The 274,982-nt window shown below is 43.4% G+C and overlaps 4 protein-coding genes and 3 long non-coding RNA genes across 30 annotated transcripts; 4 read left to right on the top strand and 3 right to left on the bottom strand.

Annotated features, from left to right (window-relative positions):
* Window positions 1-62,877: 62,877 nt before the first annotated feature.
* PALMD (palmdelphin) lies at window positions 62,878-120,093 on the top strand. The gene is made up of 9 exons (XM_083444941.1): window positions 62,878-62,997; window positions 93,890-93,935; window positions 99,838-99,918; window positions 106,357-106,487; window positions 110,507-110,621; window positions 111,887-111,920; window positions 112,014-112,127; window positions 115,722-116,825; window positions 119,791-120,093. The coding sequence occupies exons 2-9, from the start codon at window positions 93,891-93,893 to the stop codon at window positions 119,832-119,834; spliced, it is 1,668 nt and encodes a 555-aa protein (XP_083301067.1). The 5' UTR covers window positions 62,878-62,997; window position 93,890; the 3' UTR covers window positions 119,835-120,093.
* A 2,082-nt stretch (window positions 120,094-122,175) lies between these two features.
* Window positions 122,176-159,764, bottom strand: LOC310679532 (ferric-chelate reductase 1-like). Of its 5 annotated transcripts, none has more exons than XM_083444917.1 (16): window positions 159,747-159,764; window positions 140,842-141,040; window positions 138,658-138,794; window positions 137,548-137,642; window positions 136,758-136,905; window positions 134,478-134,660; window positions 133,721-133,822; window positions 131,902-132,049; window positions 130,953-131,069; window positions 130,060-130,175; window positions 129,691-129,777; window positions 127,526-127,623; window positions 127,196-127,254; window positions 126,228-126,371; window positions 124,915-124,976; window positions 122,176-123,814 (listed from the first exon to the last, which is right to left on the bottom strand). In XM_083444917.1, the coding sequence occupies exons 2-16, from the start codon at window positions 141,038-141,040 to the stop codon at window positions 123,722-123,724; spliced, it is 1,788 nt and encodes a 595-aa protein (XP_083301043.1). In that variant the 5' UTR covers window positions 159,747-159,764; the 3' UTR covers window positions 122,176-123,721. The 5 variants fall into 5 exon arrangements, with proteins under 5 accessions (XP_083301043.1, XP_083301040.1, XP_083301039.1 ...); XM_083444914.1 differs by lacking the exon at window positions 159,747-159,764 and adding an exon at window positions 150,360-150,596; XM_083444913.1 differs by lacking the exon at window positions 159,747-159,764 and adding an exon at window positions 142,512-142,579.
* Window positions 159,765-166,224: 6,460 nt separating this feature from the next.
* AGL (amylo-alpha-1,6-glucosidase and 4-alpha-glucanotransferase) lies at window positions 166,225-216,950 on the top strand. 19 transcript variants are annotated; one of them, XM_083444751.1, is made up of 35 exons: window positions 166,225-166,498; window positions 167,015-167,164; window positions 171,251-171,461; window positions 174,791-174,957; window positions 175,617-175,820; window positions 178,173-178,354; window positions 179,586-179,697; window positions 181,112-181,232; window positions 181,847-181,949; window positions 182,064-182,161; window positions 183,914-184,053; window positions 184,912-185,099; window positions 186,890-187,013; window positions 188,978-189,141; window positions 190,103-190,204; window positions 191,007-191,162; window positions 192,235-192,385; window positions 193,487-193,611; window positions 193,697-193,809; window positions 195,252-195,386; window positions 196,202-196,332; window positions 198,752-198,888; window positions 199,013-199,146; window positions 200,069-200,244; window positions 200,909-201,011; window positions 201,431-201,656; window positions 202,427-202,538; window positions 202,857-202,992; window positions 204,142-204,254; window positions 204,907-205,118; window positions 208,714-208,811; window positions 209,486-209,573; window positions 209,683-209,816; window positions 213,109-213,228; window positions 213,766-216,950. In XM_083444751.1, exons 2-34 carry the CDS (start codon window positions 167,083-167,085, stop codon window positions 213,224-213,226), a joined length of 4,596 nt encoding a protein of 1,531 aa, XP_083300877.1. In that variant the 5' UTR covers window positions 166,225-166,498; window positions 167,015-167,082; the 3' UTR covers window positions 213,227-213,228; window positions 213,766-216,950. The 19 variants fall into 19 exon arrangements, 13 of the variants coding, with proteins under 13 accessions (XP_083300877.1, XP_083300878.1, XP_083300883.1 ...); XM_083444752.1 differs by having other exon boundaries at window positions 213,109-213,230; window positions 213,773-216,950; XM_083444757.1 differs by lacking the exon at window positions 186,890-187,013 and adding an exon at window positions 187,407-187,530 and having other exon boundaries at window positions 166,226-166,498; window positions 213,109-213,230; window positions 213,773-216,950.
* A 27,985-nt stretch (window positions 216,951-244,935) lies between these two features.
* LOC310679642 lies at window positions 244,936-245,308 on the bottom strand. Its single transcript, XR_014512433.1, has 2 exons — window positions 245,239-245,308; window positions 244,936-245,143 (listed from the first exon to the last, which is right to left on the bottom strand). It is a non-coding gene; the product is annotated as an uncharacterized lncRNA (long non-coding RNA).
* Window positions 245,309-245,431: 123 nt separating this feature from the next.
* On the top strand, window positions 245,432-250,053 carry LOC310679616. Of its 2 annotated transcripts, none has more exons than XR_014512403.1 (3): window positions 245,432-245,637; window positions 246,066-246,234; window positions 248,725-250,053. It is a non-coding gene; the product is annotated as an uncharacterized lncRNA (long non-coding RNA). The 2 variants fall into 2 exon arrangements; XR_014512404.1 differs by having other exon boundaries at window positions 245,982-246,234.
* Window positions 250,054-250,732: 679 nt separating this feature from the next.
* DIPK1A (divergent protein kinase domain 1A) lies at window positions 250,733-271,894 on the top strand. Its single transcript, XM_083444976.1, has 5 exons — window positions 250,733-251,492; window positions 263,653-263,787; window positions 264,602-264,709; window positions 267,179-267,355; window positions 268,560-271,894. Exons 1-5 carry the CDS (start codon window positions 251,439-251,441, stop codon window positions 269,370-269,372), a joined length of 1,287 nt encoding a protein of 428 aa, XP_083301102.1. The 5' UTR covers window positions 250,733-251,438; the 3' UTR covers window positions 269,373-271,894.
* On the bottom strand, window positions 271,175-272,819 carry LOC310679643. The gene is made up of 2 exons (XR_014512434.1): window positions 272,512-272,819; window positions 271,175-272,472 (listed from the first exon to the last, which is right to left on the bottom strand). It is a non-coding gene; the product is annotated as an uncharacterized lncRNA (long non-coding RNA).
* Between the last annotated feature and the right edge of the window lie 2,163 nt (window positions 272,820-274,982).

Raw genomic sequence — 274,982 nt, 5'->3', positions numbered from 1 at the left:
AAAGCCAACTTACTGTTTGATCATAATGTGCAGATGCAAGCTTGACAGGCTCCCACACATGAGAGAAATGGAAGTTTTGATGCCACAGTGTGTGTGTGTGTGTGTGTGTGTGTGTGTGTGTGTGTGTGTGTGTTCCTTCCTTGTCACATCTTCTGAGGAAGCACATTTTGCATATAATCATGGTCTCCCAAGTTGTCCCAATTCACTACTAATTCTGCAAGGGACTCTAGGAACCTCTAACAGAGAATTCTCACCACAACTACCATTCCCAAGATTCTTTGAAGGAAGGAATGACAGTTAAATGATATAAAACTATATCAGTTTTATCATTTAACTATATCAGTTAAATGATATAAAACATTTGCATATTTCAATCAAACAGAACTACCTTGGCAGATGTTTTCTTGTTGCATGCTTAAAAAATCCTCAGAGACAAATTAAAAAATCCCAACTTTACAAAGGAGCTTCCCCCCCCCCAAACTACCCCGCTGCTGGGAACTTTTATGTAATATCTGCCCTAAATTAGTAAGCCAAAAAGTACCCAGGGAATTTAGAAAAGCAGTTTTATGGCTTCAAGGTAAACTCCTTCATATATCTTGGCAATCTCTTTGCAATCGCAGCATAATGTTGGTTGTAACCGCAAGGTATTAAGAGTTTTAAATAGAAACGTTAGTAAGATAGTGTTATGGAGTCAATCAAGTAGGTCAACAGGAGTCCAGTTTCATAAATGAAGGCAGCAAATTAGGCCTGCGGGGAGCCTGTTTTAATAAGCGAAGGCACCAGGTAGCTGTACATTACAAAGGAAGGGTTTAGCTTAGCATTTGTAAGAAATAAGCATGCAGCTAATGGAACTGTGATGCTCGTCAGCTACATCTTTCCCCTGAAATCTCCTTAAACACACACACACACACACATTCAAGAATCATGGGAATTTTTTACAATTACACTGAGAAAGGTGTACCGTATTTTTCGCTCTATAAGACGCACCAGACCACAAGACACACCTAGTTTTTGGAGGAGGAAAAGAAGAAGAAAAATATTCTGAATCTCAGAAGCCAGAACAGCAAGAGGGATCGCTGTGCAGTGAAAGCAGCAATCCCTCTTGCTGTTCTGGATTCTGGGATAGCTGCGCAGCCTGCATTCGCTCCATAAGACGCACACACATTTCCCCTTACTTTTTAAGAGGGAAAAAGTGAGTCTTATAGAGCAAAAAATACGGTATTTTTCCCCCCTACATATGTTTCCAATTTAGAAGACAAATGGAAAGTACAAGTTGGAGAGATCTATAAAGAACAATGGGAGGAAGGTTGTTGTTTGAAAATATATTTATTGTTCGCTTTGTATTGTAACTCAAAGGGACTTACAACACAGAAACAAACAAACAAAACATACATACATACATACATACATTAAAATAGGCATAAAAGAAAAACATATAAAAATCTGTCTTTTAGATTAAAGCATCCCACCCACTCAAATAGGTCACAGATAATGGCTACTTACCCAGTCCAGGGGTGGGCAGCTGTTACAACCTGTTGCAGCAGACTCCATCCCTTGAGGAGTGACATGTGGCAAGGTGGCCAGCAGTTGGGAAATTCCCGGGCCAGCCACTTGGATTGGCAGGCTTTCCCGCCTCCCGATATTTTGAATTCTGGCCAATCCAGCCAGGCTGGGTGGGTGGAGCTTGGGAGCACTCTGGTCTGCCCCCAGCCTATATATGCCAACAGCACCCTTAACCCTAGGCTTGACCTTGTCATGTGTCGGCCCTGCACCAGGGGAGCTGAGAGGGATATACACCCAATGCCTAAGCCAAAATCTGGAATCAATAAAGCTGTGGCCTATTTTTAAATCCCAGAATGTCCTGTCCAGTTTGTTCACATTCAAAGGTTAGGCCTTGCTCCCTGTGAAGGGGTCACTGTGAGAACTTAAGAGCCAAAGGTGGGAATGTAAGGCAGTAAAAGGATTTTGGGAAATGATATGTAATGAGTTGAAAAAAATGTTTAAAATAACCTTTGCTAAAAAAAACCTAAAGCCTTCCTTTTAGGAATTCCAGGTGCCAAAATCCCAAGGAAGAAGAAAATACTTCTTGTGACCACAGCTGCACAGATGTTACTGGCCTAGAGACGGAAAGAAGATGAAGTCCCTACCAGAAAAGAATGGCAGAAGAAGTTGACGGACTATGGCTAAAATGACCGGAAGAATCAGAAATCAGGAAGACCAAAATTTTAATAAGGAATGGGGGAAATTTATAACTTATCTTAAAGACCATTGTAAACAACTAAAATCGTTAGTAGGATTGGAATATCACTTGTAGTTTAATGGTGAATTTTGGACACAATGAAGATGTAAAAGATTTGGAACATCATGTAAAATGCAGGAGGAAATGATTAATCATAGGACCCACAAAGGGGAGGAGGGAAGTCCAAGAGATTCCTCAGAATCTTGTTTTTATGTTCTATGTTCGATATAAGACTGTAAAATCTTAATCTGAAAAACCAAATAAATGATTTTTTTTAAAAAAAGAGAGCCGAAGGTCTGGCTAAAAGGAATGTTTTTTCTGGCACCTAAAGCTAAGTATTAGAAAGGGAATCAGACAAAAACCAAAAAGTGAAGTGAAAAAGGAATGGGAGTGCCTAAATGAAGACCTTAAAAGCCAAGATTCAAGGACAGAAATCTGGCTGAGTCTGGAATAACCTTGTGAAGTGAAAGGATAAGAAAGAGGGATTTATATCAATGCTAGGATAGAGATGATAAGGAAAACAGGAAGATACAATGAGAGGTAAAGGAGGTGCTGTGGGATTGGTGGAAGTCAGTGTTTGTTTTCCTTTTATATTATTAATTTCTAAGATTTGGATTTTTTTTATATGCTTGTTTTTGTGTTTTGTGCATTGTTATTTTTCTGGGGGGGGTTGTTGTTGTTGTGTGGAAAATACTAATAAAATTTACTATTAAAAAAAAAAAAAGCTATGTAATGATGGCACCAGGCAAGCTTCTGCAGGGAGAGCACCCCACAAACAGAAAGATACAGTGGTGGCTGGTGCACTTTGGGAGACCAATAGTAGGTGAACCCAGAGTGAAGAACAGAAAGAGTCAACTCATCCTAGTTTTGCCCCCCTCCTTCTCCCGCCTGAGTTCTACAAGGGGCAACACTGAGGAGGCGTTTGGATTTGATATCCCGCTTTATCACTACCTGAAGGAGTCTCAAAGCGGCTAACATTCTCCTTTCCCTTCCTCCCCCCCAACAAACACTCTGTGAGGTGAGTGAGGCTGAGAGACGTCAGAGAAGTGTGACTAGCCCAAAGTCACCCGGCAGCTGCATGTGGAGGAGCGGAGACGCGAACCCGGTTCACCAGATTACGAGTCTACTGCTCTTAACCACTACACCACACTGGCACCAAGAGACTAAGGAGGAGGAAGCTGACAGCAGATACCGCCTTCTGGATTGGTTGTAAGTGAGAAGACAGGCAGCAGGGGGCTGGCTGAACTTAGTGGGACACTGCTCATGCAACCTGATGTGCCAGCCTTCAAAGAGATGCCTTTGAAAACCAGTCAATGTACTTTATAGCAGCATTTCCCAACCTTGGGCCTCCAGCTGTTTTTGGACTACAACTCCCATAATCCTCAGCTAGCAAGACCAGTGGTCAGGGATGATAGGAATTGTAGTTCGAAAACAGCTGGAGGCCCAAGGTTGGGAAACACTGCTTTATAGGAACATTGGAAGTGGCCTAATACAGAGTCAGATCATCGGTCCGTGTAGCATGGTATTGTCTACATTGAGTGGCAGAAGGTCTCCAGGGTCATAGGCAGTGGGCGCAGATACTCTACCACTGAGATACACTATGACACTTCACCATATGGAAGATGCTATGTTTATCCACCACCACTCTACTTCTTATCCAAAGGTCCTTGTAAGAAGCATCTAGAAGGTGAACAATCCATTGAGCAATTCTCTTGCACAAACTCAGCCGAGGTGAGTGGATGCTGGGCTCTGCAGTTCTCTGGCATACTGCCCATTCCTTTAAATCAGTGGTTCTCAACCTGTGGGTCTCCAGATGTTGTTGGACTACAACTCCCATCATCCCTGACCACTGGTCATGCTGGCTAGGAATGATGGGAGTTGTAGTCCAACAGCATCTGGGGACCCACAGGTTGAGAAACACTGTGTTTAAATGGTCATAGGTGGATTGTGTAGTAGCAGATAGATGCCTTCCATAATACCCAGCACATCCTTAAGACTGCAGTGCTTTTACACAGCTCCCGTACATTTCAGTGAGCATTGCACCAGGGCATATCCCATTGCTGTTGCGACATTACACCTTCCTGAAATGTGTTTCTACAATGGGTTCCAAAATACTGCTTGGACAGAGTTGCTAAAATGTCCTCGAGAAAAGCTTGCCTGAATAGCCAAGCAGTCTTTCTTTGCGAAGAACAGGAGGGAGCCTGAGTTGCTTAAACACACTTTGTCCTCAGGAAGTGTGGGAGCCTCTTCATCATCACCTCCCTTTGTGCAGAAATCTCAGGAGATGCTGTTGAGATTTGGGGACTGAGCGGATAACACAGAAACACTTCCTCTCGTCTCAAAGCAAGAATTGACCTTATCACTTTCTCACAAACTGCAGATTGCTTCCCGTACATTAATGAAAAGGCCTTCTGTCTTTCCAGAATATGAGGATTCAATTACATTAAGAAGCTATTAATTCAGAAGTTCAGCTGTTTGCTGGGTTTGCGAAGTCTCTCTGCTGCCAAGGATACAACACTATTTCTGCAAACAGCTGTCTCTTTCTATGAATTGCAGATCAATCATGCTCTAAAGAAATAAAGACTTCAGCGAGATGCCTCATTTTGTCTTGTAATCTAAGGAAAACAAAACCAGGACTCTAATCCTTTATTCTTCCAATACAGAAAATAATTCAAAAGAATGCCATATACATCTCTGAGTCTTTCTCTCTTCGAATATCTAATTGGGAGCTCTGATCTTTTCCTTGTGATTATTAGTTTCCAAGAGACTTTATTAACTCATCTGTTGGTGTACAAATTAGGTTCATATGTTTAAGGACGGAGAATTAAGTAAAGGTCTTTGTTTCCACTTTCAACAGACCTTTTTCCATATAAGGTATCCCAGGAGGACTATTTCAAGCTGATCCATAGGTGGTATCTGACTCCCCACATCCTTATCAGAGTCACAGAAACTACCAGTCCTACACTGGAGAGGGTGTGAGAAGATAGGTACCTTCTATTATATGTGGTGGCCCTGCCCAGTAGGCCAGGATTTATGTGCATGGATATTTCACGAAGTCAGCCTAATAACATCTAACCTTTTGAGAGCATTCCAGTCAATATTTGACAGAGAAGATTCTGGTGCACATAAATGGGACCTATTGGCTTAATTATTCATGGCAGCAAGAATCGTAAATGCAAAATGCTGGAAAACTGCAAGCTTGGACATGAGTAATGAGTGGTATAGCCAGGTTTGGTCCACAGCCCTAATGGAAAAAATTACAAAGCAGGTTGGATAGATGAGGAGGGGACAGAAATGCATAGACACTGAGACATTGGCTTAGCTTTATTCCATACTTACCCCAGCAAGAACAAGATTGCAGTTCACCCTCGATGCACAGAGCATTATGGAGGAATCTCCTTGGGTAAATAGTAAACCATATTTATTATATCATGAGCCTATACCTACTTTATTTATTTTATATCATTATTGGCAGTGCTTTTTTCTGGGGGGACGCATGGGTACGCATACCCCTAAACATTTTGTGAATCTTTGTACTTTTGTCCATTTACTTTATTTATTTTTCTCGATTTGAACTATAAAATGGTGATTTTCTTGAGTCAAAAAGAGAGTACCCCTAAACATTTTTTAAGGGGAAAAAAGCACTGCTTCTACCTGACCTGACCGAACCAATGAAATGTGTAATTGGTATTGATATGAATGGCATGGCTACTCTGTATCTCATTGTCATATTTTGTACTGTTATTTAATGTTATTAAACAAATTAAAAACATATGTTTAAAAAGAAACCTCTGCACTTCTGAAGAACTCTGAGTGCATTGCGGAGGATTCTGGGTCCAGTTCTAGGGCATACAGGATTCAAATGGGGTAGTAGAGAGACCTACTGCTGTGCATTTACACCATCTGGTCCAAGTGTGACCAAGAGCACACCAAATACTCTCCTGTAGCTATGTGCTACAAGTCGATCCAGGACTAGCCTAGAAGCCATCTGTCAAAAAGTGTATCAGAACTGGCATGAGTGGGTTCTGGTACATACATTATTCCATGAACTTGGGAGTCAACTGGTGTTGGCCACAGTCGCATCCTTTGGATACTCTTTTCCACATCAGCTGTATTTAATAGTAGTGAATACAGACAGACTGTCAATGAGAAACCAACCTCTCTGGCCTACTGCCCTTACTAAGTCTCCAAACAAGCTGATCTGTGATTGGATAATTGCAACCCTGGAAAAGTCAGCAGAGTCAGCTCAGGAGATCTGAGACTGTTCCTATCAGGAGCTAGTTCAGATCTCCAGTTCTACCCCTCTTGAGGAGCGAATTCTGTGAGGCATGGAGAAAGGAGCTGCTGTTGTCACCATAAGCAAACTACAGACAACTGACAAGGGACAAAGAAGAAAGCAATGGACATTGTCTCTCAGTTCTGATTGTGCTCTGGTGTGGTACAAATAAGCACACTGGCCTAGAATTGCAAAGTTTCTCCCTCCCTCATTCATCCCCAGCCCATTATACTTTTAGTTGATGCTAGATAAAAAGGTCAGAAGAGAAGACTCCCTGATAAAGACCCTGAAGTTGGGAAAGATTGAGGGCACAAGGAGAAGAGGATGACAGATGACGAGATGGTTGGACAGTGTTCTCAAAGCTACCAACGTGAGTTTGACCAAACTGCTGGAGGCAGTGGAAGACAGGAGTGCCTGGCGTGCTCTGGCCCATGGGGTCACGAAGAGTCGGACATGACTAAACGACTACACAACAAAAACAGATAAAAATGAAATGGCAGGATGTAAAATAGAGAAGGTTGTTGGCACCCCTATCAGCACACGTCATAATATCCAACTGACCACTTAGAAGAAGCAAATCCTACCAAACTCTTTTAAATCTGAGAATGTTCACCAGCCTGTGAAATCTGGAAAACATATTTCCTCTGCAACTTGGATAAAAGATGTTAGCAAGCCTGTAATCTGTTAATGGACAGATGCTGACCTGAATTCAGACTGCTTCGAAAAAATACTGAGGTCATCAACAACAACAGAGATTTGTATCCAGAGCTCACTCAGTTTGAAGCAAAAATAATAATAATAAAGCACTCTACCTTACAAACACACAAAGGCAATATCCGTTTTCTTTTCCTGTCACAGAAGTTATCTGCAAGTCATCTCCCCAATCCTTGGTACCGATGGAAACTATGTATTAAAAATGAAATGCTTATTTAATAACAGATGAACTCCAGAATTAGATACAGTGACCTGCAGCTAATGACTGACAGGGACTCAGTCCATATTTAGCAGCAGCACCGGGAGCAGCAATAGTTAAGATCAGCAGAGGAGGTCCTCTTCTCTCCAGGGTGCCACAGAATCTATTTTTTATGTTTCCTTAGTAAGAGGCAACAAGATTATTTTGTTTTTTTAAACTGAACACATTTAGTCTTCACTGGCATTATTGAGGACTGACTGTGTGGGACACAATTCATGTACCAGCTTTAGTTAGTTTCATCACTGATGAAAAATTACCCTCCTTGCTGCTTGCCACATTTGTTTACCCTTTCATAAATTCAATTGTAGTCTCTGATCTGATGAAAACCAGGAAGATAAGGTGTTAGAAAGACCGTTTGTTTGTAATAATCCATTAACACGGCGATTGCTGGAGCGTCAAGCTTTCCATTATCACAGAACCTGGACTCCCTGAAAGCACGGCAGACATTACAAGGGTTATCATTTATATGTCATTTTCTGAAGTCTTGAAATGGGGGGGGGGGGGGAGAGTATCATTTTCACAGCAGTGATACACTTTTGTCTGTAAGATTCAGAAAATGGTGAGGTGATTGGTAGAAGATGAATAGAGGAACATCTTTACTTCTTCCATCCGGCTAATTATCTCTAGGGTCTCTTCCAATTTTGCCTGCTAGGTACCTATTGATAGAACCCAAAGGGACTCACCCATTTCTGGTTCCAACCCTGATCCCAGTTACCTAACAAGCTCATTATCTGTGCTGCATAACTGATGGTGAGATTATACCCTATGATACAGGTGGCAGAAGGCCTAGATCTGCCCCCCCCACACACACACACAATACAATACGATATATTTATTGTCATTGTCCCATACAGAACAATGAAATTGAAAAATCTACATAAGACATTCAAAAAAAACCCTAAAAACTCTGAAACCCCATTTTAAAATACAATATACTCCCATAGAGACTCCTTATACTGCATTTAAAACCAGAAATGCATTTGGGTAGAAACTGTTTCTCAGGCAGCTAGTCCTAGTCTTTATAACCCTGTACCTTCTTCCAGAAGGCAGAAGCTGAAAAAGATAATTTCCGGTGTGCGCACTATCCTGCGCTATCTCTGCAGCTTTCATATGGCACCTGGCAGCATACATTTGATCTAAGGTGGGAAGACTGCACCCAGTTATTCTCTCTGCAGTCTTTATAGCCCTGGACAGCATTGTTTTTCCCCTGTAATATTCCCTGTAACACACCATATTTGTATATATTAAGTGATTGGAGAGGTGGTCCCTGAGGCCAAGAACATAGAAAATTCTCAAAATCCTCGACCTTATGTAGTGCAATTGCCAAGAGGACAGAGAATACCGTATTTTCCCGTGTATGTGATGAGGTTTTTTGACTCAAAAATCACGTAAAAAAACTGGGGTTGTCCAATACACGGATAGTGGCATGGGGGGAAGAGAAATGGTGCGGCGCCAGCCAACTTGTTGGTGGGAGCATGGCTTCCCCCCGATGCTGCAGCGAGCAGGGAGCGATCGGGGGGGGGGTTTCCTGCCCGCAGCTACATGCGGGGGGGGGGAGAAGCTGCGCACTGCCAGCCAGCTCATTGGCGGGAGCGCAAATGCCCCCGATGCCGCTGCGTGTGGGAAACGATCTAGGGAATGTTTCCTGCCCCCAGCAGCATAAGGGGAGGCTCAACAACTTTGGGCCATCTCCCCTCATTTTCCTAAAACTGAGTCCCCTAAAATGGGGCAGAGGGTCCTTATACTCAGGGACGTCCTGTAGACGGAAAAATACGGTACGTTTGTGGCATCAGAAATGGTAGATGGAGAGAGGGCTTTCAAATGTTTAGAAAATGGAGCAGAGATTCACAAGACTGTTTTGCTGTGTTACGTAGTAAGAGCTGATTCACGCATTTATCAAAATGTGGGGTGGAAGCATGAGGCAGCCTGCACCTGATTTTGCGCAGAACTTATGACACAGTATATGTGGTGGACATTTCAACTCAAGTAGACCTCAGTCAATCAAGTAGACTTTGGCTGGATCTTCACACAGAAAAAAACCCACTATAAAGAAGTCATAAATTTAATCGGTATAACAAAACGAAAAAAAACCCCTATGTAAAATTGCATAGACAAAGTTTTATGCTCTACAGCGTCATCTGGTGTCGCATGTTTATAACACAATTCTAGCATTTTAACATGGCTAATGTAGCTGAGTCCACTTATTATTAACAGTCAGAAGGAATCATGAAAAAGAATCTTGTTTACTCAGGTACTTCATGGCTGAAAGATACTGTTCCTGACAACCTTTTGAAATTTTCATCTGTGAGGGTACATGGTTATTTCAAAAAAGGTTTAGATTTTCTGAATTGTTTTAAAATATGCATTGCTGTATCGCTTTGTTGTTTGCTGCCCTAGGCTGCTTAGGGAGGAAGGGCGGGATAGGAGCCTAATAAATAGATAAAACCTGCTTGCCACAAAAGGGGTATGTGTACATACCTGAGCTTCCCTTGCAGAGTTCAGAAGCATTGTGCTCATTTCACAGCTCTCTCCTACTAAACATGTTCCTATGTACCTGGCCATTTCATCTGGATGTCAGGTGGTTATTAGTCCTACGTGACAGAGAATAGCTCCCTGTTTCAATGGCTGCCTGGTTCCAGATCTCTTTAAAGACCAAGGAATCCTAAGAACAGAGAGAAGGGGCCTTGAAGCTCCCCACCCAGTGCCAGATTTATGTATAAGCTAAACAAGCTATAGCTTAGGGCCCCACTCTTTTGGAGGGCCCCAAATAATTAAAGGGGGGGGAAACCTGGATGTACATTTCCAAAATATAAGATAAAAAACAAATAAAATAAAACCTACATACAGCAACAGTGTTTTGTGTTGTGTAGGCTCCTATGATGTAAGTCAGGCTTCCTTAACCTCGGCCCTCCAGATGTTTTTGACCTACAACTCCCTTGATCCCTAGCTAGCAGGACCAGTGGTGAGATGATGGGAATTGTAGTCTCAAAACATTTGTAGGGCCGAGGTTAAGGAGGCCTGATGTAAGTAATGGGCCACACCTGCTAGCCTGCTCCCTAAAATATCACTGGTTTGCTCATTTCTGGATATAGGGTGCCTACATTCTGCATATGCAAATGGACTTTAGATGCCTATTAGGTCCATAAATTGTCATACAGCATATATTCAACAAACAAAAAACAGTGACAATTTGTTGTTGACAAAGGACAGCTGGACATATAAAGGGCCCCATTACCTTCAGTAGCTTAGGGCCTCATCAATCCTAAATCTGGCCCTGTCCTCAGTTACTACCTTCACAACAGGCTCAGCAAACATAGTTCACTGTTTCACAGTCTTCCCCACTAGAATGAAATTATTACATTTCTATTTAAATTATAGTAATTATTTCCAAAATTATTGGACATACAAATCTTGACACATAGTCATATAAATTAACCTACACCAATGTTATGCAAACCAGCACCCTCTTTTTCAGTGATGCATGTGACCAGCCTATCTTGTTGCATAGATTTGGACCCCTATGCAACCTATCGCATGTGACATGGAAAATGTCCTGTTCACAGATTGCCCCCCACTGGACTGGGGACTTTGGTTTTAATCTCCTCTTCTTTGCATCTGGTATTACGCTTAGTTTTCAGTCTGCTTTGTGGATTATACTGCTTTGTCAGGGGCGGAGGAAGATTAAAATATACCAGGTCAGATTTATGCTGTGAAAAATTCTACAAAATATGAATGGATGGCACAGATGTCTAAGCACATAATATTGGACACTACCGAAAAAGATATTCATGTTTCTTGCCTCTGTTCTGTATTCAGCAGCAGAAAAATGTGTACAAATTATTTGCAAACTGCTGAACCTTTTTACAAAGTTCCACCCACTAGGTATTGTGATGGTTTTAAATGGATTGCATTATTCCTTATAAGAGGGTCTCAGCAAGAATATTTTGACATTGCTATTTTATCTCTATGTGTTGCCATTTACACTAAGGACACATCTTGCACTAATAAGCATAACTTTTGGAGAAAATATCACAGCAAAGCTATATTTGAATCCCGTGTTCTACTTAGGAGAAGCAGAAGAATAAATGAATCAACTGTCTCATTTTCAGGCTATGGCTTTGGAGTTTCAAAATGAAAAATGCAGTTTTCTGAAACGACTTCTGTATATGTCTATGCTGAAAATTCAAATAAGTTTAGAAAGAGCACTGAGAATTGTAGTTTTGTGGAAGTGCTAGAATAGTTTAGTGCAGGGATAGGGGTCAGCTGATTGAAGCAGGGAGCACTTCTGCAGAAAGAATATCAGGAAGGGATTTCTGTAGCCAAAAAGGAGAAGAAACAATTGTTCTCCGATTATCAAAAGTCATTGTAGTGTTCAGTTATTTCCAAACTCAACATACACACACCCAAAAAGGTGATTTCCTTGGGCTAACCTGCAAAACATTATTTACCAACTCCAATTTGCTTAATTGACAGCTGCTATTAACTAATGAATTAGTTGGCTGAAGACTGTTGTTTGCTTCTGGGTTCCATAAGCCATAACATTTGGAGAGACAGAATGTGGGTGGGGAACAGAGAAAGCCATAATAAGTGAATTTTCAAGGCAAGAGAGCCTGAGAAGGCTAAGAAAGAATCAGCATGAAAACTTCAGAACAGAATTTCACTGCTGAGATTTCCGCTCCAAAAATCGATGCCTGGTAGCCACAATGCACTAGAAATCTATCTTGTACATTTGGAACAAATTCCACTCTGGGCTGCAGTCTTAGATCCTGCTTTCCACTTCAGAGAAAAAGGCACCTGACACCCGATTGCAAACAGGAAACAAGAGATGCATATGGCATCAGAAGGATCAGGATGCATCTATCCACGATCACTCACTGCCATGAACTCAGGAATATGCATTTTATCAACTACAAAGTGCCTGCAAACTTGAACCCTAGATCTTGGCAGCAGGACTAAAGTGTCTTACTCTCTGGGCCATCAGCATAGCTTATAGGTGGAGGGTTGGGTCAGTGGCGCAGGGTGTACTATGGGAATGTTGTTTAGTCGTTTAGTCGTGTCCGACTCTTTGTGACCCCATCGACCAGAACACGACAGGCACTCCTGTCTTCCACTGCCTCCCGCAGTTTGGTCAAACTCATGCTGGTAGCTTCGAAAACCCTATCCAACCATCTCGTCCTCTGTCATCCCCTTCTCCTTGTGCCCCCCATCTTTCCCAACATCAGGGTCTTTTCCAGGGAGTCTTCTCTTCTCATGAGGTGGCCAAAGTATTGGAGCCTCAGCTTCAGGATCTGTCCTTCCAGTGAGCACTCAGGGCTGATTTCCTTCAGAATGGATAGGTTTGATCTTCTTGCAGTCCATGGGACTCTCAAGAGTCTCCTCCAGCACCATAATTCAAAAGCATCAATTCTTCTGTGATCAGTCTTCTTTATGGTCCAGCTCTCACTTCTATACATCACTACTGGGGAAACCATAGCTTTAACTATATGGACCTTTGTCGACAAGGTGATGTCTGTGCTTTGGGAATAGTAGGGCGGAAAGAAAGGGGTGGAATTCAGCTAAGTTTTATTCAGGGCAGACCCATTAAAATGAATGAACATGACTAAGTTCATAGAATCACAGACTTGTAGAGCTGAAAAGAACAACGAGGGTCAACTAATCCAACTGCCTGCAACGCAAGAATCTTTTGTCCAACGTGGGGCTCAAACTCACGACCCTGAAATTAAGAGTCTTCTGCTCTACTGACTGACTTCAGTTGGTCTACTTTCAGTAAAACGTAGGTGAATACCACCCACTGACCCCCACAGTATGTAGAGCTGGAGCCATTGACCAACAGAGCTAACTAATTCTAGTTTTGTCCCCATTGCCCTCCATTCTGAGTTGCTCAAGAGGATGCACTGAGGCTACAGAGGAGGAAGCTGATAGGCAATGCCCCATACCCTGAACAAGTAATAAGATGGCAGGCAGATAGGGCTGGCTAAGGGCAGACTGAGGTTGATGGGGCAGTATAAGAAGAAGAAGAGTTTGGATTTGATATCCCGCTTTATCACTACCCAAAGGAGTCTCAAAGCGGCTAACATTCTCCTTTCCCTTCCTCCCCCACAACAAACACTCTGTGAGGTGAGTGGGGCTGAGAGACTTCAGAGAAGTGTGACTAGCCCAAGATCACCCAGCAGCTGCATGTGGAGGAGTGGAGATCCAAACCCGGTTCACCAGATTACGAGTCTACCGCTCTTACCCACTACACCACACTGGCTCCAGAACCGCTGGCCTGTTTGGACCACAGTGTCTGCCTGGGATAAAACTGGGCACTGACAGTAGCAAGCACAGTAATGTGCATGAGGATTCTGTAGAACTCTGTAGTTCTGACACTAAGTAGCTAGCATCAGTCACAGTCAGCTCCAGCATCATTGGGGGACAGAATGAGCCATCTAGCATATAACAAGCACCCAGCTATCAAATTATAAATTAAAGTATGCAGCACTATAAAAACCCAGATGCAAAAAACACACACACACAAATCATGCACATCAGGAGATCAATCTAAATTTGAAAGAAGGAAATGCATCATGGTGGATGCAACTATAACAATAATATATAAGAAAACATGCCAGTCCATAATAACCCCATTAATTATACCTGTAAATGTGGGATGTTTGGAATTATAGTCCCTCTCATACTGTATCATCATACTTATTATTCACTTCACCCAGGAACTTTAATTCATTATGAATTATTTCTGTATCTGTGGTTTGACTGTTGTCCACAATTTTTTCATAACCTTCCTTCTTGTGAATTAAATAAGTCAAACACTAATCAGCTTCTCAAGACAAATATTAAGTGGCTAATTTTGAAAATCTGAGTCATGTTCGCATAATACTGTACCAATTCAAACTAGATTTTCTTTCTATTACTAGTGAACTGAGCATATGACTCAGCTGTCTACGGCTTCCAGAAGAACTCAAACTATTTAGTTTCTGTAAAATATGCAGGGATTTATAGTATGCAAATGAACCAAGGAAAGAGGAGAGTCCACTGATATTTTAAGGATGTTTAAATGAGTATTCTAAATTGTAAAACAGAATACGCACACACACATAAATTTTATATATATATATATATATATATATATATATATATATATATGCATTCATTAAATGGAAAAGAAAAACACATCAGCCCTAAAAAAATAAAGCTCTGTAGCTGCAGTTGCCATGGCCCCACCACCTCCAAAACCACAACTTGTGACAATTGGCTCACACCTTTCACTTAAAAAAGGCTGCCGCGGTTTGCAGTATATTCTAGTGTTGTGACATAATCCAAGGAACTCTGCATCAAATCGTTGGCTTCAAATGCAGCTTCATAACTACCCTTGCAAATTAATTCTTTTTTTTTTTTTACAATAATATTTATTAGTTTTCAATAAACATAACAAACAAAAAAAGAATATACAATAACACAACAACATAACAACAATATAGAAATAAAGAAAGAAAAAAGAATAACAGACTTAACATACCTAAACAGGGGGGGAAATTCAATTAATTATTTAAGATCCGTTTTCATAAACATTTTAGTTGACTTCCTCTAATCTCCTCCATCTGAATTTCCTCTTAAATTGAATGTAGCAGTTTCCAATATCATTGTTTCATAAAACAATATTTCAGTTATATTCCACTTTACCTTTCTTATACTGCATTTTCTTAATTATACATATAAATCTAATTTTGTCCTAGGCCTAGTTGGTTCTTTCAAGTGGTTACATATCTTTAATGTTAGAATATTTATTCAAATAGTCTTTAAATTTCTTCCAGTCTTCTTGGTAGTCCTCTTCTTTCTGGTCGCGGATTCTCCCGGTGAGGTCTGCCGGCTCCATGTATTCCATCATCTTCATCTGCCATTCTTCTACCGTTGGTAATTCTTGCGTTTTCCATTTACTGGCTAGTAAAATCCTAGCAGCTGTTGTGGCATACAGAAATACTTTTACATCTTTTTTGGGCAGTTCAGTACCAACTATCCCAAGGAGAAAGGACCCTGGTTTCTTAATAAATGTATATTTCATCATTTTTTTAATTCATTATAAATTTTTCCCCAGAAGTCCTTTACCTTGGGACAAGTCCACCACATATGATAGAAGGTACCTTCTTTTTCTTTACATTTCCAACATATATTGTCACAGTTATGGTACATCTTTGTCAATTTAACAGGGGTTAGGTAGCATCTATAAATCATTTTCATAATATTTTCCTTTAGCAAACTACATGCGGTAAACTTAACCCCTTTCTTCCAAAGTCTCTCCCAATCCTCCATCATTATGTTGTGTCCCACATCTTGTGCCCAATCAATCATAACCAACTTTACTTGTTCATCTTGCATGTGCCACTCCAATAGCAAGCTATACATCCTAGACATATTCTTAACATTAGTATCTAACAACTCCAATTTGGTTTTTTCTGTTGCAAAACCCTTTTTCTTGTCAATCTTAAATAGCTCATTAATTTGATAATATTGAAGCCAATTTATTTTATCTTTAACTAATTCAAATGGTTTTAATTTAAATCTCTCAGCATCCTCTATCAATAAATCAGAGTATCTCAACCACTTATTCTCCATATTTAACTTTTTTTGTGCCTGGGCTTCTATCGGTGAAATCCATTTGGGTGTTTTTCTTACCAAGAGATCCTGATATCTAATCCACACATAAAGTGCCTTCCTGATTATATGATTCTTAAAACCACTATGGGCCTTTACTTTATCATACCAAAGATATGCATGCCATCCAAACCTATTATCCAGACCCTCCAAGTCCAAAATATCCTCATTTTCTAATTTAATCCAGTCTTTAATCCAGCAGAAGGCCGCTGCTTCAAAATATATCTTCAAATCTGGTAGGGAAAAACCTCCTCTTTCTTTTATGTCCGTAAGCAATTTATACTTAATTCTCGGTTTTTTCCCCTGCCATATAAATTTAGACAGGGTCTTCTGCCATTCTTTAAAACATTTAACATTGTCAATAATAGGCAAAGTTTGAAACAAAAACAACATTTTCAGCAATACATTCATCTTCACCACCGATATTCGACCCATGAGTGAGAATTTTAAATCTGACCATATCTCCAAATCTCTTTTTACTTCATTCCATACTTTCTCATAGTTACCTTTATATAAATTCAGATTTTTCGCTGTTAAGTTCACCCCCGCAAATTAATTCAGGTCCAGCAACATCCACCTTGAGGCAGGTCATGGCCCAAATTGGACACTGAATGACAGGCAGCTCTGTGGATGTTGTGTCCTCCTTTCCCTTTCCCCTAGGAAGCATCACTTTTGTGCTCCAGGATCACTGCCTAACCTAGCCTACTTCTGTGACCTAAGCATCGAGAGGCGAATCAAGGTTGGAAATAGGCCATTTATGAGCCATGTTTGTCTGTGTCGTGGAGTGTACTGAACTGAAGAAGAAGGATAATTGGCGTGTTTCTGGGGCATTTATGCTTGGCTGGGAGCACATTGATAGCCTTAAGTGCAGCTGACGTACCTGAACGGCTCCAGTGAACGATTAATGAATTCCTTTGGATTACTCTTCATCCGAGCTTGGGGGTGCAAACAAGTCATTTACAATAAACCTCAACTGGAAGGGTCACTTGGACGGATGATTTATTCCTGGCTGACATTGGCAGGGGGTGCAGTGAAGCAGCAGTTGCTACAGAGCAATCATCTTAATGGTGCTGGAAACGGTTGTCAGGTGTTAAGCCACAGGGTCTGGGTCAGAGCCAGCCCTCACGCAGTCATCTGGGCAAAAGGGTCAAATACGCCCAGAGTCAAAGACGCATCGATGCCAAAAAATCAGGCAAGGAACATGATCAGGAAAAGACCGAGGTTAAGAGGCCGGGAGAATACTGACTGGTGGGAGGAAGTGTACTCAAAGCCAAGGACAATCAGGAATTAAATAGACAGGGTGAAAGCAGAACTGGAAGCCAAAGAAAAACAATAAGATGGCATAAAATGAATACGCAATTGATTCAATTTCATTCCGTTAAAGAAGGTTTCTCCAGTCCAGAGCTCCCCAGAAGCTGTAGGATGCCAACTCACATCAGCACCAGCCATCGTAGCTGAGGGTCATAGATGATGGGAGTTATTGTTTATATTTACTTATTTATTTATATCCTGCCGTTTCCCAAGAACCAGGACTCAAGGCGGCTCACAGAAATCAAAACAAAAATGGGAAAAGGAAAGCTAAAAACATATAAAAGATAATAGTTACGAGGTAATTAGACTATAATGGAATTAAAATGATACCCAAAAATAAATCTTTAAAAATTCAGACAGCATTTAAGACTACATTTATGAGCCCTTTTCTTAAAACCGCTTAGTTCCCCAAAGCCTGCCAAAACAACAACAACAACAACGGTCTTCACCTGCTGGCAAAAAGACAAGGGGGGGACCAGTCTAACCTCTCTAGGAAAGGAGTTTTAAAGTCTGGGAGCAGCAAAAATGAATGCCCTCTCCTGGGCCCCCACCAAAAGTGCCCGTGAGGGTGGCAGAATAAAGAGAAGGGTCTGCTCCAAACATCTCAGAGCCCAGGCAGATTCGTATGGGAATATATGGTTCTTCTGATAGCCTGGGCCTAAGCCAGGGGTCAGCAAACTTTTTCAGCAGGGGGCCGGTCCACTGTCCCTCAGACCTTGTGGGGGGCCAGACTATATTTTGAAAAGGGGGGGGGATGAAAGAGTTCCTATGCCCCACAAATAACCCAGAGATGCATTTCAGATAAAAGCACACATTCTGCTCATGTAAAAACACCAGGCAGGCCCCACAAATAACCCAGAGGTGCATTTTTAATAAAAGGACACATTCTACTCATGTAAAAACACCAATCCCTGGACCATCCGCGGGCCAGATTTAGAAGGTGATTGGGCTGGATCCAGCCCCCGGGCTTTAGTTTGCCTACCCATGACTTTACAAGTCATAACCAGCACTGTAAACAGTAGTTATACACACTTTGATCAGCATAGCCTTGCCGCAGTTGCCGTCCTGCTGATTGGAGCCCACGAAAAGACTTCTGCTCACACGTTTCTTTAACACTGTATTTTACCTATCACTGAAATAATTCTCAGCCTTGCAAAAGGTACTTTCACTTTCAGGATGTGCTATAGGCACAGAGGGGGGTGGGGGAGATAGCTCCACCAAGAGCACATAGCAGACATCCAAAATGAAGTAACTAGAGCGTGTGTCATCGTGGCCAAATCTGATGTCTCAATGAAAGGACACACCTGGCGCTTCTGCTGAAATTATGCAAATAGGCTCCTGGCAACAGCCATCACCTGTGTATCTGGCCAAGTCCAGAAATACTCCCAGGCGTCCTATGCCAGACAGTGTAGTGGAAAGCAGTATAGTTTAAAAGTTGTAACTCAGTAAAGTTCACTATGGCTATTAGTGACTCAAACAAAGACGTAGGTCATGGGTAGGCAAACTAAGGCCCGGGGGCCGGATCCGGCCCAATTGCCTTCTAAATCCGGCCTGTGCACGGTCCAGGAATCAGCGTGTTTTTATATGAGTAGAATATGTCCTTTTATTTAAAATGCATCTCTGGTTTATATGTGGGGCATAGGAATTCGTTCATTATTATTTTTTTCAAAATATAGTCCGCTGTCCGCCCCCAAGGTCTGAGGGACAGTGGACCGGCCCCCTGCTGAAAAAGTTTGCTGACCCCTGAGTAGGTGGTATATATTCAGAGGCTGTACACATGAAAAGTGAAAGAAAGTATATGGACATTCTTTCATTACATCACAATATGCTCAATTTCTATTTTTTATTTTTTGGATATTGCATCTATGACCCTGGTATAGTTTTAACTCAGGCACTGGTGATACTTCATCTGGGGAACTGTGCTCTGTTTCGGTTTCAGATTCAGCAAATCAACAAAGGGTTTTTTAACTGACAATTTGAAATTTTGGAAGACTCACAGCCACTTCCTTACAAATGTGTTCCATTGCCTGTTGCAGAAAAAGTTCTCATGCCCCAAAGTACAGCTAGGGAGGAATTTAATGTTTCTTTAATATTTCCAGTTATGGAAGGCAGTATCTGTATTGAGTCATGGAAAAGAAGAGCGGGCTAAACGTCTCAGGTTTAAAGGTAATGACAACTGGCAGATCTTCCCAATTTCACGCCAGCAAGAGCAGTATGAAGACCATATGTTAGCTTTTCCAAATGGTTGGCCTTACGGAGCATCAACAGACTCCAGAATGACTGCGAGGTGAATTGCAGTTTGACCTAAATAATCTGAGGAGATCTTTAACACCTTCAGTTCATGAATGCCTTCCCTCTCCCCCCGCCAACAGCGTAATTTGATGCTTGTGTTTACTTGGAACGCGGGTGGCGCTGTGGTCTAAACCACTGAGCCTCTTGGGCTTGCTGAGCAGAAGGTTGGTGGTTCCAATCCCTGTGACGGGGCGAGCTCCTGTTGCTCTGTCCCAGCTCCAGCCAACCTAGCAGTTCAAAAGCACGCCAGTGCAAGTAGATAAATAGGTACCACTGCGGCGGGAAGGTAAACAGAGTTTCTGTGCGCTCTGGCACTCGTCATGGTCCTCCGTGCGCCAGTAGCAGTTTAGTCATGCTGGCCACATGACCAGTGGCATCGCAGCAGGGGGGCGGTGCGCCCCAGGTGCCATGTCTGGAGGGGGGGTGACAAGAAGGCACCCTGTGAGGGCTCGGGGCAGTGTGAGCAGCCATCGTGCCGCCACAACCGCATGTGGAGGATCCTCCGTTCGCGGCTGCAGCTGCAAGCAGAGGAGCCCGGCACCATCCGTATGGCGCTGAAGCGCTGGCGGTGGCAAACTGCTATGTACGGGGCATGTGCAGCGTTGCTACGTACGACGCATGTGCTGTACGTAGCAATGCCGCACATGCGCCGTACATAGCAGTTTGCCGCCCCGGGTGTCACGACACCTTCGTTCACCCCTGCTCATGGCCCAGAAAACTGTCTGTGGACAAACGCCGGCTCCCTTGGCCTGAAAGCAAGATGAGCGTCGCAACGCCATAGTCGCCTTTGACTGGACTTAACCATCCAGGGGTCCTTTACCTTTACCGTTACCTACTTGGAAGGAAGTCCAATTGTATTCAAGGGGATGTACCCGTAAGTAAGCATGCATAGAATCACACACTTAAAGGCTCCTGCACACAGTGGCGTAGCGTGGGGGGTGCAGGGGGGGGCGGAAGCACCGGGCACAACATCTGGGGGGGGCGCGCTCGCACTCGCAGCTCTCTGCCCCTAACTGGCTCACTCACTCTCTCTCACTGCAGTGCTGGCTGTGCAAATCCGATCCGAGCTGCCAGGTCGCCGCCCACTGTGGAGGGGAGGGTGCCAGGCGTGCGGTGCGGAGAGAGAGTGAGGGACTATCTGGGGGAGGGACAGTGCAGCGGGGGGGGGCGCAAATTACTTGCCTTGCCCCGGGTGCTGACAACCCACGCTACGCCACTGCCTGCACATGACCTGTTTATCCAGAATTCCTCCCAGTGCACTTGCACAAAGCTTACATAGTGGTTAGCTTATATCAGCATTCATTCAGATTTGTTTACAGGGCAGTGATATGGCAATGAAACATGCAGTTTACTGAACCACTGATCCTGTTACTCATCCTGCTTGGCTTGCGGGCCGTTTACATAACTTTCCATTAATTGCTCCTTCATGCACTTTTTCATGGAATCATAGAATTGTGGAGTTGGAAGGGACCCCAAGGATCATCTAGTCGAACCCCCTGCAATGCAGGAATCTCAGCTAAAGCATCCATGACAGGTGGCCATTCAACCTCCAAGGAAGGAGAGACCCAAGGGAGACCGTTCCACTCTCGAACAGCTCTCACTGTCAGAAAATGTTTCCTGGTGTTTAGTCGGAATCTCCTGTCTTCTAACTTGAAGCCATTGGTTTGAGTCCTACCCTTCAAGGCAGGAGAAAACCAGCTTGTTCCCTCTTCCATGTGGCAGTCCTCGAGATACCTGAAGATGGCAATGATATCTGCTCTCAGTCTCCTCTTTTCCAAGCTAAACATACCCAGTTCCTTCAACTGTTCTTCATAGGGCTTGGTTTCCGGAGCCTTGATGCATTTCCTCGCGACTTTCCAAACCACCACGCTTTTTCTTAAAGTGGATTTGTTGTGCTACAGCTACAGAACGCTCAAACCTACTTTAAGCACATAAATTTAAAAGTTCCAATAAATGCACTGCCATCTCTTCTGCAAAATAGTGACAGTCTGAGGGCACTCTAGATCAATGGGTCAGAACAAACGTAACACTGCACAGTCACAATTTATATAATTTGATGTGCCAAATTTTTTATTATTTTTTTTAAAAAAGGATGAGCCTCTGGAGAGGCTGTTTGGAGAGGCAGAACAAGGAACTGTAAGAATCTTACCAGGCCACTCAGGAATCTCGCTAGATCTTGCCAAGCACATTAAATCTTACTTCTTCCAGTGGGTTTCATTTCTTCATTTCAACAACAGTTGAACATTTATTTTAAACAACAGTTTCAACATTTAGTTTTGAACTCTGCTTCACGTTCTAAAGGACACTCAAAGCAGCCAACAATAACGTTCAAAGCAATAGTAAAATAACACGGGGAGTGGGGGATGATATGTTTTAGTTTGCAATCATCTATCACCCAAATTTCAATGTCATACTTAAAGAGGAAAAACTAACGGTTCATTTAATAAGCAGAATATATAAGAAGCAATTATTAAATCAATACATCCCTGAAGCACAAACATTTTAATAAATAACAAGGCATTAAAAAAAAGCAAATGGCACACATATTAATCAAAATAAATACGCTTATAAATATGAATTTTTTGAAATGCTGCAGATATAAATCATTGTAATTGTTATTTTTAAATGAATGAATTGTTTCCATATATACATACATGCTCATGAAGAATTTAAAATATACCACGGCATGGGGAGACAAATGGGAAAGAACCCCTTCAACACTAAACACACTCCAAACCTGATCAATACATAGGTGTGGAAAATGCTTTTTTTTTAACGGTTTGAAAAATACATTGAATTTTGCATAGCTCACTGTCGCCATCTAGCGTCACATTTGTATATTGCACTTTGCAACACGTTTAAAACGTTTTATTTGCAGCTGTGTTGCTGGGTCCAGTGCTGAGGTATGGCATTTACTCCCACAAGATGTAATCCATGTGATGGCCACCAACTTGGATTTTTAAAGGAAGAATTAAGACTAGTTCATGGAGGGCAAGGCTATCAATGACTACTAGCAATTGTGGCTGTGCGCTACCTCAACGTTTGGGAGGTGGCATACTTCAGACTACCAGTTGCTGGGGATACCAAGTGGGGAGACTTCTGTTGTGCTCAGAGCTGGCTTGCAAGCTTCCCATAGGCTGACCACTGTGACAACAGGATGCTAGACTTGACAGGCTTGTGGCCTGAATGATCCAGCCCAAGGCTCTCCTTGTATCCTTAAAAAATTGGGTAATGTTGGGAATGTATAAAGGTGAAAAGGTTCTGGGAAATGATATATAATGAGATGAAAAGAATGTTGAAATATACATTTATTAAGAAACCAGAAACATTTTTATTGGGCATTGTAGGAGATGATATAAATAGAAAGGATTGTAAGTTGTTTTTATATGCAGTGACGGCAGCAAGAATATTATTGGCACAAAAATGGAAGCAAGAAGTATTACCGACAAAAGAAGGTTGGAGGATGAAATTGATGGACTATGCAGAATTAGACAAACTAACAGAAAGAATTCAAAACCGGCGGGACCAGAGATTCACAGAAGACTGGTGTAAATATACGGACTATTTGAAAAGTAATTGTGATGATCAGATTACGTTTGCATAATTGGATAAAGAGGAGGATTGTTAGTTAAGATAATTAAAGGCAATATGAATTTAAGAAATGATAAAACAAGGGATCATCAGAGGTGCTGATGGAAGTTTGTATAAGATGGGAAGTTTTGTGGTATGTATGATAATTAATATGTTTTAAAATTAATAAAAATTGTTTTTTAAAAAAATTGGGCAATATGCTCAGTGTACATGGCAAGCAATTATTATTTCCCAGTCCTCTTGGAGGCAAAGGAGAGAGGGTGTGAAATTCACCTCATTCTAGTCATCATTATATATTATCTACACCAGGTGCCACAAAATGATTTAAAAGACATCACCTTGTCCACAAGATGAAGACCATACATCTCTTGGTAATATGAATGTTTTGACATGCGGGTCCCAGGCTCCGGAGCTGTAGCCCTCACTGCTATGTCTTGAATTAATCACTTTGAAATTTTCCATTTTGTCCGCAGAAGCTTCTCCTGTCCCCACATTTTTGTATTAGGCACCCGCACACACTTGTCTACGAACAAGCCTACTCAAGCACCTGTAAGACTGGTTTTAAATATTTCTTGAGTATGTACATGGCAATAAGAGAGTTTTTGTTAGCTTCTCGCCTTTGAAAGAAATGGGTAATTGCACATGATGAAACTGGTGATTTATTGGAGGTTTATGTTTTGAAAAAGAACCTTAGAGCATATTTTATTATGAGTGATCTTCTGAAGATCTGCCATATAATTTATCTTATATAGCACTATATCACTTAAGAGATGTTTAATGGGAAGTTTGAAGGGCACAGTAGGAGGGCTTGTCAACCAGGTTATTCCTCAAAACAACACATAGAAAAACACTTTTTACTTGTTGATGCAATAGTCTGAGCGTGAGCCCAAAGCAACTGATTTTGTGGCTTCAAAACCCGTGCAAGAAAGGAAAAAGCTGGTGAGGTTACCTTCTTCTCTGGAAAACAATTGGGGCCTGTGATACTATAAGGCAGGCATAGGCAAACTCGGCCCTCCAGATGTTTTTGGGACTACAACTCCCATCATCCCTGACCACTGGTCCTGGTAGCTAGAGATGATGGGAGTTGTAGTCCCAAAACATTTGGAGGGCCAAGTTTGCCTATGCCTGCTATAAGGGATTGTACTTGGAGTTGGCTCCAGTGGTAGCTAGTCTACAGATTTCACAGTTGTACGCCTCCTTCCAGCAACTCCGGCAGCCATTGGTCCATGTAGCTGCCTACACTGATTTGCAGTGACTCTCCAGGGTTCTGGCAGGGTTCTCTCCCAGCCCTACCTTTGCACACCTGGACCTCCTGCATGTGCTCTCCCAGTGAGCTACAAACTCTTCTCCGGAACCACAGCAAACATGCTGTTGTGGTTTGAACAAAGTTGATCCTTTTGTAATGATTATTCAACACTGGGTCTCTTGTGTGACGCGTCTATCAGCCACGTCTTCTTTCTCTTCAAGGACTTATTTACCAGTATAGCGGTCCTTCTGGCAGCAATCACAAACAGACCACAAACTGGGGGCTCGTCCACTCTTAACGTTTGTCCAGCTGCTTCCCTGCCTCCATGGAAAACCCACTTTTTCCTGATGAATTGGAGCAAAGTCAATTTGGTTTCCTGTAGATTGACGTAGAGCGGGTCTTCCCATAGAAAGCATGGGGGCAAATGGAAACAGCTCAGACCTATGCCTGTTTAGGGAAGCTTTTAATGTTTGATGCATTACTATATTTTAATATTTTTTTGAAAGCTGTCCAGAGTGGCTGGGGAAGCCCAGCCAGATGGGAGGGGTATAAATAATAAATTGTTGTTGTTGTTGTTGTTGTTATTTCTAGGCGTGGGACAAGAAAAGCATGGACGACTTAGGTGGTGATGGTTGAAGTGTCCTCAAGAGCAGGCAGGTGGGAAATGTGACAGTCAGCCAGACAGTCCCCCGTCCTTTGCAGATTGGCATGCACAAAGATTGTTATTACAGTATTTGAAAAGGCATTTTTAATATGAAGTCAAAAGCGTTTTGAAATGAGAAGCGCTGTCATCATCAGCATGTTGTATTTTGCATGTCATTTGGAAAAGGCAAAAAGCCAGTCAGAATGGATATTTCTGCCTGCTTCTCCTATACTGGCAAAATCTTGCACACACATACACACACACACACAAACATTCGGCTGCCCACTCCTGCCTTCCTTTGTAAGCAGGGCAGTTAATAGAGCTCAAGTAATGTTGCATCAGACTGATTTGTATTAGATGGCTCGACTCTTCCTTCCAAACAGACAACAAGAATCAATGTGTTGTGGTTGTTGGGGGGTTTTTCCCCCTCCTAACAAGCTGTCAGCCTTTTATTTACACTGAAGTACAAAATGTTTTGTTCTTTGGCTGTTTTCCTATATATGTGTTAATTAGAAAGCTTCTAAGTGCCATGGAAAGTACTTAGTATAAGCATGAGACAGCACCAGAAGAATTCTCAATTGACAGGAAATGTCAAGGCGCAGGGCATATTGTTGTCCTTGGTAGATGCCTCAACGATATATCTGGCTAGTGCAAAGGTTTCCCAGCATCCACACAAGATTAGCTTCTCCTTGAAGATTCTCTGGGCAAGAAGCATTTGCTGAGGGCATAATTTACCACTCAACAGATACCCAAAGCCAAGCCTATAAATTTTCAGCCCCAAAATGATCAGTTTTGATAAGGGAAGAGGACCATTGATTAGCTGTGACTAGCCCAAGGTCACCCAGCAGCTGCATGTGGAGGAGCGGAGATGCGAACCCAGTTCCCCAGATTACGAGTCTATCGCTCTTAACCACTACACCACACTGGCTCCCATTCACCCAAATGGCCCAGCTTCTGGTTGTCTTTCTGTGTCACAGCACTCACCTGACCATTCTTAGAAGGGAAACAACACCCAGTCAGCCCAGAAGAAATGGGACTGACCTTTTATAAGGATTCCCTTGAGATTTGTTGCAGTTTCAAAGACTTGCCATGCCTCCTCCTGAACGTGACCACCTACCCAGTTTAGATCACACCCATCTTCCTCTGGCCTTTTGCATCTTTATCTGCCTGCTCCAGAACCACTGGCCTGTTTGGACCACGGTGTCTGCCTGGGATACAACTGGGCACTGACAGTAGCAAGCACAGTAATGTGTATGAGAACTCTGTAGTTCTGACACTAAGTAGCTAGCATCAGTCACAGTCAGCTCCAGCATCATTGGGAGACAGAATGAACCGCCTAGACTGGCTCTCCACAGGAAGCAAAGTTAGGGTGCTGTGGGCCTGCTGGGTTCAATAGGGACCCAGAGAAACTGTGCAGAAACATGGCACTTGAAGGAAGCAACTGGCCTTGCCTCCCAAAGCAATTCCTGCTGAAATGCCGCTGTCCACCCCATCCCCCCAAATGGTAGTCACAGAAACATGTCATGGTCTTGAATCTGGAAACACTAATCACATCTCTTTGAGTCAATCTTATAAATTAGGCTAGCTGCATTATGAAGCACAAGGAGAAAAATTGCACTGGCAGGCTGCTCCACACAATGAACAGACCTTTCTCAGAGATGTTGACAATGCCATGGTGATTGCACGAGCATCAAGAGAACTTCATAGCTACATAACACGAGGCCCATTTTCTTTTTGTCATCGTGGGCTGCCGGAATTGCCCTTCTGTGCATGCTGAGGCCCATTTTGCCCTGGATCTAAGCAAACCGCAGGAGAAGGAAAGCGGAGGTTTTGCTCTAATCAACATTCACCTTCAATATCACCTTTAGCGTCACTCGGATGCAAAGCAACATCAACCGCTTTATAATTTGAAGTCAACAGAATGACAAATTCCAAGCCATGGAAACTCTTTTGGTTTTTAATCCTGTTCAGATTTTGTGTTTTTTCCACCCCATACCTGCAAATTGCAAGCTACGGTCTTGGTGTAAATCAGCAAGGACTCGTAAATAATACAGTTTAAAAGAAAACCCTTCCTTGGTCTGTCTGGAGATGTTTCACATTTTGATATTTCAAAGCAGGGAGTCTCTTGAGACGATGCTTGCTTCGTTGCAAAGGAGCTGTCTCTTTTGCATGGAAATCAAAGGATTCTTTCATGAAATCACTCTGCTGCTACCTGGTGAACCAGAAATTATTCCTGATAGGAGGGAGAGAACATGAAAATACTTTTTACTCTCAGCTACTTGCACAGTCTTACTTTGGTCCATGTGTCACACAAGGCCCGAGTCTTCTGGTGCCTATATTTACATCTGCTCAGTAATCCAACAACTTTCAATCTAGGTTTAGGTTCCCTCTAGTGTGCCTTGGGTTAAACCACAGAGCCTAGGAATTGCCGATCAGAAGGTCAGTGGTTTGAATCCCCACGACGGGGTGAGCTCCTGTTGCTCAGTCCCTGCTCCTGCCAACCTAGCAGTTTGAAAGCACGTCAAAGTGCAAGTAGATAAATAGGTACCACTCCGGCGGGAAGGTAAATGGCATTTCCGTGCGCTGCTCTGGTTCACCAGAAGCGGCTTAGTCATGCTGGCCACATGAACCGGAAGCTGTACGCCGGCTCCCTCGGCCAATAAAGCGAGATGAGCACCGCAACCCCAGAGTCAGTCACAACTGGACCTAATGGTCAGGGGTCCCTTTACTTTACCTTTAGTGTGCCTTATTCACATCATCATCATCATCAAACTTTATTACAGTCACAGACCAACATAAGATAAATATATGTTCAAATGTTCAAATATATAAAAGGATGTCACATAGAGGAGGGAGAAAGGTTGTTTTCTGTTGCTCCAGAGAAGCGGACACGGAGCAATGGATCCAAACTACAAGAAAGAAGATTCCACCTAAACATTAGGAAGAACTTCCTGACAGTAAGAGCCATTCGACAGTGGAATTTGCTGCCAAGGAGTGTGGTGGAGTCTCCTTCTTTGGAGGTCTTTAAGCAGAGGCTTGACAACCATATGTCAGGAGTGCTCTGATGGTGTTTCCTGCTTGGCAGGGGGTTGGACTCGATGGCCCTTGTGGTCTCTTCCAACTCTATGATTCTATGATTCTAAAAACATGCGAACAAAATAAACCATATAAGACTTAAAGAGGAAAGGGATGAAAGCCGTTTTCTCTGCTTTCTCTTTGTATATACCATAAATCTTTTGCCTTAATCCCGAGATAAGGAACCTGGCCTCCTTATGAGGTTAATAAAGCAGCTAGGAGCCACTTTTATTACAAAAAATGCCCATTCATGATTTGACTGGGATACCAAGCCATGATTTGGCATTTTGCTAATTTTTGTTTTAACCTGCTACGGAACCACTGAATTGGAACACAAAATCTGTTGCACTTGGTGGAACAAACGCAATAGCTCCTAATGGTGAGGGAGGGAATTACCATGAATAATAATATATTTTTAAAAAAGTTTTATGTTGCCAGCAGGTAACATGGGTCCTAGGTGAATCAGTTTTAGCTGTTTGAATTAGTTCCTCTATATGAGGTGTGGCGCTGTGGGTTAAACCACAGAGCCTAGGACTTGCCGATCAGAAGGTCAGCGGTTCAAATCCCCGCGACGGGGTGAGCTCCCGTTGCTCGGTCCCTGCTCCTGCCAACCTAGCAGTTTGAAAGCACATTAAAGTGCAAGTAGATAAATAGCTACCGCTCTGGCGGGAATGTAAACGGTGTTTCCGTGCACTGCTCTGGTTTCGCCAGAAGTGGCTTAGTCATGCTGGCCACATGACCCGGAAGCTATATACCAGTAAAGCGAGATGATCACTGCAACCCCAGAGTTGGTCACAACTGGACCTAATGGTCTAAATATATAGCGATTGGCAAGGAAATTTCCCTTCCAAATACAGTGTGTTTGGCAGAAGGCTATTTCAAAGGCACACACATCTGAGCTATTGTTTAGAGTGGAAATCTAGGAGACAGTCTGCTGGTAAGTGGCATCCTTTAATCTCAAACAAGGCTGATGGCGTCCTTGTTCCTTTCAACTGCCCCATCAACCATTTTAAAATCCTCTTTATTATAGCCCAGTGTTCTCCTTCCCCCCTTCACGCTCTGCAGATAATATCCCCCACAGCTATTCAGAGACCTATATAGACACAGCACTAGATTAAATTTAGGCGAAGAGGCCGTGCAGGCTGTACAAAGAGATGGAGAGTAGGCAGGCGAATACTGGAAGCAAAAGGTGAAGGAGGAGAGATGTGAATAAGCCCAGAGCTGGACCATAAAGAAGGCTGATCGCCAAAGAATGGATGCTTTTGAATGATGGTGCTGGAGGAGACTCTTGAGAGTCCCATGGACTGCAAGAAGATCAAACCTATCCATTCTCAAGGAAATCAGCCCTGAGTGCTCACTGGAAGGACAGAAAATTGCCTCTTCAGTTGGTGAGAAGAGGTACCATTTAGCAATCCAGAGGAGAACTACAGGCATGGGGACCAAGATCAGAGTTTATAAATGGAGCAGAATGTTAGGGACAAAAGAAGTTGAGCAGTTAACGTATGCAACCAGTCACCATGTGCATTCAGCAGACCTCATGGAGAATGCATCCATGGAGAGGGAACTGTGCGCATTTCCCGGTCAATATGCACAATAACCAACAGGTATTGAAGATTTTGCATATATTGCCTGCATTATGCATATCCTGGCTGCATATTTGCAATATACATATATTGTATAAACAGATACAGATATATGTATATACATATATTGTATATTGTATATTGTATAGCCTATCCATTCTTAAGGAAATCACCCCTGAGCACTCACTGGAAGGAAAGATCCTGAAGCTGAGGCTCCAATACTTTGGCCACCTCATGAGAAGAGAAGACTCCCTGGAAAAGACCCTGATGCTGGGAAAGATGAAGGGCGCAAGGAGAAGGGGACGACAGAGGACAAGATGGTTGGACAGTGTTCTCAAAGCTACCAGCATGAGTTTGACCAAACTGCGGGAGACAGTGAAAGACAGGAGTGCCTGGCATACTCTGGTCCATGGGGTCACGAAGAGTCGGACACGACTAAACAACAACAACAACAAGATGGCCTGGTAATATTTTGTACCATGTGATCTGGCTGGTCACTGTGAGAAGCAGATACTGGTCTAGAATGGGTTTTTAGTATGATCCAACAGAGCTCTCGTATTCTTAGGAGGGGAGGGGAACAAGGCAGACAAAAGGAATAGGCTCAATAAGCAAAAGCGTCACAGTCTCCCAATCCCTTGATATTTTCACAGCTACAACAGGAAGCTCCACAACCTGGCAAATCCATGCGTAAATGCTTCTTCCCTGGCCACTTTCTGACACCTCTTGTCCTCCTCCACAGTGAAAAACAGAATGTCTCATCATGCACATGGTGTGCTTGGCAAAGACAAAAGGCAATCATTGCAAATTTGAGAATGCACCGTTCCCCAACACACACACACACACCCCACACACATAATTTCTCTGTATGGTCCACTTCACCAGAGACACACACAAAAATACCACATGGATTCTCTCTTGCATGTGTCCTCCTGTACATCTGTCAATCAGGTCTACCTTGTTTCATACACAAACACGAACATCTGTGATGGACCTGCTCCCAATTTCCTACATCAATATGATGTGTGTGTGTGTGTCCAGTCTAGTTCAGTGTCAATAAATGATGTTCTTGACCTTAGCTCAGCTCCGCCAACTTTCTAGTCCTTGTTTCCCTTCTGTCCGGGGTCTAGGAGTCAAGCATCTAAATGCTCAGGTGACTCGGAAAGGAAGGTGTTCCAACACCCTCCAGCAGCAAGAGGGGTCATGTGTTCTACTTTAGAGATGGAAGTCCTCACTCTGAAGGACAAATTGGTCTGCATCCAATTTAATGGGCCATACAAAATGGAGAGCAGGGGCCTTGAAGCTGCCCATCAGCATGCCACAACAGCAGCAAGAATACTCATCGCAAAGTATTGGAAGACACAAGATCTACCCACCCTGGAAGAATGGCAGATGAAGGTGATGGACTACATGGAATTGGCGGAAATGACCGGCAGAATCCGAGACCAGGGAGAAGAGCTGGTGGAGGAAGATTGGAAGAAATTTAAAGACTATTTACAGAAATATTATAAAATTAATGAATGTTAGAATGATGTTGGATTGAGGTTAAAGGGTTATTAGTAATAATGTGGTGAAGAAATATGGGAAAATGGATGGTTAAAAGACGAAAAACTAAAGGTATAATATACTAAGATAAAGATAAGGATAAGGCAGAGGGAAGGGATTTGCTGACTAAATAATTGAATTGGAATACAGAGAGGGGAGATGTGGGGAAGTCCGGGAAACAAGCAAATGCAAGAAATATTATGAAAATTGAATTGTTTTTATTCGTTTTTATCTTTGTAATTTTCTTTTTTTTCTTTTTTTTCTTTTATGTGAAAATCTTAATAAAAATATTATTTTAAAAAATGAAGCTGCCCATCAGCAGATTGCACTTGAACATCAGTCTCCTGACCACAGTCCTCCTCCCTACAGTGAGATGTGCAACGCTGCAATTTAAACTTTAGCAATCATCTCTGAAATGGCACCTATACATGTAAGTGAATATATAGCTCCACATTTTGTTTAGATCCGTGTTCTCTTTTACCATGCATATGTCACCAGCCTACGCCAGGATGAGCATTAATTCTTCGGGGGGGGGGGGGTTCTATCCTGACCACTTCCCATGAAGCCCTGTCTGCACTCTCTCTCACACACGCACATTCACTCCCTCCCCTCCCCGCCCATCTCTAGGAAAAAAATATATTTCACTACAGCAAACAGAGTACATACAAATTGCTAAGCCATCCTTGAACGTTTTAGTCAGAATGCTGCTTTTGGGGGCTTTTAACAAGTTTGCAGTGTGCATGCTAAATCCATATGGAGCAGAGCATGTGTCTTATATTTCCCGAGCTTCATTTCTGCTTCACTGCCTAGAAAGAAAGGTGGGGAGCGATGCACCGCTCTGTACCGTACTATGCGTAGCTGACTGGGTTTTTTATTTCTTGAAAAAGGCGGCGACATGTAATAAAATTTAATTGAGCCAGAAGCAATTAGAACTGAGACCTAGAACATGCTTCTAATGCCAAAACTCCTTTTTGCAAGCATGTGAAGAAAGATAATGGCGATTTTATCTCACTGCTTGCAGATAAAAGAACCACACAATGCGGTCCTTATCTTCACAGCAACCCCACAAATGCTGGGATCTTCTAAAAGATTGTAGCAGGCCCAGGAGCATGCACTGAGCTTTTGGGTGGATTGGAACCTGTGACCTTCCAAATGTTGCTGGACTTCAACTCCCATCATCCCTGCCTGTTGACTATATTGGGTGGGGTTGCTGGAGTTGAAGTCCAATGCTATCTAGAAGACCATAGGTTCCCTGTCGCTACCATATAATGCTATGTATGGCTACATTGCAGCGTAGAAAAGATTCAACTAGAGATATGGAGAAGGAACCCTCCTCTCTAAGAAATTTGGCTAATCTTATCAAAATTATTTATTTTCCCTCAAATTTTCTGCAACTCGTTAGCATCCAGATCAAGCATCAATTTTCAGGTAAATTCAGAGGCAGCTCCAGAAGATAACACTGCCTCTACTCTGGAATATAGCTATAGTGGAGGAGACTGTGCTTAATTTGAGTTTTTGACAGGGACTAGACACTTTTTATATCATTTGGCATTTCTTTATTACATATACGAGGGAGCCATCATTTTCAAGACCATCCTCATCACAAGCCTGGCAAACCTGGAACTATACTTGACAATCAAATAACACTAATAGTCGTGAGGACACGGGTGGTGCTGTGGTCTAAACCACTGAGCCTCTTGGGCTTGCCAATAGGAAGGTTGGTGGTTCAAATCCCCAGGACGGAGTGAGCTCCTGCTGCCCTGTCCCAGCTTCTGCCAACCCAGCAGTTTGAAAGCACACCAGCGCAAGTAGATAAACAGGTACCACTGCAGCGGGAAAGTAAACAGGGTTTCCATGCGCTCTGGTTTCCATCACAGTGTCCCATTGCTCCAGAAGCGGTTTAGTCATGCTGGTCACATGACCTGGAAAGCTGTCTGTGAACAAATGCTGGCTCCCTCAGCCTGAAAGTGAGATAAGCACTGCACTCCATAGTCACCTTTGACTGGATTTAACCATCCAGGGGTCCCTTACCTTTGAAAAGGTAAAGGGACCCCTGACCATTATGTCCAGTCGTGGCCGAGTCTGGGGTTGCGGCGCTCATCTCAGTTTACTGGCCGAGGGAGCCGGCATACAGCTTCCGGGTCATGTGGCCAGCATGACTAAGCCCCTTCTGGCGAACCAGAGCAGCGCACAGAAACACCGTTTACCTTCCTGTCGCAGCGGTACCTATTTATCTACTTGCACTTTGACGTGCTTTCGAACTGCTAGGTTGGCAGGAGCAGGGACTGAGCAACAGGAGCTCACCCCGTCGCGGGGATTCGAACCGCAACCTTCTGATCGGCAAGTCCTAGGCTCTGTGGTTTAACCCACAGCGCCACCCGCATCCCTCCCTTACCTTTACCTTTACCTTTCATAGAATCATAGAATCATAGAGTTGGAAGAGACCACAAGGGCCATCGAGTCCAACCCCCTGCCAAGCAGGAAACACCATCAGAGCACTCCTGACATATGGTTGTCAAGCCTCTGCTTAAAGACCTCCAAAGAAAGAGACTCCACCACACTCCTTGGCAGCAAATTCCACTGTCGAACAGCTCTTACTGTCAGGAAGTTCTTCCTAATGTTTAGGTGGAATCTTCTTTCTTGTAGTTTGGATCCATTGCTCCGTGTCCGCTTCTCTGGAGCAGCAGAAAACAAACTTTCTCCCTCTTCTATGTGACATCCTTTTATATATTTGAACATGGCTATCATATCACCCCTTAACCTCCTCTTCTCCAGGCTAAACATGCCCAGCTCCCTTAGCCGTTCCTCATAAGGCATCGTTTCCAATCCTTTGACCATTTTGGTTGCCCAAAATTGACCTTTAATTGTCATCCCTTATTCTTTCTTACTGTCTTTGCAAAAAAATTTTGTCGCGACTTGGACTTTGCTATTTAACCCAGCCTCATTCCAGCCTTGCAAAGTAGCTCGGGGATGGTGCTGCTCCAGCAGCGAGGGTTGGGCTGGCTTGCAGTGGGCTCTGTTCGCCCTCCATGCCCTGTGCCCTGTGCATGGGTGCACACCCCGGGAGCTATTAAAGGATGCTCCATCACTGGACATAAGCAAGCTGCACTGGCAGCCAGTGAGCTACCAGGCCCAATTCAATGTGTTAGAACTAGCATACAAAGCCCAAAGCTAGTCCTACTCAGAGTAGACCACAGGGTTGTAGACTATATGGGTAGGAAACTCCTCCATGTGACAATGATTCCCCTCACCACCATAAAGTTCAGCACCACTGAAGTTATCTTACCTAGAGTGGATCTACACACAGGGGGAAAACGCTATAAATAAGTCAGAAATTAAATCGTTATAACAAAAAAAACCCTTTATGTAAAAACCGCTTAGATTTTTTTTGCTCTCTGGTGCGATCTGGTGTTGCAGGTTTATAACAAATTCAAAACATTGTTTTTTGACTAATGTAGTTCCTTATCACATAACGCTAGTTCTCGCCAGGAACAAATTACTGCATAGAAGTGCTTACAGGTGGTAAGTGTAATGTCTAGACCACCTAATGATTTGTTCCCGATTAGTCACAGAAGTGCCTTGATGCTCTCACAAAATTAACAATAGGCATTCCAGGTTATACAGCTATAACCAAGGCCTTTTCAGTTGCAGTCTTGTTTGATCAATCCCTCCCATTAGTCTCATGGGCATCCAAAGCTAATTTGCTTTATGTACATAATGGGCAAACATTTTCACTCCCTTTCAATGCAATACCTGAAAAATTACTGAGAGGGAGGGTTCTCTTAAGCACTGCTGAAAATGTTCCCCAAAGCACACATGCCCCACTTTTTTGCCCTGGCCCAAGGCTCACAATATGATTTAACTTTAGATCCACAGTGACTGACTGATGTTAGAACCCCAAAAAATCAAGTCTTTCAATCATGCCTGAATTTTGCTATAATCATACACAAGACACAACAGACAACCGGCAGCTCACATTGTATACGGCACTGGATTCCTAGCTGTGCCTGCAGAATTCACTATGACTTGAGGAGGAATGGTGGGGATCGCTCCCCTCACCCACACTCTTCCTGAACCTTCCCAAGAAGAGGAGGACAGTATAGATTTAGAACAGTGGTTTGCAGAAGGTCAGTGGTTTGCAGAGGCTGCAAAGGGGAGAAGCTGGGAAATATTGGAAGAGCAACAGGAAGAAGAAGCAATAGGGGAGAGACAGCTGACATAGTGTCTTTAGAAAGCATTCCAGGACGCCCCTCTCCCAGGACCCAGCGGGCATTGAAAGTAGGAGAACAGAAAGCTCAGAGGCAGAAAACACAGATCAGCTGGGGCAGGCATGACGTAGAATAGGAGAGACTGAGGGAGTGGGACTTTACTTGGAGCAATGCCATAATTTAAGAGAGATTGCATTCCTTCGTCTCTCTGTGTGAATATTGAATAAACTACTTGGTAAGAACTCTTCTTGTTTATCTGCTTCTTGGCTGCCACCGTGGGAGGGATAGGATTCCCTGCCTGACACTCAACTGGAAACCCGTCTCCTCTCTTGTGGGGACACTAGCTCATCCAGACCTACTTCCTTTATGGAAATGTTTCAGAGCCTAGTGCTGTTAAAGAAACATGGCCATTTCACCATGGTTCCTCCTGATGCCAGATTCCCTGGCTGAAATATACTCGGAGTTGAGAGTGGATTTCCTGCTCTTTATTCAGCTCATAGTGGTGAGGAGGAATGAAAGTTAATAATAATAATAATAATAATAATAATAATAATAATAATAATAATAATAATAATATCTTTATTGTCATTCCCCCAAAATATCTGCTTTATATACATTATTTACACAATGGGCTACATGTGATTGGCTAATTCCGGGATTCTCCTGTAGGTCAATCAGGTTGTGGATTCACTTCCACCTGGAGCTGGATTGGGTGGCTCCTGTGGACCAATCAGACTGCTCCATTGTTCTAGGACCAATCAGACTGCTGCATTCTGAATCCTATTGTTCTAGGACCAATCAGACTGCTGCATTTTGGATCCTATTCAACTCAGTACATAACACCGGCATTTCGGATAAATCCCCAAATTCCTCCATCTGAAGATACAGCTGGGAGAGGGTGGCCTGCGGTCACCCTCCAGCATTTCGCCAAGGAAATAAGGACAAACTAGTGGCACGTCTGTTGAGAATTTTGTGCTGAGGATTGATCTCCAGGCCTCACCTCCACAGCACATTGGTAAAGGCTGTTTCCGTGCTCCATCTGCAGAACACTCTCTTCATTCCCTTGCTTTGCTGTCCTGCTCCATTTTATAAGTTGAGAGTATATCTATGATTAGGGGAAAGAGATAATGTTGCAAATGCATATCCCAGGCAGCACACATACTCACATCTAGTGCACTCCTTTTTGAAGCCAGACACACATACCTCATAAGCCACAATCCACATCAATATTGCAGTCGCTTGAGAAAAAATGCATTGCGATGTGTTTCGCCCTGATCTAGCTTTGAAAACGTCAGCCCATATAAAGACCTCCAAGCCCTCTCTCCACGCACAGGTGTGCACAGACGTCAGGCAACTTAGAAACACTGGTTTTTTTGCAATCAGAAGTTGGGCACCATTGCCCAGATTTTGCAGCCTCTCGGATGAGCACCATTGCCATTATAAGAGAACAAGGGAGGTGTTCATGGCGAGTTCTGGCACCTCTTTTTCTAGATAGGTTGCTCACCAGAGCAAGACGGTTTGAGCATATTACACTGATCCTGGTGCGACTGCACTGGCTACCAAGGAGTTTCTGGGCCCAATTCAAAATGCTGGTTTTGACCTATAAAGCCTTAAACATCTCAGGAGCACAATACCTCAAGGGCCACCTCTTTCCATATGAACCACCCCAGAGATTATCCTCTGAGGCCCTTCTTCATGTGCCTCCTCCTTGAGAGGTCCAGAGGATGGCAACACGAGAACAGGCCTCCTCTGCAGTGGCCCCCCATCTGTGGAATGTTCTCCTCAGGGAAGTTCACCTGGCGCCTTCATTATACACATTTAGGCGAGGCAAAAACATTCCTTTTTAACCAGGCCTTTGGTTGACCTGATGGACATCCTATACCCTTTTAAAATGTGGCTCTTTTGGGGGGTGTTATTGGGTTATTGATTTTATTTTTATTTTATACAATGTGATCTTTTTTGTGAACTGTCCTGAGACCTCCAGGTATAGGGCCGTATATAAATTCAATCAACCAATCAATCAATAATAAAATAGCACTAACAAGATGCAGATGAGATTTGAAACAGGGCATGGGGGTAGTGACTCAACTGTGTTTTAAGCCAATAAAATCCCAGTCGTCTTGACAAAGTTCCTCCCCTCCTCCCCACCTCCACATACCAATATTCCATTACACTGGCTACCTCTGTGATGGGATGGCAGCCTAATATTTTTACCCTTAAAGATCTTTCTAGCAGACAGTGTGTGTTGAACTATATATGGGTCAATTTCCAGTTTCCTGGGTAGCCTGGAAGTACCTTTGCTGTTCTGATAAACATTTCCCCCTCCATTTTGAAGTAGAAATTTAGAAGTATCACCCTTATGACTTTTCAGCTATATCCTTCATTTAAGAAGAAAAAAGGTGTGCGAAACTCTCCCACTGCAACCGACAGGTGTTTGAATTATTTTAGTTATTCAGAACACTTCTTTTTAGGCTGACTCCATAAAAATCAGCAAAACGCAGCAATAAAAACCTGTTCCATTTAACAATCAAACTGACTAAAAACAGGACAATAGCTCCCGTTTAAACTCCAAAAGCTATTCTATAAAGATCTATTTTCAAAGCTTGCTTAAAGAAGGTCAGAGTGGGCACTGGCCTAGGTAATTCCCCCAGGATCAAATTTCATGAGGAGTGGGTCAGTGTAGAGAAGGCCCTGCTTATTTTACCTGCTAGCCAAACCTATTTTACTGACAGACATCGCAGCAGGGTCTGTACCATAGCTCTGAACCTACAGCCAATCCCCAAGGTAATCTGATCCCAAACCATTTAAAGCAGGGCTTCCCAAACTTGTGTTTCCAGCTGTTTTGGGACTACAATTCCCATCATCCCTGACCACTGGTCCTGCTAGATAGGGATGACGGGAGTTGTAATCCAAAAACAATGGGAGACCCAAGTTTTGGAAACCCAGATTTAAAGCTTTCAGGGTTATCACCAGTTGAACTGAGTCCAGAAACATAATGGCAGCCTTTGCAACTGGTGCAGAATTAGTATAACATGAACTGAAGTCATTGATGAATTACCCTGGATAAGTGCTGGACCATGCCCAATGATGCTGAATTTGAGGAGATGCTGAAGCCCATCAAGCTAAGCCTTGGGTCCAATCCCACCAAAGGTAAGCACTTTCAGTGGGAGAGTTAAACACCCATTAAAATCAATGGGATTTTCACTATACTGTGCCCATTGCTAGCAGTATTTGTATTTAGAAGCTCCTGCATTTAGTTATAGGAGCATGACTGATGATTAAACTTTTATGGACAGCTCCTTTTATTTACCCTGCGTCTACATTTTTCATGACAACGAGCGAATGCAGCAAAGAGTATCGTCTCCGAAAAGCACTAAGCCCACTAGTAGGCCGACAGAATCAGAAATATTAATGTTCTTTGTGTAAATATTTAAAATCACAAGATTAACCCTTCCTTTTAATCATCTGTTGCCTGCCGTTAAGTTTTCCCCTCTGCAAGTCACGCGAAAACAAAGTCCAATCAAGCCATTTTCTTTTTATGAAATCCTGCAAAACTTGGAAATGAAATAGGGGGGGGGGCTCCAACAATACATTTGCCCCTTGGGAAATAACCGCAGCTGAGAGAATGTGCTAAAAGAGACGGAATGCATAAAATATGTCATTGGAAGAGCCATGAAACATCGCAGCCTGCCAAAATCATAGCGCACATGAGATTCTTTGGAGTATACATTCTTCACATTGCAATATATTGAGAAGAAATCAAAAGTGTAGCAAGACAATTAGCAAGAACCTATAGTCATACACACACACACACACACACACACGTTCATTCTATGGCGCGAAAGTAATGTCATCATCAGGGGACGCTGATGTCATCACTGAGAGGGCATCCATTTAGATTTCCCAATCCTGAGAAGCATCACACTTCACGGTGAACTGTGCAACAAGGTGAATTTCTGACCAGTTCTGCATGCAAAAAATTCAGACAAATCCCAAAACAAGAACTGAAGCACAGCCACTCTGGAATCTCTCTGAAGCAGCCCAAACCACAGCAGGAAGGAACTCCTAAGAGAATCGGGGTGTTTCAGAGATTTGGATGTTTTGTTTTTAAATATAGGTTTATTGATTTTCACATTGTTAACAAATGGACGACAACAAGAACAGCAACCTTCGGATGCTTAAAAAAAATGCCAACGCTGCAGATGTTGTGTCTGCAAAAATTCAAATGTTGTCCTTAAACTAGCCATATAAGGAAAACGTCAGAGTGAAATGGGCTAGGAGAGAGAAGAAAGAAATTCTCCCAACAGTTTTGAGGCATGAAGTTCACCATTAGCAGTGGAAATAATACAACAGCTTTCTTTTCTCTTAAGGTAGTAGTAAGGTAAAGGTAAAGGTACCCCTGCCCGTACGGGCCAGTCTTGCCAGACTCTAGGGTTGTGCACTCATCTCACTCTAGAGGCCGGGAGCCAGCGCTGTCCGCAGACACTTCCGGGTCACGTGGCCAGCGTGACAAGCTGCATCTGGTGAGCCAGCGCAGCACATGGAACGCCGTTTACCTTCCCGCTGGTAAGCGGTCCCTATTTATCTACTTGCACCCGGGGGTGCTTTCGAACTGCTAGGTTGGCAGGCGCTGGGACCGAACGACGGGAGCACACCCCGCCGCGGGGATTCGAACCGCCGACCATGTGATCAGCAAGTCCTAGGTGCTGAGGCTTTTACCCACAGCACCACCTGGGTCCCTAAGGTAGTAGTAGTAGTAGTAATAATAATAGTAATTAATAATTTTGCTTCTTTTGTGAGCAGCAATAGCAACTGTGTTGACAGCCTGGTGGGCACCATTTTGAAGTCTTCATGATGCCTGGAAACTAGGAACATTCTAAGGTATTTTGCGTGGGTGAAGATAGCTTCCACAGTGGAGAACATCTGGACACAATTCTGCAAAAGTGGCCTTCCTCTTTGTTGGTATGGTGAAAAAAAGAAACGAAAAATCAGAAATGTGCTCCGTAAAAATGTCTTCCAAGAAATTTTGACTCAGCTCTATGCCCTAATATCTGGTACTCTGTAGGACAGTGTCTCTGAACCTGTAGGTTCTACATGTCTGACAGGTATTTTGACAGACACATCCTCAGTGAATCTGTGAGTCAATAAATTCACTACCACCAGATAGGCTAAATAGGTTTTAAACAGATAAACCAGAAGAAATCAACACTGTCATTTTCCGTAACCTCATTAAGCAATTCCATGTCTTTAAATTCCATGTCTTAGAGCCAGTGTGGTGTAGTGGTTAAGAGCGGTAGTCACGTAATCTGGGGAACTGGGTTCGCGTCTCCGCTCCTCCACATGCAGCTGCTGGGTGACCTTGGGCCAGTCACACTTCTTTGAAGTCTCTCAGCCCCACTCACCTCACAGAGTGTTTGTTGTGGGGGAGGAAGGGAAAGGAGATTGTTAGCCGCTTTGAGACTCCTGAAGGGGAAGTGAAAGGCGGGATATCAAATCCAAACTCTTCTTCTTCTTCTAAATGACCCCCTCCCCCCACTTTTGAGATCCTTGCCTTAAAAATGCAGGTCCGCTCCATTCACAGACTTTCCCATGTGTTGCTGTCAGCTTTGACTTAAATAGGCTGAGAGCATATTGTAGTTCTGTGTATCCATAACGTGCACTCCCTCCAGGCATTATAAATAATTTCCATGGAAACGGGGCTGAGGAGAATTGCTGCAAACCCAGGAGAGATCTCGATGCCACTCTCCATCTGACTTCTGCCCTTCCTATTTATTCATTTTCCTTCGGTAAACTGATAGTAAATGTGTTTATTTTTTCTAAATCACGGCACAAATGGGGGTTAAAGCTGCTGAGGGAAAGGAATGAAGAACGAAGAGCTCACGCAGATTAAGTCGCCACTCGGATGCTGCACCTTGAGTCTCGGAGAACGGATGGACTTCTTATATGCCGTGTTACACATTCGTACATAACTTTACACCAGGGCTCTAGGACTGGGGATTCGGAGGCGAATGGAGTCTATCCCCTTCATCTCTCGTTCCCAGCGAAGCTAGGAAAGCAGTTGCTATGCCACTCCATATTTCTCTGTGCTGAGTAAAAAGCATGCAGAGAGCACTGCTTTCAAAAGAACACACTAGACAACTATTTGTGCCCAGGAAATAGGCAGTGCGGACCTGAATTTCATTCATCATTATGTGCTAAAATGGCCCCATTCATGCCACTCGCGGTCCAAAGAGGTTATAAGGGATGGCTGACTTTTGTCAATTTCCCACTCTTGTGACATTTGTTCACTAGATTCCAAGCACCTGGGGCTTTTGCATCTCTGAGCATGTACAGAGTTCTTTCTTTTCCCCAGTTAAAGTGAACCCGGGCATTCTGAATGGAATATTTCATTGCCTTTCTGGAGGCAGCCCTTGTGTGATGTGGGATCTGAGACTCTGCAACTCACCCTCAGCCTTCCTGATTAGGATGATGGAGGCCGTACAGGTGTATCTAGTCTGATGGCAGGTAGAAATTCATCTGAGGGCAGGAGAGAATGAATGACCAAGCATGGTTTTAATGTAAATTTGAATCACAACAAATCAGTACTTCACAAAGCTGGTGTTTTGTATGCACAAGATTTTGAAAGTAATGGATCTCTTGCGGGGGGTGGGGAGTGCTTAGCTCCAGAATCAGGACGATAGCAGACCAGCCAAAAAATGGTTTGGTGAGAGGAAAGGAAAGGAAATCTTGTAAAGTTGACCTAAATAGTGAAATAGCCCAGGTGGGGCTCAGTAGCTTGGGAAGTAGGTACGTGACGCCTCAGGTGGAGTAGGCTCAGGTGAGGGTCATATACCTCGTAAAGCCCAGAGTATATAACAGGAAGACCATCCTGACTAGGCCTGCATCCAGATGATTTACCTAAGAGTCAAGCTGAATGGTACGAGTAATCTCGCACCTTTAAGCTTGAAAGGGGGGGAATGTGATGGTAGCCCAAAGGGCCACAATAAATGTGATAATGTGTACCTCTGGAAAACCTTGAGTATGCTTCTAATAGAAAAGTTATGGTAACCTGTTGCTTTATGAAACTGATGATTTTGCAAGTCCCCCCACCCCCCGGCAATTGGGGCAGGAATACAGCTAATATGTGAATCACAAAGATGCAGCTCAAAGCTAGAACGTAAGTTGCTACATGGTGCTAATGGTTACACGTAACACAGGTTCCCAACATGCATACAGTGGAACCTCGTGTTATGGACAGGATCCATTCCAGAGGCCTGTCTGTAACACGGAACTGACGCAAGCTGAAGTGCTGTGTCTGCGCATGCGCGCAGCGCAGTTTAGCGTTTCTGCGCATGCGCAAGTGGCAAAACCCGGAAGTAACCCATTCTAGTACTTTCGGGTTGCCGGGGGACGCAGCACGAAAACACATAACCTGAAACGGACGCAACATGAGGTATGACTGTACTAACTACAATGTAACAGATCACAGCGGGAATCAACACTGTATCAGCAAAATTGCCAGTGCTTATTGCGCATGTGTATTAAATATGAAATGAGGTCATGATGTATATGATTGGTGAAAATTGAAATGCTTTGTTTGAAACTTTATAAATACCACTGCCTGAACCATCGGGCGGGGTTGCAGTTTTGCAGAACTATCCGACTGTAACCTATTGCTTTGCAATAAACCACGATGGTCTCCTAACACCTCAGGTTTCTGAATTTTTATTGGCATAAACTCAGGAGATAAGCCATTTTTGGCTTACAACAAACTGGCTGGCTAAACCAGGTGCGGGTAGTCAATGGGTCTTAAACCTTTGCTGAGTTATGGACTCCCCTGCATGCGAAGACAGGCTCTGGTAGATTGAGTGGATGGGACCAATAATTGGTCCAGCAGTCAAGAAGACGTAGAGGGAAGTGATATGTGGATAGAGCCACATAATAGGAAGCATGTGAGGAAAAGGTAAAGGTAAAGGGACCCCTGACCATTAGGTCCAGTCGTGGCCGACTCTGGGGTTGCGGCGTTCCTCTCACTTTATTGGCCGAGGGAGCCGGCGTACAGCTTCCGGGTCATGTGGCCAGCATGACTAAGCCGCTTCTGCCGAACCAGAGCAGTGCACAAAAACGCTGTTTACCTTCCCGCTGGAGCAGTACCTATTTATTTACTTGCACTTTGACGTGCTTTTAAACTGCTATGTTGGCAGGTGCAGGGACCGAGCAACGGAGGCTCACCCCGTTGCGGGGATTCAAACCACCAACCTTCTGATCGGCGCCACCTGCGTCCCTCTAAGCATGTGAGTACAAATCCCCAAACAGGGCTTATCTCGGCATCTTTCTTTGGCTTCAATCTTCTATCTGCTTACTTGCGAGATCTCCACTGAACTCAGTGTGGCTGACTTCTGAGCAGACATGCAGAGGTCTCGTTTTTTCTCAAACGCAACAAACCACCGTTTGTTGCTTCTCCTTCCACAGAGACACATAGATTACATCATCATCAGCTGGGAGCTGGCAAGAGAGCTCTGCTTTTGCCCTATCCAAAACTCTTAAGGAAAACGTCTAACAATTAGTTCCCATGGAAACACATTCGCCTGCAGTTTTCTAAGAAAAGGATGTGTCTGGTACCTTTGATGTGAGGCTACCAAGGAATATTTAAAAACCGTTCTTGTCTGATTAACCCTTTTGCTGTCAACCCCCCCCCCAAAAAAAAAAACTTAACAATCAATAAACACGCAGTGTGTGCAGTCTTGCAAAATGTTTGTTGCAAAGAGACCCTGGCGACTTTCGCAATGTGTTTGTGGAGCAACGTAAACAATGCCCTGATCTGGCATGCGCGCATGGTGTTAAATCAGTGCCTGTTATTGATTTATTGTAACATTTACTAACTGCTCTTCAGCCTTGGCTCTTGGAACTGAGCACGGCCTGTGATATAATATACAACAAATGCTATAAATAAAACAACAGTGACAAATTGCTGGAATGGCAGATTAAAAAGTCCAGCACAAAATCAAAATACCAACTGTGGGAGAATACAAAGGTTTTCACTGGCATCAGGAAAAGAAGCACCATAGAACTGCAGAGTTGGAAGAGACCTCAAGGGCCATCTAGTTCAACCCCCTTGCGATGCAGGAATCTAAACTAAAGCATCCATAATAGAGAGACTGTACCTGGAGAACCTCTCGTAAAAAACATAGGCCCATCTAATCCAGCACCCTGTTCTCACATTGGCCAACCAGTTAGCAGACAGAACATGAGGCCAACCGCCTCCTCCTCACTAATGCTCCCCAGCAACTGCTATTGGGAGTATTACTGCCTTTGTTGGAAAGTAGTGTGGGGTGCCACAACTGAGAAGGCCCTGTCTCCCATCACCACCTACCTTTACATACCTTCCAAGTGCCCCAGGAAAAATGGGACATCCTGTTGTTTTGCTCGAGATTGCGGTGGCCATTTTGGGCGCAACAATCAGGCGTGCTTTCTTGCCTCACTCTTGTCCCCCCAAAAAGCACTTTTGGGAGAGTGAGAGTGAGGTGTGTTGACATCTTTCCGCAGGGCCTGCAAGACAGAGCTCTTCCACCTAGCCTTTGGTTTGGACTCAGTCTGACCCTTATGTTTCCCTCCCCTTATGGTCTTGATCTATCGGCTACTTTTAAAATGAGGCTGCATTTTAAATTGCATTTTAGCCTGTATTTTAAATTGGTCCCCCCCCCCATTATGTTTTTACTGTGAATTTATTGGTGTTAGCCACCTTGAGCCCGGCTCTGGCCGAGGAGGGCGGGGTATAAATAAAAATTATTATTATTATTATTATTATTATTATTATTATTATTATTAGACTCACCCGGGAGTGCATCCTGGAAGACGCTCACGCCAGTTTTGTCTGAAAAAGTTGGACAGTGTGCCTTTACAAAGGCACATAGCAGGACCTTTAAAAAAAATTTAGGGGTACTCTCATTTTCCTACTCATATTGAAATACTGCCCCTCAATGAGGCCAAACTTAGGTTCACAAAATGCTTAGGGGTATGTGTACCCCTGCATCCCCCCAGAAAAAAACACTGGGTGGGTCCATAGGGACAGATGATGCTTTAGGTTTGTTGCTCCCAAGCCATTTAGGACTTTAGAAGCCATACACCAGCACTTAAAATCATGTGCTCCACATGGCAGGGCTCACACAAAAAAAATGTGCTGCTGCGTCTTCCACTACCTGCGATTTCAGTACCATCTTCAAAGGCAGAGCCGCGTACAGCCTTGTGTTGCAAAAGTCTAAATGAGGGTAGATCACTGTGGCCAGGCTGTTTCACCCTATTACAAAAACCTACCCCTTATCAAAAGTAAACATCCTTTTGAACTGTACAGTATTACGAGTAGTAATCACCTGTAATATCTTTGAAGTTTTCCAAGTTGCAGTGAGCTAGTTTAAAGTGCAGGCATGTAAATAGACATTAACCTGATCACCTCTGGTGAGCAAGAACCACCTCCAGGCAATCAAGCAAAGAAACATTTTTTAATATATATTTTTTAAAAACCTATATACACACAATCTCCTTTCAGGCTGCCAGCATGCTATGTATCTTAGGAACATAAGAAAAGCCTGCTAAATCAGGGCAATAGCAACTGTGGCTCTCTATCTGGGATGCAGAAAACATTGCTTCAAGTCATCCATGCCATCATAGCCACACACACCTTTTGGATCACTCTAATGTGTTTCACATTGGACTGCCACAAAATATTATATATAATCTTCAGCTACTCTTCAGTAGGATATATCCAGGACAATTTGACAACGATGGAACACTTTTCACCAGTACAGTGGTACCTCAGGTTACATACACTTCAGGTTACTGACTCTGCTAACCCAGAGATAGTGCTTCAGGTTAAGAACTTTGCTTCAGGATGAGAACAGAAATCGTGCTCCGGCGGCGCAGTGGCAGCAGGAGGCCCCATTAGCTAAAGTGCTGCTTCAGGTTAAGAACAGTTTCAGGTTAAGAACGGACCTCCGGAACGAATTAAGTACTTGACCTGAGGTACCACTGTACTTTTGACATCTTCCAGTCTGTTTCTGGGCTCAATTCAAAGGGATGGTTTTAAGATTCAAAGCCATGAGTGCCTTAGGGCTAGGCATCCTGAACAATTGTCTCCTCTTGTTGTACACCTTTGGGTCTTTGGTCTGATTCGGCACAATACTTCTTATGTGTTTATCTACCTTGACCCTGAGATTAAGGCCCTTTTCAATCAAGTGAGATGAAACAGATGGTCTTCTCAGTGGTGGCCCCTCATCTGTGGAATGATCTCCCCAGAAAGGCTTGCCTGGCACCTTTTTTGGGTGGTCCTATCAGCATAAGGATGAAGACATGCTCATTTTCTAGGGATTTTTTTAAAAAAATATCTGTTGTATATTTTCAGTAGCGATGTGGTTTCCTTCTCTGACACTGAAATTTTTATGTTGAATTTTCATGTTGAGATTTCTATCAGAATTGAAGAATGGCAGATGAAGATGATGGACTATATGGAACTTCCTGAACTGACCGGGAGACTCCGAGACCAGAGAGAAGAGACAGTGGAAGAAGATTGGAAGAAGTTTAAGGTATATTTGAAAAAATATGTTAATATTTATATCTTAGAATAGCTTTGGAAGTGGCTGTAGGCGGAGGGTTAGAAGTAGAAGATAGTGTATTTTATAAGTGATAAAATGTGAAGTTTTTTATGGTTAAAGTAAGTGTGATTTTAAAAAAAATGATAGTTAGAAATTATGATTTCTATGTAAACTGTAAGTGTAATGTAATGTAATGTAAAATGTGTAAAACTGTAACTATAATGTAATGTAACTGTAATGTAATGTAACTGTAATGTAAAATGTAAACTGTACATAGTAAACAATTATGTAAACTGCTAAAGATGAAGTAAAATGAAAATCAGATAGGTGGGACTTGGGGAAGCCCACTTAACAATGTTTAGGAAAATAAGGATATGACAATTTGTTTGTATTGTTTGTATTGTTTGTGTTTTATATTTGTGTTATATAATGAATAAAGGGGGGGGGGATTCTATCAGGATGCTAAGCAGAGACCAGTGAAGGCCGTAGCCTGTGGAGAGTGCCTAGACCTGAGGCACCCCAGTCCTGAAACAGGTCACTGCTAGTGCAAAACCAACTTAATATCGAGGGGGGAAATTTAACCCACATTCTTCTTCCCAGACACTGAGGTCCAGCACCAAGGGCCTTCTGGTGGCTCCCTCCCTGCGAGATGTGAGGTTACAGAGAACCAGGCAGAGGGCCTTATTGGTGGTGGCGCCCACCCTGTGGAACACTCTCCCATCAGATGTCAGTGAAATAAACAACTATCTGACTTTTATGTTTATTTTTTTTCAAATGCTTTTTATTGAGATTTAAGAACACCAACACCAACCAACAAAAACATCAAATCTTATTACATATTACATATATCCTACTTTATGCTCCATAGAGCCATTGACTTCCGTCCTTCCCTTCCGCAAGTTTTCTTATTCCAATCTATTAGAAGACATCGAAAGGCAGCCCTGTTTAGGGAAATTTTAATGTTTGATGTTTTATTCTGTTTTTAATCTGTTGGGAGCCACCCATATTATTATTATTATTATTATTATTATTATTATTATTATTATTATTTGATGCTGGTTTGGCAAGCCAAGAGATGGCAGCATTTATAGCCAAGATGGATCCACAGTCAATACACAAAAGTAATACATTCATCACTGTGCTTTGACTGTCTTAACAAAACTGTATTGGTATTTTAAGAAGGGATGGGTAAAAATTGCATCAGCCACAGAGAACTGTTCATTTTTAATCAGCAGATGAAACGAGTCGGGTCAAAGATCCTCATTGACTCCAGCCACTGAGTCCAGCCACCTGCACAGATTCTGGACAATGCATTAGACTTTCCCAAGTTTTTGCTAAATATTTGGCTGATTCTGCCCCCTGGTGGGGATATGTGGCTTTGGCTTATAATTCATTGGTTTCGGAAAGAAAAGCGTGGGGGGAACGCAGTCACGAACCAACTAAAAATATCCAATACATTACATCCGCAGCTTAAAAATCAGTTCAGGAGGAGGAGTAAGCGAAATAAATAATCTTCTATTTGGTGAAATCTCAGAGGGGGGGAGGTTGATCAATTTCCCAGATTTTTACTTCTTGAAATATGGCAACTTTATCTTCTGACTCCTTTTATGAGACATTTCCTCCTTTTGGGCAATGCAGATGTGGCCAATGTTCCTGAAGCTGACAGCTGCTGAACCAGGGTTCAGTGAGTTTGGCACCGCGCATGGAGAATCAACATGATATCTGGCTCCATCTTTAAGTGAGAAAGAAAAAGCGCTTAAGATAATATGCCCCAAATACAGAGGACAATCCACACAGCACCCCTGATTAATTAGCATGTTGCAGAAAGAGCTGCATGTTGGACATTGCCTTTTGCACACACATATTGTCTCTTCTGGCAGTTCTGAGAGAACAGTTGTTCTCCTCGTATCTAAAATTATCCTTCCCAGCAAAAACAAATACAGATAAGCCCTGTGTGTGTGGTGACATAAAGGGTAATTTAGTCCTCAAGCTAAGGGGGCCCAGGATTCTGTAAATGCTTTGAAAATCTGCTCAGGTTTTCCCTCTAACAATGCGATTCATGTTGTCATTGGTGGGAGCAGGGGCTTTAAAAAAAATAATAAATCAGCAAATTAGAGGGGTTTTTAAAAAAAAATATTTGTATTGTAGAAATAATGAGACACGTCTTTAATCTGTTAGGATTTATCCAGATCTTTAATCTGTTAGGATTTATTAGAACTCCCTACAAGAAAACCCACTGGGATAAGAGAGCCAGTGTGGTGTAGTGGTTAAGAGCGGTAGTCTCATAATCTGGGGAACCGGGTTTGCGTCTCCGCTCCTCCACATGCAGCTGCTGGGTGACCTTGGGCCAGTCACACTTCTTTGAAGTCTCTCAGCCCCACTCACCTCACACAGTGTTTGTTGTGGGGGAGGAAGGGAAAGGAGAATGTTAGCCGCTTTGAGACTCCTGAAGGGGAGTGAAAGGCGGGATATCAAATCCAAACTCTTCTTCTTCTTCTTCTTATAACTAGATGTGAATGAGGTCAGGTCTTCTGCACCTTTCATAGCTGTGTAGAAGGCAGGTGTTCTGCAGGTGTAGCTAGCCACTCAGAGCCCAGCTGTGCCTGGTGAAATCCTTTTTCCGACAGAACTATGAAAGACCCAAGAGGTTTGTCGCCCTTGGCATACTCTGGATGCCATACAACAGAGGTAGGGTGATGCCCAAAGTCTGCGTTCCCTTCTTAGCAGCCTTCTTTAGGACCCTAAGGCAGGAGAGATCCAAATCAAAAGTGGGAAGAGAAACAAATTTAAACTTTGCTTTTCAGTAGACTTGTTTCTTTGCGCAGGCAAGCGAGAAGCACGGCCACCGTTTAATGACACATTCCAGCAAGGCAAAACGATGGTCAAGGGTGTGGATGACCATGCCGTATGAGGGACGGTTGAAGGAGCTGGGTATGTTTAGCCTGGGAAAGAGGAGGCTGGGAGGAGATATGATAGCCATCTTCAGATATCTCAAGGTCTGTCACTTGGAAAATGGAGAATGCTTGTTTGCTCCTCAAGACAGTAGGACTTCAAATGGCTCCAAGTTACAAGAAAGGAGATTTCAGCTGAACGTCAGGAAGGTATTTCTTATGATAGGAGCTGCTTGACAGTGGAACGATCTCCCTCAGGAGGTTGTGGACTCTCCTTCCTTGGAAGTTTTTAAGCAGAGGTAGGATGGCCATCTGTCATGGATGCTTTAGCTGAGATTCCTGCATTGCAGAGGGTTGAATTGGATGACCCTTGGGAGGCCAGAACACAGGCCTGGCCAGGACGGTCTTCCTGTTACAGTGGTACCTCGGATTACAGACACTTCAGGTTACAGACGCTTCAGGTAACAGACTCCGCTAACCCAGAAATAGTACCCCGGGTTAAGAACTTTGTTTCAGGATGAGAACAGAAATCATGCTCCGCAACCGCTGAAACCTGGAAGTAACCTGTTCCGGTACTTCCGGGTTTTGGCGGTCCGCAACCTGAAGTGTCTGTAACCTGAGGTATGACTGTAATCCTGTAGAAGTTAGGTCCCTATCTTCCTTAAAAGCCTTCTTACTCATGAATATGTGTGTGTGTGTGTGTTCAGTCCAATCCCTTTAGTTCATCATTTTAAAAACATCTGTTGGGAATGCCTATGTCCCCTGCACAGCTGTATTTCAAGGGATGCATTTACATGAGTCTGCAGCCTGCTGTGTAAAACAAGTTTAAAATATTGGGATCTGCCCTTGATAGATATGCAGCACAGTTAATTAAATATCACACTGGCTTTAGAAAAAAGGAAACACCAAAAGTGATGCCCGGGGGAGTTGCTCGGGCTCATTTCAGTGACCAGAAATTGACAGCTAAAAGACCTGCCAGAAATCGACAGCTAAAAGACCTGTTGCACACATTGTTTATTTCTCTTTGTTTATCATAAGCCTCATGCCTTGGGATCTTCTTCCCTTCGGCACATCTGAGTGCCACAAGCTAATATAATTTGGCAGAGATTTTATTCAAAAGTATTTTTGCTGCTGTCATCTCATTTCCTTTTGTGCTATAAAGTCACTGTTTCAGTTGATGTTTCGAATGGCAAGGTAAACAAAGAAATGCAGTCTGTAGGGGAAACGATGGGATTGAATTGTGAAGTGTTTTTTTTTATTGTAATAAAAGACTTGCTGAGAAAATTGCCTCTTGAATTGGTGGAAAGAGGTACCATTTAGCAATCCAGAGAAGAACTACAGGCATGGGGACCAAGATCAGAGTTTATAAATGGAGCAGAATGTTAGGGCCAAAAGAAGTTGAGCAGTTAACGTATACAACCAGTCACCATGCGCATTCAGCAGACCTCATGCAGAATGCATCCATGGAGAGGGAACTGTGCACATTTCCCGGTCAGTATGCACAATAACCAACAGGTATTGACGCGGGTGGCGCTGTGGGTTAAAGCCTCAGCGCCTAGGGCATGCCGATCGAAAGGTCGGCGGTTCGAATCCCCGCGGCGGGGTGCGCTCCCGCTGTTTGGTCCCAGCGCCTGCCAACTAGCAGTTTGAAAGCACTCTCGGGTGCAAGTAGATAAATAGGGACCGCTTACTAGCGGGAAGGTAAACGGCGTTTCCGTGTGCGGCTCTGGCTCGCCAGAGCAGCGATGTCACGCTGGCCACGTGACCCGGAAGTGTCTTCGGACAGCGCTGGCCCCCGGCCTCTTTGAGGGAGATGGGCGCACAACCCTAGAGTCTGTCAAGACTGGCCCGTACGGGCAGGGGTACCTTTACCTTTACCTTTATTGAGGATTTTGCATATATTGCCTGCATTATGCATATCTTGGCTGCATATATGCAATATACATATATTTAGATCAACTATTTGGGGCACCTTTTCCTAGTAATTTTCACAAACGATGAAAGTGGCTGAAATTTGTGGCTTAAATCCTTAAAATGCTGCTCACGAGACTCTTAATCCCAGGATTTCTCTGCTAGAAAAAAGGGTGCCTGTACTGAGTACCCAAAGACCCACTACCCAAGATCCTTGGTGACTCTGTGGACACTATATAGTTTTGTCACTAGCAAACCCTCCCAGTTTCCCTATTTTCCAGGGACAGTCCCGGATTTACAGAAGCCATCCCAGTTTCTGATTTGATCCCTGAATGTTCCACTTTTCATTAGGATGTCTCTATTTTCATCGGAGAAATTTGGGGGCCAAGGTGATAAGTAACTGTACAACCATCAGAAGACATCTTAAGGGAAGCTTTTTTAAAAAATGTTTTATTATGTTTTTATGTATGTTGGAAGCCACCCAGAGTGGCTGAGGCAACCCAGTCAGGTGAGTAGGGAATGAATGAATGTGTTGTTGTTGTTGTTGTTGTTGTTGTTGTCCTTATTATTATTATTTGGGTATAGTCACTAGGTGACACAGGACTTGGTTGCATTACGATGGACTCAGGACTTTCCTGCTGCTTTTCTGTTCTTGAAAGAGACAATCAAATACTTGCCCTGCTCCCTGACTAGTGTGTCCTCTGAGCTTTCCATCACACAGAGCAACAGTTCTAAAGCATGCTCATAAGCATTAAGTCTGCCCTTTGAAGACATTTTATTTTGAGTCACCGGCCATCAGACTATTAGCCAATCCAACTGGTGAGATTAGAGTCTTTCAGTGCTGAGTGTAGCTGCATCTTACAGCTTTGTGTCTCGCTCCTTGGTGCAAGGAGTGACCATTTAAAAAAAAACCTCCCCTGTGGAGGATGAGTGAGCAGCCAGCAAACTGCTGCTGTCATAGACTTGAATCAAATACCAGAGTGCATGTAAGCAGCATCTTTCTAACAAAGCGTTCACCTTTCTGGCCAAGTCCTTTTTAGCTCTGCTAAAGCAGCCTCTGATGAGAGCTCCTTTTAATGCATCTTCATCCGTACAGGATCTCTCCCTGCCTTTTTTGAAGGACTGGATTCCATGCCGATGCTTGAGTTTTAACACAGACATGAATTAAGCTTCAGCGTAACAGTCAGGGGTCCCTTTACCTTTTATGATGCAGCAAACTAGCATCCGCAACAAAACCTTATGCTCCCAAGCAAAAGGGCAAGAAGGGAGAGAAGTGGTATTTTAAGTCCAGCACATAAGCAGAAAATGGCAATCAGTGCTGCAAAAGCAGAGACATGGCTGCAAAACCTACATTATCAAGCTAAGCATATCAGCCCTGTGACTCTTTCCACTACTATACTGTAGCGTAAGCCTCTAATCCAGGTGAAGGATGCTATATTTGTTGACATGCAGAGGGCCGGGAGGCCAGCTAGCAAGCCCCAGCTGTGCCATCTCCTTCCATTGGCCTGTGCTCTGACGTAAATCAGTGACCTGGACTTGAGAAGCCAGGGCACACTATTAGCAGAATGTACTGTGCACACAGAATAGGCATGAGGCTTGTGAAGTCATACTTTACAGATTTATTAATCATAAATCAGGACAAAGAAACATGTTGTCTCTCTCTCATGTCAGTCTCAGAACAGCAAAAGCAAAAGCTATACACAAATGGAAGCTCCCAGCATACTGTGCTGGAATGTAAACAGACATGTGACACACAACATTTCCACATGCCTGTTCCTTAAGGCGGAATGGAAATGTCAACAGTATTTGTTCTTCCCACACCTACATATCACCAAATTAAAAACCATAAGGTATGTTCTTGTTAAAAATACAATAGGCAGACAAACACAAAAGGACTTCCAACGCAGTGTTGCAGTGTGGAATGTATCCTGCTCAGCATTCGGTAGCCCTTGACCACACTCGGTCCTCACTTGCCTCTTTGAGGGAGCGAGATTTTTTCTTTTAAGTATTTTTCTGTATTTTTGTAAATGGTCATAGCCTACTCCCACCTCCCTCTTGTCCATGGTTGGGCCTGCACTGTTCTAGTGACCTAAGCATTGGCACTTACCGCCTAAGCATCAGCAATGGGCTGGTGCTGCCATGACGGCCATGTTTGCTTGCTGATGGCCTGGTCTTGCCATCACAACCTTCACAGATGAGAACTGGATCAGGCCAAAGGCCCATCTAGTCCACTTCTCAGAGTGGTGAAGCAGATGCCCATGGGAAGTCCCCAAGCTGGACCTGAGCGCAACAGTACTCTCCCTGCCTGGGATTCCCATCAACTGCAACTCAGAGACGTACTGTCTCCAAGATGGAGGTAAGAATGGAGCCATTATGGCTAGTAGTCATTGCGACAAAGGCAAAGGCCCCTGACCCAGTGATCAGGCAGAGGCCATCCAGCCCCAAAATGCCTTTACCATGGGACATGCCCTGCATCTCCTAAGCTGGCCTCCTGCCCTCAGGTGTGGTAGAGGACACTGTTGTGCCTCAGACGTTGAAGTAGCCCAGCTGGCTTCTGTATGTGGAATGGTTATTGAAGGGGCGCCATATTGTCCTTCACCACAGGCAAAAAACCCCAAAAAGTCTGGAACAACCCTCACGTTTACTCAGAATGAAATTCCACCCTGTTCAGTGAGGGTTACCTCCAGTTAAGGTCTGAAGAACCCACCCATTTTGGTTTCCCTCCATTTCTCATTGTTCCAGGCTTAACTCTAGCTCACCACATTTCCACCAGTTTGATTTCTCTGTTTTTGAAACTCCTCATGAAAATCCATCAACATTTTTAGTGTGTATTTCTCCTTACAGGTACAATTTTGTGTGTGCAGATTTTGCTCGACACACATTTCAGCGAGGTAGTTTCCCTAATGAAAGGCATGTTTGCATTGCAGGTTATTTCATCCATACAGACATATGTGCACTTCTTTACTTTTTTGGCTGGAGAACTGCATCTCAAACTTTTTGAAAAGGGTGTGAGTGTTTCACTTCATGCATTGCGCCATGAAGATTAGGGTAGGATGACATTCAGGGATTTCACACCCATCCCTAAGTGAGCACAGAATTGCAGCCTTGGCACAACATAACACCAAGACTGGATATGTCAAAGATACCCATCCTTGCTTGCTTGCTTTTCAGGGAGGGGAAAAGTCAGTACTTTCAGCCAAGCAGATGATGAAATGGATGAGTCTTAATGCCATTTTTTTCTGTCTATTTGAGATCTATTTTTACCTCTGTCAAATGAACGCTTGCCAAGCTGTCTAGTACATTCTATACTGCCACCGTCTGGCCTTTGCCAAATATGTGCATTTCCTAAATCCTGGGTTACCTAAAAGAAAACAACGAAATTCTATGGGATTGTAAAGGCTTCCCATATGTCTATGGCTCCACTGTAGCACACCTGAAACCAAGCCCAAGCTCATGAAAGAAGTGAATATCTCTTTTATAGATGTGCTAGTTCCCCACACCGGTATTTATTTCCCCTTGTCCTCTTGTCAATCGCTATTTGCTCTGTGCATTTCACAGAAATACCGGGTGCTATTTCTGCATCCGAGGCCTAGAAGCAGTTTCATCAAAATTAAATGTTGCTTTGACTATTAAATGTAAAAAATAAATAAATAATAATAATTAAGGCAGACTAAGAATAGTCGGGACGCGGGTGGCGCTGTGGGTTAAAGCCTCAGCGCCTAGGGCTTGCCGATCGAAAGGTCGGCGGTTCGAATCCCCGCGGCGGGGTGCGCTCCCGCTGTTCGGTCCCAGTGCCTGCCAACCTAGCAGTTCGAAAGCACTCTCGGGTGCAAGTAGATAAATAGGGACCGCTTACTGGCGGGAAGGTAAACGGCGTTTCCGTGTGCTGCGCTGGCTCGCCAGAGCAGCGATGTCACGCTGGCCACGTGACCCGGAAGTGTCTTCGGACAGCGCTGGCCCTCGGCCTCTTTGAGTGAGATGGGCGCACAACCCTAGAGTCTGTCAAGACTGGCCCGTACGGGCAGGGGTACCTTTAAGAATAGTTTGATTTTTATAACAGGCATGCCAAATGTTCCATTTTGTTGTTATACAAGCAGTTTAAGGGTGCTAGCAAAACAGATGCCATCAAGGCCCCACCCACAAAGCCACTACAGAAGGAATCAGTTGTACAGTGGTACCTCAGGTTACATACGCTTCAGGTTACATATGCTTCAGGTTACAGACTCTGCTAATCCAGAAATAGTGCTTCAGGTTAAGAACTTTGCTTCAGGATGAGAACAGAAATCGGGCTCCAGTGGCGCAGCAGCAGGAGGAGGCTCCATTAGCTAAAGTGGTGCTTCAGGTTAAGAACAGTTTCAGGTTAAGTACGGACCTCCAGAACGAATTAAGTCCTTAACCTGAGGTACCACTGTAATTCACAGTTTGGTCAACCGTCTACAAAGCTGACAGACTCAGGACAAAACTAGTGCAGAAAGAGAGCAGGCAGAAGGACAATTATATTGCAGAGGAAATTCAATTCCCTGTATATCAGCCCATCTGCAAAGGTGATCAAGAGAGTCAGACTGCTTGGAGAAACTGGCAATGTTCCCTTATGTTACAACACGGATGGGAACCCTGTGGCCCCTCCAATGTTGTTGGGCTCCCAACAGCCCCAGCCATTGTGGTAAATGGTCAGGGATGATGGGAGTTGTAGTCCAACAATAGCGTTGTATGCAAATCCCCCTAATGTACACATCTTTGCAAAGCAATATTTCCTCATAAATTTCACTTACGTGTACATTTTTATGTGATCTTTTGCCCTAGCTTATGCATTTTTGGACACATTACTTGGCTGGAGAACTACACTGGAAAATTCAGAGAAGTGTGAATTTTGAAGGATGGCTTTGTTTCAGTTCACACATTATTTCAGAGAGAGTGAATTATTGGGTTTGCCTATAAATGTGATTAAATTTCTCCCACATCTTATAATTTGTGACCAATCATCAAAAAGCATACATTGATGGCATAAGAGGGGAAGTCATTATAGAGAAATATATTTTTCAGCCTCCCTTGTCTGATGTGGGTAGCCTCGCTGAAGGCAAGGAAACTATTCTACAACATGCAGTCTAAAAATTGTGTGGCAGATTTTATGGAGTATAAGTCTCCTGCAATATCCATGCAGTGCTCAACGCTGACACCAACATGTCCTTCGTTCCTTGTAAAATTCATGCTAAAAGCATCACAAGCTCAGCCACGTAGGAGTAACACTGCATGCTGCTGCATAGGAGGCCTAACAGTCCATTCCATCGCTCCACTGGCAGTGTGTGAATACCAGTGAATTCTGGCAACACAGACAAGGAACTGCTTTTGCAAGATGAGAATGGGCTCTGATCATATGATTGTAGCATTGGTTCTCTAAGGAAGCAATTTTCTTAGAGATAATTCTCGTACTATACAGAAGCAAGGCAAGGAAGCCTAGCATTAACTTAACAGAAAGAAGAATGGTTTCTATTTGCACCTTACACACCTTCACATGATGTCTAGGCAGCTAATTTCACCCCACTATTTAATTTATAATGGAAGAAATTGGCCTCTTAGCTAGCCACATCTTGGGCAGGTTAACTAGGGCAGCAGAACAGTTTTAACTAATAAATCTCAACTGGAAATTCTTTGTTGGTCTGCAACAAGCAGCATAAGATTTATAATTTTTGTATATTCACAGTGACTCTTTCTTAATGGAGCATAATTCTGAAATATCTATTTGCCTAATACAGTTCCTTTAATAATATTAATAAAGTTCAGTTTAAACTGTTTAGCTTTCTTCCAAGCTTGTAAGAGATTTCCACTTTTGCAATCAAAGAAACACTTCCTATTGCCACTATGTATGCCAGAATCAAGGGGCAGAAATCATGGAGAGTTGGAGGGGGTCTTGAGGGTCCTGCGATGCAGAAATCTCAACTAAAGCATCCATGACAGATGGTTATCCAACCTCTGCATGAAAACCTCCAGTGAAGGAGAATTCGTCACTTCCCAAGGGAGTCTGTTCTACTGTCCAACAGCTCTTACTGTCGGAAAGATATTCCTGATATTTAGTTGGAATCTCCTTTCTTGAAACTTGAATCCACGGGGTTTGTGTCCTAGTCTCTGGATTAGGAAAGAAAAAGCTTACTCCATCTTCTATGTGATAGTTCTTTAGATAGTGGTAGATGGCTATCATATCTCCTCTCAGTCTCCTCATTTCCAAGCTAAACATACCCAACTCCCTCAACCGATCCTCATAAGGCTTGGTTTCCAGACTTTGATCATCTTGAGCACCCTCCTCTGCAGACATTCCAGCTTGTCAATACCCTTCAATTGTGCTCCAGGTGTGGTGTAACCAAGGTGGAATAGAGCAGGACCTTTGATCAGGACACTCTACTGCTGTTAATGCAGCCTAAAATAGCATTATTATTATTTTTGCAGCTGCATCACACTGTTGTCTCTAGCTTGTGGTCTACAAAAACCTCTAAATCCTTTCCACATATACTACTGGTAAGCCAGGTGTCCCCCATCTTAAATTTCTGCAGCTGATTCTTCCTGCCTAAGTATAGAACCATACGTTTGTCCCTATGGAAATTAATTTTGTTTGTTTTGGCCCAATCCTTCAATCTGTTCAAGTCAGCCTTCTTGAATCCTGACTCTGTTGTCTTTATTAGCTCCCAGTTTGGTGTCATCTGCAAATTTCTTCATCCAAGTCATTTATAATGACATTGGACAACAACGGGCCCAGGACAGAACCCTGTGGCACCCCACTTGTCGCTTTTTTCCAAGATGACGAGGAACCATGGTCATTTATCAGTTTCAGGCAGGTTTAATGACCTTAAACTGGTCATCACATAGTAGTTCAGGATTTGCCAATACAGTGCTTGTGAACACCACAAAAAGGTGTCAGTAACTATCTCATCAAATTCCTACAATGAATGGGAGACGGTTTCCTCTTCCTGCTCAGTTCCAGTTTTCTCAATCTCTCCTACATATCCTTCAATTATGCTCACTTCCACGAGACTGGGAAAGCAGAATTTAAATGATGAGATATGACCGTTCTGAAGAAACTGATTTTGGCCATTTGAGCTAGCCAGTGCACTTGTACTAGGTTTGAACAAGACCCATTCAAACTGTTTTAGAATTACAAGCAAACCGCATGAGTTGGCATATCGACCCATTTCTTAATGTCAGCGAGTTGGAGGTGCGTAGTAGCAAAACCAACACAGGCATTGAAGAATCAGGGCTTACCCCCAAGTAAATGGCTAAAGGATTGCAGCCTAAATCAGGCCCAACTGATCATTCAGTATCACTAAAAAGCACATTTAAATTTAATCAACAAGATCCACTTATTAAAGGGGAGTTGATTGGTTAAAGGTGAAGCAACTAATCAGCTATCATTTACTAATAAAAAGCTGGGAGAGACATCAACAACTGACAGTGCAAGCCAAAACACATCTACTCAGAAGTAAGCTCCACTCGGTCCAATAGCACTTACTCCCAGGTAAGTGTGTAGAGCACTGCAGCCCTAATTTACTGACATAACCAGCTTGACAAACTCTTGCTTTATTTAGTTCTTCACAGCTCTAGTTCCTAATGTAGCTGAAAAGCTTCCGTCAGCTGTTGATGTAATACTGACCTCTACGTTTCCATGGTAGCTCTCATATTGCCATCTCTGTCAACAATCTGCTTCCAGTTCTAATTTGATCAGGCTCGTGCTATTAATAGAAAGATTCTGCAGGCAGCTATTCTATTCATCTTCTTTCAAATCCAAGGAATGGTTATTGCTGAAAATCAAATTTTGGCTAGCACCATTCTAGTCAGGTTTCAATAGCTCATTGTTGTTCTACTCTCAGGAACAATTCGCACTATCCTTGAAAAGGTTCCTGCTCTCCAGCCTTGTGTGTGTGTGTGTGTGTGTGTGTGTGTGTCTGTGGTTTTCTCCACCCGGGTTCAAACTGCCTCTTTCTCACTCTCTAGCTACACACTAACACACAGAGCTCTGACAAGCTCATTTCGGTTTGTCATCTAGGAACATCAACTGGCCATCAGGATCCATCAGTGTGAGGAAGATTTGACCCAACAAAGTTGTCCTGTTAGTACAAGAACTTCTGCCTGTACAATGGGACTCTCCTTGTGCAACTCCACCCCAAAATCTGTTCTGGGGAGTTCCCTCTGGAGCAGATTGAGGGGGGCGCCAGGAAGAGGAGATGGGTAGAGGGTTGGGAGAAGGTTAGAAGATTACAGAGAGGATAGGTGTGGCAGGTGATGCATGTAATTATACAGAACAGCCTGGTTTGTCTTGGTAAGGAACAGATAAAATGAATTGTATTATTTCCATGTTCTTTTTAAGGTTCTTTTTTATTTTACAGTGCATTTATGAGCAATTCTTTTTTTTTCTGGGGGTACTCAAAGCTACACAGTACTGACACTTCCCCCCCCCCCAAAATGTCAAAAGTGTGACACTTACTGTAACAATTTCATTGTGAGTACTGGCACGTTTTTCCTTTGGGGGGGGAAGCACTGCGTGTGTGTGTGTGTGTGTGTGTGTGTAATATTTTTGGCCTGCTTTGGAATCCCTTTGCCGATGAAGAGTGGGCTATATGTTCTGCAAATAAATAAAGAAAACAAATGGCCTCTCACATCTCTCTATCCTGTTTGTGTGCAGGAGAGATTGGGAGCAGCATTTTGCTGAATTCCTCCCAAAGTAGGAGAATTTCTGCGACCATTTTTCAAGATTGCCGCTCACCGCTCATGGAGGTAGCAGTTGGCGGAACATGGAATGGGCTCCCCTGTTGCATCTGTACTGTCCTGAGCTCCTCTCTGCCTTGCTTGCTCCTTCCCCTCTCCCTCTAGGTAACCAGCAGTGATGCACAGCCTTTGGAAGTCAGGTGAGCAGTGCTGCAATGCCCACATTGCCTCAAATATTGCAATGCCTGAACCACCATGTTGGCCACTCTTCTTTCCTAAGAGTGTTTGTGTGTTTGCTGCAGTGATGACAGCAATTGTGCTGGATCCTCAGTGATGTTCTAGATGTAGCATCATTCCAGGGCACTGAGGAGGGGAAATGGCAACTGCTGCCCTCTCCCCACAAAAAAAATCCAAAACGAGTGGAGAATATTCAAGAAAATTCTGTAGGGTGGCCTTCTCTCTCTCTCTCTCTCTCTCTCTCTCTCTCTCTCTCTCTCTCTCGTAAGAAAAAGAAATCTATGGTGGGAAATTGTGGCTCAGCTTTAGAATCATATAACTGTAAGGGGTCCCAGGGGTCATCTATGCAATGCAGGAATCTCAACCCACTGTCCCCCATCCAATTTGAAACCAGACCGGACCCTTCTCAGCTTGGCAAATGTGCTCGCATTTTCATTGCTGCACCAGTGGTGTTAACCATCAGAGAAAGCTCTGTGAAGATAGATCTTTCAAAAACTTAGCAATTCCTAAGTATCATTAGAAGAAAAGAACACAAGAACAGCTCAACCCACCCAGTTTTCCCAGCAGCCAGCCAGATGCCTGTAGGAAGGCTGCAAGCAAGACTCGAGTGCAATAGCCCCGCTGTGATTCCCAGGCACTTTGCTTCTGACAGTGGAGGGAGAACATAGCCATTATAGTAGCCATTGATAACCCATCCTCAAATCTTCTTTTAAAGTCATCAGAGTTGGTGACCATCACCACAGTTTAGGGAAGTGAAATCTAAGGGGGTGGTTTCACCCAGAACTCACCAGAACTCAGTTTGGGCACCTCTCAGTTTGGCGCCATTGTCATTATGAGAGAACAAGGGAGGTGTTCGTGGTGAGTTCCAGGACCTCTTTTCCTAGAAAAATAGCACTGGTGAAATCCATAGATCATCTGGAGACCATCTGCTAACCACAAGTTCCTATTGAAGAAGCATCAGCTGATCAACCTGAGCTATTAACACTTGGGTAGGCAAACTAAGGCCCGGGGGCCAGATCCGGCCCAATTGCCTTCTAAATCTGGCCCACAGATGATCTGGGAATCAGTGTGTTTTTAAATGAGTAGAATGTGTCCTTTAAAACGCATCTCTGGGTTATTTGTGGGGCATAGGAATTTGTTCTTTTTTTTTTTCCAAAATATAGTCTGACCCCCCACAAGGTCTGAGGGACAATGGACCAGCCCCCTGCTGAAAAAGTTTGCTGACCCCTGTATTAATAGCAACCCTTCTAACAAAGCAATGGTTAGGCAGCAACAGCAAAAGCCGTAGCACTCAATCTTTTCTGCTGCAATTGAAGAAAATGAACGCCATTGAAAGCTTTCACTTTCCACAAGGGGGAGACTTCACCTCACTAGATATGAGTTGTTCATTTCAAATGAAACTTCAGTGATTTTCTATGGAAGCACAACCAGAATTTTGAATGTCTCAATTACAGGGCTTTTGATGTGACTTCATTAGTTTTCCAAAGAAACATCTGAAAACATGTGTCGCAAATTTGTCGGGTATGATTTTAGCTGCATCTTAACTGGCAGTGCTGCAGCTGGATATCTCTGGGGTTAAAAGTGACCAGGCTACTGAAATTCAAAATCCATGAGTCATTGTTATTTCTGTTTTGGCAATGGGCCAGAACTTTCTGCACATCAAAAGCAAGATGTTAACCTTCCCTGGGTCTTTCCTGGGTCATCTTGCCTGCTGTTCACCAGCCTTGACTCAAGATTTGCCCAGGCATACATTCCCGTCAGTTCATGATTGCATTCAAACCCTAAATTTACCGAGGTTAAATATTTACTAATCTGGTTTAGTGTTCAGCTGTCATGTTGAAATCAATAACAGATTGGTGATATTATGCTTGCTATGCCAGCAGGTGCCTCTCCCGTAAATTAGATACTTACGTCAACAAAACCCAATAGCAGTCAGATGGTAGCCTTCATTATTACAGATTCGAAGTTCCCTACGTACACTCTGACCCGATGCCATTTGCAGTGTGGCACCGATAACTGCAGCAGTACGAGGCAATTCCTTGGATTAATCACTGCGCTACGAAGGCACAAAGGTAAGAGATTTGGTGTTTCGTGCTATTTGCAAAAAGAGAAACAGATGTATGGACAAGGTTTTTGCCTAGAGAATTCTACTGTATGACTCTGTATGAGGTTTTCTCATTTCTGTTGCGGCTGGGTAGCACAGCTGTCAACTTTCCCCTTTTTAAAAGGGAAATTCCCTTATTCTGAATAGGATTCCTCGCAAGAAAAGGGAAAAGTTGACAGCTATGTTGGGCAGTGCAAGACCAGCAGGATGTACCCAACTCATCGAGACTTTACTCCAGCTCTCATAGGCTGCCTCTGCAATCATCACCATACACACCTGTGACAGCCCATTCAAAGAAGAAATCTTTGGTAGACCCCCTACTCTGGATACTTCCTGGCAAGAAAAAAGCATCCAAGGTAGGGGTCTACCCAAGCTTTCCTGCTGCCCCTGTTACATAAGAGTGTGAGGGTTCTCAATCTTTTAATGCAAATGATATAGGGCAGAAATCAGGAACCTGTGATCTTCCAAATATTGTTAGACTCCATCTCTCATCAGCTCCAGCCGGCACAGCTGATGGTCAGGAATGGTGGGAGATGGAGTCCAACAACAGCTGGAGGACCACAGGTTCCCCATCCCTGATACAGTGGTGCCTTGGGTTACAGACGCTTCAGGTTACAGGCTCCGCTAACCCAGAAATAGTACCTCAGGTTAAGAACTTTGCTTCAGGATGAGAACAGAAATCATGCAGCAGTAATGCAGCGGCAGTGGGAGGTCCCATTAGCTAAAGTGGTGCTTCAGGTTAAGAACAGTTTCGGGTTAAGAACGGACCTCCAGAATGAATTAAGTACTTAACCGGAGGTACCACTGTACAGGGATACCGAGCTATATTTGTGACGATGCAGCCAGGATACACAAAGAAGGTGTCATACATATCAGGTGTCATCTGTAAGCAGGGTGCCAGCATGAATAAAATATGGGGGGACAGGTAAACCCCCACACCACATAATCGATCACATGACACAGCACTCACATGCCATTTGAATGGCAATACCCATCAGCTGGGGGAGGGGGCTGGCCCCCTCAAATATTTTATGGGCGGAGCAAAGGGATCTCAGCCCCTAGGAGTTGGCTCCTATGTCTGTGAGATAAACATAGATAGGTAAATAAAAAGTAAATACAGTGGTACCTTGGGATACGGATGCGTCAGGTTACAGACGCTTCAGGTTACAGATTCCACTAACCCAGAAATAGTACCTCGGGTTAAATACTTTGCTTCAGGATGAGAACAGAAATCGCATGATGGCAGCGGGAGGCCCCATTAGCTAAAGTGGTACCTCAGGTTAAGAACAGTTTCAGGTTACGAACGGGCCTCCAGAATGAATTAAGTTCTTAACCTGAGGTACCACTGTACACTGATTCATGGGCCACTATGGTTGTGGCAAATACATTCCAAATACCACTACATTTGTCCATATATAATTTCCATCTGAAAGTGATCTGTTCATGGGTTGCAAGCATTGGCATGTCATCTATCCATTGATCGAAGGAGGTCGTCCATCAAAAGGAAAAACATGCATACTTCCCCATACCACCTTGCAACAAGAATATGGCATCTGCTGCTGAATTTTGCCGTGTTTTCTTTTGACAAGCCAAGGGGAAATGGCCAGTGACTCAATGCCACCTGGAAGCTGGAATGTAGAAATCTAGTGCCTAAAGCTTTACAATGGAGGGGTTGCTGCTGCTATCAAGAGCACTGTGTGTTAACAGGAAGGGAAGGAGGAACCTGAAAGACATATCACACAAGCTTTCCTCAGCCTGATACCCTCCAGATATTTTTGGACCACATCCCTGTCCCATCATCCCTGCCCACTGGCCACCCTGGCTGAGTCTGATGGGAACTGGAATCCAGCAACACCTGAGAGACACCAGGTTGTGGAAGACTGCGCGGCATAATCTCAACAAAGACAAAGGCCCGTATCTGAAAGGACAGGTTAAATTGAAAACCAATCTTAGAAGAACCTGAAATTGAGTCTGCATAATTTATGGTGAACTTTAATGGGCTCTTTTTCTCTAGGTGGCGTGAAGTCACTGAAATGAAATACATTTGTGGCAAGGATTATCTAACTGCTTTGCAATTTAAATTAAACCATGATATATGTCTCAGAAATATCCATTTTACTTGTGTCTGTTTAGCAGGCCTCTATTTATTACTTATTTATTAGCTTAAAAGGTTTTAATTTTAACTTTCCATTGAAAAATTCAGAGTGGTTTATAATAAATCTGTTGTATCAGATGGGCATGGGATTATACTTAGGATTCTTGTGTTTCCCTTCTTTCTTTCTTCCTTGCTCTGGTTCTTTATTATTATTTTGAAGTACATTAGTTTTGCCCTCAAATCTATAATGATTACTGGGGAAGGAATAAAGGAACGTCCTCTAATATGATTTACATTATTCAGGTATGTTAGCAGAGCATGAATACAGTAAGTTTAGACACTCCTTTTATTATACACCCTTGGATGCCATTTAATACGCTTTCCCTCCTGGAATCATAAAATCAATCTTTTTGCCCAATGTGGGACTTGAACCCATTACCCTGAGATTAAAAGTCTCAAACTATACCAACGGAGCTCTCCCTATCCAACAGCATTGCCTTATATAGGCTTCTGACTATAAATGGAATGGCCTGAACTTCAGTTATGAGGACCACATGGGAGATGGCTTGGATGGGAGTTGGATGTCCATTTGATACTATATGTGAGATACCCTCCACCATAAGTGGTATCTCTCAGGGACCGTGCTGAGGAGGGCTGCACTGAGGAGGAATGGCGGGAGCCTCCCCCTGCTCCTGATCAGGATCCTAAATCTTCCCAGGAGCAGGAGTACAGTATAAATTTGGAAGAGTGGCTTGCAGAAGGACATAGTTCAGAAGGCAGAAGCTGGGACGTACAGTGGTACCTCAGGTTACAGATGCTTCAGGTTACAGATGCTTCAGGTTACAGATGCTTCAGGTTACAGACTCCGCTAACCCAGAAATAGTACCTCGGGTTAAGAACTTTGCTTCAGGATGAGAACAGAAATTGAGCCTCAGCTTCAGAATCTGTCCTTCCAGTGAGCACTTAGGGCTGATTTCCTTAAGAATGATAGGTTTGATCTTCTTGCAGTCCATGGGACTCTCAAGAGTCTCCTCCAGCACCATAATTCAAAAGCATCAATTCTTCAGTGATCAGCCTTCTTTATGGTCCAGCTCTCACTTCCATACATCACTACTGGGAAAACCATAGCTTTAACTATACAGACCTTTGTTGGCAAAGTGATGTATCTGCTTTTTAAGATGCTGTCTAGGTTTGTCATTGCCTTTCTCCCAAGAAGCAAGCGTCTTTTAATTTTGTGACTGCTGTCACTATCTGCAGTGATCATGGAGTGAGCCCAAGAAAGTAAAATCTCTCACTGCCTCCATTTCTTCCCCTTCTATTTGCAGGGAGGTGATGGGCCCAGTGGCCATGATCTTAGTTTTTTTGATGATGAGCTTCAGACCATATTTTGCGCTCTACTCTTTCACCCTCATTAAAAGGTTCTTTTAATTCCTCCTCACTTTCTGGCATCAAGGTTGTGTCATCTGCATATCTGAGGTTGTTGATATTTCTTCCGGCAATCTTGATTCTGGCTTGGGATTCATCCAGCCCAGCCTTTCGCATGATGAATTCTGCATATAAGTTAAATAAGCAGGGCGACAATATACAGCCTTGTCGTACTCCTTTCCCAATTTTGAACCAGTCAGTTGTTCCATATCCAGTTCTAACTGTAGCTTTTTGTCCCACATGGATCACTGCCTTGCCGTGGCGAAGGGGCTTGAATAACTCAGAAGAGCTATGAGCTATGCCGTGCAGGGCCACCCAAGATGGACAGGTCATAGTGGAGAGTTTTGACCAAACGTGATCCACCTGGAGCAGAAACCGGCAAGCCACTCCAGTATTCTCATTTTCAACACAAAGTGGCCTGAAAAATCCAGGCATTTCAAGTCACCAGAAACAGATGAGTATCTGAAAAAGCATATTGGGGGGGAATTCTGCATGTGTTCTCCAAATGCTACAGGCTCCCTGAAGGATCTTCAGCACAGCAAACATTTGATGTCTAGGCTGATGTTCTTATAAAAACAATTGGGTGAAACAAAAGGGGGGGGATTCCTGAGCTACTCTGCATTTTTGCTGCATGGAACCATCCATGTGCTTTCAGGAATTTCCATTCATGGCTATTTTGAACATTCACACACTAACGAAAGCATCTGTGAAATGCTACTGCTATGGAATGCAAGCAGGAAAACTATACAAGATGCAGGGCCTGTCAGAAAACAGTCAAATCAATAAAACTACTTCCATTTCTTTCCCTCCTTCCATATATTATTATCAGGCCTTTTTTTAAAGCCAGTACTCACAAGAACTCAGGTGGGCGCCATTGCCATTATAAGAGAACAAGGGAGGTGTTCGTGGTGAGTTCCAACACCTCTTTTTTCTAGAAAAATAACACTGATTGTTATTATTTATTTTATTATTTAGTATACAACCCTTCACCCACAGATCTCAGAACGGTTCACAACATAAAAATATATATGATAATTTCAGCAAACTATCCAATGTAAAAATCAAAAACAGCAATAGAATAGAATAGAATAGAATAGAATAGAATAGAATAGATTCTTTATTGTCATTACACAAGTGCAACATTGCACAAGTGCAACGAAATTGGATGCCATCCCTTAAAAACAACAAAAGCAAAACAACAACAACAACCAAACAAACCACATTCCAGCCACACCCACACCAACACCCATCAAACTCCCAGGTCACACTATCGAGTTACAGCATTCAAAAAGGCCACAGCTCTTGGATAGAAACTGTTTTTCAGTCTATTTGTCCTTGACTTGATGTTTCTATATCTCCTGCCAGAAGGCAGTAGTGCAAACAGACTGTGTCCCGGGTGAGATGAATCCTGCAGGATGTTGTTTGCTTTCCTAAGACAACGGGAACCGTACAGTTCTTCCAAAGATGGGAGAGGATGACCAATAATCCTTTGGGCTGTGGTTATGACCTTCTGGAGCACCTTCCTCTCCCTAGCTGTACAACTGGAGAACCAAGCACAAATACAGTATGTAAGAATGCTCTCTATGGAGCCTCGGTAGAAGGACACCAGCAGTCTCTCACTCAGATTGTTCTTCTTCAAAAGTCTGAGGAAATAAATTCTCTGCTGGGCCTTCTTCACCAGAGCAGTGGTATTTGCGCTCCAAGTCATGCCCTGATCGATAGTTACTCCCAAAAACCTGAATTCCGCCACCCTCTCCACCCGTTCCCCGTTGATATACAAGGGCTGAATGTCCGCCTTTTTTTTTCTGTAATCCACCACCAATTCCTTGGTCTTAGCCGTATTAAGAGCCAGATTGTTCTCTCCACACCAAACACAGAGCCGCTCCACCTCGTCCCGATAGGCGGACTCATCCCCTCCTGAAATGAGCCCTACCACCGTAGTGTCATCAGCAAACTTGATGATTTTGTTGCTGGAATAGATGGCTGTACAGTCATACGTATAGAGAGCATAGAGCAGGGGACTCAACACACAACCCTGTGGTGAGCCGGTGTTAAGGCTAAGGGCTGTGGACATATGTGACCCTACTCTAACCCTCTGAGAACGTTCTGACAAAAAATCCAAAACCCAGAGACAGGTGGAGTTGGAGAGTCCAATCGCCTCTAGCTTGGACACCAGTCTATGGGGGAGGATAGTGTTAAAAGCAGAGCTAAAATCCACAAACAGCAGCCTCACATAACTCCCCGGCTGCTCCAGATGGGACAGAGCAGCATGGAGAGTGGTGGTGATAGCGTCTTCTGTGGATCTATTTGCCTTGTATGCAAACTGGTGGTTGTCAAAAGTTGATGGAAGACAGGAAATAATGTGACAGTAGATGACACAGATAGAAAGAACAAGAGTGTTCCAATCCAGTTTGTTCAGATTTGAAAGTAAGGATGGGAAATGGGTTTCAGCCAGTGGGCCAAATCCTAATAGCCCTCCCCCAATATCTATGTGGGCCACTTTGACAGGTAGGCAGAGCCTGTCAATCACCTGACATCGCCATGATGTCAGCCAAAGTCTTTACCTTTGCAGACCAGCTTTGTTTCAAGTCAATCCACAAAGGGGAAATGTTCACTTGCCTGTCGGTTTTGAAATCAAGCTTCTTGGGCAAAGGAAACATGGTTTGCTGCATGCCCACTCGGGGACCTCTTGAGCGGAGCCAATCCCAGTAGGGCTTGCATTGGGTGTGGAATACTTTAAAAGACCCTGACTGCAGACCTTGCTTGCCCAGGAACAACTGGGATTTGTTGAGATATGTGAATTGGGATATAGCAAAATGTAAAGCAGAGACATCACCTTGCCAACAAAGGTCTGTATAGTTAAAGCTATGGTTTTCCCAGTAGTGATGTATGGAAGTGAGAGCTGGACCATAAAGAAGGCTGATGCTTTTAAATTATGGTGCTGAGAGTCTGCAAGAAGGAGACTTCTTGGACTGCAAGAAGATCAAACCTATCCATTCTGAAGGAAACGAGCCCTGAGTGCTCACTGGAAGGACAGATTCTGAAGCTGAGGCTCCAATACTTTGGCCACCTCATGAGAAGAGAAGACTCCCTGGAAAAGACCCTGATGTTGGGAAAGATGGAAGGCACAAGGAGAAAGGGACGACAGAGGACGAAATGGTTGGACAGTGTTCTCGAAGCTACCAGCATGAGTTTGACCAAACTGAAGGAGGCAGTGGAAGACAGGAGTGCCTGGCGTGCTCTGGTCCATGGGGTCACGAAGAGTCGGACACGACTAAACAACAACAACAACAAAAATTATGTCAGTTACGGAGTAGATGGGTGCAGCTTGGGGAAAGCGACCTGATGGGCCAAATTAGGATCCCTATGGGGCCTAATTGGCCCCACAGGTCAGGGTACCATACCACTTTTTTAAGAAAGAAAGAAAGAAAGAAAGAAAGAAAGAAAGAAAGAAAGAAAGACAATGCAAAATAGAAAAGAAATGGGACAGACTTAGGCAGAAGTGATATGGACTGAAAATAGGCCATATCATCTCCACCCATAGGTTCCCATATGTCGGGGTAGTCAACGTGGCTCCCTCCAGATGTTTCTGGACTATGACTCCCATCATCCCTGTCTATTTGTCATGCCTGTTGGTGCTGATGGGAGTTCATGTTGGCTATTCCTACACTGTGCTGTTCCCAACAAACCCACCAAGATCTAATCAGCTGTTATTTTGTGTCATGTATTGGCACTGTCAATCCCATCCAGCTCACAGATTCAGCACACTCTTTTTAAGTATTTATTCTTTTAGGACTTAGAATTTAGGTGAAATGTTTAAATTCCTGTCTTTTAACAGATTAAAAATAGCACAGTTCCAATGACTTTTTGGAGACCACAGAAAGGGACTGTAGTTAAGTCTTCACTAGTGATAAATGGTAGTAAGGCTCTCATGGGCAGAATGCTCACCTCCTGCTTTTGTAGCATGTTTTAGCTAAAGCCAGCTGGTTGGTGCTAGCATCCAGCAGGGACATGGGAAAATCCCCTGAGGGCCTCATGCCTACTGGGTGGTGAGGAGCTCACAGAAGCAAAGCGAGAGAGATAATTCCCTCCCAGAAATATGTGTGTGTTGCTCATTCACATGCAAATGCCCTGGATGTTCTGTGAGCTCCCAGCAATTGTAGGGAATCGACACTGTCCTAATTTTGAGAGCTGGCTGTATTCATGGTGAGCCTTTGTGTTCATTTTCTATGAAGAATGTAATTATGTGTGTTTTCCATAGAGCAGACTGGCAACACAAGAGCCTCCATTCAGCAGAAAGCTTTCCATTAGGGCGTGAACAGATAAAGTCAGCCGTCAGGGCCAAGGAAACAGTGAGTCAGAATATATAGCAGCAATTGTTACGTAAGGCAGAGAGACGTGGAAAGAGTCACGAGTGTGTTCCTGTCAATCTCGGAGGACGAGGGTTTGCACATCAACTGGATATCAGGTGTGAGGGCTGCTTGGTAGCTCGTTCTGTGTTTGCCGGTAAATATTTGCACACTACATCAATGGAATGCCATGCATTTGGCTTGCATGTGCAACTCGCCTGGCCTATAAGCTGCCTGAGCTCAAGTTGGACTAAAAAAGCATGCACAACTAATGAGATCATGCTAGAATTTCACTTAAGGACCCACAGATGTAAAAATGGCCAGCCACTCATTCTTCTTCAAAGCAGACATCAAGCAGCCGTGAGGAAAGACTGAAGGACATCTGGGACTTATACAGCTCCAGGGAAGTCCAATTTAAACAGGAAACAGTTGAAAGGATCCATGCACAGCCCGTTATTTTCTGTGCAATGTACCTATTATGGCCCAAATGCATGTTCAGCCCCTCCTGGTGGCGCAGCAATAAAACTGCTAGCACATTTGCAAAGCTAAGCAGGGCCTGGTATGGTTTCAAGCTGGATGGGGGACTGCATGTTGAGATACCTGGACCCAGGATCCCTTCCAACTCTACAATTCTATTGTTCTATAGTTCTATCAGGGATGCGGGTGGCGCTGTGGGTTAAATCACAGATGAGAATAATGCATCTGCTGACGAACCATGTTTCTACAAAGCAGGTCTATACGAATGAATTAAAGGTGTGTAATGATTTGATGTAGGACCAAAAGAGGCATTGGCCCACAAGATGCAGAAAAAGAATCAAGTGCTCTCGCTTTCTTCTCAGCAGCAGGCACACATGTCTGGGCATGCTGAATGGCAAAGTGGGGGGAAAGCTAGGACAGGAATGGGGAGGGAGTTCAAGTTGTTGTCTAGCAATCTTGTGACCTATACTGATCTGGCTGTAAAGAAAAGTGGACTTCTAGCAGAAGTTTAAGATGCTTATTGACTCAACTCAGAACGTGGAATGCCTTCTGAAGAAGGATCCACACAAGATTACAAGACTCATTTCTTCTTCTTCTTCTTCTTCTTCTTCTTCTTCTTCTTCTTCTTCTTCTTCTTCTTCTTCTCAGCCAGCTGGACTGAGAAGTCTAATCTGAAAAGACTTAATTTTCCTTTCACCGTTCAACAGAGCCTATTGTGTTTGCAGTAGATTTATTCTAAAACATTTCCTTTTGGCTTATTGCCAGCTACATCTCTGAGTTATCCATTGCTATTCTCTTCATATTCTTATTGTTCCATCCAAATTAATTGCCAGAACACTTGGGGTTCCCATTTAAAATTCATTGCATTTTAATTTTCTTATACTCGGCAAAATTTGTCAACATCTATTCTATGAATAACATCAAATTCTGAACCAAAATGGGAAGAGTGAGACAAGGGTCTCCCTTGCTCAAACCTGAGAAAGCCCAGTTCCAACAGAGGGGTAAAAGGAGATGAGAAAAAGCATTTTGTGTTTAATAATGATACGTGCACATTTTTAGACTGCATATTTATAAAGCTGAAGAAAGGGGAAAGAGCATTATCTGAAAAACAAACCTTCATGATATGTACAACGCCAGTCAACTAAAAGAACAGACGTTCTCTTGCTCCAACTTTCAGCCCTCCAGATGTTGATAAACTACAAGTCCCATCATCTTGGACCATCGGTCTTGATGGCTAATAGGAACCACTGAGAACAACATCTACAAGACCATAGATCAAGGCCATCACCCACTTCTCGTGGACATTTTCAAAGATAATATTTTGTCTTCAGCCAGCAAACATCTTAGTTGGGAGCAGGGGCAGTGTCGAAGAAGAAGAAGAAGAAGAAGAAGAAGAAGAAGAGGAGGAGGAGTTGTTGTTGTTTGGATTTGATATCCCGCCTTTCACTCCCCTTCAGGAGTCTCAAAGCGGCTAACATTCTCCTTTCCCTTCCTCCCCCACAACAAACACTCTGTGAGGTGAGTGGGGCTGAGAGACTTCAGAGAAGCGTGACTGGTCCAAGGTCACCCAGCAGCTGCATGTGGAGGAGCGGAGACTCGAACCCGGTTCCCCAGATTACGTGACTACCGCTCTTAACCACTACACCACACTGGCTCTCCACAGTATCTGCATTACCTCACAGACATAACAGTGCTATATACGTTGTGTGCAATCACAATTTGGATGTACATTGCTTGGTAGTGTTTTATTATAGTGTTTATTGGAAGCAATAAAAATTAGTTTTAAAAACAGACAGACAAGCAAATAAACAAACTACTTCCGAAGGAAAATTATAGAATACAGTGGTACCTCAGGTTAATTATTTAATTCGTTCCAGAGGTCTGTACTTAACCTGAAACTGTTCTTAACCTGAAGCACCACTTTAGCTAATGGGGCCTCCTGCTGCTGTCGTGCCGCCGGAGCATGATTTCTGTTCTCATCCTGAAGCAAAGTTCTTAACCTGAAGCACTATATATGGGTTAGCGGAGTCTGTAACCTGAAGCGTATGTAACCTGAAGCGTATGTAACCCGAGTTACCAATGTACAGTTTTATAATAGAGCTTCCAGGCCTATGTGTCAGTACAAAGTCTTAAAAGCTGATCCTGAAAATCAGGTCCTATTTGCATGCGTGTTTGGAAGATAGCTGCTTCCTTTGCCCACTACACCTCTGTCGTAAAGTCTGACTGTGCTTTAGATGCAGCCAATGACCTTTGGATATTGAGCCAATCTTCCAGTGCACTGAAAACAAGTTCAGTAGGCTGTATAGCCTTAGTTCCCTAGGCTGTATAGCAAAAGACTGAAACCAGTGATGTCAATGAAATCTTAGGGGAGTTTACGGCAATGGAGACTATGCTTTACGCCTGGAATTTATATGTTCAGTTCCTTCCCAAAAATAAAAGCAAGACGTCTTGCAATTGCAGTAACAAGTAAAGGTTGGCATGACATCTGACACTTCTGTGAATGCAATAATAAATTGCTGATAACATCACATATATCCAAAATGGCCTTTCTCTTTTTTAAAAAAAAAAATTGAAATAGTATAGTCATTGTTTAAACGAACCACTGACTTGGCTGTCCCTGATTTATATTGTTCTACATTACAGAGAAAGGGACAGAATGTCACATAAACACATTCATCAAACGTACAGACCTTAGTATGACTCATGCTAAATAACAGACCAACGTATGCTTTTTTAAATCCCTCAATATCAAAAATCTCTAAAAGTCTCTTGTGATTCTCAGCATTTTTACTCATGAGATTTTATTTTATTTTTACTTTTGCCTGTTAACCAATGCTCCAATAGAATCTCTAATATAGAATCTCCTTTCCCCTTGTTTCCCATCTCACTTAAGAGGCCGGGGGCCAGCGCTGTCTGCAGACACTTCCGGGTCACGTGGCCAGCATGACGGAGCTGCTCTGGCGAGCCAGCACCAGCGCAGCACATGGAAACGCCGTTTACCTTCCCGCTATAAAGCGGTACCTATTCATCTACTTGCACTTGGGGGTGCTTTCGAACTGCTAGGTGGGCAGGAGCTGGGACCGAACGACGGGAGCTCACCCCGTCACAGGGATTCGAACCGCCGACCATACGATCGGCAAGTGCTAGGCTCTGAGGTTTTACCCACAGCGCCACCTTCGTCCCTATTTGCAAGAGGATCTTACAAAATCATTTTTTAATTATCTGGCCAGGCTATGGTTCTAATGTTTACATAGAAGTAATCTGTGCTCAGGCATTAGTCTCTTAATTCTACGAGTTAGTGACACAGAACCGAACAGGGCTACTTCACATGTTATGAAGTGAGATGCTTTTCCATGGGGGCTAGGATCAATATGTAGGTCGTTTGATGGGGAAGTGTGGGCACATGCATGTACTTTTTCTGCACGCCTGTATACACATACAGTGGTACCTCGGGTTAAGAATGTAATTCATTCTGGAGGTCTGTTCTTAACATGAAACTGTTCTTAACCTGAGGTGATTTACCCAAGGATAGATCATTGGAAACCCCTGTCCCAAGTCTGGTTCTCTAAGATGAACTAGCTGGATCCACTGCTGTCAATTCAGAGGGATGAGATATCAGTGGAAGATGCAATGGCTATGGCAACAAGATTTAGAGGACAGCAGTGTTCGAAAAACCCATTGTTCTTGGTGCATTTGGCGATAGGGAATGTCATTTGTGTGAGCAGTTTCTAAGCTCTGGGCCAGGGGTCAGCAAACTTTTTCAGCAGGGAGCCAGTCCACTGTCCCTCAGACCTTGTGGGGGGCTGGACTATATTTTTTTTGGGGGGATGAATGAATTCCTATGCCCCACAAGTAACCCAGAGATGCATTTTAAATAAAAGCACACATTCTACTCATGTAAAAACACACTGATTCTCAGACCGTCCACAGGCCAGATTTAGAAGGCGATTGGGCCAGATCCAGCCCCTGGGCCTTAGTTTGCCTACCCATACTCTGGGCACTGTACTGAGTGAGCCTAAGATTTCTGATTAAAACTGCAGAGTGGAAGGAAAAGAGGACCTTTTTCTGCCTCCCCACTTCCGGCCACTCTCTGAAGACTGGAGAAGAGACCCTCTTAAGACTATTAGGGGTTTGGGCAGGGGAAGGACTAGACCATGTGAAAAATGAACATAATATTTTAGCTGCAGTTTTGTATATTCTTGTTATAAAAAAGTGCACCTAGACATTCCATTCCATTCCTCAGCGCCTAGGGCTTGCCGATCGAAAGGTCGGCGTTTCGAATCCCCGCGGCAGGGTGCACTCCCGTTGTTCAGTCCCAGCGCCTGCCAACCTAGCAGTTCGAAAGCACTCCCGGGTGCAAGTAGATAAATAGGGACCGCTTACCAGCGGGAAGGTAAACGGCGTTTCCGTGTGCGGCTCTGGCTCACCAGAGCAGCGATGTCACGCTGGCCACGTGACCTGGAAGTGTCTCCGGACAGCGCTGGCCCCCGGCCTCTTGAGTGAGATGGGCGCACAACCCTAGAGTCTGTCAAGACTGGCCCGTACGGGCAGGGGTACCTTTACCTTTAGACATTCCACTGTTGTGCCCGTAACCTCGGTTTAAGGTGTCATTTAGCTCCTAGCTTTCATATCTCAGTTTCTATCACTGGAGGAGATGGGAACTGGTGTACCATCCTCTTTCCCCTCCTCTGTGCGTGCCACCCCACCCATGACCAGAGATTGCATGCAAAGTGCTTACACTGAGCTGCTAAAGCAAAGACTGGAGAGCCATTTGTCAGGGATGCCGCAGTTGAATCCTGCATGATGAAGGAAGGTGAATTGGGCCAGATGACCTCCACAGTTCCTTTCAATTCTACAAGTCTACAGAAATCTGGCAATAATGAATTTTTTTAATCTGCAAAACGCTTGATGAAGCCCTGTTTAAATGATGCACACCAATGGTGAAACAAATAGTTTTGGGATTGCATGGTGTTCTTTCACAATTTGCGAAGCATCAAATCATGCGACTGGTGGCTGTGAAATGCTGACCACTCCATATCTACACGGGCAATGTAGATCTGCTTTTGAGAACTGCTTCCTCTCTCTCTGTCAGAACCACGGTCAGTTAATCATCTGTCCTATAGTCTCATTGCTGCTTCAGGCAATGGTTTAACAACAATCTCAGCCTGTCAATCCCTTGCCTTTATTGCACCTGATTCCACTGTCACTCCAATTTGTTGCCTGCCCAGCAACTCACTTTATTTGTCAGAGGACGAAGCTCATCTATGCAGGCTGCCAGGGGAGCCAACCCAGCGATTTGTGGGTAAAGAATGCAGAAATGCACAGCTATGTACCTTCTTCTTCCCCAGGAGGTTCCTCTTTTACAACTCTTAGCCAGTCTCTTATTAACAGGGGCTCTCTTTCCCCCCACCTCACCTCTCTTCAGCCTCATTTCTTAGTTGGACTTACTTCCAAGGTCACATCTGTCACTGCTAATGTTCCCTTTGACTCATTTTCAATAGATAGAACCACAGATCCAGACAGATCCAGACTGCCAAATGCATTTACAATTCTGTTGGCTTACTGTATTACTTTCCTAGCATTTGCTTGTCACCTTGGTATAGTCACTAAAAGCAATGTGGACCTCTGTTCAAGTAAATTCTGATTAGGACTATGTGTTGGTTTCTCTGGGCTATGGTTTCAGGATCGCAACTTTCTTGGTTTTAAGTTCTGCAGCAGCTATATCTGGGCTGAGGTTATGAACTTGCTATGGCTGAACTTGACAGGGGTGCCATTCAAATAAGATAGCAGTCCCCCTTCCTTTTGTTTCGGATGAAGAAACGTCCATCTAGTTCAGAATCCTACAGAAATGGCAGCCACCCAGAAAATCCTGGGGAATTTGCAAGCAAGGTGTGAAGGCAACAGGCCTTCCCTTTCAATTCCACTTGGAATCAGATGCTCAGAGGAACACTGCATCCAAACACAATGGATCCATTTAGCTGTCATCATGGGTACTTGCTATTGACAAATTTATCCCCACCCAACAATTCTTGAATCTTTTTACCTGAAACCATCCAGGGATGTGTACGCAGAGGAGAGGAAGTCCCATTACATGAGAGGAGCACCACTCGTGTTGGATACAAATCCAAGCCTTGTTTGTCATGGTCACACTACAACGTGACAGAAGAAGGTTTATTTAAAAGGTACGTATGTTACTAACTTGCCCTTCCAAGGGCATGTCTCCATCAAGCACTGGCACTGAATGATGTCCCGTTATTTCATGTTAAGCATGCATTAGAAGACAGAAGACGGTCTCAAAACATTTCACCCACTTAATAAGAAGACAACAGGGGCTTTGATGTTTAATTGCATCCAACTAGCTTGTCTTGGTCTTTTGCTGAATGCAAAAGAATGTTTTCCAAATACATCTGAAGATGATTGTGTTGTCTGCGAAAGGTTTATTCTAATACAAAGCCTCAGGTCCATGTTTAGTTTGTTCTGAGCAATAAGGTCTGGAACACATATTGCACATCAAAGGCCTTCTTTTATCTTCATCTAAACTATCTCAGATTTAACGCAGAAGGCCTTGGTGGAATAAACAGCACAATGGGGTTGCTTTGCTGGGCAGGCTTCTATGGCATCATCAGAATGTGAAGTACGTATTGGCCAAAGCATCTCATCCTACCGAGACGGGACGCCTCATCTCTAGGAAACCTCTGTTCAAGAAGTACACATCTAAAATTTAACTAAGCTGGATTCCTGAATTTAACTTCCTTTGCACAGTACAGTGGTACCTCGGGTTAAGAACTTAATTTGTTCTGGAGGTCCGTTCTCAATCTGAAACTATTCTTAACCTGAAGCACCACTTTAGCTAATGGGGCCTCCTGCTGCCGCCGCACCACCAGAGCATGATTTCTGTTCTTATCCTGAAGCAAAGTTCTTAACCTGAAGCATTATTTCTGGGTTAGTGGAGTCTGTAACCTGAAGCGTCTGTAACCTGAAGCGTCTGTAACCCGAGGTACCACTGTTCTCTGCAAGTGGATAAAAAAGTATTTATAACTTTACACTCACCTCACAGAGTGTTTGTTGTGGGGGAGGAAGGGAAAGGAGAATGTTAGCCGCTTTGAGACTCCTGAAGGGGAGTGAAAGGTGGGATATCAAATCCAAACTCTTCTTCTTCTACATAACTCCATTTGAACCTTCAGCAAGCCCAGGAGTTCTGTCTCATATACTTCAGTGCCAATCCTTATTTGGCCAAAACAGTGCCATCCATGCACAAGAAAGAGGCTTCAACATGCTTCGGGTAACCCAAAGCTTTCAAGAGGCATAAACTGGAGAAGAGAGGTGCAACTGAGGATCCTGGAACTCTGGATCAGGAGCAATCAGGAACAATCCACATGTTGTTGCAGGTCCCATTCTTATATAACCTAGTAATTCTAAATGACTTCTCAGCTACAGCATTCGCTATAAATTGACATCTCAAAATTCAGAATAATGGGCAGTGGCGTAGCGTGGGGGGTGCAGGGGGGCCCGGCCGCACCGGGCGCAACATCTGGGGGGGGCGCGCTCGCACTCGCAGCTCTCTGCCCCTACCTGGCTCACTCACTCTCTCTCACTGCAGTGCTGGCTGTGCGAATCCGATCCGAGCCGCCGGGTCGCTGCCCACTGTGGAGGGGAGGGTGCCAGGCGTGCAGTGCGGAGCGGAGCGGAGAGAGAGCGAGGGACTATCTGGGGGAGGGACAGTGCAGCGGGGGGGCGCAAATTATTTGCCTTGCCCCGGGTTAGGGGGCGCAAATTACTTGCCTTGCCCCGGGTGCTGACAACCCACGCTACGCCACTGATAATGGGAACCATCCACTACAGAAAAAGCTACTGCTGGTCTTGGGAAAAGTCTGTAAAACATGGAGCAAGATGCTAACCAGAAATCCATAGGTACATGCCGTGCTTTTTCAGGGGGTACTCAAAGGTACACAGTACCAGCACCTCTTTTTTGTTGTTAGAAAGTGTGGCACTTACTGTAACAACTTCACGGTGAGTACCAGCAACTATTTTTCTAGGAGGGAAAGCACTGGGTACATGTATGGTCTCACAGAGGGAGGGAGGGAAAGATGTTAGATATTACTTTATGAAGCTGGAGGTTGCACACAGTTTTGGCTTCTATGGCTGGGACACAGTGATGGGTCCAAAGTAACGCAGGGAGCATCATGGCTTAGTGTGCTTGTTAACAGTGGCCTCCCTGGTCCTAGTCCAGCACTCTATGCATAGTTTGACACTGGCTGGTCTTTGCACAGTACTTTGGTGTATTATTCTGCAGAGAGGAGGAGGAGGAGGAGGAGGAGGAGGAGGAGGAGGAGGAGAAGAAGAAGAAGAAGAAGAAGAAGAAGAAGAAGAAGAAGAAGAAGAAGAAGAAGAAGAAGAAGAAGAAGAAGAAGAAGAAGAAGAAGAAGAAGAAGTTTGGACTTGATATCCCGCCTTTCACTTCTCTTAAGGAGTCTCAAAGCGGCTAACAACCTCCTTTCCCTTCCTCCCCCACAACAAACACTCTGTGAGGTGAGTGGGGCTGAGAGACTTCAAAGAAGTGTGACTAGCCCAAGGTCACCCAGCAGCTGCATGTGGAGGAGCGGGGAAGCAAACCCAGTTCACCAGATTACAAGTCCACCACTCTTAACCACTACACCACGCTGGTGTGCATCATTTAAACAGAGCAGAGAGGAACAGTGAGGCAGAAGCCTGAGAGGGCCAGGGGTGTGTTTCTGTTTCAAATACGTAAGGGGATCTCTATGACAAGTAGAGGATGGTGGGTGTTGTGGAACCGTAGGCTAAGTGCAGAACACCGCAGCACTGTTTACATTTGGACACTACGAGGGCAGTGGCATAGCGTGGGTTGTCAGCAAGTAATTTGCAAGGCAAGTAATTTGCGGGGGGCCCCCCCCTGCTGCACTGTCCCTCCCCCAGATAGTCCCTTGCTCTCTCTCCGCACTGCACCGCACGCCTGGCACCCTCCCCTCCACAGTGGGCGGCGACCCGGCTGCTCGGATCGGATTCGCACAGCCAGCACTGCAGTGAGAGAGAGAGAGTGAGCCAGGTAGGGGCAGAGAGCTGCGAGTGCGAGCACGCCCCCCCCCCCCAGATGTTGCGCCCAGTGCGGCCGGGCCCCCCTGCACCCCCCACGCTACGCCACTGTACGAGGGAGAGCTCAAACGCTTCAAAACAACAGCAAGAATTTCATGACAGATATGGAGCAGCCAATGTCCAGCCAGTGTGCCAGAACTGGAACAAACATCCCCTCCGCCCACACCAGAAGTAACAGCCAGGGCTTTGGCTAAGGCAGAACAGGAAACTGACATGGGAAACCCAAAACCTGATTGCTGGTTTAATTTTCCTGGCAGAAGCTGCTATTAAGTTATAAGTGGAAGAGGTTTCAGTGTTAAGCCTCCCCCATAAGGGCGTCTTCTGTGTGGATGGGAGGGTAAAATACAACAGAAGTGTTTTGGAGTGTTTTTCGTGATCACAGTCTCAACAGAAACATATCACAAAGGCCCCAGATAATCACAGTATTTGACTTTCCCTGGCAGCCATCTATAATGAGCTCTGTACATTTCCCCCTTAATTAATAATCTTCTGATACTATTTCCTGAGGTAGTTAGGAAAGGTAATGACATTCCAAGGGGAGTGTGCTATTCTGATGAGACTGCGGGAGAAAGGCTAGTCTTAATTAAATCTGGTTTCAGAAGCTGCCAGTTCTTTATCACAAAAACACTGTGTGTGGATGTCAGCCCCTAGACAGCTGTTTCCTCCATCTAAGGCTGCAAGGGAGGGGAGAGGAGGGATGTCTCATTAAACAGAGAAATTGACATTTAAGACTCCAGGGAAAGCCAAGAAAGCTGCAAGAATCCTTTCAAAGGAGCACAGGAGCAAAAATGCAGAAATATGTTACAAGCAGTTGTGAAATGACAGGGTGGCATTCAAGGGTCAGAGTGCTGAGAAGTGTTGTTTACATGAGCAAATGATATACGCTCTGTCAGAATGGCCTACTTTTGGTGACCACGGCAATTAAGCGATGCCAATGGCGCTGGAAATCATTGCAATATGCTGAGATTTTTCTCCTTCCATGCAGAAATGTAGGGCATCGTCCAGAAGGCTAAGATTAAGGTCATATCAGCACTGGGAGACAGAGATTAAAATGAAAGTTGGAGACACAACCATTTTGTTTTTGTCATTTAATATTCATCGGCACCCGACATTTCCTAACAGCCTTAACAAAAGGAAGTCAATAAAAGATACAAGGCCAAAGAGAATGTTTTTAGATAACATTATTGTTTGCCTTCATGGTGACGTTTTTAATGCTGCTTTTGTTTCTTGTTTGCCTTTCTTGTTTTATATTGATTATTCATATTTTTGATGGTTTTGTAACTTTTATTCCGTTATTTCAATATTGCAAAGCCACCTTGTGAACATTTTGCAGAACTGAAATGCTGGAGAACTTCACTCGGGGGGGGGGGCAAGCTTGTATACTAGCTTCCCCCTATCCCAGTCTCCTCTAGGCATTTAGGCTTTTTCCTCCAACACCCTGACCCCTATGGCTCTTATTGAACCCCCCCCCCCCAGTCCAACAGCAAAATGTTTGCCTTTATGAGAGAACCATTACAGCCACCATTCTGGAATTTGGCAGGTTTCATCCCCTCAGAAGAGCTCACAATGCCTGCAAATTGTATGCCATTCTGGCAAAAAAATAAATAAAGTGTTATACGCCTGTCCTTGGGGTTTTTTTAAAAAAAAATCAAAGTTGAAAGGTGCCCTAAATGAAAAGCCCTGGATTTATTTGCCCACAATTTGGCAGGCTTAATCCACTCTGGAATGGCTTCTGTGCCTGTAAATTTCTTTCATTTTGGCCAAAAGTGGGGAACAATGCATTTTTAGAATTCCCACTGCAGGGAACGGGGCACCCATTTTGTACAGGGTGGGCTTGGAATCAAGAGCACAAATTGAAGCAGAAAGAACAGAGTGTGACTCAAAAACAGATCAGATTGTTTTTTTTGGGGGGGGGAAATGTGTATATATGGAAATAAAGTGATTCTTGGGACCTGTGCACTCCCCTTATCAAGTGTCCATTCATTACCCTGCAATGATAATTTCCAAGAAAGTGTCACCCCATGCATGAGGAGAATATTTCCAATACATATCTGGGGAAACTGCAAAAAACTTTCAGTTAGATTTTGGGTTGTCATGTGCTTCGGGTTGTCAGGAAGGGTGTTCCACCCAGAGGAACAGAGTCACGGAATGAGAACCATAATACAAAACATTTAAGTTATGCTTTGCTGGACATGCCAAATTGTAAACCAGCTGAACACAGATGCCATCAAATATTTTGCTTGTAAAATTCTGAGGATAATTAGATTCAAGGAAATAGATTACTAATTCAATAAATGTACGTGTTTAACATGCAAGGGTTTATGTAAGTGGTGTCTTTTTGCTGATGAAATACTATTCGATTGCCGGAGCTTTTTCTTCCCTGAGCCAGCCCTGCGTGACTTTGCCAGGCTGGGATTTGATTAGATCCCAGCCTCTCAAAGCGACTTGGGGAGGGCGGCATGAGAAGGACGCCATGCAGCCTTCAAACACAGCCTCTCCCCTGAGGGGCTGGGATCGAATGGCACATGACTGCTGCATCCTTCTCACATTGTCCTCCCTAGAGATCAAACTCAGAAAGCCTGACCCAGAAACTCCAGCGGGTGCAGAATGCCGCAGCAAGACTCCTTACGGGGTCGTCGCCACAGGATCCCAGGCCACAGGGAGGTTAGGCTGGCCTCAACCAGAGCCAGGGCTTTTTCGACTGTGGCCCCATCTGGTGGAACGCTCTGTCACAAGAGACTAGGGCCCTGTGGGACTTGACATCTTTCCACAGGGCCTGCAAGACAGAGCTGTTCCACCAGGCCTTTGGCCAAGGCACAGTCTGACCCCTCCTTTAGTAATCCTCATAGAACTCTAGCCCAATGGTTGCCATTAATCTGATTTCAATTGGTTTTAGAATGAATTTCAATTAATTGATTGTGATTTTATGTAAACTGTGTTACTTTTACTGTTGTTGGCCGCTCTGAGCCCGGCTTCAGCTGGGGAGGGCGGGATATAAATTATTATTATTATTATTATTATTATTATTATTATTATTATTATTAAACATCTTATGTCCAAGATTGCTGTTTTATTTCTGTATGAGAATGAGTTGAAAGAAAGAAAGAAAGAAAGAAAGAAAGAAAGAAAGAAAGAAAGAAAGAAAGAAAGTTGACTACATATAAAAGATCCTATATTTAAAAGACAGGAAGGGAACAAGTCTGCCACAAAACACACAGGCGACCATCATGGGACTGTTACATGCCAGTAACAGGTTCTTTTTTAAAGTATGTCACCATTTACAGAGACCAGAACAGTTTACAGACCAGAAGGCTGCTAAAGAGGCCTTTTTCTTCAACTTAAAAGGTTTAACAGGGTGGTTATGAATAGAAATAGGAAGGGTGTTCCACCCAGAGGAACAGAGTCACGGAAAGCTTTCTTCCAGAGGTTCAGGGCGTGGAACTTCTTGTACGAGGGAGAAAGACAAACAGCATTTGCCACTTGCTACGGTGTAGGATTATCTCAGCAAATGTCCCAGGACAACGTCAAGAGAGATGTTCCCACTAGGCACAGGGAGCTATAATCACTTAGTCCAAGGTTTTAAAATCATTTCTCTGAAAAGACAAAACAACTACGGCTGGAAGAATCTGTCAATTTCAGTTCTCATTTTTTCAGTTTTAAGTTTGTTACATTTCCACATCAGCTTGCCATTAGAAAGAGAGCCCTCAAAAAAAGGGTCAGCATTTTAGTGTGCTTTTCTCCCAATACACCCATTTTGTAATCAGACACAACACAATGAAAGTTAAGGTGTTTTCTCATTAAATACATGAATTTAGTGTATTACTGTGGTTCACCCTTCTTGTTGTGCTGTGGTGTTCCTGCTATGGAGGGCCCAACCAGCGCCAGATTTAGGGAAGTGTTGGTGCAAAAATTGAGAAGATCCATTTGGGGACACCAAATTTTGGCCTTGCACAGGGCGTCATGTTACCAAAGATTACCCAAGTCCATCCCTGGCCCACCAGCCCTCCCCAAATCAAGTGTCTCTGCCTCTGTTTACATACCCCTCAACTATCGCAGTAAAACTGGAATGTCCCATTTTTATTTTCATGTGAGAGTTTGGTGCCCATTTTGGGTGCCACAGTCTCAACTCCCAAAAAGCGTGTCTTTCAGGACCATGATCTCATGCAGGTAAAGTGACTTGGGTGAATGCCTTTCTGGATGACACATGTCGCAGTTTTTCACCTCGATATGTTGGAGGATATGTTGCTGTGGGAATGTTTAGGGATGCGGGGAAGGATATATTGTCTAAGATATCCCATCCCAACTTGTCTTTACAAGTTCAACAAAGTCAGCAGAGTTAACATTCCCCTTTTATTTAAACACACGCATAGCAGATAGCTTGCTCAGCCTCGTTAGAATCTCTGTAAATATTTCCTGGTATTTTCCACATTTGTTGTTGTTGTTGTTTAGTATTTAGTCGTGTCCGACTCTTCGTGACCCCATGGACCAGAGCACGCCAGGCACTCCTGTCTTCGACAGCCTCCTGCAGTTTGGTCAAACTCATGCTGGTAGCTTAGAGAACACTGTCCAACCATCTCGTCTTCTGTCGTCCCCTTCTCCTTGTGCCCTCCATCTTTCCCAACATCAGGGTCTTTTCCAGGGAGTCTTCTCTTCTCACAAGGTGGCCAACGTATTGGAGCCTCAGCTTCACGATCTGTCCTTCCAGTGAGTACTCAGGGCTGATTTCCTTCAGAATGGATAGGTTTGATCTTCTTGCAGTCCATGGGACTCTCAAGAGTCTCCTCCAATACCATAATTCAAAAGTATCAATTCTTCGGTGGTCAGCCTTCTTTATGGTCCAGCTCTCACTTCCATACATCACTACTGGGGAAACCATAGCTTTAACTATACGGACCGTTATTTTCCCCATTTACTCCCTCCTAAAATAAGATGCTACACAGTCTTCTGTAAAGTATAAAACATTTACTCACAAGTAATCATCTGTTCACACAAAGATTCCCAGAAGGCAGACTTATTAAAAGGTTAGAACATAGTTTAAATGTGGTGACTATCTCCTTGTGGGAGAAAGCCCCCCTTTTCTTCTCTTGGCCTGGAGCCAAGGGTGCATCTTAGTAGTGCTGTTGTTAAGATGGCATCGATAGAGACAAGATGGTCACCAGCCTGTGATTCTGGCTCTTTTACTTCAGGAGAGGCCACGCCCATCTCAAGTTACACATAGGAAGTTTCGTCTCAGTTCTGGATAGCAGGAAGTTCCGGCTGGAGGACTGAGACAACCATCATGTCTACTCTAGCAATGTTGTGTTTGACTGCACCTGATTCTTACATCCCACAATTGCAACGACTCCTCCCCTCCCTCTGGTTCATAAGAAGGTCTTGGAGCTCAGGCAACAGGCTTCCTGTTTCCTGAGGCCTGAGACCTCCTTGCAATGGTGATGAGGAAAAGGCTCCAGCATGGTCAATGGTCAGCAAGGATGGTCCTCAGAAGGTCCATCGTTGCATAAGACAACTGCTCACCTTTGCCTTCTCCATTACTTTAAATGCAGTCCCATTTCCAGCTGTGTGGACCTCAGTTTTTCCTCCAAGGATCTCACAAGGCAGTGAATGTGCTTCACTACCTCACAGTTCCATCATCTCAAGAGTCCTGGGAAGTTAGACTGAGAGAAAGTGAATGGGCCACTAGTGAGCTCCCTGGCTGAAAATGTAGTCCCAACTATGTCTGCTCAGAAGTAAGCCCTGCTGAATTCAATGGGGTTGGGCCACAAGACAACTGATGACTGCATGCCACTAGAAATAAAATAAATAATAATCAAAGCACCCGCCCACGGAAGAGACTGTGTATCACTCCATCTCTCCTTGACTCATTGCCCTGGCCTTGCATTCTGCTTGGAGAGGGTGTGGAGATGCGGAGAGTGAGAGGAGGCTCACTCTGCTATTTCTACACGAGTCTACATGCTTTGGGTTTCCTTTCTCCCACTCAGGCCAGGAGGCTTTCTCAGAACAGTGATTCATGGAGAAACCCGGAGGCTGGGCCCTGGTGTATGTTCGCGTGTGTTTATGTATTTTAAATGCAGCTCGGTGTTTCTTGTACGCCGCCTTGGAAGGATTTATATCATGAAAGGCAGGGTATGAATTCTTGCAATGAATAAATAAAAGCATGCCTCCAATTTCCATTCAAAAAAGAAAGTGATTTCGTCTCCTGATCAGCTCTTTAAAATTAAACACGTAAAAATAAAATACAACAATAATAATGTTTTATATCAGGCTTGCAGAATTGGGGGGAGCAGTCTTAGAAGATGTTAAAAGCTGTGGGTGGTGGGCTATCAGGTGCAATTCTGATGTACTGGTACCAGTCTGTGCAGTTATTTAAAATTGCCTTTAGGATCAAAATATCCATATTCATGTTCAGCTGCTGGTGTTGCCATGAAAATCCCCTATGGTTTTTTTTTTTAATAATAATAATAATAAAGATTATCTAGTCTTCAAGAGCCCCACCCACTACCTAATACAGTTGTTTCGATATTTGCTCTGGTAATGCATCATGAAAGGAGACTCCTGTGGTAAAAATAATCCATTATGAAATAGAACTGAATACATAAAGCAGGCAGTGAGGGGTGGACCCCACAAAAGAATGCAATCAGCCTGCCAGATCAAATTGACTACAAATGTTGCATTCATAAGTCAACATCCGTTAGGTCAAAAGAAACGTTTGCTCAGTATCTGCTACAGAGAAACGAAGGTTGGAAACAGTTTTCAGTAGATCGTGCTTCCCAATTTGGACAACAGGCTTGGTAAAAATAGCTGTAAAGGAAACTATTTTAATTGTCACAAATCTCACAAACTCTCTTCCAGGAATCTTACAGAGACCGTGCCTGTTGAAGTTTCTGAGCTATCTGTATGCGATATCTTGGCTATGGCACCATCATAGACAAAGTGGGCTTAAGGCCAGACAAAACGACAGCTGGCCCATTTCTCCCTTTTGCCATGCAAATCCAATTCAGAATTGGATTAAAGTAAATGGTGGAAAAGGGATGCAGGTGGCGCTGTGGTCTAAACCCCTGAGCCTAGGGCTTGCCAATCAGAACGTCGGTGGTTCGAATCCCTGCGACGGGGTGAGCTCCCGTTGCTCGGTCCCTGCTCCTGCCAACCTAGCAGTTCGAAAACACGTCAAAGTGCAAGAAGATAAATAGGTACCGCTGTGGCGGGAAGGTAAACGGTGTTTCCGTGCGCTGCTCTGGTTTCGCCAGAAGAAGCTTAGTCATGCTGGCCACATGACCTGGAAAAACTGTCTGCGGACAAACATCGGCTCCCTCGGCTAGTAAAGCAAGATGATCACCTCAACCCCAGAGTCGTTCACAACTGGACTTAAATGTCAGGGGTCCTTTACCTTTTTAAAATGGTAGGGAAAGAAGGTACAGTATTGATTGAAGGGGAGAAAGTCCACCTAGCAACAAGTGAAGAAAATATTGAAGGAACTTTTGCAACATGACTCACTTGAAAAACAATGACATTATTCTTAGTCTGCAATGATATCTATGCAAACTAATCTGAGCATAAAATCTACTGAAACTATTAAGCAAACTTTGTGTTTCCTCATGTTTCCTCATGTATACCTGACAGTAAAACATATTTTCCTCCCTCCTGAGTATGGGTGAGGACTGAAATATCCCTTCTTTAGCAACTGGCAGAGTGATATGATGTTTGCAGAGGTAGAACGTGCCCTGATTGGCTGGGTAGTTCTAAGTGAGTTCTGTCCTCTGCATGTTTGGTTCAGTGCCTCACTGCTATGTACAAGGCCTAACGTAAGAAAGGCTTTGCTCCTTTCTCCTCAAATTATACACCAGGGGCTTTTGTTTCTTTGTTTCTGTACTCGAGTGTTATCAAATTTATTCTCTTTCTAAACCTTGTCTGGATTATTTAAAAGACTTTGCTAACATTTACAGCCATGCTTGGTTTAAAAGAAAGGCAAATAACATAAAAATGGGGAAAGAAAAGATGCTGACTTGTTCACTGAAGATTTATAATTATCCAAAGTAGGGCCAAGCAGATAGTCTGTGATTTAGCACCACTATGCAATTCACTTTCTATATAATCAACTATGGAATCAAAACAGAAATCTTGCAAGCAACATGTAGCAATTGGAACACCTTATAAAAGCAAGCAATTCACATACTCCCTTTTACAGGGGCAATACCAAACCATATTAATTCCTCTGGTTATTGTGTCTTTTAACAGCTGGGTGTTGGTGGTGGTTTTGTTTTTGGTTTTTTAAAGAAAAAGACTGGCAAGGTCTGAAACTATTCTGCTACTTAACTTTGGCAGAGCCAGAGACCCTAGAGGGAGGATAAAGCAGGAGTCTTCAAATGCTTAAAAAGTTATTTTGTAAGATAAAATACCAGCTGTTCAGTATGACCAAAGATGGATAGGCCAAAAGCCTGGGCATCAGGTTACAGGGAGGACAAGTGTGGCCAATTATTTGGAAATTCTTTGTGTGTGATTTTGCAACAGGACTTTGACCTAGGTAAAAAAAGTAAAACTGATTGCTGGAAAACAATCATTTCTACTTCATTTTATTCATTTTGGGTATCCGACTAAATCATACTCATGGTAGATTAAGTCATACTTATATCTGTTTGATTTACTGTGTTCTAGTTTGTAGAGTTTAATTTTAAATTGTTTATATTTATATGCTTTTATTATTGCATATGTCTGTATTTCTGGTCTGTGACCATAATAAAGCAAAATTCATTCATTCATTCATGGTAGACCATTGCTTATTGACTTCAGTGGGTCTGCTCTGTGTTGGATGCCACCTTTTAAGTCTCTTAAGTCTCTTCCTTTCCAAGTAAGGTCCTCTATTATGATTATGATTATGATTATGATTATGATTATGATTATGATTATTATCATACCCCGCCCATCTGGTTGGGTTTCCCCAGCCACTCTGGGCGGCTCCCAACAGAGGACTAAAAACAGAATAAAACATCAAACATTAAAAACTTCCCTAAACAGGGCTGCCTTCAGGTGTCTTCTAAAAGTCAGATAGTTGTTTGTTTCCTTGACATTTGATGGGAGGGTGTTCCACAGGGCGGGCGCCACTACCGAGAAGGCCCTCTGCCTTCTTTAGAAATAATTGTTCAGCCACTGACAAAACTTTAGAATATTAGAACTTGATTTCGTCTTCTGATCAGCTCTTTAATATTAAACACAACAATAATAATGTAGCAGATTGCCTTATCTTTCCTTTGTGGTCATCAATCTGCATAATTTCAGCTTTGTGGGAAAGATATCAGGTCTATAGAACAGTGCTTGGAGATGAATAATGTATAATGTCACATTCGCACGATAAATTTAAAGCCCTGGTGTGCCAATTTCACAGTTTGAATCCTGGGAACTGTGATCTGTTAAGGGTTGTGAGGCAGCCACAATTCCAGCCCTCCCACTTCCCAAGCTACAATTCCCAGAGTTTCCTGTGAAGAAGGAGTTATTGTTAAACCACTCTGGGAATTGTAGTTCTATAGGAGGTGAACGGAGGTCTCCTAACAGGCGTCAGCACTCTTAACAAACTACAGTTCCCATGGTCCTTTGCGGGGGCGCCAAGACTGTTAAAGTGGTATAACGGTGCTGCAAATCTATTGCACCAAGGTTAAGGAAAGCTGAGATACAGTGATAGGGAATGTTTCACCTGTTCATTCCTCCTTGTAATTCAGATAATAAAGGCACAGAATCTATGTGCTATGGACAAGTGGCACAGCATTCCCTTCAACATTTCTCCGTTGAAAATAGGGACATCCCATTCCATTACAACAACAACAATTTTATTATTTATACCCCAGCCCCTCTGGGCTTCTTCCAACATACCATTCCCTCCAACATTTCTTGGATGAAAATTGTTGTTGTTTAGTCGTTTACTTGTGTCCGACTCTTCGTGACCCCATGGACCAGAGCACTCCAGGCACTCCTGTCTTCCACTGCCTCCCGCAGTTCGGTCAAACTCAAGATGGTAGCTTCGAGAACACTGTCCAACCATCTCATTCTCTGTCGTCCCCTTCTCCTTGTGCCCTCAATCTTTTCCAACATCAGGGTCTTATCCAGGGAGTCTTCTCTTCTCATGAGGTGGCCAAAGTATTGGAGCCTCAGCTTCAGGATCTGTCCTTCCAGTGAGCACTCAGGGCTGATTTCCTTAAGAATGGAGAGGTTTGATCTTCTTGCAGTCCATGGGACTCTCAAGAGTCTCCTCCAGCACCATAATTCAAAAGCATCAATTCTTCGGCGATCAGCCTTCTTTATGGTCCAGCTCTCACTTCCATACATCACTATTATTATATTTATACCCCACCCATCTATCTGGTTTGCCACTCTGGACTGCATTCAACATGAAAACATAATAAAACATGAAACATTTTTTTTAAAAAAAACCTTCCCTATACAGGATCCCCTTCAGACAGCTCAGGGGTCAGATAACTCCATACCCTCCAACGTTTCTCCAATGAAAATAGGGACATCTTAAGTAAAAGCAGGACATTCCAGGATCAAATCTGAAACCAAGATGGCTTCTGTAAATCTGGAACTGTCCCTGGAAAATAGGGACACTTGGAGGGTCTGGCACAGCTTCACTGCACATTTTTCAAAACAAAAACAAGCATATACTGATTCCCATGTTCATCTATATTTGAAGAGATTGTGAAGTTACAGTTACATGATACCAGAGGCACAGAACAATTTCAAACCAACTCAGATTACACATTGAAGAGATTTGTCAGTCTTTTTGCAACGAGCAGATATTATTTTTCATCATTCTACCTGTTTTGCAAGTTTTGTGTGTATTTTTAGAATGCTTGCCCTTTTCACTTGGAAGATAAAGAACTTGCTCAACGTTCTCAGCCGTATAAAATCACATTCAGCTTCACAGTTGTTGAAAAAAGCTCAGCTTTACTTTCAGAGTATGGAAACTCCCCTATAATGAAAGGGGGGGACATTAATTTTCTATGTATAGAAAAGATCAGGTCCTTAATAATTCTGAATTAACACTTTCTTCTTTTCTTTTCTAAACACTTTTAGTTTATATCCTGCCCTTCAGTGTATGCTAAAAATTCCCAAGTCGCCTTACAAAAGACAACCTGATCACTATGAGCAGGTTATGGTCCCATATACACAATGGAACTTCATAAAACCATAGAGTTGGAAGTAACTTCTGAGGGTCATCTATAGCCCAACTCCCTGCAATGCAGGATTCTCAACATATGGTTCCCCCATCCAATTTGAAACCATAGCAGACCCTGCTTAGCTTTGCAAATGTGCTGACGGTTTTTCTTTTTAATTATTGCACCACTGGGGGACTTCAAAACTTTAGGGTCTCTATATATTGCTAATGTCAGGTCTTTATATATTGCAAGTGATTCTTGCACCAGATTTCAAATTGTCAGCTCATAGCATTTCCATATTGGTGACCTAGAGAACCATTTTCCATGACAGACTGAGCTCCCATTGCTCTGTCTGAACTCCTGCCAACCTAGAAGTCCGAAAGCACACCAGTGCAAGTAGATAAATAGGTACCGCTGTGGTGGGAAGGTAAATGGCATTTCCGTGCACTCTGGTTTCTGTCACGGTGTCCCATTGCACCAGAAGCGGTTTAGTCACACTGGCCACATGACCCAGAAAGCTGTCTGTGGGCAAACACCAGCTCCCTCTGCCTGAAAAGTGAGATGAGCACTGCACCCCATCGTTACCTTTAACTGGACTTAACCATCCAGGGGTCCTTTTTCTTTTAATGCTGCCTCTGCAGAGGCTAAGGCATGACTGTGGCAATACTTGCCTGCTTCTCTTCTCACTTACCCCAACCCCAAATTCCTCACCACAGGGAGACGGGGTAGCAACCAAGGTAGGGGGTGGTTCTGTTAGCACTGTACTGCCGAATGGTAGCCACTGACATTAGTGTCCCACATACACACAGCTGGTACATACATTGTACACAACTGTACAATGCCATAAGAACCTGCTATACAGTGGTACCTCAGGTTAAGAACTTAATTCGTTCTGGAGGTCCGTTCTTAACCTGAAACTGTTCTTAACCTGAGGTACCACTTTAGCTAATGGGGCCTCCCACTGCTGCTGCGCCACCGCTGCACAATTTCTGTTCTTATCCTGAAGCAAAGTTCTTCACCCGAGGTACTATTTCTGGGTTAGCTGAGCTTGTAACCTGAAGCGTCTGTAACCTGAAGCGTCTGTAACCCGAGGTACCACTGTATAATTCTGTCACTAGATTATAAAATGTTTTCAAAGCCTACATTTGAGTTTAAATTTAAATTTAAACTCAGTGGATAGGTCAGTTGGTTAGAGCATAGTGCTGATAATGCCAAGGTTGCAGGTTCAATCTCCCATACGGGACAGCTGCATATTCCAGCATTGTAGGAGGGTTGGACAATGATCATCAGCGTCCCTTCCAACTTAATTCCATGATTCTAAATTACCACACACAGAGACAACACTGTGGGAAGGCAGCATTAGGAGCTTCGTTAACTATGGAGCCCAAAAATTGGGATCCCCTCCAAACTGCTGACAAATTTTTGCAGGGTTTCATAGCAAAGAAAACACATTTTGCAACATGTGTCCCCCCAACTGAGTATTCAAAATTTCAGGGTTTGTGGTTAATTAAGCTAACATCTGGTATAGTATAGCAGCTAAGGACATTGAGGGAAAGTTTGAAGCCAGCAAGAGAGAGCTCTGTTACGATTTAGGTTGTGATCTAGGTGACCTCAGGCCAGCTAATTCTTCGCAGCCTTGAGCCCTCATCTGTATTATGGGTACAAGTTATAAAGTCTCCCCTTTACAGTGGCAGCTGCACAGGTTACAAAGGAAAAGCTTTAAATGCTACAAAACTGCTAATTATTCTGATGACGGCATCTCAATGAACATTAAATGAGGTGTACGGCTTAAAGATGTCAGGGATTTGTATTTCACCTCTTTAAAAATAACTACTACCATTGCGCATTAAAGAACGCCAGCAAATATGATTTGCGGGGGGGGGGGGGAGGTTGGGCAGTTAACGGTTAATCTATGGCATGCCAAGTGTGCATATGATTACGACAAAGAATTGGCAGCTGCAGAAGGAAAAGGGCTTGTGTTCTGCCGTTCAAACTTGTCAGTCAACTCATGCCAGTATTCTGGATGTCTGCCTCCCCAGCACACCCTCATTACATGTGTCTGTCTGAGCCGACTTGCTCATCTGTTCGGAGACACACCACATAAGTCGGGAATTCTCCCTCCTCTGTGGGAATTAGATCATAACCCTTCAGAAGCATTTGCCTCGTCGCCCTCCTCCTCCTCCTCTTCCATACGGGAAACCTCTGTGCCTATGTAGTGTTCCTTTGTAGATTTCAAAACCTGTGTGTTTGTTTGATTTCTAGAATGGAAGAAGCTGAACTGCTGAAGGAAAGATTTCAGGCCATAACCGTAAGTACTTCATCTCTATATCAGTCTTTGTGTGTGCTTGTGTGTGTGTCTGTCTTGTAATATATATTTTAGAAAATCATTATCAAAGCTGCTTAGAGGTTACTAAGGTGGTTGGAACGTCTCCCTGTTCTGTATGAAACCCTTCGTTTCTGTCCTTATTTTGTTCCGTTTTGTAGACTACAAACTTTGGGCAGTCAGCAGAATTCTGCGTATGACTTGCATTTATGGCAGGAACATAAATTTGACCATTAGCTCCCAGGCGCTGAACGCCAGAGATGTAGGAGTCAGGCAGTGTTTTATATCAGGCATATGTGATGCTGTCATTAAGACCAAGTGGCTCAGTGAGTGTGCATCTGTGCATTAATTTGAAGGACACCAGGTCAGAAAGCTAAGAATGAACTGGAACAAGGAAATTCCATAGTTTAAAAAGAAAATAAGTACCCTGGGCAGTTAATCTTCTGCTTAATTAAATGAGTATTTGTTGGTAGTTCATGGGAACACCAACATTCTGTGTGTGTGTGTTTTAAAGGAGTATGATAAGGGAAATTCAATTCAGTTCACACTATGGTGGAGATATTTTATTCATAAAGAACCCAGCGCTTGCAGAAAGTTGTCTCAGAACTGTGCTTTTCTTAAGAGGAAGAATGACAACTAATAGCATTGATGTCTAGCTCCCTATTGATCTGATCTAACCCTCATGCTCTCATCTCATGACAGGTTTGGGCCGGTAGATTAGTTCACTGGCTATTCTTTAAGGGCAGAGCTATGATTGGCTGTGGGTGGCATCATAGCACAATAATGATCATGTTCCTTTGAAGCGCTACTAAAGCTAGACGCAACATGCTTTGGAAGAATGAGAAAGCTCTTTCTGACATTTTTGTTCCATGCATGTTCCCATTGCTCCCAGTGCTTCCCTTGCTTACACAACTAAAGAGCTGATGGTTAAAGAATGGAATGAGTAAATTCAGCAGTTCTTTAACTTTCATGAGCTATTTATTTCACAACCCTTGGTTCAAACTCTTATTTTGCTTCTCCATGAATAGCAAGACTTCTTGCTGGTGAACTGGCATCACTATCAAACAACTCCATAGTAGTCAGGCTTGCAAATGCAATGTACCCATGACCAGCTTACAACACAACTTGGTCGTTCTTTTTCTCAATTCAGATCAAAGCTGGTTTGGGGCGAAAATGCATCAAAACACAGTATTTCATAGGAAATGTCAGGATAGATAAAGGATAGTGGCTAATGTCATATATCCATTGCTTCCCATACATCCATTGCTGCAAAAAGGCACTAGATGCGGGCTACTCACTCTGTAGCCCATGAATAAAGAGATCTGCTGCGGAAATATTTTCTTCCTCTTTTTTTAAGATGGAAGAGTGTCAAGCCTTCCCCATTCCCATTTTCAGACCACAAGTGGCTTAATTCATGGTGCGCAAATATTTGCAGGCTAGTAACTTTTATGGGCTTTTTTGCAAGGTTGTTCACAAGAAACATAGAGGATTTCTTCCCGCATCCATAGGAATGTAAAGGAGAAATGTTGCTTCCTGCTTTGAGCCTATAGCAATAGTACAACACTAGACAACTCAAAATTCAAAATAAATCCTTCCAGTAGCACCTTAGAGACCAACTAAGTTTGTTATTGGTATGAGCTTTTGTGTGCATGCACACTTCTTCTTCTTGCATGCACACGAAAGCTCACACCAATAACAAACTTAGTTGGTCTCTAAGGTGCTACTGGAAGGAATTTTTTTTAATTTTATTTTGTTTCGACTACGGCAGACCAACACGGCTACCTACCTGTAACTAGAACTAGACAACTCAGTTGGTCAAGCGCTGTTGATACAGTGCCATCAATATACATGACTGCTTGATACGATACAAGAGGACAGGTCCCTGCCTTTGACAGCTTGCAGTCCAAAATTCAATATGGAGGAGACAATAGGGGAAAGTATAGGAAAAGGAGGCAGGGATATACCGAGGGAAAATGCATGTTTGTTTCCATTACATGTAAATAAACTTGGTTACAATAGGATGCGGGCACTTGAGGTTGTGCAAAAGGCTTCATGGGAAAGCTGGGTGTGTTAAGAAGGGGTTTGAAGAAAGAGAGAGGGCCTCAAGAAGGTATGGGGGGTTTTTAGGGGAGGTAAGATGGAGGAAAGAGGGGGAGCTTTTTCAGGCACCCTAGAAGTAACTGAGGAACCTCACTACAAGAAGCTTGACCAGGCATCTTCATCCACAATCCACTGCAGATGAGAAGTTGGCTTGTTGATTCTGGCTGGTCCTTACATTATTACATTTTCTAAGCTATTAGTCTCAACATTGGCTATGTTCTGGTACCCTTATTTAGCTTGCTGCTTTTGAAAGATTTGTGCTTGTATGGCCCTTTAGTGATAATAAATGCAAGTTAATATAGAAAGTGGTTCGATTAAACACATAGATTTCTTGCTGGAAATGAATGGAGTTTTTTTAATTAAAAAAAACTGGCTGAGAAATGCAACAGCTTTTAAGCTTTAAAAGTGTGTCAACTGACATATATTGAAAGGGGATGGAATAAAGGCTAATGCATTAGTGGAACTTAATAGCTGAACAATAATTCTTTCGTTGCTGGAAGAAGCTCAATTCCTTTCCTCTCACTGTACTGTCAAAGGCCCTTTACATATAATTTTTCTGTTTCGTGAAAGATTCCTAGTAAGAAAGGCAAACAACAACAACAACAACAACCCCCACTAAGCTTCTGGAATTTTCTGTGACTACAGGCCATATCCATATAAGATCCCACATGTCATTTCAAGGCTGTAGTGAGATGTGGATTTTTGATTTAAACAACAACAGCAACAACAGCAAATATATTGGAAGGAAGTTCCACTTGTTTCAGTAGGACATATTTTCTTCAAATAATTGTGCCTAGGTTGCTGGTAGCTAGTTTGATCATTAGGGGGAATAGGATTGCTTTAGCAGATTGCAATGGTAAAACTGGAGGTTTGGAAAAGTAGTATCCCAAACTGTGCTCCAATACACATATTCATGCCATTCCCAGTAGTGGTACCACAAATATATATATTGTTAGAATTCCTGCTCCATGACTGCAGTCATGGGATTTTTGTCTATCACATGACAGCGTATGTTTTGACTCCACAGAGTGGGAAGTGACAGAGACAGGATGTTTGTGTTACTGTGTTCTGTGAAGTGGGACTATTGTCCTTTGTTCTTTTTCTCTTTGCTGTCTGATGCTAGAGAGAAAGGGAGCCATGTTGCAGTGCTCCATGTGTGTTTATGTGTAAATAAAGTAGATTAGCCAAAATGCTGAGTTGCTGAGGTCTGTTACGCAAGCTATGAAGACTCTGCGGATCCCTAAGTATGCCAGTGTCTGTTGGCATAGGTCGCTGTGATGTTCGGGCAGAAGAAAGCTTTTGAAGCTCCCGAGCGATCGACCAGGAAGGTGAGAACATGCCAGTCGGGCATGTGTCTCTGCCAGGGTCCTACTCGAGAGTAGAACGAGCTCCTAACATATACATGTGCAGGGCACTAGGGGTTTTTTTAGTTTAGTTTATTTCAATTATTTATCCCTTCACACAACTGAAAGGAGTCCCAAAGCTATTTATAAGAAAATATAAAATTGCATGATACAATATCCATAAGTATGCAAAAAATAATAATACTAAAAGTCTTTATCCAGAATAATCAAAAACAAGAATATCACCTCCAACTCACTGCCGTGAACTTCTATGGCAGGAGTGACTAATGAGCCTGTAGGCACAAATGTCTTTCTCTGGCGCCCACTGAGTCCCTTCAACCGCCTCTCTCCTCACTGAAATTCAGCTTGAAAGAAGAATTCTGTTGTAGCCGGTAGATTAGACTGAATTATGTGCTCATCTGTGGTACGTGTCTGGTGCCCACAACAGCTTCTCCAGTTTGAAAATGAGCCCACGTACCCAAAAAGTTTAACGGTCCCTGCAATACAAAGTAGTGGTAGCATTGCCTTACGGAAATCCCACAAAACCTGATGGAACACCTTCTGCTCTTTCTATATTGTACTCCAGTGTAAAACTCCACTACAAACTCATTATCTCTTAGGGCATGTCTGGATATACTTAATAATGAGTGGTGATATGTTGCTATATATTCCAATACAGTGATACCTCGGGTTAAGTACTTAATTCGTTCCGGAGGTCCGTTCTTAACCTGAAACTGTTCTTAACCTGAAGTACCATTTTAGCTAATGGGGCCTCCTGCTGCTGCCGCGCCGCCAGAGCACGATTTCTGTTCTCATCCTGAAGCAAAGTTCTTAACCTGAAGCACTATTTCTGGGTTAGCAGAGTGTGTAACCTGAAGCATATTTAACCTGAAGCGTATGTAACCCGAGGTACCACCGTATAAAACTCCACAATTAATCCATTACTTTTCACTTTGGGAGGGACCAAATTTATGTTATGTGTGCAGTAAACTAATTCTGGAATTCTGGAATTCCTTAGTTTAAGTGCTGAGCTCAAGAGAATCCCATTTGCCAAAAAAAGGGGGGGGGGCTGTCCACTGTTCTGATTGGTTGGCCCTCATAGTGATCTTCCCCCACACCCTCTCACCAAATACCCCTAATTTCCTTAGAAGGGAAGTCCAGCCTTCCTGGAGTCAGGAGAGTGAGCAAAGAGAAAAATTAAATTGTCCCTGGATTTGGAGCCAAGAATGTGCCATTCGTTTCTTGAGCAAAAGGGGGGGGGGAATCTGAGATCCTTTTGCAGGATACTGTGAAGGTATATCTGGAGGCATGCTCTGAGTTAGGAAAAAGAGCTCTCTTTGGAAGTTTGCTTTTAATCTACAAAGTCATTTTGATGACCTACTGCACCATTCATGGCCAAATTATTTCAAGGCCCTTAATATAGTGGCATTCAGAAGAAAGGAAGGCGTAAAGTTCAGAGACTGGCAGCAGGATGTTCTTGAAATCTGGATTAACTGAACCGTTCAAAATTGCAACTGGGGGCGTACCTTAGTAAACAAAGTTTAAAAATGGAACGACAACACCAGCTATCGTTCTTCTCTCAGATATGTTCAGCTGTTTCTCTCAGCAAGATGCGGAAGTAGAAGCAGGAGGCCCTGCTAAAAGTATAAACGTTATAAGGATACATGTAAATACAGACTAGCAAACTATTTACATCCCAAATGCTGTTTATAGTTGCGTTATGGGATGTGTGCCAGAAATAACTCCTATCTGCAATGAAGATTATTCCAAGTCTCTAGACAATCATGGGAACAGAGCCCAACCTGGTTGCTAAATTTTCTGTAACTGAAATTACCTCAGTTAACACCACCCTTGCTGTTTCTCGCTTGTAAATATGTAAAGAAAACAGAGGCATATTTGGGGACTTGAAAGAATTGCCTCCTGAAATTTGAATTTGTTTCCCTGGTGACTGATAAATGAAGGGAAACAATTGTTTAATAGTTTTGCATGCCTAAACCTTTAATACAAGACACAGCAGGTATGTACTAAAAAGAAAATGATATGTTGAAGAAGAACCCTGAGATTTGTTCTCGATAGAGATGGATTTAAAACTATTTTCGCAATCCTTTCCTCTTCCTAGGGAAACCAGGAAGTTGCAGTTCTGTGAGGTGGCATTCTCTAAATTCTCACTAAACTGCCATCTCCAGGGTTCTTGAGGGAATCCACAACCATTGAAGTGGTATTAAAAAACTGTTATGTTTGTAGTGTAGATATGCCCAGTGACTTCCTTTCTCTCTGTTAAATGAAAGCAGAAAAAGGCAGACAACTCCCACATGCCCATCTCAAGCACTTCAAATAGCTTCTAAAATCTAAGACCTCATTTTTTACTGCACAAAGTTTTCATATTCCAAGATATACTGTACATTTTATTCTCTTCGGTTTTCTACGATTTTTGTAATTCGCAGGACAAGAGGAAACTTCAAGAAGAAATCACTCAGAAACGCCTTAAAGTTGAGGAAGAAAAACTAAAACATCAGCACTTGAAGGTAACCTGCCCGTGAGGAGACTCAAATAATTTTCTTATTTTCTTTTTTGGAAATCCACTGCTTAAAAATGTAAGAAGTCGTTAATAAGAGTATCAACAATTGGCTTATACAGGTGTGTACATCCCTTGATTTCTCTACACTGGATGTCTGTTAGCTCAATATTTGACCTGAGTTGATTGAAAAGCAGCTTTTCCCCAAGCAGGTGTACAAACACACAAACACACACACACACACACACACACATGACTACAATTCCCATCAGCCCCAGACAGTACGACCAATGGTCAGGGATGATGAGATTTGTATTTCAAAATATCTGGAGGACATCAGGTTGGAGTATGTTGATTTGTGGTGTCACATCTATATTGGCCCATTCACACATGTAAGTAATCACTTGACAAATATGTATGTGTGAACCAGTCTGACACAAGTGTCCTGTCTAATCAATACAGGTCCAGTTACATACCTTCTTTCCTTCACAAATCTAAACATTTCTTTAATTTTTGCCGTATGAATGTCATCTTTATTTAGGTGTGCAGGTGAATTTTGAGTTTTACTAGCTAGAAAACAGAGTGCATTAGTTAATAATTGTCTACCTGGGCTCCTTTGAGAGGAAAGGCAATATATAATTTTAATTAATAAATAGCAGCACTGGGCATTTCATAAAAGACTTGAGTTGTTTAGTGATGGTTTAGTGATGGCCAGAAATAACTATTTAATAGAAGTACAACTGCACGTTTTTCAGACAAATCGGGTCCTCCCTTAAAGAGGGCACTTGTTGCGGTGAGACCTGGCAACCAAACCCTGTGTTGAAGGTGGGTACGATTGGATAGCCACAATACCCAATTGGTAGGTCCCTTGATGCTGGGTTTAATCAGGCCAATGGGACGCAGGCTAAATGGATAAAGGGACCTATATGCACGTGACCCAGAACTTCCTCTTTCGGTGCATGCATTGGAAAACCCGCCCACCTCTCCCTACTTTTAGGGCTTGTTGCTCTTGACCTTGCTATGCCGTCGTCTGTCGTTGGGACAGAGGCACAGTAGGAATTTCCCCACTTGGCTGATTGGCTGTTGCCATTTGGGTTTCGCCTGCCACGTAGCAAATCATCACAACTTTTAAGGTTGTGGATAGGCACTGGTTCAGGTGATAGGGATGGGAGAAGGCCCTCGCCATCCCTATGTGAAGGGTATTCCATTAAAGGAATCCAGGGACTCAGTGGTTTGGTCAACCCCTGAGAAGGGGTTGTGCCCATGCCTGAGTCCAGGGGGACATCTGGGTGGTGGACTTTCTGCCTAACGGGTGTTCACCATAGGCTGACCTATGCTGGTGCCCTGGGTCAGCGCTACCTGCAATGGTGCAGGGAGCTAGAAGAACCAGAGCCTATGCAACCACTCACTTGCTGTAATCAATAAAGCTGTGGCCTAAATTCTGCCAAAAACCAAACAAAAATTTGAGTCTTGTCTGAATTTATTTAAGGGGGAGGTTAAAAGGTCTGAACATGCAAAGCATTTTCAATTTAGTATTGACTATAGACTCCATAACAATGGGATTCACCAAAGCATTAAATAAAAGATTCTTCTAAACTCCTCAGGCAGTAACTTGTTGTATCTGCCAAATGTTTAGTCAATTAACTTAATGGTCCTACATGAAAAGATGTTCTGACCCTGCTTCCCACGCACTACAGAAGCACCTACAGATGTCAAACTTGCCAAGTTCCTTGGTACAAAATCCCAATTACCGATGGATCAAATGGCCAGCCTCATATGAAAAGCTGAGCTTTTCAAGGACAGCTTGACATTGCTTGTCAGATGAAGAACGAAACAATAAAAAATAAAAACTCACAGTGCTCATTTGTTGACAGTAGTCAAAACAGTGTCACAAAAATCTCGGCACAAATTGTGTCCTGACTAGAGGCTCAGTAGTAGGACGTGGTTGTCGAGGTCAGTGAGAAAGTGTAAGAACTGCAGAAGTCACAAAAGTGTTCTCCATCAGTTCAGCAGTGAAAAGGTTGCTGCTGCTGTGGCTGTCATGGCTGGGCGCATTGAGTGTATGCAACATCACGTATATACAGTGGTACCTTGGGTTAGGTACTTAATTCGTTCTGGAGGTCCATTCTTAACCTGAAACTGTTCTTAACCTGAAGCACCACTTTAGCTAATGGGGCCTCCCGCTGCCGCCACACGATTTCTGTTCTCATCCTGAAGCAAAGTTCTTAACCCGAGTACTATTTCTGAGTTAGTGGAGTCTGTAACCTGAAGCGTATGTAACCTGAAGCGTATGTAACCCGAGGTACCACTGTATATTGAATGCCTGAGCAAGGGTCCCGTGTAGAACTGTATGCCCAGAAGCATCTCTGCAGACAATCTAGAACCCTTGACTGTGCAGGGATCTCAACTGTGAAGACAGAGCGCTCTGCTCATTCAGCTGGACATGCGAGGAACCTACCCAGGCATTCAGTAAACATGGGTGGATTGAAAAAGATGGAACCTGCTGCTCCCTATCCACACATGTCCACCGCACAGCGAATTTCAGTGTACAGATTAGAAGGGATAGGAGTGGGTAACATGTGTCCTCCAGACATTGCTTAACTACACTTCCCCTTACCCCTGACTTTTGACAATGCTTGGTGGACCTGTTGAGGGCCAGAAGTTGCCCTTCCCTAGAGTAGAAGAATGATAGCATAACACCTGAAAAGGACTTCTTTGTGTTTTCAGTTATGACAACCATCCTGCAGCCACTATCCTCCCCTTATTCATGGGTGCTTATAGCAGAGAAGTTGTGTCCTGCCAAGGACAAAAGGATCAGCTGTTCTTCCTCTACTCAGAGGTCCAGGATATGGTTTAATATAGCTGTGGCACACCAGCTGCAGAATGATTGTTTGGGAGCCCTAAAGTTGCACATCCAAATGAGCAATGACAAATCTTTTTCTTAAGCCATTGAGAATCTGCATTGTCTTTAACCAGTGAGAAGGGGTGCATGGAGCCCTGGAGCTCTAAAAACCAGGAAGCATGTCCCATCAAACTGGTACACTACTTCTTCTGGACAGCTTCTTGTTTAATTAACATACCCATCATATAAGCTTGCTTCATCAATTTTTACTGCATCACTTCCACTGTTAATGACCCAGACTGTGTTATGCAGTAGACAGAATTACATAATTTTAACATATTCCCTGCTCTTAAATGAGGTTCTCATTGCTGTCACTCCCGTGCTTTCCTGTTTTACCCCCATCCAACAGAGAATTTTAATAGTGTTATTGCTAATAAGTATGATTGCGCAAATTATTATGCAGGGATTTAGATTCCATTACAGTATTTTGAGAAAATATAATTAAATAAGCTTGAGAGAGGCGTAATTAGAAAGTGATGAATCGCTGTAGGAGCAAGGGTTTTCGTGAGCACGCTGCTCTCCCTACTAAAGAAAGGGCACAACTACTTGCCTACAGATTGCAAAGCTGGAAACAAGGAGTCTCCCACCAACATTAGCGCACATCTCATGGCTAGGTTCGCATGTGAAGTCTCCAAGCACATGAAAACATGCTTGCTTTTGTGGAATAATTCACATAACACGCTTAATCACTGCAGCACTAATTTAATGGGTGTGAGATACAACTTGTTGTTGTTTAGTCGTTTAGTTGTGTCCGACTCTTCGTGACCCCATGGACCAGAGCACGCCAGGCACTCCTGTCTTCCACTGCCTCCCGCAGTTTGGTCAGATACAACTAAGCCTCCTTTAATGGCAAATTACGTTCCTTGGATGCTTTGCAGCCACAGGGGAGTGTTGTCGCTGGAACTAGAAAAACCCTGGAGTGGGTATAGAATATGGTCAGCTATCGGGAACAGTCAGTTGCTGAGCAAGAGGAGAGGAGGAGTTCATAATCAATTGCTAGTGCTCACAGTCCCAACATGACCTCTGTGAAAGGGACAAAAAGATGGGAGGAGAAGAACAACGGAGAGGGCATTGCTTGCCTTTTGCTCTTGGAGTTTTTTCGCATATACAGTGCTACCTCAGAAGTTGAACAGAATCCGTTCCAAAAATCCATTTGACTTCCAAAATGTTTGGAAGCCAAGGTGCAGTTTTCGATTGGCTGCAGGAAGTCCCTACATCGGACCATCAGGTTCCAAAGAACATTCACAAACCCAAACACTCACTTCCGGGTTTGCGGTGTTAGGGAGCCAAACACCGTTCAGGGGAGTTTTTAATATTTAATGCTGTACTGTTTTTAACATTTGATTGGGAGCCGCCCAGAGTGGCTGGGGAAACTCAGCCAGATGGGCGGGGTATAAATAAATTATTATTATTATTATTATTATTATTATTATATTAAAACGTTCAAGTCACAAGGCATTTGTTCAACCAAGGTACGACTGTATATCGTTTTGTAAAGGAGGGTTACCCACTGTGTAAATGTGTAAATGAGGGTAGTTGAAATGGAAGTGGCATCATCTTTGGGCATATTTCCATGAAATATGTTTTTTTATTCTCTCAGACTTCTAGTGGGAACTAATGGGACTGTGTTGTTATGATGTTGAGGAAGGCTTTGACATTCGCTGCAATATTTTGATGGCAATGGGCTTTTATAATTGCTGTCAGCTGCTGCTTCATATTGTGTTTTATTGTATGTTGTTTTAGTTGTTTTATACTGCAGTTTCTTTTTAATGTTGTTACTCACTTTGGAATCGCAAAAAATATATAATTGAACAACCAATCAATCAAAGCTCTTTACCAATGAATTTCAGGGATATGAGAAGGCAACGGTGAACATTATTATCAGACCAGTTGTTGGTTGACTGCCATGGCTCTGTTAGGCAGCTAAATGCTACATTAAGACCTCAGCTTTCATGGCTACCTTTCCCCAGTTTGAGAGTGGAGGGAGCTGGAATTGCAGTTGCTATGCAACTATGGAATGCATTCCTTAACTCCTTCAGGGCAGCTCAGAGACCATGTCCTTTGGTTGCCCAGCAAACCCTATATGTGCTTGCTAAACTGTGCCAGGACTGAAACTCTGGCACGAACAGGTTGGCATCACTAGTAAAAGAGAACAATGCTGCAAGGGAAAACCAAAACCAAAAAAAGAAGTAATTATCTGTGATTATAATGGCAGGCCAATTCCAGGGGACATATCCCTGGAAGGAGATGGGGGGGGGAAACAGGCCTTAGGGATGCTATCTCCATTTTAATGACATACAGGAGGGTCTTGCAGTATATTTTACAGGTCCTCTTCATTTGTTATGTCCTTTATCCTAACTAATGAGTAAAATGTTCTCATTGAGTTCCAGCTCATAAAAGGAATGTACTTGACTCTTTTAAGAAATTGGTGTTGGGGCAGAAGAATCTGTCTAGAGCCTGAAAAGGGAACCTTTTAGATCTTTACCTCTTAAAGCACTGTAGGCACATGTGAAACTTCAAGCAACATTTACTTCACATTATGAAACGGTTGGCTCCTGAGGAAGTATTGTGGGAAGTCTTTGGTTCCAGGAATGCCTGGAGCCTGATGGCAGAGGTTCGTGCTATCTAATGCCTCAGTGCCAATAATATGGTGGAATGTGAACCACGCTAGACAAATGTAGCATGCCATCACTGAGGCCATTCTGAGAATCTTATCCCATCATACCGTGTTAGTAGACTCTGTTTGGCATAATATACTGCAAGCAGTTGCAGCACCTAAGAAGCCACTCCATAAGAGAGACATCCTCTCTTTTTGAACCTCCTTTTTACAACAAGGTCTCCAAGATTCCTGGTTTGAGGGCCACCCAAGGGACAGGAAGAAATTCCTACATAAGCAGCCCACGGTTAAGACTATATCTGTACAAGTAGCCTCACATTGGAAAGGGGAGGAGGAAAGAGGAGGATGGCAGAAATCAGATTGTTTGTCATGGAGCAAGAATTAAAGATTAAATATAATCATTCAGATAATCTGCTCATGAAGCCAGGATATGATCCTTTGGGCCACGTACATAGCCCTTTCAAACCTTCCTTCACTTGAGGTGGCAATCAAACCAGGAAGTCTCTAACCATAGTTTCCCATTTCATCCAAACCAGGAAACTATGGTATCAGAACAGGATACTGAGCCTTCAAACCATGGGTTAATATCCTGATTTGTTCCATACTGTTGACCACGGTTTCCCAGTGGAAATGAATGAAACAGGAACCTATTCGTTAATGGAAGGCTTCCTGGCTTTTTCGCTTGCTCAGAGGGGTTGTATGCATAGCCAAAAGGCTTTTTTAAGTCGAGACATGAAAGTTCTGAATGTCACCACTGAGCGACCACAGCTTCTTCAGCCTTGCAGATGCATATCTGGCCTGTGGTAAAACAATTTGGTTGTTCATCAAGGTTGAGCCAATGCATGCTTGATATGGGAATTTGTGCCAGATGTGTGGCAGTCGAAGGAAACTGGTAATGAGATTCTTTTAAAATATGTTAATATCTGTAGAAAAAAGCTCTGCGTGAGAAATGGCTCTGGGATGGATTAAATACTCTGACTCCAAAAGAACAAGAAGAAATGCAAAACCAGAATCGAGAGGATCAACAACGGATGAATGAGCTGGAACAAAATATCCTCAGGTACAGCACAAATTCTTCTTTTTATTGCTCGGTTATTAAAAGCTATGTGATCAGATCACTTTTCTATTCTTAATGAGGATTATTGTCTCTGGGGCCAGCTATTTGCCTTCTGCTGTTTCAATAATATAGCCAAAAATTTCCCCCCAAAACACCTTGTTTTAAAATATCATGTTCTGGATATGCTGCAAGTGGGTGAGATTTCACCATGCTTTTAAAAATCATTGCTTAAAATTGGCAGCAACTGAGCATTTTAACATTTAAAATGACACTTCAGTCCCTGGTATCTTCAGGTAGGACTGAAAACAACTGCTTAAAATCCCGTAGAACCACGCCTAGTCATTATAGAGAATGCAGAGTTGCATAGGCCAATTTCTGACTCGATATAAGGCAGCTTGCCATGTTCCTGTGACATTTTGAATAGGACAGAGTTTTTAAAATTCTGATGTTCAACTAACAATAATGAAACAAGGAATCAAAGTTGCCAAAACTGTTTCGACATATTTGCATTCCCTCCATTGCAACACCCCTACTTCAGTATGAATGCTGGTATCGCAAAGTGTTGACATTCATATTGGTAGAGTAGAGCTCAAATCTTGAAGTAAAGAATTTGAAATGGTTCTTTTTTAAAAAAAAATCTTTCTTCTACAGAACGTGGTTGGTTTCGAATTCAGCAGAAGTACAGTCATACCTCGGGTTACAGATGCTTCCCGTTGCGCTTTTTTGGGTTACAGACCGCCGAAACCCAGAAGTACTGGAACGGGTTACTTCCGGGTTTTGGCAGTCGCACATGCGCAGAAGCACTGAATCGCAACCCACATGTGCGCAGATGTGCCACTGTGGGTTGCGAATGTGCATCCCACACGGATCACGTTTGCAACCCAGGCATCCACTGTAGTTATTTTCCATATTCCATTCAGTCAACTTTAAAGTGCACTCAGGGGTGTAGCTAGCTGTTCTGGCACCGGGAGTGGCGGGGGCAAGGCGAACTGCCCGCGGGGGGGCTGCAGCAATCCACACATGGGGGCGCCGAACAGGGGCGCAGCAGCAATCTGCCCACGGAGTCCACCTGGTTGATGCAAGCCCCATGCTGCCATTTCTGTCGGCACAGGGCCCTGAGCCACCACGTCACTCCCAGGAGAGATGCGTGGCTTGGGGGCGCTGCAGGCCAGGCCCTGCTGTAAGTGCCGCCCCCCCACATTGTGCCGTATTGTCACCCACACCCCTCAAGGATAACACCCGGGGTGGTCCGCACTGCACCCCCGCACCCCCCTTCCTATGCCCCTGAGTGCACTACCTGGTCTACATGCCTGAAATTTGCCTCTCTGCCTGAGGTGCCCTAATCACCTCGCAATCAATGCAGGTCTCTCAGCAACCATGGAAACTGGTTCCCCACATGCTGTGAGTAGGAAGTATTTGGAGTGTGGAATTAGCATCAAAAGAAACCCCTGTAATGTTGTTACCAAGGAACACACAGCAGCACCTGTTCGGATCCTCTGTGGTCTTATTAGAACTTTCTCGGCAAATTCTTTAGGAAAGAATTCTTTAGAAGCCAAGCACCTTAGAAACCTCAAATCCTAGCCAAGGCTCAGTAGGCAGAGCTAAAAACAACATTGGCCGACGCTGGTGTGATTTGGAGTTGCCCCACACATTACACAATGCATTTTCAGTCCTGTGCATGTACATATATACGTGGCAGGAATTTGCGGCCGGTAGATGATGCGAACAAGAGAAGATGTGTACCTGTTGTGAGCATGTGTTGCCTTTCTTACATGTACAGATTTAGGCCTGGATGAGGCCTCTACGTGGCAATGGGGAGGGGCACCACCCACCTCCCTTCGTGCAGTGCTGTTTCCCCTCCTCACCCCAGCCTGGATGAAAGATTATTGACTTTTAAAACATAATTTGCTTTGTTTGCCAGCTCTTTCCTTTTTAATTATTTTTATTCTGACCTTTCACACGCAGGACTCCTCCAAATTGTTGTCACTCCCAGAAAGTCTGTTTTGATGCATATACTCGCCCCCCCCCCCAAAAAAAAAATTAAAGAAGAAGTACCCTGGCTTTTGTTGAATAGATGCTAGCCGATTCCCAACCAAATGTCATCTGTACAAAACCAGAAAGGTTATCTGACAAAAGAGATTCCGTTAACTCCTGGATACAGATAATCATGTAGCAAATTAGATGCTACATGGGGGGGGGGGGGGACAGGGACAAGCAAATACCGCATTACTCAGTATTGATTGCATCAGGCCCTGTTCTACTCTGTTGGCACATTTACCGTGACTGAATAACTGCTAACTGTTCAGTACTATTTCGCACCGAGGATGCTGTGCGTCTTCTTTTTTTCTTAAGCAGCGTTGTCAAATCATCCATTTTCGGATTGATTTGGCTGCTAAAAACAAGTATTCATGCCCAAGCTGAGTGAAAGTATTTCTGTCCATTTCCAAGAGAATGTGAACTGCAACTCCTGGAAATAATATATTGTTCTTGACATTCAACTTTTATGAAGTACCAGCCCAACAAAAAGATGCTGTACAAAATACAAAATGGAAAAACCCTCTCCCTCACCACACTGCTCCATTCAGTGTTACACAGGGCAGACAAGAGCACAGCTTTCCAAACTGTGTTTTGCGACATGTTAGTGTGTCGGCTGCAGTGTGTAGGTGTGTCGCGTGAATGCTCCCTGCTCTCCTCCCGGGGCTAGAAAGGAGTTAGTTTAACCTCCGGTCTGCTAGTAAAACTGAATTACCGTGTTGCGAAATGATGCATGTCTGCAAAGTGAGTCACCAACATGAAAAGCTTGGAAAACTGTGGAATAGACTGTGAGGCAATTGCATTTGATGACGCTTCCTTTGAATATCTGGCAATGGAGGACAGCCCTGTCTCCTCATTATCCCAGCTCCCATTTTGAGTAGGGATGAAAGAAGGCAGCAAATTCCATTCTAAACTGCGCTCATAACAAACAGCACTGTTTCCATTCCACTGCAGTTTGGTTTCTGTCAAATACTATGTTATCTGTCTCACTGTCCCGCTATTTTACATATGTTATGTAACTATTTAGGTAACTAATGTAACTTTCATTCATTTCAATGTAAGAGAAGCAACAAAACAATGTTCAAAAAGCCACTTATTGTATATTGTTTACGGAATTAAACAACAACATGCTTGAATGCTGAGCATATTCGTTTGACTGGTTTCCGTTCCTGGTTTCCACAGACTAACCATGCGAATTGCAGAAATTTCTACTTCCTTTTCTATTTTCCTCAGAATTTTCTGACACTTAAGGTAAAGGGACCCCTGACCATTAGGTCCAGTTGTGGCTGACTCTGGGGTTGCGGCGCTCATCTCACTTTATTGGCCGAGGGAGCCGGCGTACAGCTTCCGGGTCATGTGGCCAGCATGACGAAGCTGCTTCTGGCAAACCAGAGCAGCGCACGGAAATGCCGTTTACCTTCCCGCTGAAGCGGTACCTATTTATCTACTTGCATTTTGACGTGCTTTCGAACTGCTAGGTTGGCAGGAGCAGGGACCAAGCAATGGGAGCTGAGCCCATCGCGGGGATTCGAACCGCTAACCTTCTGATCGGCAAGTCCTAGGCTCTGTGGTTTAACCCACAGCGCCACCCACGTCCATCACTTAGAGGGTCACTAATCTAACGAAGCTGATGCGACCCACAACAAAATGTGGCAGACTGTCATGTTCCTTATTCAGTGCCATTCTCCAGGATACTTAATTTCATTCCTCCTCCCACATAGTTTTCTGCAGTATTCCATGGTCACTGAGCATGCTCAGTCCTCGTGGGGATATTTTCGGAGATTTTTCGTAGCTTTACCAAACCTTGGATTCCTTCAGACCTGCAGAGACCTCCTTCTTGTGCCTGAACATCAGAAATAGGGGAAATGACGAGCTCGAAATAAAACCACTGTTGCACTGTTGGAGATTAAGTGGTACATAGTATGTTTTATCTTGGCACCAGTTGGCACCATTAACCATTGCTTCTCCAAATATTCTACATAATGCAGACTTGAAAAAGAAATTGAGGACCTTGAGAAAGAAGAACTGGCCATCTCAGCTAAAGAAAAGGCCATACTGAAGAAGCTTAAATCGGTAGAAAGAACCACAGAAGATATTATAAAGGTCAGCGTCTAATTTTAAAGTCCTGCTACTGATGTAATCTCTGTCGCTTTGCAAAAATAATCAATTGAGGGGGAGGCAGGGATGAAGGCAAGGAAATGTCACAGAGCTCCAATGTGAAGTTCAGCAGGGGGAAATAGGAGCGACTAAAACTCACAGTGGTCAAGCCCCTCCAAAACATGCAGATTTATCGAGATATGTTATGTCGAGATTCCCACAGGAAATGTTGCATCACATTTATACCCTAATCCTAGTATTGGAATATTTGCGCTTTGTGCTCTGAACTACAGCATTATTTTAGCATTAAAAATAGCTCAGGGTTAACAGTTGACTGTATATCTACGTTGGCAGAGTATCAAGAACATATGGAGGGGGGGGGAGCCTAAACTCAGAGAGGAAAAATGCTCTCTATGTTTATTCACCCTTCAGTCAAAGACTGAACAAACACGCAAGCTTGCCAACGTGTCCTGAAAGTCAAATAGGCCCAAAGGGGTATTATGCAATCGCTTTTGTAGAGAGAAGCTACTGCCATCCATTGCCCCAGAGTGGTCTAATTGAAGATGTGGCAAGGCAGAGAAAGTCATAGACGAAAAGCTATATTGCAAGAACAGTTGTCATCACACCCAGGAATGACAAATATATTGACCAATTGCATATGCCTCATAGGAAGGTAAAATACCTTATTTAATAACCCAGCAAAATTATTTTTCTTTTTGATGTTTATTAAATTTGTACACAGTCCTATACCCACAGGTTTCAGGGCCATTCACAAGATAAAATCACAAAAATACATAATAAAAATAAAGACAAAAACAACCCAATTATCACCCCTCCCCAACAATTATAAAAGGGCATCAGTTGTCAATTAGCCAAAGGCCTGGTTAAAGAGGAATGTTTTTGCATGGGACCTAAAGATATGGAACAAAGGGGCTGGGCAAGTCTCCCAGGGGAGAGACTTCCACAGTCAGGGGGCCACTACAGAAAAGGCCAAGTCTTGTGTTGCCACACTCTGGACCTTTGGTGGAGGAGGCACATGAAGAAGGGCTTCAGAATATGATCTCAGGGTCCAGAAAGGTTCATATGGAGAGAGGCGATCCCTGAGGAAATGTTTTATATATATGGAGGATATGGTGTAGCGATTTATAGACATATACATACATATATATTCCACTGCCGCTACATATTCTGTAGCTGTGTGGTTGACAAGCTGTGACACTTTCAACCCTACTGGTGGTTATTTACAATACTTGCTTCTTCTTTTTTCTCAGTCTGTGAAGGTGGAAAAAGTAGAGACTAAAGAAGGTATGTTCACTCAGAAGCCTAGAATTTTACATTATTTGTGCCTAACATTAGAGGTAAAAGTGGTTATGTATTAACCATTCTCTCTTTTCACAGAGCCACCTGACTACATTTATGCCAACATACCTGACCTTCCAAAATCTTTCAGGCCTTCTGCACTTAAAAGGACAGGGCATCTAGAAGCAGAGGATGATGAAGAAAAGCGAAAAGGTAAAATTCAGCAATGCAGTTAAAGAAAGGGTGTAGATTTATAATGGGGTACATCTAAAATGGGGTACATCTAAAAGGAAATGAAATGTGTATTTGAAATAAATAAGTATGCATAGATTAGATAGATGATAGATAGATTGATAGATAGATAGATGATAGATAGATGATGATAGATAGATAGATGATAGATAGATGATAGATAGATAGATAGATAGATAGAGATAGATAGATAGATAGATAGATAGATAGATAGATAGATAGATAGATAGATGATAGATGATAGATAGATAGATGATAGAACACAGAGAGAGACACAAATCTTTTTTTTTTCTAGTCCATGTAGCTCAGTATTGTCTACTTCGACCTGTAGTGCTCTCCAGGGTTTGATGCATTTGACTAAACTTCTAAACAGACTTTTCTCATAAGATATATACAGTGGTACCTTGGGTTACATATGCTTCAGGTTACTTACGCTTCAGGTTACAGACTCCGCTAACCCAGAAATAGTACCTCCAGTTAAGAACTTTACTTCAGGATGAGAACAAAAATCATGCAGCGGTGGCATGGCAGCAGCAGGAGGCCCCATTAGCTAAAGTGGTGCTTCAGGTTAAGAACAGTTTCAGGTTAAGAACAGACCTCCAGACCTCATATATTTGAGGATGTGTGGCATTGGCTACACACAATGTTGTTTCGTTTGTTCTATTTTGTTTTGCATGAGTTCTGCGTGTGCTTCGTTTGCCAAGAAAAGAGTGTGATGGTGAGCACACTATTCTTCTTTGTCAAAGACACCTTGTTTCCAGAATACTGCTAGCTATATCTGTTCCATGTTCCCGAAGATCTCAAATGCTGAAAGGAGAGGATGGGCAGGTTTTTAATTAGCAAACATTTTGAAACGCCCAGAGCTTGCCCTAGAGCATTGGCAAAGACTGAACGCAAACCAGTGCCTTCCAGATACCGACACAGAAATTCAAGCACAACCCCATGGCTGATCTTTAGCGAGAGCCAACATGACAAGCTGGAAGATGTTCCCTTAATCGCCCCTTTTGTTTCCTCAAACCCTGCAAGTTGGCAGAAGAACGTGAGGTCCAATGAGTGTCATTGTCTACCTTAACTTTATTGTGCTATATCAAACTTGCACGTTATCCCAGTAGCAGGAATGGAAATTGTTGTCTCGGCTCTGCTTACTCGTTGCCATGGGTGTGACAAGCTCTTGCTCTTCAGCAGGACTGCTTAAAGAAATAAGAGTCTTGCTGAATCACACCAGAGGCCTATCTAGCCCAGCTGCCTTAAACCAAGTCAGATGACCAATTCATCTAGTTCATGATTATCTTCACTACTGCCAATAGCATTTTGGTCTTTTCCTGCCCTAACCTAGAGATGCCAGGGATCTAGTGGATACAAAGCACAGCCTCTACCCCTGAGCTTTGGTCCTTCCTGAGGAATTGGTGCTTTCTGTTTTTCAGGCAATGCCTTAGAGGTGTACGTGTGCTCAGATAGGCTAGTAGAACAACTTCGTGTCTTGAATTTATTTCTAACGTTGATTTACAAGCTCAGCCCTATTGCCACCAGAACACAGATAACCCACCAATCTGTTCTGGCTTTTCGCAGAGAGGGAAATGGTTGTTGTTTAGTCATTTAGTCGTGTCCGACTCTTCGTGACCCCATGGACCAGAGCACGCCAGGCACTCCTGTCTTCCACTGCCTCACGCAGTTTGGTCAAACTCATGCTGGTAGCTTCGAGAACACTATCCAACCATCTCGTCCTCTGTCGTCCCCTTCTCCTTGTGCCCTCCATCTTTCCCAACATCAGGGTCTTTTCCAGGGAGTCTTCCCTTCTCATGAGGTGGCCAAAGTATTGGAGCCTCAGCTTCAGGATCAGTCCTTCCAGTGAGCACTCAGGGCTGATTTCCTTAAGAATAGATAGGTTTGATCTTCTTGCAGTCCATGGGACTCTCAAGAGTCTCCTCCAGCACCATAATTCAAAAGCATCAATTCTTCAGCGATCAGCCTTCTTTATGGTCCAGCTTTCACTTCCATACATCACTACTGGGAAAACCATAGCTTTTACTATACGGACCTTTGTTGGCAAGGTGATGTCTCTACTTTTTAAGATGCTGTCTAGGTTTGTCATTGCTTTTCTCCCACAGTATTACAGCAGCTGTTTGTTTGGACCTCCATTCCACACACCCCATCCTTGCTTTAAACCATTGCAGGTAGCCGAACAGTAAGACCGAGAGCTGCCTCTCTAGTCTTTAAAGGACAGGCGACATATAGCTCAAACCAGCAAGGAAAAGATAGGGAGAGGGCTGGAAAAGGGAGAGGGAAAGCTCTCCGTATTTCTCATGAACTCCTCCTGAGGGCCTCCAATCCTTACTCTGTTGGGCTCTAAATCTCCTCCCAAGTAGCAGTGTATTCTGCCAGTGGATCTGATGTCTTTCTCCAACCATCTGTGACCCCAGTTATCACAGAGGCTAACTACATATGACAGTGCAAAAGCCATTTCCTGGAGCATGGGTTGTGCTGGACTTACATAAGGTAGGCTCAGGGTGATTGAAACCAGACAAGAAACAATATAAGGGATAGAAAAGACGTGCTCAGTCTTCATGCCTGCACTTTCCCTAGTCCAAAACACACTTCCCAGGTGCTTTTAAGAGCAGCAGGGCTTGCCTCCAGTCTTTGAGCTCCATCAGGAGAAAAACAGTTGCAGGGAGAGCAATACAAGTAAGAAAAGTAGCAGCTGGAGAAGAATATATCACACCCTGCATGCATTGCTTGAAATTATTCAACGCGTTCCACAGGAAACTGCTGGTGCCCCATGTTCTAACACAACCGCCTGCTGCTGTCATGTGCAAGTTCTTGTGACCTAGCATAATATTATTATTACAGTGGTACCTCGGGTTACATACACTTCAGGTTACATACGCTTCAGGTTACAGACTCCGCTAACCCAGAAATAGTACCTCAGGTTAAGAACTTAGCTTCAGGATGAGACAGAAATCATGCTCCGGCGGCGCAGCAGCAGCAGGAGGCCCCATTAGCTAAAGTGGTGCTTCAGGTTAAGCACAGTTTAAGAACGGACCTCCGGAACGAATTAAGTACTTAACCTGAGGTACCACTGTATTATTATTATTATTATTATTAACATTAACATTAACATTAACATTAACATTAACATTAACATTAACATTTGTCTAAGAGAGTGAAGTTGGTGTTGTTTCATCTCTTCAGGTCTTTGTTGATTTGTCGCCACAGGGGGTTGTAGTTGTAGAGGTATAATTTGTTGAGGTTTCTGCTTATTTGTACCCCTAGTATCTGAACTTGGTGCAGCAAAGTTTTATCTTGGTAATGTTGGCAAATTCTTTTGGGGTATGGGGCACACAGCCTCAGACTTTGCAAAGTTTACCTGTAGGCCCGACACCATTGCAAATGTATTGAGTTCTCTGATTAGGGAGGTTGCTGTGTTTATGGGGTCTGGTGTTTGACCATTAGGTCGTCTGCAAAGAGCCCTAATTTATCGTATTATTGGCATTTGTATATATATTTAGCACTTGTGTTACTTTGCTTTATAAAGGACTCTTATTTCTTCCAATGTAGCATTGTTTGCTATGGAAATTAAAGTTGAAAAAGACCTGAAGACTGGAGAAAGCACAGTTTTGTCGACAATACCACTACCGTCAGAGGAATTTAAGGGCGCAGGAGTGAAAGTGTACGATGATGGCAGAAAGTCGGTCTATGCAGTGTGTTCCAATGGAAGTGTCACAAACAAGGAAGTAGATGACCTTGCGCCTGTTGAAGTGGAGGACCTCTTGAGGCAGGCAACGGAGAAACAATCCAAGTCTCCCACTGAATATCACGAACCAGTATATGCAAACCAGTTTTGCAGGCCCACAACTCCCCAGAATGATAAGTTAGTCCAGGGACCAAATAGCCAAAAAGGAGCTCTTCAAAACAAGACAAACAGCCTGGACTGTTTTTATAAGGAACCTGCCTATAAAAAAGAGCAGCCATTTAAAGAAAATGGCTTAGATTCTTCCAAGAGCTATCGGCACAATTCTCACTCCCCGGTCCGTCAACGAACACGAAGCCCACCACAGATTAGCCCCCCAAACAAGATGGCAACTAACGTTCAAAGAGAAATTCTACAAGAGGCTGTTGAACCCTATCAGAAGATGGGAGAGAACCAACAAGGTATAAAATTCAGAAACTCTGTAAGTACCCATGAAAGGCCTCCTTCAGGGACTCTGGAAAGTGATGAAGGTTCTAGTTATAGTGTGGTCCAAGCTGTGCCGTGTTACGTGGATGATACCGAACCCGTTACAATGATTTTCATGGGTTACCAGCATGTGGACGATGAAGAACTGAATAAAACTGTCTGTGGGTATGATGGACTTATCCATGCAGAACTCGTCGTCATTGACGATGACGGTGAAGAAGAGGACAGCAAGGAGGAGAGTCGAGCTGGAAAACCTTTGTATCATCCAGTTGGTCCTTCTAGCCAGGTCTACCAGACCTCCAACCAAACAAGTGCAATTCCACAGACAAACCCCAGCAAAACCACCAGTGACGGTGTAAATGTGTCGCCTTATAAAAATTCCATATCGCTCAAGGAGCAAGAAGAAAGTCTAAGCTGTGCTACCTACAATGGTCAGATCGATAGCCGGTTATCAGGTGATGGAACAGAGGATCCCTCCTTAACAGGTAAAAAAAGGGGAAAGTCACGAGACTGTTGCACTCTCATGTGACAGACTGACTACTTCTCTTCCTCCCTTCGTTCCTTCCTTGCTTCCTCTTGGCATCTCTACATCTCAGAGCTGACTAATACAAACTATCTAACCCATTTCTCCTATGTTCTAACACTTCCATTCAAGTGTTAACAATGTTAACCATGCTACACTGAAGGACCTAAGTGCACAATGCAGCAAAAAAAAAATTTTTTAAGCTGCAGATAGGGCTGGTATAAATCAGATACAGATCTTTGTACGTCAAGTGCAACTTGGAAACACTGATTAAAATGTTATCTCCTTGTTCCTATGGCGTGTGAGAAAAATGGTTGCATTTCAGTAGTAAATAATAGCCTTTCTTCCTATTCTGCGTCTCCGTTTCTGGAGCTCAGTCATGCCTCTCTCTGTTCTCCCGACTTTGTACTGTATAATGTACCTTGCACCTTAACACAGAAAGGCTGGTTGAACAGGTTTGCTTTACTTTAACCTTGATTTAACGTTGGCCACTTCACTTGAAATGTATTTATGCAAGTTTTGATATCTTTTCTTAGCCTGCTTGATTTGGATGTATGTGGGTTTGTTTGTTTTTTTAAAAAAAATAGTAAGTATGACTAAAATCCAATTCTTTTGTCTAACCTCTGTCTGTCTGTCTTCCTTAAAATAAAAAGGTGTTACATTTTCTAACCTGTTTGCATGATTACTTTCACTCTGCTTTCACTCTCCTCCTTGCTAGAAGCTTTTTGTATTCTGTATGCTTCTTAGAACACAACAGCCTCAAATCCAAGTACTTCAAACTTCTGGTAATAGTTCTGTTGGGGGAATAAGGAACTGGGTTCACCCAGTGTGAACTGCATCATATAGACCTGTTCCCTCAAAGAAGTAAAGCTGAATTATTTGGATTTATAACAGTTTGCATCTGTTGACTTAATTTAGGACTAATCCTGTGAATATGCATGCATTTGCACAAAGGAGATCCCACTAACAAAAATAAGAAAAGTATAAAGGTAAAGGGACCCCTGACCATCAGGTCCAGTCGTGACCGACTCTGGGGTTGCACGCTCATCTCGCTCTATAGGCCGAGGGAGCCGGCGTTTGTCCGCAGACAGCTTCCGGGTCATGTGGCCAGCATGACTAAGCCGCTTCTGGAGAACCAGAGCAGCACACGGAAATGCCGTTTACCTTCCTGCCAGAGCGGTACCTATTTATCTACTTGCACTTTGATGTGCTTTCGAACTGCTAGGTTGGCAGGAGCAGGGACCGAACAACGGGAGCTCACCCCGTTGCGGGGATTCGAACTGCCGACCTTCTGATCGGCAAGCCCTAGGCTCTGTGGTTTAACCCACAGCGCCACTTCAATATAAATGGATTTAGCACCCAACAGATTTATTTCAATGGGCTTTGAACTTCGGCAGGCCTGCACATGTATTGAAGCCTGCCGGTCTGTTTTACAAACTTCCCCCTCTTCGCTCCATCTTTGTTTTCAAGGCAGTTGACAAAAACAGAACATTAATCAAGCCACAGATGAGCCACCATACATGACATTGTGTTGTGTTATGGGGTCATGAGTCCTGCCTGTTTTATATCCTCCAGCTTAAATGGCATTTGCAGAGCCAGCTTTTCGTGATCTCTTTGTGTTAAAATTTTGGAACGCATTGCAGCACATTCAGCTCAGGCGCTCACCACCTGCAAATAGTAGCCCTCCAAATATGAGTTCCATAGCAGAATAATGGAATTCATATTAATCTAAGGTAGCCTGGAGCACACTGTTCCCTGACTGCAGAACTTGTCCCTACTGCTGAAGCCAAGTAGTTCTTCTTGCTGCTTTGGTCCTCTTCCCATGCATTGTTACTGTGCCCTGCCACATACGGAGTAAGCAGAGAATGCTAGGAAATGAGTAATTTTCCCAAACAGTCTCCTAATTATCCTGCTTGCCCCCCAAAGAAAACAAAGCCAGGAAGACCAGCTGTAGGGCAAGGTAGCAAACAAAGAGCTGCTTGTGAGAGGGGAATAGAGGCGTTCTCAGATCTATTTTATTTACTTGTTCCTTGTCAAAACCCATCTTACGAAAAGCCCTGAAGTCAGTGCCACCCTGCCATGTCAGAAGGCCCAGTAGTCCAGAGAAGCATTCCTGGATGCCTTTCGCATTGGAGGAAGGGAGCGCTTAAAAATCTAAACAAAAGGGGTAGCCTTTGTAACTGTGTGTGTGTGTGTGTGTGTGTGTGTGTGTCGGATAAGAGTTTCGTACCAAGGAAGGAAAAGAGGCACAAGTGTCAACAGGCCAGAATGGAAATGGTGGCGCCTCCTGCAGTTTAGTCCATGAACTTTCTAGCCTTCAAACATTTTCAAACCCAACTCCTTGCACCTGATTCTGGTTCTAGACTGTGGAGTTTTGATTTTTTTATTAAAGTAGATCCTACAAGGCCCAACGTGTAGTTAGTGAACAAAGGCCTTATGGAAACATTTCCTGGCTTAAAAAACACAGCAAGGTCACTCTTTTTCTTGACTTGCAATGAAGTTGGCTTGGTGGGCAAATGCCTTAAAATGCAGTATTTCATAAGAAATGGCAAGATACATATGAATCTAGCATTGTGCATGCATCACTTCCCAAACCAGTGGCGGGAGCGCACTGCTTTCAGAGTGAACAGAATTCTCAACTGAGAAATTAAAAGGCATATTGTTTACTGTCAAGTGTCCAGCAGGTTAGAGAGCAGATCAATGACCACTTTGTCAGCCATGCAAGATATTTTAGTGCCCATTCTTCCTTCACCTGCCATCTATGCTGTTGTCTCTCTGCACCTTAATAACTTCTGATTTTTAACTCTACTAAAACAATGCTGTCTTGGACCTAACCATTTGAGGTAAGTGTAGTTCTCTTTAAAAGTTAGATTCAGAAGTGGGATAACGCAAGGAATTTGTGACTTTTTTATTTATTTATGTTGCAGCTCTGAGAATGAGAATGGCAAAACTGGGCAAAAAAGTCATTTAGGAGCTGCAGTGGTATAAATACTAAGTATCTGCTGGTGTGATGTGAAGCAGAAGAAGAGCTTTCTACACTTCGGGCTTTGACGGCTTTCGCCTATCCGAAAGAAGCATACATAAGAATAATGGCACCCTGCAGGAAAGTGAATGGACCGCAAGTTGTGCTTCCAGCTACTCAACCCAATCCATATGAATTTAACTTCAAGTGCCTTCAAAAATTTCTGATAACAAATGGGACATTTCTAATAAATGCTATGACTATGTAACTGGAAGCTAAGAGCCAGTATCTTTAACAAGGCTGCACCCATAAGAGTCCCATTTATTGAGTGAGAGTTGGCTGTTTCCTATTCAGATCATTCTCTAAACCCAACCACACAAGCAAGAATATATCTTCCTATTCTTACCAATTGTGGATGGAGTGTCACAGCTCATGATTTGTACATTTCCATAAATCACGAGATCTGAAGTGGGACTATGACACTTCAGGATGTTTACTACTACCCAAACCCAACATCTTCCCTAGAGATTATCTCCATGTGTTCTTTTGGTTCTTGTTAAGGAAACTCCTGGCAAGGTGAACTACATACTCTAACCAACAGCTTTTGCCAGGCCTCATTCATCTCCGACAGGGCGACTAGGGGTGCCGGAAGATAGATTTCTACTTCTGACAGTAGCAGGGCCAGTTCTCTGAACTACAAATAGCCTTGACCTATGTACAATCCCGGGATACGGGTGGCGCTGTGGGTTAAACCACAGAGCCTAGGACTTGCCAATCAGAATGTCAGCGGTTCAAATCCCTGTGACGGGCTGAGCTCCCGTTGCTTGGTCCCTGCTCCTGCTAACCTAGCAGTTCGAAAGCACGTCAAAGTGCAAGTAGATAAATAGGTACCACTCCAGCGGGAAGGTAAACGGCGTTGCCGTGCGCTGCTCTGGTTTGCCAGAAGTGGCTTAGTCTTGCTGGCCACATGACCCAGAAGCTGTACGCCGGCTCCCTCGGCCAATAAAGCGAGATGAGCACCACTACCCCAGAGTCGGCCACAACTGGACCTAATGGTCAGTTCACCAGCCTGCCAGCTGTGGATCACGGAAATGGCAAGAGCAGAGACTTTAGAAAGATATTTATATGGTTAACAGTACTTGCCCAAGTGTGTTTGCAGCTTCAAAAGTGAAGGCATCATGCATATGTAAAACAACTACTAGAGATGGAAAGCGCTGCCACTCTCTGCTAATGCACTCATACTCAATGCATCCTGCATTGTGTCAACCCCATTGCATTTCCTCATTCAGAATTGGGGCGGGGGGAGGTCAAAAGTCTGTTATGGGGTGGGTGGGAGAGAGACCGACAAGCAGGGTTTAAGGTGGTTTTTTTCCACCATCTTATGCTTACATCCATCTGTCACTTTTCCACTCCATAGTTACAGACTCCCACTGACCTAGGAATAAGCCCCATTGAATTCAATAGGATTTACTGCTGCATAGTCATGGTTAGGATTGTGCCGTTAGCCACTTCAGATTAGACAGCGCTTCCCCGCACCACTATGGTCATTTTTCCTCCAGCGCCTCTGCTAAACACATTTTCAGACTGGTAGAGGTCTACGTGGCCAAAGTTCTCAAGAAGTTAAGAAAAATAAAAATCACAACAAATCGTGCTCCAGCATAAGGATTTGCTAGAAGGAAAGTTCTCTGATTCAGGTCATAGCTATCTGCTGCACAAGAACTCAGCCTGGGCCACAAACAGGACAGAGAACAGAATGGGCAAGACTTGCTGATATGGAGAATTTCTGGAGACAACAGGCTGAAGTATGTGTACAAAAAAATATTTAAAAGAGTTGAAATTTTGTTTGGGCATTGTGCTTTCAAAGCACAGATTTCTATTCTGATAAACATTGAGATTTGTGCTTGTGGGCTGTTTCATTTCTTTGAGTTGGCAACCATTTAAACTTAACCATGATTAAACTCTGAGCAAGAGCACCCCACAGTGTTTCAGCAGTAGAAGTGACAGTCCCAGTGGCTCGGCTGTGCATCCAAGAGTTTTATATGAAAATGCCAAGTTCAGCAAGACTGCATCTTCCCTACAAACAGGTCAAAGACAATGAGAGAGAGAGAGAGAGAGAGAGAGAGAGAGAGAGAGAGAGAGATTTGGCAAGCAGATTAGCCTGCTAGAATGCATAAATAATACATATAGTTATGGCGAGAGGCCAGGGGTTCTCTTTAATTGCCCATTTCATTAACTTTCAGACAGTGATTCAGGGACACCTGAAAATACAAGTCCATGTGTGGATGGCACTTGCCTCTGGACAAACTGAGATGGCTTCTTCATATAAGTATCAAGAAAAAAGTACACAGAGTACACAAAGCAACTCTTTTAATTTATGCAATTCACACTCTCATAATAGGATAAAAAAATGAAGCACTGGAATGTAATGCACAACTATAAAATCAGTGCAGATGGTCTCACACTTGATTTGTGCAGGGTGTAGCAGGCAGGGGAAGCAAGGAAAGGGTCAAGGGGACAGGGAGTAAGAAATCCAGTTATTTCAATCCAGTGTGGAAGACAACATGAACCACAATGGGTGGAATCCAATTGCATCCTTTTGCCCGTGGGAAGAGCTTTTCATCTAGCAGCAGCCTTTGCAAATGGATGAGGACAGATTATTTTTGCTCATCCTGCACCTCTACCTCCCACCGGCAGCATCTTCCATGCTATTCTTGAGGGACCCACACCATCTAGAGTAGGAAAGTGATGCATTGTCAAAAAATCACCCACCTGCCTCTGCTGTTTGCAGTGACATCCAATGGATAATTGGATTTCACCCAGAGACTGCAGGTTGACAGTTTTTTTCATACACACACATATTTATATATATATATGTGCCAATCATTCTTTAAACAAATGTTGGCGCTAGTTCTAGAGAGCTTTCTGGTACAGCTACTAGTTACCTGTTAAAGAAACTCAGAGTGAGGGGAGAGATGTAATCTACAAGAACACTGGTTGTTTCAAAGGAGAAGGGGAAGTTAGATCTCCACCAGAGCTGTTTCCCCCCCCCCCACCCTTAACACCATATAGTCTTCCAACAGAGCTACAAATCCAAGACATTTGTGTCAAACACAATCCTTGGGATCTCCAATGCCTGAAATAAGTTACTCCAAATGATATCTGGCCCCTAACTGGCTTCCATTCTTGTTCTCTCTCAACTCACAAAATTGTTTCCAAATATAACTGCTGAAATCCCTATGGATGAGGCATCCTTAAAAACTAATACCTTGCAGTCTGTAATCCAGCCTTTAGTGGTAGACCATTATTCTTCATCACACTGAGACAATGACTATCTGCATCCACCCTCAGGTTAGAAGCAGGCTGGGGAGAGGGATGTGTAGACCTTTAACCATCCTCTAGCTAGCCTATAGATAGACCATGAGCATATGGAGCTCCTATGTCATAATGGTGGTGGTTGCAGGTGGAGACTAGCTAGGAATAACATGAACACGTTGACCTATTAGATGGACGGACGGACAGCTGATCAAGTGCAATGGCAGGCAGTCCATTTCAAATCAATGGCAACCCTGGAACAAGAAAGGCCAACTTCTCAAATGGAAGCTCTCCCTTGAGCCTTGAAGAGACCAATGAATCTACAGGATCCAGATAAACAAATGTTGAAGGGAGGGGTTTAGTCATGCTGGAGACCAAGGCAGTTCTGACCAGGTTGGGACAACGTATTTGCCAAGAAAAGTCTCATTCTGCCCTGCAACGGCTGTATAACGAGGACCAGGTTTCTTAAATCCCAAATTGGCAGTGTTTACGTTACAGATCGTCCTTCTGCTATGAACTTCAGCAAGACACGTCTCCAACAGTTCTAATGCAAGCTCTTCGGAGTATTAAAGTCTTCTTCTTTGTCATACTTTTACAATTGCTGTCAGGAAGGTGATGAGAAATGCCACATTGCCACTAATGTAGATGAACAGCACTGTCTTTTTAAATGTATGCCCCTGTAAAGAGAGAAAGGGAAACACTGGGAATGCAACCATTTGTGAAAATGCTGAGTCAGTTCAGAAAAAAAAGGCATGTGCCTACCAGTCTAGCCTTCTCCAGCATGGTGCCCTGGCAAAAATAAGGAGTGGAGAGGATATACGGCAGTTATGTGAAAACCATAGCTGTCAACGTTTCCCTTTTCTTAAGGAAAATTCCCTTATTCCGAATAGGATTCCTCACAAGAAAAGGAAAAAGTTGACAGCTATGGTGAAAACTCTGGCCCATCAGATGCCAACTTCCATCAGCCCTAGCCAGCAAAGCCAATGGTCAGGTGTAGGGGTAGACAACATTTCCAGTTGTCTCAGTTTCTCATTTTTCCACTCTAAAATTGTCCCTATTTGGCAGAAATTTGATTTTTTATATATATATTTTTTAAAAACCCTCATGAAAATTTATCAAAATCTTAGTAGGACTTTCTCCTAATAAACACATTTTTATATGAAGGTTTGACTAACTTACACATTTTTGCAAGCAATTTCCCTTAATATCATTTATTTTTCTTTGTTATTTCACTAACATATTCATTTTTACACACACCTTCCCCCAGTCTATGTATTTCTGTAAAACATTGTTTGGTTGGGGAACTAAAACACAAAATTTGGATAAGTGTGAATTTCAATGGATAACTCTGTTGTGGTTCACACACTGCTTCAGAAAGTGAACTGGACTTCGGCTTTAAATGTGAACTGGATCTAACTCAGGAATAATGGGAATTGTGGACTGGCAACATCTGAAAGGGCCACAGGTTAGGAAAGGCTGCTCTGGAATGTACCACTACAGGATACAAATGGGGGGGGGACAACATTCCAAACGCTTCCCCATTGAAAGAGAAACCCCCTGCACATGATACATCAAGGAGATGGGAATGGAAGAAGGAAGCATGTGCACAAGGCTAGCCACCTTTTGCATTAGCTTGCTTTTCGCTTAAAAGCACATAGGAGCATTCAAATGAGCTAGCCTTACACCCCGAAAGTAGTATAGTTCTTAGGAGGCAGCTCCATGCTCAGAAAAAATATATATGCCTATATTTATCCTCTCGCATGCATTCTATGCTTACCTGTGCCTCTGCCGTTGTAATGGACTGCAGAATCTGTATCCTGTCGTCTTCCAACACTTGAACTGCAAAATAAAAATTTCACGGTTGATTTTTATTTAGCCTGAAGCCATCAAAGCAGTGTAGAAGATAAAAATATATAATCCCCCCAAATGCAAATTCTAAAATTAAAACCGTGCCTACAGATCTAGATCAGAGCTACACTCTACCCTTTATGTTTCTGGTCATTTACCAGATTATCTTAAAAGACACCAGACACAATCCAGTGGACACAATAGATCTTTAAGCAGCCCTGTTTTAGATTGTGCCTGTAGAGAGCCAGTGTGGTGTAGTGGTTAAGAGCGGTAGTCTCCTAATCTGGTGAACCGGGTTCGCTTCCCCACTCCTCCACATGCAGCTGCTGGGTGACCTTGGGCCAGTCACACTTCTGTGAAGTCTCTCAGCCCCAGAGTGTTTGTTGTGGGGGAGGAAGGGAAAGGAGAATGTTAGCCGCTTTGAGACTCCTTAAAGGGAGTGAAAGGCGGGATATCAAATCCAAACTCTTCCTCTTCTTCTTCTTCATCCACCAGTTCAAAATAAAGGGGGTGCGGCTTGTTCATTTGAGATGAAGACACTGTTTGAAATGAGCACCTTCTGATGGAGAAGTGGGGATGTTGTCCTTGACATGGTTCCATTCTGGAACACACTTTACTTATTCTAGTACAAGAGACTCTACAGGAGGTGTGCGGAAGCTGTGACACTCCATTGGCCATGCTGGCTGAGATTGATGGAAGTTGGGAGTCCAACAATAGCTGGAAGGCCACAAGCTGGGAAAGGCCGTCCAATGGAAGACACAAGAGGGCAGGGGAGAGAAGTGTGGACAGAGATTTCCATTTGGTCCCAGGAGAACAGAGCTCAAATGCCTGCTTATCCATGGGCTCCCCTGGTGTCAGGAGCATTTACCATCTCAGCCTCAGAACCTGATCCATAAAGTAAATCAATCAGCAGTTCTTTGCCCTTCAAACCCATCTCTCTTCAAACTGATAAGCAAAGGAGGTATGCGATGGGCTAGTTTCGATATGCATCCCTCCTGCCACATTATTGCTCCTGAATAAAAATTACTTTATCAGGTATATCATGTTACATTTCTCCACTCAAATATGTACCTGGGGCTTTCACAGCAATTGTGAAAACTGCAGGGGGAGACAGCAAATAAGGATAATGCAAACAGGTATTTAGACAGTGTAAAGCTATCTCTTTCATGAGCCAGGATATCTGCCTCTTCTTGCAGCTGCATTGCGTTCAATGCAAGCTAAAGTAGAGATTGGTCACAGTACCTTTGTGAATGAGGCAGTAGCCATGTATCTCTAGGAGAACATCGGTGCCAACATGCCAAGCTACAAATCCCATCATCGTATATGTATCCCATGGATCTGGAAGGTTGAGAGCTGGCAAGTCCATTCCGAGGAATATTACCACCACTAAAGGACAGGGCCAGGTTTACAAAACAGAGAGTAAGCAAAATTAGATCAAGTAATTTCAACTGGCAGTGCTCTACTGCAACTTGTTGCTGCAATGTGGTTAGCAACAAAATACATGATAAAAATACAACCCAGAGTCCCACATAATTACAGGCTACCTGCTCACTTGTATAAAGCAAGAGATTCCATACCCTCTGTGGTTTCCAATGTACAGACACTAAGGCTTCCTCCAGAACATCAGCATTTTGTAGAAGTCATTCAAGTGACCACTGAATTTTATATTTGTGGATTTAAAGCATTGTGGACCCATAACAACACATTTTTTATTTTATTTTTTAATTGACTCTTTGCAGTTTGGAAATGACAGGGAAATGCACTGACAAATGTCGGATGAACAAATGACTAATGGGAAGATGTAAGCAAATCAGAACAAGTGTCCAATAAAGACCAGACATAGGTAAACTTTGGACAAGCAAGTCGGGATGAATACCCAACAAACAGGCTATCTAGAGGAGCTTTAAGCCTTCAGACACAATGTTTAGCAGTTGTAGTCTATGCACTCCCAGTGATGGTCAGATTGTGGTCACGGAACAACGTGCATTTATTTGATATTGCATGTGAAACCGAAAGCAATTTCAAGTAGTCAGCAGGATAGAAGAGTGAAGTTCCCGCTTGTGGCAAAATGCAAGATCTGCAAGCACTGGACTGCCACTTGTAGAAAGCCACACAAATTAACTTAAGAAAAGCACAATCAATACCCATTGTTCCTAGCCATCTTACAAAGTCAACATTTTAGATAAGGCTAGAATGAATTATTCACTCACCTGCTAATATTCTAGCAGTTGTGCCCGTGCTCCAGTGTAACCAGTTGAAGATTTCTCTTCTGTTCCCAAAGAAAAAGGAAAGGAAAGTCAGTGTTTGATTCCAAACACCATCAGTGCCCAGGATGTGAAAAGAGAAAGACGATGATTACATCATTAGGGTTGCTGTAACTGGAGTTTGCAAACTTGGTAGTTGCAAATTTCTGGAAGAGGTCTGGGGTTTCCATACCCATTAACCACAGGATCATTGCCCTTTAAAACTCTTGACCCGGCTGGTAATTTCCTCGCACTCTCATTGGAATATATTTATGTAACTTGAGCATGCAAGAGTACCTTGGTGCTTGAGGTGGAGGTCTGAAGCCTGCCATAATGGGCTGAAAGATTGCCAGTGCCATCACCGTACAGCCAAGATATGGATGGAATCCTGCTTGCTGTATAAAAGATAGGTTTGGTTATGAACAACCCTCCAACAATGCTTTTTTGACAAAGACCACACTTCACAGCAGGATATAGTCATTGCGTGGATATGCTATGCAAGTTCTTGAATACAGTGGTATGTTGGTCCTCAAATGCCTTGGTACTCAAACAGCTTGGAACCCAAATACTGTAAACCCAGAAGTAAGTGTTCTGGTTTAAGAACTTTTTTCAGAAGCCGTAACATTTCAGAATGTTACGCTTCCGATTTGAGTGCCACACTTCCATTTTGAGTGTTATGCTGAAGTCTATCTGTTTTTGCTATTTATTTTGCATTTTTGTTTTTGCGGCTCTTTCTTTTTGTTTTTGTGACTGCGTGGAACCCAGTTCAGCTACTGATTGTGTTACTGCAGTACATTGTTGATTACTTTCATTTTATGGATCAATGGCCTTGTTGGATAGTAAAACAGATTAATCCATTTTGCGTTACTTTCTATGGGAAAGCGCACCTTGGATTTGGAACGCTTTGGTTTTGGTACTGACTTTCAGAACAGATTAAGTTTGAGAACCAAGGTACTACTGTACTTAAGGGACCGTTTCCCATGTTTAGAAAGCCAGAATTGGGAGAACACTTTTATTTTATTTTTTAAGAGAAGTACCATTATTTACCAAGTATCAAATAGAAGCACACAAATGCACAAAGACTCCAGAACAAAGAAAAGGCCCCAAAGCTACTAGGAGATGGCATAATAATTCTCTCATTGTGGAGCAAATTCAGAAGACAATTGTGCTATTGTATTAGGGTGCATTCCTAACCTTCTTTGGACCAGGTTTTGGGGAGGGGTGGATGAAGGCTGGCGCAGCAATTTACTCCTTCACACACACACACACACACACACACACACACACACACCTTCCACCCCAGCAATGGGGCTGCTAGTATGGTTGTGGCTTCGCTACTCCATCCTGCCCCACCAATCCCCAGGGCATCGGACTTAAAGCATATTAGACACAATAACAGACAAGTCCCCAGATTTTTGAATCGTTAATTGTTTTCCAAAATTATCACATACTGAGCTGGAAGTGTCCAGGTACCATCAATCATTAGCTTTCTCCTCTCTCAAGGTAGCCATGAATATTAGCAGACAAGATAATGACTCCCAAACATATACATCCAAGCATCCCAGCCGCCCCAAGACTTCTGGCACTGAATTAATTGTTTGTTTGTTTGTTTGTTTGTTTGTTTCAACCATCACAGCCATATCAACCACTGAAAAAAAGGAACACACATCCTATAAAATACAGTGTACCTCGGGTTACGAACAGTCCTGCTTACGAACTCCACAAACCCAGAAGTAGCTATCCCGGGTTGCGAATTTTGCCCCGGAATATGAACGCAATCTGCTTCCAGGGCCGCAGGAGGCCTATGTAGGGAATGCACACCTCAGGTTAAGAACGCTTCGGGTTAAGAACAGACTTCCGGAACGAATTAAGTTTGTAACCCGAGGTACCACTGTATATACATAGATACAACATTAAAACACAATTTATTTTTCATTCCCAATTAAATCCTCACTGAACATTCTCCTCAATTTTTGGGCACCAACTGCAAATATCGCAACTTTGTCACAAGTTTGCCAAGTCCAGACGGTAAATACAGTGGTACCTCAGGTTACATACACTTCAGGTTACAGACTCCGCTAACCTAGAAATAGTACCCCGGGTTAAGAACTTTGCTTCAGGATGAGAACAGAAATCGTGTTCCGGCGGCACGGAGGCAGCTGGAGGCCCCATTAGCTAAAGTGGTGCTTCAGGTTAAGAACAGTTTCAGGTTAAGAACGGACCTCCGGAACGAATTAAGTACTTAACCAGAGGTACCACTGTACAGGATATTTCACTTGGTCATCCACATCAGGTATCTTACATAACAAATCAAGAACAAACTTAGCTCTCGGTTCTGAACTTTGTGACTCTTTTATAGGTAACGGGAAAGAACAGTGTCAGAACACAAAATTTTTAACATAGCCACACATGGGGAGTTACACTGTTGAATAAAAGCATCAAGCTTATGTAATGTCACTTACATCGCTCCAGCCTCCCCGGTATAAGAATGGAAGAATGAAAGATGCACCTGTAAGCAGCACTGTCATCACCATTAGGGCACGATGGACCTATGGATAAAAAGTTAGGTATTTTAAAGAAAATAGCTTAGTTCAATAGAAGCCAGAGACTCATTCTTATGCAAAATTCTAGTAACAAGGAACATGGTGGCAGAAAATCAATCTGTTTAGAATAAAGATGGAACCTATGCTCTTAAGGAATACACAAAAGGTTTTGAGGGAAATCTTGCAGAGCGTTGGATTGCAGGACCTTAGAGATGCCTTCCAACTATTATGATTCCTAGCAGATCACTTGAATAGAGACAATGGCCATCTTCTGGCTTTTCCTCCCACCTGAAACCAGATCTCTTCTCCAAACAGCAATGAATTAGGCCAGACAGGCTTGAAGAATCGGGCAACGATCACACCAATGCTAACGGTGGTCATCCATGCAACGAACATTAATGCACCTGAAAAAGGAAGACACAAAAGGTTCTTGCAAAGAACTATAAGTTGCAAAGTAGCCACAATTTAAAAATCAAATCAAAGTTCACTTTTATGGCTTCAGACATTCAAAGACTGCTTTTTGAGCCATTATGGTTTCTTTCATCCCCAGCCTGAAATATCAGAAGCTGTTCTTGCACTGCTTCCTATAAAGATGGTGTTATGTACTGAGTTGAATAGGATCCAAACTGCAGCAGTCTGATTGGTCCTAGAACAATAGGATTCAGAATGCAGCAGTCTGATTGGTCCTAGAACAATAGGATTCAGAATGCAGCAGTCTGATTGGTCCACAGGAGCCACCCAATCCAGCTCCAGGTGGAAGTGAATCCACAACCTGATTGGCCTACAGGAGAATCCCGGAATTAGCCAATCACATGGGACCCATTGTGTAAATAATGTATATAAGGCAGACATTCTGGGGGAACTTCCATTCTTCCTCACCACTATGAGCTGAATAAAGAGAATGAAATCCACTCTCAACTCCAAGTATATTTCAGATGGTATGAAAGTTTGCACACCTTCTTCCTCTGAGAAGCTTTCGTGTAGAAAACACAGGATGTTGTCTATAAGAGGTCCCATCCAGTGCATTCTGTCGTCCCCCCTAGCATCCCATACAGAACTGCAAGACTTTGAAAGTTCACCTGTTACAGATGCTGCAAGAAGACCCCGCCACCCCAGCTACAAGTCACTGGACCACAGGAGACCTATCCCATCCTTGCACATGAAACAGAGCATTAGCTTGCCATGGATCTTGATGAGAAGAGGGGAGCGGGATCCTCCAATATCCTTTGCCGGTCCTGTAACGTTAAACTTTCCGTCTGTGATCAGAGGCTGCCTGTAGTGTTTATGGATCATACCTCCTGCGCAAGAGATGAAGAACGGATGACACGTTAATGGCAAAGGAAGGGTGGGGAGAATTATCTGCACCCTGCAAGGAACAGGGACTGCAAGGTAGGTTTGGCTAAGAGGTTAGTGATTGGCTCAAGATCACCCAGTGAGCTTTGCAGCAAAGTAAGGATTTGAATCTATGTTGGTGGACCTGTAAAAGGGTAAAAAGAGTATTGGGAAATAATTTATAATGAATTGAGAAAAAAATGTTTGAAAGTACTTTTCAAAAAACAAAACCCAGAATCCTTTGGGGGGGGGAGATAATTCAGATGGAAATTCCCAGGTGTCAAAAAAGGCTATTTATGTATGCCACTACTGTGACCCGTGTTTTGTTAGCCGCAAAATGAAAAATGAGCGAGCTCCCATCTAAAGAAGAATGGCAACTCAAACGGATGGAATATGCACAGCTTGCGGGTCTAACATGTAGAATATGAGAACAAGAAGAACATACATTTAAAGAAGATTGGAAAATGTTTGCTGAATATATGGGGAAAACTGTGTACACTTGAAAACATTGGCAGCATTAAGATAATTTCAGCAGTGTAAACAAGTCTTGCTGGATGTATTAATGGAATACTGAATGGTTTAGTTTATGTAAAATATGCAGGGATTTACGATATGCAGATTGAACCATGGAAAGAGAAGAAGGGAAGTCATTGCTATTCTAAGGTTTAATTAATAAAAATTACACACACGGATTTGACTCCAAGTCACTCCAGGAGGCCTCCATTATCTAACCACAGTCCATAGCCAGTAAAGGAACCTTAAGGATTTTTGTCACTTTTCTTTCAGTTCCAAACTTACCTTCACTGACTTCCCCATCTGCCATAAATATATAGTAGTTTGCATCAAGATTAAACCTCCCTTGAAGAGCAGGAAAGTGAATTCTCCTTCTGAAAGAACACTGAATAAGGCCGTCAGCCAGCCTCCATGACATTTCATCCAGAGCAGGCTGTGGGGAAAATAAATCAATGCCAATTTAACATTTCTGTCTCTCAAGCTGAATGACCACAAATATAGCTTTCTTTCTTTTTTACATGCCTAGTGCTGCCATCGAAAGCTTACAGGCAACCGGGTTTATCAGAACAAACATTCCTGATCATGGGCGTGGCAAGGATTTTTGTCACGGGGGGCAGAACATCAGTTTGCTATGTATTTTTATTGATTGGGGGAGCAAGCTGCCCCTCCCTGCCTCCTCCTTGGCTATGGCCCATGTTCCTGATCCAAACTGGCTGGCTTTTAGGAAGCAACCACAGTGCGTTTGAGACAACCAATGTATTTCTAATGCTAAATTTGGTGTACCTACACAGTGATTTCTCAACATCACCCTACCAAGACCCATGGGGAACAAAGGCAATTATGAAAGCTCAGAGTCCACTATACCCATGCTCTGTGGGCAAGAAACTCTTATATTGGAGTGGATGAGTTGAAAAATGTTTATTCAGATGAAGAATCGGAAGTTCCTTAGTTTCTTAACTTTTCTTTCTTTCTTTCTTCCTTCCTTCACCTTTGCATCAATGTTTTTATTTTACTCAGATTAACGTTTCAGTTTGGACAGAAAAAATATCTGATAATAATCTTTGTATCTCTCTTTATAAAATCTAGTAAAAAATTATTTCAAAAAAAGAGAGGAACTCTTTGCAAGCAAAGAGAAGGGGAAAAGCCCCCAAGAGCCACACACACGCTCCATGCGCTCTTTAAAGGGTTACGAACCCTTTAAAGGGAGCGCGGCTCTTGGGGGAGCCTTCCTCCCGCTGCCAGGGAGACGCTGCACACGGCTCTCCCAGAAGCCAGAACAGCAAGTGGCTATCCCAGAAGCCAGATCCCTCTGCTGTTCTGGCTTCTGGGATTCAGAATAATTTTTTTTGTTTTCCTCCTCCAAGAACTAGGTGCGTCTTATGGTCTGGTGTGTCTTATAGAGTGAAAAATACGGTAGATTTTAGCCTCTGGGGGAAAAACTCCGGAAAAGTGACTTGAAGTTTACAGCATGCTATTCTTTGAAGGAGAACTACCTGAAAATGATTCACAGATGGTATTCAACTCTGAGAAGGCTTGCTAAGACGTATAAGTCTGAATCAGATAAGTGCTGGAGATGCAAAGAGGTGGAGGGGACATTCTTTCATATGTGGTGGACTTGTAAAAGGGTAAAAGAGTACTGGGAATTTATCCATAATGAATTGGGGGGGGGATGTACTTTCCCCAAAAAACCAGAGTCCTTTCCGTTGGGGATAATTCAGACTGAAATTCCCAGGTGTTTAAAAAAAGGTTATTTCTGTATGCTACTACTGTGGCCTGTGTTTTGTTAGCCGAAAAATGGAAAACGAGCGAGGTCCCAGCTAAAGAAGATTGGCAACTTAAGCTGACAGAATATGCACAACTCGCAGACTTAACATACAGAATAAGAGAACAAGAAGAACATACGTGTAAACTACAGTGTAAACAGGTTTTGATGGATGCGGTAATGGAATACTGAGTGGTATAGTTTTTGTAAAATATGCAGGGATTTATGATATGTAAAATGAACCATGGAAAGTGAAGAAGGGAAGTCACTGATATCTTAAGGATGTAAAATGAGTATTTTAAATTGCAAAACAGAAAATATATATATATATGACGCAAATACCTCTGAATCAAACTCTGGATAAGCACGTCCAGTTAAAGAAGCTGTCTTGATGTCAACGTGGTGACTGTCACTAATGCAGAGATAGGCATCGTCACCACCACCCTGCAAATAACGTCAAAGAGATTGTTAAATGGCATTCCCAGGGCAGGCAGCTCCCCGTGTCTGCACAGGCCCTGGCTACACAGCCAAGACAAATGGAGGTTCATGAAAGCCTATCCAGCACTGGCTCACCATTTAAGGACACATTCACTGAAGTTCCTATTTTAACAACCCCAGGACTAGAGTCAATTCAGCTTTAACTTGCACTAGTAGTAAGGGGCTGCAAACTCTGGTAGTGACATGATGCAAGCCCCTAGGTCCTAGGAGTTTTGGAGCACATACAAAAATGAGCTCTCAGGATCTGTACTACCACCAATACAAAGAATAGCTCGTAGGAAAACTTTATTCGCCACTCTTGTAAAACGCCCTTTATTCAAGCAAATCCCTGGGTGCTATACAAAACAAAATTGATTGGATAAAGTATGTTATCAGTGAAATGTGCTTTGTACATCTCATACTTATTCAATACTGGTACAAGCAGTCATGCAGCTGGAAATGTATATATGCCCTGGATACTCTTGGAAGGGAACTTCTAGCTAATTGCAGCTCCCTCGCTCAAGTATATTCTGGCTTTTTGTGGTTCATTCTTATTTCCAGAAGACTATGCAAATTCCCCAGATTGGCAGTAGGATCCGAATGGAAAATAATATTTACGAACCATCCACTGGTCATTGGACAGTGCAAATGCAATATAGCCATCGCTAGGACCACTCATTTCCACCACAATCAAATCGACATGGTCTCGTTTGAAAGACAGAAAGAAGCAGTCGCGGGCTCCAGGATCACAGTCGGAAGGGTTTCTCACACAGAATTTGTTGCCGCCACAGTCCGATGCACTGAACTAAGGGAGACAAGAAGCCAAATTACATTACCTAATAGAGCACTACTTGAGAAATGGCTGACGTTCTGGAAAATGCACTCGCACCGTTGCAGGATTTTAAGGGGAAACCGTTTCCCACAACCTCAGATTTCTACCCAGCAATTACAGTTAGTTTCTCTGGCCATTATTAAGCCGCAAGCCTCAAATCGGCATGGTTCAAACTCTGTAATTTTGGGTGCACACTACAATCCCACTCTTGTCTCAGTCAGGCAGCTCTGTTAATTGCTCGAAACTTTGCATTAGCAGGAGTATAATTAAAGGCTTTCTGAATCATACCAAATTGCTCCAGATAATTACACAAGCTCTGTAAAGATTAAAAAGGAGGTCCCTATGGATTTTAATGAGGAGAAAGAATGAAATACTGTCTGTTCATTTTGCAGGAGGCCAAGTGCAAAAAAAACCCACACTACAGCAAATAATCATTTAAAGAGGTTACCCTAAAGTTCAGTATTGGAGGCAACAAGATTCATCTAAGTTTTTGAAATGGCGGGAATGATGGTTAATACAGTACTTGACAAGAGACAAGAAGACTGAAAGGAAATCTAATCTATAGCTGCTACCCAAAAAGGCGAACAAGATTCAATAGAAACCAGATGACTGATGCAATCGATTCATGAAGAGGATTAAAAGTGTGGTTTCATGGTTTGAAAATCTGTGTAAAGGCTGGCATCTATTTCTGCACTTGCGTTTGAGCCAAGGATTAGGCATTGAACAGGGGAAAACGCTGAGCCTTAGGCATAAGACTTCAGATCACCTTGAGCCCCATTTGTCATGAAGATTCTTAACGCAAGAAATATTATCAGCCAATACATACCGTATTTTTCGCTCTATAAGATGCACCAGACCACAAGACGCACCTAGTTTTTGGAGGAGGAAAACAAGAAAAAAAAAATATGAATCTCAGAAGCCAGAACAGCAAGAGGGATCACTAAGCGGTGAAAACAGCAATCCCTCTTGCTGTTCTGGCTTCTGTGATAGCTGCGCAGCCTGCATTCACTCCATAAGACGCACACACATTTCCCCTTACTTTTTAGGAGGGAAAAAGTGAGTCTTATAGAGCAAAAAATACGGTAATTCGTGTGACCAAGATGTGATAAGGCCTAGTCATATTACACACTCCTTCCAGTGACACATGTCCACCACCAGGAGTGGGAGGACATGCAGTTTGAACAAAATTATAGCCCTGGAAGCACATCTAGTGAGGAGTTATGGTGCATTCTGGCACCATGCACCAAGATGAAGATAGATATCTGGAGATATAAAAGTCATCTGGCTATGGTGGTTTGGAGCCAATCCATGCATTCCTTAGCACACACCAGTCAGTCAGCTGAGAAGGCTGATGCAAAGTGTAGTTGGGGCTGTCCTTCAGCATGGGTCAAAGGGGCACTTATAGGGCTGCCATACGTCTGGGATTTCCTGGACATTACCGGGATTTCAAAGGCGGAAGTGACGTTCGGGGGGGAATTTCCAGAAGGCAGTGGCTTGTCCTGGATCTTCAGCAAGTAAACAGAGAAATCGTGGGGGTTTTGCGTTTTTGTTTTTTCAATAATATTTATTGAATTTCATACAAACACATAATTTCAACAAAACAAAAATAAGAAAAACAGTAATAAAAAAATAAAAAAGAAAATAGAGAAAATAAGATATTGTAAACCTCACATATAATACCCACAAGTACCACCACATACACAAATACAATAAAACTTAATTAATTAGTTAAACTCCAACTTCATAAACATATTACTTGACTTCCTCTAATCTCTTCCATCTGAATTTCCTTGTAATTGAATGTAGCAGTTTCCAATATTATTATTCCATATAACAATATTCCGGTTATAATCAAATTTCCTGGGTTTTTGACAACTTTGGGGTCTTCCTAAAAAAAGCTTTTGGAGTATCCTGGTTTTTACTTTTGGAAATATGGCAACCCTAGGCACTTAGTGAGAGGGGAGTGTGTGACTGGATGCCCCAACTCTTTTTCAGGCTGCAATCTTCCCTGATGAAGTCACATTTTACTAAAATCCAAACAGTTCCGTTCACGAGCTCAGCGCTACTTACTGGTTGGGTTAGATGAGAAACAGGCAGAGAAGTTCCAACAGTCACCTCAGTCACCACAGGGGTTGCCAAGGTTGGTGTAGTGGGCTGGGAGATTGTAGGACCTGGAATTTTTACCCAAAATACTCTAAATTTTTCTACAACAGTGACTCTGCAAACAAGACAAAAGCGAGATTTGAACCAAAATTGTGTACTGTTCTCTTCCGCAATGAACAAGTCCTTTCTGAAATCCAAAACAGATGTTTTGGGCCAGCTTTCTTTAACCTGATGCCCTCAAGATGTTGTTGGGGGTTGATTTCCATCTGTCCCAGCCACCATGGAGGAGGAGGAGGAGGAGGAAGAAGAAGAAGAAGCAGAAGAAGAAGAAGAAGAAGAAGAATTGAACTGAGGACCTGCTACATACAAAGGAGATGATCTCCCACTGAGTCACATCTTCTTCATAGCAGTATTGCTGTTTTTGTATACAGTGGTACCTTGGGTTAAGTACTTAATTCGTTCTGGAGGTCTGTTCTTAACCTGAAACTGTTCTTAACCTGAAGCACCACTTTAGCTAATGGGGCCTCCCGCTGCCACCATGCCACCAGAGCACAATTTTTGTTCTTATCCTGAAGCAAAGTTCTTAACCTAAGGTAATATTTCTGGGTTAGCAGAGTCTGTAACCTGAAGCGTATGTAACCTGAAGCATATGTAACCCGAGGTACCACTGTATCAGTTTTGAAAGGAGACTAACCTAAGAACACTCGGTCAGAAGATTCCAGCTATAGCTGAATTTGTCTTTATTATTCATACTTACAGAAATTGTATTCTCTTTGGTGCATCTCTAGGAGCAATCCAATAAGCATCTAGATGGCTTTTCTTGGATTTACTTGTATGGCTGACAGCTGAATTCTGTAACAAACAAATGCCCCATTTAAGCATTACCTGAGAGATAATGCAAACTACTCCGTTCATGAATCATCTAAATGATTAAAGCAGTCTACCACAAGTTGCATTTTAATATTTGGCTTGTATCATAGGTTTATGAACATCACATACTAAAGAGGTCATGAAGCTCAGTATGGATTAGAAGAAAAATATTTCTCTGCCAACACTAACTGCTACCAATGGCAGGAGAAAAATCTAGGTGTGATCATCTGGGGATCTTTATAATCCAAGCAAGATTTGAACCAAAGTTTCCCCACATCTAGCCATGACATCAGAGTAGCGTCACATGAATTTTAATTCATAGTACATTCACATAAGCTCAGTTCAGGCTTGGGGTTGATCTGCATACGTGTCTCACGAAATGATGAAAATAATGATTATTATAATGATTACTTAGTGGTCAAGGCATATGCCAGTTACCCCAGGAAGCTCCATGTTAGAAAAAGTTTGAAAACAATTTTGGAAGCAGTTTCTGGAACACCTTCTGAAAAAGGAAACCTAGAAATTTGTTGTTTTGGTTTTTTAATACATTTGTAACAAGGTGGGCTGCTGTGCTATATATATTACAAAGGAGAAGTGACTTTGCTCTGAGGTCCACTAAGGTAATCTACTTACATATGCTATGGGAAAGACAAACTAAAAGCTAAGTTTAAAAATTGCCATCTAGCAGCAACCATTAATGCGCTTTCACATGGATAGCCCAGCAGGGGGAGTCCTAACATTTAATTGTTGCCAGTAAAGGAGAACATTCATCCCGAGCCAAACTTCTGCCAGTTTCATTTATAAATCTTAAAAGAAAAAGAAAAGGGTATTTTCATACTCATACAATTTATTTCTCCTATGCCATGGTTACATGCCAAGCAGATTCAGGCAGGAAAAAGTAGCAACAGCATATTCTGCTGTTGGGGGGCCTAATCCACTTGGAAATAATAGAGAAACCTGCTTGCCAAAGCCATCTGGAAGATGGAGGGACTCTTACCTTAACACGCCCACAAGTGAGGACCTGAGATCTTTTCCTGTCAGCTAGGGCAAAGGAGCCAATGGCAGGCCCCTCCAGGTTCTCAGCACTGCGGGCTTGTAGAAAAAATCCTTCAAACACAGGTCCGGACAAACTAACTGAAACCAGGAGAGCGAGGGAAGAGATGGCTATTAATAAGCTCTAGTTATGTCGCCAGCACCTACCTGCCTCTAACTATGTTTCCAGGAAGAGGGAGGAGCTGGGCATACCTTTCTCCCTACCTGCTGTTAAGAACTGTGAGCTGCTGGTCTAAGATTCCTTGTAAACGTTTCAGTGCCTCATGTTCTTGTAACCTCCAGACTAGACTACTGCAATGCACTCTGCAATGGGGCTTCCCTTGAAGGTGCAACTGATGCAGCTTACCTAGTACCTTCCGAGCCCAAATCAAGCTGTTCAAATTAGCATTTAAAGCCCCAAATGACTTGGCCTCCAAGTATACGAAAGCGTGCCTCCTTCTCTATAGAACCAGCACAGGCATCAGCTGAGGGAGCCGTGCTGGTAGTTCTGCTGCTGCAAGTGGTTTTCTTGGGGCCACTACTGACACCTTCTGGTAAGAAATATAATAATTATGAAAAACAACAGCCAGGCCACTGGATGCCTCCTAAGGTCCACATCACCACCAGTCCTCTGTCCCTGCCTCTGTTCCTCCTGAGTGGCTCTGTCTCCTCATGTCTACTCTGTCTCCTCTGCCCGCTATAAACAAGGCCAAGCGCAAGAGGAAGGAGCAGCTGCAGCCTCTAAAAAAAGTAAAAAGGTAAAGGGCCCCTGGATGGTTAAGTCCAGTCAAAGGCAACTATGGGGCTGAAGCGCTCATCTCGCTTTCAGGCCGATGGAAGCCAGAGCACATGGAAACACCATTTAGCTTCCCATGACAGCATTACCTATTTATCTACTTGCACTGGTGTGCTTTCAAACTGCTAGATTGGCAGCAGCTGGGACAGAGCAATGGGAGCTCACTCCGTTGTGGGGATTCGAACCGCCGACCTTCCGATTGGCAAGCCCAAGAGGCTCAGTGGTTTAGACCACAGCACCACCCACGTCCTGCTGCAGCCTCTATACACCTTGCTCTCTCCACCTAACAGTGGTGTGGATTAGGCCCTGACCTGGCCGGATTTACGTTTGATGAGGTCCTAAGCTACTGAAGGTAATGGGGCCCTTTATATGTCCAGCTGTCCTTTGTCAGCAACAATTTGTTGCTGTTTTTGTGTTGAATATATGCTATATGGTAATTTATGGACCTAATAGATATCTAACCAGTGATATTTTAGGGAGCAGACTAGCAGGCGGGGCCCATTACTTACATCATAGGAGCCTACACAACACAAAACACTGTTGCTGTATGTAGGTTTTATTTTGTTTTTTATCTTATATTTTGGAAATGTACATCCAGTTTTTTTCTTTACATTTGGGGGGGGGCAAGCTATATAGTCATACCTCGGGTTACAGATGCTTCAGGCTGCGTTTTTTCAGGTTACAGACCGCTGAAACCCAGAAGACCAGAACGGGTTACTTCCAGGTTTTGGCGGTTGCGCATGCGCAGAAGCGCTAAATCGCGCTTTGCACATGCGCAGAAGCACCAAATTGCAACCCAAGCATGCGCAGATGTGCAGACGTGGGTTGCGAACACTGTGGGTTGCAAACGTGTATCCCACACGGATCAAGTTCGCAACCCAAGCATCCACTGTAGCTTGTTTAGCTTATACAGTGGTACCTCGGGTTAAGAACTTAATTCGTTCTAGAGGTCCGTTCTTAAGCTGAAACTGTTCTTAAGCTGAGGTACCACTTTAGCTAATGGGGCCTCCCTCTGCCACAGCGCCCCCTCCACGCGATTTCTGTTCTCATCCTGGAACAAAGTTCTTAACCTGAGGTACTATTTCTGGGTTAGCGGAGTCTGTAACCTGAAGTGTCTGTAACCCAAGGTACCACTGTACGTAAATCCGGCACTGGCCCTGACGAAGAAGGAAATCAAATGGGCAAGAATGACACTGGCAAGGGGATGGGACTGGGGGCACTTCACTGATGGGCCCCACCAAACCTGGAGCACCGCACCAAGTATCTGAAGAAGGTGGTGGCAGCAATCACAGAAGCAGCAAGTGTTATGTCCTTCTTCCTGCAGACGGTAGCGAGACAAGAAGATCCCAGTACCTTTCACGCGGTCCCCTGGCTTGAACTCCGTCACATTTACTTCAACGGTGTGCTTTGGGAAGCGCTGAGGCAGAGAGTGTCCATGTAGGGGCATCATAGTCTTGCACGCCTCTGTCACTTTGCCATTTGGGAAGCCGGTTGATGGGCCAGAAAGGCAGGCGAGGACCCAGAGCATCAAAGCTACTCCAGGAGACTCCATCTACAGAAAAGGAACAAAGTTTTAGTCCCCCAGAAACATTTCCGAAAGCAGCAGATTTTTTTTTTTTAGCCATGACTGGGAGAAACAGGCCATTGCTGTGCATCCCTCCCCTCTTTAAAGGAAGGAGCTTCGCCCAGCTACATTACCAGATCTTTTTCTATAGACTATTTCTGCATCTTTGTATATCTTCACAACAACTCTGCGAGGTTGGTTGGGCTGAGGAGGCAAGCCTCATGGCAGAGCTGGGATTTGAACCCAGGTCTCCAGAGTTACTCTAGACACTACACTACACTGACTCTTCAATTCCTTTGCCCACCATCCTCCCACACTTTCAAGATTTAGAGACCCAAAGTGGCTGTTTTCTTTAGCTGCCTGTAATAATTTTGAAAAGGTACAGGCGCTGCACAATAACCAATCAATCTTACATGTTTTGACTTGCATTATCTCCTCTGTCTATTAGCTATATTCCAAAGGAAGATCTGTTCTCATTTCCATTTTAATTTAATTTCAAAAGACAATCCGTTATTCATCCAAATATTCAGAAACTAAGCCAGTGCATCGGAACCCAAATTTCATGTGAATCTATTCCAGTGAGTGATGCCACAGTTACTGAAATTTATATTTCAGAGCATGGATAATTTTTAAACCAAATATTGTTTACTATTGGGGGTGGGAGTTGGAAGCAGGTTTGTTGCACAAGAGCACCAAATCCTGAATTTGTACAACTTGAAAATGCTGGTATGTGATGGAATCCTATCCACAAAATAGAGACAATTCGGATGTGACCATTAAGCATGATTTTTTCTCCACTCCCAATATTGATAATTATGCCATGCAGCACATAGACTGAACAGACTAAAAGCGTCACCTATAAAGCCTTATCTCCAAGCCCTTTCAGAGGTAATGCAATGGCATGGAATGTTCACACACATTTCAACTGCTGAGCAACAGTATCAGCGACGAAATCCCTACAGAGCTGCTTGTATACACATAACGCAGGAATGGGAAGTAGGGTTTTTAAACTGTTCTTATTTTACCTGTAAGCTGCCTTGAGTCCCTGTCAGGGGGAAAAGACAGGGTATAAATAAATATATAATAATTATAATAATATTTTTTGCAGGAAAGGATACTAAACAGGTAAACATGTTTATAACAGGAGAGCCGGGTGAGGAAAATATCAGAGGAAACTAAGAACAAGGAGCTAAGATGCCCTGGGCTGTGGGGTGAGCAACAGAGGGGCTTCCAAACTGCTGTTATGCACTCGCAATTCTATTACTACACCAGTAATTAGTGCAGTAATTTGCACACTCTGAACTTCTGGAATTGAGCAAAAAGGTTATTCCACTTAGAAAAGTAAATGCAGCAGTCTCTTTGCCTTCATTCAAGATCCAATTGGCTGGTCTGCAACCCTAAGCTCAAGGACTGCGGAGAACAATTTCAGAACAATTTAGATAGAAGTACCAACTCATACCTGAGGAAACAAAGACATCATCGGTCAGGATACTTAGTCCAATGGAGTCGAGACATAAATATGGAGAGGAGTCAACGCTTCTTAGCTTTGAAGATTAGACTTCTGCCCTAGCGATTGCTCCTCCCAAGGCATATGGCATTCATGATAACAGCAAACAACTGGCTGACAAGCAAACCATATCCAACTTGCCTTAAGAGACCCAAAATGAAAGCTAATCTCACGGTGTCTTGCAGCATCAGTGATACACCAGGAATTGAAGCTTTGGAAGCATCCAGCCTTTTAATATTAGCAATTGTTTCACACTCCATGTTGAGCAATTCATCTCTTAGGCTAGCAGGGAAAAGGTGACATGGTCTGTGACTACCATTCGGCCACTTAGCTGAAATTGTCACAAATTAATGAAACATAGATGGGCTGAATTTGATGTGCAGGCTTCATAAGCTGCACTTGACCTTGGTTATCATTGGCCGTGGTGCAGCTAAGGCTGGACCTCAAAGCCAAGGACATGAGCCTTGAGCCCGGGGGGGGGGGTGCTAATGACCCCAGACAGCAGTGGGAGATCAGTGAAAAGCCTAGGTATATGCACCAGGGCCAGAATGGTCACATGACCCACCATGACAGTCCCTGTTCCCTCGTATTTTTAAATACAACTTTATAGTCAGGAAGCAGCCAGTTAGGCCTCAGCTGCACTGTACATTTGAAGCATTATTTAAACAGCCTTGGCTCCCCCCCCCCAAAGAATCCTGGGAGCTGTAGTTTGTTAAGGGTGCTGAGAGTTGTTAGGAGACTCCCCCTATTCACAGAACTATAATTCACAGAGGCATTTAACAATCAATCCCTCTTCGTAGGAACTCTGTAACTTCGTGGGTAGCCGTACCCTTAACAAACAACAGTCCCAGGATCCTTTGAGGGAAGCCATGAGTGTTTAAAGCAGCATGATACTGCTTTAAATGTATAGGGCAGATGCATTAGGAATTCTTGTTTTATTATTCTTATGTTTTAAAAAAATCTCTTCTACAAAAGAATGGTTGTTGTTGTTGTTTAGTTGTTTAGTCGTGTCCGACTCTTCGTGACCCCATGGACCAGAGCACGCCAGGCACTCCTGTCTTTCACTGCCTCCCGCAGTTTGGTCAAACTCATGCTGGTAGCTTCGAGAACACTGTCCAACCATCTCGTCCCCTATCGTCCCCTTCTCCTTGTGCCCTCCACCTTTCCCAACATCAGGGTCTTTTCCAGGGAGTCTTCTCTTCTCATGAGGTGGCCAAAGTACTGGAGCCTCAGCTTCAGGATCTGTCCTTCCAGTGAGCACTCAGGGCTCATTTCCTTCAGAATGGATAGGTTTGATATTCTTGCAGTCCATGGGACTCTCAAGAGTCTCCTCCAGCATCATAATTCAAAAGCATCAATTCTTCAGCGATCAGCCTTCTTTATGGTCCCGCTCTCACTTCCATACATCACTACTGAGAAAACCATAGCTTTAACTATACGGACCTTTGTTGGCAACGCGACGTCTCTGCTTTTTAAGATGCAGTACGTATTCCCAAATAAATATATTTCAGATCAGAACAGCAGAAGCAAACTCATTCTCTGCCTCCCAAAGTAGTGATATGATTCACACAAGTTTAAAATGCAAAACTGTTATCATGTCTGGGAAGAGGAGGAGGAGGAGGAGGAGAAGAAGAAGAAGAAGAAGAAGAAGAAGAAGAAGAGAGACCATCTGATCCTCAGGTCACAATGTCAGGCAATTTGGGCGGCGAAATCAACTTGCGATTTGAAAAGAAGCACAAAGTCAATTCCAAAATGGAAAATAGTTTCAAAGTTCTTTAGCTTCATCACTATGTATGACGGGTGTGTGATTCAAATCCTATGTACATGCCATCCATTTAAAGCACATGATTAAATTTTCTGTTTTTACAATTTAAAGTACTTATTTTTACATCCTTAAGATATCAATGACTTCGCTTCTTCTTTTTCCATGGTTCATTTTACGTATCCTAAATCCCTGCATATTTTATAGAAAACTATACCAATCAGTATTCCATTATTATATCCATCACAACTTATTTACACTGTTGAATTTATCTTAATGTTGCCATTGTTTTTAGCTGTATACAGTTATTTCCCATATATTCAATAAACATTTTCCAATCTTCAAAAAAAAAAAAACTGCACACACTCAGGGATATTCCTTTTTTCTTTTCTTTTTTATCATGACTAGCAAACTTTTGTTTTCCTCTGGTATCTCAGGGATGTAGAACCAGTTGCAAAAGCATGGAATGGCGGCAGAGGGTAAAAGGGGAATGTTAATGTGCTGTCTACAATACACACAAACAGACATGGCCATCTAAAATACACACAAACCACTAAGTCCATGGACTAAAGTTACCAAGCTGCATCACTGGTTGATAACCATGAGGTAATTATTTTTCTCCCTTACACAGAGACACTCTTGTTCAAAATACAGATACAAACAGTCAAGCTTAGTTTCACATTTAATCTTTCCAAAAGGTTTGTGAAAAGATGAATGGACTCACATTTTCGTGGCAAAAGACAGCCATTAATGTGAAAAACTATGTGTCACATAAATCATCAGGGTGGAAAAACAAAGTCACTCGGTAGACAAGGCTTAGGAATTCCCCATGCGGGAAAGACAGTCAGCAAGGAAGCAAACCACTTACAACTGGTCCTGAAGAAGCAATCAAGAGAAGCTATGGGTCGCATTCAACTAACCTTTCCTCAAGGTAGATCCATTGAAATGAATGGACCCAACTTAGTCATGGACATTAATTTCAACGGGTTGACCCTGAGTAAAAGTTAGTTGAATGCAAGCCCGCACTGGCTTAGATAAGAATATCAACTTGGAGGTAGAAAGACAACACATGATAGCCAAGGCTGTGTCCACATTCCCATCAACAGCACACTCACTGTGTTTCCCGTGCTGAGTTTTTAATCCATGTTCATATGACACGATCTAACATGAATATGCATCCTGTACTTTGTTATAAGGTGCTACAGTTTCATGCATTGTTTCTCAAACCAGCTTTGGAGTCATTAGGCCAGGATTTCCCAAACATGGGTCGCCAGCTGCTTTGGGACTACAATTCCCATCATCCCTGATCACTGGTCCTGCTAGCTATGGATGAGGGGAGTTGTAGTCCCAAAACAGCCAGAGACCTAAGACTGGGAAACCCTGGCTTACGCTTTTCCTAATTCACCTATAGCTGAGGTGTGAACTCCTTTGCACAGGGTAAAGACATCTCCATCATGTCAACACCTTCTGGTATGTGTACACAACCAGAGAGTCATGTCAATGTGGACAGCTAGGGCACTCTAAGTAAACTGACCACATCCTTAGAAGGAATGAACAAGAACAGAAATTTAACTATCCCTTTAAAAATTACCGTGTGATAGTCTAATAACTGCACATATTCACATATCTCTACAGAACTGCAGCAAGGACCTTGGCATGGGTTTCAAGTACAGGGTCATTTCCCATCATCTAAGTAGTAACTTAAATCTAGGCAGAATCCTAGAGACCTGCTTTGACAAAAAAAAAGTATAGTCACTTGAGCTCATTGATGGCATTTGCAAGAGGAAATCCCATACCTATCTTGGTTCTCCCATCTATGCTAGATTTTTGCTTGAACGCCCTGAATGTGCCAGCATTAAATGCTTAATTAAAGGAGAACTGCCTTTAGAATAAACCTGTTCCTTCTACTACAAAAAAAAAAAGAAAAGAATGGCATAATTGTAAGGAACGCTAAGCAACAGTGTGCTATGAATGAATGAACGAATGAATGGTAACACATTAAGAATGTTAAATAATGCTGTCATTTGTTTGCTACCAACAAATCCAGATTATTCAGTTATTGCAACACCAAGATGACCAGTTTGGACTTTGCAAACTAAACTCCATACTCAAGGCTAAGCCACGGCAGAGTTTGACACCTGATAAGCCTGTGTAGAAACTAACAGGAGACAGTATTAGTTGAGCCTTTTAGAAACTTGGATCTAACTGAAAGTGGACCAGAAAATTATTGCACAGAGGTACACACACACACACACACACACACACCACAAGAAGTGCATCCGTTTGTGTTCAGGTTCAGCCTTCCAAGTTATGATTTACAGAGACCCAAACATTCATGGCCATTAAATCACAGTAACTATGAAATGCAAGGCTGTTAGTAGACATCTAATACTTCATTTATCCATCCACCGCATTCATATGCCTACCTTCCTCAAAGGATCTGAGTACTGTGTATGGGTGCCTCCAGATTGTCAGTATTTTGCAGGACGGATATAATTGCATACCAGAACTGCAGGTTTGCACAGCTTTTGTGTTCTAGTGCCCTTTATAAAAGGCATCTATGGTTTGAAAAATGCATTGAAAACCCAGAGTTTCCTGTGGAATATTGTCCAACAAGCTAGATTAAAAGCCATTAATAAGATCAGCTCAATAAATAAATGGCCGGGGAAAGCTAAGTTTTAGCAGTTACCTTGTCTATCCACATGTGACACCTAGGACAGGAAAGATTTAGAAAGCATTTGCAAGCCAGAAAGTTCTCACAATGAGATTTTTCCAGCTATACAGCTGCAGTACTTAAGCACACTTGCCTCAGAGTAAGTCCCACTGAACTCAGTGGAATTTCCTTCTGAGTAAATATGCACAGAGTCACACTGTGAAAGGAGTAAAACATCTACAAAGATGTTTGGTGAAGCACAGAGATGTGATTTCTTATATTTGTGTTTTCATTCCAGACTTTTGCCAGGTCATCTGTTTGATCTTTGGTCCCTTGCCATCAATGGGGTTTGACTGCCTGTATCTATGAACAGTCCCTTAAGGTCTTCACAGTCAGACATTTTGACAAGTTGTACACATGGTGCACATATTTTCTCCTCACCCAGTGCCAGAACTCACCATGAATAGCTCCCTCGTTCTCTTACAATGACAATGGCGCTCACCTGAGAGGTGCTGGAACTGAGTTCTGGCAAGTTCTGGCTGAAAAAAAGCTCTGTCCCTACCCATGCAACTACAGTGAAGAATTTGGGAAAATCTCACCATGTTGTGACAGTAAGAGCTGTTCGACAGTGGAATTTGCTGCCAAGGAGTGTGGTGGAGTCTCCTTCTTTGGAGGTCTTTAAGCAGAGGCTTGACAACCATATGTCAGGAGTGCTCTGATGGTGTTTCCTGCTTGGCAGGGGGTTGGACTCGATGGCCCTTGTGGTCTATTCCAACTCTATGATTCTATGATTCAGACAGCTTTGATTTGCCAGTTTGAGAAGCCAATTGTTTCAGTAACCACATCCATCATGATTCATCTTTCCTATGACCTTCTCCAGGAACTTCTGCTTAAGAAACTTCCTACATTTTGGTGGCTGTTTTTAGAAAGGTTTGAAATTGCCACTACACTGTTTGACTTCTACATATCTGGCCAAGATAATTTAATGCTTCTCACTGCTCAAGTACACCCCTCAACTTACAAACTATGGTGTGTTTCATGCAAATATTTACATGTGTTTTAAAAATATATATATATGTAAGAATGTTAATAATTGTAACCACTGGTTTTGTTACAATAAGTCACAAGAAAATCGCCAAACATATCCAGCAAATTACTATGTATCATATACTATCTTACTAATGAACCCAATAGCAAACAATTTAATCTATGTTGCCTCGATCCATACACCATTATTCTTTCTTGCTTCACAATAAATGGGATTTTAGCCAAATTGATACATAACTTCCCAGAAGCCATGATATCTTGTTAACATGTTGCTTTCTATTGAAAGAGGATACAAGTTCATATTTCCCTAACCCTTTTGTTGTCACACTACATTCCAGGAAACCCTCAGATAATCATAAGATGACCTGTAAAAGGAAAACAAACGTCCCCGCAAAGTTTGTTCCCCGCTCCTGATCTTGCCTCGTGACAAACAACTGCAGGGAAATGTTGGGGTGTCCTCCAAGGTTCACCCTCATTTTACACAAATGGAGCAGCCTGACAGGCCAACCAATGTCTTGCCTAACCCAAGCGGAAACCCAACAACACAAAGGATCCTCCTTGGAGCTCTGGAGTTCCTTGATTTACCTGTCAGTACAGAAAGGACTCCCTGAAGGTAGGAAGTTTGAAAACCATGGATCTAGTGAACACACGTTTTCTTCCCACTGTCAAGTGCCCTCTCCTAAAGGTAAAGGTACCCCTGACCGTTAAGTCCAGTCATGGACGACTCTGGGGTTGCATGCTCATCTCGCTCTATAGGCCGAGGGAGCCAGCGTACAGCTTCCAGGTCATGTGGCCAGCATGACTAAGCCACTTCTGGCGAACCAGAGCAGCACACAGAAACACCGTTTACCTTCCCACCGGAGTGGTACCTATTTATCTACTTGTACTTGACATGCTTTTGAACTGCTAGGTGATATAATAATAATAATAATGGGCAGGAGCTGGGACTGAACAACGGGAGCTCACCCCGTCACAGGGATTCGAACTGCCGACCTTCCGATCAGCAAGCAAGATTCAGGGAAGTTCCAAACACTCCGTTGAGAATTCATAGGCTGTAGCCTTTTAAGATATATGGTTCATTTTACACCTGGCTCTACATGGAGACGAATAGAGTTCACAGCATTGCATCTCCAGAGTGTCTCTCCTTCTTCCTCTCATAGCTTCAGCAAGCTTGAGTCCAGAGCAGCCAGCTATGCTCCCCAGTCTCTGGGTTGCAGCCTCTACAATCAGAAACTGTCTTTGTTCTCCCTTCTTGTTCCCAGCACACCTTGCTAAGACCCAAGCCCACCCTTTTCCTGTCACCTAGCATGCACACCCCATCACCTTGGCAACCTCTGTCTGCCCAGGCCCAAAGATTCCCCCTCAACACGGGCCATCAACACCTTTTGTCACATTAAAGACTTGGCTTATCCCTTGCTAGCTGTACACAGATGTCTGGACTTGTGGTCCTAAACTGAACAAAACAGTGTTTGGCTTAGTTTTAATTAACTAAACTTTGTGTACTTCGTGAATTTGCGAGTTGGCTCAAATTCTAGCTCTTTACTGACCCTAGAGATTATGGAGACAAACCCTCCAACATTACTTCCATGAAAATGGGGACGTCCTATTCAATAATGATAACAATAATAATTTTATTATTTATACTCTGCCCATCTGACTGGGTTGCCCCAGTTATTCCGGGTGGCTTCCAAAATATATAAAAACATAACTAAACATTTTTTTAAACTTCCTTGTATAGGGCTGCCTTCAGATGTCTTCTAAAGGTTGTACGGTTTCTTATCTCCTTGGCTCAGGGGCCGCCTAACTCCATACCCTCCAACATCTGCTGAAAATGGGGATGCCCTACAGAAAAGCAGGACATTCTGGGATCAAATCAGAAACTAGGATGGCTTCTGTAAATCTAGGATTGTCCCTGGAAAATAGGGACACTGGGAGAGTCTGTGGAGAGGCTGCCCCTCCCACAAACTCATAACATCAAATATACCCACCCACAACTTTGAATATTTGGTTACATTAGCACACACTGCATTGAAACAAAGGCAATAAAGTTTATAGATACAGAATCTGATCAAGTAAGAACTCTATTTAAGAGCTCCTTCAACTTTTCCTTAATTAACATAACCAATCTCTGCAATATATATTGGGATTTTTTTTTTTTAGGAAGAAGAGGGTGAGAGAATGCACAGGTTTGGCAAAACCATGCAACACACAGCCAGCCACAAAGTCCCCTCTTTTAAGCGTCACACTGAACACAGTGTCTTAAACACAGCATAGGCACCCAAGATGCACACGCACACACCCTCTTAAGAAAGGAATTCATAAGACACCTGTTTCTTACCTTAAGGAACACGCTGCTCGTGTGGCATAAACGCAGCTGCTAGGCTTTCCCCTTTAACCCAAACAGGATTTTTTTTTTCTTTTTAAAGGGTGGGCATTTCTCTGGCAAGCAAGTCGTTCCGACTCACTGCTGTGAGCATGGAGGCTGCAGTGAAGAAACGCGCTCTTATCTTGCAGGAGGCTCTTCCTGCTTTCTGACAAGCTGTATCGCATCTCTCAGGCGTGGGTGGAGCCAAGCAAAGTTAAGGCGAAAGCAAACTCGTCCTTGAAGCGGCTCTGGGAAAGAATTGGGTGGGTTGGTGAAAGCCCCACTGGAATCAGTGAGACTTACTTTTTCAGATCAAGGAAGGATACATAGACTCAAGCTGCTGGGCTCCTTTCATAGAGTGAACCCCAAGAGACACAAAACTCATCGAAGCTTGTGGGATCCACTTCCAAGTAATTGAACTTTAGTCCCTCCTGCAGCCCCTCCAAGTTTCTCTATTTTCCAGGGTTTTACAGAAACCCTTCCAGAATGATTTGATCCCAGAATGTCTCACTTTTCCTTAGGACACCCCCATTTTCATCGGAGAAATGTTGGAGGGTGTGGAGTTATGTGACCCCGCAGCCAAGGAGATAAGTAACTATGCAGCCTATGCAGCCTTTAGAAGACATCTGAAGACAGTCCTTTATTGGGAAGTTTTGTAGTGTTTGATGTTTTATTATGTTTGTATATACGTTGGAAGCCACTCAGAGTGGCTGGGGCAACCCAAACAGATGGGTGGGATATATTATTATTATTATTATTATTATTATTATTATTATTATTATTATTTAAATAGGGCATTCCTATTTTCATCAGAGAAATGTTGGAAAGTATGAGTCCTGCTAAGAATAAGCACCCAGTTTTACAGCTGCCTTTTAACCAAATAATGAAGAGGCCCTGATCCTGCACTCACTTACTGCTAAAAGTCATTTGAAATCAACTAGACATCCTTAAGCACATTTGGCTTAGGATCAGCTACTTGCCTTGCCGCCACCTCAACTCCCTCCCCTCCACCTCACAATACCTTAAAACCCTCCAAGAAAAGAAAAACCAGAGCAATTTCATAAGTTGGTCAATGTTCAATCCATTCATAAAGTTCGGAATCTTTTTTTAACAGCAACAAAAAAAATGTGTGTGGCACTACATGCTTCTTAAGTATTTACAGAGCAAGGGCAGCAGAGACAACCCATTTCACTAGCATTCTTCCCTTTAACCCCTCGAACACTCATTTGGAGTCATCGGAACAGCTGCAAATACTTCTATTTCCAAGTCCTATTTCCCTCTGCTCAGGATCAGGGAGCAAAGTCCTGATATTGCCTCTTTCCTCCATTTGCTGACATGTTCCTTTAGCTATTTGCTTGCACAAAGTTTGTGCAGAGGTTAATGAGCCCTATTTATTGAGCATTCATTCTGATTTGGTGGCAATGGAGGTTATAAGACTTCCTGCGAATCAGCTGCGTTTCTCTGTTGCAAAACTGCATTTCTATGGGTCTCAGACAGGAGAGTGAGAAAGTGTCTCTCTGAAAGTATGCCTTGGCAGACTGCATGTTTTTAGCCGAGTTAATGTTAGCACTGGGTGGAGGAAGGTGGACATTTGCTAGGGGGAAAAAATCAAAGGATGGTGGTTTATACTTCTCCTGCCTGATAGTATCCCTTTAAGACTGATGTTACTGTCATTGGATGAACCGAGCTGTAGGGAAGTGGCCAGAGAAGGGGAGATGGAGGGGACATGGTGGGCAAGGGGAAAACTACCGTATTTTTTGCTCTATAAGACTCACTTTTTCCCTCCTAAAAACTAAGGGGACATGTGTGTGCGTCTTATGGAGCGAATGCAGGCTGCGCAGCTATCCCAGAATCCAGAACAGCAAGAGGGATCGCTGCTTTCGCTGTGCAGCGATCCCTCTTGCTGTTCTGGCTTCTGAGATTCAGAATATTTTTTTTCTTGTTTTCCTCCTCCAAAAACTAGGTGCGTCTTGTGGTCTGGTGCGTCTTATAGAGCAAAAAATACGGTAAGCCCCTTCCTGGCATTCAAATCCTCTCACCCGCATTAATGTTATTAGTTTTACCTCATAATGAGTAGCTGTCAGCTGAGATGACAGGCGAACAGACTGCTTGGGAGAAGAGAGTGCTTGGAAAATCTTGGTAATTCTCAATGTGCTGCTTATCTGCTCATCTTGTTATGACTGGTGGCGGTTATTGCTTCAACCTCCCCCTGAACTGAAAGGACAGAGAGTGGCTTAAAGCAGCAAATACCCAACCCAGACCATCTGAGGCTCTTTTCTGTGTGCCTTCACCATGAGAGGTCCAGAGGCGGCAACACAAGAACAGGCCTTTTCTGTGGTGGCTCCCCGTTTGTGGTATGCTCTCCCGAGGGAGGGTCTCCTGGTACCTTCATTACGTAACTTTAGGCGCCAGGCAAAGTCTTTCTTATTCTTCCAGGACTTTGGCTAATTAAACAATATATGTCCTTTTAAAGGGGAGGAATTATTGTTTTTGTTAGTTATTATTTTTGTGTTTTTATATTGTGAACTGCTCTGTGATCTTCAGATGAAGGGCATTACACTGGTACCTCGGGTTACATACGCTTCAGGTTACAGACTCCGCTAACCCAGAAATAGTACCTCGGGTTAGGAACTTTGCTTCAGGATGAGAACAGAAATTGTGCTCCGGCGGCGCGGCAGCAGCAGCAGGCCCCATTAGCTAAAGTGGTGCTTCAGATTAAGAACAGTTTCGGGTTAAGAACGGACCTCCAGAATGAATTAAGTACTTAATCCAAGGTACCACTGTAAACAGATTCAATTAATGATGATGGTGGTGGTGATAATAATAACAACAACAGTAATAATACTGTAATGATGGTCAGCATGATAACTATGTACCAATAAGAAATGGAGCAGTATGTCTGCACCCAAACCATTGCAGATGCAAGCAGTACTGAAAGCGAAGTTGCTTATAAATATCTTGATATCATCAGGAGCAAAAAAAATCACAATAAAAAGCTGCCTTCTTCTTGTCACTTAGGCTGATCACAATTCCCCATCTCTTCTCTCTGGCGAAAATGAGGGGAAAGTCATGCCAGTTTCACCAGTACCTTCTGATTTCTTTCACTGTCTCCTGAAAGTCAGGGATGCTGGAAGAATTTCCACCCCTTTTTACCTGTCCCTTTGGGTTTCCTTCAACACTGTGTGCGCACCAGCATGTGTGGTGTGCCAAGTACTACTTCCAATCTTACTGGAGCACAGGGACGGTGGTGAAGTATGGAAGGTGAGTATGGTGAGATGGAAGGATACCTCTGTTAGGATACTGATGCTCCATTTCAGCTAAACAGATGTGTGGAGCTGTTGTATGTCACATGTCTGTTTACATTCCTGCTCAGCTTGCTGGGAACTTCCGTTTGTGTATAGCTTTTGCTTCCTGCTCTTGGACCTGAAAGAGAGCAGACACGTTTTCTTTGTCCTGAACTATGCTGAATAAACTGCTTGTAAATATCCTTTACATATGCCTCTGTCCGCCACTTCTGTTGTGTGCTATTCACTCTGCTGGTTAAGGTGTCCTCAAGTTTCTGAAGACTTCTGAAGCTGTGAGTCGCTGTTTGATGCTGTTCCAAAGGACCGGAGTTCGTCCGGCTGCCGGCCAGTGGGCTGGAGCCAGCTGGGGGCCTGCGAATTGCCCCCGTTCCCTTGGACACATCGCAACAACCACTAGGTCTGCACCCAAATAGTTTCAGCAGAGTTTATCGAGCTAGCTTTGGGTAGCCAAATGAGTTAATGTCCTCTTCTGCATTAGCTGGAGCAGTTGTAGTGACATTTACAGTAAAAGTATCATTGGCAGACAGAGAAGGGCTTCCTGGTGATAATTAAAACATTTCAAAATACAGCCAACAAAACCAGTTTTATCAGTTTTCAGCTCCACCAGGAGGCATCCTTTGTAAGGATACTGGGCTTTGATTGCCTAATTCAAACCAAACCACACATTTGGCTCAATCTCTTTAATTTCCACTCCAAGTGTCCTGATTCTCCAGGCACAGTCCCGGAATTACAGAAGCCATCCCAGTTTCCGATTTTGTCCCGGTTTTCCTTTTTCCTCCCCTCCGTTTCTCAGAGAAGTATTAAAAGTGGTGTGTGTGGATTTGGGTGTATGTGCAGAGATGGAGTCTGTTTACATGAGAAATAAAATCCCTGAACCAAATGAAGGAGATGTTGAAGCTGGGATACGGAGCCCTTCCTATAATTTTGAAGGAAAAGGCGTACCTGTTAATTAGCTTCGAGAATCCACATCTTTGCATTGTTTCTTGTGGCTTTTGACAAAGCTGTAGAAACTCACAATGTTGGTAAGCTATCCATTCAGGAACTCGTTCTGTTGTTATAGCCATGGCAGGCATCGCTCAGTGTGGAGAGCATCCTTGTGGCAACTATAATGTGCGCTCCAGTCCGGTAATATTTCTCTGCTTGAAACTTCCATCCTTTGCACCTGGCAAAGTGATCAATAGGAATTAAGTCCCTGTGCAGCAGAGGCCTATTGATCTCTATAAAACTTCAGCAAATGCTGAAGTTGTGAGCTAGATTACGTTCATCCCAGCATGTAGGTAAACTCAAAAGTTTACATTTCAGGGTTATAGACAGTGGAGGAGGCAGACTAGGTAATGTATCATAGAATCATAGAATCATAGAGTTGTAAGAGACCACAAGGGCCATCGAGTCCAACCCCCTGCCAAGCAGGAACCACCATCAGACCACTCCTGACATATGGTTGTCAAGCCTCTGCTTAAAGACCTCCAAAGAAGGAGACTCCACCACACTCCTTGGCGGCAAATTCCACTGTCGAACAGCTCTTACTGTCAGGAAGTTCTTCCTAATGTTTAGGTGGAATCTTCTTTCTTGTAGTTTGGATCCATTGCTCCGTGTCCGCTTCTCTGGAGCAGCAGAAAACAACCTTTCTCCCTCCTCTATGTGACATCCTTTTATATATTTGAACATGGCTATCATATCACCCCTTAACCTCCTCTTCTCCAGGCTAAACATGCCCAGCTCCCTTAGCCGTTCCTCATAAGGCATCGTTTCCAGGCCTTTGACCATTTTGGTTGCCCTCCTCTGGACACGTTCCAGTTTGTCAGTGTCCTTCTTGAACTGTGGTGCCCACAGTTCAATGTAATATTTTGTGGGACACAAAGACATAATTAGAAAAATTGATTCCATTCTAATTTTGTTACTGTCCTGAGAGGTGTAACACAGGGACACTCAAAACATTTAAGTTAAGCAAATCACTTGGCATATTTGCAAAGCACGCTGTTGCGCTTAACAGCTTGTGGAGAACCTTGTCCATTTTAACTAATGGTGTTCTGTTGCGCCAGAAGCGGTTTAGTCGTGCTGGTCACATGACCCAGAAAGCTGCCTGCAGACAAACGCCAGTTCCCTTGGCCTGAAAAGCGAAGATGAGTGCTGCACCCCATAACCGCCTTTGACTGGACTTAACTGTCCAGAGGTCATTTACAATGAATGGGGTATGGATATTGAGAATGCAAATCAGATACTGTGTAATTTCTACCCAGTCTTCTTTTTAATTATATCTTCCAGAAGCCTAGAATTTTAGCAGTACACAGAACTGTAATTATGCTCTGCAATGACCTATCTCATTATGTAGGTACTGGAAAATAGATATACCACAAATCCCAAACAATATCAGATTGTTAAGTCTGCTCAAGCTCATTTTATTTATGAACCTTCAAGACCCTAGGAGCTGCATATAACATGTACCAAAATGCATTATAAAACAAGTCCTTATATTTCAATGAAGCCAGTCAACAGAAATAAAAAGGAACAAGCGAATATATGCAAGATGAGGATAACATAGGAAATTAAACACATTTGGAACTAGAATAAAGTTTCAGCCTGTTCCAGAAGGCTTTTCTTATGTCCTTATTGGGGGAAAGCATGGTTTACAAATATCCTGTTCAAAGCCATGGCATCGCTGTTGCAAACAAAAGTAATTGCTGCTGTTGTTTTTCTGGTCCTGGAAAAGAGCTGTGATCTACCTGCTGTACTGTTCATGTGAGGGGGCCAGTCATATGAGCAGTTAGTTGCACTTACAATAACCTAAGGAGGAATTCAGCATAGTGCTAAGCAGATTGCTCCATTAGCTACTATTGCAGCAAGATCGAACGCAGGAGAAGTGGTGGGGGGCACCAATACAGCTCTTTGCCAAGCATGCAAGGGACCCTAGGTATGCCTCTGACTAGAACTAGAACTAGAGCCAATGGGGTCTAGTGGTTACTCGAGTATCAATCTAGGACACTGGAGGCCAAATCCCCACTTGGCCATGAAGCTCAGTGGGTGACCTTGACTTTTAAGACTAAGCTACATTAGTATATATATATATATATATATATATGCTTTCGTAGATTTTCACGGGTACAGGAATGCAGGTTTTGGTGTCCCCCCAAAACACCCCCCAAAAACCAAGACACAGAAGAAAACAATGGCATAGCCCTCCTTCCTTATATCAAGGGCACTACAGATAAAATTAGCAAAATCCTCCATAAACACAATATCAAAACAGCCTTTTGCACCAACCAAAAAATAGCCAATATCCTCAGAAACCCCAAGGATAAAATTCAGTTGGAAAACCAAGGGGTCTATGAAATACCCTGCAAAGTCTGCCCAGCCACGTACATTGGACAAACAAACAGACGAATAAATGCACGTATCGCAGAACACAAGAATGCCGTCAAAAAAGAAGAAAAAACTTCCTCTCTTTTCCAACACATGAAAGAAACAGGACACGAAATTAATTTTGCAGATTCCAAATTGCTCTTTAACATGGAACATCACCACAAGAGAATAATCATGGAAGCCATCGAGATAGAGAAACACCCTCACAACATGAACAAGCGTGACGACACATCCCGCTTGCCAGACATCTGGAAATTAGCCCTCCCCACAAAATCTGACACCAGATCCAGAGGCACACAGAACGCCATCACCAATCAACCACACCAGACCCAAACCCAGACCCTCTCCACAGATAAATTACAGACACCATCCAGTAGCCAAACCAGGGTGGCACCTCCGGATGCTGCACCCCCCTGCAATCCCTACACAGATCTGGCTGGCACAGGCCACAAAACCACAGCTCGCCCCTATACACGAAGCCAAGCCAGAGCACAACCAAGTGCAGTACAGCCATCTTCTCAGAAAAACTCTTCACAAAGTTCAAGAGTTCAAGACACGAAGGCTTTAGCAACTAATCCACACCTAATGACCCACCTAAGTGGGATTCAGGAAATCACTCAAGAAATCACTCAAGATATCCCTCAAGTAATTAAGGAACAAAAGAAGAAAAGGCACACTAGCCTGGGAACCTCCTCTCTGCCCAGAACATTGGAGGCTATACACCACACCTCCTCAACAGTATTTATAGGAACTCAAACACTAAGATCCTGCTCTGTTCCAGTAACAAGAAGCCGAAAGCACCAGCCTGAAGATGACGAGTGAGACCTCGTCGAAACGTCGCCTAGACACCCCAACTTTTACACGGGAAGACACCCGAGGACACCAAAACCTGCATATATATATATATATATATATATATATATGCGTTATAACACTGTGACACCTGATGGCGCTGTAGAGCTGAACGCTATGAAATTTTCCATTGTGAGCTTTACAACGTTTTTCCCCCAGAGCATTTTCAGAGCGGTTTTTTATAGCTGTGTAGATGCAGCCTTAGCCTAACCTATCTCACATGGTTGTTGTGACAATAAAACAGAGGGAGAAAGGAGGGAAAGTGGGATGTAGATGTTGCAAATAAGCATAATGCAGTCTTTTTATAAAAATGGGTCAACTGCAGCTGTTGCCGTTGTTGCTGTTGTTGTTGTCTGCCTCGAGAGACAATGGAGTGCCCCTCTAGGGGTGAAGTCAAACCACTGCAGTATCAGCACCCAGGTGACCTCTCCAGGGCGCAACCCTGGGCAGTGTGAATGGAGGTCCTGGGCTACACAGACAACAAGACCGCCTTCTCAGCCTCGCTGATGTGGTCCAAAGGAAGCAGAGCAATACATTTGGCAACAGCTTGGCTGTAGCAGTGGCGTAGCGTGGGTTGTCAGCACCCGAGGTAAGGCAAGTAATTTTAGTAGGGGCAGAGAGCTAACCCGTGGATTTTAGTAGGGGCAGAGAGCTGCGAGTGCGAGTGCCCCCCCCAGATGTTGCGCCCGGTGCGGCCGGCCCCCCCTGCACCCCCCACGCTACGCCACTGGGCTGTAGGAGTGCCGGAAGGAGTTGCCCACAAGGCAGCAGAGGTGCCTTGCACAGTATGAGTGTCACAAAGCTAAAGGACTGAAAAGGGACACAGCATAACTTTTTGTCCTTTTTTAAATAACAATAACAACAACAACAACAACAACAACAACAACAACAACAATGTAGTATCATTCATTTTAATATTTCCACATGCTTGACTGGCATAATGTACAAATTAATATAAACACTATACCTGTATTCTCCAGCTGACATTTTTTCCCCTTTCACATAGGCTTGCAGCTGAAATTTTATCCTTAGTGTCAAAGTCCTTTAAGTTGAAATGTTGCCTGAGCAAAAATAAACCTGTTTTCGTGAAATGCAAGCCACCTACTTCTTTGCAGTAAATATATAGTGCTGTTGTGCAAATCCTTCTGTGCACATAGTTTCTGAAAAATGCCAGGGGAGCGAATTCTGTGCAGCAAGGGCTCAGTGAGAAATAAATTATGGAGCGCATCTCCACTCATTACGGCACAAAGTGCCACTGTGTTTTTCTGAGTTTAATAAACCCTGTCACAGCACAGTAGCAAGTGCTGTGCGTTTTGAAACTCGCGAATGACCTGTTTTAATTAGAGGCGATGGGAAGTGAACTGCATGCTGGCTAAATGGATGCCCCGGGAACTCCGCGGATGCCATGTTGTGTGGCCAGACTAATAAGGCATTCAACTGCCCGAGTCAAAGGACAAGAGGTTGCTCCCTCCCCCATTCCATGTACATAGAAACTGACTGGACTTGCAGCTGGAATCTTATTTTAAGGTTGGCATTTGGACAGAGACTTCTGTTGCCCTTGAAGACAGCAGGGTAGCTTTGGGGATAAAGGGCAGGCCCCAGTGGAACATATAACCCCAGCATCGGCTGCCTGAGGTGGTTGCCACAGGAGACCTAGTAGCAGAACAGGCCCCGGAGCCTCTCCATTCTTTGCTTTGTGTGCTGTGCTCCAAAACAGTGCTACTGAGCAAGGTACGTCAGAAATCAGGGGTCCTGCAACCCTTCAAGCTTCTCCACCTATCCCTTTTCCCAGGCTACACGTTCTCCTCGGCCACACACCCTTTCCCCAGGCCACACCCCTCACCAGCTCTGTTTTGCCTCTCCCCCTCAATGGTTTTTGCCTGGCTGGAATTTGCCCTTGAACTCGTTTTGATAGTGTTACTTTCTTGCCTGGATGGAGACTAGATAGGGGTGTGCGAGTGTGTGTAGAAACCAGCCTACCACGCAGAGGTAATATTTGCATTCAGTGTTCCACTTGCTTTAGCCATTGGCCCTACTCACCTCTGGCATGAGGCCCTCGAAAGATTGTCCAGATGAGAATGTGGCCCTTCAGAAACCAGAGGCCTTTCTCCTGGGCATGGTCGGCCAACAGGTGCAAAAGAAGGATAGGATTTTCTTTGTGTACGCTACAACAGCAGCAAGAATACTCATTGCACAGTATTGGAAGACACAAGAGCTACCCACTCTGGAGGAATGGCAGATGAAGGTAATGGACTACATGGAACTGGCTGAAATGACTGGCAGAATCAGAGACCAGGGAGAAGAGACGGTGAAAGAAGATTGGAGGAAGTTTAAAGATTATTTACAGAAATATTACAAGATTATTGAATGTTAGAATGACATCAGATTGAATGTAAAAGGTTATTAGCAAAAAGTTTTAAAATTAAAAGATCTAATATTTTAAGATACAAGAGGATTAAGCTATATTAAGACACTCACCCCTAGCATTAGAGAACTGGAAGGATGCCTAGGGGCTTATAGCAGGGCAAGAGGGTCATTGTTGCCTATGCGATAGGAGTTCATGGATTGTGGGTGTCCTTTGTTATTGAAGATGTCCTGGGGTTGTGTTCCTGTTGGCAAGCTTCCATTGACTCCCTCCATGTGAGCATCATTGCCACAACAGTCCCTGTTTGGCAGTGTTTCCATGGACGCTGGACTGCAGCTGTGTTCTTTTTCTTCTTCTGCCATTTTGCTATGGGGTTTTTCTCATCTCACCTGGGCTGAGCATGTAGCAACGACATATCTACACCCAAACCGTAGCCAATGCAGACGACTGCCTGCTCCAGCTTGTCCAACATGTTTTGGTAGCCCCAGTGCTACTTAATCACCGTCCAGGCAGTCTTCCAATAGACCTGTATGGGCCTTCCTACAGCTCTCTCAAATACAGCTTCTGAAATCCCCTTACAAGTTCTAAAAGATCTTTGTGTGTATGTGTAGGTTTAAACAAAGGGAAAGGTGGCGTTGGTTTTTTTCAGAAATACAAATGCAAAGCCTTACTGGATATAAAGATTTAGTCATAGTTCTCTGGATTGCAAAATTTACTCATAGGCTAGCAAAACGCCAGTATGATGGATTGCTCAAGTGTTTGGAACTGGGCAAGTCGCCACAACTATAGTCTCCCATGGTAGTAGCCTGTGTACTTTCTCTCACAGAAGTCAGCAAAGTTCTTGGCAAACCAAGCCTATCCTTCTCTGCATTCTCCCTTTTATTTACCTGGTCAATCCTTGGGTTCATTTCTTGCTCATGCTTCAGCCACCGATACAATAGCTTCATTTTTAAAAACATGATACCCAAAACCCAGTTTCTGTAAAATTTGTACAAGCGCTTGATGTGCCCATATCATTCTGAAAAAGTATTTTTATTAAGGCACTGTACAGTTGTGCTTCATTTATTGGTGCATTCTCAATTTTGTGATGATCACAGAGAAGATGGAGGGTCTATCCCTACAGGGAGGCAGCCCCATCAGTAGATATTTGGGCACACTTAAAAGTGTCTTTCTTTTTAATTGAACAACAAGGAGAGCACCAAGTGGATTTTCTGCCTCAGGTGCCAAAATGTCTTAGGGATGTTGATGCCAATTGCATTTTACAACATATTCTTTACTATCATTTGCCCAGAAAGAGATGCCCAGACATGTGTGGCTGCTATGCTCCAATTTGCAGCATTCTACCTGCAGCTTCTGGTGAAGAAGAGCAGGGTTTGGAAATATAAAACCATGCATGAGGTAAAAATGGCAATGAGGGACATTTTCAGGGAAGCATCAACGGATACGTGAGGAAGGTTAAAGTACCCACCTCTTGCCCACTGATTCTCCCCTACACACAGACAAATTAGCAGGGCCCCATATTTGCCTAGTAACGTATAGCTCCACCTTGAGAATTTGCTCTTTACTATTGCTAAGGCTTTGTTTCCATAGAAAGGCCACAAGATGGCACCACACACTAGAATGATCACATTTTTTGCACTAGCAGCACAAAATCCAACAGCAACTGCAAAGAACTGATTCAGGGCTGCCAAATTGAATAAAATATATGGTGGGGGGGCAGGTAAGCCCCACTCCACACCATCAATCACATGACAGGGTGCGCTCACACCATTTGAATGGCAATGCCCTCAACTTTGGGGGGAATGGCCCTCTCAAATATTAATTGTGAGGGTGAAGGGACCTTGGCCCCTAGCAGTTGGCTCCAATGAACTGATTATTCATTCCTTATTTATCCCATCCTGCCTCCAAGCAACAGGTTAGAAGTGTTTGATCACACACACACACATTAAAAAGTATTCATCACCACAACAGCCCTGTGAAGTCGATGAGACTGAGCAAGAGTAATTTGCCTTAGACAATTCAGTGAACTTCTTGGCTAAGTAGGGATTTCAGCTCTGATGTCCCCAGTCAATGTCTTGGCTGCAAGGATGCTGTCTGGCCAGGCTACATTTTGTTCATGTATGTGTCATATTCAGGCACAGTAAATTGACTGTGTGGTATTTCCCCCTCTCACACACTTGAGTACAGTTTCCCCTCCCTCCTTCCGGACAGATGGAACTCTGCCTCAGGCTTACATTTCAGAGACCTGTCAGAAAACTGTTTGATGAGCCCGTTAAATTATCCACGCCTGCATAGAGCCTGAATGAGAAACCGACGTTCAACACCATGTGAATTTGGGGGGGGGGGGGATTGTGCAGCCTTGATATGAAATATTCTGCAAATATGTTTGCCATTGCTGTAAGAATAATTGTAATTATTATTGTATAATTGTAATTAAGTTCATGTGACAAATTTTTGCATAGTAACATTGATATGATCTTCTCTAGCAGAGGTGGTGTTATTTTAATGTTGTAGTAGTAAAATATGACCACAAGCAGATATGATGTTCTTATACCCAAAGTACTTCAGGTTAATCAAATTTATACCAGCAGAAGACCTAGGTTCGATCTGTAGTATCTCCTTATCTACTTCAACTTTCTGATTTCAGCACCATGTTAATTCCACAGTATGGTGTCCTTGCAAACATAAAAAACACCTCACCAAAGCGACTGTAATTTGAGAACAGGGTGGGTTTTTTTAAAACACCTCTGAGTATTGAAAATAGACTGACCTTTGACTACTGACCTTCTCTGCAGAGTGTAGTTAAAAATATTTCATTGCTGAGACACTTGTGAGCAACTGGACTGCTTCTGTTATGGGACTGGCTGCAAATAGTAGGAAACTAGGGGTGCAAAGCTCTGAAAGAAGCTAAGTGGATTGTAGTGGCAAAAAAAATAAATCAGTGTTTCCGATCAATATCCTGAGATGGTACATACCGTGGCAGTTTAGAAATGACTCTGCTGCAGCAAAAACTTTTAAGCTGTGATCTTGTGATTCCAGTTAGATTAGAAGCACTAGTGGCGTGCTCATGCTACTTCTCTTAAAACACACTGAATTTGTTACCCCCTCCGCCCCATGTGTTGTACAGCTCTTCCTCCCTTACTGTTCACATCAGCATGGCTTCAATAATGTCAGATTCGTTTCCGTTTGTGGACACACCAGGAGGGTCTATGCAAAGTTGCTCATGCCTTGGCCAAAGGCAAATTGGGAATGACTTAAAAGACTCCAATCAGTGTCCAGTTTGAGAAACAATGCATCAAACAGCAATAAAGTGGTACCTCGGGTTAAGAACTTAATTCGTTCTGGAGGTCCGTTCTTAACCTGAAACTGTTCTTAACCTGAGGTACTACTTTAGCTAATGGGGCCTCCCGCTGCTGCCGCACAATTTCTATTCTCATCCTGATGAAAAGTTCTTAACCCGAGGTACGATTTCTGGGTTAGCAGAGTCTGTAACCTGAAGCGTATGTAACCTGAAGCGTCTGTAACCCGAGGTACCACTGTATGCATTTTGGATAAAGTCTATTTTGTGAACACAGATTAAGAACCCAGCATTGGAAATGCAATGAATGCCTAGTAAATTGGAGTATGAACCTAAACGTGTTGTCTGGCTACTTTGAATGGGCCTATCACGATGAGATATTCAGGGTCACACTGTGATGATTATTCCATTGCTGCAAACATTTCTTCTTGCCAGACAGAACTATCCCCTCTCCCTCTACTGTTCTACGGGTTTATTCCCTCCAGAGCAGATTTGCACATGGGGGGGGGGGGAGCCATATTGTACAGTGGTACCTCTGGATGCGAACGGGATCCGTTCCGGGGCCCCGTTCGCATCCTGCGCAGAATGCAACCCGCATCTGCGTGTCATGATTCGCTGCTTCTGCGCATGTGCGTGACGTCATTTTGAGTCTGCGCATGCACGAACGGCGAAACCCGGAAGTAACCCGTTCCGTTACTTCCGGGTCACCACGGGACACAACCTAAAAAGATTTAACCCGAAGCGACTTTAACCTGAGGTATGACTGTACTTGCACTGGCTTCTGCTAGGATGCTCGGTTAGTTGAATCTGGCCCTACCCAGTTGGAATTCAGGATTTGATAATAGACTGTCATTGACAGTAGACGGTTATTGCTGTTGTCGCTGGGTCATCACCTTGCCGTGGTGAGTGGGCTTGCACATTCCTATGACTCTTGTGAGCGAAGCTGTGGAGAGTCTCATGCTTCCAGCAGGGTCACCCAAGGCAGTAAGGTCAAAGGGGAGGAGCTAGACAAAGAATGATCCAAGAAGTCCTCAAAGGCAAAATAGGTGGAAGGTAACAAGCGGTGTGTTACAACAGCTGTGAAGGCAGATGAAGGCCGCAGCAGATAAGAATCTACTGGTCGCCGTGATACTCATGCCATCGGAATAGAGCCTTACTGCAAAGACTGTGCATTGGTCAGCATGCACTGATCTACAGACATAAAACAAATTCACACGTCTTCCCAAAACCCATCCCAAATCCAAACCCAAGAGAGTCCCATGGCGATCGGCAAATGGTAACGGGGACAGGACCGTGAAATCTGGAAGCCCCTAGTCATGAACCGGCACATGGGTGGTAGATACAGATTCAGATGAGCACCTGAGAGCATCAGCACTTCAGAACTGCGAAGCCGATTCCAGATTTTAAAATGTGCAATTTTTGTTGTATGGTTTTGTGCATAATTGTTGTAAACAATTTTGAGATTATTTTATGGATAGTAGTAAATGAGTGTTTTTGAGTAAATAATTTTTTAAAATACACCAAGCAGGGTCTGCAAGAAAATGTTGCAGCAGAGGGCACCTACAAAGATATACCAGTCTTCTGAGAAAGCATACTACACATCCTCAGAAACATCATATGGTTACTATTGTTGTTGTTGTTGTTTAGTCGTGTCTGACTCTTCGCGACCCTTCTCTTCGTTGATTACTATTAGACTGCTGTTATTTGTTATTTATTACTGGTGGGTTTTCCCCCCTCTAGGGGAAAAATGCTTGAGATTTTATGCCTCAGCTGCCGAAATAACTTTGCTCACCTCTGGTACTATGGACCTTGACTATGTATAGGTGCTATTTTCTGCAAAAATGACTTGGGCCAGCCCTGCACACATACTGTATTTAAAAAAACTTCTGCACGTGCTCAGAGGCACTTATCATCCAGGTCCCGTGAAAAGGTAAGATACTCCATGCGTGTCAAAGAGTCAGATCATTGGAAACCACCAGAATTTTTTTTTTTAAGGAAACATTGGCAACACTGGCCCAGGCCAGGGTTCTTGCGTTCGCTCCCGTTTCCCACCACCTTCCCCACCTCTGTGGTTGAGAAAACACGGAATAGCAACTTAGTGCACAGCACGATGAGCCACACTTCCTCAATCTGGCCATTTATCGGAGTCCCCGCCATGCATTCCCAATGCCAAGCACCGTGGCGCTCGGGGGAAATTGCAATTGCAGAGAACAGACGCGGGCGCGCGCGCTCTCAGCTCCGGACATTGTTGGACTCCAACTCCCATGAGCCTCCGCTAGCATGGCCAATGTTCGGGAGAAGGAGAAGTGTAGTCCGGCAACCGCAGGCGGCCCACAGCCCCCGGCCCGGAACCTAGACCAGTTTGGTGCCATCCTAACAACAACAACAACCACTTTATTACTTGTACCCCGCCCTTGTGGCAGCCACTCTGGGCGGCTTCCAGCACATCTGAAAACATAAGATGGCAAATGATCACGCCGCCTGGGGTTGAAGGAAGCCGGCAGCCGGGGAAATAAGAGCCTGTTTTGCAAGCGCCAAAGGGCGCATTTTGCAACGGCCTTTGCGGCGACTTCCCTCGGCTTCGCAGTTCCTCTTCCTCCTTTTTCCCACCTCCTCCTCCTCCTCCCTTTCCTTCGCTGCTAGAGCAGCTCTCGCTGGGCGTGGGGAGGAGGGCATGCCAAAGGCGAAGCCGAGCAACCCTTCGCCGCCACTAGAGCCAGTCTCCCTGCACGGGGCGAGCGCAGCAGCCTCCTCCTTCCTGGAAGCCCTTCAGGCAGGCGGGGCTATTCGCTGCCTTGCAGAGGCCGAGCCTCCTCCCGTTTGGGGCTGCATCCCTCACTCTTCCTTTCCTTCCTCCCTCCCTTCCCTCTCTCCGGTCCGTCTCTCTTTCGACTCCCGCCTCCCTCTTTGCGCGCAGGAGCCGCGTCTCCGGGTGAGTGGCGAGAGGCCGCGCGCCGTATTTATAGACAATCGCAGGCGGGGATAATAGGGGGGGACTGGCTCTTCAGTGGCGCCGCCGGGGCAGGTCGCATTGTGGTATGTGGGGCAGGTGGTTGGGGGGGGGGGGGTTGGAAAGGAGAAAGAGTGACAGGCGCCAGCCCCTCGGGCCCCAGAGGAACAGCGCCCTCCTGCAGACCCGCACGGAGGTCCTCGGGTGCTTTGCAGCCTCGCCAGATTTGGCTGGGAGAGAAGGGGTTTTTTGCGCGCCCTTGGCAACCTTCCCACACACCGGCCCCCACCTCCCTCCTGCCCGGCCCTCTGATACCGTACTCTGCCGAGTCGTTTTATTGCAAAGGGGGTGGGTGAAAAATGTAAGTGTCCCTGCGTCTGGGTGACTTTTTCAGGAGGACTTTCAAGGTGACCCCTGCATGCGCCCATCTCCTCCCTTTGCCTGCTGCAAAACGCTGCTCTTTTATTTATTTTGTGTATGTGTCTTTTGCTTGCCTAGGAGCCACTCCTTTCTTTCCGAAGCTAATCTCTGTGGCCTGCAAGGGCTGAGAAATCCAGGCAGCCAAGATGCCCCACGGTAAGCAGACAAGAGTGCTTCTTCTCAACGACATGGAAAAGCTGGACAAGACCCTCTTCCGGCTGGAGCAAGGTCAGTGTCCCAGGAGGCTGCTTGTGTGTTCGGGTTTTTTGTTTAACAAGTTGCGTTGGATCCTTGTGCAAGAGGAAACTCAAACAGTTGTTAACTCTTCCATCTCGTCCTGTTTTCCTGTGCACAGAGATTGGTGTATGCTTTACAGAGGGAAAAATATATTTTTTTAAATGGAGAGGCCTCCGCCCCAAGCAGCTTACACACAGTCAGCATGTAGACTGTAGCAACAGAGGAGCTTACTTCTGGGTAAATGGATCACATATGGTTGCCAGGAGTTAAGAAATGGGTCTCGTGAAAAAAGTTGGGTTTTGAGGACGGCTTTGGAGGAAACGAATTAGGTGCATCATCTAGCTGGGACTATGAACACTGGCATTATAAATAACTCCAATAAATAAATCAGTACTTTAACAGACGTAACAGGCAATGGGAGAGGTGGGTGGAACCATTTAAGAAATGAGAGTTTAGTTGGCTGAGGAGTATGCATAATGCATAAAGAAGTCAATATGATCCATTAATTTTTCTGAAGCTGCTCCATGCTTTTCAAATGGTTTATGAATATAGCATTCCTCTGAGTGGTCGTAAACTGACTAATTATAAGTTAGGCTCCAGGCTTGCAGTGTTCTTTTTAAAAAAAACAACGCTTAAGGGCTAAACTAAGTGTGTGTTGGCAAACAGGTCAAAGAGAACAGATCACTATTTCTTTGCTTTAAAGCAGTAAGCAGAGGTGCTCTCAAATTGTGCTGTTTGCTGCATGAGACAGGGGTGGGTAGAGAATAGCTCAGGAATGGCAGGGGTGCAATAAGCAGGGAAGTATTAACCACTTCTATCATTTCTGCCATACAAATTGTGCTTAGCACCTGCCAGTTCGTTTTTGTTTTTCTGTTTTGTAATGGGAACAGGGTTAGTATTCACAACTTTGCCACTGAACCCTTAGCATTGGAGGTGTGGCATCTTAATGTGCCCTTAATAAATAATTCCCAGTGAACACAATGAAAGTGTTCTTCTGAATAAACTTGCGCAGCTGTTGTCTAAACATGGCCATAGTCCTGCAGTTAGTTGTAAATCTGCCAGTGTTGTCATCAAGGACATCTATGACCAAGGTTTCTGCTGTAATTCTAAGCAGTTAGTGGGATTGGCTTCCAGCTAATTTTTCTTAAGATGGATGTGCCATCTTCTAACATGGGAAGAACGTTCTGACCCTGAAAGTAAGATGCTAGGATTGCAGTCCTCAGAGGGATATACACAGGAACTGACCTCAGTTGGGCCCATCTGCTGTAAGAGGAAGTACAACGACAGTTTAAGCTGTTGTAACTTTGAAGAGGATTCTATTGAAAGTTTGGAATGTAAGGAAGGGCAGTTTTGGATGAATGACATAGACTAGAAAAAATATGGAATGCACTTTCATTCCCCCGCATTAAATGTTATCATAGCCATACTGGAGCCGCTGTTGATAGAGGCTGGTGCGTGGGTTCTGACTGAAGAATTGGCAGCCAAGTCCAAAGAGTTGGCTTGCATAAATGTTATCCCAAGTGCTAAGCACCCACTTGCGGAAAATTGGTTACCATGCAGCTACAGTATCGTTTAGGACTGCAGACGAATGCCCCAGTTAGCTGGGAGTGAGGCCGGTTCAGTTCAGTAGAACTTACAGTGCAATCAACCCGTTACTCAGAAGTAAGTCATATTCAGATTTTAAAAGTTACACCTCCTCTACGCAGGAGATGTTTCTGCAGTCTTGGACAGGGAACACACTAAAATAATACAGTGGTACCTCGGGTTACAAACTTAATTCATTCTGGAGGTCCGTTCTTAACCCGAAGCCGTTCTTAACCTGAGGCGCGCTTTCGCTAGTGGGGCCTCCTGCTGCTGCCATGCCACCGGCGCGCAATTTTTGTTCTCATCCCGGGGCAAATTTCTCAACCCGAGGTACTATTTCTGGGTTAGAGTTTGTAACCTGAAGTGTTTGTAACCTGAAGCGTTTGTAATCTGAGGTACCACTGTGGTACCTCGGGTTACATACGCTTCAGGTTACATACGCTTCAGGTTACAGACTCCGCTAACCCAGAAATAGTACCTCAGGTTAAGAACTTTGCTTCAGGATGAGAACAGCAGTCGTGCTCCAGCGGCGCAGCGGCAGCAGGAGGCTCCATTAGCTAAAGTGGTGCTTCAGGTTAAGAACAGTTTCAGGTTAAGTACAGACCTCCGGAACGAATTAAGTGCTTAACCCGAGGTACCACTGTACTTCATTGACCATGTAGGCTAGGAAATAGGTAGTTTGAAGCATTTGTGCTTCCGGCTTCATCTGTAACATCTTGGGTGCTTGTTTGTACATTAATAAGGCTATCTGTTGCTCAGAAGGAAGCTCCATTCAGCTTAATGAGACTTACCCCCATGTGACTTGTAAAGCATGGAATCCCAAGTACACAAACTAGACAACAGCTTCCATAGAAAAGAAGTAAACATAAAGCATGGTTTAGGTTCAGGCTGTAAGAATTTTAATTGCTGAATGCCGAAGAACTTTTGAAGCCTGAAAATGTGTTACTTTTTGAATTTTTATTTTCTTAAATTCCAACTTTTCATTTATAAATTATGAGTCTCAAAAGTGGTTTCCCCACATACATACAACAAAATCAATAAACAACAGCCGTTAAAATTGACCCAAATAGTAATGTAATCTCAACAACTAGCCAGAACCAAAAATAATTCAACTGTCTTTAACAAATTATGCTCCTCTAAAACTAGGAATTTGCTCAGGTGATTTGATTTTATAATTTGGAAAAATGGCTAGGGGAGCACCTCAAGGGCAATGCACTATGACAGTGAAGGAAAATGTAGCTAGTTCTTATCTGTATTTCTGCTCTGCAAGATAGAAAAAAACGATTTGGAAAAACTTTTAAAATAGAAAAAGCCATGCACTTCCACATAGCAGAAAGAACTAACAGATAGACGGTGTAACTAATATGAGCTATGCATTTTTAGTCTACATGGGTTTTAGGGAATAAGATATCAGTAGCAAACATCTCTGCGGTCTGATCTATGTTTAGCAAACTATAAACAAACTTGTCAAGCCTGTAGCAAAAGCACAAATGACCTGATCTTGATTTATTTTTATAGATATTGTTATGAAGGCAAAGAACCTTAGGCTTAACAAATTATTATTATTAAAGTATTTATTAAATTGTATATTATACTCCATCCATAAATCTCAGGGCGGTTCACAACACAAAAACACAAGATTTAAAAAAACAAAACACAAAATGCATGATGAAAACTAGAACAAAAATAAACCACTAACCCCACAACACATTTACGATGGTATTGGATGTAAATGTTTTTGCCTGGTGCCTAAAGTGTAAAATTCCACAGACAGGGAGCCACTGTAGAAAAGGCCTTTCCCAAAGATCTTCATGCTGCTTACCAATTCATTTCTGTGTCAGTAAATGAAGGTAAACAGATGCAGATGAAATAATCATGGACTACTCATGTATATATTTGTACAACTTCATTCTCGCATTGCTTTTGAGCTGGCTCCGTTCCATATCTTCTTTGAAACAGTTACAAAATATTGCTCTCTTGTATAATTTCGTAAATTGTGTGTAGTACTTTATGAGCTTTGGAGGCCACAGTAGCCAAGGCTGTTTTGTTTTGGATGAACAGATACTTTGTGTGGTGTTGGGTTTTTAAAGAAAATAATCTTTGTGTGAGTGCTTTGTTCTTTGTTATTCATGGCTCCCTCTTGCATACGGTTTGCAAGATCTAGGCCTTGGTCATTAGTGGCTCTTAATGAGTGAACAACTATACCGTTCTGTTCGTATCTGTAGCTCAATCGATTGAGCTGTTTGATGTCTAAATATTTAATTTCCAGCATTCATCTGCCCTGAGAGCTAATGCATATAACCACATTGGGGTCTTTGAACCTGTGCAGCCATTCCTTTCCTCTGTACATAAACAGAACCCACAGAACTCAAGGCAAACAAACCAGCCATTTCCTCAACAGTCCTTTCTGGCAGTTGGCTCATCGTTCCATGTTGATAAGTTTTAAGATATGGGTGTTTGCGCTCTAACCGTTGCCTGTCTTGCTCTATTCAGGTTTTGAACTACAGTTCCGTCTGGGGCCTACCTTGCAAGGTAAACACGTTGCTGTGCATACCAACTACCCAGCTTCTGGAGAAGGGTTCAACCGTCACAAGTTCAGGTGCCTGTCATGGCACAACCCAACTGGGAAAGAAGATGATTCTGACAAATACTGCAAACTAGATCTCCAGATCTCTGGGTCATACCAGTATTATTTCAGTCATGAGTAAGTAATGCTTGGCTCCAGAGGAAGATAAGCTTGCATCGGCACCTCCTGTTTCTTATGCTGTCATACCTTCGATCTCAGACACCTTGGCTCCCGAACAAATTGGCTTCCGATCGTTCGAAACCTGGAAGTGAGTGTTCCAGTTTCCGAACAATTTTTGGAAGCAGCTTCTCTGGCTTCCGATTGGCTGCAGGATGCCCCTACAGCCAATCAGAAGCCGCGTCTTGGTTTTCAAACAGTTCCGGGAGTCAAACAGACTCCCAGAACACATTCTGTTCGAGAACCAAGGTACAACTGTATTGGGAGTCGTTCACATCTTAACCCTGCTGGCAGTCCTTTTTGTGTGACAGAGGAGCAGGCCGCAAACATTAAGATAGCCCAGGAGGCTGGTTCTCCATGCAGAGGTTTGTGTGTGTCTCCCCCCACATCCAAAAGAGATGGGGAACAGTCAAGCAGTTAGATCTATATGTGTATTGACTTACAGTGGTACCTCGGGTTACATACGCTTCAGGTTACAGACTCCGCTAACCCAGAAATAGTACCTCGGGTTAAGAACTTTGCTTCAGGATGAGAACAGAAATCGTGCTCCGGCGGCGTGGCGGCAGCAGGAAGCCCCATTAGCCAAAGTGGTGCTTCAGGTTAAGAACAGTTTCAGGTTAAGAATGGACCTCCGGAACGAATTAAGTACTTAACCCGAGGTACCACCGTACTATGTTGAGTGCCTCCTTCAGACATTGAGTTAGGCAAAGTTAGATGCTACCTTTCTTGTGTGGTTAGCAAACAACAATATATGTTGGTCATTACCCCCCAAAATATATGTTGGTCATTACCCCCCCCAAAATTAAAAATACTAGGCGCAGTGGGGGCTGGTTCTCATTGGACCACAGCATGTGAAAGCAGGAGGTTTTCCTCTCCAGTTGTGATCTCTCTGAAAATGTGCCCTTGTGCTGCAGTTAGCACTGGGGGAGAAGGAAATTCACATTGGCACAAATGGGCCTTTTCCCTCCCAGTGCTAACTGCAACAGGGTGTGTTTTTTGTTGAGAGCGCAGCTGGGAGGGAAGAGTTAAACCTCCCCTCTCAATGTGCTGCAGGCCTAATTAGAATCCTTTTCCCACCCCTTCCCTAGTACTTAATTTGGGAGGGGGAGAGAGAAAGAGACATGACTGCTAAGCAGTCGAGGGAGGTAACATGTAGTTTGGCCTAAGAAAATGTTTGACAAAGGCACTCCCCATAACAAGACTCTATACGTAGAGACTAAATTTGCTATTTTGTCCTCTACCTCTTTCTGAGCTGAGAAGAGGCACACAAGCCTCAGGTGTGCATTGCTGACACGTAAATTAAGAGAAGTTGTTAATAAAGGAAGACAAAGAACTCTGGTTTATTGAAAATGCAGTCCTTGATCTTGAAAAAAATTGGTGGCATATTCTTATTGCATGTGAATGTCAAAGAGGAAATGTAAAACCACATCTGTTTATAAGTCATTTAAAAGAAGATCCCAGTACTGTTTTAAAAGTTAAATTCTCAGATATTGTTTGCTAGGTTTGTCATATTGGGAGGCAGCCTGTGGTATTTACAACCTTTAGGTTTGTTTTCAATAAATGTTGGGTGTTAGTGCTGATCTTCAAATGCCAGGAAAAGATCAGTTCAGCCACTTAAGAGGTCAGCAGTTGTGCATGTCATGGTTCTATGTGTTTTCCTTTTTGAAACGCCACAATGGGTTTTTTAAACCTGCATATCATCAGTGTGGCTTTGCCAGCCAAGCGCACCAATACTCCTGAGGTATGCTGTCTTTTGACTGCAGGGAGTAGGTTCCAGATCAGCTCATTGACCCTGCCCCATTTTCTGGGCTTCTCTACTCAGGTTACTCTAAAGGCAGGGAACTATTCCTGCAAGTCAGACAGCTATGAGGATACAGTATGGGAAAATGTAATAGGAGTCCCAGAATACATACAGTTTCTCTGCAGGAAGATCCTGGAAACTTCTGTACAGATCACCGTATTTTTTGCTCTGTAAGACTCACTTTTTCCCTCCTAAAAAGTAAGGGGAAATGTGTGTGCGTCTTATGGAGCGAATGCAGGCAGCGCAGATATCCCAGAAGCCAGAACAGCAAGAGGGATTGCTGCTTTCACTGCGTAGCGATCCCTTTTGCTGTTCTGGCTTCTGAGGTTCAGAATATATTTTTTCTTGTTTTCCGCCTCCAAAAACTAGGTGCATCCTGTGGTCTGGTGCGTCTTATAGAGCGAAAAATACGGTACAAGCTGCTTGCATAAATCTTCAGACAGAGAGATACTTAAAAGCGCACCCATGTTATGCTTGCTTTTTTTTAGGAGAGACTCTGAATCTCAATAATTTACAAAACAAAAAACCTAAGCCTTTTACATCTCTTGTGGCAGAATGGGCAAGCCATCATGTCCCAGCCTGACTCTGCAACAAAGCCATAATAGCCAATATTTTATTTATTTGGGTATTTTTTTCATCATTGCTTTTCAGGGCCAAGGGGCAACTCGGGGATATTCACAGTTAAGGATCATAAAAATATATAATTTAAAACAGTTAAATCATCCAACCACAAATAAAAGCAGTAGGAGTTAAAATTGTGGACAGCCGTCCTATTCAATTAAAAACAACTTCGAATAGTAAAATCTGCTTGAACACAACTAGAGGGGTGTTCCAGAGGCATGCAGGCCATGTGAAGCATTTTGAACACTTCCTCAAACTTGGCCCTCCAGATGTTTTGAGACTACAGTTCCCATCATCCCTGACCACTGGTCCTGCTAGCTAGGGATCATGGGAGTTGAAGGCCAAAAACATCTGGAGGGGTGAGTTTGAGGAAGCCTGCTATAAATTGCTTTATAATTATAATAGCAGCAGCAGGGAAACAGTCTCATAATGTCAGGAAGGACAGAGGTGAATTTGAGGTGGTTCCTGGGAGAAACTCCTTGATTCTTTATAAAACATGGGTTAAATGCATTTGACTTTCCTAGCATTCCTATTTCAGCCATTCAACAGTTTTTATTCTACATTTGGCTTCTCTTAAGAACAATTCTATGTATATCTGCATTGGAGTAACATCTATTAAGTACAGTGGGGTTTACTCTTCCGGGCTAGTGAGTACAGTACAGACTTGCAGGCTTAAAGGGCTTTTAAAAAGCAGTATCTTTTGAGCTTCAAAGTATTGTAAATGCTTTCGGATTCCCTTAAAGACATTAAAATAATTTTAGAATAGCAAGCGAAAAATATCTTATTAGGTCTTGGTAATAATTGGTGGTTGACTCCAGCATTTATTAGCTTTTGTATTGATAAAAGATGTGTGTGTGTGTTCTTGCAGAGATAAGAAAAGCGGTGGAGGTTACATAGTTGTGGATCCTATTTTGCGTGTTGGTGCTGACAATCATGAATTGCCCTTGGATTGTGTTACACTCCAGACATTCCTGGCTAAGTGTCTGGGACCATTTGATGGATGGGAAGATCGTCTTAGAGTCGCAAAAGAATCTGGTAATAAACACATTGACTCCCAAATCAAATCTCTGGTACATAGCACTGATTGACTGACTGTATTTAAATATCCTATTTCTTCCGGGGAGCTCAAGGCAATACACACATGGTTCCCAGGCAAATCTCCCATTTGGATGCTGACCAGACCCAGACCTGCTTGGCTTCACCAAGCTTGCTGCATGCTTTATGAAGGGTTGCTTTCAGTACTCAGCAAGGAGCGGGTGGCGCTGTGGTCTAAACCACTCAGCCTCTTGGGCTTGCCAATCAGAAGGTCGGCGGTTCGAATCCCCACGACGGGATGAACTCCTGTTGCTTTGTCCCAGCTCCTGCCAACCTAGCAGTTTGAAAGCACGCCAGTGCAAGTAGATAAATAGGTACCGCTCCGGTGGGAAGGTAAACAGTGTTTCTGTGCACTCTGGCTTCCGTCACGGTGTCCCATTGCACCAGAAGCGGTTTAGTCATGCTGGCCACATGACCCAGAAAGCTGTCTGTGGGCAAATGCCAGCTCCCTCAGCCTGAGAGCGAGATGAACGCCACACCCCATAGTCACTTTTGACTGGACTTAACCATCCAGGGGTCCTTTACCTTTGCCTTCAATACTTAAGACTGCCCAGTCTACTATAAGTGTCATGTTAATACATTTCATTATTGCTTTGTAGGTTACAACATGGTTCACTTGACACCAGTCCAGAAACTTGGTATATCAAGATCATGTTATTCATTAGCTGATCAGCTGGAAATAAATCCTGATTTTTCAACCCCAAACAAGAAGTGTTCTTGGAGTGAGCTTGGAAAACTAGTGGAAAAAATGAAAAATGAATGGAATATGCTTTGTATTACCGATGTAGTCTACAATCATACTGGTATGTTCATTTTTGCTGTCATTTGAATTTAACCTCAAGGGTGAAAATGCGTAGGGTAATAGTTTCTCTGTCTTATCCACTGCACTTAACAAATGCACAGATTTGTAGCCAGCAACTTTTGCATGCATGTGCAAACTTCACAAAGACCAGTCATGTCCAGGAGTATAGAAAGAGAATTTTTAAAATATATTTTTAAGAATTAGTTCGAGCTAGGCAGTAAATTTCTAGGCTCTTTGTGTTGTTTAAAACTGTATTTTACTTAAATAACCCAGAAAAAAAAATAGGGGATGGCGTTTGGTGGTGATCTTAAGATTTGTAACTATTCAGACATTTTTAATTCACTTGTTTTCAAAATGCTTTGAGGGTAACAGCTCCTGCAAGCACAAAACCTTGTGTCTCCGTTACCCAGGAGAAGAAGAAAGCCTTTACTTTTTTCAGTTTCTGAAGGGGGGGGGGTGGAGGACATTTCCATGCCAATTTCCAGAACTGGGCAAAAGTATTGCAAAAATAGAAGCATTTGTGCAGCTAAGTAGAGACTGACGAAAGTGTCCAAGTGGAACGCAACCTCATTTTGTCAGTTCAATTGGCTGGCTGCTTTTACCGCTGATGGCAGAGCTCCATGTTTATAAAGGTCAGACCTTCAGTGAAAAGTAAGATCTTCGTGGCTTTAGAATGCCAGGTTCTAAAGGATCTTGAGTTTCAATGTTGGAGGACAATTTTAGGTTAAGGAAGAACACCTTGCACCACAACAGAGGTGCTGTTCTTCCCTGGACAGTTTTCTCTGTTTCCTTGATATCCATGCAAGGGCTAGGTTTTATTTTCTGTCACTCCTATGAGACAGAGAGAGAGAGAGAGAGCACTTATTGAATGCCCCCCTCCAGCAGGCATACTGAGACACACATGTACCTCAATGATGGGCTGGTGAACCTTGAACTGCTTGCATCGGGAGAAACTTTGGGTCTGGATGATGGTTTGATAGTTAGAACATCATCACTGGATATATTACAGCTATCAAGTGATGAATGCATATTTGAGCTTATCCCCGGAGAACTGTATCGCACAAGTCTCACTCAGTGGAATAACCATTTTTTGAGAACTTGCAGAGTTCCTTAGTTCCTAGGTGCGCGTCCTTCAACATTGTCTCCTTTGATTACAAAATTTAATAAGCAATGCAATTTCAGTAGTTGGCAAAGTTCTACCCAAAAAGGAACATAACTTCGTGTGTGTTCTTCAGAATTTTGGGAAATGATTTTATGGCAATGGCAGGGAAGTGACTAAAAATTAGTGTTGATGCCTTCCTTGACATTGCAAAGTATATATGAAGGACAACATTTAAACTTCTAAAGATCTAGGGCTGGATTCAGCTATAAGGTTCCATTAGTGGAAGCCAGTGCAAAGACTGCTACTAGTGCAATGGTTATCCCCATTGCATCTCCCCCAGTTCTGCTCTGGAGGGTCAGGAAAAACCCCAGATCACCCCATGATGGGAGGCAAAGATAGATCGTTCTGTGAGCACAATCATTTCTGCTTGCCCAAGAGAACGATCTCGTTAGCACTACGTTGAAGCCTACCCAATACTTGTGAGTGTTCGCGTCAGGCTGATTAGTAATGGCAGGTTATTGGAAAAACACCTGATCAGTTAACATTAGAAAAGAGGTATAACTTTGGCTGATTGCCGCCATTGAAAAACTCACTTGCCAACTGCATCCGGCAGAAGGCCAAGCTACAGATATGGACTTTGAAACTTGGCAAGGCTTTATTCCTTTAGCACTTGGTTGCTGATTCATATAGTAAAGAAGGAGCAACAAATCTCACTGCTGTGGAACAGAAAGATTTATAATATCCTAGTAGTGACTCTTGAACGGAGGGGACTATATGTGCTCAGCTTCTTCTGAGTTTTTTACTTTCAGCAGTATTCCTAGACTTCTCTGTAGACCAGGCTTCCTCCAACTCGGCCCTCCAGATGTTTTGAGACTGCAATTCCCATCATCCCTGACCACTGGTCCTGCTAGCTAAGGATCATGGGAGTTGTAGGCCAAAAACATCTGGAGGGCCGAGTTGGAGGAAGCCTGCTGTAGACAGAAAGCAGTAAACAAATATGAGAGATGCCTTAGAATTCTGTACATGGTCGTTTTCTGCATTAAGAAATTAAGAAGCACCTTTAAAAAAATACTTAATTTGACATATCCAATGTAAGACTTCCTAGTTTCCTGTCCATTCAGAATCTTAACTTTCATACATACACTCCATAGAGGTAATTGGCAGGATAATGGAAGTGCCATCCTGAGGTGCTATGTGCTTGATATTTAATTTCCTCCCCTTTCTCATTGTGTATCTCTTTGTTTTCCCCAGCTTCAAATAGTGAATGGATAACTCAGCATCCAGAATGTGCATACAACCTTGTTAATTCTCCTCACTTGAAACCAGCCTGGCTTTTGGACCGAGCCCTGTGGCATTTAACCTGCAAAGTGGCCGGTGGGAAATGCAGCGACAAAGGCGTTCCTCCGCTGCTTGAGAATGAACACCACTTGAATGTAAGAAATAAACACATAATATATCGCTTGGTGGGACGCGGGTGGTGCTGTGGGTTAAACCACAGAGTCTAGGACTTGCCGATCAGAACGTTGGCAGTTCGAATCCTCGCGACGGGGTGAGCTCCCGTTGCTCGGTCCCAGCGCCTGCCAACCTAGCAGTTCGAAAGCACCTCAAAGTGCAAGTAGATAAATAGGTACCACTCCGACGGGAAGGTAAACGGCGTTTCCGTGCGCTGCTCTGGTTCGCCAGAAGCGGCTTAGTCATGCTGGCCACATGACCCGGAAGCTGTACGCAGGCTCCCTCGGCCAATAAAGCGAGATGAGCGCCGCAACCCCAGAGTCGGTCAGGGGTCCCTTTACCTTTACTTATATCGCTTGATAACACGTGCTGTCACTGAATGTAAGGGAAGTCTAATTTATAATCTGTGGAACTTCTAACCGTTTCACTTTTCGGCTTGCCTTTCTGTGAGAGGATTAAAACTTCATTTCCTTCAGTATGGCAGTAGTCTTTTTATATAATAAAAAAGATGGCACCTGTATGCTAATCCTTTCTATTGTACTTCGTAATATTTGTCTTAAGTACAGTTATATTGTGTTAGATCCAATGTGTGGCAATTCTAAAGTTACCAGATTTTCCCCAGTGAATCCAGGGACACTTTTCAACTTCAGTGGATTTTGTATGGGGACTGATTTGTAAATCTGGGGACTGTCCCCGGGAAACGGGGACGTCTGGGTAACCTTAAATTAGACTCCTGTTTGCACAGCAGGACTTTCCATTCCTCTCTTCCCGCTCTTGCCTCCTCAAGAGATGTCTTGTTGCACAAGGAAGAGAAGTGTTGTTATGCAACAGGACAGGCTTTTCCCATTGTAGTTCCAGGGTATGTGGTTTTTTAAAAAAGTTTTTCTTTCTGGCTCTGTATTGCAAGTAGTCTTGCCATGAATATTTTGTAGAATAGTGACTCCTAAGTTCATATAAAAGCAAGTCATATAGGTACTAGGGTTCAGCTCAAAACTTTCCCTGTTTGTTTGTTTTGTACATAAATAAAGTATTTGCTGCTGGATTCTGTGCTTTCTTTCCCGTGAAACAGTATAAATGCCTCACAGAGTGTTGTGTATGTAATAAATGAATGATGGCTCAGAACAGTTTTGGCACAGGAGCGTTTATAATTAATTTTTGCATATGGCACCGGATTTTGTTTACCTGCCTGACGTGCTGCTTTTATTTTTGCAGAATGTCCGTAAAGTCATTTGGGAGGATATTTTCCCGAAACTAAGATTATGGGAATTTTTCCAAGTAGATGTTAACAAAGCAGTCCAGCAATTTAAAACTCTGCTGACTCAAGGTAAAAAAAACCTTATAACTCTCAGCACGAACAAACGCCACCAGGTAGCCGCCATCCAGGTAGCCGCGGTTGGCTTTGGCTAGGCCAGTGGAACTTTTAACTACCTTTCTTGTGGCATTTTGCAAATAAAGCTACTTTCAAAAGTCCCTTCCGTTCCCCAAAGTAGCTTGTCACGGGGCAAGAGGACATCTTGGGGAACAGGATTCAGCTGGTGGGGCAGATTCAGAGCTTCCCCATCCCTGGCAGGCCACTTTGAGAGGGTCTATGCCCTGGTATCTGATTACCTATTCTTCTTTTGCAGTGTGGCCAGAGTTCAAGTGTAGAAAGTAGCTCAAGCTAAATGGGATGTGTCTGTGTACATATGGTTATGTGCGCTGAGAAATGACCATAAGCTACATGGGAGACAGGGGGCAGGTGGGTGCGGGGGACTCCCTGGTCCTGAATGGGGTAACTGTGCCCCTGAAGGACCAGGTGCGCAGCCTGGGAGTCATTCTGGACTCACAGCTGTCCATGGAGGCGCAGGCCAGTTCTGTGTCCAGGGCAGCTGTCTACCAGCTCCATCTGGTATGCCGGCTGAGACCCTACCTGCCTGCGGACTGTCTCACCAGAGTGGTGCATGCTCTGGTTATCTTCCGCTTGGACTACTGCAATGTGCTCTACGTGGACCTACCTTTGAGGGTGACCCAGAAACTACAATTAACCCAGAATGCGGCAGCTAGACTATGTGACTGGGGGTGGCTGCTGAGACCATATAATACTGGTCCTGAAAGACCTACATTGGCTCCCAGGACGTTTCCGAGCACAATTCAAAGTGTTGGTGCAGACCTTTAAAGCTCTAAACGGCCTCGGCCCTTAAGGAGCGTCTCCACCCCCATCGTTCAGCCCAGACACTGAGGTCCAGCTCTGAAGGCCTTCTGGCAGTTCCCTCACTGCAAGAAGTGAGGTTACAGGGAATCAGGCAGAGGGCCTTCTTGGTAGTGGTGCCTGCCCTGTGGAACGCCCTCCCATCAGATGTTAAGGAAATAAATAACTGTCTGACTTTTAGAAGACATCTGAAAGCAGCCCTGTTTAGGGAATTTTTAATGTTTGATCTTTTGTTGTCTTTTTAATATTCTGCTGGGAGCTGCCCAGAGTGGCTGGGGAAACCCAGCCAGATGGGTGGGGTATAAATAATAAATTATTATTATACTATTATGCTTAAAGGGCACTGAAAGCAAACTGGGGGGGGGGTGGGATTTTGATTATTTTAGAATGGAAGGAGTCTGTCCGCTCTGCAACAGGTTAGACTGCTGGGTGGCATTTGGATCTGTGAGTTCCTTGGCTTTCAGAATAATAAAGAACTGCCTAGTCATGTAGGCAATAAAATGCTTTTAAACTCATTTAAAAATTATTCTGTTTCTTAAATCTACAACAGGTGGTTCTAAAGTTAAAACTGACCCCAATCAACATCTTGCTATTGTTCAGGATCCTGAATTCAAGAGACTCGGCTGCACTGTAGATATGAACATTGCATTGAACACCTTCATACCTCATAGGTATGTCCTTGCTCAAAGTATTTTTAAACACTGAAACGTCTTGGTGGCACATGCTTTTCCAAGAGGGGAGAGTCAGACCTGTCATTCAAGGGTCAGAAAATTGGGTCTGCTCCATTCACAGAAAAACGAGGAGCCTAATAAATGCGCTATGAAAACTGCACACCTAGTGGCACCTCGTTCAATCCAGCTGGCTGTAGCATTTGCATAAAACACACCCACTCAATTTGGTACGAAACAGGTTGCTTAGCACCTGAATTTTCAGTTCTCACTTGGAAGGCTCATTGGCTGGTATGTCACATGTTGTGTGGTTCTTATAGAGTGCTGTTCCCATAGATATATTTAATGCAAAGTTCAGTGCAAAAGATGTGCGGAACAAACTATTCCAGATTCACCAAAGGTGAATGTTTGATATCAAAGGTAGCTTGAATGAGAAAAGCTTACAAATAGGCCTTGACTGCCTTGGACACAGATGATTCATTTTGCATCGACTTGATGTTGACATTGGAGTGTCAGGAGACATCAACTTACTCATGGCTGTGCATGAATTAAACTCAGAACTCCCGACACGTTTATTTGAGTGGCATTTCAATGTTTTCATGCATTCTTGTTTTCAGCAATGGGCCTGCAGCAATCGAGGAATGCTGTAACTGGTTCCGCAAGAGAGTTGAAGAACTAAACGGTGAAATGTACAGGCAGACGAACTACCATCAAGAGCAGGTTGTACCAATAAGACATCTTTGAAGTTCATGCTTGCATTCATTTGTTCATTATTTGTAGCATCCACTGAACTGTTAAAGCTGTGCTGAAATGACTGCTTTTACTGGCTTCCAGGCAGCCAATTGCGTTGTGGCGACGGTGAACTATGAACGACTGGCTGGGCATGGTCCTAAATTAGGTCCCGTAACCCGAAAGTTCCCTTTAGTTACGAGGTATTATATCTTCTACACTCAAAAGAAAATGTCTTTGGTGATGGATAAAAATGGTTGGTGTTTGGTAATATGTAATATGTCAGAAAGTAAAGATTGTAGAACAAGACTCTTGACTTTGAGTGCGTGGCATGTGTATTTTTGTTTAATAAGCCAAGATATACACACACCCTCACTCAAACATGCGCACAGCCCCTTCTCTCCTCCTTTTGCAGCATGCATGTGTTAAACCTAGATGTCTCCAATTAATCAGTATGCCAGTGTGGTGTAGTGGTTAAGAGCAGTAGACTCGTAATCTGGTGAACCGGGTTCGTGTCTCCGCTCCTCCACATGCAGCTGCTGGGTGACCTTGGGCCAGTCACACTTCTCTGAAGTCTCTCAGCCCCGCTCACCTCACAGAGTGTTTGTGGTGGGGGAGGAAGGGAAAGGAGAATGTTAGCCGCTTTGAGACTCCTTCAGGTAGTGATAAAGTGGGATATCAAATCCAAACTCTTCTTCTTCTCTGAATACCAGCTGCTGGGGAATGTGAATGGGAGAGTACTAGCATGCTCATGTCCTGGCAGGCTTCCTGTAGGTATCTTGCTATCCATGACGAGGATAGAATGCGGAACTAGAAGAGCCTTTGTTCTGATCCAGTACCAATGTTGTTAACATATCTTCCTGTTGCATCCAACTCTGGTAGCCTGGTTAAAAACAAAGTAGGATCATAAGACACAGCTTTTGAAGTCTGTTTAAAATCCTGGCTCATTCTGAACATGTTAGCCACTGTTTCTTGGTTTGGGTAAGAGGGGGAACTATGGTTCATTGGAGACTTCCTTGTTGAAATGCAGGATGTGACAAATGGAGGAAAGAAAGGACTCACCTAGGTATTCTGAAAATTTAATTCACCTAGGTATAGTGAAAATTTCAGTCAAATTCTGTGGACATCTAAGATGTGCCGCTGAATGTTGGCAGTCATCTAAATTTGATTGTGTGACTTCACTTGTGCATCTGTTTTTGGATGTTCATGAAGTTTCACTGAAATGGTGAGCATTCATATATGTGGATATAATATATATTGCGCACAGTGTTCATCAATTAGACCAGTGAGATTTGGGTCTTTTTGCTGGGGTTGATGGATGTCAGATTTGGGGGGGGGGGGCAGTCGTCAATCATTTGACCCAAGGCCTCTTAAACGTATTAAAGGCTTGAAGGCCTTTGGAGGTGCAGTTAGAAATTTAAACACACAAATAGTTTAAGTCAAGAGACTGAATTAAAAACTTGCGTTTCACTGTTTGGAAAGATTTGTTTTTAAAAGAGTGTTTACAAGTTTTGAAAGCTAGGATTCATCCATCTACTTGTTTCATATATGTGAAATTGTAGATGTAATATAATCTTCAGTGAGATTGCTGATATTCATAAAGTAGTGGGTTACTATGTGTGGGATTTGGGCCTCACAGTTTGCTAGAAGAGACAAAAAGCTCAACTCGAGACAAAAGTGCCCAGTATTAAGCTGGTTATGGCAGAAAGGGTTTACAATATTGTAGGGATGTCCATTTTTAAAAGTACTTTTTTTCTTTCTGGTATGGCATTTCAATTGTCATTTTATACAATCTGATGCTCTAAAATGGATGGGGGACCTGTGGCCCTCCAGATGTGGCTGGGCTGCAGCTTCTATTAGGCCTAGCCAGCATAGGCAACAGGCAGGGATGATGTAGCCCTCAAACATCTGGGTTCACTACCTCAGCTCTAAAAAGTACTTTCCGTACTTTACAGCTACTTTACATACCCATTTAAAGAGCTAACCCTGGAAGAAGAAGAACGCATGTTGCATCAACCTGACAAAGCAAGTTATTTTATGGCCCACAACGGTTGGGTGATGGGAGATGACCCTTTAAGAAATTTTGCTGAACCAGGTGGGTGATTCTGAAAGTTATATAAAACTTTTTTAAAATGCCTTTTGCTAGCGTAGGTGAACAGGGATGTTGTGCCCTTTCTCAGTTACACTGCAACTTATTATTGCAGTACCTAGACGCCTTTCAATAAGACATTGGCTTCCTAAGAACTGTCTGCATTTCGGGAATTCATCCCTGTCCCCATATAGCATTGCAAGCTGTAGGTGAGGCTTCCATTGCAGAGACTTCGGGGTGATGAAGTACAGTTGGGAACCAGTGCAAGTACGTTTTAAGTTCATGTTGTCAATAAGTGCATAGGGAAAAGTAAGTCCCCTAAATTGTAATAAATAAACTAACACATTAGCTTTGGAATTTCTGATCACTTAAATAGAGTTGTTGCAAAGTATGATGGTCTTAGATTTGAACTGTTTTCTACTGTTGTTCTAAAAAATTTCTACTGTTGTTCTAAAACTGATTTTATGTTCATGGATGTAGCCAGGGCTTTTGCTGCGGGGAAGGCTTGGGGGGGGGGGAATCTGATTTGTATTAATTTGTATTTATTTAGGGGGAGCACCTGCCCCCTCCTTGGCTACGGCCATGTTTGTACATATTAACATATATGCAAATAATTTTAACAGTTGTAAATATGTTTATTTTAAATTGCTCCAGGGCGCCTCGTGGAAAGAGGTTCATAAATGAAATAATAAACAAATAAATAAAACTTTCCATTCTGAGTTTTGATGTTACACAGATTAGTTCCGCATGTTTTTCTAGTTTGGTGTAAGTTGAAATGGCCTTTGTTTCTATCGCTGGTAAGAATGCTGAGAACCACAACTACAACATCATGGGGTAAAGTAGTATCTCTTCCCCTTTTTACAGGTTCCCATGTTTACTTGAGAAGAGAACTCATTTGCTGGGGCGACAGTGTCAAGCTGCGTTATGGGAACAAACCAGAAGACTGCCCTTATCTCTGGGCTCACATGAAAAAATACACCGAGTTGACTGCCAAATATTTCCATGGAGTGCGGCTTGACAACTGTCACTCAACGCCTCTTAACGTAGCTGAGGTATAGAAAAAATTAAGTGTCTCCTTTGCAACTGTGTACACAAACACACAAGAGAGAGAAAAAACTTTGGAACCATTTTAAAACTTAGGTCTGTTCCAGCCAATGCACATCACAAATGTTTCATCCTGTTTCATTTTTCTGACTCCTCGGCTGCATGCTTTCTAGATCCTGGGTTCTTTTGGTCAGGTTAGCAGTAGAAAAGCTGCAGGTTTTTCCTCAGCCGCATGCAGGTGTGGCACAATCCTGGGCATCTTAAAAGGTAAAGGGACCCCTGACCATTAGGTCCAGTCATGACCGACTCTGGGGTTGCAGTGCTCATCTCTCTTTATTGGCTGAGGGAGCCAGCGTACAGCTTCCAGGTCATGTGGCCAGCATGACTAAGCCGCTTCTGGCGAACCGGAGCAGCGCACAGAAACGCCATTTACCTTCCTGCCGAAGTGGTATCTATTTATCTACTTGCACTTTGACGTGCTTTTGAACTGCTAGGTTGGCAGGAGCAGGGACCGAGCAAGGGGAACTCACCCCGTCACGGGGGTTCGAACCACTGACCTTCTGATCGGCAAGTCCTAGGCTCTGTGGTTTAACTCACAGCGCCACCCGCGTCCCTTCCTGGGCATCTTACTCAGATGTAAACCCCCAGCGTGCTCCGTGAGGCTTGTAACTAGGCAAGAGTGCAAAAGATAGCAGCGTAACAGTGCAACCCTGTGCATGTCTACTCGGAAGTGAAGTCCAGTTGTGTTCAATGGGCCTTACTCCTGGGTAAATGTCTGTAGGACTGCAGCCACAGTCGTGGGTTTTGTGGTGCAGCAGCTGGGAGTGTTAGACTTGCGCAGGAACAACCTGCTCAGCTATGAAGCTTGCTGGATTATTTTCAGTTAGGTCACATTGGAAGGATGGATCTATTTCCCAGGATTTCTGTGAGGTGATATAACTTGAATAACTACACACACACACACACACACACACACACACACACACTGCCTTGAGAGTGATGGGATAACATAGAAAATAAGCAAAGGTTAGAAGTAGTTAACCTTGTAAACCAATTTCTTCAATAAATCAACTTGGAAAACACAGAAAAATAGGAGTGAGAATAGGGCCTTCTTATCTACACCATGTTGCAATATATATTGTAGTTTTTTCTCATCCGTGTTCTGTTTCATTTTCTGTTCACTGGTTAAGACGAAAACATTGCTCAGAATTTATACACAACTTTTTGAGGTCCATTTGCAAAGCTAGCCTTATAAGAGCCGCTGAAAGCAGTTAGATTTGATGTCTGTTGTGATTAATTTGGCTATTGCCAAAAATGGACCTACTCACAAAGAAATATGTGAGATTAATTACAGAGAAACAAATTCCGATATGTAGGCTGAGCACATATTAAAGTTTCTAATTTGACGTATTTGAGCTTTATTCTTCCTTCTAGGAATGAATAAATCCCCCCCCCGAAAATTTCAGAGTGAAAATTTTGTGTTTAATCTTTGCAAAATTTTATCCTGTTACGGGATCCACAGTTGCATTTCTGCACAGTTGCATTTCTGCACAGTTATTATGGAACGGACCCAGCCAAGCTGGAGGACATTTTAAAGTCACAAAACTATTTCAGTTGAAGAGATAAAAATTGGCAGAATCATGCCGACTCCTTGCGCTCCCCCCCCCCTCCTCATCTCTTCAGCTTGTTTTAAGAACTGTGCTGTAACTGGGTAGCATTTGTGCCATATGCTATTGGAAAGCACATGTTGTAAGGAAGCTGATTTTTTTAATATAAAAAAATGCATTATGATCTGTAGGAGATGCTGGCAGCAGCCAGGTCAGTCAGACCTAATCTTTACGTGATAGCAGAACTCTTCACGGGAAGTGAGGTCATTGACAATGTCTTTGTCAACCGCCTTGGGATTACCAGTCTGATTAGAGGTACCAAAACCATGCTTGAAAGGTTTGTTGCAGGATTGCTGTGTTTTGTAGACATATATGAAAGTCAAGAATCTGTTTACGTGGAACTAACTTTGTGTTCTTATTTGCATTTATTCTTGTGTCCTTTTGCCAATTCAATGCCTTTCCCTCTTCCTTCTTTGCCTGTTGCATGGGTTTCGCCCTCTTTCCCGACTCCTTGGTTTGTGCAAACTTTTCATGCATCTCTCATAACTCAATGTCTTTGGTTCTTTAATCTTGGGCTTTTCGTTTTTGTCTCTTTGCTGTGCGGCATTTTCCCTGTTGCCCAAATCCATGCCTAGCCTTGCATCCTTTCTTTTCTCCTGTTCTGCCTTTCCCCCCTGTCTGTCGCTTCCTTGGCTGTGCTTTTCGCAGTACATGATGGACACGGCTAGAAAATTGCGGCCCAACTTGTATGTAGTGGCTGAACTGTTCACGGGAAGCGAGGAGCTGGACAATATCTTTGTGAATAAGCTGGGCATTAGCTCTCTGATCAGAGGTAGGCTTGCTTCAAATTGCTCTTCCTTTTCTTAACCCTGAATTCAGGCACGATACGCTGCGAGTGAAGAACGTGCAAAACACTGACTCTGCATCCGTTTATTATAAACACATGACATTACATTCAACAATATGGCTTCTTTGCACGATAATTGCAGCATTGTGATTGTTAGGAAAGGGTGTCTTGTGTATGCAAATAGTTGTGATGGCCACCTCTTCAAACATCGCCTGGAGAACCCATTTATCATCTTCAACCTGTGTAGACATCACATCGCTTGTCTCTTAACCATGGTTAAGGGATCAGGGATGAGTCATGTGGAACGCCCTCCCATCAGATGTCAAGGAAACAAACAACTATCAGACTTTTAGAAGACATCTGAAGGCAGCCCTGTTTAGGGAAGTTTTTAATGTTTGAAGTTTTATTCTGTTTTTAATGTTCTGTTGAAAGCCGCCCACAGTGGCTGGGGAGACCCAGCCAGATGGGCCGGGTAGAAATAAATTATTATTATTATTATTATTATTATTGTTATTATTATTATTATTATTATTATTATTATTATTAATTTACTTTCTCCTATCTGGAGTATGAATGTGCTCTGTCCTTTCCCTATCAGCCCTAACCATGGTTTATGGTTGCAATGCCACTTACTTTAATCACAACTAATGCTGACCATTTTCCTTTTTAACTAGGGCTTACTAACCAGGGCTTGACAACAGCAAGCCCTGGTTAAGGAGAAGCCTGGCAAAGTTTACATAACCCATCGTTAAAAGATCTGAGGTTTTCTTTACAATCTAGTGGTATATCAGTTTTCTGAAATAAATATAGATATAAAAGTGGGTGAACCAGGAGATGATGAGAAGGGAGTGTGCGATTCTGTGATGTATCACCATGGTTAAGGGACTGTCTTACGTTGGGTTAGTATATGTTTTAGGGTTCAGCATAAAACTTTATTTTTATTTGTTCCTTCTTAGCACACTGTGAGACTCTAGACCTGTTCAGATTGTGCTTTTCTCATCCAGATGCAAGGACAAGGAAGCCTTAGGTTAATGCACACCCCATGCAATTCCACCATCCATTCCATGCAAGAAAGAAATGCCCAGACTGTTCATATGTGGAATTTTCCTGTCCTGGCACAACCCATTTTGCCTTCCAATCCAGGGATAGGATTGTGGGGTCACTGAATAGACAAAACGTCTATTAACTGGCTCGAGTATTGGGTTCTACATGTTGTAAAGGGATTGGAAAAGGAGGGCAGCTGCCTCCCGCTCATCATACAATATTGAATCTAGCCTCTCTTAAAAGTGTTTTTGGAATATTGGCAGTCCTAGCTGTAAGTAGCTGGAGTGATTATTAAAGCATTCTCTATAAAGTCCCACAGTCTTACCAGGTGTTCAATGGGTGATTCTTCGTATCGATGCTCACGTAAGGTCTTTTTCTCGTTCTCTAGAGGCAATGAGTGCTTACAACAGTCATGAAGAGGGGAGATTAGTTTATCGCTTTGGAGGGGAGCCAGTTGGGTCTTTCGTTCAGCCACGCCTGAGGCCCTTAATGCCTGCTATTGCTCATGCGTTGTTCATGGACATAACACATGATAATGAATGTCCAATTCAGGTAAGAAACATAGCTGCCTTGATTGCTCAAGTACTGTTTTAATGGCTTATTAAAGCTATATAGACACTATAAATGACTTTATTACATTTATTAATTCATGAGAGGTAATTAATACTACTTTAAGGTGTATGGGATTTAAGCGTTCTTAATGTTTTAGGCACAGGTGTGTGTATGTGTGTATTTACACACACACACATAGTGGTGCCTTGGTTTTCTAACGTCTCCATTGATGAACATTTCGGTTTTCTAACACCGTAAACCCGGAAGTAAATGCTTCAGTTTTCAAACATGCCTCAGAAGTTGAACATGCCACGTGGCTTCCGTATCAAGGCTTCCGTACAGATTTCCAGTTTCCGAATGTTTCGGAACTCGAATGGTCTTCCAGAACGGATTACGGTCGAAAACCAAGGTACCATTTTGTGTGTGTGTGCATTATGCAATCGAAACCTCAAAGACATAAAAATTACAATTGCAGACAGTTAAAATGTTAAATGCAGTAGGAGAAGTTATTTGATACCTAATGTTGAACTTAGCAGTGCTATCCTACGTATTCAAAGTAAGTTGTATTGAATCCTCTGCACACAATCTCTACAAATTCTGCAGAGCCACAGTGTGCCTCTTCTGGTGCCATGGGTTGCATTCAGTTTTATGGAAATAAAAGTTGAGCCATGTAGGTATGACTCTCTCTCCACCTCCCCCCTCACTGTAGCCTCATGCTGCCCCCAAATGTCTCTTTTAAGGGTGAGGGAGAGTGGGGAGTCCTCAGGAAAGGTCTGGGACACAGCATATGAGCTGCAGGGGGAGAGGGAGAATTGCTTTAATTCGGAGACACTGAGAGAATGGTGCCTTCCCACTTGCGTGCAAGGCGCCTTTGGAGTGCAGGTCAGATTTTTCTGTTTTTTAAAAAAACACCTAGTCTTCTGGGCTTTACTTAATTCATACACACCCTTCTCGTTGTTAGCATCGGTCGGCGTATGATGCCCTTCCCAGCTCGACTATCGTCTCCATGGCCTGCTGTGCCTCAGGCAGCACTAGAGGATATGATGAACTAGTACCACATCAGGTATGCATGTTAGCAGTAGGTTCCTCTTTTGTGTCATTGGAGTTATTCTGGCATGTTTTTCCATCCACTACACCTGAAGGAGCGTCTCCACCCCCATCGTTCAATCCAGACACTGAGGTCCAGCTCCGAGGGCCTTCTGGCAGTTCCTTCACTGCAAGAAGTGAGGTTACAGGGAACCAGGCAGAGGGCCTTCTTGGTAGTGGTGCCTGCCCTGTGGAACGCCCTCCCATCAGATGTCAAGGAACTAAACAACTATCTGACTTTTAGAAGACATCTGAATGCAGCCCTTGTTTAGGGAGGTTTTTAAAGTTCAATCTTTTATTGTGTTTTTAATATCCTGTTGGAAGCTGCCCAGAGTGGCTGAGGAGACCCGGCCAGATGGATGGGGTATAAGTAAGAAATTATTGTTTTTATTATTTATTAATTATTCAGAGTTTTGACTGGCCTTGCTTCCTCAGATCGTATCTTGCCACTCCTTAAAATTTCACCGACTGCCTGTTTTAAAATTTTTTACTAGCTTTGATATTTTAAATTCTCCACATTATAATTGCTACTCGTGTGTTCTGGTTCTTCTGAGTGTATTTGTTAGTTTTTGTAAACCACCTTGAAATATTTAATGGAAGGAGGTATAATAGATGTTATAAATAAAGCGTGGCCACGATATTTAGAACACTCTGCTTTAGACCCTCTAAGAAGAAGTCAAAAGTTTCAGTTCCTACTAAATGCACCATGTGTGTAACTTCTGTGAGCATAGGGAGAGAGAACACTGCAAATGCTATTTTTGTAACACATTTATTCACAGATTTCTGTAGTCACTGAAGAGCGGTTTTATCCGAAGTGGAATCCAGCAGCGACACTTTCCACACCTGGTGAAGTAAATCTCAAAACCGGAATTATAGCAGGAAGGCTGGCTATCAACAGATTACACCAAGAGCTAGGAGCCAGAGATTTTAACCAGGTAAATGCTGGGCCAGATTCACAGGGCATCAAAATGAGGCATTTGTCTGGGGTGCTGAAGGGAACAAGAGAATGAGGCAGGGCTTAGGAGAATATTATTATTATTATTATTATTATTATTATTATTATTATTATTACCTTGGTTTAAGAACAACCCTGTTTATGAACTATTTGGTTTACGAACTCTGCGAAACCAGAAATAGTGTCCCAGTTTGTGAACTTTACCTCAGTCTAAGAACAGAATCCGAATGCTAGAAGGGCACCAGCGGCGGGAGGCTTCATTAGGAAAAGCGTGCATCAGTGTAAGAAGGGTTTCAGTTTAGGAACGGACTTCCGGAATGGATTAAGTTCGTAAACCAAGGTCCCACTGTATTTATATATAACATGTATGCATGCGCACGCACACAAATCTTCAGCCCACTTCTGGTTCTTGGCCTGCTTGCATGAGACACCTGAGCAAGCGACTATGGAGTACTCCCTCTTTATCTTATCTTTCAATGTGGGTGGTGTTGTGGTCTAAAACCCTGAACCTCTTGGGCTTGCCAATCAGAAAGTCGGCAGTTCAAATCCCTACGACGGGGTGAGCTCCCATTGCTCTGTCGCAGCTCCTGCCAACCTAGCCATTCGAAAGCACACCAGTGCAAGTAGATAAATAGGTACCGCTGCAACGGGAAGGTAAACAGCGTTTCCGTGTGCTCTGGTTTCCATCATGGTTTAGTCATGCTGGCCACACGACCTGGAAAGTTGTCTGTGGACAAACACCAGCTCCCTTGGCCTGAAAAGTGAGATAAGCGCTGCAGCCCCACAATGGCCTTTGACTGGACTTAACCATCCGGGGTCCTTTTCCTTTTTTACCTTTTACTCCCCCTGTTTGTACTCCACTTTGTACTTTAGATTACTCCCCCCTCTACCAACCCTTATCCAGGGCCTCCAAAAACCCTGAAGCCTGCCTTAACATGCCCTGGCCAAGAATTATGACATGGTGATTATTAAATCTTAATTATAGTATAATCTGAATAATAAGAATCTCTATCCACTTTTCCCACCCAACCCCTAAAAAATGCCCTCTTCAGGTATATGTGGATCAAGTTGATGAGGATATTGTGGCTGTGACGAGGCATTGTCCTAACACGCACCAGTCTGTTGTCGCTGTTTCCCGAACAGCTTTCAGAGATCCCAAAACATCCTTCTACAGCCAAGAAGTTCCCCAGATGTGTATTCCAGGTAAGGTTACGCTGTCGTCTAAACCACTGAGCGTCTTGGGCTTGCTGATCAGAAGGTTGGTGGTTCAAATCCCCGCAACGGGGTGAGCTCCCATTGCTCTGTCCCGGCTCTTGCCAACCTAGCAGTTCGAAAGCATGCCAGTGCAAGTAGATAAATAGGTACCACTGCGGCAGGAAGGTAAACAGTGTTTCCATGCACTCTGGTTTCCATCACAGTGTTCCATTGAGTCAGAAGCGGCTTAGTCATGCTGGCCACATGACCCGGAAAGCTGTCTGTGGACAAACACCGGCTCCCTTGGCCTGAAAGCGAGATGAGTGCCACAACCCCATAGTCACCTGTGACTGGGCTTAACCATCCAGGGGTCCTTTACCTTTTACCTTTTACCTACCCATCTGCATCAGGATTTGAATGCAAAGTGTCCCATTACGCATTTCATCTTCGCAGCAACCTGAGAGATAGCAACTGTCCCAAGAGTTTTGTGGTTGAGCAAGGAGTAGAGTCTGGGTTTTCCCAGTCTGAACATCTAAACATCATGCAACCTCTCCAGCTGAATTAAACAACGTCAGAGACAAAGATTGGTGTTGCGGGGAGGGGGTGTTTCACCCTTCTGTGCACCCTTTCGCTTTGTCTGGAGCAACTCAGAGGGGCAGGGCATAAGTAATAAATTAATACATCTATTATTATTGACTTGTATGTTGGGTACCATCCCACTCCATGACTACACAATTCCAGGTATGCCCTCTCAGAGCTATGCACTATTGAACTGAATGGTCCTTATTCCCAGGTAAGTCGGTGTAGGATTTCAACAGAAGCCCAAAAGTGCTGACTTAGGGACAGGACTAAAACATGAGCACCCCCAGGGCTGATAGCTGGGCGATGTGATCTCAGTTATCAACATCCCTGACAACTGGTCCTGCTTAGCTATGGATGATGGAAGTTGGAGTCCCAAAACAGCTGGAGACCCAAGTTGGGGAAACCCTGAGCTAAATGGCCCCAGTGGTCTGATTCTGTATAAGGTTGCTTCCTATGTTCCTACTTATTAAAAAAAATGCTAGCCATGGTATTGAGAGTTGTCTGGGGGTTTCCCCCCCTCTTCCACAGGCAAAATTGAAGAGGTGGTTCTCGAGGCGAGGACCATCGAAAGAAGCGCTGCCCCTTATAAAAAAGACGAGCACTCAATCAATGGATTGCCTGATTATACAGTTGAACTCCGGGAACACATCCAGGTAAAAGCTGTGTCTCTTCCTCTTGTTTGGTTAGCCTGAGATTAAAGTGACTTACTGACTTCATCTGATTTCCTTCTCTTGGCAGCTCAAGGAAAGTAAAATAATAAAGCAAGCTTCAATTGCTACGAAAGGCCCTAATGAATTTGTCCAAGAGATAGAATTCGAAAAGCTGACACCGGGAAGCGTGATCATATTTAGGTAAAACGTCATTACTTGGGTTGGTGTAGAAAATGGCAGACAGAGTGATGATTAGCAGAGCAATCTAAAGCCACTTGATGCTGGGCTGCGGGTGGTTTGGGTTGAACAGAGATGTCTGTCCACATAGCCCTACCAGCACAGAGCTCCCCTCTCTGCCTTCCAAAGTGGAGCAGCCAGCAGCAAGCCTCCAAACTACATATTCTGGCAGAGGGGAGGGGGCTAAACTGGTTCCACTGGGCATCATTTTAAGTACAGTGGTACCTCCGGTTGCGAACAGGATCCGTTCTGGAGCCCCGTTCGCAATCTGAGCAGAACGCAATCCACACATGCGCGGGTCACGATTCGCCGCTTCAGTGCATGCGCGTGACATCATTTTGAGCGCATGCACGAGCGGTGAAACCCAGAAGTAAACCGTTCCGGTACTTCCAGGTTGCCACGGGACGCAACCTGAAAAGATTTAACCCGAAGCATCTTTAACCCAAGGTATGACTGTACTATATTTTTCTGTGTATAAGACAATACAGTGGTACCTCGGGTTACATATGCTTCAGGTTACATACGCTTCAGGGTACACACTCCACTAACCCAGAAATAGTGCTTCAGGTTAAGAACTTTGCTTCAGGATAAGAACAGAAATTGGGCTCCGGAGGCGCGGCAGCAGCAGGAGGCCCCATTAGTTAAAGTGGTGCTTCAGGTTAAGAACAGTTTCAGGTTAAGAATGGACCTCCGGAACGAATTAAGTATTTAACCCGAGGTACCACTGTACTTTTTGCTAAAAAAAAATAGGCAAAAATTGGGTGTTGTCTTATACATGGACAGTGATTGCAGAGGGGGGACGTGCGATTAATGGCAGCAGCAAGAAGTGGATTGGCAGCGGCGAGTGGGTGGGTGATTGGTGGCTGTGGCAAAGCCTGCTGGCGATTGGCTGTGGCAACTGGGCAGGCAATTGGCTGCTGTGGCGAGGCAGGCAGGCGATTGGCGGCTGTGGCAAGTGGGTGGGTGGGTGGGCTGTTGGTGGCAGCGAGTAGGCATACAGTTGGCTGCTGCGGCAAGGTGTGCGATCGGCAGTGGCTGTGGCAAGTGATAGGCAGTGTCAGGCAGGCAGGTGAGCAATTGGCAGAAGTAACCTCCCCACCCCCACCCCAAAAAGCTAAACAACTTAATTTCTTAATTTGGGGTTTAAAAAATAGGGGTTGTCTTATACATGGGGGCATCTTATACACGGAAAAATGCGGTAATTGTGTCCAATTCAGCCCCAGTCATTCTGCTAGCTCTACATTAGCCTTCCTCCCCATCCACCTCCCCTGGCCGGCTTGCTCTGCAAGGCTGCAGGTGGAATGGTGACCTTGAAACTTCATTAAGCCCCAGCAGGCAACCAGGTTAGGATTTCACCCTTTGCCTCTTCTTTTTCCCCCACAATTTGTTTTGGCCAATCTTTGCAGGGTAAGCCTTGACCCGAAAGCACAAGAGGCTGTTGGAGTCCTGCGCAACCACCTGATTCAGTTCAGCCCTCACTTTAAATCTGGAAGTCTTCCCGATGATTGTTCAGAGCCGATACTCAAGACGCCATTCTCAACGTAAGTTCGCCATTCGGTCGAAACCTATGGGGAACAATGCAGAGGCGATGTACGAGATTCACTTCTGCAGCCTCCTTGCCAAAAGCAACCTGTAGCCAAATTAGTCCTGAAGATTTAATACCTCAATACAGTGGCGTAGCGTGGGGGGTTCAGGGGGGGCCGGCCGCACCGGGCGCAACATCTGGCGGGGCGCGCTCGCACTCGCAGCTCTCTGCCCCTACCTGGCTCACTCACTCTCTCTCACTGCAGTGCTGGCTGTGCGAATCCGATCCAGGTCGCCGCCCACTGTGGAGGGGAGGGTGCCAGGCGTGCGGTGCGGAGAGAAAGCGAGGGACTATCTGGGGGAGGGACAGTGCAGCGGGGGGGGCACAAATTACTTGCCTTGCCCCGGGTCGCCGCCCACTGTGGAGGGGAGGGTGCCAGGCGTGCAGTGCGGTGCGGAGAGAGAGCGAGGGACTATCTGGGGGAGGGACAGTGCAGCGGGGGGGGGCGCAAATTACTTGCCTTGCCCCGGGTGCTGACAACCCACGCTACGCCACTGCCTCAATAGCATCTTCAGTAGTGTGCAAGTTGTCTGTTTTTGTTGTGAGTGGTTTGCTACTTTCGAAACAGAGAAGCGACTTAAGATGCAATCCTAGGCATGTCTGCTCAAAAGTAGGTCCCACTGAGATTTTGCAACCTTGCACTTAAAGCCGCGTACCCTTTCATATATATATATTTTGTTTTAAATTATTCTAAACCAGAAATAAATTTTAACAAAAGTTTGTTTTGTTTTGTTTTTTAACCCGGTCAGTGTATCTCTGTCTCTCTCACAGTATTGCATCGAAATTAACCTTGGCAGACCTAAATCATGTATTATATCGGTGTGATGCTGAGGAGCAAGAGGACGGTGGAGGGTGTTACAACATACCAGACTGGACACCCCTTAAATATGCAGGTCTTCAAGGTAAAAATTGGTTTGAGACAAATGTATTATTATGTACATTAGTCAAACCACCTGTATGCTTTCTCTCTGAAAGTCAAATGCAGGCCAGCCATGTACAATGGTACCTCAGGTTAAGTACTTAACATATTTTTCGCTCTATAGGACGCACTTTTTCCCCTCCAAAAATTAAGGGGAAATGTATGTGCGTCCTATGGAGCGAATGCAGGCTCCTTGGCTTCAGTGATAGCAACGGGAAGCCTCCGAAGCGCAGAGGTAGCGCTCCCTCCGCGCTCCAGAGCCTTCGCGTTGCTTTCGCTGAAGCCTGGAGAGCGAGAGGGGTCAGTGCGCACCGACCCCTCTCGCTCTCCAGGCTTCAGGGATAGCCGCCTGAAGCCTGCGGAGCGCAGCGCGAGTTCTCACTGCGCTCCGCAGGCTTCAGGTTCCTGGCTTCAGCAGAGAGGGAGAGCTGCGCAGCGCCCCTTCAGCCAAGCGGGAGGAGAAAAGGAAGGGGCTCCGTTTCTCCTGCCGCTTCACTGAAGGGGCGCTGAGCAGAGAGGGGGAGAATTTTTTTTTCTTGTTCCCCCCCTCTAAACCAAGGTGTGTCCTATGGTCCAGTGCGTCCTATAGAGCGAAAAATACAGTAATTCGTTCTGGAGGTCCGTTCTTAACCTGAAGCTGTTCTTAACCTGAAGCACCACTTTAGCTAATGGGGCCTTCTGTGCCGCCGGAGCATGATTTCTGTTCTCATCCTGAAGCAAAGTTCTTAACCTGGGGTACTATTTCTGGGTTAGCGGAGTCTGTAACCTGAAGCATATGTAACCTGAAGCATATGTAACCTGAAGCATATGTAACCTGAAGCGTATGTAACCCAAGGTACCACTGTAGTTTGGACTGAGGGCACTTGAAAAACATCCTCATCTCAGTTGGTTTGTTTTTAGCAATTCCAAGCAGACAGCAAAATAGGATGTTCCTCAAGACCTGGTAGCTAGTAGCTCGTCAACCGTGTTTAGCTTCCCATGCCAGACATTGGTTGTCTTCATATTCTGCATTCTGGGGATTAGCACTAGATTCTAAGTTTCAAAAGGCAGGGAAAAACAAATATCTTTTAGCAAGCAGTGCAAAGAGAAGATCAGGGAAATGTTGACAGTAAGTTCCATAGGCTCAATTTCAACTTCCCTCCAAACCCTAGTTTATGCTAACCTTGGTTAAGCACCCCACACACCATCACTTCAGCTTCTAGGCATATAGCAAGCAGACCGTACTTCTGAGCAACTTGTCCACTTTTATTTTCTTTCTGTTCAGTACTTGACTTCGTACAGTCGCTTGCTTCTCTACGATGCTGCAGCCACTTGAGGTGAAGCAATGGCCCTAACTGCACTTCATGAATCCGAACATAAAGCAGGCCACAAGTAGCACAAACCGTGGTTTGCAAACTCAATTTCAAATGATACCGTATTTTTTGCCCCTTAGGGCGCACCCCCCCATGGGCGCACCTAGTTTTTTTTGGGGGGGGGATAAAGAAAAAAAATTATTTCCCCCCCAGGCACGGGGCTGGCGTGGGGGAAGCCCGAGCTTCCCCCGACCCCAGCCCCGAGAACAGCCTGCTATCCGCAAGCCTAAGGAGCCCGGCGGGAAGTCGCGCCGGTCTCCCCAGGCTTGCGCAGAGCTGCACGAAGCCCAGGACTGCAGGCAGCTCTGCGCAGCCCCCGGGAGACCGGCGCGACTTCACGCCGGGCTCCCTGGGGCTGCGCAGAGCTGCGTGAAGCCCGGAACTCGAGGCAGCTCTGCGCAGCCCTTGGGAGACCTGCGCGAAGTCACGCCGGTCTCCCAAGGGTTGCGCAGAGTTTCCTGAAGCCTGGAGAGTGAGACCCCTCTCGCTCTCCAGGCTTCAGCGAAAGCCTGCATTCGCCCCATAGGACGCACACACATTTCCCCTTCATTTTTGGAAGGGAAAAAGTGCGTCCTATAGGGCGAAAAATACGGTAATTTATTATCCTTGTTTAGTAGCTCCTTACAAGCTGGGCTTTGTAACCTTGCGTCTTTGTACATAATGCCAAACCACGGTTTGGCTTCTGCTTATTATGCATGAAAGCAGACTCATATCATAGAATGCTTTCAAAGCTGAGCCTCAAGATAGGACCTAACTAAAGAATATGCAAGTTAGTGACCCACTTTATGGTTTTGTTAAACTCACTCGCCTAGGGTGAGCAGTTGGGCAGCATCTCACATGGCACAAGACTGGAATTAGCATGAGCGCCAAGGACAGACAGTAGGTTTTTAAAAAGTAATTTGTCTGCAGAATTAAACTCACTTTGATTTGGGTGTCTGGTATTTTCAGAATATTATTTTGCAGCCGTTGCCTTCTTTTTAGACACTCAACCTACTTTTCGTGATAGTTTCTTGACCTGTAATACAGAACCATGTTTCTGTGGTCTTTCAGGAATAATGTCCGTGATGGGAGACATACGACCAAAGAACGATTTGGGCCATCCTTTCTGTGGTAACTTGAGAGCTGGGGACTGGATGATTGATTACGTGAGCGATCGGCTAATTGCCCGTTCTGGAGCCTGCTCGGAAGTAAGTCAAGCGATGCAAAAAGAGAACATTTCCTTTTCAGATAGGCATTTATACATTACATGGTCATTTTCGACAATTGGTTTTAATTCAGTGCAACCATTTGTTTCCCTTGAAATAACAATAGGTTGGCAAGTGGCTGAAAGCAATGTTTCTCTACCTGAAGAGGGTTCCTCGTTATCTCATTCCATGCTACTTCGATGCCATATTAGTTGGCGCATACACGTCGCTGCTTGACTTGGTTTGGAAACAGATGTCTAGGTATGTTTGTCCATACCCAAAAAAAAATGTGGTTTCACGTAAACACAATTGTATACATTTCTGAACTTTTCATCCGTTCTCCTAAAGGAGTGAAGGAAGTGTACTATGACCAAGCCATAGCAGTCCTGACCAAAGTCAGAAAAAGTTTCCTCTGCCAGTCTTTTCATATCGGTGAAAGGAAAACAGCTAATAGTCTGTTTCACATGCTTCTGTCCCTCACATAATGTCTCATTGCTTATCGCTCAGTGACTCAGCCAAGGGCTTGAAATGTGTGCCCCCAGTCATTCTTGGAATCCGATTCATAGCAACACCAGCCAGGATAGCCAGTGATCAGGGACACTGGGAGTTGTAGTCCATCAACGTCTAGAAAGCCACAGTTTTCGCCTCCCTGCTTGGATAGTGTAGCATGTCACATAGGGTATTTAATTGTGCACATCAGCACACGAGGACTGGGCATGGTGAAGCCTCCTGCGTCCCTGGGATCATGCCCAGTAGAAGATCATAGAATCACTGGCAGATTTGGGTGGTTGGCAGATATTTGCTAGATCAAAAAAGAAAACCCCAGTCCACAATTCTGGTGCAGATCCAAGCAGTTCTGTCTTGAATAAGAACATTTATTCTCATTTCATGAAATGCAACTGAAATGGGGCTAGCTATTTTTGTATCATGTGAGTTTTGTCAAAATAAAAATGAAGGGCAGTACAACAGAACCATCTGTATGAGTTGTGGTATTGTCCATATACCTTACCTCATACTCTGAATTTTTCAAATCCCTCGAAGCCACAGAGGATCCGGAACGTTCCCTAGATCTCAACAACGCATGCGTTTGAAATCAGCGCTGCTGGTTGCATTGATCTTGGAAGACTGAAAAGGGGGGGATGTTTGTAGGCTTGAGAAATAAATAATTTTGCTTTAATTGCAGCTTTGTTCAGAATGGATCGACATTTGTTAAGCATCTCTCCTTGGGTTCGGTCCAGATGTGTGGAATAGGGAAGTATCCATCCTTGCCCCCTCTGTCTCCCGCCATCCAGGATGTTCCTTATAGGCTGAACGACATTACAAAAGAGAGAGAACAGAGCTGTGTTACTTTAGCAGCTGGTAAGTAAAGGAAGAAAGAACATTTTGAATTTGAATGTTTTGAATCTGTTCCAGGTCACCGAATTGGGTGCGCTGGTGCTCTGCAGAAGTTTAGGAAGGCCGGGACACTTTGCGGAGCAAATATGAGCAGCCTTGCTAAAAACTGTAAAGGTTGTGTGAACCTAGTAACAAATGTTGGGTTCATTCCCCACTGTGTGCCTGTACTTTGCCTGTCTCCCACACAGAAGAAGTGGGTAGCACCTGGAGGCCCTGAACAGGTAGACAAGCACTGTTAACTAGCCAAGACAAGTGTTAACTAGTCATAAAGGTCCATTTCAGTTGATACACTAACACAGTGTTTCTCGAGCTTGGGTCCCTGGCTGTTGTTGGACTACAACTCCCATCATCTCTGACCACTGGTCCCGCTAGCTAGGGATGATGGGAGTTGTAGTGCAACAACAGCCGGGGACATAAGTTTGAGAAACACTGCCAACCTAGGAGCAACAGCATATTGCATGCTTTAATTTTTGTTGATTGATTAATGGTGGATCAACAGTGGTTTAGTCAAGGTGTGTGTGTTATAATACAGGTGGGGAGCTGAAGAGGGATCAACTACAAACAGAAATGAGAACATGTTTGGAGTACCATTAAGTTCCTAAATATATATATATTTTTACTGTTTTAGGCTTACCTCATTTTTCATCTGGCATTTTCCGCTGCTGGGGAAGAGATACATTCATTGCATTGCGAGGTCTGCTCTTAGTTACTGGACGTTACTTGGAAGCGAGGTGAGATCAGGTTCACATGTCCATAGTGACTAGCTGACGTAGCTGTTGGTATAAGGTTACTCCAGCGTAGCCAAGAACTCTTATTTTATTTTATTTTTATTCACTCTCAGGAATCAATTATGTTCTGGTGCTGTGGCTCTTAACATTTTCCTAACTGAAGAAAATATAAACACACATAATTTATGTTTAAAGAACAGGGGAACATTGTGTATGTATCAGTATTCAAGGGCTGTTAAATAATGGGATTGTTCTAAAGAACTTACAGCTCTCAAAAGTAATTTTGTGTCCCATGTGTTCCAATTATCTTCATTATTCTAGTCAACTGTTTGCACTATTTAGTTTTTTGGAACCTCTAGGTTGTATGTAAATGTGAATTTGGAAACATGTCCTTTTCTTTTCCCTCCCTCCCCCAATTTCAGGAACATAATTTTAGCGTTTGCTGGTACACTGAGACATGGACTCATTCCCAACTTGCTTGGCCAGGGCACTCATGCTAGATTCAATTGCCGTGATGCTGTCTGGTGGTGGCTACAGTGCATACAAGACTACTGTAAGGTCGTTCCAAATGGCACTGACATTCTCAAGTGTCCTGTATCCAGAATGTATCCTACAGATGACTCCCCTCCTCTGCCACCGGGTCAAAAGGTAATCTATAATTTGCCCTTCTCTTCAAGTTGTGGCTTGACTCTCTTGCTTGCTTGCGTGCATGCGTCACGGGCGTGCTAGCTCTGGGGACAAATCTTCCCGTCATGTACCTCTTCCTCACTCGTGGCACACTGTGGCCTTAGACTGATCTGCCAAGGACTGTTCTGCCTCTACTGTTGGAGGCAGGATGTCTCTGGATACCAGTTACTGGAAATCACAAGTGCGGGAGGGGGCTGTTTCTTGTAGCCTCCACGTAATCATCTGGTTCTCCATAGTCAACTGGTTGGCCACGGTGAGAACAAGATGCTGGTCTAAATGAGCCTTTGATCTGATCCAGCAGAGTTGCTCTTACGTAAACTAATTTTAACCAAGCTGTGACTGTCTCCACAGTTAAAACATAAAACCTTATTTTAAATATAATTTTGTGATTGTGTAACACAACTTTGGTACTTCTGTTGTGTTGTTTCAGAGGACAAAATGCCAAATAAATCTCTTAAGTACCATAAAGTACTGTGGCTTCATTCTGTTTTTAAGGGTGGATGTACACACAGAGAAATTAAATTGTTATAACAAAAGAAAAAATGCAATGGAAAATCGCAAATATTTTTTATTTTATTTTTGCTCTCCAGCACTATCTGGTGTTGCATGTTTATAACGCATTCAGAATACTGTTTTTTCACTAATGTAGCTGAGTCCTAAGTGTCTGGCTTAACTTTTTTTGCTGTTCCCATTTCTTTTCTTCTTGTATATTTGAACCAACCCAAATTCAGGACCAGCCACTGTATGAAGTGATACAAGAAGCCATGCAGAGACATATGCAAGGCATACAGTTCCGCGAAAGGAATGCTGGTCCGCAGATAGATCGGAATATGAGAGATGAAGGTAGACTCTGATCCATCAATTTATTTTCTGCACCAGTAAAAATAAAATTCTTCCTTTTTAAACAACCCTAAACGTTACTTTCGAAGTGTATTGTATTTGCTTAGACGATCTGTCCACACACTTTACAGGTGCATAAATGTTTAAATGTATCTTTAAGGTCTCTCTTGTTCTGGAAAGAGATATTTCATTAAATGTTAATTGTACTGCACTAGAAATCTTACTTAGTTTTGGCTGGGGTGCTTCTCGGGTCCGGTGTAAGATTCCTGTCTCTTTCTCTCTGTAAGTCTTTGCAAAACATCTGATTTTCACCGTTGGTAGGTTTTAATGTGACTGCGGGTGTGGACATGGAAACTGGCTTTGTCTATGGAGGGAACCGTTTTAATTGTGGCACATGGATGGATAAGATGGGCGAGAGTGACAGAGCTCGCAACAAAGGAATTCCAGCCACTCCGAGGTACAGTATAAAGATTTTGCATCGTTATTGACATCTTAATGGGTATGGCATAAGTACATAGTGGCTGTTTTTAATTCCTCAATAAAAATGTGCCAAACAATATTTCTTTGGACCTGCAAAGTTATGAAGAAATGGTGTATAGATTTTCAAAACTGTATTTTCAGACCCTATTAGCTGAAATCAAAATGTGTAAAGTGCCCGTTTTGCTCAGTCACTATGTACAATTTAGCTAGTCATTCCTCCACAGCTTCTGTAAGGGCTTATGTGTGCAGAACTTTGAGTGCAGGATTTGTCCTACTTCTGGATTCCAACCCAGCATGTTTGAGGAACCAAGCTGCTTTTCCAAAACATCAATTAGGAGCATAGTTGTTTCTTCAACTTAACACATTTTGCCCTGTGCTATTCATTTAGCCTTGTGGGTTAAATAATTATATTTAGTTATATGTGCAAGCTGTCTCCTGCATTTCAAAGGCTGCATGGTTTGCCCAGCTTTTCCATTTTAATATGTGGACACTTCATGAGGCCGGGTTGAAATCGGTTCCCAGTGTTTCCCAAACTTGAGTCTCCAAGTTTGTTTTCGGACTACAGTTCCCACCATCCCTGACCACTGCTCTTGCTAGCTAGGGATGATGGGAGTTGTAGTCCAAAAAGCAGCTGGAGACCCGAGTTTGGGAAGCCCTGTCCTAGCCCTTTGCAGCCAGCCATGATGTGCCGCTCATCCGCTGGTACAAATTGCTGGGAGGGCGAAGGCCTTGTGTGTTGCTGTTGGGCAGTTCAATGAGTTGAAAATGAGGCGGGAGGAGACAGAAAGCAAAAATGGGAGGCAGGAAAAAGGGGGGTCACTGGGAGGTCATGAGTACAGATGTTTAGAGGCACAAAAAAGAGTAGCAAGCTCTGTGGGGAAGAGTGCATACCTTGGGGAAAAACAAGGGGTTAGTAGAGAATGAAGGAAAAGAGATGCCAAGTTAAAATGGTAACAAAAACACTGGATGCAGCCCCAATTAAAACCTACAAAAGTGGTTCTTGGAGTGATCTGAGTTGGATTCTTGGTTTAGACTCTGAATACATACTGATAGAAGGAATCCTAGAGCAGTGTCATTTATAATCTTGCTTTGTAAATCTTGAAACCTATATCTCTCGTACTTTTAGAGATGGTTCCGCTGTGGAGATCGTTGGTTTATGCAAATCAACAGTTCGCTGGTTACTAGAGTTGTCCAAGAATAATATATTTCCTTATTCTGGAGTTACTATCAAAAGACATGGTAAGTAGTTCTCATCTGCAATGTACGATGGGAACGGAGAAAATTCAAACCATTTCACATGCATTATTTAGTTGTAGTATTTACAACAACTCTGCAAAGTCAGTATTTTTACTTCAAAATCATAATTACAGTGATGCCCTGCAAGACGAATGCCTCGCAAGACGAAAAACTCGCTAGACGAAAGAGTTTTCCGTTTTTTGAGTCGTTCCACAAGACGAATTTCCCTATGGGCTTGCTTCGCAAGACGAAACGTCTTGCGAGTTCTTGCGAGTTTGTTTCCTTTTTCTTAAAGCCACTAAGCTGTTAATAGCCGCTAATAGCCGTGCTTCGCAAGACGAAAAAACCGCAAGACGAAGAGACTCGCGGAACAGATTAATTTCGTCTTGCGAGGCACCACTGTATTATTAACTGTGCTGCACCCAAGGATAATGTTTTGAGTGCGAAGCAATATTTTTGACAGTGGTTTTCAAACTTTCAAGCCTGAGGAATCTTGTTGACTACCACTGAACACCAAGCCATAGTACTTATATAGAGTATATTTCAGGTTCACGTTTGTCTTTGAAATTAAACCAACACCGGTCTTTGTATATATATTTTCTGTTGGCACTGAATCATTATCAAAACCAGTCTTTCACGTTACATTGTTTTCCAGGGAAAGAAGAGACCATAACGTATGATCAGTGGAACAGAAAAATCCTGGCACACTTTGAAAAGCTGTTCTTTGTCTCTGAGAATCCATCAGATCCCAATGAGAAACACCCAACTCTGGTTCACAAGCGAGGCATATATAAGGACAGCTATGGAGCTTCAAGTCCTTGGTGTGATTATCAACTAAGGCCAAATTTCCCTATAGCAATGGTTGTGGTATGTATTGTGTAAACATACTTTTCAAACCATATAACTTTTTTCTCTTCTTTTTTTAAACTCAACTTCTATTACATAGTTTAGGCTGCAGTCCTAACTCTACTTACCGTATTTTTCGCTCTATTGGACGCACCGGACCATAGGACGCACCGGACCATAGGAGGGGGAGAACAGGGAAAAAATATTTTTTCCTTGTTCTCCCCCTGTAAAACAAGGTGCGTTCAAGGTGCATTCACCCGAGCCTATGGAACTGTTCCGTCTCGCTGTTCTGCCCTCCGTCTCGCTGTTCTGGCTTGGAAACAGCCTGGCTAGCCTCTGCAGGAGAGCGGGGTGAACGCACCCCGCTTTCCTGGAGAGGCTTTGCGCGCAGCCGCCCCAAGCCAGAACAGCGAGACGGAGGCTTTGCGCGCAGCCGCCCCAAGCCAGAACAGCGAGACGGAGCCCTCCGTCTCGCTGTTCTGGCTTGGGGACAGCCTCGCTAGCCTCTGCAGGAGAGCGGGGTGAACGCACCCCGCTTTCCTGGAGAGGCTTTGCGCGCAGCCGCCCCAAGCCAGAACAGCGAGACGGAGCCCTCCGTGTCGCTGTTCTGGCTTGGGGACAGCCTCGCTAGCCTCTGCAGGAGAGCGGGGTGAACGCACCCCACTTTCCTGGAGAGGCTTTGCGCGCAGCCGCCCCAAGCCAGAACAGCGAGACGGAGCCCTCCGTCTCGCTGTTCTGGCTTGGAAACAGCCTCGCTAGCCTCTGCAGGAGAGCGGGGTGAACGCACCCCGCTTTCCTGGAGAGGCTTTGCGCACAGCCGCCCCAAGCCAGAACAGCGAGACGCAGCCCTCCGTCTCGCTGTTCTGGCTTGGGGACAGCCTCGCTAGCCTCTGCAGGAGAGCGGGGTGAACGCACCCCGCTTTCCTGGAGAGGCTTTGCACGCAGCCGCCCCAAGCCAGAACAGCGAGACGGAGCCCTCCGTCTCGCTGTTCTGGCTTGGAAACAGCCTCGCTAGCCTCTGCAGGAGAGCGGGGTGAATGCACCCCGCTTTCCTGGAGAGGCTTTGCGCGCAGCCGCCCCAAGCCAGAACAGCGAGACGCAGCCCTCCGTCTCGCTGTTCTGGCTTGGGGACAGCCTCGCTAGCCTCTGCAGGAGAGCGGGGTGAACGCACCCCGCTTTCCTGGAGAGGCTTTGCGCGCAGCCTCCCCAAGCCAGAACAGCGAGACGGAGCCCTCCGTCTCGCTGTTCTGGCTTGGAAACAGCCTCGCTAGCCTCTGCAGGAGAGCGGGGTGAACGCACCCCGCTTTCCTGGAGAGGCTTTGCGCGCAGCCGCCCCAAGCCAGAACAGCGAGACGGAGCCCTCCGTCTCGCTGTTCTGGCTTGGAAACAGCCTCGCTAGCCTCTGCAGGAGAGCGGGGTGAACGCACCCCGCTTTCCTGGAGAGGCTTTGCGCGCAGCCGCCCCAAGCCAGAACAGCGAGACGGAGCCCTCCGTCTCGCTGTTCTGGCTTGGGGACAGCCTCGCTAGCCTCTGCAGGAGAGCGGGGTGAACGCACCCCGCTTTCCTGGAGAGGCTTTGCGCGCAGCCGCCCCAAGCCAGAACAGCGAGACGGAGCCCTCCGTCTCGCTGTTCTGGCTTGGGGACAGCCTTGCTAGCCTCTGCAGGAGAGCGGGGTGAACGCACCCCGCTTTCCTGGAGAGGCTTTGCGCGCAGCCGCCCCAAGCCAGAACAGCGAGACGGAGCCCTCCGTGTCGCTGTTCTGGCTTGGGGACAGCCTCTCTAGCCTCTGCAGGAGAGCGGGGTGAACGCACCCCGCTTTCCTGGAGAGGCTTTGCGCCCAGCCGTCCCCAAGCCAGAACAGCGAGACGGAGCCCTCCGCAGCGCTCCGTCTCCCTGTTCTGCCTTTCAGCTTAGCGGCGCAGCCTGCATTCGCTCTATAGGACGCACACACATTTCCCCTTAATTTTTGGAGGGGAAAAAGTGCGTCCTATAGAGCGAAAATTACGGTACCTAAGAGAAAGTTCTATTAAATTCAATAGGACATGCTTCTGAGTAGACACGTTTAGGATTGTGCTTTTAGTTTAGCTTTTCTTCATTGGCGCTTTACAAGCTAAGATGAGCGAAATATGATTTGGGGGAGGAATCCCACTGAACATTACTTCTGAAATAACCTCTCCAAAATCTGATGGGCCCGTTAACTCGTTATCATTAGCATGAGCATTTTGGGTGGGATCCTTTTGTACCCTCCCCCAGGCCCTTGCAGGAAGGGCTCTTGATTCCTCTGCTACTGGAGGAAGAAATGACCCTGATCCACAATTCTGCTGTGTCATGCAGTAGTGTCGGATACTGTGCTATGTTGGTCCCATCCCCTTTAGCCAACAAATTCCTATGAATCACTGTATGGAGTTGGAAGGGATCCCAACGGTCATCGAGTCCAACCCCCAACCCAAAAATGCATATATTAGTGCAACTGTATATTAGTGCACAGAAACAAATGCATATACTGCTGAAAACCAAGATGCATTATATTAGGTGAAATGCATATGGGTCTCCGTGCTGACTTTAAAAAAATGACGACGACGATAATGATTATAACATTAATAACTTGTACCCCTCCCATGGCTGGAATGTGGGTGGCGCTGTGGGTTAAACCACAGAGCGTAGGACTTGCCGATCGGAAGGTCGGTGGTTCGAATCCCTGCGACGGGGTGAGCTCCCTTTGCTCGGTCCCTGCTCCTGCCAACCTAGCAGTTTGAAAGCACGTCAAAGTGAAAGTAGATAAATAGGTGCTGCTCCAGCGGGAAGGTAAACGGCGTTTCCGTGCACTGCTCTGGTTCTCCAGAAGTGGTTTAGTCATGCTGGCCACATGACCTGGAAGCTGTATGCCGGCTCCCTCGGCCAATAAAGCGAGATGAGCCCAGAGTCGGCCACGACTGGACCTAATGGTCAGGGGTCCCTTTACCTTTACCCCTCCCATCTGACTGGGTTGCCCCAGCCACTCTGGGTGGCTTCCAACATAATAACATAGCAAAACATGCTCTGGGTGGGCACATAATCTATTTGCAAACTGGTGTGAAAATTGCCTGAACTGTGATCAGCTGTGAACTTAAGATTGGGAAAATGAGAAATGAAGAGAAGGCAAAGTTCTCAGATTCTTCCATCCTTCAGTGAGGTCTAGACTCAGCAGAGTTCATCTGCCATAGAACAATCAGAAGTGCTCACAAACCCTGCAGAGAACAGCTGCTAGCCTGTGATGTTCAGTTCCCCATGGGTGAGGTGCTTTGAAATATTCCCACCAGACCCTGCAATGCTGGTGGTTCTCACATCAACTGGGATCCAAAGTCTCTGGGCTCAAGTTTCCCTGGGCTCAGCTTCCTTCCCTGGCTCTGAGGAGTCAAGAGGAAAGGACAACACTGGCAACTCGGAATATTTGTGCTCTGTTAAAAATTAGGCTTATTAAACACTGATTTTACATTGAGATTTTAGTTTGCATTGTGGATATACGGGGGAGGGGGTAAAATATGTGCGAAAACAAGGATGAGGCTTGTTCATTTAATTTTCCAGGGTTTTGCTATTGGTTTTTAAGTGGTTTTTTCCCCTTGGTTTTTTTGTCAAGGCACCTGAATTGTTCTCACCTGAACGAGCATGGAAAGCACTTGAAATGGTAGAGGAAAAGCTACTAGGTCCACTTGGCATGAAAACTTTGGACCCAGAGTAAGTGTGATAGAAGGCTGATTCGATCTTGCTCAGAATTAAGAGCTAAATTCTGTGCAAGGCAGACACAGAAGTCTCCGTCTCCAGGGCTTCTTCATTAACAGAAACCTGGAGTTCTGTTCCATCAAATATAAGATTCCTTGACAGAAAAACGTTGTTCAAAACCTCCCAGTGGGTAGCATCTATCTTTCCAATATTCCCATCTCAATCCAGCTAATATGATTTCCCCTGTGCTTTAATGCAACCACATTTTGAATACATTTGCCGGGCGGGGGGGGGGGGGGGAGTTAACTTTGAGCATGTAACTAAAATGGTGCCATGCTCCATGGCTTAAATAAGTTTGTGTCCCCATCAGTGTGAAAAGAAATCTTTTGGAAGAAAAAAATAAACAAACAACCATGCCATTTTAAAAGCAGTTTGGGAGACCAAGCTTCCCTGAAGAGGGAATTACGCAACTTGTTGCCACCTCTGAAAATATGCGTGCAGAATTGATCTGTTTAATGTTGCTTACAAATAGCGGGGGGGGGGGGGTTAGATGGGGGAGGAGATGTTGGAAAAGTTTTGATTAGAATTCTTTTGAATTGAGATCTATTCTCCCTAAACAATTCTGTATCTTTTCGTGCTGCTTTCTAGAATTGTACTTATTTGCCCTTTGTGATTTTTTTTGTCTACAGTGATATGGTTTACTGTGGCGTGTACGACAATGCCTTAGACAATGATAACTACAACGTGGCAAGAGGATTTAATTATCACCAAGGACCTGTAAGTTTTGTGCTTCAGCACTTTTTCCCCCCAAAAGATTTTGGTTTTCCATTGCCAAAAATGTGTGTCCTTAATTCTGCTTCTCTTGCCTTTTTTATTTTATTTTAAGGAATGGCTGTGGCCAATTGGATATTTTCTTCGTGCCAAGTTGTACTTCTCCAAGTTAATTGGTCCAGAGATCTATGCGAAGACTGTCTATTTGATTAAGAATGCTCTTTCTCGCCATTACGTCCATCTTGAGAGGTAGCTTTTCATTTAAGCAGCTTGAAGTATCGCTGTTGGACACCCATTTGTTTTGATATTTCTTCCAGAATAATACGGGTCTCTCATCTTGAATAATTATATACACACTGCAGCCAAAAAAAGCGGGGGGGAGGGATAATGAAGGAAATTCTTTGCAGAAGAATTACGGGGAATGTGAAAGCTGTTTTTATGAGACCTATAAAATGGAACCAGGGCTTTTCGCTAGTACCAGTGTTTCCCAAACTTGGGTCTCTCCAGCTGTTTTTGGACTACAATTCCCATCATCCCTAGCTAGCAGGACCAGTGGTCAGGAATGGTGGGAATTGTAGTCCAGAAACAGCTGGAGAGACCCAAGTTTGGGAAACACTGAGCTGTACATTTTAGATAAGAGTGAGACCGCAAGTGTATCACGAGCCATTATTAATTTGTTGTGATACTTTCATGCTTCGACCCTAAAGCCTTTTAAATTGGAGAGATCTACTGGCCTAGTCCCATCAGCCGTATGCAGAAGTAGGAAATCACTTGTGAATCATTGCATACAAGACATACCTTTCTGTGTGTAGGGATGGGGATGGAGAGAAGAATGCCCACATTAGGCAAGTACCGTATTTTTTGCTGTATAAGACTCACTTTTTCCCTCCTAAAAAGTAAGGGGGAATGTGTGTGTGCGTCTTATGGAGCGGATGCAGGCTGCACAGCTATCCCAGAAGCCAGAACAGCAAGAGGGATCACTGCTTTCCTTGCACAGCAATCCCTCTTGCTGTTCTGGCTTCTGAGATTCAGAATATTTTTTTTCTTGTTTTCCTCCTCCCAAAACTAGGTGTGTCTTGTGGTCTGGTGTGTCTTATAGAGTGAAAAATACGGTACTTTGCTTGCTTATCATGGTTGCCTGGGAAACTGCAATAACAGATTATCCTTGCAATAGGTTGGAAAGCCAGTTCTTGGTTGGGGAAAGATGTTAAAATTTGTGGGTTGTAAATCCTTTGACCCACTGAGTCTGTTGCAATGGCCCTGCAATAAATTTCATTTATTGCCACTCCGACAAACTTCAATGGCGCCCACACGCTGCCACTTACGCTGCCACTCTTCTCAGTTGCCGGGTAATAGCAGAGTTCACACGCAGCGTAAAATGGCTTTTTCTGTGTCTGCGTGGTGTCTTCAATAACTCAGCTCGACACCAGTGCTTCTACTTGAACACTCTTTATTTAGAAGCATAACAAACAGAAAAGAAAACTTACAGAATCTAGCTGCATGCTCGCAACTTTCTGTCTCTAACAAAAACGAAACTACCTTGCTCACATTCTCAGACAGACTGATCTCTGCAGCCCCCAGAGAGCATAAAGGTAAAGGTAAAGGGACCCCTGACCATTAGGTCCAGTCATGGCCGACTCTGGGATTGTGGCGCTCATCTCGCTTTACTGGCCGAGGGAGCCGGCATACAGCTTCCGGGTCATGTGGCCAGCATGACTAAGCCGCTTCTGGTGAACCAGAGCAGCACACGGAAACGCCGTTTACCTTCCCGCTGGAGTGGTACCTATTTATCTACTTGCACTTTGACGTGCTTTCGAACTGCTAGGTTGGCAGGAGCTGGGACTGAGCAACGGGAGCTCACCCCGTCATGGGGATTCGAACCGCCAACCTTCTGATCGGCAAGTCCTAGGCTCTGTGGTTTAACCCACAGCGCCACCCGTGTCCCCAGAGAGCATAGATCAAAGGGAAATGCCCAGGTCATGTGGGCAATGCACCCAGTGAATAAGAACGCTTCCTGGAGTGTTAACTCTTAACTGTCCAGAACCATAGCAAAAGAGAGAGAAAATGCAAGGAAGGGGGCAGGACTTGGTCTGGGTGCTCTGTCTTCCGAAAAGTTTTTGGTCGCATGCAGGAATCCATCATGATCTCAGTGTTCTTGGTGGTGGCCAACCCCCATCTTATCAGATGGGCACCGTGAGACACTAATGTTTTCCTTCCCCAGTCTTTGTTGTGTAGATTGTCACTGCAGTAACATGCACACACTGTTCTCTGGGCCAAGGTTTATGCTTTTTGGAAACCAGCCGTTCTGCCTCTACCTGGATCCTGCTGGTTTGTTTTGCTTGGTCCTTGTGTATTGAATAACACAGGCTATTTCACTGAAGTACCAAGACAATGAATGTAAATGCAAGCCCCAGTAAAAGGGAAATTGGGCAACAATGGAATGTATACACAAAGTCATCTTAATAATTTTCTCTCTGTGTCCAGTGATTGAGTATAATTGATAGCATTGTTTTGTCATTAATATAGAGTAGAGCAATTTCAGTCCTCGACTATTATTTTGCAGCAGCCTGATTCTCTATTTTAGAGAATCTTATTTTGATTTATGTGGAAATCGTTCCATTTGATTGTGTACTTGGGATGCTTTATTTATTGTTTATGACTATTTGTTATATTTGTAATTATATGAGTTTTTTCATGTTGTATGCTTCCTTGAGCATGGTTTGAACTATGGAAAGGCGGCATACAAATAAAATTATATTTGTATGTAAGAAGCTAGGAGTGAAATTGCTAGTTTTAAGAGGGCCCCTGAGGAAGAACTCATTTCAAAAGGCAGTGCTTTTTTTCTGGGGGGACGCATACCCCTAAACATTTTGTGAATCTTTGTACTTTTGTCCCTTTACTGTATTTATTTTCCCCGATTTGAACTATAAAATGGTGATTTTCTTGAGTCAAAATGAGAGTACCTCTAAACATTTTTTAAGAAAAAAAAGCAATGCTGAAAGGCATAGATGAAAGTTTTGTCATCTAAATCTGCAATTCTCCTTCATCTTTTCCACAGCTGGGAGCTTCCCACTTTTTCTAATGTACCGTATTTTTTGCTCTTTAATACTCACTTTTTCCCTCCTAAAAAGTAAGGGGAAATGTGTGTGCATCTTATGGAGCGAATGCAGGCTACGCAGCTATCACAGAAGCCAGAACAGCAAGAGGGATTGCTGCTTTCACTGCGCAGCGATCCCTCTTGCTGTTCTGACTTCTGAGATTCAGAATTTTTTTTTTCTTGTTTTCCTCCACCAAAAACTAGGTGCGTCTTGTGATCTGGTGCGTCTTATAGAGTGAAAAATACGGTACATTAGACTTTTTTAAAAAGGGGGGGGGATTTGAAATCAGAGCAGTTTGCCAAATAGTTCTAATTCCTGGTCTATACTCTTTCACACACACCCATGTGTGCTATCCTTTATGCGAGATGGGTTGCTTTAATATATTAAAATACTCAGTAATTCCAGTAGTGATGCATTAACTTCTGGCTTGTTTGTTTTGGCAGATCACCTTGGAAAGGTCTTCCAGAACTGACTAACGAAAATGGTCAGTACTGCCCTTTCAGCTGTGAAACGCAGGCCTGGTCCATTGCTGTGATCCTTGAGGTTCTCTACGACTTGTAAACGTGTTTGCCTGCCTTGATGAAACTGCTAGCTTTGTCACGAATGCCGTAACCATGCATATCCTGCTTTTAGTAGTGGATTGTGCCTGCATTGGCAAGACACTTGTTAGGAGCATTTGATGCCCATCCTTTGAGAATCACACCATGATATTTGTTTTGATTGCGAGGACTAGGATCAGAAAAACTTAAAAGAACCATCACTTGAGAATATAGTCAGATAGGTTTAGATTAAAAGTATTACACATTCTACAGTAACAGGTTTCAAACTCGGTATCTCTCTTTTCCTCAAGGTGACAAGCTAATCAAATGTTGATGTGTTATGTGCATACCTATAACATTCAACCCAAGCTGGTTTCAAGTGGTGAATCGGTGCTCTGGATATAGTTTGCAGAGTCACCTTGAAGGGAGCTGGTTACCTCCTATGGCAGGCATAGGCAAACTCGGCCCTCCAGATGTTTTGGGACTACAATTCACATCATCCCCGACCACTGGTCCTGTTAGCTAGGGATCATGGGAGTTGTTGTCCCAAAACATCTGGAGGGCCGAGTTTGCCTATGCCTGTCCTATGACAAGTGTTGGTTTTCCTCGTTCAGGTAATTAAGTAAAAGTCGCAACACTGATTCCTGCTTTGCACCATGGAGCCATCATGTCAAGTAGCTGCATAGCAGTTTTTAAATCTCGTGCTGCAGAAGCTTCCTCCATGTGACAGGCTGCTTATCTAAAGCAACTTGCTACAACCATAGGGGAAAAATATCTTCGTTCACCCCAAATGCACTTGATCTGGATCTCAGTAGCCTGTATTCAGCTTTGCCATTGCATCGTGCAATTAATCAGCGAGAGACAGATTAGGCAAGGATGTCCCCTTCTGTTGCAAAAAAAAAAAGGAAATGGCTTAAAATATACTGTGGTGACAATTAAATTTCACTGCCTGTTTCTTTAATGTGTGCCTGTACTAGTAATACTTTATCGATTTCAGTGCTTTTTTTAACACTTATCCCCAAAGCAAAAGCATAGTAGTTAGAGGTTTATCAGAGAACATGCTGATCATAAAGGCAGCTTACTTGTATTCTCTGTTCTTAAAATCACACTCAGTGCAGACAAGCAGGTTGGAGAATATACTATGCCGCAGCTATATTGTGATACATATCACTTTTTTAAAGGCACAATATAGTTAATTTGTCTATATAGTTTAAGAAATCTGAATGGTTGATACTTGGACTACGGCTTCCATTTGGTCATAATTATGTCACTGAATTTCACCTAATATTTTTTGGTAGGATTTTTTTCATCAATAAACAACAAGTTCTAATGTTTATATTATTTTGACATTTCTAATCATTTACAGTTATAGCAATGGGTGGTTAATTAAAATATTATGTATCTGATTATTATTATTTTTTAAGACTCTTATCAAAGGGACTTTGTCTTAGCCTGGTATATATTTCCTCAATCTGTTGGGGAAATTTCCTAGCCTTAACATATCTCTTGGCATTTAAAATAAATTTCATTAAAACAATTAAAGCTGCAATCCTATATTCATTTGCCTGGGAATCAATCCCTTTAAACTCAACAAGGCCAAATTCTGAGTAGACTGCAGTGTTTTGTTGCTGGAAAACAAGCTACTGAACCCAGAATCCATTTCCTTGGAAATTAGAGCCAATTAATATGACCAATTTGTGATAAGTGTTACTGAAATTGCTACCTTGAAGAAATTTATGGATATTACATCTGCCCTTCTAATAGCTCCACCTAGATTACCTTTCAGCAGGCAATGAATCAATAATACTGACAGTTGTTAGAGACTCTCAGGCAATTAATATTGTCAGAAAAGCGAATTACCGTCATAGCGACATATTTCCAAGTTGTGCTATTTAGTATTGAAATCCCTTGGTGCTTGGAGTCAAACTTTATATGAAAATGGCAGCTCTCTTGCATTTTTGCTTCCAGAACGCCACTATCTTTCAGGTGCAATTCAGTCACATACTTGCAAATTCACATTGCACAAGTGGTTTTGGCGCTTTTGCACAGCAAACCTTTCCCCCACCCCACCCCAAAAATATGGCTTATTGCAATAAGGAAAGGGATGGGGAAATGCACTGAAAGATATAGGATAACAGCTGCTTGAATCTACATCATACAACCTCACAAACAAATCATTAGACACTGTATAACCTCCATGCAGATTGTGTGCAAACAAATCTGGATGAATGCTCAAAAGCAGGTTATCTGGAAGTGACCTGTATTGAGCCCTGTGCTGTCCTGACTGCATGGAAAGGCGGGTGTCTGATTTTTAATAGCAAAAGGTTTGTTCACAGCTTAAAATTCAGTTTGCCAAATTGCATTTGTTACTAAATAGATTTGCACATGGTTTGGGCATTTCACAACATTGAACAGGAAGAGTGAGTTGTCAGTGTTTACTGTTCCGTTGAAGTTTTTCTTAAGTTGCACTGCCCTGTCTGAAAACAACAGATATTTTCATGTTAATATATTTCTTATTTTGCAGTGGTGTTAAAAATGCTTAAATACATTTCAGTTCTTCACCTGTACAAATAAATAGCATACCTTAAGATTTTTGAATTATGCTAACTGTTACCAAAAAAAATAATGTTTTTAATGTCAATTGAAATGCCTTAATTGCGGGGGTGGGAACTAAGCATTATTTTGCCAACAGTGCTGTTGACCTAAATTTCACTGTCCAAACTTGGTTGGGAAGAAAGGACACTTTTGTATGAAAATATCCATTCTGCTACTTAGCCAGTGAACTTAGGCATTCATGATACTTGTTTCTGTCAAGATGTAGAATAGAAAAATCTGCTGTGGAACTCATAGTTAGTATGTGCTTGGAGAACAATATTTAATAAATATAAAGAGACTTAACAATTAGGAGCTACTAGTATCTTATACTACTGTTCATCTTAAAGCAGTATGCAGGTAACTCGCAACCTATGCAAAGGTTTGGCCGTGGGGTTCCACACATAAGTGCAAAAAGACGTAAAGCCAGGAACCCCCGGGACTGACCGCCCTCCCCCCCAAGTTGGAGGGCTTGCTTGGTTTGGGGGAAAAGGCTGGAAGGGCTCTAGGACCTTACCAGAGCCCTTGTTCCACCTTCCCAAAAGCTGGGTAAGCCTGCAGTTGTAGCTTTGATGGGAAGGTAGGAAATAAGCAAATGGAGAATGGATTTCTTCTGCTCTCCATTTCCCACCCACAAATGCAAAGCTACAATCGTGTAAGTAAAATAAGCCTGTGAGTTACCTGTACACAATGCGAGTTTAAAATGCCACTGAAGTTTATAGCTTGTTCTAGCAGACATTGCAAAGCCAACAGGTTGATGCCAACAACATATGATTAACAATACTCTCTGTAGGTAGACCGACAAGGTAACTGCATATCTTCCACAGTCTTATCTTCTGCCATGCATCCCAGCAATCAGTGTTTCATTCTCTTTCAAACAATAGAGCAAAAGCCATCTGGGTATCTCATCTGTACATGTTGCTGCTGCTGCTTAACTGAAATAGCGATGTAATTTTCATTTCAGAAGGTACTTACCAAACCTGAAAAACAATTTAAAAGGGAATCATAGTTAATGCTGCATGTCATATGATGAGAAGTGCAATTGTTGCACACGTGAGTCCTGTGTGTCTTGTCTGGTACAGTTATTTTTGTTACATGGATGATTATTTTCTGCAGTTATGTGAGTGACATACAATAAAAGTCTAACAAAGTTGCACGTCCCTTCATTTATTAATGCATAATCATAACTGGTGGTCCTAGCAAGGGATTGTGGTGGTCCAGTGAGAGTTGGAACCTTTTATTAGAAAACAAGAGCCAAATTCCACACATAAGTGCAAAAAGACGTAAAGCCAACTGGTGTTCAAAAGAAAATGATGTTTCTGGGCAGGCCAAAAAGGAAGTTGATGCTGGAGTGCCTTTTGCCTGTAATCATTCCAGGAGTTTGCCCTGAACTCATTTTGCAGGAGTCAGGATGATGAGTGGTAAGTGTACACCTTCTCAAATCATGTATTTAGATGACGACCTTGGTTGGCAAAAATAAGCTACTTTCAAGAGAAAGCCTAAGCACCATGGGTTTAATGGGGCTTGCCCTTTAGTAAGCACCTGAAATCCTGGAGAGTCACTGCCTGTCAATGTAGACAATACTGGGCTAATGAACCAATGGTCTGACTCAGTCTAAGGCAGATTCCTTATAGTAGAAACTAAGGGCCAGGGGCAGCTCACCCATGAGGCAAGGTGAGGCAACTGCCTCAGGCGGCAGAATCCACAGGGGCAGCAGATCTGGCCTCTGAGAAAGTCCTCACCCACTGCTGCTGCAGTAACAACAATGACTGTGGTGCACTCCTTCGAGGCCAGATCTGCCAATGCCACCTCTACAGTGGCCTCACAACAAATAGGAAGCGCTGCTGGTCTCCCACCCCTAGAGAGGAAATGGTGGGGGCTGCCCTCAGGGGCGGACTTTGGTAATCTGGCACCCCGAGCGTGGTCAACATTTGGCACACCCAAATGGAGCTTCTCAACTGTGGAGCTTCTCAGTTTTGTGCCCCCCTCAGCTCAGTGCCCTGTGCAGGGGAGACTGTGCTTAGACCACCCTAAATCAGGCGCTGCTGGGGTCTCCTGGCCCTGCCCTGTGCGATTCAGAATACCGCCCTCCTGCGACAGCCTTTGATTCTCATTTAAAACATCAGGTAAGGTCGATTTGATTCCCCACATGTACACCTTCCCTGTGTATATAATAATTACATATACCCCGCCCATCGGGCCGACCTCCCCAGTCACTCTGGGCGGCTCCCAACAGAATATTAAAAACACAATAAAACTTCAAACATTAAAAACTTCCCTAAACGGGGCTGCCTTCAGATGTCTTCTAAAAGTTTGGTAGTTATTTTTCTCTTTGACATCTGGTGGGAGGGCGTTCCACAGGGCGGGTGCCACTACCAAGAAGGCCCTCTGCCTGGTTCCCTTTAGCTTTGCTTCTCGCAGTAAGGGAACCGCCAGCAGGCCCTCGATGCTGGACCTCAGTTTCCGGGCAGAACGATGGAGGTGGAGACGCTCCTTCAGGTATACTGAACCGAGGCCGTTTAGGGATTTAAAGGTCAGCACCAACACTTTGAATTGTGCTCAGAAACGTACTGGGAGCCAGTGTAGGTCTTTCAAGACCAGTGTTATATGGTCCCGGTGGCCGCTCCCAGTCTCCACTCAATCCTTTGTCCCTGGCGGGGAGGCGCCATTTTGTGGTTTGCCTCTGGTGCCAGAGCCCTGCTCTGGGATGTACAAAGTAACTACCTAGACCCCAAAGCAACCACTCAAGGGTCTCAGGGTTGTGAGTTTGAGCCCCATGTTCGTCAAAAGATTCCTGCATTGCAGGAGGTTGAACTAGACAACCCACAGGGCTCCTTCCAACTCTACAATTCTACGGTTTAATGGCGGCCAGAAACTGCATTATGCTGCTACATAATATATCTGAATCCCTTGACATGTTGAGAGAGTGGTACTACTTCTGTCATAAGTGCGCCATCATTTTAGAGTACGGATTGCTTTCTTTAACAGTCTGTTAATGGATGCTTTTTGTCATGCAGTTGCATTATGTTTGTATAACATTTAGCGCATTCAAGGCTAAGCACCTGACCTGGGCCGTCTAAGCAGAACTGGAATGCAAGTAAGAAATAATGATTACCACTGGAAACTTAATCTCTTAAGGATCCTGCCAGTATTTGATTTGTGCTGGCATGGAAATGAGGCTCTAAGCCTATGATGTGTCAGAACATGTATTACAAGTATGTTCAGTTTTATGAAAAATTCCTTGCATCGCAAACGTAGTCACACGTCAGCCCCGGTGGGAAATCCTTAAGGAAGCAAACCATAATATACCACATCAGTACAGTGGTACCTCAGGTTACAGATGCTTCAGGTTACAGACTCCACTAACCCAGAAATAGTACCTCAGGTTAAGAACTTTGCTTCAGGATGAGAACAGAATTTGCATGGCGGTGGCAGCAGGAGGCCCCATTAGCTAAAGTGGTACCTCGGGTTAAGAACAGTTTCAGGTTAAGAACGGACCTCCAGAACGAATTAAGTTCTTAACCCGAGGGGCCACTGTACTTTAAATCATGATAAATATTTGTCCACTATCACAGTGACAGTAGCAGTTCTTTTTTCAGCAATTTACATTGGTGCACATTAGAAATCCATATTCTGTTAATGTTCCATGTCTCTCGGCCAACATCATGACTCAAGGCTGAATGTGAAATTTGCTCAGTGTGCAATCTGTACCTTGCAACAGCAGAATATTTTACTCACTGTTAAGTTCAAGCACAGATTGTGTTTTTACATCTTGTTTCAAAGACGGCGTCTCTGCCCCCCGCTTCCCCCAGAAGAGCATGCAAGTGGAAAGGGTTTCCTCTGGTAAGCTAGATTCTAACGCACTGTCCCTTAGTGTAAAAAAGAAAAACCTTTAAAAACCTGGACGGAATTGAATAATGTGAAAGACAGATATAGATATATCTACCTGTACGATTGATATATCTATATCTGATCACCAAAGAATGGATGCTTTTGAATTATGGTGCTGGAGGAGACTCTTGAGAGTCCCATGGACTGCAAGAAGATCAAACCTATCCATTCTGAAGGAAACCAGCCCTGAGTGCTCACTGGAAGGACAGATCCTGAAGCTGAGGCTCCAATACTTTGGCCACCTCCTGAGAAGACAAGACTTCCTGGAAGAGACCCTGATGTTGGGAAAGACTGAGGGCACAAGGAGAAGGGGACGACAGAGGACGAGATGGTTGGACAGTGTTCTCGAAGCTACCAGCATGAGTTTGACCAAACTGCGGGAGGCAGTGAAAGACAGGAGTGCCTGGCGTGCTCTGGTTCATGGGGTCATGAAGAGTCGGACACGACTAAATGACTAAACAACAAAAAATCTGTAAGATTACAATCCTGCCAGTTGTACACACTAAGGGCAATATTAAACTTGGTGGTAAAGGTAAAGGTACCCCTGCCCGTACGGGCCAGTCGTGTCCGACTCTAGGGTTGTGCGCCCATCTCACTTAAGAGGCCGGGGGCCAGCACTGTCCGAAGACACTTCCGGGTCACGTGGCCAGCATGACGAAGCTGCTCTGGCGAGCCAGCACCAGCGCAGCACACGGAAACGCCGTTTACCTTCCCACTATAAAGCGGTACCTATTTATCTACTTGCACTTAGGGGTGCTTTCGAACTGCTAGGTGGGCAGGAGCTGGGACCGAAAAACGGGAGCTCACCCCGCCACAGGGATTTGAACCGCCAACCATGCGATCGGCAAGTCCTAGGCACTGAGGTTTTACCCACAGCGCCACCCGTGTCCCTAAACTTGGTGGTACTCTGCATTAATAGATGAACACATTGTGCAGAACATACACCACAGAAGCAATTTAAAATACCTAGGGAAACTAGAAAGGCCACCATATCTCCATCTCGACCATCTACAGCTAGCCAGTGTCTTGGAACAGAGTTTGAAGCATGTACATTTTGTTCCTGCGAGACAGATCAGCAGCGCTCATGATAATAACTTGTTCACATCTAATGGCTGTTCCATTTGTGCCATTCATTAATTTGCCTAGAGGGTTATATATCCTAAAGACTCAGAAATTCAAGCGTCGCAAAGAATCCACCCGGTGTTTTCCGTGCCATGTGGTGGTGTGCCAAAAGCTGTGTGCTAATCTCCTTATACAGCATTTGTTTTGGCCTTCCCAACCTGCAGTTCTCACGCCCCCAAATGCTTCCCAGAATGGTTATTAAAGCAAAACAAGTTAACGTCTCCACACAACCAGGTTGCCTGGCAAAAGGCTGCTGTTTCATTTGCAGTAAACGTAGTCTGGTGAGAGAGAGAGAGAGAGAGAGAGAGAGAGAGAGAGAGAGAGAGAGAATGAGAATATCTGTGTAATCGTTAAGGCCAGATTTAGTTGTCAAAGAATGGTCACAGCGGGTTTAGAGTCTTAGATAATTTATTACGGTCAAAGACCAGCTCAAATAACATAACACAATAAAAACAGTGTTCATAAAGGTAAAATATACAATCGGAGCAGATTGCAGCAATAGCTCATGAGTTAAAATTGAGATATATACATAAACCCGTACAACTGAGATTTGGGCTACCATAAAAAAATTACCCTGAGGGGCCCCAAAGGGCAACTTCAGCATTTCCCTAGTAAGCTATTTTATTCTAGAGCAGCCTTTCCCAACCTGTGGGTCTCCAGATGTTGTTGAACTACAACTCCCATCACCCCTAGCTAGTAAGGCCAGAGCTCGGGGATGATGGGAGTTGTAGTCCAACAACATCTGGAGACCCACAGGTTGAGAACCGCTGTTCTAGAGGATGATATGTGCCTACAAATCTGGGCGTAGAATCTGGCTACCAGCCAGGTCGTCTTATGATCTTTGCCTAAGAGGAGAGAATTAAGTTTAGACTTGGGTCACAGTGGGTTCTTCACCCAAGGCAGGGATGGAAAGCTCTCGATATTGCCACACTACAACACCAGACACTCCTGACTGCTGGCAGTGCTGACTGGGGCTGCTGGAAGCTGGAGCCCAGCAACAGCCAGAACGCCACAGGTGTGACCTGATAAAATTGTTCATTTTTTGTTTTAAAAAAAGAAAATTATAGAAAAGCACAGAGCAACAGAGCTTCTAGTCCCACTTCTGGCCTGCTAGCAAGAGCATAAGGCAGATGGAGTCCCTTCCATTCTCTCCTCACCCCACCTACAAGCTGTAGGATTGAAGCCTAAATAACTTTAAACTGCTCCTCGCATTTAACCTTTCCCTCTCTTGCAATCCCTTATTGTTTCCTTGGGCACACCACAACATCTTAGCATCCTGGTTCGGTGCTGTGACACCTGATATATGGCATGATCCATCCCCTCCCCTTAGGACTTACTCCTTGGCTTCCCCTCTGAGCCCCTGGCTGGGTGCAGACGGTGACATTCCCAGCAGCTCACAATGGCCTCATTCAAAAGATCACACGTTAGTTGTCTGATGCAAGGACCACATTTTGTGCCAAGTACAGGGAGTTAAGATAAGGTCTGTACGTGCTGCCCTGTGGAACGCCCTCCCATCAGATGTCAAGGAAATAATCAATTATCTGACTTTTTGAAGACATCTGAAGGCAGCCCTGTTTAGGGAATTTTTTAATGTTTGATGTTTTATCATGCTTTGAATATTCTGTTGGGAGCTGCCCAGAGTGGCTGGGGAAACCAAGCCAGATGCAGGGTATAAATAAACTACTACTACTACTACTATTATTATTATTATATCTTTTACAACATTCCCCACAGGTGATGAAACCTTTGTTTTGGTTGACAGGTGGTTGGAGCATTTGCTGTGTAAGGTAAAGGTAAAGGGACCCCTGACCATTAGGTCCAGTCGCGGATGACTCGGGGTTTGCGGCGCTCATTTTGCTTTACTAGCCGAGGGAGCCAGCGTATAGCTTCCAGGTCATGTGGCCGGCATGACTAAGCCGCTTCTGGTGAACCAGAGAAGTGCACGGAAACGCCGGAAGGTACTTGACATGCTTTCGAACTGCTAGGTTGGCAGGAGCAGGAACCGAGCAACTGGAGCTCACCCCGTTGCGGGGATTCAAACCGCCGACCTTCTGATCAGCAAGCCCTAGGCTCTGTGATTTAACCCACAGCGCCACCCGCGTCCCGCTGGATAAATCTGAGGAGGAACCTGTTCAGACATCGCGGAGGAGTGTCAATATTGCAGAAATTGTGTCCTTTGTATTTATCATTGCAACTGCAACAGATCAAGAATCCCACCCAAAGGAGTCCTTCATATTGACAACCAAGGACACAACCACCAGTAACAGACCCTCCAAGTGTCCCTATTTTCCAGGGAGAGTCCCGGATTTACAGAAGCCATCCCAGTTTCTGATTTGATCCTGGAATGTCCCACTTTTCCTTAGGACTTTTAAAATGTTGGAGGGTGTGGAGTTATGCAACCCCTGAGCCAAAGAAATAAGTAACTATACCACCTTTAGAAGACATCTGAAGACAGGCCTTTGCAGGGAAGTTTTGTAATGTTTAGAGTTTTATTGTGTTTTTATATTTGTTGGAAGCCACTCAGAGTTGTTGTTGTTGAATAGGATGTCCCTATTTTCACTGGAAATATGTTGAAGGGTCTGCTGTAGTGGAAACTCACTGCAATCATGGTATATTCCTTACTATAAGCGATGAGCTGTATGTTCTATAGAAGCCCCACCCTATAAATACAGCTCAGGAGATGCATCTTAAGGCTAGCAATGGTTGTGGAACTTCTTAAACATGAGGGCCACATTCCCATCGTGTCCACCTTCAGGTAGCGGGGGCACATGTCAGTAGTGGATGAGACCAGAGGCAATAGTAGGAGGGGTAATTAATGTAGCGGCGGAGGCAGGGGTCTGCCAAGGAGGCAGCAGATTCAGCCTCCAAGGTGCATGTTACAGCCATCACTGACCCAGTAGCAGCAGCAGCAGGCAATGCATTCCTTGGAGGCCAGATCTGCTGCCCCTATGGATCCTGCTGCCTGAGGCAGTCACCTCACCTTGCCTCATGGGTGGGCCGGCCCTGGTGTGGCTGTTGATTTTAAAATCACCACTTCCCCTGGGTCCATGCTGACATAAGTTCCACCTTTAGGAATAGGGATCCGTCTGCTTTTGTTTTTAAATATAGGAGGAAGGTGTGGGGAGAGGCTCGTGTAGCCTGCCCTAAGCCACTGTAATAGAGGAGGCTATAATGCAGAAATAAAATACAACTGGAGAACATAGAAGCAGCTTATTAATTACTGATGAACCCAAGAAAGGCATTATAAATCATTGCCCGGATGCTGCATAAAACGCATCCTGTAAATAATCCCATTCAAATAAACTTGGTTTGTTTCTCTCAGGACTACCATTTTGCATGACATATGCTTTCAAAGGTTGTCCCTTAGCCAAAGCAATTATTTAGTAAAATGCTGAAAGCCGCAGAGATGCTAGCAAATTGAAAGCCTGTGGATTCATTCCGAAAGCTTTTATGGCCCATTAATGCACCATTCTCTTCAGTATTGATCCTTCCCCTTCCCAGTAGCTATTCAGAGTGTATGGCTTGTTATTTTAAAAAATCAGGATGATATTCAACTAAGCTCTACTCATGGTAGACCTCATACCTGCCAACATTCCTCTGATGAAAAGAAGGATCTCCTATTTCATCATCATCATCATCATCATCATCATCATCATTATTGAATTTATATACCACCCTATACCTGCAGATCTCAGGGCAGTTCACAGAATAAAATCAAAATATCAAACCACAAAATACATAATCAAAATAAAAACAACAACAACCCAATAACCCCCCTTAAAAAAAAAAACATTTTAAAAGGGCTTGATGATATATGGCAGGGCTGGGGGACCTATGGACCAGAGCTTCCAATGTCTATGACCATTGGTCATGATGGCTGGTGCTGATGGGAGTTGTAGTCTGGTCTACAGGTTCCCAAACCCTAGTCTATGGAACGTTGTGCTTTTTGGTGGGTATTTTTCATTTATTCATCCATCCATCACATGTGAGTACTTAGCACTTTTGCCATAACAACACTTATCCCCTGTATACAAATAAGGAGACATCAGAGCATCCAATGTAATTAAAATTGTTTATCAACTTAAGCTCACATTTTCTAAAAATCCTGCATAAACATTTAAATAATTCATTTTGTTTTCTGGCTTCTTTGAATGCTTTCTGCATCGAAACAAAGTTAATCACAGTGATTTTCTTTTAAGACATAAAGCAGTATTTAAAATTCAGATGCAACATAAGAATCCAGGAAACTAAAAACATTTTTTTAAAAAATAAATAGGAATAAACTTCATGTGAAATTACAGGGATATTTATGAGCTTGTCTCTGTCAGAACAAATTACAATATCTCATTTAGATGCACTCTCTGCTCACAGAAGAGATGCAAATTTAAATGTATTAAGGCTGATTAGCTTCATAGCATAACTGCAGCTGCAGCACCAAAAAGTAAAGCCTGCTCTCAATCATCACTCTTCATAGATGCATAAACAGAACACACTAAAATGTTAAGTTTCTAAATATAGGAAGCATGGGAAATGGAATGACACTGCATAGACAAGCTATACATTTCTAAACTCCTACTGAATCACAATGGCTTCTCCTTGGTCAAAAAGGTAGGCTCCTTTAATGAAATATATTACATTTATTTGCCAGGCTTCACACCTGGAATTAGAAAACAGCATACTTTAAATTTAAATACGCTGAAATATGGCAGCAATTTCTGAATTCAATACATTCTGAAACTAAATAGAGCTTTCCATGCAAATGTAAACAAATGGTCCCTTAAGCTAGTAGCGGGTCTGTATTTAGGCTGGGGTCAGATGGGGCCTTGCCCCATTACAGAACCATTCTGGGGCTTGTCCACACTGGAATTTACTGTGTGGTCAAGTAAACTATTTGCAGCTGATTGAATTCCCTTTTAATTTACATAGTCCACATAACACTCTATCCACAAACACAAAGATCAATGGTTCCCTCCCTGTAAATTTGGGTTTTCCCAATATGGGGGTAGATTTGATAAACTGGGGGGAATCACATTCCAAACCACTCCACTCCGGGTTGCAGATTATCTGTTTCATTGTTTTTGGGGGAGGGTGGTTCAGTTTTCACTCCCCCCCTTCCCTGCTTTCCATTCCCACTACCTTTCTAGCTGTGCTCATAACTAATTCCAGTGTGCTCATGAATAGAGGATTTCCGCCCCCCCTTCTGATCCGTCAGAGTTGCACAAAACTGGAAAAACCACACAAGCAAAGCACATTAATAATTTCTCTTCTGGATATATCGGGCAGCAATCTGAAACACGTGTGCCAAGAGTTTAGAATTCCTTTTAATTCTTTCCCAGCATGCTAGCAAGGGCGAGTTGGGAGCTTATATTCATTGGATCGCTCAGATTTGCACAAAACCAGAAAACTGCACAAGGAAGTTTACAATTGCCTGTTTGTGTGCTTTTGCACATTTCTTGGGCAGGGATTTTAAAAAGAAGAAGAAGAAGCAGGGCCCTGGAGTTCAACTCCAGTTTTTGTGACCTCTCAGCATTTCTCTCAAGTGTATATTCTGAGCCCAGAAAAAAATCTGTAATTACTTAAGTAGATTTGCTCTCTTAGGAACATAATAAATCTGCATTTTGCTGTACATTATAAAATACAATGATAACCTATTCAGCACACAGCTTTCTTGACTGCATCTCTACAGCTATGGAGAGAGAGAAAAAGCAGTACTTTAAGAGGAATTGATACAACAAATCCCCCTGGCTGGAATATTCTGTTTCCAGTGACAGAATTTTCTCTTACTCTTGTAGCAAATATTTTAAAGAGAAAGTTGGGAAGCTACTTCTCTCTCTCGCTGGATTTAATAACTCTAAGGCTGCCCTAGAGAGCAAAGGAGGAGCAAAAAAACCTGTTAGTTACTAAGCAGATAGGTGCTGTATCACCAAAAGTGTGACCTGAATAAACCAGCCTTCTTGTTCATAAAGAAAAAGTGTAACCTTTTGAATACAGTGGTACCTCAGGTTACATACGCTTCAGGTTACAGACTCCGCTAACCCAGAAATAGTGCTTCAGGTTAAGAACTTTGCTTCAGGATGAGAACAGAAATTGGGCTCTGGCGGCGCGGCAGCAGCAGGAGGCCCCATTAGCTAAAGTGGTGCTTCAGGTTAAGAACAGTTTCAGGTTAAGTACGGACCTCCGGAACAAATTAAGTACTTAACCTGAGGTACCACTGTAAAATGCTGTTCTGTGTTAGTGTTGTCAAATGCCCAGCTTCCAAATGCGACTCTAAGTAGGGTGTCAGAAGCAGGCCATCACTAAATCACACTGTGCTGGTTGGAGTTAACTTTTTATTAGCAAAAAATACGACTGGCCCAGTATTGGTGGCGTGCCAGGCCTAATGAGTGCAGCAAATCATCTCCAGGAAGTTTTGCCCCATGAAGAAATTGCTGAGGCTGAAGGTCCCTGCCCCACCACAGCTGCCTAAGTCCCAGTGGCGTAGCGTGGGTTGTCAGCACCCGGGGCAAGGCAAGTAATTTGCGCCCCCTAACCCGTGGATTTGCACCCCCTAACCCTAACCCCCAGATGTTGCGCCCGGTGCGGCCGGCCCCCCCTGCCCCCCCACGCTACGCCACTGCTAAGTCCCCTCATCTCCAGGGTTTTTTCCAAGCAATCAGAGTCTATTCCTGCCTGTCCATCTTTGCTCCTTCCGCCTCCTGCCTCTTTTGGGTCTGGGAGACCGGAGGAAAGGAGAGCTTGTCCCCGCAGGAGGACGAGGCACCCGTGACTCTTCACGAACCTGACTCAACTCAGCCTCTCAACCTCCCTCCTCTCACCCTCCTGCCTCAGCAATATTTCGTTTCATGGGACTCTGCTGCATTCTCCACTGAAAAAAAATGGCCGCACTTAATAGAGAACACTAATTTGGCTCGTCTCCCACCTTGTGGACAGGCTAAATTCCCATTTGTTTCCACTAAAATTAGGTCATTGTCATGCCACAAACATCCTGTTTTGGACTTTACAAAGAATTCCTCTAATTCGGAGGAGCCAGCAGTTTCTTTTATTTGTTCTGCTGGTGATCTTTCAAACCGAACATTGTCTGCCAGGAGTAGGCAACAAAGTGTCTTCCAGATGTTTTGGACTTCATCACCCTCTACCATTAGCCATGCTGACTGCAGCTGATGGGAGTTGCAGCCACAAACATCTGGAAGACATCACATTAGCTTGCCTTGCTGTAAAGCTATTCTTTGGGGGAGAGCAGCCTATGAATAAATAAATCTGCATGGCTTTTACAGAGGATTGCTTCTGCATATTGGCATGGGAGGGGGGATGTAGTTGCCTGTGATGCGCAGAAACCAAAGAACAGCCATCCTTTGTCTTCTCAAGCATTTTTGTCTGCTGTGTTTCTAACGGCAAGAAGTATTAAATAAACCCTTAATAAGTATTAAATGACACTTTTATGCCATCTAATTCCTTAGTAATTTTTACATTAATACTGACTATCATAGGTAACGAAGCGACTCTGTGCCTCATAAATTTGTAATCACTCTATTAATATTTTATATTTATTTCCTCTTCAGTGCCAAATTAGCCCAGAGGTACTTTAAATTATGTGTCTGGGAATTAAGTAATTGGTGAATAAAACGAGCCAACCTCTCAGGAAGAGGGCAACGTTTAGACTGTGGCAGCAGTCCGTAGCCCACTTTTTAAGCAGCCTCAATCAGCTGAATATATTGCGCAAAATAACGCAGGTGTTTCATATTCATGAACCGTAACCTTGTTAGGAATGGGGGGGCTGAGTGCCTGTGCCTTAAGCCTAGGACCAGTGCTATTTTCTAGAAAAAGAGGTGCCGGAACTCATCATGAATGCCTCCCTTGTTCTTTTACAAAAAGCAGTGGCACCCACCTGAGGGGTGCCAGAACTGAGTTCCGGCAAGTTCTGGCTGGGAAAATGAAATAAACTCAGAGTGGATTCCATGCTCTTTATTCAGCTCATAGTGGTGAGGAGGGATGCCTTATATACATTATTTACACAATGGGCCCCACATGATTGGCTAATTCCGGGATTCTCCTGTAGGCCAATCAGATTCTGGATTCCCTTCCACCTGGAGCTGGATTGGGTGGCTCCTGCGGACCAATCAGACTGCTGCATTCTGGATCCTATTGTTCTAGGACCAATCAGACTGCTGCATTCTGAATCCTGTTGTTCTAGGACCAATCAGACTGCTGCATTCTGAATCCTGTTGTTCTAGGACCAATCAGACTGCTGCCTTTTGGATCCTATTCAACTCAGTACATAACAGAAAATAAAGCCCTGCCTTGGACATTATGGCTTACTGGTTGGGTCTTAGCAGGGCAGGGATGGGAAACCTGTGGCCTTCCAGATGTTTCTAAACTACAGTTAGCAAACAGATTTATGACTAAGGTTCCCACCTTCATTCTGGCAAAATACAGGACAGGGTGGTGGTGGGGGCTGATATTTTTTCCCCATCTGGTGCTGCAATGACTTCAAAGCAATCCATTACAATCTGTTGCAACCTAACAAGATGGCCCCTCTGGAATTTGTCACACATGCACATACACGAACACATGAATTTGTAAATCTGTCTGTGCTTGGCTACCCAGAGCTTAAATGCATGGCCTTTCATGCACCCGTTCAAACACATGTATTTGGAAAACATCCCCAACTCGGCTGAGAGGGAGAGAGAGAAGACATGAAATATAGGACAAAACTGTATCATTACAGGACGAAGCATTTTACATTGAAATATGGGACAATCCTGTATTATACAGGACAGGTGGCAACCCTATGACTGAACAGATATCTATGTGATCGTGGAACTGACCAGAAGTAGACTGCTTCCTGCATTCCTAAACTGGTGTATGACATGACAGTTTTCCTCATGGAACACATGGCAAGCTGTGTGTTGTTGCTTTTAGTGGGGGTGTCACACCAGGACTGAGGCTCTGAGAGAAAAGATTTAAAAACCTGCCACATACCGTATTTTTCGCTCTATAAGACACACCAGACCACAAGACGCACCTAGTTTTTGGAGGAGGAAAACAATAAAAAAAATATATTCTGAATCTCAGAAGCCAGAACAGTAAGAGGGATCGCTGCGCAGTGAAAGAAGCAACCCCTCTTGCCGTTCTGGCTTCTGGGATAGCTGCGCAGCCTGCATTCGCTCCATGCATGCGCACACACATTTCCCCTTACTTTTTAGGAGGCAAAAAGTGAGTCTTACAGAGCAAAAAATATGGTATACCACAATCCCAGTCCTGATCAGCTCCTCCATTTCCCCTCAGCTGCTTATTTTTGTTAGGGCTCAAATTAGCTGGCGCGACCGGTAATGGCTGCCTTCTCCGAGTAAGGAGAAGGGAGCTCCGCTGTAAACGGGTCGTCCGCTACGGCGAAGCGGAGACCCATTCAGGAAAACCACAGGTGGCAGAAGCCTGTGGTCTCGGGACCCGGCGGGCGCCAGAAGCAGCCCCCAAAACGTTGAAGGGACCCCGTAAGGGGCTCCGGATCGCGGAGGGGGTAGCGGCGCTGTGGGTCGTTGCGCAAACAGCGAAGTGAAGCCGCGTTGCTGTTGCCGGTCAGCGCTGTCCTTTCTTCCTGCAACTTTTCTGAATTTTGGAAACTACAACCCGTGAGTAAATTTGGACATTGAAAACTCTCTGAAACTTTTGTCAACCTTCTGAAACTTTTTGAGAACTTTCTGAAACTTTTAAAACTTTTTTAAAAAAGTTGAAATTTGGCTGAAAACGGAGTGAGGATAAGCAGGAAGCCCATCTCCCGCTATACTGAACTTTAAGCAAAGAGCAGGAGGAGTGGAGACAAAAAGTTATGCGTTAACTAAATGCTGGCACCCTGTTAAAGCAGTTTTCTGAGTGAAAGACTTTGAGCTATTGACTTTTGCTGGTCATATTGGGAGTGCATTGATACTCTTCTTCTGTGGAACCAGTGGATTACAAAATAAGTAAGAATCTCTGGTGCTGGAGCTGCCTGGAAGAGCACCAGTTTGCAACTTTGGATACATTGAATTCAGGTTTTGAAACATTCTGAGTTGGAACTGGATATTTTGAAACTGTTGCAGTCAAGGCACTGTAAGAAACACTGTTTTGCTTTAAGTTTTACTCTGCTAAAAATAATACATTGTGGAGGCGATGGACATGGATTTAAATTTACAAGTTTAACTTGGATTTGATCTTTTCCCTGAAGACGTACCAAGCTCCCTCTAGAGGATTTTGGATTTACAGCAGTGACTTTGTCCTACTTTCCCTTTCCCGGCCTCTGTTTGACTATTGTATCTGGGACTCTGCTTTCTCATGGGAACAACTTGGATTGACCTTGGATTACAGATAACTTTGGAATGAGTGGCGCAAGGAGAAGAGGAAGGACTAAACAAACAACTCTAACTTTATCTGCAGCCTCACAGCGCAGATCTTCTGTGCCGGCCTTGCCTTCCACTTTGCCTCCAGACATAGAGGCGGCCTCCCTAATACAGGCAGGGGAGGGAGAGACAGAGGAGCTGCACCTGGGAGATATGGCTTCAGGGACAAGTAGCTCTGTCTTGGAGAAAATTTTGGAGAAACTGGAGGCTCTGGACAAGAAGGCTGATTTGCATACAGCTAAAATTGAACAGAACACAGAAAGCTTGAATAAGCTGACTGGACAAGTTGCACGGAATGCCCAGTCTATTGGAGAATTAAAGGAGGCTGTAGGTGAAAATCGTAAACTGGCTGAAGATACTAGTCAAAGACTGGAAGAACTTGAGAAAGAAGTAAGACCACTCAGCAAACAAGTTGGAGAACATCAGATTTACTTTTCGATGACAGAACTGCGAAACAGGGAGACCAACTTGAGGATACGGTCAATACCAGAGGTGGAAGAAGATAATTTTATTGAATTTCTAACTAAGGAATTTGCCAAGTTTTGGAAGTTAGAGGAAAAAGACTTCAAAATCGTATCTGCTTTCAGGCTTGGCAGAGTCAGAAGGACAGAGAAGCCCAGAGATTGTTTGATAACACTGAGATCAAAGGAGGAAAGGGACAAGATTTTGGGCCTGCACTACGAAAAGTCACTAGACATTTTGGGCAAGAGAATTGAAATCTACAAGGACATTCCTAAGCAGTTGCTGGACCTTAGATCTAACTACACGGAATTGGCAAGACTGTTGAGAAGCAACGCAATTATCTTCAGGTGGGAGTTCCCACAAGGATTATCCTTTACCTACAGAGGGAGAAAGATCAAAATCAAAACAGTGGAAGATAGAGACAAGTTTTTGGGAGCACACGGAGAAGACCTCCACAAAGGACTTGGATTGCCAGCGCCAGAACTTCCAGGGGAGCCCGCCCCCTCGGATCCTCAAGGACCGGAGAACAAGGTACCACCCCAGAAAGAATAACCAGACCTATCCAGGATGTCTCTGCAGCTTTTGAGCTGGAACATAAATGGCTGTAACAGTCCCGAAAAAAGGTCTAAAATTTTTCATATTTTAAAAAAGGAACAATTGGACATTATATGCTTACAAGAAACACATGTGATTAGGCTCCATAGAAAGGTGTTAATAAATAAAAGGCTTGGTCAAGAATTTATATCATCGGATACAGTTAAAAAGAGAGGTGTGGTGATCTATGCAAAAGAGAGCCTTTCACCAAAATTTCTCTTTAAAGATGAAAGTGGAAGAATCCTCGCAATAGAAGTACAGTATCAAGGAGAAAAAATTTTGATATTAGGAATTTATGCTCCAAATGAAGGAAAATCGGATTTTTATAAGAAGTTGCACGAGACCATGCTGGATTATCTGGATTACAACAACGTCATCATGATGGGGGACATGAACGGGGTAGTATCAACAAATATGGATAAGTCACAGAACCAGAACATTACTAAAGAGGGAAGACTACCTAAGACCTTTTTTGAAATGACTGACAATATGGACTGGGTTGACATCTGGAGAGTTAGAAACCCCTTGGGAAGAGAAGGAACATTCTTTTCTGAAGCTCAACTGACTTGGACACGAATCGACCAAATATGGATAACTAGAAGTCTGGCACCTAAGGTGAGGAAGGTGAAAATCTGCCCTAAAACATGCTCCGACCATAACGCCTTGAGAATGGATATGACATTGATCCCAACCGGCTCCTTTAGATGGAAGATGAATGATGGCCTGTTTAGAGACCAAAGAATTGTAAAGAAGGCCCAAAAAACTTTAAAGGACTATTTTGAGATTAACTTGAACACTACGGTGGAAAAAAGAACTATCTGGGATGCAAGTAAAGCTGTGATGAGAGGGTTCTTGATTCAACAGAATTCTTTAAAGAAAAGACTGCAAAATGAAAAGAAAGATAAAATTCTGGAAAGTATCAAAGAGTTGGAGAAGAAGTTAAGATCTAACCCGAAGTCCCAACCGATTCTGAGAGAAATTAAACTTTATCAGGCACAATATTCCAAACTGATAAATCAGGAAATAGAATGGAAGATTAAAACAATGAAACAAAAAACTTTTGAATCGGCAAATAAATGTGGGAAACTGCTAGCCTGGCAGCTGAAAAGGAGACAAAGATTAAATACAGTAACAAACTTAGAGGTTGAAGGAAGGAACATTCAGAACCCGGGAGAGATTAGAAAGTGCTTCCAGAGGTATTTTAAAAAGCTATACACTCAAGGGCCACAAGATGAAATAGAGATTACACAATTTTTGGAGAGAAATGGATTAGCAAAGCTGTCAGAAGAAAATAGAACAATTTTGAATGGCAAAATAACACGACAAGAGATTGAACAGGCCATCCAGAGTCTGAAACAGGGCAAATCACCAGGGCCAGATGGACTGACCTCTAACTACTATAAGACATTGAAGGATTATTTGATACAACCTTTGTTGGAGGTCAGTAATGAAATAATGGAGGGGAAGAAGGCGCCTGAATCGTGGAAAGAAGCATTTATCACATTGATTCCAAAGTCAGAAACTGAAAAGACACAACTCAAGAACTACCGTCCCATCTCCCTTTTAAATGTGGATTACAAAATATTTGCAGATGTTTTGGCACGAAGATTTAAGAAAGTTTTAAGTGAGATAATCCATAAAGACCAGGCAGGCTTTCTCCCGGGCAGACATATGTTTACTAACACAAGGAACATCATAGACATATTGGAACTTTTACAAACAAACATAAACACTAAAGCAGTTTTAATTTTTATAGACGCGGAGAAAGCCTTCGACAACATATCTTGGAAATTTATGAAGGGGAATTTAAAAGAAATGGGAGTGGGACGGGGGTTTGAGAACGGGATTGATGCAATATATTCAGAACAAAAGGATAAACTGATAGTTAACAATGTGGTTACAGAAGAGTTTAAAATTGAAAAAGGTACACGACAAGGCTGCCCGATTTCCCCATTACTGTTTATTTCGGTTCTGGAAGTGCTCCTGAATATGATTAGGGGGGACAGGTTGGTGGAAGGGATTCAGGTCGGAGCGAAACAATATAAACTTAAAGCTTTTGCAGATGACCTAGTTCTGACATTACAGGAGCCGGAGTCTAGTTTGAAAAGAGTACTACAACTGATTCAAAACTTTGGTCGAGTGGCAGGATTTAAGTTAAACAAGCAAAAAACTAAAGTTTTGGGGAAAAACCTGACAGATACTGAGTTGGAACAGCTTCAGAAAGAGACAGAACTAAATGTGGTTAAAAAAGTTAAATACCTAGGGGTAAACATAACAGCAAAAAATCTGAGTTTATTTAAAGATAATTATGAAAAATGTTGGTCAGAGATTAAGAGAGACTTGGATAGTTGGTCAAGACTAAAACTTTCTTTGTTGGGCCGAATAGCTGCCATCAAGATGAATGTATTGCCAAAAATGTTATTTTTGTTTCAGACACTGCAGATTGTAGACAAGACAGAGTGCTTCCGGAAGTGGCAGAAAGATATTTCTAAATTTGTCTGGCAGGGCAAAAAGCCCAGAATCAAATTTAAAATATTAACAGATGCGAAAGAAAGAGGGGGCTTTGCCCTGCCAGATCTAAAGTTGTATTATGAAGCTGCAGCTTTCTGCTGGTTAAAAGATTGGTTACTTCTTGAAGATACGGATGTCTTGGATTTGGAAGGTTTTAATAACGCGTTTGGATGGCATGCATATTTATGGTATGATAAAGCTAAGATAAATAAGGCCTTCAAGAACCATATTGTCAGAAAATCAGTTTTTAATGTCTGGACAAAATATAAAGACTTACTGGAGAATAAAACTCCGAGGTGGCTGTCACCCCTGGAGGCTAAGGCTCGGAAAAGAGCCAATATGGAGGCCAACTGGCCAAAATATTGGGAGATAATAGAAAAGGATGGTGACAACTGGAAATTGCAGAGTTTAGAAAAGATGAGAGACAAAGTGCGAGACTGGTTACAATATGCTCAGATTAAAGAAGTGTTTAAAAATGACAAAAAGCTAGGATTCCAAGTGGAAAAGTCAAAGTTAGAAACTGAACTGTTAGAACCTAAGACTAAGGTACTTTCAAGAATGTATAACTTGCTGCTGAAATGGAACACACATGACGAAATGGTAAAATCAACAATGATAAAATGGGCGCAGGACATTGGGTATAATATTATGTTTGAAGATTGGGAAAGGTTGTGGACCTCTGGGCTGAACTTCACTGCATGTAATGCGTTGAAGGAAAATGTGATGAAAATGATGTATAGATGGTACATGACCCCTGTTAAACTGGCTAAAATATACCATTCGTCTGATAGTAAATGTTGGAAATGTAAGGAAAATGAAGGAACATTTTTTCACCTCTGGTGGACCTGCCCTAGAGTGAAGGCCTTTTGGGAGAAGATATATAATGAATTAAAAAAGGTGTTTAAATACACCTTTACTAAGAAACCAGAGGCCTTTCTCCTGGGTATTGTGGGCCAGAGTGTGTTAAAAAAGGACAGAACATTCTTTATGTACGCAACAACAGCAGCAAGAATATTAATTGCCAAGAATTGGAAAACTCAGGAGCTACCCACTGTGGAAGAATGGCAGATGCAACTGATGGACTATATGCAATTAGCCGAGATGACCGGCAGAATTCGAGACCAGGGAGAAGAAAGGATGGAAGAAGACTGGAGGGAATTTAAGATTTATTTACAAAAATATTGTAATTTGGCTGAGTGTTGAATTGGATGCCAGTGCAGATAATTGTCTACCATTAAATTAGATCTAAGGCTGAATTATATGTCAAACCAAATTAAGATTATTAATTAAGATGAGTTAAATGATAATTTGTTTGAAATAAATTTAATAATGATGTAAGTGTATGCGGGAGGTGTGGGGGAGTCCCATGTAATAATTGAGAGATGTTAAATGGACAATGATAAGTTGTGCTTATCTAATATATGCTTTATTTGAAAACTTCAATAAATATATATTAAAAAAAAAAAAAAAAAACAAATTAGCTGGCACACCATGTATTTAAAGCAGAAGCTTTCCAAAAATGGAGATCGGTTTTATTTAAGAGGAGTTGCTTTCCCCTGCTCACTAGGCATCCTCCTCTGAGATGCCAGGAAGCTCAGCACATTTAGCAATACTACCTGGTTTGTTTTTATGTGAATCGCAGCACATTTCTTCCCTTAGGCAAGTTTGTGGAAGGAGTGGCAGCAGCTTTGAGCAGCTCACCAGCAATTAAACAAAAGGAATGTTTATTCAGGCAAACATAAAAAGCGTCTACCCTCGGATCCTGTCTAAATGGTAAGCAAGAATCAGGATGCACGATCCCACCGACTCTCCCACTCAAAACCATTAAATTAATTCATCAGTGGAATGTCCCACTGAAAATCATGTGAGCTGGCCCAGGATTCATTTAAAACAAAACATTAGAGCCACGGTATTTATCAGTGTTTTAATGCACAAAGCAGACCTGTCTACTAGCCTGGCAGCATTCACTACAAGAATGTTGTGTCCAATTAGATAGTCAGTGAACAATGACCATGTATGAGACAGAAGTCTCTCATAAACAAAAGAATTCCTATGACGGCAGTAGTGTGCCATAACAACTCCATGTGGGGGTGAAACTAGACTGGGTTAAGTACTCAGAAACAGTGGGTATCTGCCAAAGGCCTTAACTTTTCCCTAGGAAGATTTTCGTTTGAAGACTTTCTTGTTCAAGGATTTCAGTGTCCTATGTATGTCATTGTGACAATTCAGGCTTAGACTTTGAATGAGCCTATTGGCAGCCCATACTCCCTTCATGGAAGGAACAAACAAACCAGGAAGTATTCCATTAAAATACCGTATTTTTTGCACCATAACACTCACTTTTTTCCTCCTAGAAAGTAAGGGGAAATGTCTGTGCGTGTTATGGAGCGAATGCCTACGGATGGCGGGGGAATTTGCTGCAGTCGTGAGTAGAGGATCCATGGTTCCCGTTCCTTCCCTCCTCCATGGCTCGCTTTGAAACAGCAAAGCGGGAGAAGAGCCACTGAGTGGGGAGGAGAGAGGGACAGAGAGGCTGCCGACAGGGTGAGCTCCCATTGCTTGGTCCCTGCTCCTGCCAACCTAGCAGTTCGAAAGCATGTCAAAGTGCAAGTAGATAAATAGGTACCACTCCGGCAGGAAGGTAAACGGCATTTCTGTGCGCTGCTCTGGTTCGCCAGAAGCGGCTTAGTCCTGCTGGCCACATGACCCGGAAACTGTACGCCGGCTCCCTCGGCCAATACAGCGAGATGAGGGCCACAAACCCAAAGTCGTCTGCGACTGGACCTAATGGTCAGGGGTCCCTTTACCTTTAAAGGGGATTTACCAGGAACAAGCAAGACTGGATTCTAACTGGATTCAGACTGGGTTCTAACGAATCCATCAACTAGCTTCCTGCAATGTACAAGGGAATGTGCTCTGCTACTAGCTCACTAGTGTGAGTGGAGAAGGATAATATTTAATCAATATATCCTCTCCTACTATCCACAACATTCCCACAGATACTTCCTCAGGCTGCCCACAACTGTGACCCATTCAGCTGCACTCTCCACATCCATGTCCAGGTACTGCAGGTTTGTTGTGTTTCCTCAGGGGTCCAAAGGATGGGAAGGGGGGGCCCTCCACTCACAGCTCTTTCTTCACCTTCTTTCCTCTCCTCCTCCTCCGGCTTCTTTAAGTCGAAAGGGTGGTTCCATTGGGGTTTTATGGCAAATCTCTTTTTTTTTTTAGTTATGCATTATGCTTTACCAGCTCTCGGTTCTATTGAAATTAGTCCCATTTTTATGCTGTCGAAATGGCTCGTGTTTTAATCGTATTATATAACCTGTCCTGGTATTGTATGGTGAAGGATGGGCTAAAAAACACCCTTAATTATTATTATTTTAAAAATACAATTCATCTGACCTGGGAAACGATGGCTAACAGCTTCAGGTTGCTAAGCCAGCTTCAAACTAGGCTGCAATTTCTTTCACCATCTAATTCCTACACCTTCCAGCTGAATGTGTAAAACAGGCCTCAAAGAGGGAGCTGATTCACAAGGGATCTGTTCCTTTTCTACACAGGTCACCAGGGAGCCAACTAGGCTCCCAGCATGGATATGCCTTAGGCTGGCTAAGAGCAGCTGGGATGGGGAGCTTTATCCAAACCCCCCTCCTCTAGTTTCTCCCAAAACAACAGATAATAAATCTGATCATGGATCACCAATTTCTTATCTAATTTGGCACTTAGACTGGGAAAGATAAAGGTCAAAACATCATTAACTATGAACTATACATGACAGCCTTGGTCAAACCAACTATTCTAAGCCTAAACTACCTAAACTGGAATCCTGTGTCCAATTCCAGGCAGCACAATTTAAAAAGGATGTTGACATGCTGGAGCATGTACAGAGAAGAGCAACCAAGATGATTCAGGGGTCTGGAAACCAAGTGTGGTGTAGTGGTTAAGAGCGGTAGATTCGTAATCTGGTGAACTGGGTTTGCGTCCCCGCTCCTCCACATGCAGCTGCTGAGTGACCTTGGGCCAGTCACACTTCTATGAAGTCTCTCAGCCCCACTCACCTCACAGAGTGTTTGTTGTTGGGGAGGAAGGGAAAGGGGATTGTTAGCCGCTTTGAGACTCCTTAAAGGGAGTGAAAGGCGGGATATCAAATCCAAACTCTTCTTCTTCTTCTTCTTCTTCTTCTTCTTCTTCTTCTTCTTCTTCTTCTGTTTGACAGTGGAATGGATTCACCTGGAAGGTGATGAACTCTCCTTCCTTGGAGGTTTTTAAGCAGAGGTTGGATGGCCATCTGTCATGGATGCTTTAGTTGAGAGTCCTGCATTGCAGAGGGTTGGTCTAGAGGACTCTTGGGATCCCTTCGAACTCTACCATTCTATGATTCTGCTTCATGGAGTCACTGTGAAGATATCGTGTGATAACCCCAGGATTGCCGCCCCACTCCAAACACAGTAAAGGGAGAATAAAATGTGAATGTCATAAGTAAATGACAGCAAGGAAGTACACTTGAAAGGATGTTCATTTCATAGATTAAAGAGGTGTGCGGTATCAGATCACTTTTCACTTTTCTTTTTTTTTACTGTGAGCTATTAATGAGCCACCTTTTAACCTTCTTTTGATAACCTACTTATCCAGCTCTTCTAGTGCCTCATAATATAGTGCATTTTACAGCTAATCAATATTTTCCATTGCTCTTCTTTGAAACCTTTGCCATTTCCCCCCAATATCTTTCCAGGAACATGTTCACATAACAGAAGACATGGGGCTAGAATAATCACTTCCCAGTATCTTAACAGGGCTTAGGGTAGCTATATTTTGCTAGACAACTACCCAACCTTGTATCTATGCCTTGTATCTATGCCAAATAACAATTTGTGCATCCCTTGAACTAGAATCTAGTCACTGCATGCTGCAATAAATCTGTTAGCCTTAGAGGAGCCTACAGTGGTACCTCGGGTTAAGAACTTAATTCGTTCTGGAGGTCCATTCTTAACCTGAAACTGTTCTTAACCTGAAGCACCACTTTAGCTAATGGGGCCTCCTGCTGCCGCCGTGCCACTGCTGCGCAATTTCTGTGCTCATCCTGAAGCAAAGTTCTTAACCCGAGGTACTATTTCTAGATTAGTAGAGTCTGTAACCTGAAGCATCTGTAACCTGAAGCATCTGTAACTCGAGGTACCACTGTACAGCATTCTTCCTTGTTTACATTAGTTTACATTAGTTAACAGTCATTTACAACTTCATAACTTTTAGCATCCCATTCATCTATGCCAGGGGTGGCAAACCACCTTCGTGGGGGAACCCACGAAGGGTTCTATGCATAGACACCTTTTCATCTTCCATTTAGGCAAGCAAGAGGCATTATCACACTTCCATGAGGAATAGGCTGCTGGCTTCCCTATCCCAGACCCTCCAAGTGCCCCTATTTTCCAGGGACGTTCCTGATTTCGATAAGCCATCCAGTTTCTGATTCGATCTCTGAATGTCCCACTTTTCCTTGGGATGTTCCTATTTTCATTGGAGAAATGTTGAAGAGTATGGAGACCCCCCAAGCCGTCTGAAGGCAATCCTGTATCAGGAAGGTTTTTTTAAAAAAAATGTTGAATTAAGTTATTATATATGTCGGAAGCTGCCTAGAGTGGCTGGGACAACCCAGTAAGATGTGTGGGGTATAAATAGTCAAATTATCTTTATGGAATGTGACGTCCCTATTTTCATTGGAGAAATATTGGAGGGTATTCTATCCCTTCCCCTTTGTGCTTATGCACTGGCATGGCAGCAATGCTGAAATCGGCTGCTCAGCACCACTGCAGGGAAGTGGGGTTGCAATTCACTGATAAGTGCAGAGCGGGGAGCATCTACGACAGCTTGCCCAGGCCCTGCCCCCAAATCTGGATGGGAAATCCAAGATGGACAAAATAACTGTAATAGAGAAACTTTGTGTAATAGATAAGGCTATAACGCAGTAGAGGACGTTTGAGCAAAAACACTGCAGAAGTGAGGGTGGGAAGTCAATTTATGAAACAATGTAACCATTTGACATGAAGATTATTGTGAAAATGTTTGGGAAAGATTATACTACCCCCCCCCAAAAAAAAAAACCAACACCCCAGAAATCCAAGTTGGGAGTCCGTGTAAGACTTGCCCAATCAAAACCACACACACAAATACAAACAGGAGTAGTTCCAATGACATATTAGTGGAGGCAACGACAAATATGAACTCTTGGTTTGAGGAAATTCCTCGTTTTCCCCCCTCTGTGTCAGGCAGCCAAGAATCCAACCCCACGGTAGGTTGCCAGGAATGAATAAGACAAGGAAGTTCTTACCAGTTGCTTTTTATTCAATGTTCACAGAGAGAGACTTAGAAATTCAGCCTCTTGGAATAAGGACGTTGCTACAAGTGAGTCTCCACCCCCTCCCTCTCTCCCATTATGTGTCATCACTATGGTGCTGAGCAGTGCCCTTTGCCTCCAAGCTCTCTGCTCTTCTACTTTCAATGCCTGCCAGGTTCTGGGAGAGGGGGGTCTGGAATGCTTTCTAAGACACTGTGTCCATCAGCTGTCCTTCCCTCTGGTGCTTCTTCCTCCTCCTCCTTTCCCATTATTTCCCAGCTTTCCCCCTCATCTGCCTCTGAGCTGTGATCTCCCTCAAACCCCTGTTGTAATTCTGAACTGTCTTCTTCTTCTCTGGAAGGGTCAGGCTGGGGAGGCGGTCTCCACCATTCCTCCTCTGCCCAGTCCCTGACACTCTGTTGCCACAGGACTTAGCTTTACATTTATCTCTCTGTTTATACTGTTTTTACCTGTTCCAAATCACAGGTGTGCCCACCCCCAAAGTGCCAGAGAAAAGCAGTTTGTGGGATGTGTGCTTTGGGGTTTGTTTGTTTTTCTCCAAGTGCAAATGAATGAGTTAAGCATCTCCTCACCATACTCCCCTCAAAGCCACAGCTTCCTGAATCTGCATATAACATCTAGTTATACTCACTGGTATTTTCAGTAGTTCCTTTGTGGTTGTATTGTTGGTATATATGTTGTTGTTTAGTCGTTTAGTCATGTCCGACTCTTCGTGACCCCATGGACCAGAGCACACCAGGCACTCCTGTCTTCCACTGCCTCCTGCAGTTTAGTCAAACTCATGCTGGTAGCTTCAAGAACACTATCCAACCATCTCGTCCTCTGTCGTCCCCTTCTCCTTGTGCCCTCCATCTTTCCCAACTTCAGGGTCTTTTCCAGGAAGTCTTCTCTTCTCATGAGGTAGCCAAAGTACTGGAGCCTCAGTTTCAGGATCCAGTGGCATAGCGTGGGTTGTCAGCACCCGGGGCAAGGCAAGTAATTTGCGCCCCCGCCCCCCCGCTGCACTGTCCCTCCCCCACATAGTCCCTTGCTCTCTCTCCACACCGCACCGCACACCTGGCACCCTTCCCTCCACAGTGGGCGGCGACCGGCGGCTCGGATCGGATTCGCACAGCCAGCACTGCAGTGAGAGAGAGTGAGTGAGCCAGGTAGGGGCAGAGAGCTGCGAGTGCGAGCGCGCCCCCCCCCCCAGATGTTGCGGCCGGTGCGGCCGGCCCCCCCCTGCACCCCCCACGCTACGCCACTGTCAGGATCTGTCCTTCCAGTGAGCACTCAGGGCTGATTTCCTTAAGAATGGATAGGTTTGATCTTCTTGCAGTCCACGGGACTCTCAAGAGTCTCCTCCAGCACCAGAATTCAAAAGCATCAATTCTTCGGCGATCAGCCTTCTTTATGGGTTGGTATATATATGTCTCCTTTAAAAACAACAACAACAACTGAGCAACTGCTGCTGCTTTGCATTGCCCTTATGTGTTGCTTAACTATGTTTCAACCCAGCTCAGCAGCCTTGGAGAAAATAAAATAAAACAAACAGAACTTGGGGGTGAGAAGACGCATGTTTCTGCGCAAACAGCTCATGCTTGCACTCAGAACACCCTCCTTGTCCTTTGCTGCCTAACCTTGCCCTTTCCCTTTTGCAGTGGTCGAAGGGCACGTGCTGATCATCTTAATTGCGCTCTGGAATTCACTGTAGCTGACATAACAGGGTCCTGTGGCACATTAAAGACTAGCAAATCTATCACAGCGTGAGCTTCCATTGGCGAGAGCCAACTACATCTGTGAATGTACTGCCGATGCTCTGTCCCTGCTCCTGCCAACCTAGAAGTTCAAAAGCATACCAGCATGAGTAGATAAACAGGCACCACTGCGGCAGGAAGGTAAACGGCATTTCCGTTCGCTCTGGCACTCGTCACTGTGTCCCGTTGCGCCAGAAGCGGTCTAGTCATGATGGCCACATGACCTGGAAAGCTGTCTGTGGACAAACGCCAGCTCCCTTGGCCAGATAGCGAAGATGAGCCCCGCACAGCATAGTCAGGTTTGACTGGACTTAACCATCCGGGGGTCCTTTACCTTTATCTCAAGGGCAAATTAGGCTACACTAAATGCACTGCTGCTATTGGAAAGAGCAGTCATGTGTCTGGCTCCCTGCTCTCCTTGCTAGTATTGCCTGACAAGGAAACATGGAGTGTCATGACACAGGGAAGTTGGAAACAGTGATATGGCTACATTTAGTTCCTTCAAAAACTGTGGTTTCATAATCACTGCATCATGGTGACAGACCTGATGGCGAGTCAGAGTATCAACTTGGGATTTCACTTTTTATGCCCAATTTAAGTTTTAGTGGGAACATACTCTTTTCTTTCATGCAATGAGAACCTTGCAATCAAAAGTTGTCTTGGTGCCTCCACCAGTTCTCAGACACATTTATTTCAAAATGTGCATAGTGCAATTCAGCAACTTGTGAAAAATGAACTCGGCTTCAGATCAGCACAATGAAGGCAAGCTTTGAGCTTTGCCAACAGATAAAACAAAGACAGATGGCCCGGCTGGCTGGCTGCCTGGCTGACGGATGGACGGACTGTGTTTCCAACATGGTTTAAATTCTCCAAAGTAAGAACTCTGCCATACTCCCAGCAGTCTCAGACAACACTTCAGGAAGGGGAATCAAACACCTGCCTTTATGTGAAGGTCAGAGATGGAAGCAGTTCAACTACTTGCAAAATCAAGGTGTGTTCAAGGTGTGGGCAAGGAGGAAGCCAGCTGATGTTTCCTTAAGCAACTACTGCACACCTCCATAAAAGGGTTTGCAAACACTAGACTTCATTAATACATTGTTTAGGCCCTGCCTGTTGTATAAACTTGCCTTATCCCTGGTACAATTACACCACTCAGGGCAGCTGACAACGATTAAAACCAACAATAAATAAAATTCCAATAAATAAAATTCCTTATGAGGACTCTGTGCCCTATCCTTTGTGTTGGAGAAAGGAAGGAAGGAAGGAAGGAAGGAAGGAAGGAAGGAAGGAAGGAAGGAAGGCTGTATGTATAATATGAAACACAGCATAGGAAAAAGACCACATGTTAGGTAAGTTAAAAAGTGGTTTACTTACAAACTTTTGAAAAGTCAGTTTCCTGTGCTTCAGAAAAGCTGTGTAGGTGGTAAAACTTGGCTTAGGTACAAAGAGCTAAGCATTCCTAGAATGCAAGAGTGGCTTGTGAGAGCCATATGGTTGACCTTGAGCAACTGGCTCAAACCTCTTCGCACACTGAGCTTCTCAGGTAGACTGAAGGAGAGGAAAGGCCTGATTACCACATCCTCCCAAGGTGAGGGGAAGTGAATATAGCTAAGCCTGGCAGGACAGCTTATTCTGTGGTATTAACTCCTTCATGCATTAATTTGACTTAAGCATGTTGGTTATATAAGGCTGTTGATCGCACACTTTGGATCTGAGTTCCACCATTATGGGACTGTTATCATTCACTATCTTTGAATCACCTTTCTGACTTCAGAACCTATACCTCTTCTTTCCCCTTTCTGTCTCTTCACCCCCAGTTCCTTCACACATTTCATTATTGACCCAGTTTTGGTAATATGCCCCATAAATAGTGTTTAAAATAAATAATAAACTGAATCTGCATACTTCCTTTCTCTTTTTCAGTACAGTAAAATCAGCATGGCACTCAGTATTGTTCGGCGATTCTAAGAAACCAAAAAGTCAATGCAGTTTTGAAAGGTTCAGTTTGTCACCTGGATTCAAAATATCATCCAAGACAAAAAGTGTTTTACCCACCCGTTGGGTCAATCCATTCTGTTTAACTGAGATTTTAGTCTGCTGGGATTAGATGGCATTTTTATTCTCGCTTCTTTTTTGCATGTGCTTTTTAGAGAGATGGTCAAGCGCGTGGTTCTCAACCGCTGTAATCTATTTCAATGTTCATTGCAGGGTACAAAAGGAAATGTACATAAACAAACATTTTGAACCGTCTTCTTTCTGCTGTGCTGCGCAACATCCCACTCTGTGCTCAGACTTCTGCGAATATGCTAGAAGAAAACACGAGGAACAAAAAAAGAAGCCCATCTGGTCTTGCTGATATAGGAAAAGAACATCCTCAACGGCAACACTTTTTTGCTCTTACCAAAGCAGAATATTTTTACTACGTTGCTAGTCGTTTTGCATAATTTACAGTGGCTTTGCTCCTGAGGAATTCTAGCGCTCAGTGTTCCTAATCAATGTAGGACACTGTACACTCAGCAGAATCTTTGGCATTCTGACTTCACAGTGCTACTCAAATTCTAGAATTTGTTTAAGAGAGCATTTTCCCACAAGGACAATGGGTACATACTGTAGAAGTCAGCTTTTATCCAAGTAACAACATATCTTAATGAAAATCAGTCACACCGGCTGTTTAATTTTTTTTATTTTTTTAAAAATACTTTATGCAGTGAAACACCACCACAACCCTGGCATTTTGATCCTATACTGTACACATTTACTCAGAATTAAACCCCTCTCTGTTCAACGGGCTTACTTCAAGGTAAGATTGCAGAGGATTGCATAGAACTGTAGAGTTGCAAGGGACCACACAAGTCACCTAGTCCAACCCCCTGCAAATCAGGAATCTTTTGCCCAATGAGGGTCTTGAACCCAGAACCCTGAGATTAAGAATCTTGTGCACTACTGACTGAGCTACCAAGTGTACCTTGCCCTCCAGTCCTATGCATGTTTATTAAGGAGTAAGTCACATCCAGTTTACTCACAAATAAATGGGCATCAGATTACAATCTATTCTCTGGGCACATTAACCCAAAGATACTGAATTTATGGGGATGTTATACTTGCCTCTCTAAGCAAATGTGCACCATCTGTTCTTGTCCCAAGCAATGATCCCAACTTGTCCAAGGAGGGGCGTATGCTAGGGGCCGAGTCAATGGACACCAGCACTAATCCTGTTCCGAAATGTAGGAGCAAAGTCAGTGCCTAATTCAGCAGCATCAGGCAAAACAGAGATCGACCTTCCAGAGAGAAAGAAGCTAAGCTTAGACTTGAATATTACTTTGACAACTAACAAATCCAGAATGAGCCTTAAACAGGACTGCAGCTTCCTTTGAGCAGCGGGTCCCACTCTTGATGGGTAAGTGGCTGGTGGGGGTGGGGCACTGAGGTTGTGTTATGGCAGGAGTAGGGAACCTTCATAGAACCATAGAACCATAGAGTTGGAAGGGACTGAGAGGAACATCTAGTCCAACTCTCCCTGCAATGCTGAACTTAAACTCCCTTCATCCTTTGACACTGGCCATTCTTGCCAGGTCGATAGGAGTTGTAATTCAGCAACTTCTGGAAGGCCAAAATGTTCCACACTCCCGTATTATGGCGTCCAAGTGGGATTCTCAAGGAATTGTGACCTCTTGGGTTCCTGCGGCGCTGGAACGCTCAAGGAAGCAGGGGTGGCAAAGCGTGATTCAGAGGGGTACATCTCCCCCTAGTCCATGCCCTCTACCCCTTGATGATGGGGTCAGAGTCATTGCTTTCTTGAATACCTCTTCCTCCCCAGAAAATAGACAACAATTTTATTTTGCCATTTAATCAAGACATATATTTCACTGTTGTGGTGCTCTGTATGTTAGTGGGAGATATGGGTGGTACTGTACTGCTTCTCAACCTTTTATTTATTGCCCCTCCACAGTTGCATTCAATGGGCTGCTGCTGATGCTCCCTCCTTGCCTGCGTTGTTTGCGTGCACGCAGAGCCAATAGGGTTATCATCTGCTCTTGCAACCTTCCTCCATCCACCTTGCTTATGGGTTCTCTTGCCCCCTTCCTTCCTTCCTTCCTTCCTTCCTTCCTTCCTTCCCTCCCTCCTGTCTTCACTCATTTTCACAAACCTATTCTCATTTCTAGAGTTCGTGTGAGGTTTCTGCCCCAGCCAAACTGACAACTCTCCATTCACGGTGAACTTTCTGACAGTATAGTCCCTGTGTAGTTGAAATGTTGATGAACGTTCCATTCCATCACATCAGCTCAATCACTTGGCATGATAGACTGAAGCGGCAGTACTAAAAACCACTAATCCATTCTGCAGGTGGAAGCGTTATTCCACTGGTGTAGCTTCATCTCTGCCAACAAAGCTGCACTTCTGCTGCTTCCTAAGGTCGCTCAGTGAATCTCCACTACAGAATTGCATCCTTAATCCCAGATAAGTGTGCATAGGACCGCTGCCTTAAATTTACCAGAGCGCACCATTCTCCTTTGACACAGAAGTAACATTTTACAAATGAGGTGTGAAACCACTGCTAATTCACTTGCGGTTACATAAAGCCTGTCATGAACTGCCTGCTCAATTGTATTTACTGGTGATGTAAGAGGCTTGTGCTGTGACACATATGAGGATAGAAGTGTAATTTTATTCACCCATCAGTAAACCTCTTGTTGTTTTTCTCTGTCGTGCATTGTGACTAATCATCCTAATGTCTATTATTAATGGAGAATTGCTGGAGTGAAAGCAAAGCCCACATCTGCTTTGAAAAGAATGCAGCTATTTAGGATTTGCATCAGAGTCACTTTGAAAGCATGGATGACAGATGCCCAGCAGTGTTGCCCCATGAATTCAAATAAAGGCAAATCAGAGACCAACAGAGAACCACGGAAGCCACTTAATAGTGGAGTATTAGGGTTTTACTAGTTTGTTTCATTGTATTTTCTAAAAATATATATTCTGCGTTTCAGGACAAGTATCCCCAACAAACTGGCATACAAAGCCAGTTTTAAAGACTTTAAAAGCAACAATTTTAAATCAACAGTAAGATCATGCCCCTTTATAAGAAGCAGTAAAAACATCAGTAAGATGCAGCTAAGGGATCCCCGTGTTTTTTTAGTGTACACTGTTAACTGAGAAGATACCAGTTGATGATGTGTGCCTTGCAACCTTTTTTGGGTAAAACCTGGGCTGGAACTGCTCCAGACTTTGGTGAAACGGAACACTGGTTGAATTCTCTTAACATTACAGTGATGATTATAGAATCATCAGGTCGGATGGGACCCCCAAAGGTCATTGGTCCAACCCTCCACAATGTAAGAATCTAAATTTGCTATCTGTTGGTGCTAGAGCCGCTTGCTTCTGGATTTTTCCCCTTGGCGTTTTGGTAAAAGAATTAGCAGTGATTTTGTGTATTATGTGGCTGACCAGCAATGACTAGAAGTCCTACTCAGAGCAACCCCCATGGAAATGGATGACCTAAGTTTGTCATGTTAATTAATTTCAACGGAGCTACTCTGAGTAGGATTAGCATTGGCAACAAACCAATAAGTTTATATTTCAGACTGAAGTTACTGCCGCAGAATCATTTTATTAAATAAGAACAGAGCATACTCATTGGGAGGCAGAAATACTCATTGCATGGTCATAACATTTATTTCTACGGCTCATAATTCTGAATCCCATAACCCCCTGCTCGATTTAAACCCCTTAGGCTGTTATCATGCTTTGATTGGATAGAATATTACCTGACATTTTATTTCTAAGTCAATTGGCAAGAGTCTTGTATTGTGTTTTTTAAACTATTGAAACAAAACAGCCCACCAGAAGATCTGTAGACCTAATTTAAAACTCCTACTCTCTTCCACAGGCTCATTGCGTGGTATTACCCGAAAGTATAATATGAAACACAATTATACATCTGGAAGTGAAAAGCAGAAATAGAATAGAGAAAGATAAGAGCATGAAGAAGAACAGATACGTTCATTGCCTTTTTGAAAACTTGCTCTTCAGGGTCATGATGCATCAGAGACAATGGAAGAATCAAGCTGTAGCAGCAGCAGGTATTGCAGATGTAAAAACAAGTGAAACACTGGACCTCAATTTCCCACAAAAGATATGACAGATTCAGTCACTTTTGAAGGTAAAGATGGTGTGGAAAATGCAACTAAGTGATGAAAAATGTACTCCAGTCAAAACAGAAGACAGCATATATTTTAGAGAGGTTCCGTACATTAGCGACATCGCTTTGTAGCCTAATTCTCTTTCATCAGATATGAATGCAACTGATAAAAGATCATTCAACACCCTTAAATGAGTCAAAAATTACTTACATTCTGCTATATCTCAAGAGCATTTAATGAGTTTAGCAATTTTAGCAATTGAAAGTTCTGCATAGCAAGATGTAAAATATGACAAGTTAATTGACAATTTTGTGCAAAGGAAGTGTAGAAGAAAACATGTATAAATTTTATATCTATAAATATTTTATGTAAATCATTGACTTTTCATCCATGTTGTTCCTTTAAATAAAGTTCATTTTCAAGTGAATAGAAGTGTTTTCTTTTCTCTCTCTATACATATATCATTAATTTGAAAGAAAAAATACTGTTTAATAGCAACATGTTATTAACTCCATCATATTTTCAGCTCCCTAAAAGGGCTGTGCACAGGACCCGATGGATCATAAACCCACCACTGCTGCTGAAGGACTTTTTCCATTATAATTTAATATTAAATCTAAATACTCTGGTGAAATTGGTTTGCGTGACATGGGTGTCCAGTCTACAACACACACCGCTTGTTTGCACTGCACTCCTAGAAATAATCAGACTCATGTACCTGGCTGTGGCCCGTTGGCAAAGTATGAGCAATAAGAACAGAAGAACAATAAGAGCATGGATCAGAACCAAAGGCCCATTCAGTCCAGCATGCAGCTCCACAGTGGTCAACTAGAGACCTGTGAGAAACCCACAAACCAAACATGAGGGCAATAACCCTCTCTTCCTCCTGTTTCCCAGCAACTGCTTCCCAGCATATTCCGTCTGATCCTTGATGCCATAAATGGCCATTGTGACTAGTAGTCCTCTGTAGCCTTATCCTCCAGGAATTTCTCTAATCCCCTTCTAAAACTATCCAAGCTGGCAGCCTTCGAGACATCTTGCGGTAGCAAATCCCATACTTTAACTATGTGCTGAGATGGGCTGAATGGTGAGGGTAGAGATGCTCCTTCAGGTATACTGGGCCGAGGCCGTTTAAGGTTCTAAAGATGAGCACCAGCACTTTGAATTGTGCTCGGAAACATCCTGGGAGCCAATGTAGGACTTTCAGGACTGGTGTTATATGGTCTGGGCGGCCACTCCCAGTCACCAGTCTAGCTGCTGCATTCTGGATTAGTTGGTGTTTCCGGTTCACCTTCAAAGGTAGACCCACGTAGAGCGCATTGTCCAAGCCAGGAAACACCGCTTCACCACCGGCAACATTGTTGTTGTTTAGTCATTTAGTCGTGTCCGACTCTTCGTGACCCCATGGACCAGAGCACGCCAGGCACTCCTGTCTTCCACTGCCTCCACTGCCTCCCGCAGTTTGATCAGACTCATGCTGGTAGCTTCGAGAACACTATCCAACCATCTCGTCCCCTATCCTCCCCTTCTCCTTGTGCCCTCCATCTTTCCCAACATCAGGGTCTTTCCCAGGGAGTCTTCTCTTCTCATGATGTGGCCAAAGTACTGGAGTCTCAGCTTCACGATCTGTCCTTCCAGTGAGCACTCAGGGCTGATTTCCTTAAGAATGGATGCGTTTGATCTTCTTGCAGTCCATGGGACTCTCAAGAGTCTCCTCCAGCACCATAATTCAAAAGCATCGATTCTAGCTAGGCGGGGAATGGGCAAGGGTTCCTAAACTTAGGACACAATAGGGGTGCCAACTGGAACAAAATATTTGGGGGGGCAGGTAAGTCCCATCGCTTAAATGCACACTATTATTTGAATGGCAATGCTCATCAACTGCAGGGTGGGGAAATCAAATATTTTATTGGGGGTCTGGGTGCTGAAAGGACCTGAGCCCCCAGGACTTGGCTCCTATCACCCTCCCACCCAGGGCCAGTTCCGCACTCGAGGGCGATGCGGCTGCCCGGCAGGGGAGATTCGGGGCTGCGCGCCACGTCGCCGCCCTCCGCAACCGGAAGCCTCCCCGCCCCCGCTCCGACGCTGAGGGGGAGAGAAAAGAGGAGGCGCCACCGGGCGGGTGTCGGCGGCAGAAGCGGCGCCTCCTAGTGTCCCTCAGGTCCCTTGAAGGCTGAGGAGAAAAAGCCGCCCTCTTCCCTCGCGCCGCCCGCCTTCTGACAGTTGCCAAGCGGGGCGGGGTCGGGAGAGCCGTTGCCGCCTCCCCTCTCCCCCGCCCCCTCCCTCCCTCCCCCCGGACTCGGGCACGTTTCGTTGCCTCGTCGGTGGTGACAGAAGAAGGCCGGCGGCCCCCTCGGCCCCCTCAGCGCCGGGCGGACGCAGGGGAGAGCGGGCGCCTCTCTCGCCGCCCTCCTCCGGGGACTCCGCCGCGGCCCGCTGCGGGGATGTGCCATCCTTTACCATGGCGAGGAGGCTCTTCGCGGGGGCCTGGCTCAGGAAGCCCTATTACAGCCAGGTGAGTCCGGGGTGGGCCGGAGACCGGGGTCAGGAGAAGGGGCTGCGGCGGGCGGAGGAGGAGGAAGGCGGCGTCGGCCGCAGCGCCGGAGGGGAGGGAGCGAGGCCGGCAGGTGCGCGAGGCGGGGGCGGCGCACCTGGGCGGGAGGAGAGGGAGGCGCGCGGGGCGCCGTTCCCACGGGAAGCAAGGGAACACGCGATTACGAACGCGGGTTAGGTCTGTCGCCGCTCAACGAGCCCACCACCCTTTTCCTTCCCACCCAGCTCCGTGGGAGTTTGCCCCTTAACAAGCCTACCTACGCGGGTGCCAACTTGAATAAAATAATTGATTTTTGGATGGGGGTGGGGCGGGTAAGCCCTGTCCCGCATAATCGATCCCATGGCACGAGCTGTTGCCACACTGTTGGCATGGCAATGCCCAAAAACTTGGGGAGCGAGGGGGGGCTGGCGCCCTCATAGATATATAGATATATTGGGGGGGGGAGCGAAGACACCCCCCCAGCAGTTGGCTCCTATGCCAGCCTACCAGGCGTTGTATTGGAGAGATGGAGGTAGTAACATAGGAGCCAACTCCTAGGGGCCTCAGGACCCTTTGTGCGCCCCCCCCCCAATAAAATATTTGAGCGGGCCACTGACCCAAAAGTTGATGGGCATTGCCATTCAAATGGGGTATGTGTGCCAAGTCTTGTGATTGTGTGAAGCAGGGATTTACTTCTCTCCCCCCCCCCAATATTTTATTAATGTTTGCGCCCCTGGTTGGCCATTTGCGGCTCTTGCTTGCCCAAGCTTTCTCCACTCTTCTCCTCCCTCCCACTCACTCCTTCCCAGTCCCTGCTGTTTTTGGAGCGTTTTTTGCTTAATCTGGTGGTTCCAGGGCTCCTCAGTGGTTCTGGGGTCCTCCCTATGTAACTTGAATTTTTTGAGTTTGCACAATGAATTTTGTACCGTTTTTCCAGATTTCAGATGTACCCGGCTGGTTTCTCACCTCCGCAGTTCAACAGTTTGAATCTATATTATATATATATAAATTCAACAACAATTTATATGCCACTTGATTTTAGGAAAGCCTCTATGCAGTTTACAGAAAGATATTGCACTGAAAGGCTGCAGCTTCATGTCAGCTGCAAGATAAGACACAATGTTAAAAGGCAGAAAATGTGCTTTAGAAAGTGTTAATCTTGTTAGAGAGGCTAATACAGAAACAGCCAGATGTACTAGTTTTACGCATGTTCATCTGCCTTTGGTTATGTACTAGTTCTTTGAGAGCACAAGTGAGAAGAATACTGTTGCAGTCATGTCCTGCCTATGGACTTCCTGTATAAATTTTGTTGGTTGTTGTGAGAACGGGATACTGGCCTGATCCAGCAGGACTCTTTGACAGTCTTATGTATGTATGTGTGTTATCTATAAATCTGTATCAGAATAACTGTGGAGGAAATACTGTGCTTTTTATCACACATCCATGTCCTTCACTTATCTAACCCAGCCCCTAACCTCCCTGGGGGAGAGCATTTCACAGGCAGGGAACCACCACAGAGAAGGCCTGTTCTTGGGTTGGCAACCTCCAGCCTCTCATGGAGGAGGAACATGAAGAAGGGCCTCAGATGATAGTCACAAGGTCTGGGGTGGTTCATATGGGGAGAGGCAATCCCTGAGGTATTGTGGTCCTGAGTCATTTAAGGCTTTATAGGTCAAAACCAGCACTTTGAATTGGGCCTTGAAACTAATTGGCAGCTAGTGTATTCAGGCCAGGATTGGTGTTATACGCTCAAACCATTTTGGCCAAGTGAGCAACCTGGCCGGTGAAGTTTCTGAACCATCTTCAGAGGCAGCCCTTGTATAACATGCTGCAGTAATCTAACCTAGATGTTACCAGAGCACAGACAACAGAAGTTAGGCTATCCCTGTCCAGATGGGGGCACAGCTAGGCTACCAGCTGAAACTGATGGAAGACACTCTGTGTCACTGAGGGCACCTGAGCCTCAAGTCATAGCAATGGACCCTGAATTACCCCCAAGCTACATACTCACTGATTCAGAGGGAGTGTAACCTCATCAAGAACAAGCAAACTCCCATTCATCCAGTCTAGGGAACCACCCACAAACGGTGCCTCAGACTTATCAGGATTGAACTTCATTTTGTTGGCTCTCTTCCAGTCCATTACCAAGGCAACACAACAGTCCACTGCCACACCAGCAGATGTAAAGGAGAAGTGTGTCATCAGCATATTGCGGACAACTTACTCCAAAACTTCAGATGACCCCACTCAGCAATTTCATGTAGTTGTTATAAGGGATAAAATTGAACCTTGAGGGACCTCACATTGAAGGCTCCATGGGGCTGAAGAGCACTCCCCAAGCATCACCCTCTAGAAATGACCATCCAGTTAGGACCTGAATCATTAGAAAGTGGTGCCACCCACCCCTAACTTGGACATCCACTCCAGAAGGATACCATAGTCGATGCTGTTGAAAGCTGCTGAGAGGTCAAGGAGAATTAACAAGGATACATAGGTCAGCATACAGGAAGATCGAAGCAGTTTCTGTGCTAAAACCAGGCCTAAACTCCTATTGAAATGCATCTAGAAAATCAGTTTCCTCCAAGAGGACCAGCCCAAGAAAAAGAGATTGGCAACTGGCCAGTAATTACTTAGATTTTCCAAATCCAGGGAGGGTTTCTCAAGGAGTGGTTTTACTACTGCCTCCTTCAAGCAGGCAGGGACCACCCCCTCTCACAAGGAGGCATTAATCACCTCCCTGGCCCAGCCAGCTGTCCCATCCCTACCAATTTTTAACAGCCAAGAGGGGAAGGATCAGGAGTGCAAGTGACCGCCTTAGCTGAGCCAAGCACCTTGTCCACATCCTCAAGCCTTGCTAACGGAATCTCATCCAATATAACAATACTAGACAGTGCTCCGGTTTCATCTCCTATAACACTGGAGTCAAGAGCCTGGTGGATGCAAGCGGTTTTATCCTCAAAATGCTTTGCAAACAGGTAACAGTGAGTTGTCACCAGTTCAGTCACCTCCTTTAGACCAGACTGTAATTGAGGATGCAATGGAGGCAGCAAAGTATCCTACAAAGAATAATAACTTCCTCCAAGGAAATTAAAGTTCTTAACCATATTCTCTTGAATGAAGAATACTAGTCATTCCCGGAAGTTGTGTGTTTGATTTAATTCACCCAATGTGCTGTGTATTATTATTTTAAAAAAATGTTTCCTACACGTTATGCACAATTCTCTGCTTAGGCACTGCAGACAGTTACCCCAGTGTTTTAAGTGAAATGTTTGTTTTATCGGTATTTTAGTAACATGGTCAGTGTGGTGTCTGCTTCCACTTTGATTTTTTAAAAATTTGTATTTATATTGATTAAAACCTATATGGCACAAATGAAATATTGTTCCTTTGCCAACCTGTTGGTCCCTGGGTGTTTTGGACTATGATTCCTATCAACCCCAGGCAGCATGGTGCTGGCTACATTGTTAGGAGATATATGGTATTCTAAAATATCTGGAGGGCACCAGGTTCATGATGGTGTCTTGAAGGAAGCAGCTGAAGGCTGCTATAGCTGGTATAAACTGAGAAGAGATTGGTTCGTTCCTCTGGCTGGTGAAGTGAGGATAAGAACTTCAGGTATCTTGTTGGTTCATGTGCAATTTTTAAAATATATTTTTAAAATATATTTTAATTCTCTGTGTTGTAAAGCAGAGAATTATGTACGTACATTTTTTGGAGGGGTGTCTTTTAAAAGAAGCACAAGAAGTTGGAAAAATTGCTTCCTGGAAAGACTGGTGCTTTTCATTGTCCAAGCTGGAAACTTGAACAACTTCATTGATGAGGAACGTATCCCAAGCAGTCAGAAGTTACTCATTTGAAGGCACTTCAGTGATACTTTATTGATCCCAGTGTTTTACTGGTGATCTGTATCTGCTTTTTGCTATTTTGCATTTTTATACATGGTTGAAAACTTATATTAGTACAATAGAGCTACTTTGGATAAAATCGGGGCTCTTTCTTTGTTGTGCAGACTTTTAGGGAGGCAAAAGCAAGGAAGAGCAGCATAGACTTTGTCCTCAGTTTGCCTTGTGTTTTCAAATGACTATCTAGTAGCAACATGGAACACAGAAGGGGTTAATGATTTGGCGGACAATTAGGAAGCCTGTTAACTGTATTCTGTTTTATTTTTATTTAAAGGGTATACTCAGCCCTTCAGTAAGAAACAAAAAACAAGGTAGCTTACAAAGAAATCAAGATTATGATAACAAAGGCAACATCGTTAAACATTTCTGTTTTATTTTTATTTAAAGGGTATACTCTGCCCTTCAGTAAGAAACAAAAAACAAGGTAGCTTACAAAGAAATCAAGATTATGATAACAAAGGCAACATTGTTAAACATTTCAGCCAGTATTTAAACTAATTTTGGTTAGGGTACATTGGGGAGAGAGCTGTGCAAACATTCTGCTAAACAGGGTGATGTGGCAATTTGCAAGGTCAGACAAATGTAACTCTCTGTCTAAGGTCAAGATACTTCAATATTTTATCTTTGTGTATGTGTGTAAGTCTGTCCTAAAAATAAACAGCATTAACAGGGATCTATATTTTGCTCTGGGCAAGAACTATATCTTGTTTCTGTATCAGATGCTTCTCACTCAGTGTGTGTTCATGTATATTTGCATATGGTGTAGGCAGCATAGAATATAATTTTATGACTGAGCACATGCATTTTCCCATTTGTAAAGCAGAGGAAATTGCCTTGTTTCTTATTTTGGTGAAACATAACACCTGCAAAGTATAGGTATATTACAATTGTGCCTTTGTCCTACATTTCTGCTTCATAGCTTGCTCTTCTTTGAACATAAATTGTAATCCTTTCCCCACTATGGAACTCCAACACAATTGCATCTCCATCATGCCCCTTTCTTCTAGCTTGTCCTCAAATCTTTGTTTCAAGCCCTATTGTTTTCCTCCTCCACAAGTAATTCTAGAAGCTATCTGATTCAGTGAAGCACATTGCAGCAGCATCGTTCAGTTCCAGTACTTGAATATGCTTCCATATTCAAACACTTGTTAGAGATTTATAATTGACAAATGCATTTGGTGCCATATTTGTAAGCTGCTTTCTATAATACATACATTTCTGATGTATCCAGTTAGCAACTTAATCTTATTCTAACTTAGTATATATTCTAACATAGTTCTGTAACTTTAGTGAACCCCCACAAAAGGAACAGAGTATAAAATAAAGTAAGGAGTCTTTTTTTTTTTTTTTTTTGAAAGGGAAAGCAACTTTTAAACTATACAGAGCTGCTCTTAGGAATGTCGTTTTGGAAAGACATCATGATACCGTTGCCTTGTGTTTGCTTTGTGTGGATGTTAAAAACATGGTTAATAGAAATAACGACTTCGACATTTTTTATGACAACAAAATTTTATGGAGAACACTAATGTTTTCTGATTTGTTTACCTGCATTTGAAGTTCTGACATCTTCACTTCTAGAACTTTGTTTGTAGTAGATGAAGTTTGCTGCCATACCCTTGTATTGCCTTGACAAAGAGAGGAAGGAAGGGAGTTGTTGTGTGTGTGTTTTTTTAAAAGGACTGACATATTTTAAGTGTTATAGGGATCTCCACTCTCATGGGTTAGTAATCCTTGTAGGAGGGCTGATGGCTCCCTCTTAAAAATGGTTAAGAGCTTAGGAGGGAGCCTCTAGAATGGGTACTTGCTGTACTGGCTTCTCTCTTGGCATTTAATTTCTGTCTTCTGCCTTCAGTGTAATTAGGGGATGTGCTGGCACTGAGTTTAACTGTGGCTGCATGTGGTTAAGATTCCCATTTAATCTGGATTTAAAATCTCATGGGCTTCTGTAAAAACACTGAAGCTAGAAATCCACAGGAAGCCGCATATTTCAATTACTTGATTTGGTTATTTGGCCAAACTACAATATTAATTGCCGGAAATTTGATAGAACTGTTAGTTTAGAATTACTGTTCATGCTCGGTGCAAAACAAACATGATAAGCAGGTGATAAAACACTTTTTTATTTTACCAGACCATGTTTTACTTAAAACTAGCCTTGTAATTACAGCTTGTCTGGGGAAGTAGAATTTCCCTAACCCCGTGAGTGGCAACTGAATAAGCATGTCCGTCTCCTGCCACCATCTGCTTCCTTGTGCTGCTCCTGGCAACCACAACAGAATTTTTGTATGTGTTCCTTAGCCGTGCCATGGGACTTGACTTGTTGGCTATCCCTTATTTCAGAGAGAAAGCCAAGACTTGCTGTATTCAGAAATCTCTGCTGTGTTTTCCCTGGTTGTGGTAGTGAGGGGGGAAGGGGTAATTATGAAGCTCCCTGGCTGCACCTTTTTCTAGTTCCTGGCAGCAGGACAAGTCTTGTATGCAACAGGGAAGGCAGAAGATGAAGGATCTGGGGAACTAAAGCAAGGAGATATGGAACAGCAGAAGGCTGCTTTAAACTTCTTTTGTAGCCCATTAATATTAAAATACAATAGCTCAAAGCACTGCATCTTATTCATCATCATCTCTGACTAGGTCTGTTTCTAGTATCAATGTGCTCTGGAACCTTTCCAGACTCAACTTTTGCCAGAAATTGTGCTGTTTGAGATGCATCTCACATGGTGAATAACTAATTACCATGCAGTTCACACTGTTTAACAGAATATTGACTCTGTAAATGCCTTGCTAGGTGTCGTCATTTGCGTTTTTTCTTTCTGTGGTTTTTGGTTCATTTCCAAGAGGATTAGTGGGGATGAGAAAGGCAATAAGGGAAAGAAAATCATTTGCTAGCTCTGAAACAATTTTATTCTGATGTCACAGTTCCCCCCCCCCCAAAAAAAAAATGCTTGTTATTTTACTTTGACTTAGCATGACTAGTTAAAGCTTTGTGGGGAACTGATACAGAGTTGGCTTGTATATCTGTAAATAACCTCTTATCACTTAACAAAGCCATTTTCTTTAGTATTCGTAGATGTGTAAGTTTTTATATTGAACATCTAATTATTTTAAGGTCACATCAGTGGAAGTGCATTTTGCCAGCTCGTTTCCATGACACCTCCTGGATATTTTAATTTGTTTTGTTTTTCATAATTCTTATTAGCAAACAGAAAAGTTTCACAGTACTCTTAGTTACATTTAATTACAATGTGCATTAGATCTTTGTGTCAAGAAAGATTATATGAAAGTGAAGGAAAGGAAAAGCATTTCAACATCCTAGAGAAAATAAGAATTTGACTTAAACAATTATAAAGCTATTACTTATTATAGTCTTTTAAAAGTTTTTATAATTAACATACTACAGTGGTGCCTCGGGTTAAGTACTTAATTCGTTCCGGAGGTCCGTACTTAACCTGAAACTGTTCTTAACCTGAAGCACCACTTTAGCTAATGGGGCCTCCTGCTGCTGCCGTGCCACCAGAGCACAATTTCTGTTCTCATCCTGAAGCAAAGTTCTTAACCTGAAGCACTATATCTGGGTTAACAGAGTCTGTAACCTGAAGCGTATGTAACCCGAGGTACCACTGTATAGTCTTTGAATCATTTGAAAAGAAAAGAAAACTGTTATATTCACATTAATGTAGAAATGTAAGAAAATAAGTCATCAACCATATCAAAAAACATTTTTGTGGGGCAGTTTGTCTGGTTATTTAGAGTCCAGAATGCAATGGCCAGAAAGTGACTTCGGGTGGCTAGCTGTACTAGTTTCCAGTTACTTGGAGCATCTGAAGATGCTTTTTCTGTACTCTTAAAATAATGACATTGTTTGAACTCTGGTCACCTGCAGAAATATAGGAAGCTACCTTATACCATGTCGGATGGTTGGTCCATGTAGCTCAGCATTGCCTACACACTGACTGGCAACAGCTCTCCAAGATTTGAGGCAGGGTTCCCTCCCAGCCTTAGCTGGAGATGCTAGGGAATAAACGTGGAACCTTCTACATGTGAAGGAGATGCTCTACCTCTGAGTTATTGTAATCTACCATATGCCCTCCCCACACAAGCGTCATCAGGAAGAGCCTTGGCTATGGGTGTCCCATCTATCACAAGGTCAGAGCCTCTTTAGCAGCAGCTTCCTGCTTAAAGAAACCCCTGCCCAGTCAGTCTGCCTTTCTATATTGAGGACATTGGTAAAAATAGACCTTTATAAGAATTTGGGTTTATTCTAAATTATGATGGGTTTCACTGGCTGTTGATGCTATCTGCTGCTAATTAGTTGAATTTATTACAATGGATTTTATTGGCTGGTAACTTTGACATTGTAGCTTTTAAACTGTTAGTCTTTCAAAGCACACTAGGAAGTAGAATATAAATAAATGAAGTCTTGTGATACTGGCAAACATGAAATTCTCTGTATTAGTAATACTATTGGCTATAACTTTAATTGTGCCATAAATGTGATTTTCAGTAGGCTTTTTACACACAGTAAATGCTATGCTGAGAGTTTTCTTTAGCAGTATCTGTTTTTCTAATGTTAAGAAATAAACATTCTGTCTAATTCTTGTTGATATGCACTTAATAGGCTTGAGTTTAGTCTGCAGTTTTATTGCTCATTCTTGCATGCCATAGATAGCAGTTGAGTCTTTAATCTGACTTCCTTCATAACTTTCTTTTGTGGGGAAAGGGAATACAGTCTGGTGTTTGGAGATTACTGTTCTGGTTATTATGGGTTAATTTCCTTTCACCATAAAGCCTCTTCTGATGCTGGACCAATTCATTTTCTGGAGGAAGTACCTTCCCTGTGATATCTTTGTAGGTGAAGGCAATGAAAAGTAGATAAGAAATATTTTAAATAAATAATAAACAAGAAGGATGCAAACAATATATTTAGCTTGTTGAATTCCATGTTTTGCCAGTGAGCCCTGCTTTGCACATAAAAATGGCTTGATCCATCATACTTTTTTTCCAGCAGTGGCCAGTTGACTATCTCCTAGACCCCATAAAAATAACCAGGGCACACTGGTGATAGCTTTTCTATGATTGCTCATAAGTGTTCGGCCTCATTGTCTGTGGAGGTTTGGCATCTACTAAGACTTATATCCAATATATCAATTTCAGTAACTCATATTTAGTACAAAACCAAATCTAAGCCAAAATTAGACTATACAATAAGAGAAAACAGGTCCATCAACTTCCTGAAAATTCTTCCTTTTTAAAATGTCTGTACATATGAATTGATAATCTCCAAGTGTCCCTATTTTCCAAGGACACCCCTGATTTAGAGAAGCCATCCCAGTCTCTGATTTGATCCCAGAATGTCCCACTTTTCCTTAGCATGTCTCTATTGGAGAAATGTTGGAGGGTACGGAGTTATCTGACCCCTGAGCCATCTGAAGGCAATCCTGTATAGGGAAGGTTTTTTTAATGTTATTGTTTTATTATATTATTATATATGCTGGAAGCCGCCCAGAGTGGCTGGGGCAACCCGGTAAGATGTGTGGGGTATAAATAGTAAAATTATCATTATGGAATGGGATGCCCCTATTTTCACTGAAGAAATGTTGGAGGGTATGTGAATGCCATCCATGTCATGGGTTGTGAGTAGACTTCTGCTCTCTTGTTTTGTAACTTCTGTTTTCTCATTTCCCTTCTTTCACAATGCTGCATATTGTTAAATTTCAGCCAGTTGTATAAATGTAAATCTAAGACTATGCTAGATCCTTACAACAGTACATCTGGGTTAACAAAAAAGGGCATTATTAATCAGGATCTGCTGTCTAGTCAAGGAATGCAGCGTCACCTGTATTGTTGTCTCCAAGGAACAGCATCGGCATTACAAACAATTGCATGAAAATCCTTTTTTTTTAAAGGCACCTTTGGAAGGAACAGAAGGAAACAGAGAATCAGCAGGCAATCGTGCTCAACTCTTTCGCCTGCCTGTTGCACATCCACTCCTAATTCACCCTTACAACCACTCTTCCTCCCCGGCCCCCATCAGACTCCATACATGCTGTGGGTGAGGCAGTTTTGTGGGATGATTTGAAGTTGTAGTGGGGTGGTTTGAGCAGTGGCGTAGCGTGGGGGGTGCAGGGGGGGCCGGCCGCACCGGGCGCAACATCTGGGGGTTAGGGTTAGGGTGCGCAAATCCACGGGTTAGGGGGCAAATCCACGGGTTAGGGGGCGCAAATTACTTGCCTTGCCCCGGGTGCTGACAACCCACGCTACGCCACTGGGTTTGAGCAGAGAATTGTGGGGCAGCCCTCTCCATTTTGCTTCTTTTTGAAGTTGACATGGGGAGAGAGGGTAGTTCATTATATAATTTCACATGAAATGCCTGTTTCAGCCTTAGACTTAGATGTCTGGGAATAAAAAGCAACTCTTTCTCACAATATTTTGATGGAGTGTGGAATGGAGTAGTTTCTTTCCTCTCTTCAAAATCTACTTAAAAACCTAAGTGGTAAACCTTTAAAAGGAGCCAAAAAAGAGTGATGGCATAAGTAAGCAACGTATGGATGAATCTTACAGAGAGGGAGATACCACATTCATTCTGTGGACCAAAGTCCGCCAATGTCTTTAAAAAGGGGGAGTAGTGTAGCAAGTCTCACTTTCTTGCTGGGGGGGGGGGCAGGGAGAGAAATGCATGAAAAGCCTGTGGAAGTGAGGAGTAAACACTCCAACTAGTTTGCCAGGCAAAGTCAAATTTGACTCCTGTTAACTTCAAACAAACTTTTCTATATGAATAATGGTGTTTTTTGTTTGCCTCTTCATATAAAGGAAACTGAAGTCTGTTTGTTCACAGGTTGGGTACAATACAGGCAGGCAAAGAATGAGTTTTCTTTTACTGACCCATCTCTGACCTGAAACTTGATTTGAAGGGATCATGTTTTAAGGATAAAAGTCAATTAGGTTTTCTTCCACATGCCTCTGATCTACACCTTCCTGAATTGGGGCTTTTGATAGTTTTGTTACTTGAGCAATAATATTGCATACCTTTTGTTTGAAAAAGTAGGCATAGCATATGCACTATATCGTAAGTGGTGAGTGAATACCTCTGAGACATATCTGGTAGCTGGCTTCCCAAGCCAATAAAGTGGGAGAGTAAAGAAGTATTGGTACTGAAGCACTTTGCAGAGGAGGCTAACCTGCCACCCTTTGCATTCTTTTCAAATGTGGTATTTAATCAAAAGTGGCTTGTTACATGAATTCCAGAGCTAAACTTATGTATAGACATAGATATTGGATCATCTAAAACATTGGTAGTGCCAGCTGGCTAGTTCCTATGTCAGGCTACTTCGAATACTGTTGTGATAGTATTATTATTATTATTACTACTACTACAGTTAAAGCCCACTTTTCCACCAAGGAGCTAAAGTGGTACACATGGTTCTTCCCTTCTCCAGTGTTATCCACACAGCAACCCTGTGGCCCAAGGTCACTCAGTGAGCATCATGGCTCAGTGGGGATTTGAATCTTCATTCCCCCAAGTCCTAATCCTGGTCATGATAGTACGTAAAACTTCCATTGAAAACGTGTGTGTGTGTGTGTGTGTGTAAAATCCTTAAATTCTTAAGTTCAGAAACTGCCATTTCTTGCTATTGCTGGTGCTGACAAGTGAGATATAAATGATAAGGTACTTTCCCTACTCAGGTGAAAATAAAAGAACTACCTCTACAATTCTGTGTTATTGGTATATATCAATCTGAATAGATATTGGATTATTCTGGACCAGTTTTAACAAGTGGTGATTAATTATTACTTTCTAATTCTCCTTCCAGTTACTCCTACCTACTTCACATGGTGGCTATATGACAGGCATAGGCAAACTCGGCCCTCCAGATGTTTTGAGACTACAATTCCCATCATCTCTGACCACTGGTTCTGTTAGCTAGGGATGATGGGAGTTGTAGTCTCAAAACATCTGGAGGGCCGAGTTTGCCTATGCCTGTTATATGAGGACAAAACTTGAACTCCCAATGGTTCACCGAGAGGTTTCTGGAGAGAACTGAAAATAAATGTAATTAAGTTTGCTTTTAATGCTGGGAAATAAAATTCTCTACTTTATTTGGATTGAAGCTAATGCCAATTTGCATTTTATTTACTACCAAAGCTATTACTTAGCACAGTGAAATTAGGTTATGCAAGATGTCATAAAATATTACTGAAACCTTTCCCTCCCATCCCCTCTTGTTTGTCTCTCTACCCTAAAGGTTCGCTTCTCTTACATGCGGATGAAGTATCTCTTCTTCTCCTGGCTAGGGGTATTTATTGGCAGCTGGATTATTTATGTTCAGTATTCATCTTACACAGAACTTTGTAGAGGGCATGATTGCAAGAAAATAATAGTAAGTACATTTTTAAAATATTTTAAGTATATATATATATATATATATATATATATATATATATATATAATAAACCAATGTTATCTTTTGCTATTGCGTATAGTAAATAGCCTGGTGTGCTCTGGTCCATGGGGTCACGAAGAGTCGGCCTCGACTAAACGACTAAACAACAACAACATAGTATATAGCACAATTTTCAGCACTTTGTTATTATGCACTACTGTGTATCAAAATGAGGTATAGGCTCAAACAATAACTTTTATTCTGTGCACTCAATATTTCTTCAGATAATTAACCCAGTTTAATATAAGAACATAGGAAGAGCCCTGCTGAATTAGGCCAAAGATTCATCTACTTCAGTGACCTCTTGTCACAGTGGCCACCAGATGCCCATGGGAAGCTTTTCAACGTGACAACAGTTTCCGTACTTCTGGGACCCTACAACTGGAATTCAGAATCATGTTGCCTCTAACAAGGGAGGCAGAACATAACCATCATAGCCAACAATAGCCTTGTTTCCCATGAATTTGCCTAATCTTCCTATCACTGCATCTTCTAGAAGAGCATTCAGTAATGATGTGAAAATGTTCTTTCTTTTGTTTTGTTGGAAGGGAAGAAAATGGTTAAGGCAGTGGGAGCAGATGGTGGGCAAAGAGAGACTAGACAATGAAAATAGAAATAAAATGTCTGGAATCTTGAGACCAAAGGAACCTTCAAAGTGAATCAGGGTGGTTGCGTCCCCGGGATACCCGATCATTGGAGATAGAAAATGTATTGATACTCATATAGTGGTCTTCTCTGCCATTTTTTCCAGTGTGATAAGTACAAGACTGGAGTTATTGATGGATCAGCATGTAGTAGCCTATGTACAAGACAAACTCTGTATTTTGGAAAATGTTTGTCAACCAAGCCCAACAATCAGGTATGTCTGCTCTATATTTTTGTCAAGTTCATAAAAACATTAAGCAGTGATAAATCTGGTAATTGGACAACTTTGGTATATTACTGTCAAAAGGACTTCTGAATCAAATACAGAAGAAATGCACTCAAAAAATATTCATGTTATATATACTGCCTCATGATTTAAAAACGCTGGATACTGGCAGCATCATTTCTTCTAATACTGAACCTGGGTGGTAAATTTGGCAGGAAAATAATGTCACCTGAAAAATAACAGTTTCTGCATATTTAGACTACGTCAGTGTATTGAAGTTAATTCATTTGTAAATTTCAAAGAAAATTAAACTTTTTAAAACAACAACAACCACCCTGTGTGTGTTCAGTGACTTGCAGGATTTATGGGATGTTGAAGGTGTCATTTGAAGAGTAGGGAGACTGGCCATTTTGAGCACCTTATGGTATTCTGGCTAGAGGACTAGGATTTTGGGAAGTCCTCTTGTTAGCTTACACTAGTTCTATATTACACTAGAATGCTTCAGGAAAGACATATTTGCTTAGTATGCTGAACTCCCCCAAGCCCCTCACTGTATAACAAGAGGGTACTCAGGTTTGGCAATAGTAGCCTTAACCCTTTAACATTTTATAGCACTAGAGAGAGTGGTGACTGGGAAGTTATGTCTCCTGAGAAACAGGAAAAGGGCACACACTCACCTTCCAGAAACCCCTTAGTGTGACATGTTTAAGGGTGGCTGGACCACAGAACAAGAGCACCTGTTAGGATTTGGGTGCCACAGCATTTTGTTTGCCTTTGGTTACCGTCTAAAAGGAGTCTGGCTAGAATGGTTTGTAATGTCATGCAGTTCTATTGCCAAAAAAAAGAAATCTGAATCGCCAGCCAGTGGAGAACATTATGACCCCAACCCAGCTACTTGTGATTATCATTGAAACAGTGGGTGGTATTCAGCTAAGATTTACTTGGATTAGACCCATTAAAATTAATGAACATGACTAAGTTAGGTCCATTAATTTCTGTAAGTCTACAGTTGAATACCACCCAATGAAATGAGTTCTGTTGCTTAGTCACAGTTAAACTTTAGCTAGGTCTAGATCTTTTTATGGAATAATCTATTTTTAATATACTTTAGTAATATGTTGTAAGGCTAATGCTTCAAACTAAGGTTTGGCATTTGGATTTGCTTTACATTCAATAAATGTCTGAGCTTGTCATCACTCATAGTTAATGGAAAGAAAATGAATATGGCAGAATTTTAAAACAGTGATTTAAATTCAATGCTGGATTAAAAGAATGCATATTTAAACTTCTGTAGATGGATTTATTTGATACAGACTACAAAACACCCCTCTTTTCATTATTTTCTATGTAGGAATTTCAGCCCTTCAAAAAGTATCTCCCCATAAAAGTGGTAGAATATAGTGCTCACTTTAAAAAGTGAGCATATCACTAAATATGCTTGTTTAGTATATCACTAAATAACCATCTGGGCGATATAGATAGTGTTTGCATTCCAGTGCAGTACATTTTGAATATCTATCACAATCAGTGCAAAATGAAGTACATAGTTGAGAAAGAGAGATCCTTATACATGACATGAGTTTACTGCTAGACTACTAAAAGCTTTGGATAGCTTTTAAATACTATGTATCTTGTACTTTAGGGACGCGGGTGGCGCTGTGGGTAAAAGCCTCAGAGCCTAGGACTTGCCGATCGAAAGGTTGGCGGTTCGAATCACCGCGGCGGGGTGCGCTCCTGTCGCTCGGTCCCAGCGCCTGCCAACCTAGCAGTTCGAAAGCACCCCCGGGTGCAAGTAGATAAATAGGGACCGCTCACTAGCGGGAAGGTAAACGGCGTTCCGTGTGCTGTGCTGGCTCGCCAGATGCAGCTTGTCACGCTAGCCACGTGACCCGGAAGTGTCTGCGGACAGCGCTTGCTCCCGGCCTCTAGAGTGAGATGAGCGCACAACCCTAGAGTCTGTCAAGACTGGCCCGTACGGGCAGGGGTACCTTTACCTTTACCTTATCTTGTACTTTAACAGTCCCATCCCTGATACACAGGCAGTTACCCTGAATCTGCCTTCTGTTAGCCCCAAAGTATTATACTTAGCAGGACTGTTACTAAGTTAAAGAAATCTTAGACAATTGTTTATCTAGTGTTATGTGACTATTCATAGGCATATTTCTATTGTTTTAAAATCACTAGTCCTGAAGAAGAAAATGAGCGTACCGTACTTTTTATGATTCATGTACCCATCTCAGTAGGCACTACCTTGTCAATGGCATTCTCTTCTGTGCCTGAAAAGAACAGGAACGTTTCTAAGAAATCACTTGCTGCCTGCGCTACTTTTGTTAGTACTTGTATATAAACATTAAATCTGTCCAATTAATAGAGGCACCATGCTAATGTAAGTTGTTTCATCAGTTAAGCTGGAAATTTAGTCAATTCCAGAATCTCTATCTCTCCTGTGTTGTGTAGATGTATTTAGGAGCCTGGGGCAATCTACAAGGTGTAATAAAATGCCAAATGGAAGAAGTTGCTCACATTGATCTCAGAACTGAACTAGAACCGAGAAAGAAAACTATTCTGTTTGATAAACCAACTAGAGGAACTACAGTTCAGAAATTCAAGGAGATGGTCTATGGACTCTTTAAAGTGAGTATTTACTCTCATCACCTACCTCCAGTGGTGGCTAGTGAGCTCAAAGTACTGGTGATGTCCCTAATCCCCTACCCACCACCCAATTTTTACATAGGCCAGGGATTGGTGTTGGCCTGTGGAAGTGGGCTGAGGGGTTTGCTTTGCCAGGACGTTCCCTGCATAGAATCCATTGGCAAAGTGCACCAAGCAAGGCTGAACCCTCTGCTTGCCAGCTGATAAGTCGAAGGTTTGGTTTGATTTGATTTATTATATTTCTATGCCTCTTTTCATCCAAATGAATCTCAAGGCTTACAAACAATAAATAGCAATAACATGGAACATCACACAAATACAGCATAATCATATTGAGTAAATAACAAATCATCAGTAACACAATTACAGTATATGGAACATTGTTAACAAAGCAACAAGTAACAAAATAAGCTGAACACACAACAAATCTATACAGCATATATAATCAATAGAACAACATTAGCAACATTAACAAAATAGCAACCAGAAGACAAACTAAGCACTGTTAAGTTCATGCACACATTCTCCACGCCCCCATGACGCATAAGTTTCAATCCAGCTGGCTGCTGAGGTCTGCTTTGCCATCATGTTTCCCATGAAGCAGTGCTCGGCACAAGTGACACCCCCCTGCCTACCAGCTGATGTCACTAACTGATGGACAGGTAAGTGGGGTTTGGGAGAAATAGCCTCACTGGCCAAGATTGGCTCATGGGCCTGAGGTTCACCACCCCTAATATAGGTATTGCTTCAGGACTAGACCGCATGATGGATATTTGAAAACCTAGAGGCCACCACATATTATAAAGTAAGTGGTAAAACTTCCATTTGGTGGGTCGTTGTAAAGAGGTTTTGGAGTTCTCTTTTAAATGGATAACTGGACAAAATTCTGTCTGAAAATAAGAGCTGAAATTTTCAGATTCTTTTGTGACTGTAAAAATACCACCTCAGTTATTACAGAACAATACAATAATGCTAAAATGGCTGCACTACTTAGCACAGAGCACTGTGAAGCTCGGTAATAAACTTTGTTCCTAAATGCCTTTGAACCAGAATAGCTTCCCTAACATTACTAGAAACAGGAACTGAGAATGAGAAATATGCACCGGCATTTACAGCATTATGTAGGTTGTTACTTTTTTAAAAAAATAATACATAATTTTATCATCTATCTTTTGTTTCTTTTTAGGCAAAACTAGGAGAGCAGGGGAATCTTCCTGAGCTGGTTAATCTCATCTTGTCTGTTGCTGATGGGAACAAAGATGGTCGAGTTTCCTTGCCAGAAGCAAAGTCAGCTTGGGCGCTTCTCCAGCTGAATGAATTTCTGCTCATGGTAATTCTCCAGGATAAAGAACATACTCCCAAACTGTTAGGTTTTTGTGGAGATCTATATGTGATGGAAAAAGTTGAATATACCTCTCTTTTTGGAATAAGCCTTCCGTGGATCGTAGAACTTTTCATTCCCTCTGGATTCAGAAGAAGCATAGATCAGTGGTTTACTCCATCGTGGCCTAGAAAGGCAAAAATAGCCATAGGGCTTCTAGAATTTGTGGAAGACATTTTCCATGGACCTTATGGGAATTTCCTTATGTGCGACACGAGTGCCAAAAACCTGGGTTACAATGATAAATATGACTTAAAAATGGTGGACATGAGAAAAATAGTGCCAGAAATGAACCTGAAAGAACTAATTAAAGATCGTCACTGTGAGTCTGACCTGGATTGTGTGTATGGATCGGACTGCAGAACTGTATGTGACCAAAGTAAAATGAAATGTACCACAGAAATAATTCAGCCAAATTTGGCAAAGGTGTGCCACTTGCTCAAAGATTACCTGCTTCGTGGGGCTCCTCTGGAAATACACGAAGAGTTAGAGAAACAGCTGTACTCATGCATTGCCCTGAAAGTTTCAGCAAACCAGATGGAGATGGAGCATTCCTTGATACTCAACAACCTGAAAACTCTACTGTGGAAGAAAATATCTCATACAAATGATTCTTAGTTTCTTTGTCTCGGAAGAACATTGTTGCTGCTGTAGGAGCTGACTACTTTTTTTCAAACACAGCTTCAACGTTGAAAAAAAAATCTTTATTTAGCCTCCTCTCTCATCAATGCTCCTTCCAACACAGCCACCACAGTGATTTTTTTTCCAGTTGGAAAATGTATGTTCTCTAAATATCTGCCTGGCAGAGACTACTGAAGCCATATGGCTATAACACTCCCATTAGGGAAAGAATACAGGTTACACATTCTCCTCTTGCCCTTATTCACCTTTAAGATAATTTTAAAAGAGCAGAATCCATATACTTTTCTCTTTTTTTTAAGCAAAACTTGCCTGTTGAGGAAAAAATTCACATGGTACAATTCTAGATGGCCTGTCCTACTTCTGAATACAAATCACGTTCAAGTACTTAGGCACTTCAGATACTCCCTGCATGTGCAAATGTGGCTTGTCAAAGAAAGGGTTGTAAAGTAACCTTCAGCCTGAGATGCTAGCTGTTTGCATCCTGAGAGGTTTTTGAAGCAGAGTACTGAAGAATCCCACAAGCCCAAAGAAGGCTGCAGCCCTTAAACAGTGTTGTAAGTTACTCTTTTTCTTGCTGCTGCCTACCCCTTCTTCTCTTGTCACTCCCCCAAATTACAAAATGGGTTGTAGTGCGCTTAATTTTTCCTTTGAGGACTTTTTGAAAAGTGAAAGTAACTTTACAAACATTGGCCACAAGACCCACCACTACTAGAAATTAACATGGTAGAATCCAAGCTACTGTTTATAAATGAAAATAATATTTTTGAGATTGTTTACTAATTTTAGCATGGCAGAATTTGCACATTAGTGATTTTTAAGAAAGAAACTCAGTGTGACAATTGAACATGTTTTAACTGGAGGTTTTTGAAACCAGAACTTTTTGTTACATTTATACATTTGTATACACATTTACCTCATGCGTACATTGAATGTTACTAAGTTGTTGAAACTTCCTAGTTAAAAGTAGGTGTTTCCCCATGCTAGCAGTTGATTTTAAGCACCCACACATCTTGTAGTAGCAATATTTAATGACACTAAACTGATAAATTGCAATCATATGGGTCTTAATGTAAGCAGATGTGTAACAAAAGGTATTACACAGTCTGAAGGCAAAGAGTTGTGGGACACTAAAACTGAATTTTATACATGAGTTGGCAAACTCATAACTTTAGTGCAATTAATAACCCAGCTGTGGTTTGTCTGATGGTAAAATGTTAAAAACCAATCTGGCCAAAGGTAAGCATCCAGCAGCCAAATTCTGTCACCTGTTTATTCTTAAGTAATTCCATTACAGCTCAGCAACTCCCAAGTGTGTCAAAATATAAGCCAAGTCCTGTCAATTTCTATGGTTAAGCATCAATATTGAAGAAACAAATATGTTTAATATTGATCTCACCCAGCTGTGTTCCTGAACCAAGTAAGCCAAAATTCTTGAATGCAAACCCATTCATCCAAACGTTGTATAAGTTAATTGCTCTGGCTTTGTGGGTCAAACTTACCATGTTACTTTGAAGTAGACTCTGGAACACATTATGCAGCTTTTTCTAGAACATGTGGCAAACTGGAAGGAAATTGCATTTAATGGTCCCGAGTTGTAATGTTGCTCACATCACAAAATAGCAAAGGGAAGCAAGACAATGGTAGGGTGTGCGTTTAGACCACACACCACAGTTCTGTTTTCAGAACTTTGTGGTACTTTTCAATTTCTATTTTATATGTTCTTCTAGGGCTAGGGGCACAGTCCCCAGTTCTGAACAAATATGGCAAATTTGAACACATAGCTATTATTTTACTTTAATTTCTTGTTGTTGACATGTTGCATCAAACAATCATCCACTTCTACCTATTCAAATGAAATTTGTCATTGTTTTGACAGAGCTCTTCAGCGTATTCAACTTGACACTAATTCACTCTCCACCCTTCACTTGATTCATTGGTATTTCTGTTATAAGAGGGAGAAAATGATGAAGTCTCTTACGTTAATGTATCTCTTCATCTGGGTTTCTTGTATTTAACATGCTCTTTTGTCAACACAACTTTTCCCCCCCACATAATGAACATGCACTTAACAAAGCAAACCCATCTTTGTTCCCTGTACAATGTGTAAAGTGTTAATAATTTGCTCTAGAATCTTGCGCATTTTTGCCTTGTGTAAATATTTTTACTAACAATGTTCTTGCACAATGTCCACTTTGTTTTTAAATTAACAGATGTTATTTAAGAGGCAGCATTTAATATTTGCAACCACTAAACAAATCTTTTATCTTACTAGGCATATCCATGCTGGATAAACCTGAATGTCAATATTGTTAAAGTCATTGCTCAGTGGGAAAAAATATTGAGCCAAATATTTCTAGATATTTGAAATTTTCAAATAATGGAACTTGTCAGCAATGCAGTTTGTACTGTATTTCATTTTGATTGCTGTTAAATCACCATCTCCAGGAGACTTCATTTTGAATATGAATTGTTTACAATAAACTGGAATTATTTCCCCATTTTGGCAGTGGTGTGGAACAATAACTTCTAATAGAGTAGGAGGGGAAAGACCTCAATTTTCTGGTGAAAGTAAAGTATTCATGTTCTTCATAAGATAATGGAAATGACAAAAGGTTAACTAGTTCTTGGGCATTAAAGCTAAGGACTCATGGATCCATGAGTCCCTCCAAATACAGGAAACCAAATGGGGAAGATAGAATGGACAAAAGTGGTCCATTTGTACCATCAGGTTTCCATTTTATACCTGCTTAATAACATCTGCTTATTCCTTTTTACAAGGCCTGATACACTATATAATTGCATTACCCGATCTGGTAGTGAAATAATTAACAGATCAAAGTCTAAACTGCTTCACAGTAGACCTTGCCAGTTCATCAATGGGAAACCTGAACTGCCTGAAATCCATTGAGTCAATATGCTACTTTGCCTCACTTCTTCAAAGGATCAACTTAAATTCTTGTCATGACTAGTTTGTACTGCCCCCTAGTGGCCCAATCATTACTGTATCTGGACAGGGGTACCTTTGCCTTGGTAGCATCAGTATTGGATTATTGCAGTGCACTTTACATGGGGCTGCCTTTGAAGTCTGAATGCTTCATAGTGCAGATGGGGCTGCCTATTGAGTTTTGAGGTGAACGGATTATAGACCACCAATTGCAACCATACTGGCTGCCTATATGCTTCCAAGATCCATTCAAAGTGCTGGTTTTAACAGATGATGTATGACTCAGGATCTCGCTCTCTTCTGGAATGTCTCTCCAGCATGAACCTACCTGGACCCTTAGATCCTCAGGCCCTCCACAGGTCTCACCTCTGAGGGACGCTGGGTGTCGCAATAAAGAGAGGGATTTTAGTTGTGGCTCTCATCGATGAAATGATCTCCCCAGCAAGGTCTGCTTGGCCCCTTTGATGACATTTCAGTGCCAGCTGAAGGAGGCGATAAAGATGAAACTGGGGAAAGCTCCGGGGCCAGATGGCTTATCGGCCAAGTACTACAAAGTCCTAGAAGAACTCTTAACACCGGTGCTTTGTGAAGTAATGAATGAGATTTTAAGAGGAGGAAGAATACCAGCGTCTTGGAAAGAAGCATACATCACGCTAGTACCTAAACCTGACTCGGATAAACTTAATATTAAGAACTACAGACCAATTTCATTATTAAATAATGATTATAAAATCTTTGCAGATGTAAGGGCAAGTCGACTTTAAAAGTGCTTAGTCAATCTCATTCATAATGATCAAGCCTGTTTCTTACCTAATAGGCAAATAAAAGAGAACATAAGACATATAATAAACCTTATTGAATACCTAGAATGTAAAAATGAAATTCCCGCGGTATTAATGTTCATTGACGCCGAAAAGGCTTTTGACAATGTATCCTGGCATTTTCTAATAAAATGTTTGGAAATGGCAGGGATAGAGGGCACATTCCTGGAAGGAATAAAAGCAATTTATTCACAACAAAGTGCTAAATTAATTATTAGTAACAACTTAACAGAATCCTTTGAAATTTCAAAGGGTACAAGACAGGGGTGCCCTCTGTCACCTCTTTTGTTTATTATGGTGTTAGAAATAATTACAAATAAGATAAGGAAAACTTCAGAGATACACGGAATAAGAATTGGAGTGAAAGAATATAAATTGAAAGCATATGCCGATGATCTTATGTTGTCGCTGGAAGATCCAAAAAAAAGTGTTAGATTTGCTAGAAGATTTTGGAAAGTTATCCGGCTTTAAACTAAATAGAAGAAAAACTAAAATGATGACTAAAATATGATAGAAGAGGTAAAAAACCATCTTGAATTACAGACTGGGATCAAAGCAACTAAAAAAGTAAAATACCTCGGAATTTGGCTAACGATGAAGAATATAAATTTAATGGAAGACAACTACACAAACACATGGAAAGAAATAAGGAAGGACCTGGATACCTGGAACAGAATAAAACTCTCTTGGTCGGGAAGAATGGCGGCAATTAAGATGAGCTTATTACCGAAATTGCTGTTCTTATTTCAAAATATACCGATAATCAGGGGAACCTCAGTATTTAAAGATTGGCAGAAAGTACTCTCTAAATTTATTTGGCAAGGAAAAAGGCCAAGAATTAGATTCAAATTACTCACAGATCAAAGAGATAGGGGAGGATTTGCGGTTCCAAATTTGAAGCTGTATTATGAAGCCTCGTGCCTTTGCTGGGTTAAAGATTGGATTGTCATCAAAAACACAGATCTGTTAGATTTAGAAGGCTTCAATATAAGATTTGGTTGGCACGCTTATTTGTGGCGTAATAAGGAAAAGGTCCACAAAGGATTTTCTAATCATATTATTAGAGGGCCGCTGTTGGAAGTATGGGAGAGAAACAAAAAATTATTGGAAAGAAATACCCCTTGGTGGTTATCACCAATCGACATCTTAACAATAAAAAAATGTATATTGAAGGAGAAAGATGGACTTATGAAGATTTGCTAGTAAAAACAGAAAATGGATGGAAGATTAGGCCATATGAAGAGATAAACAAACTGACAGGTTGGATCCAATTTCATCAAATCAATGCTATGTGGACTGAAGATAAAAAGAATGGGATGAACGAAAAAAATCCAGATTCCAGGTAGAAATATTAGAAAACAAATCAAAACTCCTATCAAAAATGTACAGCCAGTTGCTTGAATGGGACACCAAAGATGAAGAAATAAAAGATGTAATGGTGAAATGGGCGATAGACTTTGGATACAACATAGAGTTTGATAAGTGGAAGAAACTTTGGAATAAAGGTATGCAATTCTCGGCATATACAACACTTAGAGAGAACATGGATAAAATGATGTACAGGTGGTACATCACGCCTATAAAATTAGAAAAAATGTACAAAACCGTAGACAAATCATGCTGGAAAATGTAAAATTAAGGAAGGCAATTTTTACCACATGTGGTGGTCTTGTGAGGCAATTAGAAAGTTTTGGGAATCTATTTACAATGAACTAAAAAGAATATTTAAATATACCTTCACAAAAAAACCCGAGGCCTTCCTTCTGGGGATAATTGGAGAAGAAATTAAAAAGGAAGACCAAACACTTTTCCAATATGCAA

The sequence above is a fragment of the Podarcis tiliguerta genome (assembly GCF_965153285.1).
Source record: "Podarcis tiliguerta genome assembly, chromosome: 6".
Classification (NCBI taxonomy): domain Eukaryota; kingdom Metazoa; phylum Chordata; class Lepidosauria; order Squamata; family Lacertidae; genus Podarcis; species Podarcis tiliguerta.
This window is presented reverse-complemented; position numbering and strand designations above follow the sequence as displayed.

Coding starts and splice junctions, on each gene's coding strand:
- DIPK1A (XM_083444976.1), top strand. CDS start 251,439: ATGGCGAGGAGGCTCTTCGCGGGGGCCTGGCTCAGGAAGCCCTATTAC. Junction 264,710..267,178: donor CAACCAAGCCCAACAATCAG/GTATGTCTGCTC, acceptor TGTGTTGTGTAG/ATGTATTTAGGAGCCTGGGG. Junction 267,356..268,559: donor TGGTCTATGGACTCTTTAAA/GTGAGTATTTAC, acceptor GTTTCTTTTTAG/GCAAAACTAGGAGAGCAGGG.
- AGL (XM_083444751.1), top strand. CDS start 167,083: ATGCCCCACGGTAAGCAGACAAGAGTGCTTCTTCTCAACGACATGGAA. Junction 187,014..188,977: donor GATTACCAGTCTGATTAGAG/GTACCAAAACCA, acceptor CTCGTTCTCTAG/AGGCAATGAGTGCTTACAAC. Junction 198,889..199,012: donor GTTCTGGAGCCTGCTCGGAA/GTAAGTCAAGCG, acceptor AAATAACAATAG/GTTGGCAAGTGGCTGAAAGC.
- PALMD (XM_083444941.1), top strand. CDS start 93,891: ATGGAAGAAGCTGAACTGCTGAAGGAAAGATTTCAGGCCATAACC. Junction 106,488..110,506: donor CTGGAACAAAATATCCTCAG/GTACAGCACAAA, acceptor TACATAATGCAG/ACTTGAAAAAGAAATTGAGG. Junction 111,921..112,013: donor AAAAGTAGAGACTAAAGAAG/GTATGTTCACTC, acceptor CTCTTTTCACAG/AGCCACCTGACTACATTTAT.
- LOC310679532 (XM_083444913.1), bottom strand. CDS start 142,532: ATGATGTCTTTGTTTCCTCAG. Junction 133,823..134,477: donor TGTCCAATGACCAGTGGATG/GTTCGTAAATAT, acceptor CGTTATTTGCAG/GGTGGTGGTGACGATGCCTA. Junction 127,624..129,690: donor ACCGGGGAGGCTGGAGCGAT/GTAAGTGACATT, acceptor TCTTTTATACAG/CAAGCAGGATTCCATCCATA.